Source organism: Myripristis murdjan, chromosome 24, assembly GCF_902150065.1.
Source record: "Myripristis murdjan chromosome 24, fMyrMur1.1, whole genome shotgun sequence".
Taxonomy (NCBI): Eukaryota; Metazoa; Chordata; class Actinopteri; order Holocentriformes; family Holocentridae; genus Myripristis; species Myripristis murdjan.
In genome coordinates, this window is record NC_044003.1 from 3,984,295 (window position 1) to 4,272,652 (window position 288,358).

At 42.4% G+C, this 288,358-nt stretch overlaps 3 protein-coding genes, 1 long non-coding RNA gene and 1 pseudogene across 4 annotated transcripts; 2 read left to right on the top strand and 3 right to left on the bottom strand.

Annotated features, from left to right (window-relative positions):
• Nucleotides 1-2,555: 2,555 nt before the first annotated feature.
• LOC115356585 (collagen alpha-1(XII) chain-like) lies at nt 2,556-41,679 on the bottom strand. The gene is made up of 16 exons (XM_030047803.1): nt 41,607-41,679; nt 36,378-36,527; nt 35,806-35,925; nt 33,893-34,057; nt 31,598-31,744; nt 26,296-26,438; nt 23,755-23,884; nt 22,263-22,355; nt 20,206-20,351; nt 16,858-16,987; nt 16,381-16,517; nt 11,736-11,856; nt 6,674-6,813; nt 4,961-5,093; nt 3,444-3,520; nt 2,556-2,705 (listed from the first exon to the last, which is right to left on the bottom strand). The coding sequence occupies exons 1-16, from the start codon at nt 41,677-41,679 to the stop codon at nt 2,556-2,558; spliced, it is 2,055 nt and encodes a 684-aa protein (XP_029903663.1).
• A 4,284-nt stretch (nt 41,680-45,963) lies between these two features.
• Nucleotides 45,964-49,756, top strand: LOC115356587 (prostaglandin E2 receptor EP2 subtype-like). Its single transcript, XM_030047804.1, has 2 exons — nt 45,964-46,770; nt 49,481-49,756. Exons 1-2 carry the CDS (start codon nt 45,964-45,966, stop codon nt 49,754-49,756), a joined length of 1,083 nt encoding a protein of 360 aa, XP_029903664.1.
• A 7,566-nt stretch (nt 49,757-57,322) lies between these two features.
• Nucleotides 57,323-60,799, bottom strand: LOC115356078 (uncharacterized). The gene is made up of 3 exons (XR_003927943.1): nt 60,745-60,799; nt 59,426-59,651; nt 57,323-58,284 (listed from the first exon to the last, which is right to left on the bottom strand). It is a non-coding gene; the product is annotated as an uncharacterized LOC115356078 (long non-coding RNA).
• A 949-nt stretch (nt 60,800-61,748) lies between these two features.
• LOC115356588 (putative nuclease HARBI1) lies at nt 61,749-63,514 on the bottom strand (annotated as a pseudogene).
• A 4,689-nt stretch (nt 63,515-68,203) lies between these two features.
• col12a1b (collagen, type XII, alpha 1b) lies at nt 68,204-224,577 on the top strand. Its single transcript, XM_030047083.1, has 78 exons — nt 68,204-68,358; nt 69,173-69,282; nt 73,633-73,749; nt 74,939-75,082; nt 78,662-78,721; nt 80,222-80,485; nt 83,134-83,298; nt 85,813-85,986; nt 86,585-86,875; nt 88,138-88,740; nt 91,221-91,499; nt 92,114-92,383; nt 96,048-96,320; nt 104,035-104,304; nt 108,950-109,216; nt 109,886-110,078; nt 111,313-111,437; nt 114,324-114,473; nt 116,094-116,213; nt 118,153-118,317; nt 119,987-120,133; nt 122,530-122,672; nt 126,001-126,130; nt 130,625-130,770; nt 132,912-133,041; nt 133,681-133,817; nt 136,944-137,073; nt 139,883-140,022; nt 142,886-143,018; nt 143,116-143,133; nt 144,828-144,967; nt 148,814-148,943; nt 151,449-151,588; nt 152,342-152,471; nt 153,382-153,521; nt 154,137-154,266; nt 154,805-154,944; nt 157,524-157,653; nt 158,712-158,851; nt 160,083-160,212; nt 161,281-161,420; nt 163,065-163,194; nt 165,508-165,647; nt 166,420-166,549; nt 167,396-167,535; nt 168,347-168,476; nt 173,475-173,617; nt 177,821-177,950; nt 178,486-178,628; nt 182,136-182,265; nt 184,708-184,827; nt 185,399-185,545; nt 185,964-186,080; nt 188,827-188,979; nt 189,847-189,921; nt 191,150-191,289; nt 191,406-191,529; nt 191,663-191,806; nt 192,104-192,268; nt 192,361-192,399; nt 192,692-192,830; nt 194,770-194,912; nt 196,567-196,676; nt 205,168-205,326; nt 206,808-206,885; nt 210,818-210,904; nt 211,871-211,924; nt 212,800-212,895; nt 213,426-213,479; nt 216,334-216,387; nt 216,491-216,544; nt 217,529-217,600; nt 217,698-217,733; nt 218,020-218,086; nt 218,207-218,392; nt 220,579-220,647; nt 222,841-223,011; nt 224,494-224,577. Exons 2-78 carry the CDS (start codon nt 69,207-69,209, stop codon nt 224,502-224,504), a joined length of 10,830 nt encoding a protein of 3,609 aa, XP_029902943.1. The 5' UTR covers nt 68,204-68,358; nt 69,173-69,206; the 3' UTR covers nt 224,505-224,577.
• The last annotated feature ends 63,781 nt before the right edge of the window (nt 224,578-288,358 follow it).

The following is a 288,358-nucleotide window of genomic DNA, read 5'->3' on the forward strand; positions in this document are numbered from 1 at the left end:
AGGAATTTCGTTTTGACATGAGTGAACTGTTTTGGGAGAGATATGAGCTTTTGCAAGTGAGCTATGGTGTTGTGCTGAACTGTAAGACTGTTTTGCCAAATGATCTTGAAGTTCTGAGAATGGAATTTCTGTTTCAAGAAATGAGCCACACCAATGGAGAAAAACTGTAATATGAGAAAAATAATGCATATAGGGCCTACAGAGGAGACAACAGCTGAGCCGATTTCCAGCTCCACAGAGATGGTATCAACAGTTGTGGGTGTGTGTTCTTATTATTGATGTGTCCGCTGTTGTGCAGGTCCACGTGGAGCGCAGTCCGGTTGTTGCACGCTGTGTCCAGCAGATGGCGCTGTGCACCGAGCTTTTACTGTGTGGAGCAGCAGCCGCAGCGTTTCATCTCTCCCTGTCAGTCTGTTTTTACAGGCTGTTCCATCTGATATGATCCCTGTCTCGCTGTGTGTGTCTGGTTTGGTGTTTCTGTCTGAAAGCCCGTCTGCCAACCAGATCCTGGGAGAGTAAAGACTCCAACTTTAATTTGAGTTTTGCAGTTTTTCTCAGGTCCAGTCTGACAGCAGCACTTCTACCTTTTAACAAAGTTTATATATAGAGATGTGTTTCTAGTTTTTGTCCTCGCCTATTTACACAGACGCGGGGGGACAGAATAGTGGAAACAGCTGTCAGTAAAGTGCAGTCCAGTCCAACAGCAGCACTAACTATGAGCTCAATGCCAAACATAGAAGTGAATGAACACCTCTGTTACCGTGACAACAAGACAAGCTGAGCATTATAGGCAGCAGGAGAGGAAACTTTATGGCACAACTGCTGGACTGGATTAGATTAGATTAGATTGTACAGGTGAACCTGATAAAGTGGACACTGAGTGTAGGCCTACGAGGATGTAAAATATCATTCTTGCTAACTTTATCACACTTTAAGCATTTTTTTCTTCAAACATGGTGAAAGTCTGCCGCTGGGATGAGATAATCCCATTGTTTCCAATGCAGTATTATTCCAATGCGCTCATGTCACGGCTCCCGGGCCGCCTCCTCTCCGCAGGGCCGCGGCTGATAACCAAGGAGAGTTCACGCTTCATCCCCTCCAAAACAGCACAACTTACATAACATGGAGCAACACACGGGACGGGAGAGGAGGGGGGGTCAGAGGCCATTCTTAAAAAGTAAGAGACACCACAGAGCGTCAGAGGAGAGTCACCTGGACGGTCGTTCAGCAGCTTCACTGAGACTCAACCCAAGACCTGAGGAGAGCACAGCACGCCATCAGGAAGTCGCTCTGCTCTTCATTCAGTCTTTATTCTTTACTCCCTGTCAGCTTCCACAACGCGGCCGCTAACCCCCTGGGCTCCCGCGCAAAGAAACAGCAACGATAAAGACAAGCGATAATTACAATAACACTGCATCAATAGCAACCAAATGTAGAGAATCAGTAAATTAGTCAAATAACTCTTATGAAACAAAAATAGTAACCTAAAATGCAAAAAAAAAAAAAAAAAAAAAAAAAAAAAAATTGTCAGATATGCAGCAAGCAAAAAAAATTTTAAAAATTACACATTTTGAGACACCACCTGTCTATAAGAAACTCGTCAGTTTTTCTTAATTAAAAAAAAAAAAATCTACCTTTAGTCTGTCTGATATTGATGGAGGGATATTCCAAGCAGAAGAACAGTTCTCATCAGTTTAGCTCTTGGACTTTGCAGCACTTTGTGAGTATTGTGTCCCATGACAAAAACCAGTAAACACTATTGTATCGTAAAAGAATATTGGCGTGTTATTCCAAATAACACTGTGCATGAACAACTGAAGACAGCTGAAGACGTTCTCCTTTGTGTTCATGCAGTTTCACTCGGTTCTCCTGACAGCTTGGCCCCGGTCTCGTGAAAAGTTTGAAAAATGATGCCTCGCAAAACAAATAGCAAGAAAGAGAAATGAGTATTAGGAGGAGTAGAGGAACAATTGGAAACAGAAAGTAGTTTGACATTGATCTAACACGGTGGAGAGTCGGGGTGTGGAGGTCTGAGCTCACAGGGTTTTCCCTGCCTTATAATTTCTTAGGTGCACCGCCAAGACGTTTTCACTGACACCCCCACCCCCCACCCCCACTGTACGGACAGAAGTCTAGAAAACATGATAAGCCCAAGCTGGCTGGCTGGCAAGGACTAGCTAACGTCAGGTGTCATGTATTTCGGCTGAAACGGAGAGAATACTAGCAAAAACGTTTATATTTTGACAGCGAAATGCCTACAGTATACATACATTTTGATTATACATTTTATTTTGTTGGTAATAGTTGTATAATCGCATCATTACACAATAATGCTTAAGTGAAGGACATTATTGGGTGTTATAATGGTGAGAAATACAACAATAACACAATCACTGCACACAATGATTGTAATTAAATGGTAAAAAAAAAAAACAAACAAACAAACAAACAGCAGTGCAGGACTAAAGTCGAGAAAATCTGAATGAAACTCCTTGGAAACAGGATGTCTCGTTTTGTAATAAAAGCCGTCATGTGTTGGCTGGACGGGACTCTCTTTACGTCACCGCTCCCCATCTCGTGATGTTTGCAGTTGAATAACGCTCGTTCTGCAGCGGCTCTCTGAATCCTCCTGTGTTTGAGGCCAAACTCCGGTCCGTGTCATCAGAAGAGGCGGCGGGGTGATCAGCCGCTCGGTGACTGAACCTCTGGACAGGAGCAGAAACAACACCGGGAGGTTAAAGCGCAACACCGCTCGTTTGGAGTATTTATGAATGAAAAAATAAAGACCGCTATTTTAAGAACGTGACCCCTGATTTGATAAACTGGTTGCATCCTAGAAAAAAAAAATCCTGCAAAATGTCTTGAGTGGACAGGATCTGCAGGATCAGATATTTGGCCTTTTGTAATGAAACCATTCACACGTCACTGTTAAGCTCTCAGACGCCCCTGAGAATATTGGTGAACATAAACAGCTCCGCTCCACCGGCAGAACCTGATTAAGAGTCTCGTGATGCTGTCAGGTGTAAAGTCTGGAGCTGCTCTATTGAAAATCAATGGAAGAGGGATTTTTTTAGATCGTCTCATTTAAACAGGGATATTAACATGTCAAATTTCTAACATGGAAATATGGAAATAACATAAAATTGTAAAACATATGCTATAATGTAAATAGAAATACACTCATTAATCCATTGAATTGACGTTGTGCTTGTCGTGTATGTGTGTGTGTGTGTGTGTGTGTGTGTGTGTTCCCTCAGAGGTTTGTGATGCTTCACAACATCATGATCAAACCTTCATCCTCTCTTTGATTTGTTTTAGATGTAAATACTGTATGTTGTTTTGACAGCCTTTAGGTCATTCAAGCTGATGCACAGAAATGTACTACAGGTATGAAGGATCACAAAGTGTGCCTCCATCGACACTGTCCTTGTCGTCCACATTACCATTCCCGCCAAAATCATGGACAAAACAATGAAAATGCCCTTCTTCTCAAATGACATACTGGGTCCATTCTTTAGCACTAGAAAGAGATGTTGAGCAAACAGAGTTATTTCAATTTGCTTGACATCTGTCTATATCAGTTATAACTAGGGATGAGCGAGTACACCACTATCTGTACCTGTATCTGTTCAACCATCTACATCTTCTGTATCCATATCCGTATCCATACGTGGTTGTGGGCGGGGCTTAAACCAGAAGTGGGTGGGTCCAATTGATTAAGTTCATTTTGTCTCTCATTGACATATACACAAGTTTTTCCTTTGTTCAGACAAAAATGAGACAGCAGGACGGTTCACACAAACACAGAAGGACAAAGCAGACAAAGCAGAGCAAGAAAACCTAAAATCAGCCATCACAGACCACTGCAGGAGGAATAACCACATTATGGACTGGGACAAGGGAAAGATAATCACATCTGAGGCCAACAAATTTAAACGGTGGATAAAAGAGGCCATCGAAATTAGGAAGCGGGCAAGGGACACCATCAACCGGGACGAGGGGGCATACACCCTCTCGCACACCTGGGATTCAGTGCTCCAAGAACCATCCAGGGAGAAAGGGGGCGTGGTCGGCCCGACAGACTCTGACAGGTCTGTCAGGCCGATCAGCTGATAAATGACACGTCAGCAACACGTCAGATGACGCTTCTGAGGAAGACTGGAGCCACAGTCGAAACTGTCAAGCAGGTATGAACAGCTCTATCTTGTATTTTTGTCTGAACAAAGGAAAAACTTGTGTAGAAGTGAGTGGGGTTTTACTTGGAAGTTGGTGGGGTTTGACTGGAAACGGGTGGGGCTTAACCGGTATGTTATTTCAAGCCTGAAATTGATATGGGTTGATCAGAAGTGTGTGTTAAGACTGTGACTCTGTGTCTGCTCACTCTTCGCTGGTAAGAGTGAGCAGACAGTTACAAAAAAAAAAAAAAAAAAAACGGTGTGTCTGCAGTGAGAGACGGTGTGTCTGCAGTGAGAGACGCGACACAAGTCGGATTCAGCCCTAACCCCTAACCCTAACCCCTAAGCCTAACTCTGCCCAAAAACAGCGCGTCTGTTACCAATCAAGTTTAGCAGAAACTCTACTGACTATCAGTGATTACAGACCGAGGGAAGAGCGAGCTGGAAAACACCTGACCGCTACTGAAGAGAGACGCCACGTGAGCTATCACACCTGAGTGAGAGAGAGAGAGGTTGTCACTGCGTGTGTGTGTGTGTGTGTGTGTGTGTGTGTGTGTGTGTGAGTAGCGGAGGGTCGCTGTGTGTGACTGGCCTATCACACAACGTGGACACAGTCAGCTACCCAGTGAGGAGTTTCATTCATCACGAGCACGGATATTGACTCATATTACTCAGATAATACTCGTTCTTGTCAGAAGTGCTTTATCTGTACCGGATACTCGTTTCAGCCGAGTATCCAGCTTAACCCTAATTATAACTGGTGTGGTTTGGCAGCCAGCGCTTACATGTGTGCTGGCTTCCGATCAAGTCTTCACTCTTGGACTCGTCCGGGTAGAAGGCCGTCACAGTGACATCATACAGGGTGTCAGGCTCCAAGTTCTCCAGAACAAGGGTGGTTTCGTCATTGTTCAGCATCGCCTGGAGGCAGACGGAGAGAGAGGTAGGTCACCGTCGCGTCAGCATGAAGAGGATCTGCGCGATTCACACAAGTCACCCAAATGGCCACGAAAAAAGCAAGTTGCGCTTTTTGGCGCGCTGTTTGCATCCCTGTATTAGGGTTGGGGGAAAAATGCATTCACTTAAGTTTTTGGGGGTTTTTTTTACATTTTTTTCCATCAAAATTTGGGCGAAAGAAAAACTAGTAAGTAAGGTGCCACAGGTGTTGGTCAGTTAGTGGAAAATAGAGCACACGGGTGAAAGGCACACAGTTTTTATCGTGATAGTAATATGAAAGTACATGACAATAACGTGAAAGTACGTGACAGCAATTTTTTGAGCATTTGAGTTTTTCTCTCTTTATTTTGTCACTGATTCCACCACCAATTCATCCTCATCAATATGATCAAGCTCTTATCTGTCATCTACAATATTCAACAACTTCAATAAATGGAACGGATCAAAGGCAAGTTTGTTTGAACCTTCTTTTGATTACTGGAAATAGACACGCGTTAAAACTCCCTAAAACCCATGCTGCAGGTGACTAATGTTTTGTTTTGACACCCTGCAGTCCACATGTGTTCTTGTGGCCTGTTGTAAAACGGGGCCTAAACAGTCTGAAGCTGAGACTCTTGTGGATTCAGTGAGCCACATTTGATTGACACAATTAGCTGTACCATTGAATCGCAATACTTGTAGAGCTGCAATACTTAGCAATCACAATACATATACAATTGGCACCCAAGTATCATGACAGTATCGAATAGAAGGATAAGCATATCCTCCCAGCCCTAGAGATTATACATACCGTATTGATCTGAATATAAGACGATATTTTTTCCATTGAAAATGCCCTGAAAAAACGCCCTTGTCTAATATTGGGGGTCTAAGAAAATACACATGTATTGTACTTGCATATGTTCCGTGCTTGAATACAGTATACTTACTGCGAACGCGGATACAACGTGGATACAACGTAAATCATGCAACTTTCCTCCTGCCTCCGCAAAATCGTTTAATGCGTGCAGCGCGATTACCGGCGCAATCAATAATCAAGCTGTCCATTGTGCTGCTGCAACCGTTGATTTATGATGAAAGGTATATATATCAGTCTGTGTGCGGTGTGGCTGATCTCTTTGATCCGTCTTCCTGTTTGACTCAGGCTTTTCTTGCCAGCTGCTGAATGATGACTCGACTTTTCCTATCTATTCTTTCTTTTTTCTTCTCCACCTGGTCCAGTTTGCTTCATTTTCTTCCCAGCGCTGAAAACACTGGAAGGCATCACACCTGTGTGCACTTTGTAATGCCTTGCAAACTTCTACAAATTCATTAATTGAATTTTGCAGCGTTTAATACAGAGCTCCTGTAGCTCCTACGTTAACTCATTTAATTTCACATTTGGTTGTTTTGACAGCCTTTAGGGTCAAACAAGGTGTTCATTTGTTTGGCCGCATGAATACCATGAAACTGGAAGTTGCTGAAAAAGGGTGTAGGTTGATATTTCCCTCGATAAATAAAGAAAAAAACAACAAATTGTTCATCTCCAGGTCTTGTCAACCTACATATTGGAAGTTTTGCTCGCCGTTTTTGGTCCAGCCGATGCGGTAGAGGGCAACATCCCGGGCGCCTCGCTCCCACATGGCTCTGAAGGAGGTCTGGGTCACCTCGGAGAAGTGCAGGTTCTTGGGGGCAGGAACAACATCTGCTCACATGTGCACAATTAAAAAAAAAAGGGGGAGGGGGGAGGGGTTTAGAAGGAAGTCCTGAGAGATGAGATGAGGCAACACCATGTGAGAAGTGTTTACTATAGCTGGAAGTACATTTCACAGCCCTGTGCAGGCCAATGTACTGGTAAAGTGTGTATGCTGGTGTCTGTGTGTGTGTGTGTGTGTGTGTGTGTGTGTGTGTGTGTGTGTGTGTGTGTGCAAGACTGTTTCTCTGCACATTTAAAATCAAATTTTGTGTTTAAATTATGCGCACGTGTTTGTGTGTTGTTCTTCTGTTCATTTGTGTTTGCATCATTTGATCAAGCCGTGTGCATTTGTGTTTGTGTATCTATCTGTGTGTGTGTGTGTGTGTGTGTGTGTGTGTGTGTGTGTGTGTGTGTGTGTATGTGTGTGTGTGTGTGTGTGTGTGTGTGTGTGTGTGTGTGTGTGTGTGTGTGTGTGTGTGTGTGTGTGTACATGTGTGTGTGTTTGGGCATGCACACTTGTGTAGACCTGGTGGAGGTCTTGGTTGGAATGAAAACCTGTAGCCTCTTGGCCCTCCATGGTACAGGATTGGACACCCCTGCTGTAAATGATCACTACTATCATTATTCAGGGACTGGAGAGGTTTCCTCAATGAAGTTAACGAGGGAAGCTCAAACGATAAGCATCTGTGATAGCATGGGCTCTCGACTCTGTTTAGTCAATTAGAGTAATGAGCGATGCCAAGAGGATCCAAAGCCGTCACAGCCGGTTCAAGCCCTGTAGTCCCAGTTCCCAGTAGTTCAGTTGATTGGAACAACAAGCTGAGCTAAAAGGATTTAAGGTTCCAGTCAGGCCTGCAGCGTCTGTCCTGTCCTGTCTCACGTCTTCAGTCCAGGATTTGGCCAACCTCGTGCCACGACTTTTCCTCACCTACTTTATAATCTTTCAGTGTGTGCTTCTCCTCACTTTCCCTGCTTTCCTTATCTTCTACCCACCATGTCAAATACTTTGTCAAGTTCAAGGTCAAAGGTTCAAATAAATCAGCCAGCCCAAAGGAAGGATGACCCCTTAAGGCTGAATGGAGCAATGCATAGTGGCCCTGTTGAGGAGAGGGAAACCCTGCTGATCAGCAGTCATCAGCTGATTGAGAGCACCTGCCTGCACTGCTCCAGCAGAATCACTCTGCACCTCAGAGTGGATTCAGCAAACAACAGAGTGGTTCAGCAAACAACAGAGTGGATTCTGCAAACAAAGGGAAACACTGTTCAGTTGGATCATACCACAAAGAAGCTACTGGTATGAATGGATTAATTATATGGACTATGTTTGATAATGTTTACTGTGTTTTGCCTGCTTGGATTTGATTTTCTTTTGGATTATGGTTTCTGTATAAAGTATAATGCTGCGGGATACATATTGTCATTCTTTAAGGTTAAAATTGATTTGACAGTAAATGATAATGAAATGTGTGTAATAGCAAATATGTAGCCTACTTTAAAACTATTTAAGTTAAAATTTAATTACTTAAAATATTTAAATGGGTTAAGATATTGTTTCTTTGAAAGTGGTGACTGTAGATTTCTGTTTCATTTGAAGGTTTTCAACCTGATATTCCTCCAATGACAAATAAAAGCTGGAGAGAGGAAAGAGTTGTCCCGTTCATGCTTTGTGGTTGACCAGGCCTGTTTCAAGTTGGGGCAGAGGCTGAACAAATTAAGTAACCCATTAACTGGATCATTCTAATGATGTTTCATTGATTGTCTCCGCAGCACCACACAGAATTAAGAGGGATTTCACCTGTAGAAACTGATCAAGTGCACTGATAAGTCAAAATCTGATGCACTGATGGATGTTGAAGAGCTCCTGGAGGTCGATCTGAATCTCTGTGAATCCTTTTCCAATCCTTTTCTTTCTATCTTGAATCTGGAGAGGGGTGTAACTGTTTATTGCATATTTTTGGTCTTGAACAGCCTTCACTTTCTCGGCTCTTGACTTTGACTTTGGTCTCGACTCCCTTCCGACCTGATCTCAAGTAAAACTCAACTGGACGGTTCAACCATCACTTTTCCTCTGTGATTCTTTCTTGGTCCCCTGATGTAGAATTAATCTTCCCACACATGATGTTTAAGTTTGCCTCAGAATGACAAATAATGTTCCGTTTATTAGTTTGGTCATTTAAAGTAGTGAGGTCAGCCTTTTGGTGTCCACAGGGTTGAGTTTTTGATGCTATGTGTCACGCCGCTTCCCAGTTTCACACACATGATGGACGAGTTGCTCTCCTCACAGGAAACCAACACAAAACAGAAAGTTTCCCTGGCTCTATTTCAAACAGGAAGTCCAGAAACTGCTCTTATTAATTTCTTATCCATCTCTTCAGACTTGTTGCCACCATGTGCCTATTTTTACTGAGCTCCACGCCCTCCTGCAATGAAAACACCTCCAGACTGCACCTGATTGAACCAACACTTCACTAGAGGGCCGTCCTCTCCCAGATTTCAAACTGGACCAACATGACAGCTCTTTTGGAAACTTTCTTTGATATTCTGAATATAGTGTGCCGAAATGTGTTTCTGAAAACATCTGAGGCAAGAAAATAAAGCCTGCAGCTGCTGAATCAGCTTCATTTCAGATGGACGATTGAAAGTTTCTCAGGAGTTTCCAGAGGTGGCGAATCAGAGCCAGATGCCTCAACTTTATGCAGATGAGGAGACGGCAACATGATGCCCAGTTTCTTGAAAGGCAGCACTACCAGAATGCATTGCACGGCTGTCTACACAGACAATGAATGGAAAGCATGGAAATGATCCTGTGGACATGAACCAATAGGGATTTGAACCAAGCGAGGACATTTGGTATAGTTCGCTCAGAGTCAACACGAGGAAAGCACCTGGCACAGATGGCATTCCAGCGTGTGTACTCAAGGCCTGCACGCACGAGCTAGCAGAGGTATTCACCACCATCTTCAACCTCTCGCTCCAACAGTCCGTGGTTACTACCTGCTTTAAATCAGCCACCATCATTCCTATACCAAAGAGGAACACAATGAACTGCCTGAACGACTATCACCCAGTTGCTCTCACCCTCATCATCACTAAATGTTTTGAGAGACTTATCCTCCCCTCTATCAAGTGTGCCATCCCTGCTGACCTTGACCAAAAGGACTGATTAAGAACAACAATGAGTCAGCCTACAGAGAGGAGGTCAAACACTTGACTGACTGGACCTCAACACAGCCAAAACCAAGGAAATTATACTGGATTTTAGGAAATCCAAAAAGGCTGTGCTCCCCACCCTCTCCATTAAAGGAGAAGAGGTTGAGAGGGTGGACAGCTTCAAGTTCCTTGGAGTTCACATAACAGCCGACCTCACCTGGTCTGTCCACACCTTGTATCAGGTGAGAAAGGCCCACCAATGTCTTTACTTCCTCAGGAAGCTAAAGCAGGCTCACCTCCCTCGCCCACTGCTGGTTAACTTCTACAGGGCGTCCACTGAGTCCATCCTAACCTACTGCTGTGCAGTGTGGTTCACCAGCTGCACCCACAAAGACAGGAAGGACCTGCAGCGGGTGGCGAGGGCGGCAGAGCAAATCATTGGAACCACACTGCCCCCCACACAAGACTGATCAACAGCTTTCCTACCCCAGGCCATCAAAGCCATCACCCCATCCCTACCTGCACCACCCAATGACTGACACTGAAATAACACACACAAGAGCAATATCCCCACCTCCCCCACAGACACATACCTTCTCTCCATGCACCTTAACCAGTATTTATTATATCTATTTTTTTACACTGTACATATTGATATTCTACTGTACTGTTATTACTGTATATATTGTTATTACACTATTTTTATTTATATATTGTCTGCTTTCGCTGCCTGTAGAGCGGCTAAACCAATTTTCACAGTAATGTTGGTGACAATGTTAACATTGACAATAAAGGATTCCTATTGTTATTATTCTTATTAGTCGGGCAGGAGTAACCTGTTTTTTTAGGACCCTAATGGTGTCTAGCTGAGAATTTTTCATGTTGCCAAGGTCAACTAATGGCCCATGGGGTTCATTTGGCGGCCATCTTGAATTGATGTATTTGAGAGGTGGGCTTGTACTGGAACCTCAGTCTTTCAAATTCAAAGCCCTGCTGAGGAAATCAAGCTGGAAAGTAAAGATAAATGGTCAACCTTTACTTGAAAACTTGTAGGGTGTCCTCAACCAAGACATCTGACCACCAGCTGTTCCAGAAGAGCCACTGAACAGAACTGGGTGAACGTATAGCAGCGATAGAGTGCTGATCGGGCTGCATAGTTTTGTCCAAACCCGACCCGAGATGGGAGCGTAGTAACCGAGCCTGACCCGAACCCGACAGGCATTCTTTCTTGTGTTCAAACCTGATCCGAGACAGAGATTTTGCTTGTCCAAGGTTGCGTTTACCACCTGAAAAAGCCTCGATGTTGCCTTCAGTGTCATCACGAAACTTGTCAAGTTGCCCAGAACAGACAGTAGGTCCATCATTTTTCACTAAAATAACGCCAACATGACTGAACCCGACTAAACTTGAACATAATTTACTTATTTGTTTATATTCTTTATTCTTATAGTGTGTTATAATTTGTGTGTCTTTTAAATGCAATATGATGGATACTCCCAGAATTTCATTGTGCAATACGTGTACAAATTACAATAAAGGCTATAACTATTACTATTACTACTTCCAACATTTTTTGTCCAGGCCCGGGCCTGTCGGGCCACTCTGAGCAGTGATAAGAGAATACCTGGATGAACAAAAAAATCAAAGAAATAAAATAAGAATTCACAGTATTTTTTTGTTTTGTTTTGTTTTGTTTTGTTTTGTTTTGTTTTGTTTTGTTTTGTTTTGTTTTGTTTTGTTTTGTTTTGTTTTGTTTTGCTTTGTTTTGTTTTGGTCCGAACCTGTGAATGCCTTTCCAGCCATTGCGGTCTTGGCATAGACGGGGGTGACGGTCACATCGTACTCGGTCTCGGAGATGAGTCTGGACAAGGTGAGGCTGGTGACGTCGCCGTTCACCTCAACCTGCCGAATTCAAAGAAGGGGTTTAAGGATAAACAACACAGTGGGATTATGGGAAACATTTTCCTTATGGAATAAGACATGGACATGTATCTCATTACAGAAAAACTTGTATTTTAGCAAATTTTATGGACAATCTACAAGCCTTCCAACATGATAGTTTTTTTCTCCAAAAGGAAACATACAGTGGTGGAGAAAAGTTTTTGGACACCCCATGCATTTGTGAAATATTGCATTAAGAATCACTCTTAGGTCTTCAAGTGCAATTTCTTTTAGTACAGTCACAGCCAAAATACTAAACAAATCCTAAAAAAGCCATTAAAAACTTAAAATTGATTGGTTCCATAAAAATACATAAGAAATTTTGAGTATTGGGTCATTTTGGTACCAGTGCTGAAGGTCGTTCTTTTTATTAAAAGACACAATTTTTGTTGCCAAGCTTTGTGTCTATATAAAGCCAGCACATTTGAAAGTTCTTCAGACACAAAAATGGCTTAAACAAGGAACCTAACGCAGGAAACACGCCTGAAGATAAAGATTCTCAGCCAGGAAGGGTACAGCTGCCGCCAGATAGCCAGGAAGTGCAGATGCAGTCCTTCAGCAGTTGGATACACTCTGCAGAAATACAGACGCACCAACAGCTTGGAAGACAAACCAATATCTGGGCGTCCAAGGGCTTCTTCAGCAAGAAATGACTGCATCCTGATCCGCATGTGCAAGCAAAACCGCCGAATGACATCACAGGAGCTTCAGCAGCAGTGGTCAAACTGGTGTCCAGTGTTCCACCCGCACTGCACGTGGCCGACTTTTAGATCATGGCTTAAGGTCCTACAAGGCTATCAAGAAGCCCCTGATCAATGAGAGACAGAGGCTAGCCCAGCGTCGTTGGGCCCAGGCACACAAGAACTGGAAAGCCAGGAATTGGAAGAAAATTCACGATTCCGACCCGGAGAATATAGCCAATAGGATTGGCCGATTTCACAAGACCACGCCCCTCATAATTCCACGTACAACTAATGTCTCACAAACAAACTTCTTTAGCGACGATGTATCACTAGGCTACTAGACTGAAGTCTTGCGGTGATGAAAATTATTCTCAGTGCATTTACAATACATTAGTAACGTTACTAGTCCTTGACACTAGAAGGCGCTCTAAGACCGCCCAGCTATCCGCTCCCAAACCAGAGGTTGATTCAGTTAAGGATTCAGTTCAACCAAGGAGGTCAAAAGGAGTTCACCAGGCATCTTAGCTCCAGACGTAACAAACGTTAATGTGTGCTCAGTCTGCGAGCATGTTCAGACTTCAGAGGACCCCTTGGGATTTAATGTTCGCATAGCCTTAGACGTCTGTCCACTGATGCATATTTAGCAGGTAAGCAGATGAATTTGTTTAGAAGTAACGTAGCCGTGAGTACTGCCGTGGGATATACTAGCGTAATGTCCAACAGTGCAACGTTAGCTCTAGCTATAACCAGTGGTTAAAGTGGGATTTGACCGGTGGGGTAGCCTTAAACTTCCATTACTCCTGCCCCTCCCGCCGCATCTTGGCGCTTTTGAGAGAGCCATGCAGACTGTGCATGCGAAAATGATCTGTAGTCCGCAGCGCTACTGCCAGTTTGAATTGAATAATTTATTTATTTGACTAAGGTGGCGGAGCTCAGCTCCGGAGGGCTCCGGCCCACTTTAACCCCTGGCTATAACGTTATAACGTTAGCTGTTTGTTGTCGCTAGCCTAAGTTAGCTAGGTAAAATAATTTAGCCCTTTAGTTAAAACCTTCTTGGAGAACATTGTTATGTCAGTCGTTAGATAAGGTAGCCCTATTTTATCGGGGATTAAAGCTAAATCATCTGACATCTTGAAGTTGCAACTGCCGGAGTGAGACCAGGTGATTGCACTGAGGTAGGGCAATGGCTTGTGAGACATAGCAACAGTAACTATGCGTGCTGCCAGCGTCGGAATGGTGAATTCTGTGGTCAGAAGAATTTGTCAAGAATTTAGTTTTGTTAGTTTTTCTTGTAAACAATAAACAAAAAAATATAATTTGTATTTGTTTGTATCTGTCTAATGCAGCCACACCTTTTGAAACACAAAAAAGATTTTTCCAAATATTTCATGATAATATTTGAGATTGTGTAAAATTTTAAGTGTCCGAAAACTTTTTTCCACCACTGTATTAGTGCTTTTTTAATGCAAGTGTTCAGCCTTTTGAGACCTAATAAGTGTTTTTTTTTTTTTTAATTTGTTTGTTTTATTTTTTGTTTGGTTTTGAGTTTATTAGACTTGTTTTATTTATTTGATTTTGTTTAATTTTATTTTGTTGCTGCCTTTGTGAAGCAGTTTGTAATGTGGATTTTGAAAATATATTGCTGCTTATCCCAACTAGAGATGATTCAGATATATGATGTTTCATGATGTGATAATGCATGGTACATAACTTATGCCTCTAAGGAAGCTGCCCACATGGTGCTCATCACTGGTTTCTCATTTCGCTGCCAAACTGAAGGTGAGGCAGCGACAGGACGAATGGCAAAACCTTAACAACCACCTCAGCAGCTGGGATTTGGGTTTATATGCATAATTTGTGAAGGATTTTTTGTCACATCCCAAGACTTCTTGTCCTTGAAAAAAACAAAGCCCAGGCAGCTGAGTGGGCCTGTTGGCTGGAGTGTGGATGGGTTTTCTGGAACTTTGTTCTGGTGTGGATGTTTACTGGGAATCTCTCTCTTCGCACTTTTTGTGATCTCCTCATCTTCTTGGCTGCTTCCTAAAGTAAACCCCCCGTGACAAGGACCTCATGAATAAATCTGACATTTTACAAAGCATGTCCTACACAACAGGTTTTTCTCTGAAACAAAATATTTTCCTTTACGCTAAAAAATGAATTAAGTCGGATGGTTGTAGTTCCAGAGAATGTCATGAGAAAGCTGCTGAAAGCTTGGGAGGTAAAAAAAAAAAAAAAAAAAAAAGAAAGAAAACAACTAAAAAAAGCAGGAGAGCTGTCTTTTTGATTGATTTTTCCATTTCAGGGGAAAGTTTAGTGAAGTGAGCAAGGAAGAAGGAGAAACCTGCACTCGGCGAGCATAAATCCACCACAAGGGCGAGAGGCTTTCAGAGGTAATCTAGAGGAGAGGCACTTGAGTCGGAGCCTGTCATTCATCAGGCCTTTCTGGAAACTTCTCGCAGGTGTTCACCAGTGACACCTTGGGCCGCAGACTGTTTGTGCCACACTAACATCCAAGTGAGAAATTATGAGGATTATGGAGCCAGCTCGTCCCTGCCAGAAGACGCCTTTTCCCATAAGCAGGCAGAGGTCCTGTTCCACCGAGAGGCTGGCTGTAATTCTTATTTTAATTAGTCTTCGCTTGTCACTTTCCCAGAACTACGATATCAGCGAGACTGCTGACAAAACTTTACCCTTATAAAGTTCAGGGAGTGCTTTTCATCAGCTTTGATTGTTTAAAAAAAAAAAACCCCAACTGACCTTAAAAAACAAGATGAACATTTTCAAACACGTCCCACAGGCACATCACCGGTTTATAAGGCGAATGAGTAACAACCAATTTTGCCAATTGAAAAGGTCATAGCTGCATGAGAAGCTCATTTAGACCCGGGATGGTAAATATAAAAACAGCTTTTTTGTGTGTGGGCTTGTTTTTTAATTTCATGATGAGGAGGACACAGGAGCCTGAAGGTGTTACTGATCACTTTGCAGCACAAACAGGGCAGCGATAACAAACTGCAGGCTTTGTCAACACTCAAAAACGTATTTATTTCTATATATCTTACTGTTGCTAAATCTCAATCTGTTTTACCTCCATCTTCTATATATCTTATTGAAATTTATTTTACTGCCTCTACTCTTTTTTTTTTCAATTGATTGCTTGGTTTTATCGTGTAGTATTTAGACCTGCCTCTTTTATATTCTCGGTTTTATTTTGAAGCACTTTGAGCTACAGCGTCTGTATGAAGGGTGCTATATAAATAAATAAAGTATTATTATTATTATCTAAAATCATTAAAGAGCTAAAATCTTCCATCATGATGGAAAACCAGAGGTCCTTAAAAGCAACATGACAGCAGCATTACAGCAAAACAAATACAGTGAACTGTTCTGTCAGTTTTTTAGTGTTTATATTATATCTTTGGCCCAGACTTATTGGCAGTTAACTGTCAAAACAGTTTATTTGTCCCATCCTGTTTGGTTTGTTCGTAAATCTTCCTTCGATTGGAGAGCGATCTGGTCTACTTATCTCCTCCGTCTCTTCAAAAGCCTTTTTGTTTTTGTCTGAGAGACTCGGCACCTTAATAAAGACCAGCTGATTCACCAAACAAAGCGGCGGGCTGCCACACAAAACGGGACAAGGATTCACCGTCATTTATTGTGGCCGGCTCGTAACCATGCAAGGATGATTTTGACCGGAAGGCAGCTGGAATCTGTGTGCACTACCAAATCTTTCTTTTTTTCTCTCTCTCTCCTTTAAGTCATCCTGCAATCGACCAGAAAGCAGTCAGTAAACAGATTTTACCTGTTTTCCGTACCTGTCCTCTGGAGTGTAGCCGATGATGTATTTGAGGACGTTCCCGGGCGCAGGCTCCCAGTTGAGCTTCATGGTGCTGTGGGTCACGTCGGAGATTCTCAGGCCTCCAGCTGGACGGACGGGCACTGAGGGAGGGACGAGCAAAGACAAGAGATTTTCAACAAAGTGTGGGGGAAAAAGCATGTGAAGTTTACTGACTTCAAAAGATTTAAAGAATTTAAATAAATGCTGCTGACACAGTTGCAACTAAACTCACTGGTGAACACGAGTGGCAAAGAAAGAATCCTAGTCAGGACAAAAATAACAGCTATAATTTGTGAATTATGTCTTCAGAGCCATTTAACCCATTTAACTCGGCTAATATTTTATTTTGTCTGGGTCTGCCTCCCTGGAGCTGAAACTCCGGCTCGGCAGGTGACGTAAAGACGCGGCTGTGGTGCGCAGGTGCGGCTGGACGTGACGTACAGGTGACTCCCGTCCCCTCCAGAGGGGCGCTGGTGTCCTCGCCGTGCAGAGCGTACAGGGTGATGGAGTACGCCGTGTTGGGTATCAGCTGCAGCAGCTGTACGTCACTCACATCCGCGCCAACTCGCATCTGTGCAGCAGGACAGGGGGAGAGAGAGAGAGAGAGAGAGAGAGAGAGAGAGAGAGAGAGAGAGACAGAGTTTCCCACAGCTTCAGAAATCTTTTCATCTCATATTCAGTGTCAAAATCTTGTTGGTCTTCAACCAAGTGAAAAAATCCACCAGTGGGATGAGATAATCCCACTTGTTTCCAATGCAGTTTCACTTGATTTTTAACTGGGAACAAGAATAAACATGTTGAACGAGGTGGATTCAAAATATTCTGGAAACAGGTTGATTAGTGTTGGAACAAGTGGGATTATCTCATCCCACTCTGGGTTTTCCACTTGTCAGAGGAAAAACGAGATTGAAATGAGGAGTGACTCTAAAACAAAGTGACGTGTGTGTAAACGGTTATTATTCCTGGCAGAACAGTGTGTGTCTGTCCCTGAGAGAACATTTGACTCTTGATAAATGGCCGTCCTGATTTAGCCCTAACAAACATCACACCGCAACTACAACAAACCCTCACCCTTCCGGGCCTGTTTGGAAACACATCTGCCTTTACCTCTGAGCAGCACACTGCCGAGCGACGGCGCTTCCTCCTCCTCACCACTTCGGGCTCGTATTTTTGGTTTGGTGGCTTCATTTTGCTCTGGGACGTGCCTGTGGTGGTGAGCCTGCCTGTGGATTCACCATGAAGCTGTGCTAGAGCTTCACCTCCGCAGGCCGGCTGGTTCGGCTTGACGTTGGGTCAAAACCAGCGGCACCAGTTTTTACAGTCCAGCGTTATGAGCGTTATGAGGGTCAACATTATGGAGAGGGGTCTAGCTGCAGACCTCCAGTGTGAGGCATGTTCCGGTGCAGGCTCTCGTCTCAGGCCAACCTCCAGTGTGAGACCAGGAAATAACACAAGAAGAAGGAGACTCGTGTACCACCGACAGTTGTGACAGTAAGTGAAAGTCCAAAAAATGACGATAGACGAGTTATGTTTGCAGTTGCAAACTACCCAATACATTACATATATTTTATTGCATGTTTACAATTAAATATGTTAACTGTGTTAACTTAGGGTTGGAAGTTGGGCGGTAGCGACAATTTGTAAATAATTTATTTGAGAGATAGCCTAACGTTGATCAAAACACGACTTTCATTGATTTGAAGGCTAAATTACATTTAGCATCTACAAGTCCCGGGTCAGTTCTCCACTGTTTTGCGGACCCCCCTCCTGGTCGTACATTATATCTAGCCATTGATAAATCAAATAGTGGGTCGATAGATTATCCTATAAGTGTTACGATGTTTGTATTTGTGTAGTGTTATCTGTCAAGGTAATGGCCTACGTTTTACGAGGCGTGTTTGTGCCGCGGTGTTACTGAGGCGACACTTTTCGCTCTCCAAAGTTAACGTCACATGCAGTATCTAACATCACAATTAGTCCACAGCTGTTTATATTAACCCTCCTGTTGTGTTCACCTCTTGCCCCTTACTTTAGTATCCCCATTCAAATTTGACCGGTCTGTTAAACTGCTCTTAAAATTAACACAAAAACCATTAATCACCCCCCAAGTTTTTATTTAACACTTTTTTTTCTGTCTTTTTCATAGGACGAAGTGGGGGCCAGAGTACATCATCACTGCAAAAAGGCCGCAGAGTGGGTTGAAACAAACCAACACTTGTTTTTGGCCAAGGTCTCCCTGTGTCCTCACTGTGGGAGAGGAAGAACTGGAAGAGGCTGTGAGGCAGTACAGAAGGCTTAGGGATGAAAAAGAACGTTGCCATCTCGATGACCAGGAGACAGAAGCAATCCTTGACCATTTCAAATTTAAATTTGAAAAAAACTGAAGATACAGGTCGTTTGTGAGGAAATTGCTGACAACATGACCTACACTGAATGTGAAATGAAGGAGTAGGCTAATAAGGATGGGTTGTGATATTGGATTTAAGGCTAACAATGTTTAATAAAAGGCTGAATAGAACCGAGTGATTTGGTGTCCCCTTATTTTATTTATATTTACATTTTGTATATAAAAATATATAGTTATTAGATATTAATTTATTTACTTAAATTATACCATGAAGATCACAGGTGAGTTAGTGCATTTCAAGAAAATGACTGCAGTTTTATCCTCTCCTCTCCCTAAATGCTGACAATTTTATATTTAAGCATAGCTGAAAATCTGATTGGGGCCAATTTTCTTGAGATCTTCAGGTGTACAGTATATAATTGAAGACATTTAATAAAATAGAAATTTGAAAAATAAGGCACTTACCTTAAATAAATGTTATACATGAGCTGTTAAGTCTCTGAACAAATATGCATAGATTGATGTTTTCATGTAACTACTCTTCAGAGGGACTCCAGGTTGACAGTATGCTCAACCTGGAAAGCTTCTTAGTATTTTGATTTATCATTTTAAAGCAATTCATTATTTTTTGCTGTGCTCCTATTTTATGCTCCATTTTAGTCTATTTTTTTTCTTTCTTTCTGCCTTTCTTGCTGTCTGCACTTTTATAATCTATTTATTAACTATAATGATTTTAATTGTTATTATTTTCTTCTGCAATTTTTTTTATTGTATGGATTTTCTTATTTCTTTTAAATGTTTGTTTCTTTTCAGTTGTTTGTTTTCACTTTTCTTGTTTTTATGTAAAGCACATTGAGCTGGTCCGTGTATGAAATGTGCTATAGAAATAAAATTGCCTTGCCTTGCCTTGCCTTGCCTTGCCTTGCCGGCCTGCCCGAGCGCCACCGCTCAGGTCGGCCTCCTGCTCCGTGCAGCTCAGCGCCTCGCCATCTGGAGGCAGTAAGGTGGCGCGAGCAGAAGCTTTGGCGAGTTCGCTCTTATAAAACTAATGTGGAAATGCTGAGCACACAAATTATGGTGCATATGTGTCTTTGCAACTGGCAACTGGAAATGAAGTGAGTGCATGTGTGTGTGTGTGTGTCTGTGCAAGAATGGGCTTTTGTGTGCATATGTGTGTACTGGATCAGTGCAACGTGCAAACAAGCATGTGTCATGTGTCAGTGTGAGTGTGTGTGTGTCTTTATGTGTGTGCATTGCAATGTGCTGCAATAACACCAACAACAGCACTTCTGCCACTACTAATAATAATCCCTTACTTTCATTCATATTTTCTACCTCGCATGATGAGCTTGTTGACTGTGTGTGTTTCATGTGTTTCTAATCCTTTTTGCTGCCCTGTGCTGCGTGTCGAGGCAGTTTTGCGGCGTGCTGTCAGGTCGTACCTTCTTCTCCGGCTGCGGCTGTGAGGCGTTGATGGGCTTGTACAGCATCAGGTAGCCCGAGGCGCCCCCCACCGGCTCCCACCTCACCCTCATGGTGCTCATGGTCTTGTCGTAAACCTTCATGTTCCTCGTTCCTGCCAGCGGCACTGAGGGGGAAGAAACAGGCTGAGTGACAAGACGTTTCCTCGGTTCTGTCGCAGCGTCACAGCTGACGGGCATCGCAACACTAAACAGAGCCTCAGCAGGTTTCCAGAGGGAGCCAACTTGAGCCTGGTCAATTAATCGGTGTCGACAGTACGTTTTCCGAACTCTGAGTATCAGCTGAACACTCAACCTGCACAAAAATGACGTTGTTCTTAGGAATAAGGAATAGGAATAAGCATACCGATAAAGTAACAGTTCAAGTGCTCTAAACCAGGGGTCTTCAACGTTTTTCAAGCCAAGGACGCCCCAAACTGATCGAGTGATGGCGCAGGGACGCCTTTCAATATATATTGTATAAAATTATGTTTTATATTAAACTGGGCCTTGTGACATGCATAAATGTGCCTTGTTATTGTGCATTCAATACTAAGCTATTCAAATAATACACAGGTTTATTTATTCAAGTTTTTATTTTAAACATGCAAGGTAAAGTGTCAGCAAAAGGTAAAGTGGAAACAAAAATACAAACAAAAAAACAAATTGTCTTTTATTCCTTATTCAAATCAGCGCTGAAGGTAAGTGTACAGATAAGATTTAGATCAGGCCAGTTTTAGGTAGGAATGTGGTTGGTTATTAACAAGATGATTGTATGAATTATTATTTTAACAGTTTCCTTTAAGTTAGACAGTAAACTTCTACCATAATAAATCTAACCTGGCTTTTTTTTTTTTTTTTTAAATTTTGCCACCTAACTTGGGGAAAATTTGAATTTACAGCCACTGATGCAGGATGACGTCACTGTTTACGATGTTTTCCAGGAAGCAGAGGTCATGTGAGGTCACTTCACCTCATGTGGACTAGATTACAGAGGCGACGTTGGTTTGCTGGTGTGAATAAATAACCTGAGGGCTGTTCCATGAAAGCAGCTAAAGAAAGCTGCGCTTACATGATATAGCCTGGCTTGAATTAGCAGTAAAGCCTCAACCCGTTCCACTAACACAATTCAGCCATGTCAAGTCAACGCTAATTCTAGTCACGTTTGAACAAGCCGCCAGTGTGCGCGTTCACGGGGTACATAAGCAGACCAGAACAGTCGATTGTCAAAACGAAGATACAATGTCTCAAAAGGAGGGGAAAAGGAGAGCCTCGACATTTTCAGCGGCGGAGCAGACACTGCTGATGGAACTATATGAAGAATATAAGGAAATCATCACAAAAAAAGGCAACACTGTCGTAATTAACAAAGCGAGGGAGATGGCTTGGTAAAAGATTGCAGACAGATTAAACTCGTAAGTATACATGTCTAAATATTGTTTTAGTTCTATTTTTTTAATAACTGAACATTCAGATAACTAGATACTGTAAGACTACATGCATATGAGCCATGTACAAGATATTGCTGCTGGGAAACCATTAGCTCACCTGACTTACTGACAATTGAGCATTAGAGTTGTATGGCCAATGAATAATTGTTGTATTGTTGTGCTTTTGTGTGAACTGGGAGCTGTAAACTGAATTGCCCATATGGGACAAATAAAGTTTTCTGAATCTGAATCTGAATCTGACTGTGACTCTGACTGCGATATTATCAGTAGGCTAGATTATATCAGATGTATGTTTAAAATAATAGTATCTGCTATCTTAGGAGAAACCGATATAACTACAATGCATTTACTTTCAATCAACCTAATTGTGTGTGTGTGTGTGTGTGTGTGTGTGTGTGCGCACCGAGTAACCCTTGGCCTATATTAATTCTTCTCTTCTACATCTCAACAGAAGCAATCTGAATAGCGAAAAAAGAACCGGCCATCAGGTGAAAATAAGATATAAAAATATTTTCCAGAGTGGTAAGTAGCCTATAATGAAATGTGAAATTTATTTGTTAAAATATTAGTTGAGCTGAAAATATGTACCATTGTAGCCACCAGAAAAAGAATGGAGGCAATTGCTACTGGTGGGGGTCCTCCAGCTGAGGACCTCACCCCTGCGGAGGAGCTGGCGCTCAGCTGCAACCGGGGGCACCCACTTATAGAGGGAATAGAGGGGGGGACGTCCTCAGATTTCATTCCCCAAAGAGCGCGGGAGCCATATATTCAAGGTATTGTCTGCTACCTTCCCTCCACAGGTATCAGTCTCACAACTAACAGTTGGTCTATATCTTCCATCAATAAATGGGCATGCCATGGTTGGTCAGAAAGGTTGTGGTCCTTAGATGCACTGCTTATATAGGCTACACCTATGTCAACTAACCTATTGGCTTCGGGCAGAATAGAGGTGGATCATCGCAAATTGCGGGTGGGAAATAAAATAAGATGTCTTTTTTTTATTTAACCTCTTTTTAACTCTTTTATGTTCAACACTTGTTGCATTTGATGTATGACTTGTGCTATGTGAATAAAATTTGATTGAGTAATTGATTGTTTATTCGGCTGATTTCGGAGACTGACAGTGGTAACACATGATTTTCATTACGTTTATTTTTATTAAGTAAACACGTACATTCATGCTTGGTCACATTGTGGGAAATAAGTCTGAACTTATATTTCCCAACACGGACATGGTGCTACATAATTAAATTTAATTGAATTGAATAAGTGATGCAAGGGCAACAATATACATGACGGAACCGTCATTTGGGGGGCTGTTTCCGTCCGTCAGACATTCTTTGACACGCAGCTGAGCTGAGCTTGACAGTAAGCCTGCCACGGAGCAGGCTAGTTCTGCTGACTAGGTTGCCATGGTTACTGAGCTGCAACTCATACAAGCCACTTTGATGGAACGGAACTCTCACTTAAATTAGTGAGGCTTATCAAAATAAGCCAGGCTATCCCGTTATCCAGCTTGATGGAACAGGTCCCTGCTCTTACAGTTTGCAGCACCTCGGTTTTTGTTGTGAGCGTTTCAAACATCAGGAGTGACGTCCACTCAGGAGAAAACTGCACGTTTCACTGAAGAATTTGACCCTTTGTTCTTGTTTTTCTGGAGCTTTTAGCTTCACATAGCCCTGCTTGTCCACCCTTTCAAACCCAGCAGCCTGCCATTTATTCAAAAATAAATAGAATAATTTACTGTTTTGTGTATTTCCCTCACATTATTGTTATTATTTTGGATCTTGTCATCTACCCTGATCTGATCTAACTGTGCTTCCACTGACTGAACACCTGAAACAACCCGCACACGTCCAAAACGCAGGTAAACAGCTGCACACAGGTACAGAGATGGAAGTAAACACTGAAATAAACATTAAACATTAGAAACAGACGCAGACGCGACGGCGTTACTCCACCGGCTGCCGTCGGCCATCAATTTCCATATTTAATTGGCCCACATGGAAGAAAAACGTCAGAGTTTCTTTTGAGGCGTGTAGTGTGAATGTGGCCTGGGGGGACGAGCAGGTGGACTCACACGTGATCTCGGTGCCCGTCAGTGGCGGGCTGCTGTCCTCGCCAACCAAAGCGAACACGTTGACCACGTACTCCGTCAGAGGCTTCAGGTTGTCCAGCACCACGGTGTTCACCGCCCTGTCCACCAGCACCTGCAGACAGGAAGACACGCTTAGCCGGCTGATGGACCTGAGCAGGAGGCAAGCTCCACACTGCAAAAAAATAAAAAAAAAATCTCCATCCTAATAAGTCATTTAGTTCCATCTTCAGTGCTAAAATCTTGTTTTTTTTTCTCAAAGCAAGTGAAACAAGAGTTGGAAACAAGAGAAATGGACTATCTCATCCCTATTTCTTTTACTTTGTTTAAAGATGAAAGAGCTTTTAACACTGAATGTGAGGCTAAATGATTTAAGATGGAGATTTTTTTTTTGCAGTGTATTGATTGAGAAACTTGCAGGTAAGATAATGTGCTTTCACAGCAGTAAACACATTTTAAGAGCAGGTTTCACTTTTTAAATGGTGCAAATCCTGTTTTGGAATAAAAGTCTTAAGATTATGTTTTACTGTCTCTCATTCCCAACCTTAATACTGTGGACTAAAGTGACTCGACTAACTGGACTATGCCAGACATGGCTACACAAAGTTTTAGCCGGTGCATGATTACGAGCTTTTCCTGCCATTGATTCTTGATCTCCTCACCCTGTTTTGTGAGGAGATCAAACCTGGAAGACAGACAGTAAACACATAAATCGCCGTGGAGGCTACAGATTTGCAGGTTTGGGAGCTGTTCAGGCCGAGCTTGCAGGCAATTAGCACTCTGGAAAACAGTAAACAATGTTTCAACACTGATGCAAAAAAAAAAACAATAAAAAAATTAAAAAAGACGTTCGTTTCACTATCCCACGGTTTATTTGTCTTTGCTCCCTTGCTCTTCAGTCTCTTTTTACTTTCATTTTTTCTGCCGTGGCTCTGACCTGCAGCCTCCTCGTCAGCGGCTGTTTACAAGTTTTGCTGCTTCTAAGTCAAATATATTAGGTTCTTATGTATTCTGCTGGCCAGTGTGAGCAAAAGAAATGAGAGAATCAACTTGTCAATGCAAGGAGTTAAAAAAAAAAACAAACCAAGTGGCTGTCGGTGTTCCGATTCCAATCACACAGTCGGCATCTGACCACGGCCAATAAAAGCACAGAGGATGGAAAAGATCCAGCGCCAATAAAATAAAATAAAATAAAATAAGAAAATAATGTCATATCAGGGCGCCAAAGATAAAAAATAAAAATGAAAATAAAAATAAACAAAAATATCAGTGACCTGTCCTCTTCCCTCTTGTGGGTGTGTCTGTTTTCCCCTTGTCTGTGTTTATTTGTTAAGAGGTGGAGTGCAGTGGGAGGTCCAATCAGCAACCTGCAGTCATCACACACCTGTTCCTGATCTGGCAATCAAGCCACCCACACTGCTGCAAGATCAAAGACTGGCTCATTCTACGACTCCTCGCCAGATCGTCCGTTATCATTGTGTTTCCTTGGACCTATTGCCCATGAGCTTACCTGCCATCCCTTGGCTCCACTCCTGCTTGTCCTATACCATTCTTCTGCCCTCCTGGACCTTCCTGCCTCCACTCTGCTCTGAGCTCCTGGCCTCCGCTCCAGCTAACCCTCCAGCCATCCACCCTGAAAACCTGTCAGCGCCTTGGCTCCCTCATCCATACTGGGCTCCACAGGATTTCTACTGAACTCTCTCTGGTTTGACTCTGCAATAAATTGACTATACCACTTCAACTTGTTCTGAGTCTGCATTCTGGGGTCTGGCCTATTGGTGATTATAACATTTTGGTAATCGCTGCCACAGTCTGCTGTGGTTCCTTCAAGGTTGATTGGAAACTGATAATGAAAGTGATTGAGACGTGGTCGCTCACATGACTGACATGTTGATGCTTTCAAGCCACAGCACTGAACATCATCCCGCCCTCTACTCCGTATGATTTGTTGTAAATGGACAGAAAATGTGTGTATTCACTGCAGAAACGTCCAGTCTCACAAGTTTCATTTCATCTGCTATTGTTTTCTTAAAATAAGTGACAGCCTGTGCCAGCGGCTGAGATCATCTCCCTGCTTTCCAGAATTTTCTTGAATCAAGTGTCATCGTCGTGATCCTCGAGGCTGCTCTGCCTTTTTCTGCCTTGTTGTTTCAACAGATTTATTCCTATTCTCAGGAGAAAATTAATCAAGCAACTGTTCTGGAAACAAGAGGGCTTACGTCACCTCATTGGCAGATTTTTTTTTTCCAACTTGTTTTGAGAAAAACAAGATTGTAGATTGCTGAATAAAACAAAATGATGGAAAAAGATGTGTAGATAGATAGGTAGGTGTGTGGATTGGAAACAACTGGGATTATGTCATCTCATTGGCAGTTTTGTTTTTCACTTGTTTAAAAAAAATAAAATAAATTTAATAAAATAAAATACTTTTGCCATGTCTTGTAAGGATGCCAATAAAATAAAATAAAGTAAAATAAGAAATAGTCTCAAGGTGCCAGTAATGGCCCAGGTAAAGAATCAGCTCACCTGCCGGGTGGGTCCTCCGGCTGCTATCATGTACGTGACGCGGAACTTGTCCACGGGACCGTCGGGTGCTGTCCAGGTGATGCGGAAGGAGCGGCGTCTCACCTCCGAGGTCACCAGGTCAGTGGGCGCCTCCAGTTCGCCACCTGAATCAGAGCGGGCGAGAGCAGAGCGTGAGCCGACACGTCAAGCATTTCCCACAGTGAACCCTGCCGCCACAAATCTGCCCCGCTCGTGTTAGCGGCTCTGATGGGGGGCCGCTCCATATTTCAGCTCCCTGACAAAGGCCTTCTTTAGAAAATATTTTTCCCCGGCCATGCTGTAAATCACCATCGTGCTTCCTCTTAAAACTGATTTACAGACAAAAAGGCCTTCCAATGTGAAAGTTTCCATTAGAGGCTTGGATCTGTTTTCCCAACATCTTTCAATGGTCTGAATGAATCAATATTCTCAGGCAGAATTGCGTCATATTCAAGATAACATTCGCACGTACTGGCTTCGCTTTCATCTTTTCATCGGCTCTCATCAACAGCCAAGTGAAGCTGTTCCTCTTCGTATTTTCTACCTACTGCGCTGCGATTCAAGGAGAATAACAGAACAGTTTATTCTCATCTACTATTCTGATTATGATGACTTTATAATGTTTTCTGTCTGCTAGTACATGGTCATCAGTGCTCCAGTTTCATTTAGAGAAGTTTGCTGATATTCCTGTTTTTTATTTGGACTTTCCTCACAGTCCTTCATGAGCAGAGCGACTTTCACAACCCCCAAGGGCTGTGAAGCCCACGGAGAACCTTCCACAAGTTTTTAAAAGAATCTGTGATCGTCCATCTGAAGATGAAGTCTGTTTTTGTGAATCCCTGAAAAGTCAACTTTTGCAGCCTCCAAGTTTCCATGCAACAACCCCAAAAATTATGAATCTAGAAGGTGTAAATGTGACTCAGCTGTCTTCAGGGGAAAAACTGGAAGGATTTCAGATTGGAGAGGCTCTCTGATCGGATCTGAACGGCTCTGATCATCCCAGATTCACGAGGGAAATAAACATTTCAGACGGACTCATCACAGCCTGAATCCCTCGACCCGCCCCACCCGGCAGCCCCGGGATCCCAGGTAAACACACCTGCTGGGGGCTGGATACTCACACCAGAGGCCTGTATCACGAAGCGGGATTAAGGCGTTAGCGAGATAACTTCATGCTCAGCTCCGGATTTTCTGAATCACAAAGCTGGTTCACCTCTAATCGGGATACGAAACCTATCCTGAACCTGTCCTGAAAGCTAGCCTGCTCCGGGGCAGGCTAGCTTTCAGGATAGGACTGAATCCAACATAAAGCACCGCCCCCTGGCCAATCAGCTGTCTGCCAAAAAACGTGGCCTGCCCAATAATTGAGGATCCCCTTGAACGACGAGTCCAAATGAGGAGAGTATTACAGCGTGAAAGGATTTTCCTTGACCGATCATATCCGTTAGATTTTGCCGACGATTCTCTGTATGAGAGAAAGGATGTAATACGAATGTGAAGCAGCACTTCAGCCTGGCTAACAGCTGCCTGCTATACAGAGTTGACACTCTGTAGGAGAGGAAAACAGAAATGAGAGACCATTAAAGAAATTTGATAATTAAAAGTATTTTGAGAGGCATTTCACAACATTTTAGGAACATTTAAAATGGCACAATTAATTAGCTCAAAACATTTTGGGGGGGCAAAATATTCCTGGGTGAGAGAACGGGCCTGATTGACAGCTGAGGGGAATTACACCTGGGGGAATTCAACTATACCGGTCATACACACAACACATCTGTGCAGTGCAGTGAGTTCATAGGTTTCAGCGTAAATTTTGTTTTTCCTCCTCATACTTTTCCAGTATAATATGCTGCACCTCCGCCGTGACATACGCTGTGCGTTTTTCCTTGTCGCTCATATTTGTGATTGGTCTGCTGCCTCTGAACGCGCCCCTTATACGTGCCTGTTCACGGCTCTTGATGAGGCAAACCTGGATTGAATGAGCGAGTTGATAACCGGCGTCGTGATACCGGTTATCCCTGATCACCGTGATCTTGATTAGTGTAGCCAGATAGGTCTGAGAAATCCAGGGAAAACTAAGCTTGCTTTGTGATACAGGCCTCAGATCACATATCAGATCCTCTGTTAAATGAAAGCACGTTTTATAATGTGAGACAGCTTTTTTCCATCTCATCTCATCTCATCATCTGCCGCTTATCCGGGGCCGGGTCGCGGGGGCAGCAGTCTAAGCAGAGACACCCAGACTTCCCTCTCCCCAGACACTTCCGCCAGCTCCTCAGGAGGAACACCAAGGTGTTCGCAGGCCAGCCGAGAGACATAGTCCCTCCAGTGTGTCCTGGGTCTTCCCTGGGGCCTCCTCCCAGTGGGGCATGACTGCGTCCAGGGGGCATCAGAAAACAGATGCCTAAGCCACCTCAACTGGTTCCTCTCGATGTGGAGGAGCAGCAGCTCTACTCCGAGCTCCTCCTGAGTGACCGAGCTCCTCATCCTATCTCACTATCTTGTCCTGTCGGTCATTACCCAAAGCTCATGACCATAGGTGAGGGTAGGAACGTAGACCGACTGGTAAATCGAGAGCTTTGCCTTTCGGCACAGCTCCTTTTTTACCACGACGGATCGGTACACCGACCGCATCACTGCGGAGGCTGCACCGATCCGCCTGTCAATCTCACACTCGGTCCTTCCCTCACTTGTGAACAAGACCCCGAGATACTTGAACTCCTCCACTTGAGGCAGGACTTCTCCACCAACCCGGAGAGGGCATGTCACCTTTTTCCGGTCGAGAACCATGGCTTCGGACTTGGAGGTGCTGATTCTCATCCCAGCCACTTCACACTCGGCTGCAAACCGCTCCAGTGCCTGCTGAAGGTCCTGCCTTGAAGGAGCCAACAGGACAACATCATCCACAAAAAGCAGCAATGAAATCCTGTGACTCCCAAACAGGACTCCCTCCGGCCCCCGGCTGTGCCTAGAAATTCTGTCCATAAAGATTATGAACAGAACCAGTGATAATGGGCAGCCCTGCCGGAGTCTAACATGCACTGGGAACAGGTCTGACTTATTGCTGGCAATGTGAACCAAGCTCCTGCTCCGGTCGCACAGGGACTGAACAGTCCTTAGCAAAGGGCCTCGGACCCCATACTCCCGGAGCACTCCCCACAGGGTACCACAAGGGACACAGTCGAATGCCTTCTCTAGATCCACAAAACACAAGTGAACTGGTTGGGAAAACTCCCATGAACCCTCGAGCACCCTCCAGAGGGTCCAGTGTTCCATGGCCGGGACGAAAACCAGATTGTTCCTCCTGAAACCAAGGTCCGACTATCGGCCGAATCCTCCTCTCCAGTACCCTGGTGAAGACCTTCCCGGGTAGGCTGAGAAGTGTGATCCCCCTGTAGTTGGAACACACTCTCCGGTCCCCCTTCTTAAAAAGAGGGACCACCACCCCGGTCTGCCACTCCAGAGGCACTGTCCCCAACCGCCACGTGATGTTGCAGAGGTGTGTCAGCCAAGACAGTCCCACAACATCCAGAGACTTGAGATACTCAGGGTGGATCTCATCCACCCCCGCCACTCTGCCACTGAGCTTACAAACCACCCCAGTGACCTCAGCTTGGGTGATGGACGAGTCCACCTCTGGGTTCTCAGCCTCTGCTTCCTCAACGGAAGATGTGACGATGGAATTGAGGAGACCCTCGAAGTATTCTTTCCACCGCCCGACAATATCCCCAGTCGAGGTCAGCAGTTCACCACCTGCACTGTAAATAGTGTCGGCAGAGTACTGTTTCCCCCTCCTAAGGTGCCAGACTGACTAAACCATCCCAAACCAACCAGTAAATCAAACTGTCAGTGGTTTACTCACTCTGATGTTTACATTCAACGTCCGCGAGATCTTTTTTTCTTCACCCCCTTTCTATGCTTTCTGGCACACTCGACTTGCGAGACCTCCTTACAAGTGAACGTCTCGCGACCCAGCTATACTAAATTACCCAGTGCACACTGGGTAATTTAGTATAGCCAAATCGCAAGGAGAGAAATAGAACAAGACAGGGTACTATGAGCTCATGAGAAGTCCCAGCACGCCATAAAAACTCCCGGTACACTACAGGCTAAAACTGAGAAGTGCTGGTACTCCGTACCGGTGCGTACCAGCCCACTTAAAGCACTGATCTAATCATAATTCTGTTCGAAGTGAACAAATGCACGTCACATTCCAGGCTGACTCAACTTCTTTTTAACTGACAAGATTATTCGGTTATTAGCAACACTACCTGAAATAGCCTACATATTGCCTTCAGCGTCTTCATGTAAATTCCAGCAACCCTGGCCCAACCCATTGGGTCGCAGTAAGTCTGAGTCAGGTATCCACAATCTGATATCAATAAAGAGAAAAAAGTAGGGCACTGAGATGCACGGCTTTTGCCACAAAGGAAGCTTGCCCTGCCCCCAGTAGTCATGAAGTGCTTCGAGAGGCTGGTCATGACCCTCCTCAAGGACTCCATCGACGTCACTGTGGACCCCCACCAATATGACTACAGAAAAAAAACACTCCACTGATGATGCCATTTCATTGGTGGTCCACACAGCCCTCACCCATCTGGAGAGCAGAAACTCCTACGTCCATCTGCTCTTCCTGGATTTCTCCTCAGCCTTCAACACCATCATCCCACAGACCCTGGTGCAGAAGCTCTCCTCCCTTGGACTGAGTCCCACATTGGGGAACTGGGTCCTGGACTTCCTGACCAACAGACCTCAGACTGTCAGGAACCACAGGGCTGTGTGTTGAGCCCCCTCCTGTTCACTCTGCTGACGTATGACTGCTCGGCGAGACACCCCAGCTGTCATATAGTTAAGTTTGCTGACAACACAGCAGTAGTGGAACGCATCACCAACGACGATGAGTCCAAATACAGAGAGGAGGTGGAACACCTGGTGCAGTGGTGCAGAGAGAACAACCTCTGCATCAATGTGAAAAAGACTAAGGAGATGGTGATGGATTTCAGAACGGACAAGCGTGCTCTCCCACACCTGCACATCGGAGGAGCAGCTGTGGAAGTGGTCTCCAGCTTCAGGTACCTGTTCGTGCACATATCCAGTGACCTCACCTGGAGTGCCAACACTTCCCGTCTGGTCAGGAAGGCCCACCAGCGTATTCTGCTCTTTTTATATTTTGCTTATTTATTAGGCTTCTTATACCGAGACCTGAGTCCTAATTTCGCACCATTAACATGTAAAGGTGAGCTGGTATGCCAATAAAATAAAAGTTCCTTGAATCCAGTACCTGGGCCCTTGACACTGTTGCAGAGGTTGATGGTGAGGTCATCGACGATGTCCAGGAGGACGGTGAAGTCGTTGACGTTGTACATGTGAATTTCGTCGGGGTCGGTGGCGATGGTCCTCAGCTCATTCTCGTCAGCGCTCTTCACACCTGTGAGAAAGAACATACCGTCAAAACCTAAGAACCAAAACAAAGGTAACGTGTCTGTAACCTTTCATGTTGCTGGCAAGGTCTATGGGAGTCATTAGCCTGGCTCCATCTAAGTGAAAAAATAAACCTTACAGCGACAATGAAGCTGTCTACAAGAGAACCGGAACAGTAACCACTGAAATAAGTCCGGTACCTATAAGTACCTTCAGTGATACACGGATCACTGTACTAGACAGCAGGATAAAAATGCTCAGCGGTTACCATTCCACCATCATCATCATCAACATCTCCTAAAACGACTCTAATTTAATTTTTTAAAAATCCAATAAGTTTTATTTCAAATTCATGATCCACTGTGTAAATCAGACAGCTTCAGAGGTTTATTTTTTCACTTTTGACGGAGCCAGGCTAACGACTCCCATAGAGTTCAAGTCTTTATGCTAAGTTAACAGGAAATGCTACATATACGATCTGAACCACTGGACATTCAGCAGTGAAAATGGGGTCCAGCATCTGGTCTCAGTCGGGGAACTCATCAAAATGGTATTTTGCCCAAAACAGAGTAATCCTTTAAATTCTTCCATTTACATTTCATTGATTAGATGGTACTCTTACACTGTGACTCAGAAAAACCTTCAAATAGGGGTGCTCCATCGCGGGTACCTCACGATTCGATTTGATTTTGATTATGGGAGCTTCGATTTTTCGATTATAGCGATTATAGTGATTGTCGATTCGATGCGATTATTGGTGCCACGATTCTTCGATTATTGTGATTTTTACAGCAATTTTCAATGCAAGACTTATTTTGTGTTAATCTTTGGCTAGCTTTGTAAATAGCCCATAAATTAACTCATGTCACTCTCAAAATAAAGATTTTTTGAACATTTGACTAGGAATTATTTTTCAAAGATACAAAATATTTTAAAATTTTCAAAGACACAAAATATTTTGACTATGTAATCTGGGAGTAACTCCCAACATTTAACCCAACATTGCCATGGAGCACAGCCAGTGAAAGAATTGTATAACCCAGTTCCATCATAACAAAGAGAAACTACAGCACTACAGTACACCATTGACTATAATTTCTGTACAGATAAGTACGACTCCCCTGGACCTATAAGACACTTTAGTAAGGTCATTAATTCACGTAAACAACAACATAATTATGTATCTCCATCAAATTTTATTAAATGGAAACATGTGCCATTTGTAAATGCAAAGTGACATTTTTACAAGGCAACAACAGCCTTAACTACAATCCCAAAGACAAAACTGCCTTAATCCAAGGCAAAACAGTGCAATCTTCAAAATAAAGTCAGCTTATTCAGTCCGGAATTCGCCATCATAAACCGCCATATTATTGCAAGGGAACAATAAAAACTGCATTCTTCAAAATCATATAATTCAACTTACTCAGTTTGGACAAGATAAAATACTGTATTGACCTGCATAAAAGACGACCCTGATTTTAAGACGACCACTCTTTTTCAAGACCCTTTTTTAGAAAAGTACTTTTTATATGGACAAAATCTTGTTTGAATAAAAAAGGCACCAGTCGGCATCAGGCAAGCCGTCCACGGCATCGGTCAGCATCAGGCGGGCCGGTCGCGGCACCGGGTCTACCGGATCTGACAGGTGAGCGGTGCACACATACTGCCATATAAACCTTTCATTAGAAATTAACTTTTGTTCATATGCGGCTGCAGCAGCACAACGGACAATGACACAGACAACATGGTTGGTTATTGACTGTGCAATGCGGCCATTCGCCATTTCGCACACTGAAACAGCGCTATGGAAAATAAAACTGTGGAGGTCAGAGGGGCAAACAGGTGGAGAAATTTACCTTCAACTCGGTTAAGTTCCATTTCCAACTCATGACCTTAACCTAACCTGAGCTAAACCAATTCAGCAGTCTAAACATGACCACAATGCGTGCTACCTAAATGGAATGCTAACCTAAACTTTCTTACTGACCTAAACTTGACTTCTAACTAACCTTTACTACACTGACAGAACTGTGTTCAGTTCATAGCAGAGAAACCAAGTCTTCAAAAGGAAAGGCAAAGAAATATTCTTCATGCCTACAACACATTCTGGTGCTCCTTTCACAAAGAGCTCAGGACTAGAGGAAACTCTCACCGATGGCGTAGAGCTCGATGCCCTGGTCTCTCAGCCTCTGGGAGCTGAGGACAATCTCGTCCTGGGACCTTCCATCGGTGATGAGGACACCGATTTTGTGAGAGTCTGGACGCATTCCCACGTTGGCTTTGAAGTTGTTCTGGAGGATGTAATTCAGAGCCATTCCTACATGACAAGGCAATAAGAAGGTATTACAAACCTTTCAAACAGTATGAAGAAGTGCTTCGACAATAGGATTCACAGTGGAGTGCCAAACCCAAAATGTGTGATAAATAAAAGTTCAGCGACCACAAAATATACCTGAACAGAACTGAATTTATTTCCACAAACTGTTCCAGCAGAGATACTGACCTGCTTGATTCTAAATCATAAAATGGTATTATGAATTGCAAATATAATGGCAATGGACAGCTTGTGAAATCGTGATGGGTAAGGTATCTCATTTGTAAGAGTAGAAACTTCATATCATAATTAATTTTCCTACCATGTGTGACGTGTGTTATGACATTTCTGTACTGCGCTTTAGTGAATTTTGACACATCGTCCCATCCTTCACCCATTTGGAACAAAGCAGACTCAAAACAAACGGTAAAAACTGTTTCCATTCCTTTGAATATTACTCATTTCCTATAGAGCTGAGCGTGTGGACGCTCAACGAGCTTGTCGGCCAAGACAAATTGGCCACGGCTAATTTTGTCACAGTTCGCCCCAGGACCTGTCCTCTCTAGTCAGTGAACTGGCTGTGCTGCTCCATGTGTTCCGTGCCAGGTTTTCCCTCTACCTTGTCTCCTGGTTGACTGACAGGCAACGCATCCAATCACCAGTGCTTGCCCTAGCACACCTGCCACCACTCAGCCAGGGTATTTAAGCCATGGCAGAAGCAACACTCATTACCAAGTTATTGCATCATTACCAAGCTGAAGTTTTGCTATTGTGGACTCTTGTTCTTGTGGACCTTTTGAATCAAGCCTGTTTTTGTTGGACTGAGATTTTGCCTCTAGCGATTTGGAACCTTTGCCTTGCTCTTGCCCTTCTGTTGCCAATCTTTGCCTGTTCATGTGAGTCTTATCAATTCCCACGGTACAGCTGCCTGAGCTTTCTGCCTGCCTCTGTACCGACCTCTCTGTCTGCCTTTTGACGTTTTGATTATCTGCCTGTAACCTGCCTGTGCCTCTGCTTTATCTGACTGCCTACCTGTGTACCAACTTCGGTGCCTGTTTTTTGACTATGGATTTTTGCCTCAACCCGTGCCTTGTGCTTGATGTTTCTGTTTTGACTGTCCTGTTGTCTGAGTGCTTTGTCCGACTACCCCCGCTTTAATAAACACCTTAACGATACTCCTTCTCCTGAGTCTGCTTTTGGGCCCACAGTCTCTACCTGGCCACATTGGCCCTAACAGATCTGGGTGGCCATGTTGGGAAGTTATTCCCAACATGGCCACATCCTGTCATCTGAGTTCATCGTGATGCCTTCAGGCTTCTAAACCTGGATTGTGGTAGTTATATTTTGGAGTGAAAATCACTACTTGTATTCGTGTAACTTAACATGCAATGCATCTCTGTATGCCCACTTATTTATTATTTTTTTCTGTTATTTAATTGTGCCACACTGCCAATTATGTGGACAGTAGTTTAAGTGCCAGTGAGCATCTTTTTAGTCCCTTGGTCTTTGTGGCCTTGGATATGTGCTGATCGGTTGTCTCTGACATATTGTGCTCCTGTCTGTTGTCTGCTGCTTGTTGTCATTGTTGTCGTTGTTGTTGTTTTTACGTTCAGGAACTGCTTGAACTGAACTGCCCCCTTGGGGACTAATAAAGTTGTCTGAATCTGAATCTGAAAAAATCCAGTCGAGCCCGTTGCAGCATCAACCAGGTGTGACCAGGTGTGGATCGGGGTGAAGGCCGATCAGCTCACCTGTCATGGTGTTTCCTCCTTTGTACGGCAGGTTGACGACGGCCTCCAGCAGGGAATCCCGAGTCGAATGGGCGTTGAGGTGCCACTCGGTTTTGGGGTCTCCGCTGTACTGAGCCAGACCTGCAGAGAGAACACAGCACATACTCAGCATTTCGAGCCTTCCTCTTCACTCAAAACTACCATGACAATAATAAAAATTTAACTTTTATCTTGCACTTAAAGGAAAAGCCACATTAACAAGAAACTGGCATTAATTAAGGAAAAGGTTTCTCTGTTGTTTCTACATTTCCACAAGAAACACGATTCTTGAGTGTAAAGTGCATGTAAATGCAGTGCAGGTAACAGTAACTGTAATATCACAGTAGTATACAACAACATAACAAGCATGAAAGACAATTTAATGATGTTCATTCATCCAACTGCACCACTGGTCAAACAGTAGATGTAACAGGAATAGTACTAGTGTTGACAGCTGTAGAGTTTGCAGTAATCAGTACTGTAGTGTTAGCATGATTGTTATTTACATAAACAGTAGCAGTAATAGTATTAGTGGTAGTATTTGGTAATATTACCGATCTGGACTCTGTCAGGGCCGATTTCGAAGACGCCGACTATGCGGGCAATGAAGGCCCGGATGGTTTTGAAGTTCAGACGGCCAATGCTCCACGAGCCGTCCACCAGCAGCACGATGTCGGCCTTGGCTGTGGTTTTACACTGGGCATCTGAAAGAGTCGAGGTGGGGGGTCAGTGAGAGGGCAGCCTGGTGCACCATGGACACCCGCACGAAATGAAGCGTCCACTTACTGCAGCAACACATTCAGTAATATATGAAGTTTTAAACAGGAGAGGAACGGAGGATTGTGTGCAGGAAGGTGTGAAAAGGTGACAAAGATCACACCCAGGGCTGCCAAAATCATTGGACTCCCCACCCCCATCCTCTCAGACCTCAACAGCACAGCCACTGTACGCAGAACACTTACAATCACGCAAGACCCCAGTCACCCCCTAAACCCATACTTTGTGCTGCTCCCATCTGGTCGCCGTTATAGGTCACTGACATGGAAAAGGGTCAAATTCAGCAGGAGCATAACAGAGCTAAACAAATCAATTGGTCACTAAATGTGTGTTTACTTTTGTTATATGTGGGTGATGTATTTATAATGCGTGTTGTATCTTGTGGAGGTTTTCTGTTTTTGTACAGGCTGGTGAAAACAAGTTTCCTGTAAAGGACAAATAAAGCTGAAGCTGAATCTGAAGGTGAAGTGTGAAAGGTGTAGAGGATTGTGGGTTATGCACACAGGAGAAAATCATATCAGTGTCACAAAGGGCAAAGAAAATACATTTAGTATACAACATCATCTTACACAACATTATATTAAGCAAATAGTTTACACAGTTTTGCTTTCGCAACACATCGTATAATAGCAGGATTAACTGTCTTCTCCTCAGGGCTTTTTTTCTTCTTCTTCTCTTCCAAGTCAAGTGCCTGCTGTGCATCCGCATGCGAGGCAGCCCTGCGGTTCCTGCCCGGCTGTTCCTGTTAGTCACATGCGACACAGTTTGGTCTGCAGCTCTAACGCAACAGTGATATTGATTCCACTTGACAACAAATAATTCAACATTCTGGTACTAATCGGGGTGGTATTTCATAGTCAGACCACTCCTCTGCTGTTCTCAGATGACTTGGATCAGGATGTGTCTGTGTGTCTGGTCTGCAGGCCTGCTTTGTGAGGCCGCTGGTAGAGTGCAGTGTGGTGGTGGTGGTGTCATCGGCTTTTACCCAAAGGATCGAGAGGTGGCGGTCAGGAGCATCGGAGAGGGTTGTCTTCTCCTCTCCTGCCAGGGGCATACTCTGCCCTCCGTCAAACATCCCAAACACTGCCACCGAGTACTTAGTTCCTGCCCTGGGGGAAAGAGGAAGTTACAAAGATCAGTCTTTCCTGTTCCGTATTCAAAGGCTTTCATTATGTCTGCTCTTGCAAAATGATTGGTAGCAGGTCATTTACAGCTGCACTATGAAAGAATTTTATGTACAAGTAAAGATGTCTCATAACCTACATCACAAAGTGGGGCCACAACAGAGAAGAGTGACCCACCCCCAAGTGTAGATTTGATTTATTTGAGCAAATAAAATTCTGGTCTTGGGCATGGCCACCAGCTGCACATTTGAACCTGAACCTGTCTCTTATATGGCAGTGAGTGAAAGCGACATTGAGAGTAAACTGGGTTTTAGGCGGGGAAAACGGTTCACCCAAACCACAGTTCGTTTCAAACTTCGGTTTTTGAATCAAAGTTCGGTTCAAACCTCGGTTTTCAACAACTGCTCAAGAAACGATTTGAAAACTTCTAGAAAAAATGTCTGATTTATGATTTTATTAACAAAATGTTGCATTGCAATAAAGAGCATGAACATTACTATAACACTTTTCTTACCGCTCTTCTCTGATACAGCTGCCTGTAGTATTTCCGACAGATGTTCACTTGTGTGACTTTCATACCCACCGCGTGTCTGAAGAACTGGGTTTTTAATGACCCAGTTGTCAGTGATATAATGTCCAACCATGTGTAGTTAATGCAGTGAACTCGCTGCTTCAGTCCTCTTGTAGTTTAGCCTTCACGTCTTCATAAAGTTTAGGCAACACATTTTGGCTGAAATGTGGTCGACTGGGCACGTCATGTCGCTGTTCCAGGACACTTAGCAAATGTCTGAATTAAGCATTATTGTAATAATGTATGTAATAGTGCGATTATACAACTATTACTAACAAAATAAAATGTATAATCAAAATGTATTCACATTGTGGGCACTTTTACAAAGGAGCGTTTGAAAGCATCCTGACTGCAAACATCACAAACTGGCATGGGATGTGGACGGCCCAGAACAGGAAGACTCTGCAACGAGTGATTAAAACTGCCCAAAACATCATTGGCACCCATCTACCAAGCCTCAGTGATATCGGGGAGGTGAGGTGCCTGCGCAGAGCCAAAAGGATCCTAAAAGACAACACCCATCCCAGCCACAGCCTGTTCACCCCGCTGCCGTCAGGCAAAAGATACAGAAGTATCTGCTGCCTACCACCACACTACAGAGCAGCTTCTTCCCTCAGGCTGTGAGACTACTAAATGCACCATCTGAACTCCACCAAGTTTAATAATTCTATTTTATTTTATTTTAATTTTTATTACACAATCAGTTAATCAATCAAGAGGGAACCACATTTTTCATTATACAACCTGTTGTATAATGACCAATAATCTTCCTTGTATCCTTGTATTTCGCTCTCATAATATACAAGTTTTTTGCTAGTATTCTCTCCGTTTCAGTGGAAATACATGATATCTGACGTTAACTAGTCCTTGTCAGCCACCCAGCTTGAGCTTATCATGTTTTCTAGACATCGTGATTTCCCCAAACTGAATAAATACCTCACATAGCAACACAAAACTGCTTTGCTAGCTCAATCATGTTGTAACTAGAATATCCGCTGGAAAAACATAATTTTTTCATGGACTAATAGTTATACTTCTGCCGACTTCCCGGTCATTTTTAAGCTAACAGGTGCCGTGACAGCGACTCAGCAGCACATTTGATCTTTATCTACAACCAACTTATATGAAGTTATATTTAAATACAGGCTACTGCTTTCCAGTGTCGGCGCCACAACAAACATCTGTCTTTTAATAAACTCACCGGCAGACGTTTCATTCCAGCTGGGGCTGTGTCCCTCCAAGCTAACGTTAGCTCCTGTTAATGAGGCTGAGCAGCAGCAGTTGAAGTGTCTGTCCGGTGTTTGTCAGCTCGGCTTGGAGACATTTGACGGCCCAAGACGGTGACCGGGCCGGACCGGCTTCATTTCCTCACCTCTCCTGCTGATCCAGCTCTTCACTCGTCACTCTCGCGTATCTCTCCTTTTTCTCTTCTGTCTTGTCTTCCTCGTTCAGCCGTTTATCCAAACTCAGGTCGCCAAATAAATTAAAATCGACACCCAAACGGTCCGTTATGCAGGCGAACAAAGCTGACAGCGGCTTTTGAATCGGGTTTCAGTGAAACGTTTCTCGTTGCCATGGAAACCACACAGACTCGGGCAATGAGATGTAGGCGGAGTAATATTTTCAGTGATGAGGTCTTTAAGCACGAGAGGATGTGCTTGACCGTTATTATTGTCTCGACGGTGATGCGGCCGTTTGATAATGTCCATCCTCACTGATATTAACAGTGAAGCCAAAGTGAACCGAGGCTCGGGAAAACGGAATGAGTTTCTAAACCGAAATCCTTTGGACAGAGGTTTTCCGGTTCGGTCCAAAACCGATACACCCCTATTAATTATGTTGCTTAATGCTTATTACTCATTCCCCCCAACACAATTGGGCCTTTCTTTCCAACTTCCTCTAAGATGGGAGCAACGTTAACTGACAGCTGAATGCTTAAGTTAGACCTGTTTCTGAAACAAGTTGCTAATGAAGTCTCAGTAACATTGTCCTTATAAATAACCACTAATGAGCTAACGTTAGCTCGCAAATAAGTAACTGTAAGTAACCTTGTGTTTATGCCATTTTAAATGAACTATTTCATTACATCACATCATTACCTCGGTCCCTTTCACGCTTCTCCTCTTCTTTTCTTCTAAGGATACAGAGCCGCAGAGAGATGCAGGCAGAAATTAAATGATTTCATTGTTATTTAAAGACTTATGGCTATATGTGCTGTTGTTGTTTTGTCGCGTGTTCTTGTCTAATTTTTCAAAGAGAAGTGTTTTTACAGAACTTTTTTATTCTGAGGTCTTTACTCTGAGAGAATATCCAGAGGCGCAGAGGAGCAGATTTTATCTGCCTAACCTCTAAAACCTCTGGAAAATATTGTGAAATTCATATTTTGTCTTTCTGTTCCATCAGGAAAAGGACGTAGGGAGGAAACTTGGCCACCTGCCGTCTGATTTTTTTTTTCTTTTCTTTTCCATTGTTTTTCTTGTTTGAAACTGGACAGTCTGCGGCTCTTGTGATTTTGTCAGTGGGTAGATTTTGAGCAAAGGTGCCTCCTGGTGTTAGAAAGATCAAACTACACCTGTCTGAGTTAAGGCTGCCCTACTTAACTGCTTTTCCACTCTATGAACCTGTTTGGGATTCAGTGCAGGCAAAAACTGTCTAAACCCAATTTACCCATATTTTATATGTGGAATAGAATTTTACAGCTGTCATAAGTCTTGATCACACCATATATCATAATTAGGGGCTGACATTAAGCTCTACAACTAAAACAATGGACTTTTTCATATGTAAAAACACAAAAATTATGCTTTTCTGAGTTTAATGGTGTAAACTATGACGACCCGTGGATGATCATCATCCATTTGTGGTCAGAGTTTACCCACTTTTTAATATTCCACTACATCACTGCACTGTCCAAGTTATTCAAGCCTTGGTGCACCGACACAGTCTGTGCTGGCCTGCGATCAATTCAAGCCAAATAGGCTATACTTGAGGGGTGGGGAACAACAAGACCCGTTTTCTAATAGCAATATCTAATGGAATCTGACAGAAAATTTAATTGCTAGGAATTAATTGGTCAAGGAAAAGTTCTGACAAATCAGTCTGTAGGCTAATCATGAAAAGTCACAGAAGTATGAATGAAACAAATCAATTCACAAATACACACATAATTTTACATGATGTGACTTTATTCACAGCAGCTGAACATTTTCAAGCAGTCTAAGATCTGAGAGAGGAGTTGATGGCAGGAGTGTTTGGTAAGAGGAGGTGCAGGAGGAAGAGGAGCAGGAGAAGGAGGAGGAGAGCGGCTTTACCTGTTGTCTGGGCCTGAGAGGACAGCAGCGCTGCGAGAAGGGCCGCCGCCGCCAGAGACAGCCTGCTCTTCATCTTCGCTCCCTGGCCCAGCAGCACCTGAATGAATCTGCGAGAAAGGAAGAGTCGCTTTAGGCTGAGAGCTCAGCAGCTGGACGTTCCGGCCCGCTTCAGGCGCTTCACCTTGACCCGGGTTTGGGAGAAACCGCAGCAGACACACACTACGTGCACATGGACGTGAGACAGCCGCCTCACATGAATCTAAAAAGCACTCGACGCTGTCTGGCCCGTTAAGAGTCTCCAGAAAATGCAGCTGACACTAAATTAACCAACCGGGGTTTGCGCGCCTCCTGCTGCATCAAAAATGCGCCCCAACTAAGCAGAGACTTATCCGGTGACAGACATCATGCGCTTACTCGGGCAAAGGCATCAGAACCTAAAAATGAACTCCAAGTAATACACAATAAAGACAATTTAATAGCATGGAAAACCTGCTAATATAGGCGAGCCATAAAAAATGCGCGCTCTCTCACTACGTGATATTCCAATGTAGGTCTTCCATAAAGAATAAAGCCTGGTCTACCACTGTAAAAATCTGATGCAGTTTCATATTTCTCTATTGATAAGATGGCAACATGAACAGACAGCAGCCCTTTCCAGTTTAGAGTAACCGAGCACCAAATGCGCCGTGCGTAATTACGCACAGCAATGCCAAGAATGGACCTCAGTTTTATGCTGTTATCCGGATAAAAACGAAGTTAAAATCAGATTATCTGAAATAGGAAACTATCTGAAATACCACTGCAACTCAGTATAATATCACATACCATAAAATCAATTCAACTGACAATCTGCGAAATACTAAAAATAAATAAATAAATAAATAAATAAAAAATAAAAAATAAAACGTTATTCATGCATCACTGACCTACGGAGGTTTTCAGTATTCTCTGGTTTGATTCAAAAAATGGAAAAAGTTGAAGCCTTTGTTGTAGACACCCCGACTGTGAAATGATGGAGAGTGAGATGGTCCAGTGGAAAAGTCGGAGAGCTCAGTGGCTTGAGTTCCCAGACGCGTCGGCCTGCCTCTTTTCAAGTGGGAACACTCCACACAATTTGCTACTTAATAGGGGGCTGCTCCCAGCGCTCCCTGCACCGTCGTAAGCTCTTACGACATCCAGCGAGGCCAAATGATGTGCAACCTCTAAAAGTGCGAGGAGACACACTCCCACACACACTTACATAGTTTTCTGCATTCCTTTCTGGTGATGACGGGCTTCTGTGCGTCTCAGCCACAGGAGGACTGCAGCGCAGATCTGCTTTCGGGTAGCAGGGGATGTGTGGAGGGCCCGCTGGGAAAATCAAGTAGTACACAAGACCCAGTCGGCCCGTGCCATTTAATGCAGACTACCCATGTGTTCACGGTATTTGATAGAATTTCAAATCAGCATTCGCGTAAATCAGATGAGACTAGAGCCATTCAGCTTTTCAACAGTCGAATGAAACACTGCACGCTTGTCCATGTTGATAAGTGTTGATTTTTCGCTGAAAATTAATTTCTAACTTCGGAAACTGTTGACTGGAGGGCTGTAGAGGTGGCTCTGGGCTGCTGATCAAAACTGTCAAAAGTTTTTTTTTTTTCTTCTTCTTCTTTAAACTGACTGTGGTGGTTGTGCAGTGACAGAAACACTGTCTCAGAGCTGATTCATGCACTGAGTTAAATTACCGCTGACGATTTTTCTGTAAGAATATGTTATAATATGTATATGAATATGTAAGAAGCTGTACTTGTCATACCTGACATTTGCCATAAAACACGAGTGTTCATTTGCATTAAATCTGTTTGAATGTTATATGGATATGAGACATGTACCAAGGCAGCATTGCTTCAGTTACACGTGGTTATTATCATTTAAATGTACTACTTGCACGTGTTCGAAATAAAGCCTTCATTCATTCATTCATTCATTCATTCAATCCGACTCAACAGTTCATTCTGTGTGGCGCTTCTTGGCGGTTTCAGCTGATTTCTTTGGAAACGCCGCCCTCTAGTGGTGTAAACCTCGACGTGCAGGCTGGAGAGTCGCTGCTGCTTTCTGTGAGATGCGGGTTTCTCATTATTGCAACGAGCGACCATTTCAACTCTTTAAAAGGCTTCTGCAGTCGATCAGAGCCTCAAGAGATCCATCTTCGCTCTCCACACACCGTGACGCGTCAGGCTGCTCCAAAGTGTTTCTCTCAGTTGTGAACAACAATTTGTCATTTGGTTAAGTGTGTCATTCACATAAAAAAATGTGACTTGCTGAAAATTTATCGTAAAAGAATGAATGTGATGATTTGTCTGATAGTTGAGGACATTATGGTTTCAGACAACTGGAGCTTTATTGTTTTTTTTTTGTTGTTTTTTTTTTTGTTTTTTTGTCTTGTCTTGTTTTGTTTTGTTTTTTAAAAAAGGAAATCCCTTTCACAGCCACGGGATAATCCAGATATTGTATGGATTATATATAAATATAAATATCAGGCATGTGGCATTACAAGGCTGTTATTGCCTCAGATGCGTGACTCCACACACTCTGGACAGGGGGAACGCACCTCTCACGTCGCTGCACGACTGCAGGTTTGATCAGCAGATTGCTTTGGACTTTCTCCCCAGGGGGACGTTTAGTGAAATTGAGCAGCTAAACACATGATTTCCAACCAATTTGGCATAAAAACATGCCGTGATAAATCACGGAGCAAGATTTTAATTAATACTAAAAGGTACCGAATTGCCTAATAATCCAAATGACACGTTATTACACGTTAAAGGAAAACCGGCCTCGTTACTCCAACACATAGGCTAAATACCCACTTTCCTTTCTTATATTAAATATGTAACGACATCGTTCTTGATTTTCAATACACTGTACTGGAAACACACACACACACACACACACACACACACACACACACACACACACACACACACACAGATAGAGAGAGAGAGAGAGAGAAATTTCTCTAATATCAGTATTGTCAAGTATGAAACGACACTAATCTATACATTTATATATATGTAATAATACTATATCATATTGTCTAATAATAGCCTACTATGTAAAGCTACAATGGACAGTTGAAACATGGACTGATGGCCTGATGGTGCCTCCCACCAGCTGTAGGACTGCCTCCGGAGAACCAACTGGCATATTTTTGAACATGAGGACCTGGAGGACCACACGGCATATTTCATTTCATTTCATTTCATTTCATTTGTTTATTGCTCATCATGGAAACAATGGTTCATAATCAGTCAGTCACAATTTCGTGTCCATGATGGATTTCAAGCCAGTAACTTATCTGATTAACTGTTGCTGCTGTTTTGTTTCTCCTACTTGGCACGTTTCTTATGCTGAAATTCAATGACTAATATGGAAACATAATTTCTTGGGCATGTGTAACTATTAATTGTAGTGCTTTTATGTTAATAACGCATAATCACAACTAGGTGCTAATACATGTTTTGTTGAAACACCACTGATGCAAGTAGTAGTATGTAGGGCGTGCAGCAGTTGTTTGTCCTCTGCTCAAGAGAGATTGAATGGGCTTGCATTAATAAGAATCAATCGCGAGGTGTCTAGGCAGGTAGCATCTGACGATACTATTGGTGCCTTTGCTGCAAAGAAGTCCAGTCGTGTTCAGTTTTAGCTGAGATGCTTGAAAGAGTGAACTACTTGAACGATTGTAGAAAACAAGTAGGCCTATTTATTACTGTAAAACATTTTTTACTTGAAAGATTGAAATAACTGAAAGATTCTTGTTGTTATTACACTGTTGTGATGTTCCAGATAAGTATTTCTTACGAGAAACCCTTTTTTACTTGAAAGATTTTTCTTATGACACTGTTTTGATGTTCAAGTTAAGTATTTATTACTTTATTACTTTATTTGTTTATTTATTTTATTTTATTTTATTTTTGAATTATTATGTTGGTATTAAACAGCTGTTATGTTTCAGACGGTTGGTGGCACTCAATAGTGTGGGAGACCAGTGTGAGAGAATTAGTAGATAGGCCTAGGCTATATTTTCCCCGGGTGGTTTCCAGATAACTTGTGTGTTGTGCGCAATAACGCACAAACCGGCTTGTGGCATTCCCGATTTCTTGTTCGAAACGTGGTGACTCAGCTTTTTGTATAAACCTTTTCGAGTGCGTGACATCAGCCGATGTTGTGTGCGCTTCCTCAGAAGCGAGCAGACGGGAGGTGGGTGGGGCACTAACCCTCACCACTTCAGTGCTTTCTCATGTGCGCTGTCACCACTCCGTGTTAGTGAGCCCGCGGTGAAGCTTCCGGTCCCTGAGGAGATCTCCACATTTCCCTTATGGCACATGGGCTCAACACCTCAGATCACGCCAGATGTCATGACAGAGACACGGTGGAGTCCGGTCAGCCCATCATGTCCGCGGTCATGTTCTCCGCCGGCGTTGCGGGCAACATCATCGCTGTGGTGCTGCTGGAGATGCGGCGCAGGAGGAGAAGCGCATCCTTGTTCCGGGTCTTGGTGACGGCGCTGCTGGTGACGGACCTGCTGGGCACGGTGTCCGTCAGCCCGGTCGTGCTGTCCTCCTACGCCCTGAACAGGACTCTGGTGGCCATGAGCGACGGCGGGAAGGTGTGCTCCTACTTTGGCTTCAGCATGACCTTCCTGAGCCTCTCCACGCTGGCCATCCTGTGCGCCATGGCGCTGGAGAGGAGCCTCTCCATCGGTTACCCTTACTTTTACGAGCGGCACCTGAGCAAACGCTGCGGATACGTCACCGTCGCGCTCATCTACCTGGCCTGCGTGCTCTTCTGCGTCGCGCCTTTCATGGGTTTTGGAGCGTACATGCAGTACTGCCCCGGGACCTGGTGCTTCATGGACATGAGCCCAGAGGAAAAAAGGCATAAAGTTTACTCAGGCTTTTACGCGTCCTTCATCCTCATCATGATCACGGGCACCGTGGCGTGCAACGTGTCTGCCATTTACTTCTTGGTGTTGATGCGCATGAGGCGCAAGGCGCACCGGGTAGGCAGGTTCGCGCACTCAGGGGGCCGCCACAGATCTCTGAGCATGACGGAGGAAGTGGGGCATCTTCTGCTGCTGGTTTTCATCACCGTGGCCTTCATCTTCTGCTCCTTCCCCCTGGTGGTAAGAGCTTTGGGTTTCATACAAACAAGCAGAGGTGGAAAGGAACAAAATGTCAGTTTTCCATTCAGTCAGAATTTCTATTTTTCCTGCACTGCATGTAGCTGCAGTTCCTAGTTAATTTGCAGAAGAAGCTTCTCCAAGCAAAACATCAGATGTGCTGCATGTTAGAGTGTAAACTAACCAACATGAAAATACTTGTTGCAAGTTAATGCATCAATAATTTAACTCTGAAATGAATCGTTCCTCACAGTCACTACTTTTACTTTCACACTGAACTTCACTTCACTGACACAGTAGCTATATTAAAATACGATAATAAAATTTTCTAATATTTTTTTGCATTATTTCGGAGGAAACCACTGTAGGTGCCACCCTTCATTCATAAATAAATAGCTACATAAACAAATATTAATAAAATTCATATAACAGCCAATATATAAATGAATATCATAAGTGAGAAATATGACTATAAAGAACCACAGACAAACTATAAATCCCTAGAAACAGAAACACTAGAAAAACAGAATTGTTTTAGTGATATTACAAGAGATAAAAGTAACAGATACAATAGTGAATAAGCTCAGTGATAAGACAGACACCAGCACCAGGTCTGTCTTTCTGTGTCTTTGCTTTTCATTATGAGGCTGTGCATTATAAACATGATGTGTTCGACTTTTGGCAAGCAGAAGTGACACCAGGCAAAACCTCCAGCTGTCCTCAGACTAAGACTTCTTTATCATCCAGTTCAGAGCCACTTCTGTAACCTTACCATAGACCATAGAAGCTCTGAAGAACAATTACTATTCTCTTGCAGTGACAACATTATTGAATTTATCTAGACCCATATTAGGCAGTGACTCAAAATGTCAGTGAGAAATTGAAATATGGCCAAATTGCAGGAGCTGTAGTTCTCTGATCATGTGTGGGAAAATAACATTCTAAGAAAAGATGCTCTGGTCTATACAAACCATATTCTCCAGACATAAGAAAACATGTTTATTTGATACAGACTCCAAAAATCACTTATTCATTTTAATAGTTTTTGCACTGATAATAATAATAGTAATAATAATAATAATAAATGCAACTGGGAATCATAAAACAATAATAGTGTCTTTCTCTTTTCCAAATACGCTGAAGGACCTTTATGATTTATAATTTTATGACATCAATGAATTGACCTGCACCCACATCACTCTCATCTTTTTCAGTTCTTTCTTCTCTTCTAGCTTGGTCGTCTTATATTTAGACATTATTCACACACACAGGCTGGTTTCAGCCGCTGACGTCATGTGGGAGATTTTGATGCAACCTCATAGATTCTGTCTCTGTCAGAGCTTGTCTTCTCTGCAAAAACTTTCCATCTGACAGAGTCATCAAGTCAGTCATCAAGTCTCAGCTTCAGTGATAACATCTTGTTTTATGTCAAACATGATGTCAGTCTATGACCCTGTTCCCACCTGGTTTTAACCTCCGTCCTGCGTGACCCTATCAGCAGCTGGCAGCTCTCAGTTCAGGTGTGAACAGCAGCTGTGTGTCCTCAGCGTGTCTTGTGTAAACAGACAGGTGAACCAGGACGGATTGGCGGACCGCCCACTCACCTGCCGTCCTCTGTCCTCTGGTCCAGCCCGACGCCCCGACAGCGGCCAGACCGTCACTTTTCCAAAAGAAAAAAGTGCAAGTTGGCTATAAAGCAGCTGGTCAATGAAGAAAAACACAAACTGTCCACCTGCAGGGGGCGCTACAGGGGAGCTTAGCTGCCCTTATGAAGACAGAAGCTTCCCTAAAAACATGACGCAAGACATTTTTTGGGGGGTCTCTTAAATATGTATTGACAATATGCAGGGTTTAGTCCTTAATATAAAAATTCAGAGGCTACCCCCTTTCTTAAATTTTGTGTCTCGTGGCAGTTAAACACATTCTTTCTAACTCTAGACGCGATAGAGTTACCACAGGAATACTACAGGAATATTACAGGCAGCAGGATGAATGTGTGCTCTTTTCATAATCATCTGGGTTTAGTTTCCTTTTTTTTTTTAAACCATGTCTGTCATTTCTGACTCACATCAGAGCCATTTTTTTTTTTACTTATTTATGTATTTTGTGTTGAAGGAGGACTAGCAAAGTAAGAATTTCATTGTGTGGTGTTACTATCTGTTTTATTGTGCAGATGACAATACATGTCTCTCTCTCTCCACTATAAAAACCACCTGCAAATGTAAATGATTTGTGTTTATTTGCATTTAGAGCAGTAAAGTGATATCTGGTCACAGGTGGGCGGGTGAGACGCAGGTGAATGCCAGGTGTGAACAGACAGACTAACACCTGTCCACTTGTGATGGAATCACCAAAGACACAGTTTAAAACCAGGTGGAGACAGGGCCATTGTGAATCATTTGCTTGATCCTTGTGGGCTAATCTGCTTTATTCTGCCTTACGTCAACATACCTATACTTGTTCCCAGAAACAATCCTGCAAAAGTGAAACTTCTTTGGGAAACAAGTGGGATTATCTCATCACTCTGGCAGGTTTTTTCAGTTGATTGAAAAAAAAAACAACAAGATTTTAACACTGAAGATGAAACTAAATGACGTGTTAAGATGGAGATTTTTCAGTGATATTCAGTTATCATGACAATGTGCACTGTTTTGCTGATATTAATCTTTCTTGTTGTTTTTCTTTGTGTCTCTGTTGATGTTCACCCCTCCAGCTGCGAGTGTACATCAACTTTATGGGCAGGACGGACGAAAGCCATGCCGCCGACCTGAACGCTCTCCGCATGCTGTCTTTCAACTCCATCATCGACCCCTGGCTCTTCATCTTCCTCAGCCCCTCAGTGCTGAGGATCATCTGGAGGAAATTATGCAGAGAACAAAGATCAGTGCCTGACCGGAGAAAGACTCTTGCTGTTCAGTCGACATTGGCCTCAGGAGTGCCTTGCTGTCAAGCTGCGGAGCTCCAGAGCCGGGAATCAACAGCGATATAAAAGAGTGGAATTCAATATGCCGATGAAGCTATTTTTTATGTTCATTAGTGTGCAAGGGTAAAATTGTTTTGCAGGGAAGAAAAAACATGTAGATATCACAAAAGTATCCTAAAATCCATAAAAAATGCTTAGGGATGGGACGATACACCCCCATTCAATATACTGCACAACAAAAATGGGAAAGTACGTATCGCCGGGTGGAGAAATGAGACGTGTTATCAGCCGTGTTTTATTCTGCTGTAGTAATTAATCACAAACGAGATGGCTCATCTATCAGAATCTGACAGAATCTCCATGCAAATTATTTCCGGATCCCTACAGGCCTACAGGAACCACTGTGTCACTCACTGACTTACCGACTTACTTTTTTCAGAAATAAGATTACTAGGGATGGTGCAGAACTCACAGAACAGCAGTTCCTCTGTTTCCTTTAGGCAGCACAAGATGCCTCTCCAGGACTCCACTGCTGCAAACATCTCAGCAAGTCAGTTCACACAGAGGTCAGCCCGGGACAACGGCAGCAATACATACTAAACTTGCCGTTGATTCAACCATCCTGCCATTTTGATTTGATTGGGACGGTCTGTTCTACTCGATTCAAGTTCTGTGGCAGAATGAACCTACTGGAGCCTCCAAGTGGTGACATTAAAAATTGCTATGGATGGGTCCACCGAGCACCGCCCTGACTTAATATTTTTAAAATGTTTACATTCTGACAAACCAGTGCCATCGCCAGAGAGATTTTTGGCTCAGAGAAAAACTCTGCGACATCAGACTGTATCGTCACTGACATTTAACCTGTCACAACATATTGTGCTTGCATCATGAGTCCATCCTGTGTGTCTTTTTGTACAGTGTGTTAAGTATATGATATTTATCCAAAAGATTGTAAAAGAAAAAAAAAGGTGCTCCCTGGAGAAGGGCCAGTCTCAAAGATGTAAGAAAAACCTCCAAGGAGACTGTTGTTCACAAAATAGTTTTAAAAGAGTAATAATGTTAAAATTCAAATTGAAAGCTTGAAGCTTTTTCACTGTTTTGCTTTAAAAGAGTTGCCTTGGAGGTTTTCATTTCAAGCTTTTCTGACTGGTTTGGGATCACTCCATATCTTCATGACAGGAAGCTGCAGCTCAGAGACGAGGGCAGGCCTGCTGTTTGTGTGGATTATTTCACTTTAACTGTCTCAGCACAGACTTATTTTTTATCTATTTAAAACACTGCACTGTAAGAATGTCAGTACACTGCAAACTCAGTCATGCTAGCTGCACTTTTATTATAGTTTTTTTTTTGTTTGTTTTTGTTTTTTTTTTTTAAAAACAACCTTTATTTACCCAGGGCAGGACGCTGAGCATGGATACTCTTTTTCAGCAACGCCCTGCTGCACCTTCACACCTGGACTGCGGCTGGTTTGGGGTTCAGGGGCTGATCTACTGGGGTGGCATGGGGAGGCAGCTGCCACCCTAAAAACAGGCCGTGCCACCCCAGTTTGAGCAATCAAATAGAAAAAAATTAAATACTGTTGCTATTCAGAAATTTCCAAGACTGAAACTCCGCTGTCCGAGTGCAAGTGAACGAGCACAAGACAACACAGTGGCAGGAACCGTTCCTCTCATTTTTCTGTCTGGATTTCACCAGCGATAGAAAGAACCACTGATTCAACCAGAATAAGGTCATTTTTATTTTTACACTCAAATTTAACAAATTAGAAGAATCAGAGCTGAGTCTGGCTGGTGGCTCTGGATTCAAATGGTTTGTGGTGTTTGATGATTAGTAAAACTCATGATTTCTTTCTATCTACCTGCCCCCCTGTAAAATTTAAACACCACTCTTTAGGCTCCCCATGAATATTTCTCTAGATCTGCCCCTGTTGGGTTTAAGTGCCTTGCACTTAAACATCAGCTATGGGTACAGCTGCCGGTCCAGGAATCAAACCTTGGACTTTCCGGTTACAAGTCCGCCTCTCTAACTTTGAGGCTGCAGTTTTCATTTCCAAAAACGATTTTAAAAAAATCTGCCTGTGGGATGAGATAATCCCTTGTTTCCAGTGTAGTTTCACTTGTTTCAGGGATTTTTTTTCTAGAAACAAGTATAAATCTGCTGAAACGAGGCAGAATAAGGCAGATCAAACAGTGACTGAACGGTTGGATTTTCTCATTTTTTTCTGGCAGATTTTTTCCCACTCATTTCACTATACTGTAAAAAATAAAATATAATAAAAAAAAAAAAAAAACACATCAGCAGATGAATGAGCACAGAATTAAGTGCACTGATATGAATTTTGAGCCCTTTGTCAGTGGATAGAAAGATGTAGCACCTTTATTCAAAAGAGAAGAAATATTCAAACATAGCATCTGTACTTCACTTTGTACTTTTTTTTTTAACATCACAGGGTTTATTTGTAACTGTGGTAGCACTAAAGGAGTGAATTTTATTTATTTTATTTTTAATGAGTTTTATCATTTCAGTTTAACTCTTGGCCCTTGCTATTGCTAAGAGAGTTTTTTGGGTATGTGTATATATTTTCTACTTTTTAAAAATTTATTTATATAATTTATATGCGTGCACACAGCAGAGCTGTAATGGTGGAAACAGTCTGTGTGTTCAGACCAAACACAAAGCCAGTTTTTAATCCCACTTGTTTCCAACACTAATTAACTTGTTTCCAGAATTTTGTTGAATCGAGTGTCATTTTGTTGATCCTATGGGCTAATTACTTTTATCTTAAGCAGTTCATTTCCTTCAGTTCATCAAAAAATAAAATAAAATATGTATTCTTATTTTTAACAGTAGCAGTTCCAGCAGTAATACAGTAAAAACTGCAGAAGAAACAGCAGCAGCGGTGGTATTAGTTTTACCTGTACTGTTGTTGTTGCACATGTGTTTCCATCTTTTAATGATGAAGTAATTTTTTTGCTTTCATCATTTTGATTTCTTTTCTTGCATTGTTCTTGTTTTTAAAATGTTCTGTTTTTACTGATTTCAAACATTTTCATATTTTCTGGTTGTTTTATTTTTCTGAATGTATTTCCATGCCTCTGTAAAGCACTTTGAGTCGCTTTGTGTATGAATGGTGCTGTACAAATAAAAATGCCTTGTCTATCACCAGTGGCAGTTTTAACAGTTTTTTAGTAAAGCAAGTTCAGGGTTGTGCCGACTGTGCAGTTTGCTGGAGGAGGGGTCACGCTGTGGGCTGGTGTTTCTGGGCTTGGCCTCGGCCCCTCAGCTCCACTGAAGGGAAATCTGAACGCTTCAGCTCACCGACACATTTTGGACAATTCTCTGCTTCCAGCTCTGTGGGACCAGTTTGGGGAAGGAAGGCCCTTTCCTGTCCCAGCATGACTGAGCCCCAGTGCAGAGAGCAGCTCCATAAAGGCGTGGCCGGCTGAGTTTGGGGTGGAAGAAGTTGAGCGGCCCGCACAGAGCCCCGACCTCAACCCCATCCAACACCTTTGGGATCAGCTAGAACGGAGACTGGGAGCCGGGCCCTCTGGTCCAACATCAGAGTCTGAGCTCACAAAGGCTCTTCTGGACCAACTCCATATTGATGCCTCTGGATTTAGGGTGGGAGGTCAGAAAAGCTCCTGCAGGTGGACCGAAACTTTTGTCCATGCAGTGGATGCTGGAATATAATTTAAATATATAATTATGAAACAAAAACTGAAATTATTTTTTTTTGTAATTGAAATTGGAGGGACTACGAGTTTGCTTTTTGCCACCAGATTTATTATAGTTTTGTACTTATTCATTTATTCATTCATTATTTATTAAAAAAAAAAAAAAAAAAAAAAAAAACTATTTAAAGAACAGCATTATTCTGGATCTTATCCTTGTTTCAACATATTTATTCTTGATCCCAGAAAAAAAAAATCCTGAAACAAGCAAAACCACACTGGAAACAGGAGGGATTATCTCCTCCCTCTTAATTTATTTTCCACTCAGTTGAAGAAAAATAAGATCTTACAGCTAAATATGAGACTAAATGAACTGATAAAATTGATATCTACATCCTTCCTTATTTATTTTTCGCAGTGGTCAGTTTTTGGTCATATCTGATGCGGAAACGACACTAGCCCTGATTCCTCGACAGTAAATCACATGAGAAAATTCCTCCAAATCGAATCAGAAGCAGATGAGGAGCAAAGCAGGCGGCTGAGCTGTGAGGAGCGAGGAGCTTGACCTCTGCTCGGCCTGCTTGTTTACAGAGCGCTCGCCATGAGAAACTGAGCGGACCTGACCGCTGACACACTGGCCCAGACTGCCATGTCCGAGCGAACACAGGAGCCTCTGTTGTAACACGCGGCTATATTTATGTTTAACCTCTGTTCTTACACTAAATGCAACAACAGGATGTGACATCTCTGTGGTCGCAGTGCAGTCGTTAAGCAGAGTGTTTGTTGGCCCGGCAGCCCCGTCCGTGTCCTTGCACCGGCCAAATGAGCGTCAGGAGATGCTCTAACCATTTTCCTCTGTATGTGAAGCCTGATCACATGATTCTGTTTTCATTTTCTATACTTGTAGGACAGACATTAACATGTGACCCAATGGTAATAATGGCTCAAGGCAAACCAGAACTGTGACTTTTTCTATGTGTACATAACAATAATGATGATGATAATGAGCTTTATTTATATAGCACCTTTCAAAACACAGTTACACAGTGCTGTGCATTCATAAAATAGAGTAAAATAATCAATATGTATAGTTGTAGTTGCATATTGTTACTTACACTCAGTGGCCACTTTATCAGGTCCAGTCTAACAGCAGCTCTGCCATAAATTTTACCTTTTAACAAACTTTATAATGTTCAGTTTGTGCTGACATTGTGCAGAATGTGTCACTTTAATTCTGTGTTTGTTACTGAGGTTGTAGTTTGCAGAGGTCTGCTACTGGACTGCATTATACTGAGAGGGGTTTCTAGTTTTTTGTCCTCCCTATCTATATTTAATGAGGAGGGACAGAATAGTGGAAACAGCTGTCAGTAAAGTGCAGTCCAGTCCAACAGCAGCACTAACTATGAGCTCAATGCCAAACATAGAAGTGAATGAACTCCTCTGTTACCGTGACAGCAAGACAAGCTGAGCATTATAGGCAGCAGGAGAGGAAATTTTACGGCACAACAGCTGGATTATATTAGATTAGATTAGATTCGATCGTGCAGGTAGAGCTGATAAAGTGGACACTGAGTGTATGAGGATGTAAAATAACATTCTTGCAAACTTTGGCAACCTAACTATTGTGATCTATGTGCTTCTGTGCATGAAGACTATGTTGCAATTTGAAATTGTTTATAAGTTGCAGCTACTTCTTAAAGTCATATTTCAGATTTTCTGTGGAGTTTGTCCACTTTGTCCACTTCTGGATGTAAAGGATCGATCCTAAACGAAACAGAAAAGCTTGAAACACAAACCTCCCAGGCAGTTCCTGTTAAAACAAAACAGCTCAGCCATGTGAGTCTAACACATCCACCAGATTTGGTCCACTAACTCCTTCCCTGGCTCCAGAACGACAGCCTCACCGGAAATGTGCTGCTTCAAAATGACTGAAGTAGAAACCGACTGAGAAACAACACGATTCTGAGCTGAAAAACAGTTTTCCAGGACGTGCGGGCTGCTGCGCATCCTCCAAAACGAATTGTCAGCTTTGTGCCGCCTCTCAAAATGCAATTTTAAGGCTAAGAATCTGAACTGTCACCATAAATGTGTCAAAGGATATATTGTCTTTTTTGTAAACTTTTGGAAACAATTTGTAAAGTAACCTTTTTGTATTGAAATTTTGCGATGAATGGTCTACTGTTTTGGAAAGAAAGTCTTCACTGATATTTCTGCAGCTCATTGTATTTATATCAGGATATATTTTTATTTATGGTCTCAAACTTTACTCTCATCCCAAGTTGTGCGAGAGTGTGGCCACAAACTTGTCTGACCTCAGTTACTGAAGTGATATTTTGGTTTAAATTCATCAAGATGCCTTTGTAATGGCAGCAACTGTGTCTTGTGTTAGGATTTTGTTGAAAAACTCCCGTAAAACCACACCACAGTGTTGTTACCGACACGGCCACTAGAGGTTGCTTGACTGTAAAGCATAACAGTGGGTCATAATAAGCTGCTGTACAATTAGATTTCGGAACGGGACGCATATTATTGACAGAACCCAACCTGAGACAGGAGCATGGTAACCGAGCCTGACCTGAACCCCAGATTTTGCTCGTCCTCCATCGTTGGGTTACATTTACCGCCTGAAACAGCCGACCTGAACCCAATCGACCCCCCAGGTCCCGACGGGCTCAGGTCAGTTTAGTTTAGTTCCAAAAGACCATACTCTAAGCTATGTTTGCTCATTTATTTTATTTTATTATCTTTTATATTTCTTGCTTGTTTGTGTTTGTGTTTTGTTCTATTTTGTTCTTTTTTTGTCCTTTGGTGCTGTTTTGACTGGTTAAATCGATTCTTTGGAAAAGCCCACCCTTTCCCAAAACCCCAGTGACTGGTACAACAATGCCAGCAGCTGGTGACTTCTGGCTCTTGGACCGCATAAAATGTGGCTCCCTGTTGGGTTTGTTGGAACTTTTGCCTGCATCCCTTCATCCCAGGCAAGAAAAAAAAAAAAGTCTCATTTCTCAAGGTTTTCTGCAGCTTGTCAGGGAGCCTCTGCCCCACTTAGATTGAAAACGCTGTGATAAAAGAATCTGGTAAATGACAGAGGGAAACTTCTGGTCATTTACTGAAGCAGCAGGCAAACAGCAGCTCACTAGAACCACCTACATGACCTGAACCCACAGGAAAAAAAGAATAAAATTTGTCATTTCTGCTTTGACATCCTCGTGTTATTTTGTAGTTTTTGTGTTATTTTGTTATTTTTCTTCACTGCAACTTGCTCCTGCATTTGGGTCCCACCAACACGTGGCAATTTGATCACCATCAGTCCTCAAAACAGGTAAAGAACACACACACCTGGATGTGAGATTAGGATAGTCAGATGTCAGAATACAGATAGATACAGATCAATATGGATAGAGACAAAAATACATATGGAATTAGTCCATAACCTCTATAATTATAATTTTATGAAAGAAAATATCCAAAGAAACATTTTAGAACCAGTTCCTAATTAAATTCATGTAGATGTAGAGTTCTCAACTAATAGATCCACCCACATTTCATTTGAAAACCACAAAGAGCCGCTTGTTTCCACTGCAGTTTCACTTGTTTCATGAATTTCTTCAGTAATGACGTGCAACAGAAACACAGACATCCTCTTCACTTTTACACTCAGCTCTTACATTTTTTTTGCTGCAAATAAATGATGGAGACTCCATCAGTGCAAATCATCTCCACCTCAACACATTTAGTTTTGTTTTTCTTCAAACAAGGTAAAAAAATAAAATCTGGGATGAGATAATCCCACTTGTTTCCAGTGCAGCTTCACTTGTTTCAGTATAAATGAGTTGAAATGAGGCAGAATGAGGCCGATCAGCCACCAGGATCAAGAAAGTGACACCTGATTCAAGAAAAATTCTGGAAACAAGTCGATCAGCATTGTGGGATTATCTCATCCCACTGGCAGATTTTTTTTAATCCTGTTTGCAGATGATAGTAAATGACTTGTTAAGATGGACATTGTTTTGCAGAGTTAGGAAAATAAGAGACTCACGTAAAATATGGCTGTGAAATGAATTTGTCACTAAGGCTGAAAAAAATTCAACAATCCAAATTTCACGTGCTTGTGTCATTTGCATTGCCGGTGCAAATTCACGTTTATTTGTGTCTTTGAATTGACTTTGTATGAATCATTAAAACGTCAGCTCACGTTTGGTCTGAGCACACAGTTGGACTGACACTGGGTCCACCACTCGGCCCCTGGCAGATTTGATGTCGTGTTTGAATAAAAACAAGCCTTTAACACTGAAGATGGAGATTCCTGGCAGCACAGCTTGCCTCGCTCAGCTGATATAAACAGCGTCAATACTGTTTACATTTGTGTCATTCACTCTCCTTTAATGCATGCTTTTAGCAATCCCTGCTGATGGATTGATGTCAAAAATATTATGACAGTAGGAATTCAGAGAAGGGCACGATCACGAGAGGAAACATGCAGCAGGTTTACTGGAGAAAACAAGCAGATTAACATCTGGGCCCGCTCCACATGTCTGGCTGCGTCCCTCTGGATCTCCCCGAGTCAGCGGCAGGCAGCTATGAGAATGAAGCTGTGTTGATGTGACCTAAAGCCACATGACATGCTGGAGTATTTTTTCAGACCAGTGTTTACATGACTCGGTGACTCAGAGTCGCTGAATGGCCGGAGTTTCCTCATCACTTCCACCAAGAGCAGCGCTGGACGCCATCCAGAGGGGCTGTGCATGAGCAGGCCGCTCCACTCGGCACTGTGGGAGTGCACATCAGTGGAGTGGGTGGTAAGATAAACAAAGCACCCGGCCTTTCACGTTCACTGACCTTCATGACACACTTTGAGAGTGAAGTATCCCGTTCCTGCTCCCAGGGCTCCATATATCAGCTGGATGCACTCACTTGGCCCTGGAAACAGGAAAGACAGTCATTAAGCATTTATTCTTGCTTAATATTTTGTCAGTGACATTTAAAGGCCAACATTAAGGCTCATTTACGCTCATCAGATAGAGCCTCCTGTCTGTACTCTGTGTTCATTTCATCCGTATTTCTCAAGGTTTTCAGGAAGCTCACGGATGCTGACGAAACTGAGCAGCACCACCGCAAATCATGAGGGCGGTGCAGCCAATAGTTCAAGAGAGAGTCTGTGAGCGAGACATGAAGAAGTCAGTCTCTCTCATCGGTAATATTAGAGAAAAAAAAAAACTTCATCCTCCTGTCGTGATGTGTTCAGTGACCTCACCGACCACCGCCGTCTACAACACCGCCTCCTCTTCAAGAGATCAAGATCAATAAATAAATAAATAAATAAACAAATAAATAAAAACAACCATATAAAAAAGCCATAAAAACACGTGGAGCAAGTAAAAAGATACATAATAAATACAATGCAAAAGATATTAAAAACAGAATAAATACCTACTCAATACCAAATAACAAAAAACGCACACCCTATCATACCTGCAGTGCACATATGCAGATTCACAGGAGCACCAGCTTTATCTGGTCTTTACTTGCTGCTATTTAAAAGCCTAATGGAAGAGGGGATACATGAGTTTTTGAATTTGTTCAGTTGACAAAGAGGGATTCTGAGCTTTCTTCCACCGGAAGTCTTCTGCCTCTCTGTATCAGGAACATCATCACGACCTCCTCACGACCTCCTCCACGCTCACAATGCTTTCAGTTGTCAGAAACTTTGGACTCTGGGCTGCCCTCTAGTGGATTTGTCGCTTAACATCCATGCCGGCGTAAAGGACGCATGAAAGCATGTGGGCAGAGACGTTTACAGCGTTTCAAATGGGCGTATTGACTGTTGTATGTAAAGAGAGAATAAATGAGCCTTAAGATGAAGAAAAAACAAGGTGGTGCTACAGGAAACGCTACCAAAACTGACAGGATGTCACATCTGCAGCTGCAGCCTCTGCAGCTTCTCTCAATTCCTCTTTAACCAGTTGCTTCTCCCCCAGTGGTTCTCTCGCTCTACCTGTGTGTGTATGTGTGTGTGTGTGTGTGTGTGTGTGTGTGTGTGTGTGTGTGTGTGTGTGATTACCTGAGTGGAGATAGGTGTGTTGGAGTCGGGGCAGCTGCACCTCATCCTGCAATTAAGAAACCTCCATATATCAGCTGCACCAGGTCGTAGTCTCTCTCAGTCAGTTAACAGCTCTTCCAGGCAGCCCTGTTTTGCTGTTTGCTGCCTGTTGTGAAACCTGATTCCTGTCTGTTCTCCCTGCAGTCCCACCTGCCTTGACTTCAGCCTCTGTCTCTGCACCCTCATCCTGCAAACAAACATCTGCAGTAAACACTTTGTTTTGTTGCCCTTTCAGATCAGAATCAGAGAAACTTCACTGATCTCCAACGGGGGTAACCTGCTGATTTCTGTCTGACCCCGACCAATGAGCTCACAGCTCCAATACGGCTTTTGTTGACACATTTGTTTTTTTGTTTGTTTTTTTTTTTGTTTGTTTTGTTTTGTTTTGTTTTTGCCACGAAACCAAACCAAACCAAATCAAAAATTCAACCAAGTCTCAGTGATTCCACTGATTCGACCAGACTCCAGGGGGCTGTTCCATGAAAGCAGCTAAAGAAAGCTGCGCTTACGTGATATAGCCTGGCTTGAATTAGCGTCAACTTTCACTAAAGCCTCAACCCGTTCCACTAACGCGATTCAGCCGCGTCAGGTCAACGCTAATTCTAGCCATGTTTGAACAAGCCGCCAGTGTGTGTGTTCACGGGGCACATACGCAGCCCAGAACAGTCGATTGTCAAAACGAAGATACAATGTCTCAAAAGGAGGGGAAAAGGAGAGCCTCGACATTTTCAGCGGCGGCGCAGACACTGCTGATGGAACTATATGAAGAATATAAGGAAATCATCACAAAAAAAGGCAACACTGTCGCAATTAACAAAGCGAGGGAGATGGCTTGGTAAAAGGTTGCAGACAGATTAAACGCTTAAGTGTACATGTCAAAATATTGTTTTATTTATATATTTTTTTAATAATTGAACATTCAGATTACCAGATATTGTAAGACTGGTAATATTATCAGTAGGCTAGATTATATCAGATGTATGTTTAAAATAATAGTATCGGCTATCTTAGGAGAACCGATATAACTACAGTGCATTTACTTTCAGTCATCCTAATTTTGTGTGTGTGTATGTGTGTGTGTGTGTGTGCGCACCGAGTAACCCTTGGCCTATATTAATTCTTCTCTTCTACATCTCAACTGAAGCAATCTGAATAGCGAAAAAATTTATTTGTTAAAATATTAGTTGAGCTGAAAATATGTACCATTGTAGCCACCAGAAAAAGAATGGAGGCAACTGCTACTCTCCACAGGTATCAGTCTCACAATGATAATAACTTACAGTTGGTCTATATCACAGGTGTCAAACTCGTGCCATGGAGGGCCAAGAGGCTGCAGGTTTTCATTCCAACTAACAACTCCACCAGGTGATTTCACTGATTAGTCCCGCCTCTCTGTTTCGAGGTAGGGTGATCAGTGAAATCACCTGGTGGAGGTTTTGGTTGGAATGAAAACCTGCAGCCTCTTGACCCTCCATGGCACGAGTTTGACACTCCTGGTCTATATCTTTCAGTGAGTGGTGACACGATTTTGTTGATGGATCCCCCCTCTCACGATACTGAGGGCATGCCTGACCCATGTGTGAGTATGTCTTCTTTTGTTAAAACACTGCATCCTATGTAAGTCTGTCACTTTTCACATTAACAACTGCAGTGTTCATCCATCTGCAGGGAGATGGCGCCAGTACATCTAGGGCCCTTGATGAGGACACAGTATCTGCAGATACAGAAATGCCAGAGGTACGACCAAATGTGAAATGTTTTGGATTTATCTGCATTCTAGAAATTGCATATAACCATACACCTTGCTGCAGGATGTGACTGGAACAAGAAGGTCATCTGCAAGGAATGAAGTAAGTAACTATTCATATTACCTACCATCTACATAATGGACTACTATCTGACACTTTGTCCCTTTCACAGGGCATCAGATCAATTTACAAACGCCATCTGCTCCTCCAAATTGAGAATCAGAAACTGGATGCACAATGCAAGAAACTCAAAATAAAAAAGCTGAAGCTGGAAATCAAAAAACTGGAGAAGGAAGTAAGTATAAATTTAAACATAACAGAAAGCCATGGTTTGGACTGTATTTAACGATTTCATTCTTTGTCTTCACAGCTTGAACAAAATGATGACGACTGAGGTTTTTTGTTTGTTTGTTTGTTTTTGAATGGTTAATAAATGATTTCAAAACTTAGGCACAGTCTTTCTGAAATTATACATGTAAAAATCCAAATATAAAGGGATCATTCCAAAAGTGGGATGACCATGAATCCAATTGGGATTAACTGAGATATGTGTTCTTGTAAACGTCCCTCACTGTTCTCCCGTCCATGTTCTCCTGAATAGCTGGGACAATGTCCTCCCAATGCTCCTCCAGCAACAGTCTCTCTCGACGTATAATGGCAATATTATGCAAGACAGCACAGGCAATAATAATCTCACAGGCCCTGTCTGGAGTGACCCTGAGGCTCTTTAGGCACTGGAATCTCGTTTTGAGTTGGCCAAATGCCATTTCTATCCGTGCTCTTGTTCTTGAGTGGGCACAGTTGAATGCCCTCTCTGCATCCGTTGCTGGTTCACAGTAGGGTGTCAGCAGGTACGGCATGCATGCATAGCCTTTGTCTCCAAGCAGGACTCCATTAAATTCCCCTGCAGAATACAAGTATTGGTTCAGTATACATGGCATTCATATGGTTAACATAGATTAATGATCCCCTCCACACATGTATTTACAACTTATAATAATTGGAACAATGATGTGTGCCTGATACGGTTTTCCAGAAAATAATTATAATTACCACTTTGAATTCCTTAAAATGACATCTACACCTTCTCCCTCATTACAAATTCCCACATTTGAGTGTGCAACATATATATATATTACAGAAGTAAAAACCCTTTGGGTAGTAACATTCTCTTGCCTTGTTCAAACCTCTGGGACAGTGATGATGCACGGAAGATCCTAGAATCATGCACAGAGCCCGTCCGTTTCGCCTCGATGATATCAGGCAACTTGCATCGCAGATCATCTGTCAGCATAGAGGGTGACCGTCAATGACATGACACACTTTGCTTGGTAGAGCATTAATTTAAGATTACTCAGCAGGAATAACATATGTCAGTGCTATGACATGTTTGAGAGGAAAATACCTGACTTCTACACTGACACTGACATTATCTCTGTACAGTACAAGTGCCTCTTTGTGTAAGGCTGACATTGAAATGCACATCTCTGAACAACTGCTAGGGTAACAGGATTTACATCCAAAGAAATGTCGACATCAAAGCTAATTTAATCTCTTATCACAGATTTGCTCATATCTTCCAGATCCTATGATTACTATTCTGCCAGACAGTATATGGACAGCTGCCCCTCGTACATACCTGTACATTTAGACTATGGAAAGATTTTCTGTTGACATAATCCGCCTCCACAGGTCCAGATGGGGCCTGGATACGGACATGGGTGCAGTCTATGGCACCTATGACATTGGGGAGGCCTGAAAGAAAGTATTATGTTAATACAGAAACATGTCAGACTATAGGCAATTTTGCGTTTTTTTGTTTGTTTGTTTGTTTGTTTGTTTGTTGTTTTAACTGTGACATACCTGCAATTGAATAAAATGCCTCCTTGATCTTCTGTGTCTCCAGATGGCCAGGAAAGGTGACAAAGAAATTAAGATGATTCTTGAGGGCAAGGTACACCAGACGTATTTCCCTGCACATAGTTGCCTTTGACAGACGTTCTGCATCACCCACACTGTATAAAAATGTCCCACAGGCAAAGAAACGCAGTCCTATGCAGATAGACTGCACAGTGGTTAATGCCTGGCTACGGTTGGTGTGCTTTCTAATGAGTGGCTCCAGCATGTTACATTTGTACACAATACTGGGCCTAGTGAATCTGTATCTCTCCCACAGGTATTCATCAGAGAAGCCCAGAGGATTGCTCCTGTCTCTGAACACTCTAGGAGTTGGTGGTTTGAATGCTCTGTTTAGGATCCGAGCTCCTTCCTCGACAGGGTCATCAATAAATGGGCATGCCATGGTTGGTCAGAAAGGTTGTGGTCCTTAGATGCACTGCTTATATAGCCTACACCTATGTCAACTAACCTATTGGCTTTGAGCAGAACAGAGGCGGATCGTCGCAAATTGCAGGTGGGAAATAAAATAAGACGTCTTTTTTTTTTTTTTTTTTTTTTTTTTTAATTTAACCTCATGTTCTTTTTAACTCTTATGTTCAACACTTGTTGTTGCATTTGATGTATGACTTGTGCTATGTGAATAAAATTTGATTGAGTAATTGTTTATTCGGTTGATTTCGGAGACTGACAGTGGTAACACATGATTTTCATTACGTTTATTTTTATTAAGAAAACACGTACATTCATGCTTGGTCACATTGTGGGAAATAAGTCTGAACTTACATTTCCGAACATGGACATGGTGCTACATAATTAAATCTGAATTGAATTGAATTGAATATGTGATGCCAGGGCAACAATATACATGACGGGACCGTCATTTGGGGGTCTGTTTCCATCTGTCGGACATTCTTTGACACGCAGCTGAGCTGAGCTTGGCCGTAAGCCTGCCACGGAGCAGGCTAGTTCTGCTGACTAAGTTACCATGGTTACTGAGCTGCAACTCATATAAGCCACTTTGATGGAACGGAACTCTCACTTAAATTAGCGAGGCTTATCCAAATAAGACAGGCTATCCCGTTAGCCAGCTTGATGGAACAGGCCCCAGGTCATAGGCAGAGTTTGAAATTTGCGCTGGGTGGGGGGCAAACATTTTTTTTTATTATTATTTTATTTATTACAATACCAAACATAATGTAATTCAGATTTATTTCTGAAATAATCTTATTTTATTGCAATTCTTAAATGTTTATAGATATGTATACAGGAAAAAAAAAATATTGGACCTATTTTTGACTCAATGTAGTGAGCTCACCAAAATCAACAGGCTTCATTCTCTGGAAGGTACCAGCCCTTTAAGCAAATGTCATGGCAGTACAGCCACTGCATTTACACTGGCTCAAGTCCAACGTTTGGCCTGAGACTGACGCCAGGAAACCAAGTTACCAAACCTGACGGGCAGCTGAGTCTACACGGTCCTCACTTCAGTTGAGTGTAATGCATGTAGTGTGCAGCGTGTTCTCTCCTCCTTTTCTAACTGCATGGAAAAGATCCCAGCTAACACAGTTACTGTTTGGAAAAAGGAGCTCAGTCACTTTTACTGCCAGGACATTTGACATGAGACACTTTGGACTTTTACTGCAGGAGATTTTTACTGCACGACTTCTACTTCTACTGCAGTCACATACCAGCAGAGGAACAGTACTTCTACTTCTACTGCAGTCACATACCAGCAGAGGAACAGTACTTCTACTTCTACTGCAGTCACATACCAGCAGAGGAACAGTACTTCTACTTCTACTGCAGTCAGATACCAGCAGAGGAACAGTACTTCTACTTCTACTGCAGTCAGATACCAGCAGAGGAACAGTACTTCTACTGCTACTGCAGTCACATACCAGCAGAGGAACAGTACTTCTACTTCTACTGCAGTCAGATACCAGCAGAGGAACAGTACTTCAATTTGCATTGCTCATTCCACCACTGCTGACAGGGCTCATCTTCTGAGGAACATGAATGTGCTTGACTTTTTTTTTTTTTTTTTTTTTTTTTAATTGAAATATATATAAAATAAAATGTGTTTACAACAATTGAAAACAGGCATTAACAGACTACAGGTGGATAATACAGTGAATTGCATGGTAGTTTTTTACAAACTGACACTAACAGCCACATCTTCTCACTTTCCACCTCATCAGCATCAATACAAGTCATATTGAGTTCCAAATTAACAATATCTGAGAGTGTGAGAGTCTGTCGTTTCACTCACATCACATCGTTTCCATCGCTGTGTGGTCGTTGTCAACGGACTGAAATCATTTTTTGTGACTGTCAGGCCTTCAGGTATGAGCCAATCCTGACATTTAGGAATCTGGAACATGGACGGGTCATTCAGAGTTGTGTATTGTCACAGGTGTTGGGTTAGAGGTGAGGTCTGATAATGTGGTGGTGACTTCTTTCCAAAATCTGGCCACATGAGGGCGCTCCCAAACCATATGAAGAAAATGAGATGGAGTCTTAAGCAGCTTTGGAGCAGTCAGGAGAGTTGGGTGTACAAATTTTGGTTAATCTTCAGGTGATCACTCATGGTTGTGAGGTACAGGAACACTGAAGGATGATCCAATCAAATCCTGTTGTAATTCTGGAATATCCCTTCCAGATACGTCATCACCTAATGTCATAGCAGTCAGCTGAGTGTGTAGGGACGAATGGACCAGCCAAAAACAAAGAGATAAAAAATTTAAAAAGATGAAAAAACAACAAAACAAACAAACAAAAAATAAGCAAACGGGAAAAAATGACAACAGCAGCAACAACAAAATATATATGCACAAATATGGATTTTTAATAATTAAAAATACCAGTAAATGTATAAAACTGAATGAAAAAGAAGTTCATGAATGGGAAAACAAAGACTGTTAAAAGATGACAGACGGCTCAAAGGTCCAAAGTTCATAATTATAACTCTGGTTCACTGACAGAGACTTCTTTCCCTTCAGGTTTCAGACTGTAAATCTTTGTGGTGCCCAGTGTGGATCATAATAAGAACCAAAACAACAGAGTTGAACTCAGGACAGAGTGTTTTAAAGGGAGAAATATTGCTTTTCTAAAAATATTATTGATTTTGTTCCCATATTTACCTCAATGATTGCTGTCACTGCAAAGTCATTGTGCTCATTTTGTTTATCGCTGCATCACTGATAGGAATACAGTGGAGCTTGGCGCCCCCTATTGGCAGATTGGTAAAGTGTGTGTGTGTGTGTGTGTGTGTGTGTGTGTGTGTGTGTGTGTGTGTGTGTGTGTGTGTGTGTGTGTGTGTGTGTGTGTGTGTGTGTGTGTGTGTTTCCAGTACAGTGTATTGAAAATCAAGAACGATGTCGTTCCACATTTAGTATAAGAAAGGAAAGTGGGTATTTATGTGTTGGAGTAACGAGGCCGGTGTCAACCTGGTTTTAACGTGTAATAACGTGTCATTTGGATTATTAGGCAATCCGGAACCTTTTAGTATTAATTAAAATCTTGCACCGTGATATATCACGGCATGTTTTTATGCCAAATTGGTTGGAAATCATGTGTTTAGCTGCTCAATTTCACTAAACGTTCCCCTGGGGAGGAAGTCCAAAGCAATCTGTCCCGAGTGTGTGGAGTCACGCATCTGAGGCAATAACAGCCTTGTAATGCCACATAAGCCTGTTATTTTATATAATCCATACAATATCTGGATTATTCCGTAGCCGTGGAAGTGATTTCCTCTTTGAAAACCAGTAAAATTCCAGTTTTCTGAAGCCAAAATGGCTTCAGCTATCAGACAAATCATAATATTCATTCTTTTACGATACATTTTCAGGAAATCACATTTATTTTATATACATGAGACACTGAACTAAAGGACAAATTGTTGTTCACAGCTGAGAAAAACACTTTAAAGAGCAACAGGCATGTGGAGAGCATGGACGGCCACGCTGCGTGGAAAGCGACGATGGATCTCTTGAGGCTCTGATCGACTGCAGAAGCCTTTTAAAGATTTGAAATGGTCGCTCGTTGCAATAATGAGAAACCCGCATCTCACAAAAAGCAGCAGCGACTCTCCAGCCTGCACGTCGAGCTTTACACCACTAGAGGGCCGCGTTTCCAAAGAAATCAGCTGAAACCGCCAAGCAGCGCCACACAGAATGAACTGTTGAGTCGGATTCCATTTAAATGATATTAACCCCGTGTAACTGAAGCAATGCTGCCTTTGTACATGTCTCATATCCATATAACCTACAAGAAAAACGATATAGGCTAATGCAAATGAACACTCGTGTTTAATATGGCAAATGGCATGTACAATAGGTAGGTCTACAGCTTCTTTATTGGACATATTCTCCAGTTACAGAAAAATCATCAGTGGTAATTTAACTCAGAGTGCATGAATCAGCTCTGAGCCAGTGTTTCTGTCACAGCATAACCACCACAGTCAGTTTAAAAACAGAAAAACACCTTTTGACAGTTTTGATCGGCCGGCCAGAGCCACCTCTACAGCCCTCCAGTCTCCAAACAGTTTCCCAAGTTAGAAATTAATTTTCAGTGAAATATCGATACTTATCAACATGGACAAATGCGCAGTGTCCTCATTAGACACTTGAAAAGGCTGAATGAACCCCAGTCTCATCTGATTTACACAAATGCTGATTTGAAATTCTATCGAATTACCGTGAACGCAGGGTAGTCTGCATTAAATGGCACGGACTGACTGGGTCTTGTGTACTAAGCCGCTGAATATTTTCCCGTTGATTCACGGTGAAAGAAGGGCTAGCAGCCTAAGATTTTCCCAGCGGGCCCTCCACACATCCCCTGCTTCCCGAAAGCAGATCTGCGCTGCAGTCCTCCTGTGGCTGAGACGCACAGAAGCCCATCATCACCAGAAAGGAATGCAGAAAACTATGTAAAAGTTTCCGAGTGTGTCTCCCCGCACTTTTAGAGGTTACACATCATTTGGCCTCGCTGGATGTCGTAAGAGCTTACGACGGTGCAGGGAGAGCTGGGAGCAGCCCCCTATTAAGTAGCAGATTGTGTGGAGAGTCTTCCCACTTGGAAAGAGGCAGGCCGACGCGTCTGGGAACTCAAGCCACTGAGCTCTCCGACTTTTCCACTGGACCATCTCACTCTCCATCATTTCGCAGTCGGGGTGTCTACAACAAAGGCTTTAACTTTTTCCATTTTTTTTTTAATCAAACCAGAGAATACTGAAAACCTCCTCCGTAGGTCAGTGATGCATGAATAACGCTTTTTTTTTTTTTTTTTTTTTTTAGTATTTCGCAGATTAAGTCAGTTGAATTGATTTTATGGCATGCGATATAATACCGAGTTTCTCGCTGCAGTGGTATTTCAGATAGTTTCCTCTTAGATAATGTGATTTTAACTTCGTTTTTATCCGGATAACAGCATAAAACTGAGGTCCATTCTTGGCATTGCTGTGCGTAATTACGCACGGCGCATTTGGTGCTCGGTTACTCTAAACTGGAGAGAGCATCTGTCTGTTCATGTTGCCATCTTATCAATAGCGAAATATGAAACTGCATCAGATTTTTACAGTGGTAGACCAGGCTTTATTCCTGATAGATGACCTAGATTGGGATATCACGCAGTGAGAGTGCGCGCATTTTTATGGCTCGCCTATATTAGCAGGTTTTCCATGCCATTCAAATTGTCTTTATTGTGACTTACTTGGAGTTCATTTTTAGGCTCTGATGTCTTTGCCCGAGCAAGCGCATGATGTCTGTCACCGGATAAGTCTCTGCTTATTTGGGACACATTTTTTGATGCAGCAGGAGGCGCGCAAACCCCGGGGAAATTGAGCTTGGTTAATTTAGTGTCAGCTGTGTTTTCTCGAGACTCCTAACGGGCCAGACAGCGTCGAGTGCTTTTTAGATTCATGTGAGGCGGCTGTCTGATGTCCATGTGCACGTAGTGTGTGTCTGCTGAGGTTTCTTCCAAAGCCTGGGTCAAGGTGAAGCGCCTGAAGCAGACCGGCCAGCTGCTGAGCTCTCAGCCTAAACTGGCTCTTCCTTTCTCGCAGATTCATTCATGTGCTGCTGAGCCAGGGAGCGAAAATGAAGAGCAGGCTGTCTCTGGTGGCGGCGGCCCTTCTCGCAGTGCTGCTGTCCTCCTCTCAGGCCCAGAAAACAGGTAAAGCCGCTCCCCTCCTCCTCCTCCTGCTCCTCTTCCTCCTGCACCTCCTCTTACCAAACACTCCTGCCATCACCTCTTCTCTCAGATCTTAGACTGCTTGAAAATGTTCAGCTGCTGTGAATAAAAAGTCACATCATGTCAAATAATGTGTGTATTTGTGAATTGATTTGTTTCATTCATACTTGTGTGACTTTTCATGATTACAGACTGATTTGTCAGAACTTTTCCTTGACCAATTAGTTCGTAGCAGTTAAATTTTCTGTCAGATTCCATCAGATATTGCAGTAAGAAAAGGAGTCTTGCTGTTCCCCACTCCTCAAGTATAGCCTATTTGGCTTGAACTGATCGCAGGCCAGCACAGACTGTGTCGGTGGGCCAAGGCTTGAATAACTTGGTCAGTGCAGTGATGTAGTGGAATATTGAGAAGTGGCTAAACTCTGACCACCAACGGATGATGATCATCCACTGGTGGTCATAGTTTACATGTTTATGGAGTAAAAAACTCAGAAAAGCATAATTTTTGTGTTTTTACATATGAAAAAGTCCATTGTTTTAGTTGTAGAGCTTAATGTCAGCCCCTAATTATGATATATGGTGTGATTAAGACTTATGACAGCTGTAAAATTCTATTCCACATAAAAAATGTGGGTAAATTGGGTTTAGACAGTTTTTGCCTGCACTGAATCCCAAACAGGTTCATAGAGTGGAAAAGCAGTTAAGTAGGGCAGCCTTAACTCAGACAGGTGTAGTTTGATCTTTCTAACACCAGGAGGCACCCTTGCTCAAAATCTACCCACTGACAAAATCACAAGATCCACAGAGACTGTAGCCTGCATTTCTCCAGTTTCAAACAAGAAAAAAAAAATGGAAAAGAAAAGAAAAAAAAAATCTCAGACGGCAGGTGGCCAAGTTTCCTCCCTATGTCCTTTTCCTGATGGAACGGAAAGACAAAATATGAGTTTCACATTATTTTCCAGAGGTTTTAGAGGTTAGGCAGAGAAAATCTGCTCCTCTGTGCCTCTGGATATTCTCTCAGAGTAAAGACCTCAGAATAAAAAAGTTCTGTAAAAACACATTGGATGATCAGGAGGAGAGCCCTCTTCTCTCGTTCCAGGAGAATTTCTGACCCCTTATAAACCCTTTAACGTCCGAGCTGGGACGCCGACTGCCTTTTGAGAGGTTGGAGGGGTCGTAACGGGGTAATAACACATTACAGCCTACTGTTTGGAATAGTTTGGCAAGTTGAGGCCGGACTTAAAGGTTTGAGCACCTTGGAGAAAAGTGAGAAGACTCCTAACAAGTGGGGCATCTGCTTTAAACAATCATAGTTTTGGTGGAAAATTACTGAGTGAAAGCGTTTTTTAGAGCAGAGCCTGCAGCCCCAGGTTAAAGGTATATAGCTCTTAAGCCTGAGTGTGAACCTGGATGGTGCGTGTATGTGTGCGTGTTTATGTGTGTACCCAAGTCTGTGTGAGTGTGTATGTGTGTGTTCCCCTGGATTAAAAGCCTCTATTTGATTAGAATGTAGGTAGTTTTGGCTAAAGTAGACCCATTTGGAAACAGAAGGAGCAGACCACCGCGCTTGAATTGAATTTTCCAGGTTGGTGGTTCTCGATTTTTGCTGTCCTGTAACACTCCCAGTCCGGTCAAGCCTCGCTCAGGTCCTCTGGCGTGCACCGCCGCACCCAGCTGCTCCTGAGCCACGGCTTTACGACAATATTTTACAATGATATTCTTCACCCCTGTGCTAATACACCTCACGAGCCAGTGGCAGCTGCAGGACTTAGAGCCACAGAGAGGATTCCTGCTTCAGTCTAGCTAGCCTGTTGTAGAACTGACTTTACATCCACTTTTTGTTTGTTTGCGCAGTTTTACTCCGACCCACAGCTCGTATTGTGATCCTGCAGTACCTGAGGAGTGTCCCTGTCATTATAGCCTTGCAAAATCTCATGAAGTGAGCATGAATTCTGAAATGGAGATGCTATGGACAGGAATAATGTGAAGATGATGTTCCTTGATCATGAAAGGATTTAAGTAACAACAGCATGAATTAGAGCAGCCATTTTCACCTGAGTAAAACAACTATGGAGAATATTGTATGTTATTTTCTCCTCTGTACGTCCAGTGGTTCAGTTCCTGTGCGTAGCATTTAGTGTTAGCTTAGCATAAAGACTTGAAATCTATGGGAGTCGTTAGCCTTGCTTCACCAAAGTGAAAAAGTAAATCCCAAAGCGACAAGTTTTTTTTTTGTTTTTTTTTTGTTTTGTTTGAGGAGCACCTTATCTTCATTTTTAAGACATCATAGTCATTTCATGAAGTGTGTTAGACCAGGCTTGTTATTATATTCCATAGTTAATCCCATTAGTACACACTGTTAACTTAAGAGTAGAGGAAGTCTTTAATATCCCTTAGGGGCAATTTGATTAGCGAGGTAGAGGTAATTCGTCTGCGTTAAGTCTGACTTTCAGCTAGGCTCCAGGTTTTGCATGATTAGACAAGCTACAAGTCCGAGCTAGCGCCCCCATACCTGAAGAATATCATTTTAAAATATTTTATCCTGTAATATTGTGTGGTCCGTTGTGTACATGGAGACTCTCGTCCAGTTCCACAAGTTGTTGCAAACAACTTTTCATGTACATGTGCATGATCGTCAGTGTCAAGTGGTCACATTTTGAAACATAATGTGTATGCTCTTCGTATTTTGTTGTGTTGACACGTCATGTTCACCAGCGGTTCTTAAACTGTAAGGCCAGGATCCTACATTTATCATGGGACCTTTTTCATTTTTTTCCTGTTGCGTCCCCATACGCCAAGAACCTTTATGAAAATGTCACATGTGAACTACACCTTTACACATATTAAAACTTAAATTTCACATATGAATTTACCATTTTCACATGTGACAATAGCAATACTCACCTGTGAACTAACATTTTCACCTGTGAAAAGAAAACTTGATATTTTCATGTGACTTCACGTGACTTTGTCACATGTCACCTTGAAATTTTCACATGTGACTTGCTATTTTCACATGATTTTTCACATGTGCAAAGAAAATTAGTCACACAAAGTCATGTGGAATTAGCATTTTCACATGACTGACTGGTAATACTCACCTGTGAAGTAACATTTTCACCTGTGTAAAGAAAACTAGATATTTTCACGTGACTTGCTATTTTCATGTGAATTAAGTTTTTCACATGTGCAAAGAAAATTTGTCACACAAAGTCATGTGATTGGCTTCTGAACTAGAATTTCCACATGTGAAAAAAACATGAACTCACATGTGCAGTAAGCCACATGTGATTTTGGAGCATATGTGGTTTTCACTTTGTTTTTTCCACATGTGAAATACTTAATTCACATGTTGTTCCAAAACCAAATGTGGCTTATTTCACCTGCGATTTCACTTGATTTTTTTTTTTTTTTTTTTTTTTTTTTTTTTTTGGTGAGGGAATACAAGCATGACTCAGCAATTACGGGACCCGAGAGGAGCCTTTGTGCACATGTGAGCTAAAATAGTTTAAGAACCTCTGGTGCAGATCTTTGGAAACTTTTTTCACAAAAGATGTACACGTGTCCACACCGGCACCGTGTATTCTTTTACGAGGTTTGCAATGGATGGCAGCAGCCGGACGGCGATGAAAGTGATCAGCCACATCTTGATCCATTGCATAATCAATGAGCGCCACGGGGGATTTTTATGAGACTTGTATGTTGTTGCTGTTTGTCAATTCAACATCACGAGTTGGATTGAGGTCATGGACAGCTGGCTGGATGTCAGCTGGTCCATGTTGTGGTTTGTAAACAGGGTGGGAAAACTCTTTTTTTTTTTCTAAACTGGTGATGTCATCTTCACGGGCCAGTTCACCAGCCAAATTAATTTCTGGAATGTGTCCAAACCTCCAGGCTCTGGTCGATCACCTGTCAGAGCAGCTGGTAGGACCACAGACATTTACCTTTTCAAATTGTCTGCTGGCTGGTTTTCATTTCCCATCCTGTTTGTTTATCCTCTCTGAATGTCCTGTCCTTGCGGCCAGTGGTGCTCTCTGTTGTTCTCTGTTGTTTTGTTTGTTGTCTTCCTCGTGTTGCTTGAGTTGTTGACCGTGGCCACCGGTCGCGACGGCTCAAACGGACGTCATTTTTCTCCAAAATGGCTTTTTTTCCTCCAGTCTGTAGTTTGGTTTGTGCGGTGTGTTTACTGTCCTGTCATGTTTGCTCCAACAGTGAACTGAGCAACTTCACTCTGGAAGTGTTGACTGTTGGGAATAATCAGCAATACTCACATCCATACATTTCTTTCTTTGTTTAATGTGGGATTAACATGACTATGCTTTTCCTCCACAGTTGACCCACCCTCGGATTTGAGATTTAAGATTTTAAGTGAGAATGCAGTTCAAATGATTTGGACAAAACCCCGGACTAGGATACAGGGCTACAGAATACAAGTGACCTCAGAGACAGGTGGGTAACGTCATTAAAGTGCGAGCTCTGTCTTGCCCGCTCTCTAACATTACGAGCGTCGTTAACACGAAGAAATCACTCTCCCTGGCAAGACCAGACACTCCCAGCGATGAGCTAAAGATTTTTTCCAGAGAAGTGCAGCACTTGGACCCGCGAGCTCTAATGATAAAAACGGAAAAAGGCATTACTAACGGCTACGGAAGTGTGTAATTGTCCGTGGGTGGTGCTGCATGTGTTTTTGCTACCACTCTTTGAAACACAAAATCCAAACTCTGAGAGCAGAAAGCGGCACTTTGCAGGTTTTCATCAGTTAATGAAACATTTTAGTTGCTCCAGATCAGTTGCATGATGATATGATGATGAGGATATTGCATTATTTATCAAATAATGATAAGAATGATTATAAAGCCTTTTATTTGTATGGCGCTTTCCTTTGCTCTCAAGGACACTTTACAGTGAAAAGAGATGAAATAAACAATATGAAGAAAAACATAAAGTCCATGAATGAAATAAAATTGCTAATCAAAGGTGCACTATGTAGTTTTATCAGATATTTGATTACATGGGCAGAAGCTGCTTCCCTATATGATATATATATATATATATATATTTAATTATTCTCTCATTCTATAATAAATCAGAAGAAAAACTATCTTGAGGTACCATCAATCAAACAGAGACCTAAAAGATGCTTTTTTAAAGAGTAAAAATAATACATAAGCAAAATAGCAGTATTAAACAACCAAACCCTAAGCCGTAACTCTGACCAAAAATTTTGGTATACCATTTTACAATTTGATTTTTTTTTTTTTTAAACTTCTTTTTGTATAAAAACTACATACTGCACCTTTAACCCTGAGAAGTTTTCTGTGTAGTTAAAGGTACCTTTACTAGTATTTATTCCAGTGTGTTATCCTTTGCATGAACCAGTTTTGGTGTATAACTGCATTTATTTGTACTTAAATTGTGTCTTGTAAGTATGTGACGTATTCCGGACGTTTCCATTGGTCTGTAGCGGTGTTGCTCTGTGTAATGTCATTTTCTTTAGCAGTGAAGGCGCAGGTTGATATAATGGGATGAGGCCGTTTTACAGCAAAGTGTTCTCCTATTCTGAATTTCTGACTTTGGAGAAATGAAGTCATGCCATAGTTCTCTAATGGGTTCCCTCTGACTCTCCGCATTCTTGTAGAGGAACCAACAAAAGAATTTACTCTCCCTGCCTCTGCGTCTAAGACGTCCATCTCAGACTTGAGTCCAGATGTGGATTATGTAGTAACAATATCTGCCTACGCCGGATCAGAGGAGAGTCTGCCCATCACAGGCCAGATCACAAGTGAGTCACCGCAAATCTTTTCCATTCATGCTGCCCCTCTGTGTGTAAAACAGGCCGGGAAATTAGTACCAGCCACTGGCCAAACGCTAGCTAATGCCACAGCTGGTAAATTAGTGGAAGGTTGCAGGCGCTTTGGCAGATACCCATCCATCATCTGAGGCTTCTGGTCTGCTTAAAAAACAGAGCTGGTAAGGAAAACAGTTTTAAGTCCCACATAATTCACTTTTCATGAATTTGCTGCTTTCAAGCAGACTGTGGCTCAGTCTGAGTACGATGATGTTACTCTTGTTTTGCAAAAGAGTGACATTCAGGTAAAATGGGGTTTTGCTGAATGAATGTAAAAAACATAATCCTCACAAAGCTGCACTGTGATTGGCCGACAGCAGCTGCTCCGAGGCTTTTTCAGTTCCAATGCTGCAAACGAATGCCCTGATTGGACGGATTTCAGTGATTCTGTAGTGAGGAGCCAATCAGGAGCGATGCTGAGGATAAGATAAGTGTTGACTTTCACTGAGCCACAGCCCCCAGTTAAGTTGAGTTTGATTTGTGTCAGGTATTTAATGTTTAGATTAGCGTCTGTTCCATAGTAGAATGGACTGCTACGACAGGCAGGTTTATATGTCGAGCGCCGATCCGTTTCCAGTTACCGTAGTGGACTGCCGTAGTGGCCCATGCTTAAATTTGATGCTGTTGTGCAAGCACGTCCTCGCATGATACAGGAAAAGCCGCAAGAGTTTGCTTCCAAAATAAGAGACCTACCTTTTGTAACAGAAAAAAAATAAGAGTCCAAAATACTTAGATTAAATGGTTGATAACACAATATTAAAACAGACTGTGGTACACTTTTAACCCTTCAGATTTACTAATATTTTTGTTGGGGCCAATTTGACTCCAGCAATTCAAACCTTCAGAAATGGATTATTAGAAAAATCTACATGTCAGATACTTGATGTGTCTTGTTGACAATCTAAATAGCTCTTCAAATAAAACACAACCTCCTCCTTATACTTTAGAGTTCTTGTGGGAATCGTATTTTTCTCTCCCAGATGTCACATTATCAGTTCTCACACTGCTACAGGTGTGGTTCTGTTTTCTGAAGATTATAAATGTCATGTTTTAGTCCCTTAGTGTCCAAAATTACTTAAAAAAGTGTGTTATATGTGTTACACAGCTAAAAAAAAAAAGCCTGGAGGCCAAATAGACACCAAAGAAACACACCGATGCTACACAATTTAAGACATATCATTGTTTTAATTTCATGTTTACCCACTTTAAATTAGGAAATGTTATTAACCCTCCTATTATATATGGGGTTAGTTTGACCCCACTCAGTGTTTAACGTCTCTAAATAAATGATTAACATCATTTTTTCCCCCTTTTTCTTTCTTTCTTTTTTTTCTTTTTTTTTTTTTTTGCTTCATATTTAATGAGTTTTCCTAATGTAATGGGTACTACTGGGTAAGGGTGTAACGGTTTTGGACCGAACCGGAAAACCTCTGTCCAAAGGATTTCGGTTTAGAAACTCATTCCGTTTTCCCGAGCCTCGGTTCACTTTGGCTTCACTGTTAATATCAGTGAGGATGGATATTATCAAACGGCCGCATCACCGTCGAGACAATAATAACGGTCAAACACACCCTCTCGTGCTTAAAGACCTCATCACTGAAAATATTACTCCGCCTACATCTTATTGCCCGAGTCTGTGTGGTTTCCATGGCAACGAGAAACGTTTCACTGAAACCCGCTTCAAAAGCCGCTGTCAGCTTTGTTCCCTGCATAACGGACCGATTGGGTGTCGATTTTAATTTATTTGGCGACCTGAGTTTGGATAAACGGCTGAACGAGGAAGACAAGACAGAAGAGAAAAAGGAGAGATACGCGAGAGTGACGAGTGAAGAGCTGGATCAGCAGGAGAGGTGAGGAAATGAAGCCGGTCCGGCCCGGTCACCGTCTTGGGCCGTCAGATGTCTCCAAGCCGAGCTGACAAACACCGGACAGACACTTCAACTGCTGCTGCTCAGCCTCATGAACAGGAGCTAACGTTAGCTTGGAGGGACACAGCCCCAGCTGGAATGAAACGTCTGCCGGTGAGTTTATTAAAAGACAGATGTTTGTTGTGGAGCCGACACTGGAAAGCAGTAGCCTGTATTTAAATATAACTTCATATAAGTTGGTTGTAGATAAAGATCAGCTGTGCTGCTGAGTCGCTGTCACGGCACCTGTTAGCTTAAAAATGACCGGGAAGTCGGCAGAAGTATAACTATCAGTCCATGAAAAAAAACATTTTTTTCCCCAGCGGATATTCTAGTTACAACATGATTGAGTTAGCAAAGCAGTTTTGTGTTGCTATATTCGGTATTTATTCAGTTTGGGGAAATCACGATGTCCTGAAAACATAATAAGCCCAAGTTGGGTGGCTGACAAGGACTAGTTAACGTCAGATCTCATGTATTTCCACTGAAACGGAGAGAATACCGGCAAAAACCTTGTATATTATGAGAGCGAAATGCCTACAATGTGAATACATTTTGATTATACATTTTATTTTGTTGGTAATAGTTGTATAATCGCAGTATTACATACATTATTACAATAATGCTTAATTCAGACATTTGCTAAGTGTCCTGGAACAGCGACATGACGTGCCCAGTCGACCACATTTCAGCCAAAATGTGTTGCCTAAACTTTATGAGGATGTGAAGGCTAAACTACAAGAGGACTGAAGCAGCGCAGAGTTCACTGCATTAACTACACATGGTTGGACATTATATCACCGACAACTGGGTCATTAAAAACACCGTTCTTTTTTTTCTAGAAGTTTTCAAAACATTTCTTTAGTAGTTTTTGAAAACCGAAGTTTGAACCGAACTGTGTGTTAGGTGAACTGTTACACCCCTACTACCAGGTAAACATGAAATTCACATGATGATATGTTTTCAGTGTCCTGGACACACTTTGTAACGCATTGGTTATAAATAACAAAAATCTGTACTTAGAAATAATATAAAGCCATTAAAACACCAAAAATGTATATGTCTTTCCCATTTTAGGTCAATCATGGTGATTTATGGTGATTTGCATATTTTTCCATAGTGGCATAATAGGAAAACTTATGTTTTATTTAAAGGGCTATTTAGGTCGTCAACAAAGAAACATAAAGTACCTGACACATAAACTTTGGTAACAATTTTAATTATAATAATTTTGTGGAGGTTTAAACTGCTGGGGTCAAATTGAGCCCAAACATAAAAGATGTTAGTAAATTTGAACATAACAGGAGGGTTAAATATGAAGCAAATACAATGTTAATCATGTATTTAGAGATGTTAAATTGACCCCAAAGATAATAGGAGGGCAAAGTCCAAGTTGTGATTTAGTCTATTTTTGATAAAATGTATTATGCTGATGTGGACTTGATATGATGTATTTCAGAGATACTGAGTGAATTAAGTTTAACTAACGAGTCTTTCCACTTCAACCGTCTCCTACCTGTCATGACTTGGGGCAGGATATGTTTGTTAATGTGGGCATTAAACCTGTATCTCCCATTAACGCCATTATCACATTTTTGTTTTCCAGTCCAGTCGAGTGGCGTCACAGGAGGAACTCCCAGGAAACCTCAGCTCACAGATTCAGTCAGTAAGTCCAGTTTGCTCATTTACGGCGCTTTTTATTTGCCCGGGTTTCCTTTCCCGCTGTGATAATCAATCCAAATTTTCAAGAAAGAGAAAGGAAGTTCATCCTCGAATTTTCTTGTTTGCCATTGGGCCGGCTCCAGCGGTGTGACGTCAGCAGCCCAGGAAGGTTTCTCCATACAATACCCCATTGTATGCAACAAAAAAAAAAACAAAAAAACAAACAAAAAAAACATATAAATCTCAGCAGTGTTTGGTCATCAGCTTGGTTTGCTGCCAGCCAGTCATGCCAATGTGCCGGGGCTTGCACATGCTCAGTGCGGGGCCCGGAGGCGGGACGTGGTGCTGGGGAGCCGAAAGTCGCCCGGCCCTGAAGTGCTGAGAGAAGTGGAAACCATTACAGATACTGATTTACAAGAGCGCTGTTGCCTGGCCTAGTTATGCAGATGACTGCCTTGTGCTGATTTTTCCTTCTCCTCATGAGCTGCACGGCAGAGTCTTGAGGAAACTCCCCACAAGCAAACGAAACATAAATCTGTGCCTCTTATAGGCTTTAGGAAAAACTGCAGACGGCTTTATTATCAAAAGCGATCCATCAGTTGATCTAATTACCAAGGAACTGTTAAAGAACAGCCTGCTCCAAAAGAATAATACGCTTTAAAACACACTTTTACTGTAGAAAAGCTGGGTAAATAACTGTTTTGGGATAAAGGATTGGAGGTGAGAGCAGTGTCAGATCAGATCGGATTGAAATCACATCAACACGGAGCAAGTCCCTGATCCTAGCCTCCCAGCAGGCCGAGTGACTGCCAGTGAGAAGTCCAGTGACTGATTTTCCATCGTGGCTTCCCACAGCCGATATTGTTATGCATTTTGCAAATGGGATGAGAAAAAAAAAATGCTTGACCACATGTTGTCTTCACAGTCAGATTTTACTGCTCACTTGTAAATATACCTGACAGCAGTGTGAGCGCAGGCGTGTTCGGGTGCTCATGTGGCTTCTGGGGCTTGTAAGACTCTGGAAAGGAGAGCGGATCGCTCCTCAAGACCTGCTTTAAGGTCAAATCATTTACTTTTTCCATTTATCTGGCGCATCGAGAGCGTGCACTTACAATGGAGGAATTATATGACTGAGTCTGACTTTTTTTTTTTAATGAGAAATGAGTTTTCGGCACATTCCTGATCTTTCTCGATGATATTCATGCTTGTTTGATAATTTATTTTACATTTTAGACCAAGGTTTACGTATTTAAACAATGCATAAATATCTGTAAAAACCAAAAATTAGCACCAGGGGGAGTCGGTGTGTGTAAGATAATTCTTTATTTTTGTGAAATTTCTCAGAAGTTATCGTCCAAAATGCAGACTTTGCTCATTTTTCCTCATTAAATAATTTTAAATATTTTTTAAAAAAGTGAACCAGGCTGAAGTCGCTGAAGCTCACACTGGATTTCCTCTCTTCCCACTCTTCCCACTTCCCTCTCACACGGTGACTCTTTCCCAGAATGCTCTTTCAGCGCCGTGGCCGACGTGGTGTTTCTGGTGGACGGCTCGTGGAGCGTGGGCCGGCCGAACTTCAAGCACATCCGCAGCTTCATCTCGGCGACGGTGAGCGCCTTCCAGATCGGCGAGGACAAGACACGTGTGGCCGTGGTGCAGTACAGCAGCGACGCCAGGACCGAGTTCGAGCTGAAGCAGCACCTGAGCCGAGGGGAGCTGCTGCGGGCCATCGGCTCACTGCCCTACAAGGGAGGCAACACCATGACAGGTAGGAGGAAGATGAGGATGAGTATTGGTTACTCATTCATGTTATTTTTTCCCCATTTTCTTTTAAAATCTTTTTTTTGGGTTTGTTTTAGATAGTGTTCAGTGTGAGTTTGGTGGTTTTCAATCCGTGTATCATTCGTTCTTTCTATTTTCAATGGCCAATCAAAAATGAAAAAATGAAAAAGTGACTGGTTATTTTGTTATTTGTTTTTTAATCTAACACCAAAATCCAAAATATGCCTGGTTTTTCATAGTTCAATTTTAGGCTCGGATCAAAAATACCAAATTGAAAAACGGGAATCAGGACTGAATTTGATTTTATTATTTAATTGGTCCGGTTTACGTGACCCAGAAGTTTGGTAATGAGCGGTAGCTCACAGCAGATCACAGCAGCCAGGTGCATTCAGTCCCGCCACCCTGATCACCGCCACCATAGTTATTAGGTGTTGTTTCGAGGACCAAAGCGTGTGGCTCTAAAAGAAGAGGACATGACAACCGAAAAAATCAGCTGAGCTGAGCGGCACCGGACGCTCACCTGTCAGATCCGGCAGACCTGACCGGGTGGGCGCGGTACCGTCCGGTGCCGCGGCCGGCCCGCCTGATGGCGTCCGGTGCTGCGGCCGGCCCACCTGATGCCGCGGCCGACTGGCGCCGCGGTAGGAGTAGTAACATGGAAGGGCGCAAGCCAGTAATTTCGCCTAGGGCGGCAACATAGGCAGAACCGCCACTGTGCAATTTCACAGAAAAGGGCCGGGTTTCCCAGATCGGTTAAGAAGGTCTCCGGAGCTACTACCCATCATTGTTAAGAAGCTCAGCTGATTTTTTCGGTTGTCATGTCCTCTTCTTTTAGAGCAGGGGTGTCAAACTCGTGCCATGGAGGGCCAAGAGGCTGCAGGTTTTCATTCCAACCAACAACTCCACCAGGTGATTTCAGTGATCACCCTACCTCGAAACAGAGAGGCGGGACTAATCAGTGAAATCACCTGGTGGAGTTGTTGGTTGGAATGAAAACCTGCAGCCTCTTGGTCCTCCATGGCACGAGTTTGACACCCCTGTTTTAGAGTCACACGCTTTGGTCCTCGAAACAACACGTAATAACTATCCATGGTGGCGGTGATCAGGGTGGCGGGACTGAATGCGCCTGCTGCTGTGATCTGCTGTGAGCTACCACTCATTACCAAACTTCTGGGTCATGTAAACCGGACCAATTAAATAATAAAATCAAATTCAGTCCTGATTCCCGTTTTTCCATTTCGTATTTTTGATCCGAGCCTAAAATTGAACTATGAAAAACCAGACATATTTTGGATTTTGGTGTTAGATTAAAAAACAAATAACAAAATAACCAGTCACTTTTTCATTTTTTAATTTTTGACTGGCAATTGAAAATAGAAAGAACGAATGATACACGGATTGTTTTCATTTAGTTATTTCTTTTTTTTCAAATTTGTTATCTTTTTCGGTTCATTTTATTTCATTTTCATTTTTTTTTGTTTTGTTTTTCCATTTTTTTTTTTAAGTCTGTTTCAGGTTAGTTTTAGAGAGTTTTCAGTGTGGGTTTGGTGGTTTTAATTTAGTTATTTCATTTTATTTTATTGTGTTATTATTTTGTTCCAATTTCCTTTTTAATGTGTTTCAAGTTAGTTTTCGACAGTTTTTGGTATGGGTGTAGTGGTTTTAATTCATTCATTTTATTTAATTAAATTCTTTTTTACCATTTTTTTCCTATTTAATATTAATTTTAGATCGTTTTTGTTATGGGTTTAGTGGTTTTAATTCATTTATTTTGTTTTCATTTTTTTTTTTTTCAAATTCTTTATCTTTTCCAGTTCATTTTCTTTCATTTTCATTATATATATATATTTTTTTGTTTTTCTGTTTTTGTTTAGAGAGTTTTCAGTGTGGGTTTGGTGGTTTTAAATATTTTATTTTATTGTATTTTATTGTATTTTTTTTTTTTTTTACTTGCAAATGCTGTTTTTATTTATTTATTTATTTATTTATTTATTGACTTCTAGGTTTAGTAGCGTTGGTAAAAATTAAAGGTGCAGTGACAGAGCTCAGAGATGGTATTTTGTGTCTGTCTGCAACAGGCAATGTGAAGCCACTAACAATCTCATTGTTTCTTTTTTTTTCACTTTACACCAGTGTATTTAACACCTAGCTCTCATTTAAATTTTTTTTCCCCCCTAGTTTTAAGTTTGTCCAATATGATGACATAGGTATCTGTAACAGCAGGGGTTAATGGTTTGTGTGACAATTCTCCAAACAGGCGCACATTATTAAAGAACCTCATCCCTCCTCTATTCGTATCGATGGAGAAAATGCTTTTTTTTTTTTTTTAGAATAAAAAACAGATTATTATCTTTTGCTCAAAACCAGGCTATTTTGGATTTCAACAGCATGCCATAAGCTGAGTGGCATGATGAGCATATTAATTTATGGGACAGTCATAAATACAGTTTTAGAGCATTATTTTCTTCTATTTTCAGTTTTGAATCAGAATATGAATCAGATAAGCATTACTCAATTATGTTTCTCATCATGTCTTCCCTGGTTATTAGTGCTGACAGTGGAAAATGTGATGGACCTTGGTGAGTGAATGTAGAAGTCATTTTTGTGAGTAAAGAGTCGACCTCTTTGCTGCAGGCGATGCCCTGGACTTCCTCCTGAAAAACACTTTCACTGAGGCTGCCGGCGCCAGGAAGGGTTTTCCCAAAGTGGCCGTGATCATCACCGACGGCAAATCTCAGGATCCTGTGGAGAGTTACGCCAAGAAGCTCAGGAGCAGGGGGGTGGAGATCTTTGTCCTAGGTATGTGGCCAAAACACAGCCTTGCAGACAAATTGACTGCATTTTACATTATATTTTAGGCAATAAGCAGAAACTCTCAGAAAAATGCATCTTAAAGTGACGTAATCCCAAACCCAGCTCAGATTCCTAGATCCTTAACATTACAAGCAAGCGATAGCAAGTTTTATGTATGTTTATGTTGGGCCTGCACTGTCATACTTTCCACAAAGCTGGAGTAACACAAGTGTGCTGTTGCTATAGAGTTGATGGGACTGGTGGTTAAATAATAATAACACTTCTATTTTTTCTCTGCAGTAGACTAAACCAGGTCACTGATTAAAAGTTGCTCAATAGCACTTAAAGTTTTTTTTTTTTCTCAGATATTTCTGATATCAGCGCTGTCCAGTAAAAAGCTTATATCTTAAAATGCCAGCTGTCAGGAATGAAGGAAAACAGCTTGGTTTTCATGCTTTTTTTTGTAATTGATCCAGTGGGGTTTCTGAAGGCTCAGTAAGACAATGAGTGGTAGAAACATGAAAATCACCAAACCTGGACTTTTCCCAGGACAGCAACTACTTTATATTGGATTTAGTTAAAAGGCAACCCCATGCACCGTGTGATATTTTCAAATTAACTGACTTATTATCTTACTGACTAAATGAATTTGGTGCAAAGATTGACAATTGGTCTGTATGCCAGATAAATCACATCTTACTGCATTTAACAGCTCAAACTGTGTTTTAGTTTTAAAGGAATACTCCAACATTTTGGGCAAAATCCCCTTTTCCCGACTTCCCCAGACTGAGACCAGATGTTGGAAACCATTGCCACCTCTGTACCTCCAGTGGTTCAGTTCCTATGGGCAGCATTTCCTGTTAGCTTAGCATAAAGACTGGAAGTCTATGGGAGTAGTTAGCCTGGCTCAGTGAAAGTGAAAAAATAAACCTTAAAGTTTACCTTACCTTACAGTTCCACCATCTAACTTCTTGTAAAATGACTCATTTTTTAAATCCAGGATCTATATTTCAAATAAATAAGACAGCTTAGGAACTGCTGGTTATTTTTTTCACTTTGACAGAGCCAGGCTAAGGACTCCCATAGACTTCACGTCTTTATGCTATGCTAACAGGAAATGCTAGCCACAGGAACTGAACCACTGGACGTACAGAGGTGGAAATGGCGTCCAACATCTTGTCTCAGGCTGGGGAAGTAGCTCGAAATCTCCTCCAACAATCACTCAAATGTTGGAATGATTCACATACAAAAACTGTAAACATAAACTGCTCCAACCAGGGACAGAATGAAAAGCATATTTAAGGTTTTAGTATAAAATGCACATTTATGGGATCGGAATTATCCTCATTTCTGTAATAAAGTTTGCGGTCCTCGCTCATCTGAAGAGCTAACGGTGTGCGTCCACAGGATCCGTCATTTCCAGGCTTCCTATTTATTGTCTATGTAGGCAGCTGTGCAATGCCTTCTGGTAGTCAGGTGTTTTGAGAGATGTGGTGTAGTGCTGGGATCTCCTCATTTGCATAAAGTTGAGGTCAAGGCTACTTTATGCAAATTACGGGTGTCTGGTGCGACTCGCAGCCTCTGGAAACTCCCGAGAAACGTTTAGACAAACTGTCATCGATCTGAAATGAAAACAGATTCAGCAGCTGCAGACTTAATTTTGGAAATGCATTCAAAACAAGTTTCCAACAGAGCCGCCATGTTGGTGTGGCTTGAAATCCGGGAGAGGACGGCCCATTGGTGAAGCCTTTGTCCAATCAGGTGCAGCTTGGAGGCAGTTGGGCAGTTATAGGCGAGAGCAGCTGTCAATCATAAAGGAACACTGCTGAACATTTACTTACTGACATGGATTAAAAAAAAAACCCAGTGTGAATAAATTTGTTTCACGGTGAATTAGAAAACAGTCAGTGGGCCACTCAGCACCTTATTGGGGGCCATATTTGGCCCGCGAGCTGTAAGTTGAGTACCGCTGCTCAGTAGCAAAGTGCATAAACTGTGATCATTCAGGGATAACTACTCGGGTAACAGTGTCAGTGTGTTACGGAAGAATGTAGGACTGTAAAACCCTCCAGTCTTAAAGAGAATTAAACCGGTTTCAGACTTACTGCTGACGCTGTCATACTTTCCAGCAGAGAGTAGAATAAAAGTTGAGACCTGACATTTCGCCGTCAAATGGCAGTGAATCCAGCTGGATAACCTTTAATTTTACTAACGTGGAAAAGAAGTGTTTGACTTCACATCTTTATAAATTGCTCACTTTATCCATGTATTTACAGCTCTCAGACCTGGGGAAAATATTCAGGTTACTTCTGCAGCAATCATTTTCACATGTCGGCCAGTGAATTTACAAGAACTGCTTCAAATTTACTGGTGTTGCCTCTTAACTTCCAATGAGTAAACGTCCTGAATTTGGCTGGCAGTCAGATTTGCGGAGGTTGTATGGAACATTTCCCTGGTTTTATGAGGGATCATATACTGTACATTTAACACAACTTTGATTTTTTTCTTTGTACTATTTAGGGATCAAAGAAGCAGACGAGGAGGAGATGAAGCTAATGGCTTCCACCCCTTACAGGACTCACGTCTATAATGTGGCAGACTTTGATGTGATCAAGACTGTTCAGAAAGAGCTCATTACCCAAGTGTGCGCTGGTGTCGACGACCAGCTCAACTCGCTTGTCAGTGGAGAAGAAGGTAAGATGTCAGACTGCGACGTGGGCTGATGTACTAACAACATCACAGTCTGATTTTACTAACTAATAATCACTAGACTGGCCATCATTTGACAGTCCTCTGTCTCGATCCCTCTCCTTTCCATTTCTATAGTCTGCGGATAATTTTGTCTTCTGTTGTCCCTTTGCACTCACTTTTAAACCAGGCAAATGGGTCTTAAACAACTTTTTTCACCCAGGATGACCCACTAAAACCAAACAAAAATACACAAACATGGCTTACATTAGCAGCAATCATAGACCATATATTAAAACTCCAGGGTTAACTGGTGTGATAATCTTCCAGTGCAAAAGTTGGTGGTGTTCATTGGTAATTTATCAAACTCCACTGACCCATTTACAGCTCTGCTGATTGGAGCTAAAGCCAGTATTTACCTGGGATTGTTTCAGGGCTGAAATGACGGCTAACCCGTTTGCACTGGAGTTTTAGCACAGTGTAAAAAGTGGATAAGTGAAATGTGGTTCTCCACCAGTGCCACCAGAACAAATTTGTGTCCATTAGCTGCACTTTTGCAATCCAGAATAATTCTGCCATTCTGATTTGTGACTGATTTCCTCAGTCGTCGAGCCGGCCTCTAACCTTCAAGTCCTGGAGTTGGCCTCAAAGTCCATGCGTGTGACATGGGATCCTTCCATCGGAGAAATTTCTGGATACAAACTGCAAATGATCCCCATGATGGCTGGCAGCAAACGCCAGGAGATGTACATTGGTCCAGGCCAGACCTCGGTGCTAGTCAGAGACCTTTCTCCAGACACCGAGTACCAGATCAGCCTGTTTGCCCTCAAAGGCCTGATGCCCAGCGAGCCCATCATGGCCATGGAGAAGACCGAGCCAGTCAAGGTGTCTTTGGGTGAGTACAGTATCTACAGAAAAAAACAACGTTATTCTTGGTAAAGAAAGAATAATATTGGCCAGTCAGTGTTGTCCAGGTTCGAGCCCTGTCTCCTAAAAAGTATGTTCTCATACAGCTAAACTGCATTCTCAATTATGCATCAAGGGGAGGGTATTTTTCAATTGGATTACATTTGTTTTTAATGCATCATAAGATTATAATACCTTTGTAATTCCTTAGTCTGAGGACTCAGCTAGGAGGCATGTGTGGTGGATAGGTCAAACAGCTGATTTTTACCCAGGTGACCCAGTGCAAAATGACAGTAATGACTGTTTGTTGCAAAGGTTGCATATTTTATGTTAGATTATCATAAGAAGTATTTTTTAGGCCTAAACCTAACCTTTTTCTAACCTTAACCAAGTAGTTTTGGTTGCTAAAGTAATGAAGATGGCTAAAATGCCACCCAGCATGATATACAAGATATATTTATTGGAAATGTACTTGTGATTTGTCAGAAACAAACATAATCTGCAACAACATATTTTCCCCCTAAACATAATTAAGAATGCTGTGCAGTTGTATGGGAATGAAAACATTAGGAGACGGAGTTACCAGGTTCATGATAATCTAAATGGTGTTTCAGAGGATTTCCTCACTTTATTTGGAATGAAATACTTCAGGAAACACTATATTCTTCCACTGTTGGTATCGCATGAAAATATTGGAACATTGGCACAAAATATTTATTTGCAGCTTCAATCCATAAATGTTGGTATAGTCGAAAAAATCCATGTCATTTTATTTCAAGTACAAAATTTACATTTACATTCCAGGCACCTGGCTGATTTGTTGATCCAGTTTACGTTATAATGAGTGCAACAACAAAAAGCCAATCATGGGGATTGCATGATTTGCAGTTTCAAGCCCCAAACGTTTCTGAAAGTGTGTTCACTTTTAACATTTTCCATTAGTGAGGCTGGAATCCACAGTGTTGAATCGAAGGCAACTGGACTTATTTGTAGATTCTTGAAGACGTTTCATTTCTAATCCAAGAAGCTTCTTCAGTTCTGACAGACTAGATAACGTCCCCACACAGGTTAAATACCTGGGACTCCTCACCAGTCTGTCAGAACTGAAGAAGCTTCACATCTAGAAACAAGTCCGTTTGGTCTTGATTCAACTCTTTGTGGATAACCATGACCTGGGTGAGTGAGAACTTCCCCAGACAGTGAAGCTGGAAGTTGGAAATAAATTTTGTTTCTTTGGTTTTGTCCAACTAGAATGTTCTCTGGGAGTGGACGTGCAAGCAGATGTTGTCCTCCTGGTTGATGGTTCGTACAGCATCGGCCTTGCCAATTTCGCTAAGGTTAGGGCTTTCCTTGAGGTGCTGGTGAACACCTTTGACATTGGACCGGACAAGGTTCAGATCAGCTTGGTCCAGTACAGCAGGGACCCGCACACCGAGTTCTACCTGAACACCCACCATGACCTGAATGCCGTGGTCAAAGCTGTGAGGACGTTCCCCTACCGAGGCGGCTCCACAAACACCGGCCGGGCCATGACCTATGTGAGGGAGAAGATCTTCCTGCCCAACAGAGGAGCTCGCACCAACGTTCCTCGCGTTACCATCCTCATCACAGATGGGAAGTCCTCTGATGCCTTCAAGGAGCCGGCCACCAGGCTTAGGAACGCCGACGTGGAGATCTTCGCTGTGGGAGTTAAGGATGCTGTCCGCTCTGAGCTCGAGGCCATTGCCAACACGCCCGCAGAGACCCATGTGTACACCGTCGAGGACTTCGACGCCTTTCAGAGAATCTCCAAAGAGCTCACACAGTCCATCTGCCTGAGGATCGAACAGGAACTGCGCAACATCAACAAGAGACGTGAGTGGCGTTACTTTAACCCCGTGTGCAGCTTTGCAGTGAGTCACTGCTCTGTGAAAAATCTTCTTCTTAACAAGTCATCAAGAAAATTACCTTAGATTCAAGAAAATTCTAGATACAAGTTGGTTAGCGGTAGCATTTTTCTTGTTTTCGGAAAATAAAATATTTATCCTGAAAATGAGACTCAGTGACTTGTTAAGATGGAGATTTTTTGCACTCTGTGTAATGGACAGTACAACCTAGCATAAATGAGCTAAGCAGCGCTAGAGAAAAAACAGTATTTTCCTATTGCTCTGAAAATTCTGTGGATTAGTTTTAAAGTTTGAACATTTCTGCTCATTACATAAACATCCATCCATCCATTGTCCAAACCGCTTATCCTCACAAGGGTCACGGGGGTTGCTGGAGCCTATCCCAGCGCTCATTGGGCGGAAGGCAGGGAAACACCCTGGACTGGTATTACATAAACATGGAAAATATATTTTCCTCTTTCAGTAGGGCTGGGAGATATGGATAAAATCAAATATCATGATATTTTTAAATATCATGATATTTATAAATACCTCGACATCGCGGTATTCAAAAATGACTATTTCACAAAATCATAATCATCAGTAATGCCACAGAAATTTGCACCACCTCACTGTAATGCAGCCTTTAACACTTAATGCCATCACAGTATTACGATATCCAAAATCCCAGGTGATATGACTCATATCATGATATTGATGTAATATTGATTTATTGCCCAGCCCTACTTTCAAGCATAAATCATCGAAATCACTCAAAATTAAAAAAACAAAACAAAACAAAACAAGAAAAAGCATCCTGATTTGTGCCACAGTTTTCGTCCAACACTCAGATCAGTATTTCATCAGATCACTGCAAAATATGTTAATGGTTTTGGAACTGGTACCAGTCCAAGATTCCTTTTATTATTTCCTCAGATATGGTGGGCTGCCATGTAATATTTAACTCACAGCAAATGACTGAAACTTCTATTCATGAAATGTATTTATGCACTGATATTACCCTGCAGATTTGGCAGATTAATTTGAAATAATTTTGGTTGCTCAGTTGTAAGATCAGAATAACTCTTCATCAGCTGGTCATTACTGCGGCAGAGAGATTTACCTCCGTGAACTCCTCAGTGAATTCCTTGGCCCTTCATGGTCAAGGAGAATGCAGAATCGCACCAGCAGTCGTACACATGCATACAATTACTTACATGTCACTTTTCCAAAGCTGTCCTCTCAAGCTAAACCTTTGTGTGTGTGTGTGTGTGTGTGTGTGTGTGTGTGTGTGTGTGTGTGTGTTTTTGCCTCAATGTGTTAAACACATGTCCACCTTTTGATCTCCTGAGGGCAGGGAGAGGTCTTGCATGTGGAAATATCAGAACTGGGTCAAATAGTGGTTTGCAAATAGACGTCTTATAGTGTTTTGTCTTAACCTGGTTGGAGAGCCAGATGCTGTTACCACGTCGGGACATTTCAGAGAGGCATGCCGTCCATCACCAAAGCTGTAAACAAAAAACGACTTAAGTGCATTCTTGTAACTGGCTAAAGCTTCTGGGATTCATTGTATTGGAGTGGTTTGGCCAGCCACGAGCATCTGGTACTGCTCGCAAGTTTAAACAAGCGCTAAGAGTTACCTGCAATTATTATTTCACCCAGGTCTAGAAGACATTATGCCAAATATTAGTCACTCTGTATTGCACTGCCAAAGAAGTATCCAGATCTGTCAGTGAAGCATGTGACTCACACAAGCTTCAATTGCCGATTATATAATCCTTATATAATAATCATTTTCTGTCAACAAGCAGAGCTGTACAGGAGCTGGAACGAGGAGCAGTCGCAGCTTCCACCGAACATAATGAACTCCTGCAGTGGGGCATTTCAGAGCAGCCGCCCTGCGCATGTTGTTCGAGCGATGAAGCTGTCAGATAGATTGTAGACAGCCCTCTGTTCCTATGTACTATTGCATGTAACCCCCCCCCCCCTCCGCAACCCACACACACACACACACACACACATACACGCGCACACACACTTCCATCCTGCCAACCACCACCCTTTTGGAAGTGACGACACCAGTAGCACATGATGAGCCTCAGAACTGATCTTGCGGACATTTCCTTTACTTCCATGTTATTTTTGGCTGAAAAAGCAGAGAGATAACTTGTAAGAAAAAAAGTCAGATGTCCTTCTTTGTCCTTCTTTTTCATTTCTCCAGAGCACTGCCATCATTATCCAAGATAAAAACACATTTTTATGTACATGATGTGAAATTTAAGCCTGTAAAATCCCCCCAGTGGCCTGCACGTTGGCAGGAATGCAAGAATGGGACAAATTTTTAGAATGCAAACATTTAATCTTTCTCCCAGGCTCTCAGAGATTTCACAGGGCATGATATTTGGTTGCATTCATGTGATTTTGACCAAAATAGCCTCATGTGTTTTTTTTTTTTTTTTTACCCTTCAGGATTGCTCCCTCCGAAATCCTTGTCCTTTTCTGAGATTGGCTCCAGAAGCTTCAAGGCCACATGGGAGATCGATGCCACGGGCGTCCAGTCATATTTGGTGCAGTTCAAGCCGGCGGATGATGACGACGGCCACTTTGTGTCCATGTCTGTGCCGGGGGATTCCCTCACCGCCCTCCTCCCCCACCTCACGCCACTGACCCGCTACGAGGTCAGCGTTTACGCTCAGTACGACAAAGGAGACAGCTTCCCTGTGACAGGCTATGAGACCACACTAGAAGGTCAGCCGGCTCTTTTTTCATAATGAGTTAATTATATTCATACACTTTTTAAACATATTTTAGACATTTAGGAAGACTTGCAACAAATTCAACTGTAATTGGAGTAAATTTCCTGGACTGCCAGTTTTAGAGTCCCCATGAAATGACCTCACATGACCTCTACTCTCTATAAAACAGAGCATCTTAAACATGCGTCATCCTGCACTAGTGGGTCTAAATTAAAATTTCATCCAATAAAACCTTCACCAATCATTAAACAGCCTCTCTCATCCACCTGCCCCTTCAAAATAAAAGTCTCTCTCCCAAACTGAGTTCCTGTTTGTTTGCACTTGTGCATGATCCTTCCGTGCACCACGTCCCGCCCAAACTTCCTGCTTCAACAGGAATATACATCAAATAAAGACAGTCAGAGTCCATTTCATGGGGTCTTTAAGGCATGCACACATTTTGGAAAATAATGTCACAAATTTTTTGCATCTAATAAAAGAGCAAACAATGAATATGATATAGAACATTCTCTTATATTCTCTGTTTTTATATCTAAATTCTTAGTTTTTGTTGTTAATGAACTTTGATGTGGAAGTTGAGGCTGAACTCGTTCACACGCTCTGCAGAACAAGGTCCCGTTCGCAGCTTGAAGGTGTCTGAGGAGACGATGGACAGCTTCCGGGTGTCATGGCAACCAGCTCCAGGGGGCGTCGTCCGCTACCGGCTGACCTACACGCCGGTCAGGGGCGACAGCTCCATGATGGAGACCACCACCCCTGACTCCACCATTGTGCTGCAGGAGCTTCAACCCCAAACCACCTACCGAGTCACCGTCACCCCTGAATACCAGTCTGGCCCCGGAGAACCCATGCAGATCGACGGCACCACCAAAGAAGGTGACTACTGAACAATAAGTAAAGAACAAAAAGTTGCTGCTTGGTACCAGAAATGCCCGTCTAACCGCTGCTCTGTAAAACAGATCGTACAAATGTATGAACACTTGTGCTTTACAGGCGCTCAGGTTGGGGGATGGCTCTGAAAATATTGTTTTATTCGCTCCAGTCATTGGTCAGTGATTGCATCAACCATGGAAACTGAATGGGTTGAACCGGCGTGGGCCTTTCCTTCACAGCCAATGTATGAGTCTTGACACTTCCACCAGAGTAATTCACAAAAGCAAGGAGTTATTGACACTTAATGATAACATAGGAAATTGATCACAGTTGTCAGTGTGCTGCTAAAGTTATTTAAATTTATTGGAGGCTAATCTACAGCCTATCTCAGGCTAACGTTAATATTAGCTAATTAGATGTGAGCTTAGTAAATACCTTGAATACATTTTGAGAAAGCATCCAACAACCTTCCTTCTTAATTTAAATCAAAATCAAGAGGCAAAAGGTTATTCTTGCAATTCTTTCATTCATTTTCTCATGAAACAGAACATGTTTCCGTTCTCCCAAACTCCTCTGCCGACGCTGTGATATCAGTTGAGCTTGCACAGCCGGAAATACTCCCAATACCCATTCAATTTCAATGGCAACAGCGTTGATAGATCTTGACTCCTCCTCCTTGAGCTGACTGACCTGTAGGGGGTTCACCCTTTTCACGATTCCCTTGGTACCTCAGTCAGTTCAGTTTGAAAAAATTGAACCGACTTAGAATTTAAGCTTTTTTTTTTTTTTTTTTTTTTTTTTTTTACCTCAAACATTATTCCAACAATTCAGCAGGAAAACAATGAACGGAGCTTTTGCCAGTGTTTTGTAAAAGTTCTGCAGCCCAACAAAGCTTACCATTCACTAAACTCATGGTTTCCAGTATGGGAACCAAACTGTTAAATGTCTAATGGCCCTTAATTGCCACAAACATTAAAGTCACATTTGCACAACAGAGAGGGATAAGCTAGTCGTATGGGAGCCAAGATCCAACAGAAACATCTTGAAGTGAAATGAAGTGGTGATATATCAGCATGCTAGACGCTGGAATAATAAAAAACTGCTTTGACATTTGCTTCTTTGGCTTGAGGACGGGACTTTTCAGCCTTTCGTAGCTGAAATGTGTTGAGATGTTAGGTCACTCGCTTGCAGCGCCGTCCTCCTCCATGGCTGAGCAGCTGAGGACGCCAGTAGCTGGTGGGAGTTGGGAGCGTTTCGAAACTGTGGGTGGGGAGTTTTCGATCCAAAAGAGAGCACGTGCTGGAAAGTGAGTTTGCAGAGCCAGAAATCTCAGCACCCAGTTCAGTCATCGTCCAGTTGTTGGCATCAATCAGCAACAAAGATCTGCATCTGCACAAATCTCAATTTTGTGCTGTGGGACAGTAAAAGCCTCTCTTATTGCACCTTTAAAACCACGGTGCATGAAAAAACACACCCCGGGTCCAGCCTGCCTTGCCATCTTTACATCATGAGAACCCACAATGGAAATACGCTTCTAACTTCATTCTGACGGTGACTCTATTTGTCCACTGTGCTTCAAACTTGTCAAATCAAATATAATCTCCAGTTTGGTTTACATTTTTCGCCCAAGCGCCTCGGTTGCGAGTGCCAGGAGTCAACACATTTTTAACCCCCGGTGGAAAGTGAACTCCTAGCCTTTGCAGTGTTAGTACAACGTGCTTCCCTTTGAGCTCCCTGTCAGATCTGCCCTGCTGCCTTAGAGGGAAAGGAATGAGAAACAGAAGTTGTCAAACAGAAGTGGGTCAAGATGTACCCAAAGGTGATAAACAAGGGAAGAAGAAAAGATTTTTTCCGGAGGTAATAATCCTCCAGGCCGTGGATGGGGGGCTGTCCCAGGGCCTCCACGGCAGGTTCTTGATGGGAGACAGTGGTAGATGTTTCGGGGGGTTGTGCTTGGACGGCGCTTGACAGAGGGATTACACTGCTTTCGAGGACACTAAAGGTTATTAACCTTGAGCCAAAGTGCTGAGGACGCAGATGGAAATAAACAAATTACACTCCTTTTCTCACTATGGCAACAACATTCTTCGCCGTGACGGCCTGTGCTCCCGGTTTCCTCCAGCTGCTTGTCTCCTAACGTGGATATTCGACTTTACAGAGGAGGAAGGGGCAGGATTCAGCTCCTCTGACATGAAACACCCAGCTGCCTCTCAGATGAATTTATGTTTTTTCCCCCAGTATGGCTTACAGTACTGTTCCTATTACAAATGTTTACTGTGCCATGACTTTATCTCACAACTATGAATTGATGCAATGCCTTGAGGTTTGCATGAATTGCCCTTTTTGCTTGCAGTCTTTTCCACTAAATCTTCGGGCAAAACCACATAATGCACGGTTATACTGGCCACTGGGAATTACTCTGCACTTCTTTTTTTTTTCCTCTGAATACTTGGTGTTAGCTTTCAATTAATTACGGTTCTCAAGGGGAAAGAGGAGGGAGCACATTTCGCTTATAGATCTGTGACATTTGCACATTTATTACCCAGGCCTAGACAGGTTTGATGAGAGCGTATGGACTGGAAAAGACAATGCACACGCAGGCATATGTTACAACAAGCAGTATTACAGTAATCAGCAGAAGGCGTTAACTCCTGCCAGCGCCGGCATACGTGAGTCATTAGTTTTTCTAACCTTTATTAACTGGAAGAACATTCACATGGTCGGGTAAACCTAACCTGAGCACAGTTCATGACTGGGGAGCAGCTCAGACAGTGTTGGAAAAAGGACTCAAATTCCTTATTTCAGTGAAAGTATCAACACTCTAACTCCTGTAAAATTAAAAACCCTGCATTCACAATGTTCCTTCGGTAATAATGAAGTCAGTGTGACAAGCAAAAGTAGGGACTCTGAAGAACGGTTCCTTTCAGAGTCAAAGTATTGATGCATTAACCTATATATTTTTATGTATTTTTTTAATGTATTTTTATGTTGTAGCTCTGCCTTCTCCGCATCCTGTTGGCTGGTTTACTCTCTAACATGCAGCAGATCTGATGTTCTGCATGGAAAAGCTTCTTCTGCAGAGTAACTGCAGCCAGCACATAAATGCAGAGCAGGAAAAACAGTAGTATGTCCTGCTAAGTGTAAATACTCGTGTGTGCAAAGCTCTAATATCTGGAAATTGGACGTATAGCAAATGCAATAAATGGACTTGGTTACTGTCTTCCTCTTTGTGCTGCAGCTGGGAGTTCACTGTCTTGGTCAGGGGAATCTCAGTAGTTTCCGAGGGAGGGGAGGATTTCGCATTCATCCTGTCCAGACAGATTTTCCCAGCCTGTCGGGGCTTTGATCAGCGACTGGTCGGTCAAAGGGCCGCTTTTCTAACCTCGAGGTCACTGCCTTCTCTACCTTAACATTTGGAGAGCAGTACACTTGCACAAGAACCTTACAGCAAAGAAAACACAGCAAAGTTGAGCAAAAATACAGCATTAAAGCAGCGTGTACTGTGAGGCCTCATATTGAAATCATCACTGAGAGCAGAAAGTGTGTGAAGGCAACCTGAAGAGAAGATCTAGGAAAGTTCCCGCTGGCAAATCTCACACTTCCTGCATATATTGTTATTCTTTCTACATCTTCATTTTATTTATCTGTCTTTGTTCCTCACCCTCAGCCAGGGGTTCTCCTCGTGACCTGAGGGTCTCCGATGAGACGACGTCCACCATGAAGCTGTCCTGGGAGGCGGCGCCGGGCGACGTGCTCCAGTACCGCGTGGCGTACCGGCCGACTGCCGGCGGCAGCGGCAAGGAGGTGTCGGTGAAGGGAGACAACACGGCCGTGGTGCTGAAGAACCTGCAGCCGGGGACGCAGTACGACCTGTCCGTCAAGGCACGCTACCCGTCCGGCCTGGGCGATGCCCTGGAGGGGCGAGGCACCACGCTGGAAGGTAAGACAGCTCACGCCTTACCGAGTTCTGTGCCAAAGCTGTGAATTTATCAGAGAAAAATGACACTTTTCCTCTGCTTTCCACTGAAGTCAAGCATATATGGCGAGTTTTTATTAGCAGTTTAATCTAGAAAATGAATTAAAATGAAATGCAGTCAGATGAGCTTCTTTCTAAAATTACATATCCACCATTACAAATATGTGCAAGAAATGAAAAAATGACATCAACATCACACTTATAAATATTATAGAAACACTGAAGTGAGGGTAACCAAAATCCACAACACAAAGTTTGGGCAAGTATTGGAAATATCATCTTAATATCTGTCTTAAATCATTTTTTCTTTGGCAACATACAGCATTCTGTAATATATCTGGCCAGCAGCTCCTCCTACACCCACAATTATTATGTAGAAAATGAGTGTGTGAGATATACAGTTCAGCCTGTCAAAGCGAGGCATTATTTCTATGATGTTTCTGGTATGCAGCTGTAACTTACTGATCCTCTGGGATTGCACAGTTAAACTATTTTTATTATGACTGTATGGCTCAACAACCGCAGCTCATGTCTGTGGTTTCTGGGTAATTGCTGTGACTAAAGTCTGGAGCAAAACCAAATCAATGGATGGGCTCTTTAAACAAACATGGCAAACATTTAATACGGCATCCCCGTTTAAATATGGCTTTCGTTTTGTGAGAGAGCGTGAGCGTTACGAGCGGTCCGACTTCAGGTGGCTGGCGGGGCTTAGGGGCTCACCCTGTTAGCCACAGTGACACGACACACCACCTGCAAACTAATGGGGTCAGGTGAGAAATGCAAAAAAAAAAAAAAAAAGGTCCGTCTTAACATCTCACCTGACTTTATGTCAACTCTGATTTTATTTTTTGGCTAAAAAATAAGAAGTTAAAAGCAGAATGTTTCGGATTCGTGGCTGGCCTCTCCTCTCTGACTAAGCTAACTGACACCAGCCAGTTTTCTTTTCCTAGGATGGTGACACAATGAAAAGACTTCCTACATTCCGTCTCTGTCCTAGGGGGAAAAAAAGCCTGTCCAACAGAAAACAGGCCAATGCCGTGTCGCTCTTCGTCCTCCTCCTCCCCCTTGGTGCTCGCCAGTGGATGAAAGCCACTCCTCGCTAGATTTCCTTTTTTCCGCGCTTCTTGAGTTTCGTAGCTTCCTATTGGACGTGGTGCTATCGATCTGGCACTGTGCTGCACTGTGATTGGCTGCGAGCTACACATCTGCTGCTTAAAGGCCGACGCCCAGAAGAGTCCCACCAGCACACACACCAACACACACTTGTAAAGGCTCACAAGTCAGGATGGAGAGGATTATTTTTGTGCGAGTCCATACATTGTTTTTTTTTTTTTTTTCTGCCTTTAAAAAAAAATCAACAAAAATCAACAACAAACAACATCAGTATGAGCTGTTGTTTAATTCAACAAAATTCTTGAAAGAAGCCGAGTTGATCATGAAAAAATTAAATAATCTCAACAAATTAGCTGTTTTTTTTTTTTTTTTTAAAATTGTTATTAACCAAATCCGCAGGAAACACGTCGCCCATGTGAATGATGCACTCCCAGTCGCAGCCAAACACCATTTTGACCAGTGGTTATAGCGCCCCCTGTGGGCCGGTCAGTATAATCATGAAAAAGCTGCATCACAGCTCAGCGGCGGTGAAAGCAGGACCCTGTAAACACCGTCCTCTGATTGCTTTAGCATGATGATGCTCTCGCTCGGCAGCAGCAGATGTGGAGCGCTCGGATTTCTCTGGCGTTAACAGGAACCAGTCCACATCATATTTTCATTTGCGCGAATGTAAACATAGCCGGTGTCTCGTGGAAAATGAGGATGAGGTAACGACGTTATTGTTTTAATGGCAGTATTAGTAACAGTAGAGCATAATATTTTCATTTGTGTACATGTAAACAGAGCCGGTGTCAGTTTTTGAAGGCGCTGTGAGATGCGGATGTTGGACAACTTGTTGAGATGCTTTTTTTTTTTTTTTTTTGCGTTCACTAGTTGGGTTTGAACATCAGGCTCAGTTTTCCCCGTGAAACGACCTCACATGACCTCTACTTCCTGTCCAGCATCATAAACAGTGACATCATCCCTCACCAGTGGCTGTTAATTAAAATTTCAACCAGTAAAACGCTCACAAATCCTCTCTCATCCACCTTATCCCTTCAAAATAAAATCATGAGATCCTGAGATAAATAAAAAATAAAATAAGGATAAAATAAAACATAAGAGATAAAATAAAACATAAAACACTGATGTCTGGAGCAAAGTCATGTGTGTGAATTTCATTCAGGGACAAACTCCGATGGTGTTTAAACCTTTTTTTCCTGACTTCTGAGTGTGTTGTGATATTTTCACACCCGGCGCTCTGTCAGTCCATCAATGCTGAGATCTGAGCATATTGTTCTTTTTTTTATTTTTTATTTTTTTTTTTTTAATGGATCAGAAATCTTTGTGTTAGTGCCAAACGAAGCCCGACTCTCAGACCAGGGAGGCAGAGATGAGAAACAGCAAGACCGGGCATGGGTGGATCAGGAATGCAGCCCAGCTGAGCGGAGGGCTGGAAGGTTAGGAGGAACAGGGAATACTGAGTCATCCCTCCCTCCCTCCCTCTCTCACTTTCTCTCTCTCTCTCTCTCCTCTCTTTCTTCTTATGCCTCTCTTTGCATAGCCTTTCTTCTTCCTTTTTTCATCTCTCTTTCTCCTCGTCTCTCTGTCTTGTTGCTTCCCTGTTCTCTCTCTCTCGTTTCCCTGTGCTTCTCCTTCCCTCCTTCCTTCTGTCTGCCTCTCGCTCTTCACCCATCTTCCTCTCGCTGTATCTCACTTTCTGCACCGTTTCACTCTCCTCCTCCATATCTGTATTTTTCCGTCTTTGTCTCTCTCTCGTCTCGTCTCTTTCTCTCCCTCTCGTGGAATTTCTGCCTCTTGGTGTCTGTTTCTGTCTGTCTTCTCTCGGCTGGCTGAGTTTATTAGCTGATGTCTTTTCTGCTCTGCTTCACCGTGAGATGTTCCATCAAAAATCAATCTCTCTCTCCCTCCTCCTCTCTCTCTCTCTCTCTTCCACCTTGTGAGGGCTTGCCTGGAATTTAATAGCCTTGTCCTCGGTCTCTGTGTTGCGGCCTGTACAACATCCACATGCCTCAGTGGTCACGGTGCCATGCAGTCAATACGAGTTGCACGGGGTTTTTTTCCACTGCTGTAGGACACACCGGGTCGGGCCCGTGCTGGCACGGCGCGCGGTATATTTTTCCATCGTTTCATGTTTATAGTTTGGTTCAGTATAGATACGATGGAGGCGTGTTTCAACCAGAGCAGACGAGGAAGTTCGTCTGCAAAAACAGGACCAAACCTGCTCAGTTCTGCAGCGGAAAACTCGAGGGCACCGATACTGTACCGCGTTAAAAAGTGTGAGCTCACTCTTTCTTATTGTAAAAACCCTGATTGTACAGTAAGAGCTGCGCCGGGGCCTCGACTAAGCGACAGCCCGCAGGACCAGCAGCACGCACAACCATTTGCAATTACGACCAAATGAAAGCCAAAATGGAAAAAAAACCCCTCTTGATACCAAAAGAAATCAGTTGTTTTCCATAAAATGCTGAGTTTTGATTTGTTTTCATTTTTTGCTAAGGCATTGGAGGGATAAAGTCAAGGGACGTTTGTTTGAATGTGTCCCGTCTTTGTGTCTGCTCTGTCTGTCACGCTCAGACGTTTGGCATAAACCTGTCCACTCTTGATATATAAAGGAGACGCCGTCTTTTTGGCTGTTTTTGTACCAAGTCCTTCACTTTTACCGTTCGCTGGATGAGACCCAAACACTTGACGCTACCCAGGAGCCGCCTGCGTGACACTGCTACGCAACGGAAAGCCTTGAAAACTCTTCAGGAAGGGAGTTCTTCAGGAATTACAGAGAGACAAAATTACTTTTCCCATTGATGAGTGTGCATCTTTGAAACCACATGATGGTTTTAACATAGGCTCTAAACTCTCCCGACCCATTCAGACCAATGGGAATTAAAGGAAAAGTTGGCCTCTGAGTTTTTCTATGGGTTTTTATGTAGAGGCCGAGCAGATGGTCTATGAGGAAATGAAAATTTGACTTTTGAAAACTTAAAGGTCGTATTTATTTTGTCCTTGACTGGTTTTATTAGCACGACCAGTTACTGAGCACCTGGCCTGCTGAGGCGGCAACTTAAAAAACATAATCTGGTGATTGTTGTGGTCACCTGTCGGCCTCTCAGAGCTTCTCTGAGGCTGCAGCTCTTCCTTTTTGGGGTTTGACTCTCTGGGTTGTATCACCAGGAAGTTTCTGCTGTCTGGCGCTGAGTCAGGCTGGCAGGTGGATCTGTTCCTGAACCCCAGAACAAGTGCCAGGCGGCCACCGTCAGACTGGTGACGCAGCCGGGCTGGAGTTTCTCTGTTCAGTTAGCTGACTGGCAAAATATAAATAAATGTCAGTATTTTTTTTCCCCATTAATTCATTCATGATCATGGTGAACTTCATCCTGAAAGGTTAAGGTAAAGGCTTGGTACCTATACCTTAAATAGACAGCTGTAGGCTGGTGTGACTGGTCGGAACCAGCCAATGAACTGGTTCTGTGGCTCTGCCTCTTTAACTCAAACTGAGAGACTTTTTATCTTGATTTATGTTTTTATTTAATTACTTAATTAATCATGATGAAGGAGCTCAAAGCTGAAACAAAAGTCATCAGAAATTCATATGGAAAACATCAAAAACTAAAAACACTCCTTCCAGGTGACTGTTTTATGACTGACCCCTGATCATTTTTTCTAAATTAAATAATAATATTATGCAAGTCAGCACTCCACTTTACTCCAGGGAAATTTGAGAGGATTATTGGTTATTGATTATTGAGATAATGATAAACCAAATGATTGTGCTTTTCAGCATCAGGCAGTGAAATAGAGGTCTTAGATTTAAAGTGAGCTGACATGCAGACCTCAGACAGACAGACAGACAGATAGATCATCCGACAGACAGATAGTAGACAGATAGATAGATAAATAGATAAATGGGTAGATGGATAGGGTTCGGGTTCGGGGTGCGAGCGATGGAAACATCATCAAAGTGCGTTAAATTTACTGCGGTTTTGTTCAGTTTTGCTTCGTGATGGACGGTGGAAAAATGGGCTTGAGTGGCTTTCAGGCAGCGTCTGCGAGCGCCAGATATTCCACGCTCCATGTGAGCCGCTCGCTCTGCCTGTGGCTGTTTGTGTGGAGAGCGGCTCCAGCTCTGGCAGGCGGGCGGGCAGGCAGCGCTCCCTCGCTCACATCAAAGATGGCAGCCACCCTCAGCCTCCAGCTCCTGGTGGCTGCAGTCCTGGTGTCTCTGCGGTGAAGACTGAGTGACGGGCCTGCAGGACCAGCTGCACATGTGCAGCAAAAAAAAAAAAAAAAAAAAAAAAACATAAAGCAAATTAGCATCCGTCCAGCGCTGGAAGGGTCGCTTCAGAGAAATATTAGTTTTGATGGATTATTTCTGGCATCCCAGTTGGAAATACTTGTCCTCAAATCAGACGCAGCTCACTTGTTGATCTGTGAAATTAAACGCATGGTTAGACTTTATCTGACTCCTGCAACTTGGAAAACTTTTTTCTTTTTTTTTTTTTTAAATCTAATTATTAATTTATCTCACTTTTTCCCTGAGCCACTCATTTTCTGAGATACTCGTGGTTTTCACTAGAATTCAGTTGATCAAACGCACTGTTTTACATAATGAAGCACTTTGTCCTCGTATCACGGCCACATGTTTTTCCCACTCAAGGAAGCAATCAAAATGACATTTCCGGTGTCAATTGGTGAAAAAAAAAAGACCAAAAAAACCCCATTCTGAGCTGAAAGGCAGTGCATTCAGGCTCACTTCATCTGCAGAAAAACTCTATTCTTGACTTATTTTCAGTGCAGAGAAGACATGCACAGATGTTTCGGCCCTCTGGCGCTGCTTGGTGTGCACGTAGGAAAATTTTGAAATGCAGCCTGAATGTTTTTTTGAGTGCAGACTTTTTTTTTCCTTCTGACAGTGATGTTTGACTGCTTACACACACACACACACACACACACACACAGCAAGTAGTTTTCCTACTATAAAAATTGGGAGAGCATGGGTATGGCTCTCTGAAAAGATCGATATCCACCCGTGTGATTTATCTAGTCGTGGTTGCCGGGCGGCGTGCAGAATCTATAGATGCCGTATGGTAATTATCACATGGTGGAAACTTGGCCGCTCCGTCTTTCCGACGCCCTCGCCGCTCTGTATACGCTGTCAGCTCCGCCAAACTGTGTCAGGGCTGCAAAGTGATGTCAATCCCCCTCCTCCATTCACAAATATTTAATTTGCCTGGCCAGCTGTCTGTCAGAGCTGTGTAGGAAAGTGTTCGTATATCTGCCTACAGCGACGTGCTGGGAATTACATTTGGACTTGGTTGGTTAAACAAAATCTATAAGCTTTGGCTGCAGCGTGTGTGTGTGTGTGTGTGTGTGTGTGTGTGTGTGTGTGTGTGTGTGTGTGTGTGTGTGAGCAGTCAAAACGTGGAGCATGAAAACCATGTGTGTGTGTGTGTGTGTGTCTTGTTTTTCTATCCCTGTGAGTGCCAGTTTGATTTTTTAGAGCTTTAGATTGAGGACATTTTTGCAAAGTGAGCTCACTCATTTCCTCGAGGCGGGGGGCCCAGTTTTAGGGTTTGAAGTTTTAGTTTGAGGGTTAAGATTAGGATTAGGATTAGGCACAGGCACAGGTCACATTCAGACAAGTTTTCCATTTCCTCCTTTGAGTGTTTTTTTTTTTTTTCTTTTTTGTATGTCAGTGGACAATATCAGCTCATTAGGCTTTTAATGTTAGAAAAAGAAGTTGTGTTTGTTGTGATTAGCATTAAACATTTAGTAAGGTTCATGATTAAAATAATGGTAAATAAGAATAGAAGATCATAGGATAAAGGTCAGATAATGAGCTTTTGTAAGTCCAATAGTGATGGATGACGATGCATGATATCTGGTATTTAATAAGTAGCCTGATATATCGGTCTAATCCTGGTTTGTAATCCCCGGCGTCGCTCTGTGGGCTTCAGCAGTGCAAGCTTGTGTTTTTTCCGGAGCTGCTGGGCTCTCAGATGAGTTTTCAGTGTAATGACGGCGGCTCAGTGGACATGATGGGTTCAGATCCACTTCCTGACACATATTATGACGTCTGACTCTAACTGTCAAATGAATTAAAAAAAAAAATTGCCTTGTAAATATTCTCAAAACAAAAAAACAAACAGAAAAGGTCATGGCGCCTGGATAGTTCTGGAGAGTTTTGCATGTGTGTGTATCCTCAGTCCTCTCCAGTTCTGCTCACAGCCGTGGTGAGACGTCCAATCAACGGATATTTAATAATTCAGTAAAATATGCTATATAAATAAAATAAAATAAAATAAATACATAAATACACAAATTAAAAATTACATTAAAAAATACTGGACATTGTACACAAACAATAAAAGGTGTCACTGCACAAAATATATGATTCACACTACAAATACTCATGACTTTCATTTATGTACCATGTTACTCTCATTATGTACACTTTGTAGGTCTGCATAGTTTTATATTTAGATCCTGGAAATGTTTCTTTACATATTGATGTTCATTCTTGTCTTCACCACAAACAGACGGTCCCACCTGTTCCTTGTCATTTCAGAGCTGGGTTCTCCACGAGACCTGGTCACCAGCGACGTGACCGACTCCAGCTTTGTGGCGTCTTGGACAGCGGCACCTGGGAATGTAAACATGTACCGCATCCGCTGGAAATCCCTGTTCTCGGAGGAGACCGGAGAGAAAATGGTGCCCGGAGAGGTGACGAGCACCGTGCTGGAGGGCCTGAGCCCGGAGACGCTGTACCAGGTGTCTGTGGTGGCTGCCTACGGCCGCGGAGACAGCGACCCGCTCATCGGACAGGAAATCACCGACGGTAAGGCCCCGTCTGAGGCAGAGACTCGCTGCACTTAAAGCAAATGTCTCACTGGTTGAGTTAAAGTGCAGTTTACAGAGGGCATGCAGAACGCACAAAGACAAAGTGCCTTCATTTTTTTTGTTTTTTCCATGGTTGTCTGCTGTAGCGAAAGACTAATATCGAGCCTGACTTCCAGGATTTTGTCTCTGGTTGTCTAAACCTCAGTGGACGGAGTCAGAGAGCCAGTTTTCCACAGTACAAGTTAGCAAAGTGGAAAACTTGAATGCAAAACAAGGAAAAACTAAGAAAAATATAAATGGCAAAGCCGTCTCTCTGCATTCATTTGTAACTGTAACACTGATGATGCTGGACGGTCCCCGGCCTAGCTAAACTGCCTGCCTACACAGCTCCAGGCTAGTCTGATTAATGTTAACATCGAAGCTGAGTGCACGTACACATGCGCCTCAGGCTGTCTGCAGGGGCTGGATGGCACTTTGTGATACTGTGCTGCTAACTGAACCTTTTTATAGCACTTAATATATTGTGCTTAGGCTACTGCTTAGCATATTTTTTTACCAAATTTTTTCTTTTACTACCTACTCTTGATTGTGTATTTTCTGTGGTACTGTTACGGGCTGAGAGGAACGATATTTCTTTTCTTTTTTGTGCATGTATGTGCACAAGGAAATGACAGTTAAAGAAATCTTGTACTTTGAATCTTGAGTTAGGTTAACTACAGTGGCTAACCGAGATAATTTAAGGCAGGATTGATTACATTTTGCAACTGAGATGCAACTTCCATGAACCATCCAATGAAAAGAGGAATTGGGTGTAAATAATAATTTGGGACGTTCTGCGTAGGTCTGGTGACATGGCCAACAGTAAATTTTGCAGCCTGTAACTACTTGCATGGACAGTTACTAAAGTGCTAACCAGGGACATCGCCTCTGCCGCCAGGCTAAATCTCCCTAAATCTCTTCCTTCATTTAGTTATTTATGTAACCTGTATTCATTCAGGGAAATCTTTCAGTCCTGCTGCACAGTTCAGCACATTCAGACTCTGTAGCTGCTGAGTTCAAGGCTAAATAAACTCCAAACTCAAATCTGTGAAGCTGGACGCTGGTAGTTGTCCAGCTGCTCCAGTGGAGCTGAGACTGAATAACTCACTTTCCCACAAAACCCCACCACAACGGGTCAGGTTTCACAGAGGTTTGTGTTTTGGTTAGTTAATCTTTAACCGCAGTCTTCCACCGGTGATCAACGAGCAGCTTTCACTTTCACTTTCCTTTTCCAAATGATTCCAGCCAATCCAGCGATTCAAATCTGAGATCAGGTCACACACTCATCTCATTAACCTTTAGAGAAAGTTAGACAGCTGCCAGTGTGGGATATTCTCAGTGTTTGGAGAGGAGATGATAGGTTTCTGATTAGATTTCTGGTTTCTGTCTCTTGGAAAAAACCTTAAGAGTGCAGCCAGTAGAGTGTAGATCTCCACCAGGTGTGTTGTCTTACCTTGCTGTGCAAATCTGGACAGGGAATGCCAAACAATCAGTGATGTAAAATGTCACTTTCAAAGCGAAAATGCCAACATTATCTCGCTGTGTGTGTGTATCTGGCCATGACCCGTGTTTTCTTAACTCTGAGCACCAGAGATGGGGAGTTACAGCAGGTGGTGCCTCCATATTCTCCCTTCTCTGGTGCTCAGACTTTGGCGAAAAACCAGCTGAGGAGAGTTCACACTCAATCGCAATATAAAACAGGTTTTTCAAAGGTTGTGAATCACCACAACCACGACATGATCATACAGTCATAAATGGACATAAAAAATATTGGGCTGATAGGCTTATTAGTATGCAAGATTACCTGCAGACAGAATCACACACACACACACACACACACACACACACACAAGCAGACAAACACGACTAAAGCCATGATCTGCTCCAGGTTGCTGCCTGGCGCTGATAAAAAATCCATATTTAAAGATTCTTTTCAAGCTGAGATCTGGAGTGAAAAAGCAAGGCGGTGGCGTCTTGATGCGTTATGCGTTAAGATGCATTGTGAGATGATGTGATTTGTGGCTGAGGTGAATACTCTCACAGCTGTACGCGGCGTGCTGATGCATGACATCAGAAGGAGAACACTTTCTAAAAACGTCGACACATTCCTTGTTCCCTGTGCGCACATGACAAATCACACAGCTGAGAACTTCCTCAGGCAGGACGTCCAGCATCAGGCATTCAGAAGACGTGGAGATGTGGGACTGAGACCCAGTTTGTTGGAGGTTATGAGCAGGAAACAAGGTTGGGATGCTGGGAGACCTCGGCCTCTCTTGGTCCCAGGTTTACCTTGTTACGTCCACCCGAGCAGAACCGATGCATCCCCAGTAACGGGTTCTTAGGTCAATCAGCACATTGAGGAGTTGGATGCCATGTGTTTTTCCACCAATAAAAATACTCCCGAGTGAAGTCAAGTAGTCCGAAAGAACTTTCTGGGGATCATTAACTGTTTCAGTATATTGCTGCTGCGCCTCCCTTTTCTTTTTTTTTTTTTTTTTTTTTTTCTTTTCTTGCGTGCAGAAACAGTGGAATAAGTAAAACTCCTATTATAGGGCCTGTGGTTGTTTCTGAGGGGAAAGGGAAAATGTGGTTAGCATTTCCTCCAAGTTGATCACTTCAGGGTAGATGTCTCATTCATTTGCAATTACAGATTTGGCATTTAGCTGCTTGCTGCTGTTTCCTGGGGCGTCTTATTATATTTGCTCTTATGAATCCATAATTTCAAGCAGCCTGCTAATGCACAACCACAAGGGACAACAACATTTTTTTAAATGGAGGGGTACAAAATATCAAATATCATCATTAATGGCTCTTTTTGACCAACAAAGGCGGCCCATAACTTTTCATAACATAGGACTAATTTTTTTATCACCCACTGTGTGCCTTGCTCTCAATGCCCAGCTCTCCCAAATGCATTGAAACTTTTAAATACTTAATTTCTGACAACCCAGCATGCACCAAAAACCATAAAACTACAATTAAAGCCTGAGTTAAACAAGTCAGTCAAATCAAAACCCATTGTGGTGCATCAGGCTGTTTAATCTATTTGGTAAATCCTGCGTGTTGACTATCAAATCCTGGCACTTTTTACTCATGAGCATTTTTCTCTCGATGAGTAGGATGCAGCTGCACCTCCTTCTGGTGGAGGCCAGCCGCTCTTAGCACCAGGCTCCTCCTAAAGGTTCCTGGTACTCGGGGTTTAGCACCACCTCCCAAGCGGAGATAAAATTCAGTTCCAGCAGCTTTTGGAAATGATAACCCCGAAAAAGCCTTCATGGCACGGCAGGCCTCGCTAAGGTCTCACAGTCGAAAAAGTGGGCACCCCAGTTGCCCACCTGGTAGAGCGCGCACACAAAGCTGGTTCCTTACTGCAGCGGCAGGTGTTCGAGTCCGGCTCAGGTCCTCTGCTGCATGTCATCCCCTCTCTCCCCTGCCTTGAGACTGTGAAGCAGGACGATGCTGAAAAAGGTCACGGTCAAGGTCTACTTTATAGTCCTCAGGGGGAAATTTTGGATTTGGATTGAGTGAAACTGCTGGTTACCACAGCCAACATGAGAAAGAGCGTACACACACAGCAAAAACCTGACAGATAAACAAATGAACGACAAAAACATGTGCAGGTACACAAAGTGGTTTAGGCTACAGGAACCTGGACTGACGTAATGGATTTTCAGTGTAAAACAGAGAATGGAGAGTTGACCAATCTTTAACTGCAGTGTGTTGCTGCTTTTTGCAACTGGGTTTTTGCACATCAGGATCTATTGGATTTAAAACATCATTTTGCTACCATTTAAACTGGTTTATAGTCTTGATATGAGAACTGGCAGCAAATCAGAACAGCTAAGCATGTGTTTTCTGGACTTGGACAGTTCTGAGATTCTGAACGTCTCTGAATGGAGAGTTTAGGAGACAGTTTGAATTTTGGCCGTCAGTTTCAGTTTCATCACTTCCTGTGGCTGGTGAGGATTTCCCACTGGTGGCCGTACCCAGCACCACAATTTTACACATTTACACAGTCAGAGTCAATCTGTGGTGTTTCAATCAGTTGGGATGGAAGACTCTTCTCTGTTGCAGCTCCACTTTGTGATTTAGACAGCTGGATTTTTACATAAAAAAATCTTGCTTAATGCAGGTTTATTTGACCCACTGTTAATCATTTCAAAAAGAGCATGTGCTATTTTATTCAAGAGTTGGATGTCTCATATTGGAATGGAAGCCTTTGACTCTAGACAGAGAAATTTTGATTCTATAATTTCCTCATTCCCTCAGGGAAGCACTTGGGCGTAGCACTTGGTGCCAGTGTTGGCACATTTTAGGTTTTGCCAGTTTTATGGGCCAAGAGCTCTGAAATCCTAATCTCCCATAAACCTCCCATAAAGCCTCTTGTTAAGCAACATTTTGATCAGTATGCATGAAAATGTTCCTGAGTCCTAAGAGTCCCAGAAGTTATTCTAAGCAAGAATAAAACACTGTCCAAATGAAAAACATGAAGACATTCCAGTGGTTTAAGTTAAAGATTTGAAAAAGGGCACAAATGTCAGCTACCACAAGCAACGAAGGACAAGTTAATTCCCTTAATTTTAATATATATTCTCTGTTTGCAGCATCTGCCGCTGGTAAAACACTGATGGTATCTGATGAGACGGAGCGGACCATGAAAGTGACATGGACGCCGGCACCGGGCAGAGTCACCAACTACCGTCTGAAGTACGTTCCCAGCAGTGGAGGGAAAGAAGTGGCCCTCAAGATCCCAGCAACATCCACCAGCACCATCATGAAGCGCCTGCAGCCCATGACCACCTACAACATCACTGTTCACCCCATCTACAAGCGCTGGGAAGGAAAAGCAAGGCAAGGAGTAGGAACGACACGTACGTTGGTCCATAATTCAACCCTATGAGAAACAGTGAACTGCAAAAAAAAAAAAAAAAATGTCCATCTTCAACAAGATCTTAAACCTGTGTTCAGGAAGAACTCCTTATCTTTTTGGTAAAGTCAAAGAAAAAAAAGCCACTGAGATGGTTTCACTTTTTGTCTATTCAGCCTGTTTCCAGCATTTTCTCCTATCCAGTGGAGTCATCTGCTTTTTGTTAAGATCACTTGTCTCAAGACTTTGAGGCGGGTCATGTTGCACTGGAAGCAAATGAAACCGCGCTTCCTAAGTGGCAGATTTTTTTTCAGTCATTTTACCAAAAATATGGTTTTAAGACTGAACCTGAGGTTAAATGACTTGTTAAGATGAATATTTCTCACACTTCAGGGTGCTGCTACTACACTGCGGGGAAGCGGTGTCTTTTCACCAGGGCGCTAAAAACACAGTTGTACACATGCTCAGTCACACGCTAGTCTTACTAACACACGGCATGACACTGGGCTTTTTAACGAATGACACCAAGTTCAAGGAATTGTATTATGGACTAATGAGAAATTTGGCTTGAATGTGGTATGTGCTTGATCTCAGTGAAATCGCAGTCGGAGGTGTGTTGACTCGTATTCGGCACGAGTTTGTTCTGAAGTAGCTCTGGTCTTTCCTACTTCAGTGTCTCCCTACAAGGCTCCCAGGAACTTGAAGACCTCAGAGCCCACTAAGACCAGTTTCAGAGTCTCCTGGGATCCGGCGCCTGGAGACGTTAAGGGCTACAAAGTCACTTTCCACCCCAGTGGGAATGACATCGACCTGGGCGAACTGCTGGTCGGCCCTTACGATCACACCGTCGTTCTAGAGGAGCTCAGGTAAGGCTGTTTTTGTTTTTATCATCATTCACAGCAGAGAGAGACTGGGCTTGTATGTGGCTTGGGACCTTCACAGTGACACGGTCCGCAGCTTATCCAGGATGCCCCAATGATTCTTGATTATTTAGTTTTCACAATGTCTAATATCTAATCTCTACTGTATACTGTACTGTAGTAGAGACTAGATATTCTGCAGGTATGCAAAGTATGCAAAATTTCCTTGTGGAAAGTTGCCAGTTTGGCAGCTGAAAATGGTAGAAAGGTTACTATTTGAAATGTCTGAATCTCAATACTTAGAAATCTCATATGGCGATGTCAGTACACTACAACGATCGAAGCACACGATCTGCAGAACATAGTGCAATTGCATTTAGGGTGTGTCCAAGTCCAGTTTTGCTATTTTAATGGCAGAAAAAGTGGTTGTTATGCCAGGCGCCTGGTTCAAAAAACTCTATTCATTAATCCTGGCTGTGTTTTGGGCATAACATGCAGTAAACCAATCAGAGCGCCGTCTCCCATCCCCTTTAAAAGCCAGGTGTGTCACACCTTGGTGGATTGCTGTTATAATGGTGGAAACGGATCTCCCTGAGGTGAAGCAGGATCCCTGTGTGTGGAACAAGCAGAGTGGACGCTTGCTGGCGCCCCCCATGTAGGCCACCATTACTATCATTACTGCAGCACTGACCTCAGAGCTGCTGTTTGTTGCTCAGTCACTTTCAGCCTCCAGACAGCAACACAGCAACACTGCAGCTGAGCACAGCTCATTTTAGAGCAACACGCCCATGGAGCTCAGATGGACACAAGAGACTCTGCTGTTTCCACAAGGGGGCGCTGGATGAGGAAACGACAATTGAGAAACTTGGAAACTAGAAAAGACACTTGAGTCATACTTTGCACCAGGTTTAAGACAGGGCCCCTAATGTTTCTAAATCCAGTTTTCTCTCCATGTTGCTTTCACTCACTGCCATATAAGCAACAGGTTCAGGTTCACTCATCACACCAGAATTTCATTTGCTCAAACAAATCAAACCTACAGTTGGGGGTGGGTCAGTCTTCTCTGTTGTGGCCTCACTTTGTGATGTAGGTCATGAGACAGCTTTATTTGTACATAAAATTCTTGCCTAGTGCAGCTGTAAATGACCTGCTACCAATCATTTTGCAAGAGCAGACATAATGAAAGCCTTTGAATCTGGAACAGGAAAGACTGATTTTTGTAACTTCCTCTTTCCCCCAGGGCAGGAACTAAGTACTCGGTGGCAGTGTTTGGGATGTTTGACGGAGGGCAGAGTATGCCCCTGGCAGGAGAGCAGACGACAACCCTCTCCGATGCTCCTGAACCGCCACCTCTCGATCCTTTGGGTAAAAGCCGATGACACCACCAGCACCACACTGCACTCCACCAGCGGCCTCACTAAGCAGGCCTGCAGACCAGACACACAGACACATCCTGATCCAAGTCATCTGAGAACAGCAGAGGAGTGGTCTGACTATGAAATACCACCCCGATTAGTACCAGAACATTGAATTATTTGTTGTCAAGTGGAATCAATATCACTGTTGCATTGGAGCTGCAGACCAAACTGCATTGCACGTGATTATGATTAGTACAAATTACTTTTAGCTGCTTGGCGCGAGTTTCCTCACCTCCCTCATATCACATTTGGACTGTGATCTAGAGCAAAATGACATGCCATTTAGCAGACATGAGCGAAAAGTGTTGACACTAACTTTTATAAATTACCCAATCGGAAATGTCTCCTCGACCGCTTCACGTGCTAGCTTTTTGCCAGTGTGTGAGCAGTCACCCCGCAGTGTGCCAACCACTAATTGTGCCACCACAGACATATATCTGTATTAGCTAATCAGTGGGTAATAACTGAACTCTGTATCTGCTGCCCAAATGTTTGTTTTTAGTCATGCAAAAGTAGATATTTCCCATTTTTATGTCGTCTAAAATGGAAAAAAGTGCTCTGCTAGCAATTACCAATATTTTCTTTTTTTTTTTTTTTTTTTTTTTTAACAACAACCCATAGATGTGCCGCCGGGACGCATGCAGCTAGGAAAATGTTATGCTTCTCATAAGACCCCAAGGAGCTGCTGACCCTGGGCAGAAATTCCTGCTGTAATGGGGAGCAGACACGATGACCGACTGCCCACCGAGCAGCAAACAGGCCAGGATGTTCCACTGAGGTTCCACTTAGAGGTCCTCACATATTAAATGCCACAGCAGCTCGCTCTCGGCTGGCAGCCTCAACCAGCATGTGCTATTGGTTGGAGGCTTTTATCCAAAGCCATCTTACAGTTACGTTCGGTCTGGCGCTGCTGCTGCTGCTGCAAGGCATAACTTTCCACTGTTCTTCACACACAGCAAATCTATTTCATTTCGTCGCTGTCGGGGGGAAAACCTTGTATCTCCAGTTTTGGTGAAGTTCATGTTTTAGCTTGATTTTGTGATATGTTCCTCCATGAGTTTTACTCCTTGGGGTTATGAAACCTTTAATTATATAAACTGAAAAATATACAGTCTTTAACCCAGTGACTACACTGTTTTCCTTAGTGTCTGAAAAGTGGAGATATCTGGTTTTGGTTGGACCGCAGCGGTTTTTATAAGTCAGTAAAACCTTTGTTCCTTCTTGGTCACACAATATAGTCACTTGATTAGATACTAATGAATGTTAATGTGGCATCAGCACAGTTTTTCCCCATTTGGTTTAAGATTGTAAGTCGGTGTAGAGTCTTAAATGGATACACAAGTTAACATTTTTTGCATAGTAATGCATAAAAGTTGACCTGTGCTTTGTATTATAATCACAAAGACATAAACATTTCCAAAAGGCAAACGGCGGTAATTTGCAAAAATCACTCTTTGTTGTTTTAAATCAAAGATCAAAAGTCACGACATCTTATCAACAAACGCAATACCCATAAGGGCGACTAACTCGCGTGCATTCAGGGTCATAAAGCATGTGAGGTGTTTCATTATATCTTTAATATCATTACTTTGTGATGAGTCATGCTTTGAACTTAATAACAACACGCATGATGTGCTTTGATTTGACATCGGCAATCGTTTTGCAAGACCGAACATCAGGTTTTTGCAGATGGTGGCTGTCTCATTTCGGAATGAAACATCACTTTTTCTTTCTTTTTTTTTTTTTTTTTTATTGTCAGTGGAGGGCAACGTCAGCTGTTGGCCTCAGCACAAAACCAACAAAAGGCACAATTACTGCGGGGTTTCTGCAGGACACCGGTGATGTGTAACGCATAGCCAGTCAATATACAGCAGACCGGGGCTGATATTTATTCGCTAAGACCTGTGCTTTTACTCAGATACATGGGATCCAACACAGTCGTCTGCAGTGTATTAGATGCCTCTTAGAGCTGCCTCTGTTTATGACATCTGTTTTTATTAATGAAAGTCGGAGGGACAGATGAGTATGTTGTTTACTGGCAGTAGAATAACTCAAACAGACTGTGGCCACGATCCGATTCAGCCGCAGTTCCTCTTAGCTCGTCAGGCATCTGTTCCTGCAGCTCGCTGAAAAAAGACCTGGGTAAATCAGTTGTCTTCTAACCTGTTTCCAATTGCAGACACAAGGGGCCGAGTTTTTTATTGGTCGGTGTCCGCTGAGTGCGTCCTGCTCGTCCTGCAAAGCGGACAAGCAGCCATTTTCACTCCTACAGGTGTCCGGAGTAGCAAGTTTTGAGTGCAGCAGGAATGTGCAATAACTTTTGGAGAAGAGGCCTCATATATCACCATGTCAGAGAGGCTAACTCCTGCTATCCGAGGGGGACGGCCTCGTTGTCGGCCTCAGAAACAGCCGGGGAGCAACCGCAGGGCTGCCTCGCCTGCGGATTCACAGCAAGCACTTGACTTGGAAGAGAAGAAGAAGAAAAAAAAAAAAGCCCTGAGGAGAAGGCAGTTAATCCTGCTGTTATACGATGTGTTGCGAAAGCAAAACTGTGTAAACTATTTGCATTATATAATGTTGTGTAAGATGATGTTGTATAAATGTATTTTCTTTGCCCTTTGTGACACTGATATGATTTTCTCCTGTGTGTCATATCCCACAATCCTCTACACCTTTCACACTTCACTGTTTCACTCCTTCCTGCACACAATCCTCCGTTCCTCTCCTGTTTAAAACTTCATATATTACTGAATGTGCTTCATTTCGTGCGGGTGTCCATGGTGCACCAGGCCTCCCTCTCACTCACTGCCCCCTCCCACCTCGACTCTTTCAGATCCCCAGTGTAAAACCACAGCCAGGGCCGACATCGTGCTGCTGGTGGACGGCTCGTGGAGCATCGGCCGTCTGAACTTCAAAACCATCCGGGCCTTTATCGGCCGCATGGTCGGCGTCTTCGAAATCAGCCCTGACAGAGTCCAGATCGGTAATATTACCAAATAATACCACTAATATTATTACTGCTACTGTTTATGTAACTAACAATCATGCTAATACCATAGTACTGACTAGGGGTGTAACGGTTTTGTACCGAACCGGAAAACCTCTGTCCAAAGGATTTCGGTTTAGAAACTCATTCCGTTTTCCCGAGCCTCGGTTCACTCTGGCTTCACTGTTAATATCAGTGAGGATGGACATTATCAAACGGCCGCATCACCGTCGAGACAATAATAACAGTCAAGCGCACCCTCGGGTGTAATAATGCTTACACACCTCATCACTGAAAATATTACTCCGCCTACATCTTATTGCCCGAGTCTGTGTAGTTTCCATGGCAACGAGAAACGTTTCCCTGAACCCCGCATCAAAAGCTGCTGTCAGCTTTGTTCGCCTGCATAACGGACCGTTTGATTTATTTGGCCACCTAAGTTTGGATAAACGGCTGAACGAGGAAGACAAGACAGAACAGAAAAAGGAGAGATACGCGAGAGAGACGAGTGAAGAGCTGGATCAGCAGGAGAGGTCAGGAAATGAAGCCGGTACGGCCCGGTCACCGTCTTGGGCCGTCAGATGTCTATAAGACGACCTGACAAACACCGGGCAGACAGTTCAACTTCTGCTGCTCAGCCTCATTAATAGGAGCTAATGTTAAGTTGGAGTGACACACCGGATACACCGGATATTCTAGTTACAACATGATTGAGTTAGCAAAGCAGTTTTGTGTTGCTATATTCGGTATTTATTCAGTTTGGGGAAATCACGATATCTAGAAAACACGATGAGCCCAAGTTGGGTGGCTGACAAGGACTAGTTAACATCAAATCTCCTGCATTTCCACTGAAACGGAGAGAATACCGGCAAAAAACTTGTTATTATACATTTCATTTTGTTGGTTATAGTTGTATAATTGCATTATTACATACATTATTACGATAATGCTTAATTCAGACATTTGATAAGTGTCCTGGACCAACGACATGACGTGCCCAGTCGACCACATTTCAGCCAAAATGTGTTGCCTAAACTTTATGAAGACGTGAAGGCTAAACTGCAAGAGGACTGAAGCAGCGCAGAGTTCACTGCATTAACTACACATGGTTGGACATTATATCACTGACAACTGGGTCATTAAAAACACCGTTCTTCAGACACGCGGTGTGTATGAAAGTAACACAAGTGAACAGAAATACTACAGGTAGCTGTATCAGAGAAGAGCGGTAAGTAAAGTGTTACAGTAATTTTCATGTTCTTTATTGGAATACAACATTTTGTTAATAAAATCCAGACATTTTTCTAGAAGTTTTCAAATTGTTTCTTTAGTAGTTTTTGAAAATCGAGGTTTGAACTGAACCATGGATTAGGTGAACCGTTACACCCCTAGTACCGACTACTACGAACTCTCCAGCTGTCAACACTAGTACTATTCCTATTACATCTACTGTTTGACCAGTGGTGCTGTTGGATGAATGAACATCATTAAATTGCTGGTTCCTTGTTAATGTGGCTTTTCCTTCAAGTGCAGGATAAATATTTAATTATTGTCATGGTAGTTTTGAGTGAAGAGGAAGGCTGGAGATGCTGAGTAAGTGCTGCGTGCTCTCTGCAGGCCTGGCTCAGTACAGCGGAGACCCCAAAACTGAGTGGCACCTCAACGCCCATGCGACTCGGGATTCCCTGCTGGAGGCCGTCGCCAACCTGCCGTACAAAGGAGGAAACACCATGACAGGTGAGCTGATCGGCCTTCACCCCGATCCACACCTGGTCACACCTGGTCACACAGTCCAGAGTGGCTGTTGATGCTGTGACAGGCCTGACTGGATTTTTTGATGCCTTGTTATTGCCTTTCATAATAAGTTGACATAGATAACTTGCAAGTAATTAAGTATTAATGTAATTTAGTTAACCCTTAGATGCATAAGTGACTGGTAGCTACACTCCTCCATGAGTGGGTCAAAAATGACCCGTATTAGATTGAATGTATTTTTCAATAATTTAAGCTGATTATTTTCATCCTTTCTGCTGAACCTGATTTAGGTCTGGGCAATATACTGATATTATATCATTATGATATGAGACTCGATATAATCTGGATTTTGGATATCACAACATGGTGATTGTCTTGTAAAGTGATGTCATTTTCTGAACTTAGCAGACTTCTGTAGCTGTTCTATTATTTGCTTTAACTCACTTTATTATGATATAGGTATTACTTAAGATTATTTATCCTAACTATTATTGTGTAAATATTTTGTGAAAGCACCAACAGTCATCCCCACAGTATCGTCGTAATATGAATATCAAGGTATTCGGTCAAAAATATTGTCAGGGCTTAATTTCCATCTTGACTGACATTATCAAACTCAGCTGGCCAATAAGAGCTGAGTGGGGAAGGTCTAAAAACAGCATGCCGTGTGCGTTTTGTGCAACAGGTGGATGCGGCAGTCCGGTAGAGCTAAGCAACGTTGAAGTAGAGTGGAGTAGGGCAGAGAGATGGAAGCAAAATACATTCAGTTTTTCCCCTATCATTCTATTAGGGGGGCGCCCCCACCCCCGCTGTTACTCACGACCAGAGCCTATTCTATTAATATAGATTGATATAATATAGATGGGTCAATGAGTACAGATATGAAGAATATTGAGCAACTTGTTAATATTGTCCCCACTCTCCACCCCCTAAAATGTTTGTGAACCTTCATTATAGACTGCCCTAAGCTTTGTTTTTACACACACAAAAGTACACACATTCTTCAGTACAAGCACAGATTCTGGCAAAAGCAGAAGTACTGCTTCAGCTTCAACTAAAAATAATCGATAATTCCCACTGAATGCTTTAAAACCAAAGAAACGAGCCTGGTTTGAGCCTGGTGCAGATGTTTGTGTTAAAATGTAGGGAGTAAAAGAAAAAAAAGTTGTCAGAATAATAAATACAGATAATTTGTACTTTGTTGCTTCCCCAAGACACTTACTCTGGTGGTCTTTCAAATAAAAGTAACTTTGAACGGCTGGAATCCACTCCTTGTCCATTTTGCCCCTGCCAGGTATGGATATATTGTTCATGAAGCTAAATCAAATCCGAGGGGAAACTAGGAGGTATTCAAATGTGATTAGTTGTTGACGGCTGATGACAGATCAGCCGTGGCCAATTTTTCTTGGCCGACAAGCTCGTTGAGCGTCCACACGCTCAGCTCTATAGGAAATGAGTAATCTTCAAAGGAATGGAAACAGTTTTTACCGTTTGTTTTGAGTCTGCTTCGTTCCAAATGGGTGAAAGATGGGACGATGTGTCAAAATTCACTTAAGCGCAGTACAGAAATGTCATAACACATGTCACACAGGGTAGGAAAATTAATTATGATATTCAAGTTTCTACTCCTCTTGTATTCACAAATGAGACACCTTACCGATCACGATTTCACAAGCTGTCCATTGCCATTATATTTGTAATTTATGATACCATTTTATGATTTAGAATCAAGCAGGTCAGTGTCTTTGCTGGAACAGTTTATGGAAATAAATTCAGTTCTGTTCAGGTATACTTTGTGGTCGCTGAACTTTTATTTATTACACATTTTGGGTTTGGCATTCCACTGTGAATCCTATTGTCGAAGCACTTCTTCAGACTGTTTGAAAGGTTTGTAATACCTTCTTATTGCCTTGTCATGTAGGAATGGCTCTGAACTACATCCTCCAGAACAACTTCAAAGCCAACGTGGGAATGCGTCCAGACTCTCGTAAAATCGGTGTCCTCATCACCGATGGAAAGTCCCAGGACGAGATTGTCTTCAGCTCCCAGAGGCTGAGAGACCAGGGCATCGAGCTCTACGCCATCGGTGAGAGTTTCCTCTAGTCCTGAGCTCTTTGTGAAAGGAGCACCAGAATGTGTTGTAGGCATGAAGAATGTTCCTTTGCCTTTCCTTTTGAAGACTTGGTTCCTCTGCTATGAATTGAACACAGTTCTGTCAGTGTAGTAAAGGTTAGTTAGAAGTCAAGTTTAGGTCAGTAAGAAACTTTAGGTTAGCTTTGCATTTAGGCAACACGCATTGTGGTCATGTTTAGACTACTGAATTGGTTTAGCTCAGGTTAGCTTAAGGTCATGAGTTGGAAATGGAACTTACCCGAGTTGAAGGTAAATTTCTCCACCTGTTTGCCCCCCTGACCTCCACAGTTTTGTTTTCCACAGCACTTTTTCAGTGTCAGACCTCTTCCTGTTTGTAGTCTTGTCCTTTCCTGTTGGGGAACAGATTTCTCTCACTTTTTGTACATGGAGACATTGTCCCCATGTCACAAACTTTTGGGAGATCGGGCCTTTGGCATCAGTTTTATCTGCTGCCAGAGTGCTAGACCTCTTTAAGCCTTGTTTTCATTTGATATTTGAAGGTTTTTCTACGGTTGCACTCATTCTGAGTCACAGTGTAAGAGTACCAGCTAAATCCCTGGGGCCAGATTCTCCAAAAAGTTCTTACTAATAATCTTAAGATGTTTCGTAAGAGGAAAAAATGAGAAGTTCATAAGAATGTTCTCAAGTGCTATTCCCCATTATTTTCTTAAGAACTGCACATTATCTTAAGAACTTCTTACTTTTTTCCACTTACGAACGTCTCAACTATCTACCTTTATGTAAACAAACAGCCTCTAGCTGTAACCCACAGCAGTTCCATCTAAAATACAACAAAACAATATCCATTATAGTCTCAACTTTGATTTGATGTTATAAAAGTGTTTTCTCAAAAATTGAGATACATACTTTGTATTGGACAGCGACGATATTACTAACCTATTAGTTAATAGAATCTAAATATAATTGACACTTGAGTGGTGATTGGTGGCTAAACAAAATGTCCTCATATAGACTCAGAAACAATACCCTATATGTGTCTAAATACTGGTTTAGATATTACGCTGAATTACAGTTTAGATAACGATTATCACTAGGTTAACATATACATTGTAAAATTATTAAGGTATTAGCCTACTACATTAATCTATGTTATATAATCAAATTTGGCTCTAAATTAATCAAATATGTTTGAAAAATAGCTTACCTTCACACAGCATGTAGTTACTTAAGACGATCTTTACCTGTCTTAAAGTTACGATACTATTTAAGAAAAATAGTAAGATAATTTCTTTCAAGAATCCCATTTATTCTTAAGAAAAATCTTAAGAATAAAGTTGAGAACATTCTTAAGATCTTTTGTTTGGATTCTTAAGATATTTTGTTTGTGAATTCGAAAATATCTTAAGATTCTTCTTAAACCCAAACTTAAGAAAAAAAGTGGAACTTAAGAAGAAATTTAATCTTAAGAACCTTTGGAGAATCCGGCCCCTGAAATGTAAATGGAAGAATTTAAAGGATTAAGACAGCTTCGGAGTTGCGGTCAGGTTTATTTTTTCATTTAGATGGAGCCAGGCCAGTGACTCCCATAGACCTTGCCATCAACATAAAACAGGTTACCTTTGTTTGGTTCTTAGGATTTGATGGTATGTTCTTTCTCGCAGGTGTGAAGAACGCTGATGAGAACGAGCTGAGGTCCATCGCCACCGACCCCGACGAAATTCACATGTACAACGTCAATGACTTCACCTTCCTCCTGGACATCGTCGACGACCTCACCATCAACCTCTGCAACAGTGTTAAGGGCCCAGGTACTGCAGGCCAAGCATCCTGTGTGGCAACAGCCGTGCATCTCAGTGGCCTACTTTTTTCTCTGTATAGATGTCAGATTGTGGATACCTGACCCAGGCCTGTTGGGACCCAATGGGTTGGGCCGGGGTCAGACAAAAATTTAGAAGTTATGTTCGGGTTTGGTCATGTCGGCGATATTTTAATGAAAAACAATGGACCTACTGTCTGTTCTTGGCATCTTCCTGTATAGCACTGGAGTTTACGTGATGATGCTGAAGGCAACACGTAGGCTGTTTCAGATGGTATATGTAACCGAGCAATAGAGGACGAGCAATTGCTTCGGGCTTGGGTCGTGTTTGGACACAGAAAAAAAGAATGCGTGTGGAGTTGGGGTTGGGTTCGGACAAAAGGCTCCCAAATCCTCAGATTCTCACAGTGAGAAATCAGGGATGCACTGATTTTTCAGCTGATACCCAGAACTGGTCTGGTACCGGTGCAAAATGACATGTGGCTGCAGTAAACCACACATAACTTCTCATTAAAAGACCAAAAACTTTACAAAAAGGAATTAAATTTAAACATATTCCAAAGCAGTTTATTTGAACTGTAGGTTAAGTGGCTTCATATACAAACAGGTGTAGGAATGCAAATTGCCATGGCAACTCAAAACCCGCTTCAATGTTTTGAAAAACCTTACAAATTAAGTGCACAGCGATGCATTATCAAAGTGTAGTTCTCTAATCTGACTGCAATACTGGCTCACACCACTGTGGTGCTATAGCATAATTGGCACAGTGCATCCGTGAAGGCACTGCAGAAGAAGCAAACCTCTGCATTCACCAGCTACAGCCTGGCTGACAGCCTGCTGTGGAGGCAGTAGAGATTAACTACAGAGATATTATAGATATTATAAATAAATATAACGGTTATTTTTGGACTGATTTACTGCCAGTCGCTAGGATTCTGTGCCTCAGAACTGTAGTTTTGTCAAGATGGAAAAGCCTCTGAAACAGCATGTAGACCAACATACTTGAATATACTTAAATAAATTTTGCGTAAGAGTTACGAGTAATACAAAATAAAATATAACATATCTAAAGAGATTTCACCTTTTAGCCTTGGCATAGACTTTATGAAATAGCTACAGAACAGAATATATATTAGAGCAGATGTATACTCATAATATATGATTTTTTAATTTGATTTCCATATGGCAGCCCCTGACGCCTGGAACTGGGTGTTAGACTTAATAAATCAAATGAGTGTAGAAAAATCATTCTGAAAAACTCTATTTCAGGTGAGGAGCCTCTGTCATATTTGTAGACGAGACTGATGTCCAGTGTTTTTAATTAGATGGAAAAAAAACTGTCTCACATTATAAAATACACTTTAATTTAACAGAGGATCTGATATGTGATCTGGTGTGAGTATCCAGCTCCCAGCAGGTGTGTTTACCTGGGGACCCGGGGCTGCCGGGCAGGGCGGGTCGAGGGATTCGGGTTGTGATGAGTTCGTCTGAAAAGTTTATTTCCCTCGTGAATCTGGGACGGTGAGAGCTGTTCAGATCTGATCAGAGAGCCTCTCCAATCTGAAATCTTTCCAGTTTATCCCCTGAACGCAGCTGAGTCAGATTTACACCTTCTAGATTTATAATTATTGGGGTTGTTGCATGGAAACTTGGAGGCTTCAAAAGTCGACTTTTCAGGGATTCACAAAAACAGATTTATTTTCAGATGGACGATCACAGATTCTTTTAAAAACTTGTGGAAGGATCTCCGGCTTCACAGTCCTTGGGGGTTGTGAAAGTCACTCTGCTCATGAAGGACTGCGAGGAAAGTCCAAATAAAAAACAGGAATATCAGCAAACCTCTCTAAATGAAACTGGAGCACTGATGACCACGGACTAGCAGACAGAAAACATTATAAAGTCATCATAATCAGAATAGTAGATGAGAACAAACTGTTCTGTTATTCTCCTTGAATCGCAGCGCAGTAGGTAGAAAATGCAAAGAGGATCAGCTTCACTTGGCCGTTGATGAGAGCCAATGAAAAGATGAAAGCAAAGCCAGTACGTGCGGATATTATCTTGAATACGGCGCAATTCTGCCTGACAATATTGATTAATTCAGACCATTGAAAGATGTTGGGAAAACAGATCCAAGCCTCTAATGGAAACTTTCACATTGGAAGGCCTTTTTGTCTGTAAATCAGTTTTAAGAGGAAGCACGATGGTGATTTACAGCATGGCCGGGGAAAAATATTTTCTAAAGAAGGCCTTTGTCAGGGAGCTGAAATATGGAGCGGCCCCCCTGTCAGAGCCGCTAACACGAGCGGGGCAGATTTGTGGCGGCAGGGTTCACCGTGGGAAATGCTTTACGTGTCGGCTCACGCTCCGCTCTCGCCCGCTCCGATTCAGGCGGCGAACTGGAGGCGCCCACTGACCTGGTGACCTCGGAGGTGACCCACCGCTCCTTCCGCGTCACCTGGACGGCGCCCGGCGGCCCCGTGGACCAGTTCCGCGTCACGTACATGATCGCAGCCGGAGGACCCACCCTGCAGGTGAGCTGACCCTAACCCTGGGCCCTTACTGGCACCTTGAGAGTATTTCTTTTTTTACTTTATTTTATTTTGTTTTATTGGCATCCTTACAAGACATGGCAAAAAGTATTTGTTATTTAATTTAATATAATTTAATTTCCTTTTATTTTATTGGCACCCTGACAAAACATGGCAAAAAGTACTTCTTATTTTATTTTGTTTTATTTTATTTTATTTTGTTTTATTCTAATGCCATCCTGGCAAGATGTGGCAAAAGTATTTCCTATTTATTTTATTTTATTTTATTTATTTATTTATTTTTTAAACAAGTGAAAAAAAAAAAAATCTACCAGTGGGATGACATAATCCCACTTGTTTCCAATCCACACACACACACACACACACACACGCGCATCTATACATAATTTTCCATCATTTCATCCATCACTTTATTTCATATTTAGCAACCTGCAATCCTGTTTTTATCAAAACAAGTTGAAAAAAAAAAAATAAAATCTGCCAGTAGGGTGACGTAATCCCTCTTGTTTCCAGTGCAGTTGCTTCAGTAATTTTCTCCTGAGAACAGGAATAAATCTGTTGAAACAACAAGGCAGAAAAAGGCAGAGCAGCCTCGAGGATCATGACAATGACACTTGATTCAAGAAAATTCTGGAAAGCAGGGAGATGATCTCAGCCGCTGGCACAGGCTGTCACTTATTTTAAGAAAACAATAGCAGATGAAATGAAACTTGTGAGACTGGACGTTTCTGCAGTGAATACACACATTTTCTGTCCATTCACAACAAATCATACGGAGCAGAGGGGCGGGATGATGTTCAGTGCTGCGACTTGAAAGCACCAACATGTCAGTCATGTGAGCGACGCCGTCTCAATCACTTTCATTATCAGTTTCCAATCAACCATGAAGGAACCGCAGCAGACTCTGGCACCGATTAGCAAGGAGGCTCAGGGTCAACATCAATGATATTTTTGTTTATTTTATTTTCATTTTTATCTTTGGCACCCTGACATGACATGACAAAAAGGATTTCTTATTTAATTTAATTTAATTTATTTAATTTAATTGTTTTTATTTATTATTTGCATCCTGACAAGACATTTAATTTAATTTAATTTAATTTAATTCAATATTATTTTATATTAATATTGGCATCCTCACAAAACATGGCAAAAAATATTTCTATTTTATTTCATTTCATTTTATCCATTCTATTCTATGTTATTTTATTTTATTGTCATCCTGACAAGACATGGCAAAAATTAATTTCTTTATTTATTTTATTTTATTTCATGTTACTGGCATGCTGACAGGACTGGCTCAGTATGTCTGTGTCCACTGAGGGGAACATGGTCAGCTGCAGGTCGGCTGTGATTTTGAGGAGGAGATGTAATGTCCCTCTCCTGCGCTCGGTGTTGCCGCGCTGGCCGGCTCTCGGCTTACACCTGGTTTCGATACGAGGAACTCGCCCAGCGATTGGTTCATCTGCCGCCCCGAGGACTCGTATATTCACTGGGAACTTTCTGTGGCCTGTTTATCCAAGAGTCCACTGCAAACTCAGATAGTAAAAAGGTGACCGGATCACTTGGACACTTTCCTCATTTAGTCTGTTTCTGTGTTGTTTTTTTTCTTGAGTCAGGCCGTCCCAGCGTGCACCCTGGCTTAGAAAATTTACTGTTACCATCTGTGGATACTCGACAAAAACTTGGAGATCAAAAGCTGAAAATCTACTTAGCTTCTTGTTTGCTTATTCGTTTCTCGTGGCTCCAATCAGCCCCGGGTCAAACTGTAACAAATAACACTTAGTGTTTGTTTTAGCCTGCTTGGAGCACCAGTTGGGTGGGGTTTACAGGCCTGGAGGAGCTCCTCTGAGGAGTTCAGCTCATGTCAAGCAGCCTGACAGGCACAGAGAGGCAGACAAAATTAAGATTTAACAAAAACTGTCCTGTCGCTGCCTACCTTTCTGGGGCATTTCTTTTTTCTTTAGCAAACCCCGCCCGACTGGTACTCCAGGCAAGTTAAAACAAACATTTTGAAGTGTTTCCAAAGAGCCAGGCCTGCCTTTTATTCAGTGAGAGAAAGTCCTGTTTATGCGGCTCTGTGGAGCTCAAGTCTGGATCTCAGTTGCTCCAGTGAAGCTGCATTTAGTTTACACTTAACCTCCTGTCAGCTCCGCCTTTAAACCGGGCGCTGGGTCTTTTCCATCCTCTGTGCTTTTATTGGCCGTGGTCAGATGGCGACTGTGTGATTGTAATCGGCCTCGTCTGAAATCAAGCGGAGAGCCTGGAGAAGGAGTTTCCACTGGGGGCCTCACATCGACAGCCACCTCGTTTGGTGTTTTTTAACTCCTTGCATCGACAAGTTGATTCTCTCGTTTCTTTTGCTCACACTGGCCAGCAGAAAATGCACTTACATAAGAACCTAAGATATTTGACTCAGAAGCAGCAAAACAAATTCTGATGTGCAAACAGCCGCTGACGAGGAGGCTGCAGGTCAGAGCCACGGCTGAAAAAATGAAAGTAAATTGAGAGGGAAGAGCAAGGGAGCAAAGACACAAATAAACCGTGGGATAGTGAAATGAACTTGGTCTTTTTTTATTGTTTTTTTTTTTTTTTTTTTTTGCGTCAGTGTTGAAACATTGTTTACTGTTTTCCAGAGTGCTAATCGCCCGCCAGCTCGGCCTGAACAGCTCCCAAACCTGCAAATCTGCAGCCTCCACGGCGATTTATGTGTTTACTGTCTGTCTTCCAGGTTTGATCTCCTCACAAAACAGCGTGAGGAGATCAAGAATCAATGGCAGGAAAGCTCGTAATCATGCACCGGCTAAAACTTTGTGTTATAGCCATGTCTGGCATAGTCCAGTTAGTCGAGTCACTTTAGTCCACAGTATTAAGGTTGGGAATGAGAGACAGTAAAACATAATCTTAAGACTTTTGTTCCAAAACAGGATTTGCACCATTTAAAAAGTGAAACCTGCTCTTAAAATGTGTTTACTGCTGTGAAAGCACATTATCCTGCAAGTTTCTCAATCAATACACTGCAAAAAAAATCTCCATCTTAAGTCATTTAGCCTCACATTCAGTGTTAAAAGCTCTTTCATCTTTAAACAAAGTAAAAAAAAATATACTGTCAGAGGGATGAGATAATCCCTAGTGTTTCCGACAGGAACCGGCTTGTTTCACTTGCTTTAAGAAAAAAAACTAGATTTTAGCACTGAAGATGGAACTAAATGACTTATTAGGATGGAGATTTTTTTTTATTTTTTTGCAGCGTGGAGCTTGCCTCCGGCTCAGGTCCATCAGCCTGCTAAGCGTGTCTTCCTGTCTGCAGGTGCTGGTGGATGGGACGGTGAACACCGTGGTGCTGGACAACCTGAAGCCTCTGACGGAGTACGTGGTCAACGTGTTCGCTGTGGTGGGCGAGGACAGCAGCCCGCCGCTGACGGGCACCGAGATCACATGTGAGTCCACCTGCTTGCCCCCCCGGGCCACATTCACACTACACACCTCAAAAGAAACAACTCTGACGTTTTTCTTCCATGTGGTCCAGTTTGGGTCTGTGTCATAATGGTGAAAGCAGAAAAAAGCACAAGGAATCTGATCTCCTCAGATCTGAATCACGCCTCGATCATATGTGGATAAAAATCAGATATGAATCAGATATGTGCCAGCGCCGCTGCAGTGTAAGCGGACAGATCAGACACACCCTGTCACTGTGATGATAAAACCAAAACAGGGAACTCTCGAACCTGCATAGACCTTTAAATATGGAAATTGATGGCCGACGGCAGCCGGTGGAGTAACGCCGTCTTGTCTGCATCTGTTTCTAATGTTTAATGTTTATTTCAGTATTTACTTCCGTCTCTGTACCTGTGTGCAGCTGTTTACCTGCGTTTTGGACGTGTGCGGGTTGTTGCAGGTGTTCAGTCAGTGGAAGCACAGTTAGATCAGCTGGGTTTGAAAGGCTGGATGAGTGGAGTTGTGTGAAGCTAAAAGCTCCAGAAAGCAGAATACAGAGCAAACGCTGGTCGACAGGCACAGGAGCAGTAAAACAAGACAAAGGGTCAAATTCTTCAGTGAAACATGTAGTTTTCTCCTGAGTGGACGTCACTCCTGATTCTTGAAACGCTCACAACAAAAACTGAGGCGCTGCAAACTGTAAGAGCAGGTTATTTATTTATTCACACCTGCAGACCAACGTCGCCTCTATAATCTCACAGTCCACATGAGGCGACCTCGCATGACCTCTGCTTCCTGGAAAACATCGTAAACAGTGACGTCATCCTGCATGAGTGGCTGTAAATTCAAATTTCAACCAGTAAAACCTTCACAAATCTGTAAACATGCTTTCTCATCCACCTCATTCCTTCAAAATAAAAGTGTCTCTCTCACAAACTGATAAACTCGGTCTGCAGAGCACTTATTTTAAATCAGCTGTCCAGAGGGCTGTACAGGCTCAGCAGAAGATGCCAAAAACATCCAAAAACAAATGCAAACTATACATAAATATAGAAATAAGTCATAACAGATAAATGGAAGAGCAGCAGCACAGTTGTCCAGCTGCACCTGTGATGGAAGCCAAAAAGAAGAGGTGGACTTTAAGCAGCTCTAACATGGAAAGACAAATTATTCCATAAACTTCCACTGATCAGGCAGCCGTGTTTTTCTGTTTATCAGCCTCGAGAACGCAGATATCAGATGCCGGTTACCTCAAAATGCCAGATAACGACGCGATTAATCAGCCGACCAGTTAAGCTCAGGATGCTGCTGGGGTAAAGCTGTTTCTTTTCCTTTTTTCCACTTTGAGGTTGACCTGGGTGTGATATACAGCGCTCAGCATGAAAAATCAGCTCTCTCTCTTTAGAATGAATACTTTCTGTTGGATCCTAAACAATAAAATATTCATGCAAATCTGGTTTATTGGTTTTAAATGAGATTAGTCTGTGCCGAACAGCAAATTGGGGTTTATCTAACCAAAAATAATGTTTAATGGAAATTAGTTTTGTGAAACTACAGTGATTTGTCCTGGTCTTGCCTGCTGAACATTGTGTGTTGAGGACGAGTCTCTCACTCGCCCTTGCTCGCCCCAGATGTGATGAACGAGGAGCTGTGAGGGCGGACGGTGTCATCGCTCACCAGCGCCTCACTGCTGTGGGAAAGAGCTCAGCGTCCTGTTTGAGACACATCGATGCAACTTGTTTATAGGCCTGATCCAGCGTCTCTGTTTACATTATGTATATTTAGCGTCTGATCTGAGGAACACTGCTAAACACCGACAGATTTCCCATGATACAGCGCTGCGAGCCGACTCGAGCGATCGTGCCGAGGCATGAAGACACCGAGCGTTATTTATCTTTGCTGTGGTCTTCTCGTATATCTTCAAGACCCCATGAAATGGACTCTTACTGTCTTGATTTGATGTATTTCCTGTTGATCCGGAGGATCGTTCACAAGTGCAAACCAGGACATCAGTTTGAGAGAGACATGCTTTTATTTTGAAGGGAGAGTGGATGAGAGGATGGTTAAAGATTTGTGAAGGTTTTATTGTTTGAAATTTGAATTTACAGCCACCAGAGCAGGATGATGTCACTTTTGAAGATGTTTTACAGGAAGCAGAGGTCATGTGAGGTCATTTCATGGGGACTTTAAATAAACCGATATAATTTAATAAGGTGCTAAGTGTGCAGCTTCAAGTGCTTTTATTTGCTCGTTTGTCCTTTAACGTTGGCTTTATTTCTGCTGAAAAGTGCGACTGATTTTTATGATGAGCGTCTCCCGCTGCTGTAAAAGCGCGGCTCTTTGTTTTGTTGTTGCCCACAAGCGGCTGTGGGGTCGCCGTGGTTTTCTGGCGCTGATGCTCCTCCGTAGCCACCCGGGATCTGCGGCTGCCGTCGGTGTAGCATTTGGTTCAGGGCGCTGAGCGGGACGTCCTGATCCACCGGCCTGTTGGAAACCACACTCTAAAAAAACAGGGTTACAGTCAACACCTCTTTATGTTTAGTTTGGGATCAAACCCAAACTAACTTGGTGCAGTCTACAGCTCCTTATAAACCCTTAAAATATCCTAACTTTCAAATACGAGGCCTTAAAAGTCATTAAATGCTCTTAAATTTGAATTTATGAGGTCTTAATTTCAGCATAAACTTTTAATCTAATTTGATTTATCCATCTGTTTTGTCAAAATGAGTCAACATTTTTTTGTTGTTTTTTTGGATGTGATAAATCTCTTGGTTAGTTTTTGAGGTTATAAATATTCAGCGTATTGATGCCAATTCTGCCTTGACCCAACTCACTGCATTCATACCTGCAGGGGCAAACCTCTTGTACTCACCTGCCCCAATTTAGGTGGCAAAATTAAAAAAAAAAAAAGTCCAGGTTGGATTTATTATGGTAGGGGTTTGCTGTCGAACCTCAAGGAAACTGTTAAAATAATAATTCATACAATCATCTCGTTAATAACCAACCACATTCCCACCTAAAACTGGGCTGATCTAAATCTTACCTTTACACTTGCCTTCAGCGCTGATTTGATTAAGGAATAAAAGATAATTTGTCCAAAAAAAAAACAAAAAAACATTGAACTTCATTTAAATGCTCTTTAAAAAGGTCTTATAAAGCAGTAACATGACACATCCTGTTTCATAAACACCGTATTTCAGCTTTAGCTCGTTATTTAGATGGATACTAACATTTTGGGGTGACCTGCTCGCTCGGTGGCTAACCTCAGCCCGCAACTGTAAAATAGGACTGTAAAAAAAAAAACTACTAAAATTTATAGTCTGTTTGGACACTAAAGAAATGCATTTGTGTTTAATGAGGATATAAATGTGTTGTGTCTTGAGGCTCGAGCGGCTCTCAGTCTTGACAGAGGGTGAAATTCAGGAGACACTATTCCTCGCAGGGAAAGTCAGGGAATTCAATAAATACTTGGCACAGGCCGGAGAATATCATGGAATTTTGTCGGCGTCAGTTAAAACAAACAGTGAGGGTAATGTCATATATCTTCAATTATGCTCTCTTTCCCCACAGAATTAAACTGATTATTAAACTTTAATAAGACCTCTGAATCTGAAGTTGTGTTCAAACTTGAATTCAGGGAAAAAAGCCTCATGTTATGTTGATGGAGCCGATGGAAATTCAGCACCACAGTTGAGGAAAGCCGAGTGGCAGCCCTGAGAGCAAATGCCAGCTGAAAATGTATTTCTCTTTCACCAGTTTATCGGTCGGCCCACAGAATCTGTTTGCCTTTTTTATCTCAGTTTGCACAAATTCAAGTTCCTGAAGGTAGCAAAACCTTCTTGCATTGGTTCTAGAGGTTTATTGGATTTTTAAAGGCCGATATAATTGCAATAATTTGGGACAGCAAAAAGCCAATTAGTCAAGTAATGACAGTTAAATAAACATATGAAAAAAATTAAGATCACCAAAAAAAATTCAGAATAATAAATAAAAAAAAAAAATATGGAACTGAGCATCAAACTAACTAACTAAAAAAACATGTAGAATGTAAAAATAACTCAGTGGGTGGGATTTGTTTTTATTTTTTGGCAATTCTTGCCCCTCAAAGTCACTAAATTCCAGTTTTTGTCTTTGCAGTAGGAATCATTTGACTATATTATCGTGAACTATTGCACAGTTACGTTAATTATCATATATGATTGTTTCATTATTGTTTAGAGCATTTGAACTTTTATTTTATTTGTATGTTTATTGCCAAGTTCCTTATTCATGTCGCCGTTGCTTAAGAACAACGTCATGTTTGTGCAGGTTGAGTGTTCTGCTGATACTCAGAGTTCGTAAAATGTCCTATTGACACCGATTAATCGATCAGCCTCTAGTTGGCTCCCTCTGGAAACCTGCTGAGGCTCTGTTTAGTGTTGCGATGTCCGTCAGCTGTGACGCTGCGACAGAACTGAGGAAACGTCTTGTCACTCAGCCTGTTTCTCCCCCCTCAGTGCCGCTGGCAGGACCGAGGAACATGAAGGTTTACGACGAGACTATGAGCACCATGAGGGTGAGGTGGGAGCCGGCGGGCGGCGCCTCGGGCTACCTGATGCTGTACAAGCCCATCAACGCCTCACAGCCGCAGCCAGAGAAGGAGGTATAACCTGACAGCACGCCGCAAAACTGCCTCGACACGCAGCACAGGGCAGCGAAAAGGATTAGAAACACATGAAACACACACAGCCAACAAGCTCATCATGCGAGGTAGAAAATATGAATGAAAGTAAGGGATTATTATTAGTAGTAGCAGAAGTGCTGTTATTGGTGTTGCAATGTGCACACACACATATAGACACACATACACACACTCACAATGACACGACATACATGCTTGTTTGCACGTTGCACTGATCCAGTACACACACATGCACACAAAAGCCCATACTTGCACAGACCTACAGATACATACACATACACACACACTTGCACTAGCTTCATTTCCAGTTGCCAGTTGCAAACATGCACGTAAGAAAAAACACACACACATGGAGACACACACACACTCACACACACATACACGTATGCACCTTAATTTGTGTGCTCAGCATTTCCACATTGGTTTTATAAGAGCGAGCTCGCCAAAGCTTCTGCTCGCGCCGCCTTACTGCTTCCAGATGGCGAGGCGCTGAGCTGCACGGAGCAGGAGGCCGACCTGAGCGGCGGCGCTCGGGCAGGCCGGCCTACAGAAAGCAGAGCCCTTGGACACAGCGGGTAATGGGAAGGATTAGCTCATGGCCTGAAGTCATCAGGATGATATAAACAGAACAGATGCTATGCGGCCGGAGCAGAGAGCCTCTCTCTTGCTATATGGAGGTGTTCAATAATGCAGGATGAGGAATATGAAGCTGATAATATAATAATATAATGTGCAGGACCCTCATGGAGCAAAGCAGAGCATTGCATTGGTTTACAGCCAAGTTCAATGAAGTATTTCTGATTCTGATTCTGAATCTGAATACTGAATTCATCATCTCATTAATTACACAGCTTCTTAACAAAGACACAAAACACTGATGTTAATTTATTTAAAAGCTTGTCTCTGCCAAAAAGGGATCTAAAACCCGCAGGACTGACTGCACTGATGAAGGAATAACATCTTTCTGGCACACACTGTCACAAGGTATTTGATTAGAAACTGATCAAATCGACTGGACTGATTAGAGAATGCATTCAGCCAATAAGAGTTGAGCATTCAACATATAAAAATAGCAGAATGTGCCTCACTCAAAGGAAAAACTAAATGTTTTGGTCAAAATGTTTTTTTCCTGACTTCACTAAGACTGAGACCAGATGTTGGACACCATCTTCTCCTCTGTACGTCCAGTTGTTCAGTTCCTATGGGTAGCATTTCCTGTTAGCTTAGCATAAAGACTTGAAGTCTATGGGAGTGGTTAGCCTGGCTCAGTCACAGTGAAAACAGTAAACCTTACAGCAGCTCTGAAGCTGTCACAGTGGATCATGTGGGTTTGAAACACAGTTTGACAGCGTTTGCCAAAAAATGTCTCTCCTTCATCAGTGCAGTCAGTCCTGCAGGTTTCAGATCACTTTTTGGCAGAGACAAGCTTTCAAATGACTTTGGCTTGTAATAAAATAAATGAACATCAGTGTTTTGCATCTTTGTAGTAGCTGGGTAATTAGTGAGATGATGCTTGTCTCAGTCTGGGTTAGTGGGTATAAAGGAGTATTCAGCCCAAAACATGCAGTATTCCTTTATAGATCTGCAGTGAGCGTGTTGCCTCCCTCCCTGCTGCTGATCAGCCTGTTTGGCCACCTTCTAGAGACTTTTATTTTGAAGCGTATTAGCTCATAATGTGCGAGGGCGTAGGTTTTGCGTATGGGCGGCCGGAGCGGGAATCGAACCGTCAGCCGCAGCACCTGTGGAGCTGCACGGCGGCCGCAGCATGACGCTCTCTCTGAGGTCAGCTCAGCTCTCCAAGTGTTTGTTCTCCACTCAAAACTGCCTGACAAGCTCGTTGTGTGTGTGTGTGTGTGTGTGTGTGTGTGTGTGTGTGTGTGTGTGTGTGTGTTTCTCGTCCTACTGTTCCTGCTAATGCTCTTTGCTTCCATTCACCTCCCCTCCCTCCACATCCTCCACCCGTCCATCTGTATTCCACTCTCTCTTTCTATCTGTGTTGTCTGGCCGGGCCTCTCTTTCCTGGCCTGGCACTCTCTCTCTCTCTCTCTCTCTCTCTCTCTCTCTGTCTCTCTCTCTCTCTCTCACTCTGTCCTGCTGCACAGATGCGAGTTGGCGCGGATGTGAGTGACGTCCAGCTGCTGCAGCTGATACCCAACACGGCGTACTCCATCACCCTGTACGCTCTGCACGGCGAGGACACCAGCGACCCTCTGGAGGGGACGGGAGTCACCTGTACGTCACGTCCAGCCGCACCTGTGCACCACAGCAGTGTTTTTACGTCACCTGCCGAGCTGGAGTTTCAGCTCCAGGGAGGCAGACCCAGACAAAATAAAAATATTAGCCGAGTTAAATGGGTTAAATGGCTCTGAAGACATAATTCACAAATTATAGCTGTTATTTTTGTCCTGACTAGGATTCTTTCTTTGCCACTCGTGTTCACCAGTTAGCTCAAATTAACTCAATCAGTGAGTTTGCTTCGGCCTAAATCTGACATTCCTTGAGCTAACTTTGCAATGTTGGAAGCTCTCTGAAGGCCTCCATTCACAAATATGCCAAATATGTGTTTTTGAAAAGAAGATTGCGAGTGCATCTTCATCTTTCAGTTTGCTCACATCCCTTTAACGAAATGCAACTGCTCTCTGACGACTTCAGTGATGTGTAATAGAGGTTGATTTTCATATTTTGGCATTAGACTTCACACAGGGTAGATGTCTCATCTTAAAAAACAAATGACCATCTGTTTTTCATTTATTCGAGTTTTGTTGCAACCGTGTCTGCAGCATTTTTTAAAATTCACATGCTTCAAAATTCACATGCTTTTCCCCCAACACTTTGTTGAAAATCTCTTGTCTTTGCCCGTCTCTCCCTCAGTGCCCGTCCCTCCAGCTGGAGACCTGAGAATCACCGACGTGACCCACAGCACCATGAAGCTCAACTGGGACGCTGCGCCCGGGAACGTCCTCAAGTACATCATCGGCTACACTCCAGAGGACGGGGACAAAAAACAGGTAAAATCTGTTTACTGACTGTTTTCCGGTCGATTGCAGGGCGATTTGAAAGGGAGAGAGAGAAAAAAAAAGAAAGAATGGATTTGGTAGTGCACACGGTTGCCAAATTCCAGCTGCCTTCCGGTCAAAATCATCCTCGCATGGTTACGAGCCGGCCAAAATAAATGACAGTGAATCCTTGTCCCGTTTTGCGTGGCAGCCCGCCGCTTTGTTTGGTGAATCAGCTGGTCTTTATTAAGGTGCCGAGTCTCTCAGACAAAAACAAAAAGGCTTTTCAAGGGACGGAGGAGATGAGTAGACTTCACTTCCTTCTCCAATCGAGGGAAGATTTATGAACAAACCAAACAGGACAGGACATATAAACTATTTTGACAGTTAACTGCCAATAAGTCTGGGCCAAAGATATAATATAAACACTAAAAAACAGACAGAACAGTTCCCTATCTTTGTTTTGCTGTAATGCTGCTGTCATGTTGCTTTTTAGGACCTCCGGTTTTCTGTCATGATGGAAGATTTTAGCTCTTAAATGATGATTTTAGATAATAATAACAATGATAATAATAAAACTTACAGCACCTTTCATACCGAAACCGTAGCTCAAAGTGCTGCACAAGAAAACTGAGAATATAAAAGAGGCAGGTGCAAATACTACACGATAAAACCAAGTAATCAGTTGGAAAAAAAAAAAAAAGAGTAGAGGCATTAAAATAAATTTCACTAAGATATATTAAAGATGGAGGTAAAACAAATTAAGATCAGCATCAGAATCAGAATCAGCTTTATTGGCCACGTATGCGTTCACATACAAGCAATTTGACTCCGGTAAACTTTGCTCTCTCTTAATTTACATAAATGAAATAACAAAAGAGAAAACGATAAAATAAGCAAGTAGACAAGTAAACAGTGCAAATTGAAAAGTAAACAGTGCAAACAGACAAGTAAACAGTTCAAATAGACATAAATTAAATAACAAAAGAGAAAACAAAAAGGGCGATAAAAAATAAACAAGTAAACAAACAAACCATTATAATAACAAGATTTAGCAACAGTAATATATATAGAAAGAAAGGAAGGACTTGAAAACAATGAAAATGTGTAAAAGAACAGAATAGAAGAATAAAACAAAGGTAGAGTGACAGTTAGTTACAAGCAATGGGGAATATATAGGTTTTCGAGTGTTTTTTTGAGTGTGTGACAGAGCCTGCAACCCTTCATACAGACGCTGTAGCTCAAAGTGCTTCACAATAAAACTGAGAAAAGAGGCAGGTGCAAATACTACACAATAAAACCAAGCAATCAAATGAAAAAAAAAGAGTAGAGACAGTAAAATAAATTTCAATAAGATATATAAAAGATGGAGGTAAAACAAATCAAGATTTAGCAACAGTAAGATATGTAGAAATAAATAAGTTTTTGAGTGTTTTTTTGAGTGTTGACAGAGGCTGCAGTCTGTTATCGCTGCTGTTTGTGCTGCAAAGTGATCAGTAACACTTTCAGCAACACTGTTAACTAACACTGTCCTCCTCATCATGAAATTAAAAAACAAACCCGCAAAAAAAGCTGTTTTCGGTTTTTACTCATTCACCTTATAAACCGGCGATGTGCCTGCGGGACGAGTTTGAAAATGTTCATCTTGTTTTGTTTTTTTTTTTTTAAGGTCAATCAAGTTTGTTTTTTTTTAAACAATCAAAGCTGACAAAAAGCGCCCCCTGAACTTTATATGGGTAAAGTTTTGTCAGCAGTCTCGCTGATATCTTAGTTCTGGGAAAGTGACAAGCGAAGACTAATTCAAGAGTTACAGCTGGCCTCTCGGTGGAACAGGACCTCTGCCTGCTTGGCCGGGCCTTATGGGAAAAGACGTCTGCTGGCAGGGACGAGCTGGCTCCAGCCGGACGGGATCACAGGAGCACCACTCCGTCCTCATAATTTCTCACTTGGATGTCAGCGCGACACAAACAGTCTGCGGCCCAAGGTGTCACTGGTGAACACCTGTGAGAAGTTTCCAGAAAGGCCTGATAAACGACAGGCTCGGACTCAAGTGCCTCTCCTCAGGATTACCTCTGAAAGCCTCTCGTCTCTGGAGAAGGAGCCCTCGTGGTGGATTTATGCTCGCAGAGGGCAGGTTTCTCCTTCTTCCTTGCTCACTTCACTAAACTTTCCTCTGAAATGGAAAAATCAACCAAAAAGACAGCTCTACTGCTTTTTTATTTTATTTATTTATTTATTTTTTCTTACCTCCCAAGCTTTCAGCAGCTTTCTCATGACATTCTCTGGAACTACAACCATCCGATTTAATTCATTTTTTAGCATAAAGGAAAATATTTTGTGTCAGAGAAAAACTTTAAAAATATGTAGTGCGGGACTTGGTAAAACGTCAGATTTATTCATGAGGTCCTTGTCACGGGGTGTTTACTTCAGCAAGCAGCCAAGAAGGTGAGCAGATCACAAAAAGTGCGAAGAGAGAGATTTCCAGTAAACATCAGCCGACGGGCCCACTCAGCTGCCTGGGCTTTGTTTTTTTCCCAGACAGGAAGTCTTGGGATGTGACAGAAAATCCTTCACAAATTTTGCATATTAACCCAAATCCCAGCTGCTGAGGTGGTTGTTGAGGTTTTGGCGTTCAAATGAGAAACCAGTGATGAGCACCATGTGGGCAGCTTCCTTAGAGGCATAACTTATGTAACATGCATTATCATATTATGAAACATCACATATGTAAAACTATCATATATCTGAATCATCTCTAGTTGGGATAAGCAGCAGTAAATTTTTAAAATCCACATCACAAACTGCTTCACAAAGGCAGCAACAAAATAAAATTAAACAAAATCAAATAAATAAAACAAAATCAAATGACTCAAAACCAAACAAGCAATAAAGCAAAAAATATACTTATTAGGTCTCAAAAGGCTGAACACTTGCATTAAAAAGCACTAATATGTTTCCTTTTGGAGAAAAAAACTATCATGTTGGAAGGTTTGTAGATTGTCCATAAAAGTCGTAAAATTTGCTAAAATACAAATTTTTCTGTAATGAGATACACGTTCATGTCTTATTCCATAAGGAAAATGTTTCCCATAATCCCACTGTGTTGTTTATCCTTAATCCCTTCTTTGAATTTGGCAGGTTGAGGTGAACGGCGACGTCACCACCCTCACCTTGGACAAACTGATCTCCCAGACTGAGTACGACTTGACCGTCACGCCCGTCTACACCGAGGGGCCTGGGACCGTGATGGCTGGAAAGGCAGTCACAGGTTCGGACAAAAAAAAAAAATGTTCATAAAGGTATTCTCTTATCACTGCTCAGAGTGTGGATACCTGACCCGGGTATCCACGGTGGGTCAGGTCCCGATGGACAAAAAAATTTGGAATTATGCTCAGGTTCAGGTCGGATTCGGTCATGTCTGCGCTTTTTTAGTGAAAAAGGATGGACCTACTGTCTGTTCTGGGCAACTTGACGAGTTTCGTGATGACACTGAAGGCGACATCGAGGCTTTTTCAGGCGGTAAACGTGAACTTGGACAAGCAAAATCTCTGTCTCAGATTGGGTTTGAACACATGAAAGAATGGCTGTCGGGTTCGGGTCAGGCTCGGTTACTACACTCCCATCTTGGGTTGGGTTCGGACAAAACCATGCAGCTCGATCAGCACTCTATCACTGCTATACGTTCACCCAGTTCTGTTCAGTGGCTCTTCTGGAGCAGCTGGTGGTCAGATGTCTTTGTCGAGGACACTCTGCAAGTTTTAAGTGAAGGTTGACCATTTAGCTTTACTTTCCAGCTCAGTGTCCTCAGCAGGGCTTTGAATTTGAAAGACTGAGGTTCCAGTACAAGCAGGAAATATTTCCCATCTAAACTCTTGATTCTCACCCAGAGGGCTGTGGATGATGCCGGGTATCCATGTCATTGTTTTTGGAAAGAGCGGTTCCTGTAGAGTTTGTCACATGTACATTTTTGACAATTTAAGCTCCGCCAAAGAATACCCAACCACAGCAGAATGGAAACCTCACCAAATCACACAGAAACCATCTGCATGACCAAAATTTATGTGGAAAATATATCTCTTTTTTAGGTGGATTGTTCCTTAAAATTGGTTCATGTCCAGAGGGTCATTTCCATGCTTTCCATTCATTGTCTATGCAGACAACCACGCAATGCATTCTGGTAGTGTTACGTTTCAAGAGACTGTGCATCACGTCAGCGTCTCCTCATTTGCATAAAATCGAGGTCTAGGCTAGGATTTCCAAAAGAGCTGCCATGTTGGTCTGGTTTTAAATCCAGGAGAGGATGGCCCACTAGTAAATTGTTTGTCCAATCAGGTGCAGTCATGAAGTGTTGGCGTGGTTGCAGGAGGGCAGGAGCTCAGTAAAAATAGGCATGTGGTGGCTACAAGTCTGAAGAGATGGATGTGAAATTAATAAGAGCAGTTTCTGGATTTCCTGTTTGAAATAGAGCCAGGGAAACTTTCTGTTTTGTGTTGGTTTCCTGTGAGGAGAGCAACTCGTCCATCATGTGTGTGAAACTGGGAAGCGGCACGACACAAAGCATGAAAAACTCAACCCTGTGGACACCAGAAGGCTGGCCTCACTACTTTAAATGACCAAACTAATAAAAAAAAACAAACAAACAAACAAAAAAAAAAAAAAAAGCTGACGGCACATTATTTGTCATTCAAAGATTAACTTAAACATCATCTGTGGGAAGATTAATTCTACATCAGGGGACCAAGAAAGAATCACAGAGGAAAAGTGATGGTTGAACCGTCCAGTTTTACTTGAGATCAGGTTGGAAGGGAGTCGAGACCAAAGTCAAAGTCAAGAGCCGAGGAAGTGAAGGCTGTTCAAGACCAAAAATATGCAATAAACAGTTACACCCCTCTCCAGATTCAAGATAGAAAGAAAATGATTGGAAAAGGATTCACAGAGATTCAGATCGATCTCCAGGAGCTCTTCAACATCCATCAGTGCATCAGATTTTGATTTATCAGTGCAAACGCCCTTAAAGTCAATCCCTTAAAGTGTTTGACGTAGTGGGTAGAAGATGAACAAAGCAGGGAAGGTGAGAGGAAAGACATCCTGCAAGATTATAAAGTAGGTGAGGAAAAGTCCCAGTCGTGGCACGAGGTTGGCCAAATCCTGGACTGAAGACGTGAGACAGGACAGGACAGACGCTGCAGGCCTGACTGGAACCTTAAATCCTTTTGGCTCAGCTTGTTGTTCCAATCAACTGAACTACTGGGAACTGGGACTACAGGGCTTGAACCGGCTGTGACGGCTTTGGATCCTCTTGGCGTCGCTTATTATTCTAATTGACTAAACGGAGTCGAGAGCCCATGCTATCACAGATGCTTATCGTTTGAGCTTCCCTCGTTAACTTAGTTGAGTAAACCTGAATAATGAATGTGGCACCGAGCTGAGCTGTGAACACGATGAGGTCCGCATTATCTTTGACATCATTCCTCTCCTCACTTCCCCTCCTGGACACAAAACAGCCCATGCTATGGACCAATAAATCTGTGTGTGTGTGTGTGTGTAAGAGAGAGAGAGAGAGAGAGAGAGAGAGAGAGAGAGAGAGAGACAGAGTGTGTGTGCATGTGTGTGCGTGGTTATGTGATCATTTACAGCATTGGCTCTGTTTATCATTAATCCCAGGTGAACACACTCACACAAACGCAGGTGTGCACATACACAAGTGTGCAAGCACAAACACACGCACACACACACACGTGCACAGACACACACACACACACACACACAGATAGATACACAAACACAAATTCAGCACATGGCATGAACAAATGATGCAAACACAAATGAACATAAGAACAACACACAAACACGTGCACATAATTTAAACACAAACATTTAATGTTAAATGTGCAGAGAAACTTTAGTACCGATACACTCTGCACATACACACACACACACACACACACACCGGCATACACACATTGCCAGTACATTGGCCTGCACAGGGCAGTGAATTGCACTTGCAGCTACAGTAAACACTTTTCACATGGTGTTGCCTCATCTCTCAGGACTTTTTTATTTGTGCACGTGAGCAGATGTTGTTCCTGCCCCCAAGAACCTGCAGTTCTCTGAGGTGACCCAGACCTCCTTCAGAGCCACGTGGGAGCACGGCGCCCCGGATGTCGCCCTCTACCGCATCGGCTGGACCAAGAAGGGCGAGCAAAACTTCCAACATGTAGGTTGACAAGATGAGATGAACGATTTGTTGTTGTTTTTTTAAATTTATCGAGGGAAATATCAACTGTGAACTCTTTTTCAGCAACCTCCAGCTTCATCGTATTCATTAAGCTTATAAATGCACACCTCGTTTGACCCCCTTAGTCAAGTTCAAGTCATTTCTTTCCTCATTCTTCTTTTCCCTGTGATTCTTTCTTCATTCTTTTTATTTTCTTTTTTGTGACCAAATTTTTACTGTTGTTTCCCAGCTGCTTTCATTATGGGGGAGACATCACATATCAAAATCAAGAAGCTGAAATTTTGCGTTGATGCTGCATAACACAACTACATCTATTCACTAAGGCGATCACATATAGATTACCAAAGTACATACATTGGCATTGGCCAAGCCAGACTTTCCAAAAAAAAGAAAAAAGTCAATGATAAATAATTTTCTAACCTCCATTTAAACCTCCTTTGATCCAGATTATAATTTCGATCCAGTCACTTCTAAACAGGGTTGTGAGCAAATCAAGACTGAGACCAGAGCAAACTGAGTCCCATTCAAAACCAAAACAAACAGTAAATGATGTGCACATCTTTCCAAATGTGAAATTAAATGAGTTAACGTAGGAGCTGCAGGAGCTCCGTATTAAACGCTGTAAAATCCAATTAATGAATTTGTAGAAGTTTGCGAGGCATTACAAAGTGCACACAGGTGTGATGCCTTCCAGTGTTTGCAGCGCTGAGAAGAAAATTAAGCAAACTGGACCAGGTGGAGAAAAAAAAGAATGAATAGATAGGAAAAGTCGAGTCATCATTTAGCAGCTGAAGACGGTTCAAAGAGATCAGCCACACCGTGTGAGGTCAGGTGAAGGGCTTTGCTTAAGGGCACATCAGCAGCAGAGTTAGCTCTCGATGCTGCTGAGTCGAAGGAAAACGTTTCACATTCACTTTCCTCGACTCTAAACTTCTGAGTCGATCCACAGATTTGAGCTGCACCCGCTTTTCTGGCCTTTATGCCTCTATCAAGGCGGGTCGATACAGTAAAGGGTTAAAAAATGAAATGAAGTGAGCATTGTTTAAATGCAAAAATGAAACAAAGAGCCATATTGTATGAATGTCATTATACGTTAGGTAAGACGTAAAACCCTGAGGAAGCTGTGGTTGTAAAACATGTCTTGTGTATGTTGTGCCCTGCAGTTTTCACAGATCCCTTAAAGTTGTGCCATTCTTGGAAAAACTTGTTATTGTTATTGCGTACGCCAAAACTTAAGTAAAAACATCCAGTTCCATCCATGCAACAATAGTGCTTCCTTTGTTTAATTCTTGTTGTTCCCTGGCCCTCGTAGCTTCTTTTTGTGCCCACTTTTTTCATTGCTGAACCAACACCCACCGCTCTCTCAGCACAAAAATCCATGAATGAAATCCAAACCCAGTTGTTTGCTATAGACTTTGTTTCCTAAGGAGACTGTAAACTGAGTACCATCTGATGATACCCAGTTAGGGTCAAGGTGAAACTTTCTTGGTTGAACAATGGAGGCTGAAAGCATCAACAACTGGATTTTTGCCATTTGAAGTAAAACCTGTTTTGTACCAAAGTCGTTGCTGTTTTTGGATCTCCAAAAATCATTCCTCACTTTCTTGTGTGGTAAAACATGAAGCCGACAGTCTGGAACGTGGTGCAAACCTCTGTTGCAGTATCTCACATTTCAGGCAGGGGCACTAAATGAAAATTGGTGGCAAAGAGCAGCTACCAACAAACAAAGAAGAAAAAGACGCAATTTTGTGTATTCTGTGTAAACACATGGCAACAACGGCAGATTTTGAAGATAAAATGTTAGAATTCATTTGTACCATCTTGAAAAGCACACATTCCTCCATGATAGCCATTTTTTAAGCAAACATTGTCTTTTTTTCCCTTGTGTGGAAAAATATGTATAATCTCTAGGGCTGTAAGGATATGCTTATCTTTCAATTTGATACTGTAATGATATTTGGGTGTCAGTTCGGTATTTTGATTGCGAAGTATAGCAGCTGTATAAGTATTGCGATTCAATGGCACAATTTACTACGATTTATGTTATCTGTTTGTGGCCGTAAAGTTTCATGAGGCTGTGATTATCCTACAGTTCACAGTGGGTCATTGTATACACTGATGTCAAGTTAAAAAAAATGGTGTCAGCACAATGACATGGGTCTTATGGGGGCTAACATCATCACACATGAGATGTGGCTCATTGAATCCACAAGAGTCTCAGCTTTCCAGTCAAAGCCAACTGATGCAGCTCCAAGACTGTTTAGGCCCCAGTCTGCACAAACACACCATTTTACAACAGGCCACAAGAACACATTTGGACTGCAGGGTTTGTGGCCCAAAGTGCATGGGATTAGCAGAAGGTGGGCGTGTCTGCAAAGGGGAGAGCCACGGCTGCCCAGAGAACCCATTTTCATTCACACATCTGGACGTCAGAAGTCAAGGGGCCCCGCTGGAAATGCCAGTTTTTCCTTTGCCCAAATTTTGCCAAACTTACTTTAAATCAATTCTGTGATGAAAAAAAAATGTTTAAAGAAATTGCAATACTTAAGTGAATGCATTTTTCCCCCCAACCCTAATAGGTCAAGCACATGTGTTCACCTATTTGTTCCTTGGGTAGACCAGGTAACAGGCCTCAGTGAATGGATCATAGTGCTGGCAGTGGCCTGATTAGTGATTCCATTCCTAGTGAGGCTGCACATCCTCAAAATTATGACAAAGACTGTTCTCCAAACTGCATATGCTGTCATTCATGTGTTAGTTCCTCTTAATGCTGACTCTCCCATTGCTGTCATGGTAGCAGCATAGACAGTGACCTACTTCTTCTCTCTCCATCTGCCTCCAGGCAATCTTGAACAATGATGAAACCACCCATGTTCTGGAGAACTTGGAGCCCGACACCCTGTACGATGTCACTGTGACGGCCATCTACCCAGACGAGTCCGAGAGCGAAGACTTGATCGGAAGCCAGCGCACATGTAAGCACCGGGTGCCAAACCACACTGGTTATAATTGATGTTCACAGATGTAACGCGAATTGAAATAACGTTCTGTTTTCTCAACATCTCTTTCTAGTGCTAAAGAATGGACCCGGTATGTCATTTGAGAAGAAGGGCATTTTCATTGTTTTGTTCATGATTTTGGTGGGAATGGTAATGTGGACGACAAGGACAGTGTCAATGGAGGCACACTTTGTGGTCCTTCATGCTTATAGTACATTTCTGTGCATTCTCACCACAAACATCTCAAGAAATCAGTCATTGCACATCCATCATTTCTTCAGAAAAATTGCATTTTGGGCTGAAATTTAATTTATAGGACAAATTCGCTATTTTGGATCCTAGGTCCTATTTGCCGATTGACTAGCATCATCCTCAGACATAGAGACTATCACTTCCCCGATCACTTCAGTATTTAGCCTGATATCGATGTGCTGAAAGCTGCTGCTCGGCCACAACACCAGACAACAGGACCAACCTTTAATGGCTTTGAAAAACTAAGATAACATTGCTTTTCTGAAATGGGACGCTCAGTGAATACTTTTACCGATCTCAAAATGTTCTCCTGGAAAAGGCATCGCAAACCGAGCATTTTTGCCAACAGTTAATGGGCTTAGACAGCAGCATTCCTCTGGGACTTGTTCTGGCTGCTACAGGTAGCGTTTGGTTTCCAAACGGTGCTGTTCTGTGGATGTAATGATCGGTTTGCACACCCTTTTTCCAGGAGAACATTCTAAAACTATGCGCCGATCTTCCCGTTTCAGAAAGGCAACATTGTTTTCTAAGCCATGTATGATTGCCCAATTGACTGCACATCAGTAATCGATATCAGGATCAATACTGAAGGAACTGAAGCAATGATGATTTGTTCATATGAAGATGATGCGAGATCATCTGTAAATAGGCCCTAGGTTCCAAAATAACAAATTTGTCTTTTGAGATTGTTCTTTCTTTTCTCTGCCTGTCTCAGCTGCGTCATTGGTGCTACAGCTGCCAATAAGCTTACTTTATTTTAGCAGTTATTTTATGACTAGTTTTATCAATCATCTGACAATTAGCGATGTGGCTGATTGCGGTGTGAATGCAGACTCAGAGCTTCTGATGGAAGAAGCACAAAAATGAAGCAGCAGCACAAGGACCTCCACAGACACCTCACTGTCAGCCATTTTGTTTCAGTTCCATTGTCAGTCATTTTTTGTCTTCATGCCATTTCTCATGTCGCAGTGTCATTCACCTCACGTTGTAACGTAATTTCTCCTGTCGTCACGTCATCCTTCATCAGTGTTCACCCAAGTCATCAAGTAAATGTTTTTGCATGTGCTGATTTATTGTAAAATCCCTCGCAGCGGGGCTGGAGTCAGGACGGGTTGATGTGATGAAGTTTGGTAAGGATGTACAAAAAGCAGCAACAAGTGAGAATTGTATGAATTTGACAAATTCATACAGAAGTTTAGAAGTTAATTGATTGAAGCTCCCAGTTATATTTTAAGTCGACGGATGGAAAGTTAGCTGACTCCAGCCCTGCTATGAACTGCTTCAGTCTCAATGTTGCCTTCAGTCTCTTGCATTTCTGTTCATCACTGCTGTTGTCCCATCCAGCTTCATGAACCATGGGATTGTGGGATGCCGGTCTATGGCTGTTCCAAGGCCCCGTGCCACTGTGTCTCCTAGCCTTCACCACAAAACATCACCACCCTATTCTCATCATCATTCTCATCATCATAGCCAATCAAACACAGAATGCACTGATTGTGTTGTGTGTGACTTTGAGTATCCGTGTTCTCCCAGATCCCCCTGAACCTCCCCGCAACTTGAAGGTGGTTAACGCCACCACCACCACTCTCACAGCCAAGTGGGAGCACGCTCCAGGCCCCGTCCGGGAGTACAGGATCACTTACCGGCCCATTGCCGGGGGTGACGCTCTCACAGTAAGTCCTCTTTTTTTTTTTTTTAATTGCACTGGGCAAGGTTTTTTCGACAAAGACAAAGACTAATCATTGTCCAAACCCTTTGTCTGGATGAATCTCTGGTTTTTGGTACATTGGTTGGAAATCTGGCAATGAGTGCAAACGTCGAATTTCAAAAGTGACCGCTAAACAGGGACGTCCCGGTAATTCACGTGGTGGAGCGTGTACCACATCTTGGAGCAGGCTACAGGTCAAAAGCTACAGGTCACTAGATGTCCTTTGGTAATACCAGACCGGTCTGGAGAAGAGGGGATCCAGGGACATTTCAGGGGACAAGGCAGAAACAATCAGGGGGCTGTCCTCTGAAAACCCTGTTTTATAAGCTCTGTTACAGTCAGTTCTTCAGGATAAGAGCCCGGCCAAAGACAAGACAAACTAACTTCAACTTGCTAACAAATCTCTTCAACTACTGCAATATTTTGATTTATAATTTAAGTTTTTTTCCCCCAGTGGTATTATTCAGTTGTAATTTAGTAACTGCAGTTAATTAAGAAAGAGTAGATGAAGTACAGTTCAGGTCAGCAGCTCCTCTCTGTTAAAAAAACACACAACCACATCTCATTTTATCAAGAGACAAAAACTGGAGCCGGTCCACTGATACTGAACAGTGGAGTGGCTCAGGAGATTTACTGAATGTTTAAAGTTTTACACCCAAATTGGCTCCATTTCATGGAGTTTGTGTAGGCCTATTTTAGTGTTACCAGAAAACAAATCCCTCTCTCCCTTAATGACTGTAAAATCATCCTTGGTATTGTTTATTTGCCCAACATCAGAACAATATGACTAAATTCCTTGATAGGGTGTATTTTTTTTCCCGCTCCATCCATATTGTTCTCGCTCACTGAGCTTTTGTTCTTCGGAGCCAGGGAGTGGTGATGCTGCTATTTCACTGGGGACGCCTCCAGTGTGTTTAAGTCAGTCGATGACAAATCGAGGCATATCTTCATGTGATGGAGAGCTTATAGACTGCCAAAATAGCTTTAAGTGCATATTCCCTCCGCGCATTTATAAACAAATCATTTGTGAATGGTTGGATGTGATTTAAAATTGTCTCCCTCTTGAGATGCACAAAGATATCCTCAACGAAAAATAAAAAAACACAGAGAGCTTTGCGGGAAATTAAATAGGAGCATCTTTCTCATGCATTTCAATTAAATAAAAAAAAAAAAGGCATTGCTCATATTGAAATGATTTTTAATATATCAGGGAGGAACACTGCTAAAAATCTGCTGTTTCCTGAGCATTCTCATATGTCTAAGCTTCTGATTTCCCCTCGGGGATAAATAAAATTTTCCCGATTCTGATTCTGATTTGAAGTCGTCTCCCTCTTGAGATGCTCAAAGATATCCTCAACAGGGAGTAGAAAACATACAGAAAGCACTGCAGGACATGATATAGGAGCATCCTTCTTGTGCATTTTAATTAAATTAAAGAAAAAAATCATTACTCATATTGAAATCATTTTTAATGTATCTTGTAATGTAGCTTATAATTTCCCCTCGGGTTCAGTAAAGTGTTTCTGAGAGCAGAGAGGATTAGGAGCGCTGCCTGGGCCCCCAGTCAGGCAAACAGGAATCAGCTGCTCTTTGGAGAGGCTAGGATCAATGGAAAATATATTTTCTCAAGTTTGTCTCCTTTTTGAATAAACATCCTGTGTAGAGTGCGCTGGTAAACTTAAAAAACATTCAAGGCACACTGTTCCCTAGGAAAAATGTTAAAAAAGCCTTTGTTATTACACAGCTAAAATGTGATTTAAAAACCTGGTGGCTCCACGAGTCTTCATCAGGCCGCAAGTATTTCTGATTCTGACTCTAATTCGAGATCGGTTCCCTCTTTAGATACTTAAGGATGTCCTGAGCAAAGTCTTTCATAGATCACAGGCTGAATGGTGAAAGCTAAGACCATTTCCATTGAAAAAAAAAAAAAAAAAAAAAACATCCCTGAATCAGTGGATTGTGCATGTGAAATGTCTCGCCATTCCCAAAAAACAAAAAAAAAGCAATTTCCAGAACAATGAATTCAATAAATCAAAGACTAACGCCGCCAAACAATCAGATGTTCATATTCGTTCTGCACTTTGATACAACCAAAGCGTCCCTGCTGGTTTTGAGATGTTCTCCCTCGAGACAGTCAGAGATGTCCTGAACAGCGAATTCGATGAACCGGTGCCAGCAGCGCTCTGTAAGAGAAATTTCCGGCGATTCTGTGTTCCTTCATTCTATTTTGACATTTGGTTTATGACAGCGTCCCGCGGTGCGATTGTGTACTCAGACGGGTCCCGCATTTGGCTGCCAAGCCCACATTCCAGCGTGATTACTCAATAGTGATTAGCATTGGAAATAACTTGGAACCACTTTAAGGAAACTTGGGGCCGTATGAAAAGAATTTCGGCGACTTAAAAATTTTTTATTGTGTGTCTGAGATGTTATGACAGTGTTACCCCAAACAATGTGTCAGGGCTTGAGTCATGATGTCAGTAGAACAAATCTGTTTAATGCATCTCTGATCCCCCTTCCCCTCCCCTTGTAACGTAGGATGTATATACCAGCACACTTAGAGCATCCCATGCACATCTGGCGTCGTATTGTTGTCCGCAGGCTTGTTGTTTGAACATAACTCATGCAGTCCAGACGGGATATTTGTTTGTGCAAGATGAGAACAGAGCTCCTACGCAGGTCTGGAAACTCTGCAGAATGGTGGAGAAGGAATTTGGAAATTTCCAGGTTTTAGGAGCTGCACAGGAACATGGAAGAAATACACAAGTGTTATAGAAATATCAAAGTGTTTACCATTTCATTTTCATCTCAAATCATGAAAATAAGGTCACAAACAAGAGTTAGAGTTCGTCGTGCTTGATGAGCCGGCATGCCGATGAGCGGGACACCTGTTCTTTGTAAGTCGGTCTGCGTAAAAGTGTCAGCCAAATACCTAAAAGACAAAACGCCAGCGTAATGCAACACTCCTTGAAACGTGTCTTCGCTTCGCCACACTCTGTTTATGCCTGTTTACTGTATTATAGCCATCCCGTGATTTATGGCAAAACTGTTTGCCTAGGATCTCCCGAAGGTCTACTTAGATTCCCTTTCAGACAAACACCCGCTCATGAATAAATAGAGAAATTGTTTTCCGACTTTGTCCTGTGAAAGATCATCTCAGTTTAGACCAATAGCACTGGGTGAATTATTGGGCCTTTTTACTTGTCGAGTTTCCCTTTTTTTTTTTTTTTTTTTTGTTTCTCTGAGAGTAGAATGGGAGCAAGGATAAGTGATTGCAGATTTGGAGAAATTCATTTTGCGGCCTCTAAAGATTTTAAGTTCAATAGAGTTTAGCACACCTTCCTGATTATTTGACAGGTGTCTTTTATTGTGTAGTTTATCTTTCTACCTCTCTTTTCGCTGAAAGTATTTAGAAAATGTGACTTCTACTCTGACAAAATGAAAGCTGAAACTCCTTATCAGCTATTCTTGAATTCATCAGGTTTCTTTTGCCCTTTCCAACAAAAAAGTAAAAATTTAGAGGATGTAGTTTGTGGTTTTGTTTTTTTTTTTAATCTTTAGCAGGGAGCATCAGGTAACGTTTATGGAATGAACCTTTTTGGATGTATATTGAGATAAAAAAGCAGAGTTTTTACATCTTGTCTGCTCTCAATCAAACTAAATCACCTCACATGTCACTCGCTGCCCAAACACAGAAACCATTTGCATGAGTCAGCTCGGCACTCGGCTTTGATGAATTCTCCTCTCGTCTTTGCCGAGACAGAGAGTGTTGACTCTAACCTCTGACGTTCTCCCTCCGTTCTCTGAACAGACTCAGGTCGGAGGGAAGAAAAACAGCGTCATCCTTCCCAAGCTGACGCCCGACACACCGTACAACGTCTCCGTCGTGGCCGTGTTTCCCACCACCGTCAGCAAAAGCATCTCCAGCCAAGGAAAGACCAGTAAGTGTCCAGTAATGTCTCAACAGTCGCACCAGTCCATGATGTTTTCTTATAAATGTCTCTCTTTTGCCACTTTCTGCCACTGAGGAAGGTTCAGACGATAGGAAAAGCTTGTTAGAAGTTCAGGTGTAAGTTCACAGTAATCCCATTTTCTCAGGAATCTTATCTCCCTTTCCTTAAGAAGTGGAAGGTGAAGGTCAGTTTCTCCACTGAGCGGATGGAGCTGATTGTGTTGATGAGGAGGTTGATGATGGTGATTGCTCCTCTGAAGCCAGCATTTAAATCTTCAGCAGATATGTGTTGCTTTTACTGAGGTCTGTAGGGATGTTTCCAAGGTATGAGAAGGTGAAAGAAAAATCAGATTTGAATCTCTGAGACTAACAGGCCCACTCCTTTCCGAAAGGGCCTGACACCTGGACAGAGCCAAAAAACGAGTGTGTGGTCCGCTGAGACCGATCCACACTCCCTCCTGCAGGAGTGCTGGGACCCGCTTAATTATCATTATTATTATTGTTATTATTACTAATTAATCACATGCCATGTTGACGTCTTTCTTTTTAATCGCTCTCAAAACAAGGCCAGATCAAGATATGACATGAGGGGGTGGCGCTCATGGAAAAAATAGTCTTCATTCTGTGAAACAATACTGCTTTTGTCCACAGGGGGCGCCAAAATCGACACAAAATGAAGTTCTTTGTAGTTGCTTTAATATAACACAATGTTGATCCAATCCATGAACAATTCTTAACAGCTTTACCATTGTCTGTCCTGAACAACAGCATGTTATTTGGAATAAATAAAAGAACTGGGCGGCTAATTTGCCTAATTGAGCTTGGCGCCATGTTTGACGTGACTCCATTGTGAAAACTGCAGTAAAAACACAATTTCATGAGTAGGAATAAATGAAGCCACATAGAGTTGACCCTGTCATAGTTTCAAAGCCCTTAGACATAAAGTGGTTTTAATGATATAAAACGAGTGGAAACCAGTGTCAAAGGGCTGCTCTACTGATTGTCTTTCATTCATTCTAAAGGAGAAAACAGCAACATTAGAGACATCCTCCACCACTGGCATGCAAGAGGGCTTTTTTTTTTAAATGTTGAAATGTCCTCTTACCTGAACACCACATGAGTCTGCTTGCTTGAGTTGAGTTGGGCTCGGTAGCTGACGGCAGCCCTGTTAATCTAAGAAACCTAAAGTAAAGACTTGGGAATTCCAGCCCAGCAAGGTGCCTTGTGTATTTCATGTTTTGAAAATGTTGTTTGCTGAAAGTCGAGGGTTAAACGCTGTTTTGAGACAACACAGGATGAGGCAGAAAAAGCAGAATCCATCAAACATCTTTCCTGATGGACTTTCCTGATGTCTGTTTGTCACTGTACATGTTGCCCCTATGGACGGACCTAAACTAAACTAAACTGAGAAGAAAATTCTAAACTTCTTCTCAAAACGGTTGCTAACTCCTGATCTACAGCAATAAGACAAGAGTAAGAAAACATGACCCAGCCATGGGGAATGTTTGTGGCACTTTCACGTCTGATCTGAGTTAAAACCAAACGTTGCGGCGAGGTGAGGAAGGCGAATGTGAGCAGTGGACAAAAAAAGAAAAAGAAATGTACAGAAACACAAATTCCAGCAACAGAAAATCATCGGCGGAGCTTCGTCACAGTCCCGCCCGCGCCGTTTGATTGACAGGTGATTTCTGGAAAGTGCATCAGAGCAAGAACAGCTTAGCATCAAAAAAAAAAAAAAAAGGTCACCAAAATAAAACAAATAAAATAAAGATGACAACAGAATTTCCCAGATCACCGCCTCAGCTCCGTTTCCTCGCGGCTCCGGAGCTCACCTGCTGCTCTAACTATTTTGAATTGATTAGCTGAAGTGATTTTTGGAAAAGAAAGAAAGAAGCATGAAAATGAGTGTTTGGCAGCGAGGACGAACTTACCAGCCACAGCCAGATTTATCAGCATCTGTTGCTGATTTCCTGCCCTGGTCTCAATCAAGGTCTACAACACAGGAACAACACAATAACACTGAGCTTGTGCAGGAATTACTGATATTATCATGCTGTGCTTAATATATAGCATACAGGGATGAATACCATGCAGTGCATGGTGCTACAAGACACTGTATTTGTTGTCTTTATTTTTATATATTGCATGAAACAGTGACATCTGCAGAATGATTGTTTTTTATATTGCTTTATTAATTGTTAAGCTCAGCCTCAGGGTTATGATGCATTTATGATGCACGTGGCAACAAGATTAGCTGACCGTCGCAGAAAAAGAAAAGGTCAAAGTTGCATCGACTGGGTTTCAGCAGGAGCCAGATGTTGGTCTATTAAACTTGTAGATAAATTCTCATCACGCTGTGGTACTTTGGGTAAAGTTTGAAGCACATTTATAGCCTGAAATCGCTTTTTACAGTCAAACTCCAAAAGAAAGACTTTGGATCAGTGAAGTGTTTTTCTGATTCTGGTCTTTAAACGTGGCTTCGCTGTTCCCTCAGAGCCTCTGGGCGGTGTGAGGAACCTGCAGGTGGTCAACCCGACCATGACCACCCTGAACGTGCGCTGGGAGCCGGCCGAGGGCAAAGTGAAGGAGTACAAAGTGCTGTACGTGCCGGCCGCTGGAGGAGCCGAGAGCATGGTAGGACTGGTAGGAGAACAGCTCGCAAAAGGATGGTGTGGACTTTTTTTTTTTTTTTTTTTTTTTTTGGTCAAGTTTAGGACTTGTTTTATTTTATTTATTTATTTATTTTGTTTTTATTTTTTAAGTTTTTTTTTATGACAAAATATTATTTAATTTAATTTAATCTAATTTAATGTAATTCATTTTTATTTTATTTTAAGTGTTCTATGAATTTATTTTATTTTAAAAGTCTTCTGTAATTAAAGATTCTTCTTCTTCTTCTCATTATTATTATTATTATTACAATTGCTTAAGTCCATTGTCAAAATTTCTCATCTGTGTGTCTTTTTTTTTAGCTTTATTTTCCCCCGAAATTGAAAAAATTTAACTAAAAAAAATTAAATAATAAGTCAGTTAGTCTCATACTCATTGTTAAAAATCTTTTTGTTTGTTTTTCTTAAAACAAGAGAAAAAAAAACAGTCAGTGGGATGAGATAATCCCATTTGTTTCATTTTCAACATATTTATACATGTTCCCAGAAAAAAAAAATCCTAAAACTAAAAAAAAAAAAAAAACTAATAAAGTGAAACTGCATTGGAAACAAGTGGGATTAGATTTGTTTTCATTTGTTTTAAGAAAACCAAGATTTAAACATTGAATGTGAGACTAAATGACTTGTTAAAATGGAGATTTTTTGCCGTGTTTTTGTGTTTTTCTCTGCTCGAGACGTACACGTCATATACTTCATATAATCTGTTATTAATTCTCAGGATCAGGTGCCGGGGACGGCCACCAGCACCGTCCTGCGCGGCCTGCAGCCCGACACCGTCTACACCGTCTCTTTGGTTCCTGTCTACGCAGCAGGAGAGGGCAGGAAGATGTCCGAGAACGGAAAAACAAGTGAGGAAACCTCCGACGCACTCAACACTTTGCTGAACATTTACTCAAATAAACCGTGTTGTTACGGGTCTAAAAGTCTACTTTAGCAAAAAATCTGCAAATTTAAGATTTACTCAGAGCTGAGAACATGAATAACATGATTTTTCTCTTGTGGTACAGCTTCACTAAAAATAACTTTCAGGGTTTGTTTCAGGTACTTATCCTTTGAGTTTCGTGATGATTCGCCCAATTGTTGTAGACTTTTATCCATTTATGTGTCTAAGCCACACCCCTTTTGAAGTTTATTGGTTAATATCTTCAAAATGAAATAAGATACCAACAAGCCGCGTGCAAATGTTGATCAGCTTGGTCCAATACTGATCCATAGCAAATTTGGAAGCAACTGGACCTACGGTTCAGGAGGAGATGTCAAAAATGTGTTTTTCAAAAAATTCAGAATGGCACAAAATCCAATATGGCGGACCTTATGGGTTCTGAGGTAAATTTATAGAGTGACGATTCATGCATGTATGGACCAGGTTCATCTAAATTGGACTTAGTTACTGTCATGTCCCTACCATTTACCATCTCACAGGAATTTGTGAAAACACTTTTGAAAAAGGAAACTGAAATGCTAATGGCAAAATGCTACCTGGTTTTACCACAAGGGCTCCAAGACTCTGTTATTCTTTGCATGACTGATCTCCAATTTACTGTCATCGTGCTTTTAAATCATGCCTTTAAATCCAGTACAGTGTCACAGAATTGCTCTCATTCCCCTTTATCTGAATTTTCCATTAATTTTTCCAAGATGTGTCCACATCTCCAGGAATAATTCATTTGAAATCAAGATGAAATGCAGGAGGAGGAGGATCTCCTGTGTGACAGTGCATGAAATGTAAAGGTGTAAATGTCGTGTCGTCACCTGCAGGGCCTCTGGGAGGCGTGAAGAACCTGAGGGTGACCGATCCCACCATGACCTCTCTCACTGTGAACTGGGATCCGGCCGACGGAGCTGTCCGCCAGTACAAGATCTTCTTTGTGCCGGTGGCCGGTGGCGTGGAGGACATGGTGAGACTCAGAGGACAGGAGGAGGCCGGCTCAGGAGGAGCAGCGAGGCCCAGAAACACACAAACACATTGACTCAAAGACACTCTGGTAGCTGGACAAGTCCGCTCAGCAAACCTGCACAAACAGGGAATTATCACGTTATCATGCAGCTATAAGTCAATGCTAGCACTGACGTTAGCCTCTACTGGATAGCTAGTTAGCTGGTGTGCCAATCAGATGTGTTAACAACAAGACAGTGATGCTTAGCTCAGGAGACACCATGGTTAGCTAGCTAACACGTCGTCATTATCTAAGCAAAAAAATCAGTCGATGGATTGGTAGGAAGTAGGTAATTTTTCCAGGTGTTATGTACCAACAGGTACCCAGCCCGCATGGCCTTACCTCTGAAACAGCTCTGAAACAGAACTCAGTTAATGGCATGTTCACTTCTGTTGAGGCAGAGCCCAGGATCTCCAATATGGCCACCAAATTAAGTTTATGAAGTTACCTGCAAGCCCTCTACAAATACCACTTTATGTGTAAAATTACAAGATACATAGAAACACATAGAAGAATCTGTCATCTTGTCAGCTTGCATCTGTATAATAAATATATCTATATTTTGTTTGCAAACAGGAACAAGTTCCAGCGGGCACCACCTCCATCGTGCTGAGGAACCTGATGCCTGACACGCCGTACCGGGTCTCAGTCGTACCGGTGTACCCGACCAGAGAGGGCAAACGCCAGTCAGAGAACGGCAGGACATGTGAGTTACAAACAAAGAGATGGGATTGGTCTGTATGAATATTCAAAGGTTGCGTAGTGTCATAAAAGATTGTGAAATGAGCACAGACTTGGACACAAGTCTGTGCTCAGAAAGGACGAACACAAACTGCACTTGGCATTTTCACAAGTCTGTCATGTGACCTGGAAACGACCTCACATGAGCTCTGCTTCCTGTAAAGCATCTTAAACAGTGACGTCATCCAGCACGAGTGGCTGTAAATTAAAATTTCAGGCAATAAAACCTTCACCAATCTTTAAACATCCTCTCTCATCCACCTATTCCTTTCAAAATAAAAGTGCATTTGTGAATGATCCTCCGCTGCGCTGTTTGCAGGGATTTGTGAAGATTTTATTGGTTGAAATTTTAATTCACACCCACTCGTGCAGGATGATGTCACTATTTCAGATGCTCTGTTTTACAGGAAATAGAGGTCATGTGAGGTCATTTCATGGAGACGCAGCTATATTATGAAACCTTGTACTTTAAAGATCCCAAGCCTTATTTGTTCCCCCTGCAGTGCCTCTGGGCGGAGTCGGCAACATGAAGGTGATCAACCCAACCATCACGACCCTCACGGTGACCTGGAACCCGGCCGACGGAAACGTTCAGGGCTACAAGGTCATCTACGTCCCCACCGACGGAGGGCTGGAGATTGTGGTGAGTTTGTCCGGCTCAGGCAAAACTTTAGATAGAAATGAAACTATCACGACAGAAACAGAGCAAAATACAGTTTACTGAAGTTCAGATCATACAAACAGTTTAGTTTAAGGTTGGACTGAAATCTTTTATATTATTTCAATAATAGCTGTATTTTTGAGAGTCATTGCTCATTATGTCTATTGGACCATCACTATCTAGTCTATTTCTTATGTATTTTGCATCCCTCTATACTGTATTTTATTTTATTTATTTATTTTTTTTACATAGTTTAGTTTTTACAACTTTTCTGGGGGGGATGATAGCACCATAGTGACTTATGTTGTGACTAGATTAGATTAGATTAGGTTAGATTGCCTTTATTGTCATTGCATAGGCATACAACAAGATTAAAATTGCCACTCTGGGTGCATGAAAACACTTCCTGGCACTTTCTTCAATATCCTGGTGGTGCATTCGCCTTATTTTTAGCAGATATATAGATTTTATTATGGATATGATCATTATTATCCTGCACCAGCACATGATATTTCTTACTGCTCCCTGCCTTGAAGACCTCAGAGATCTTTTAGCAAAGCTTTCAGAGGAGAGTTTTAGTTTTCCCTGATGATTTATGTTATATATACAGTCCAGTTCTGCAGAGAGCCCCGAGTCCTTGAATTGTTTTGCAACTTTTGGCTTGAAAATGTAAAAATATTGTCATAAAATATCAGCTACTGGAGGCCTGAATGTGCTATGGTTTGTTTAAAAATTCATGTTGGCTGAGCTCTAGTTTGCTTTTAGTTTGGAGATGATAATAAAAACCCCAAAAGCAGAGAGAGAGAGAGAGAGAGAGATGGGGAGGGGGCTTGCAGGATCTGCAGGAGAGGTGATGAGCAGGAAAATGATGGGATTCATAAAACAAAAACAGAAACACAAAAATAAATGAACAAAGCTGTCAGCAGTGGATTTAGTGACGTCACGCTCACTGACAGTGTAATCCCCCGTGCAGATGCCACACAATGCCTCCCAAATCCCCCCGCAGAAACAGATGCCACCGCGTTGCGTGCCATCTCTGCAGGGGTTTGCTGGCCCTCTTGATGTGCAGGATGAGTGTGTGTAAATCCCAGCGCTCAGAGGCCGCCGGCCCAAGGTCCAGCCCGGTTTGGAGCTAACGCGCTGTGAAGAGCCACGTAATAACAACTCGTAACGCGGCTGGCTGTCGATTTGGCTGCTCCTACTCTGCTGCGTCTGTTTGGAAACGTCCGCTCTCCTTGGCCGCTCCCACGACTTTTACCCCCAATCAGGCTCTTCCTGTCCAAACAGATTCAACAGAGGAGTTTTTAACCAGGGGAGCAGAGCGGATCTGACTCTTCTGCATCAGTTTGTGAAGGAAACGACAAACTGTACACATGGACAAACCTTGGAATAACTGGAGTGATTATTGGTCCGGTCGCATCCAAGGAAAACTAAATCTGTAGAATCTCATTCCTCTGCGAAGCGGTTTAACAGAGAAAAAAAATCAGCCAGACACTCAGGGAGCTGGTTCAGGAAACCTCAGCGACAAACTTTACATGTTCAAGCTGCCATTAACGTTCAGTAGAGTTCAGTGTTTTTAGGGTTACACTGATGCATCAGCTTCATATTGGCCTTTTATTATAACGAGGGTGTCGGCCTCTGAGATGATGGAGGGAACATCTGATATAAACTGTTTTTCATTTAATTGTCCAGAACAGTGGCTCTCAAACTTTTTTCAGTAGTGTCTCCCTTTCAAAATATCTTTTTCAGCCCAGTTACTCCTGACCAGTTCAATGAAAAGTTTTTGGGAGGAAAAAAAATCAGTCCAGCTCCATCAGTGTGAACCAACAAGCTGATGCTGAGCAGATTCTCTTGTTTGTGTTTCTGCTTCTTCTTCTCTTCTTCCTCCTTGTTTCCAGCTGTATCGCTGCTACGCTTCAACCACTGATCCACTTTCTGGATTTTTTGCAGTCAGAGTGAACAAACGTCCTCGCTCGACGACCACGGCAGCAGATTTAAACCACACACACACACACACGTCTGACACCTTCAGGAACCCCAGAGAGAGAACTGAAGATAAAAAATGATTTATCAAACTGACAGCTACATTTTTTAATGAACCCACTATAACACAGGCTAATTATTTAGAGCATTAAATCTAACTCTAAACCTTGCCCTCATTAAAAATGCACAGATCTTTGAATATGCAAATAGGCCCCGCCCACCCCCAGCTCATAACCAGAGCTCTGTTCACACAACCAGGAACTCTCACTCATAAAAACTTTTTCATAATCTAACCATGATAAAGCTTTTTTTTTTTTTTTTCCAGCAAACCTCTTACTTCCACCAATATTGTTCATGTGAGGCAGCCGTTTCCAGTTGGTCTTGTTGTTACTTTTAAAAATAAAACACTCTAGAGGAGTGTGAGAACACCTCTCTGCTGACAAACTGAGAGCAGATACAGTCAGCAGAGTCCAGCTCCCACATTTTAGGAGACAGAAACAGAAAAAAAAACAAATTTTTGAGGGGAGATGGGCTTTAACCTTCATAATAATGAATATTTTCTGTGTGTCTCCATGCAGGAGGAAGTGTCGGAGAGCACGACTCAGACCATTCTGGACAAGCTGCTGCCGGACACTCGCTACACCGTCACCGTGGTCCCTGTGTACGCCGAGGGAGACGGACCGAGCCTGGCCGACGTCGGCAAGACCAGTGAGTGGCTGCCGCTGTGTTTACGTGCAAGGAAGGAAGGAAACTGAATGAACCACAAATAAAGAGAATAATTAAAATGCTTCTCTGCAGTTCAGCAGCATCAGCTAAGATTAAGAACAAAAATCTACACCGTCTCAACAGACTGGTTTTATTGTCTTAATGTGCTCCTACTTTTGAGTAACAAACATTAACCAACAAGCAAATTTCAAACACGATCTGGAAATCCTGGGAATTCATGTAGTTTTCCAGGCATGGAAAACACCTGGAAATTGGAAAAGATTTTTAAAAAAAAATGTCCTTGAAATAGTCACGGGAGCCTGGAAAATGATAAAGTCCTGCTGAGAAACACCACGTTTGTGTGAAATCAAAAATCAACACATTATGTGCTGTTGGCCTGTTGTTACCTTCTCCTTTTGTTTTGTCTTTTTTAATATTTTTTTACACGTCATCAACATGTTGTGCAACACAAAAACATGTTGACGTGTTATTTGAGACATCGATTTCATGCAGTTTCAGCTGTTTGGCCACTTTGTCCAGTTTGACTCTAATCACTCTATAAATCTCTTCAAATGTCCTTGAAAACTCCTGCAAAACGATTTCCTGAACCGAGCAGGAGCCCTGATCAGATTCACATCAGCTGCTTCACACTGCAGGGCCCTCATGTACTCATGTCTCCTCTGTCTTTAAATAGTGTTCTCTAAAACAGATTAGGTTGAAAATTAGTTTTTGGAAAGGTAATTTGGAAAGGTCATTTTGTTTTTACTAAGATTCATAATTAGGACTTGATCTTACAATCCCTGAAAGATCAAATCCTAATTATGAATCTTAGTAAAACAAAATGACCTTTCCAAATTTGCACTTTGTACTATATTCCTGATTATTGCATTATTCACCATGTAATCCAGATTTCTAAATGCATCCACTTTGATGAACACAAAACTAAAAGCGAGTGTGAGCCTCCGTCCCCCAGACAGCAGTAATCTGTACTCAGATTGGCCGGCAGCTGTGTAAAGATGTTTGTGTGCGTGTGTGTGTGTGTGTGTGTGTGTGTGCCTCAGAGCCGCTGGGCTTCGCGCGCAACCTGCAGGTGACGGACCCCACCACCAGCACCCTGAACGTCCGCTGGGACCCGGCCGAGGGGAACGTCCGGGAGTACATAGTGATCTGGGTCCCGGCGGCCGGAGGCGAGCAGGACGTGGTGAGGCAGAAACACACAAACCTGCACCTCAACTACCAATTTAATGTTGCTTTTTCTGTTGTTGTAAAATCAAAACTGTCTTTAAATAAGGGGTAAAATATGCCAGTGCTGTAGGGGAAAAAATGTCTGTTTTCTTTGTTTTATTGTTATTTATTTATTTATTAATTTAATGATGAGCCAGTTCAGGTCAGTTCAGTAGTTAAAGATATGATGAAGGTTATGGAGCTGAACGTGAGTTTAGAAAGCGCAGGGTAACAATTACAAACAGATGGTCATTATCAAGATTTTGGATTCAACAAATTCCCTGATTTCCTACATGAAAGAAATCAAACTTGTTTATTTGCACTGGAAACAAGAGAAATGACTTCAGCAGATTCTCTCTCTTCTCTTAAAACTGAAAAAAAAAAAAAAAAAAAAATCAATATTTGGGATTTATTCTTTAAGTAGACGATGACATGATCCCAGTTGTTTCCAAGGCAGCTGTATTTATTTATCATTTATTTTTTTTAGCTTCAAATTCAACAAATAAATGATAAACTATATTAGCATGTAATTTACTCTCTTTTTACTTTTTTAGGCTTTTATTTTTTAAATAAATGCAAGACATTTGACAGCATTGTGAGATAATTGCACTTGTTTCCAGAGCAGGTTCACTCGCATCAAGAATGTAATGTGAGCCAGTGGCTGTGTCCCGGGGGAGTCTGCTTTATTAACTTTAATAAAGTGTTACTTGATCAAAAAATTTCCTCAAACAACATCATTTTCCCACCCTGCTGGCAGAACTCAGGGCTCAACAGATCAAGTGACTTAAAAAATTGCCTATTTTTGCAGCGTGGGTGGTTTATCAGACCAGCACACACTTGTAAGCCTTTAGTATTTAACCAGGCAAAGCATAACTAAATCTGTACCGCAAGTATGTGTCGAAGCAGAGGTAAATATCTGACCTCCTGCACCCCCAGAGAGGGATTCAGACCGGCAAATCAGAGGTCAAAAGCCCCTTTTCCTCTTGTCTTCGTGGCTTCTGCGGTTCCTGTCGCCGAGCCACACATTTCTGACTGACGCTGTATCTGAGAGAAGTGGGTTTGGACCGAGCCGAACTCTGAAATCCTTCAGTCTGACAGCCTCTCCGCGTGCGCCAAAAACACTTTTCATGGATATTGCTTTTCCCAGCGTTTGCCAGAGGCTGCGAGCGCAGCCAAGCTGATGTTGTTTGGTGTCTGTGTGCGAGCAGGACCAGGTGTCCGGATCGGTCACCTCCACCGTCCTGAAGAACCTGGAGCCCGACACCGAGTACACCGTCACCGTGGTGCCCGTCTACCACGAGATGGAGGGCAAGCCGCAGTCCAAGAACGGGAGGACAAGTGAGTCAAAGCGGCTTTGTTGACAGAGGAACTGAAGCGAAGCCAGATCCCCTTGGAAATCAACACACATCACTAACTTTTGTTTGTTTTTTTGCATGTGCATAAATGGACAAAGAATGTATTTCTCTGTGTTGCAATGCGGCTCATGAGTTAAAGCACTGAAAGAAAAATCTTAACAAGTCAATCAGTGTCAGATCCAGCGTTAAAATCATGTTTTTAACACAACAAGTGGAAAAAAGTTCACTTGCTGTTTCACTTGTCTCAATTCTGGCAGAAATCTCCTTCATAACAACTCATTTAGATTTTAGTCATTTAGATATTCAATAAATTTTGACTTTTCTTAAAATGTAAAGAAAATGTACCTGTGGCATTTTTTTCTGGGAACAAGTCTAAACAGGGCAGAATAAGACAGATCAGCCACCAGGATTTGAGAAAATTTTGTATATAAGTGGATTAGCAGGTGGATTTTAGAAAAACAGGTTTTTAACACTGAACAGGAAACTAAATGACCTAAAAAAGAGTTATTATTATTATTATTATTATTATTTTTTTTTTTAGCAGTGAGCCCTGCTGAAGCTGCACCAGCTGTCATTTTCATATAAAGTCATATAGAATTCACACGGTCAAACAAGTCAGAGTTTTGCATTCAGCTGAGCAGGAATACTCTCTTTTTCAGAATAAAGGCAGAAAACTGAATATTTAGTGCATGTGAACACCTCTTGGTCGGTTTCCTCTCTCTCTGTGTTTTCCTTCGGTATAAAACACGGCAGAGCGGTCAGGCTGGTAAACATGAAGGTGCTGCGTGCAGGTGAGGTTGTGGTGATGTCATGCCAGAGGGTTTCTGGGTATTGAAGTTCAGATTTTTCCAAACAGGGGCCACCAGTGAGTGCAAAGTTTGGCTTTTGCAGTTGTAGCGTCACGTGTTACCTCGAAAACATTTTTAAACGCAAATCAGCTACGTGGTTTGTCTTCATAAACATATCATGCCAGTTTTATTTATAGAAGATATTGCAAAGGGAGAACCATGACAGCCTGAGACATGTCTGATCTCCCCTTCCTCTTCCTCAGATCCGATGGGTGGAGTCAAAAACTTACAGGTGACCGACCCGACCATCAGCACACTGACGGTGCGCTGGGATCCTGCGGTGGGCAACGTCCGCAACTACAAGATCTTCTACAAAGCAGAACCAGGAGGCCAGGAGCTCATGGTACCAGTGTTTATTTTTTTTTTGTCATGTTTTCTGAAGTGTTCCAGCACATTAAGGAACCCAAACATGTTCCAACGTCCATAACGCCTCCCTGTCTGAGAGACAGCGAGTGGTCGGGGCACATTTCTGATCATGTCTGTAATTTAATTTTACTGAAAGACAAAAACGCAAAATTGCAGCTTGTTGCTAATTAAATATTAAGGTTTACCATTTTCATTTCATTTTGACTGGATCTAAATGCATGTGAAAGAAATCTGACCCAGCATCACTTATCTGGCCTTCAAATGTATAACTTAATAATTATAAGCATAGTTTTCTTGTCTTTTTTCAACTTTTCATGGTATTTTTTTTTGGCTACTTTTACTGTTTTTTATTTTATTTTTCTGGTAATTTTCAAATTTATTACAAATTCCCGAATATAAATGCTATCCATATCAGGACCATATCGGTCCCAAAAATCAATACAGGTAGATCTCTTGTGATTGTTTTTTTTTTTTTATTTAACCTAACCAGGCAAAGTCAAACTCTGGTTTTCCCCTGGCCAAGGCAACAGTGAGAGTCAGAGCTGCAGACAGGACAGATATACACACACAGCGCAGAAAGTAAAAGCATTAAAAGAAAAGACCTGGAAGGGGTAATAATAATAAAGATTGGGAATAATGAGAGACAGAAGGAAGGGAAGCGAATGGCACAGAGACAGAGGGAGAACAGAAATGAGAAGAGAGAAAAAGTGAGTTAAAGTCCGTCTCCTCAGACCTGACAGTTTCTCTGAGAGAGCGACTGTCTCTGCACTTCATTATCAGCCTTGCTTTGTTGTTCACTGGAATACGAGTACATTTGCTTTTAGGGCTCGTACCAAAATGTTAAATCTCTTCTTAGGAGATATTTACGGGCTGCTCAAGTCACTAGAAGTTGCTCAATTACTGTAGGCCATATGCGAATTCACATTTATATGGACTGCAGCCCTCTGCAGTGGGTGAAGAACGCACCGAGGCCGACAGTCAGATCACCTCATGTCTCCCGCTAAAAACCTGTCCCTGAATGCACCGCACACACAACAGCAGCATGCACTGAAAAGAGCTGTGAATCAGGCAAGCAACATGAGCCCAGCTCCAGACCCGTGAATCACACGTTCACTTTAAAAAGTTTCCAGTGATTCTGCAGGTCTGGTGTTTCTCAATTCAGCTGTGATTTCTGAGCCAATCAGCAGCGTTGTAGAGCGAGACAAACGTTATTGATGTAATCAAGCTGTGCCAGAGACTGACTGTTAGCTAACATGAGAAAATGGATGATAAAATACCCTGATGATTAAGAAATTTATTTTACAAAGATGGTTTGTCTTCTCTCTATTGCCTGACTTCGTAGTTTTTACTTCGCTCCACTCCACTCCTGGTCTCTGTTGCCCTGAACAAATAAGATTTATTGCCAGTTGCCTGTTGAGAGATAAAGTTTAGCTGTGCTGAGTCCAAACTGTGCCCACAAAACAGTGTGGAAAAATCGACTAAACTCCATGTCAGCACGGCTCGGTACATTTAACGCAGCGGATAAAAGAAAACATTCATTCCCCTGATTCTCTGTGTGCAACTTGCTCATGCTCATCATAATCGCATCAAGTTGTTAAAGTGCTGACGTTCTGCTGAACAGGAGCAGGTCTCAGGCGGAACCACCAGCACCGTGCTCAGGAACCTGGACGCCGACACCGTCTACAATGTGGCCGTTGTTCCTGTGTACCCAGATGTGGACGGCATCCGCCAGGCCGAGAAGGGCCGCACGAGTGAGTGAATCAGCCCGCCGGCTCACGAGGAGGCTCATGCAGACACTGAGGCTTTGTTCAGACTGCAGGCAAATCAGATTTGTCTCTTAAATTAGATCTTTAAGGCAGACGGCGTTGCTGTGGTAACAATGTAGGTGTGAGTAACCACGTATGCTGATGATGAGGCGGTTTTCCAACATGGAAGCGTGACAAACGGAGATCCATCGCCTCGCTCTCCAAACAGCAGCTCCGTCAGGTGGAAGTCAGGTGGACCGCTGCTCTCTGTGTTGTCCTTCGTCTCGCTCGTGGTTCTGCTCAGCTGCTCTGATGCACTTCCCTCACACTGGATTTACCGCCGTCACTCTGTGTCGCTTGATGAGTGATGAAAAAGACGGTTTCAAAACCCTGTTTGAATGGCCAGGACATCTGGACCGGGTCGCATCTGTAGAAATCTGATTGGAATTGCATTTCAAACCATCCAAATGTGGCTTGGATCCGATCCGACCCACATTTCATGTGGCTTTTTTTGCTGTCCAAACTCTCTAAATTCAATCTGGATCCAATCTGGATATGCCAAAAAAAGGAGATTTGCGCTGGCAGTCTGAACAAGGCCTTACATTCATTCACCAGACAATGGGTGCACTGCAAAAAGAAAAAAACCTCCATCTTAGCAAGTCATTTATTTTCACCCTCAGTGTTAAAATCTTGTTTGTCTTCAAACAAGGTAAAACATCTGCCAGTGGGATGAGATAATCCCACTCATTCTGATGCTCCGATGATCAACTTGTTTCCAGAATTTTCCTGAATCAGTCGTCATTTTCTTGATCCCCGTGGGCTGACCTGCCTTGTTTCAACAGATTTATACTTGTTCTCAGAAAAATTTCCTGAAACAAATAAAAATTGCATCGTAAATACATGGGATTATCTCATCCCAACTGGCAGATTTTCATTACATTTTGAGACAAAGACGAATTCACTGAATACGAGTGTGGCTGTGTCTGCAGAGTGCATCAGTAGAGATGAGCTCAAATTCCTAGAAGTATGGGTGTATTGTTCCTGAAGAATTTAGCGTTTGTGCTTAACGTGTTAGCATCGGGGCGTGCCAGATGGGTGGAGGCTGCCAGATAGGACAGGACCACGGCTGCCAGGCGGTTTCATCAGTACCAGGAAGAGATTGTGAATCAACACAGTGCATTTTTCTGCGATTGACAATTTCCCTGACTCTGGTCCATCTGACTTGTTGCAATGTGTGAAACCCCTCCCATCTGGTGCTCCCTGCAGCACAAAACAAGCTGCTTCATTTTTATTTTTAACAGTCCCACACCAGGCCCCCTTTCACTCAACATTGTCATATCACTTGCTTTGGGAAAAATATGTTTTTAAGGCTAAACATGAGACTCAAGAAATTGTTAATATTTGTCAAAACAATGTTGTTGTTTTCTTACATTTTGCCTTGTAAAAAAAAGAGATTGAGAGCCAGCAAGTTTAGGCAGCTTCCCCCGAGTTTCTGATGTGGTAAACCCACCCATCAGGTGCAGCCTGGAGGATAAAACAAATGTAACATGTAAAAAACATTTTTACTAGCATCACCAGAATGTCTGCAGGTCCTTAAAAAGTCTTAAAATGTTTTTAATTCAATTTTAGACATATTAAAGTCATTAAATAGTCTTATATTTGAATTTATGAGGTTTCCACAAACATCTTACCATCTTTTCATTTCTTTTTATAAAAATTAGTCAAGGTCTTCTGCATGGAATTCAACATTTCTGATATTACAAAATGCTGAACTTAACACTTCCTTCATCATATTACACTAGATGCTGAAAATGCCTGTAGATCACCTGAACAAACATTACACTCACTCTATGCTAGATTTACGTACACACAAGAAACCAGACTATTCACTTCATCATCTGTAGATAGAAATCCACAGAAATACTTGGACCTTCTTGTCCCAAGGTCTATGTTAAAAAAAACAAAAACGAGTTTAAGCTGCATGTATTCCGGCAGCAGCTGCTGTCTAAGCTAAAGGAGTCTGTAGTCAGCATTTCTTATTCTTCAGTTTCGTATTTCTGTATTTATTGTAGTAACATTTTGTAGTATTAATGCACATATTTACACTTTATGCACCCAATGCACATACTTTTGATACAACTTATACATAATGCAAATACTTTTTAACTTTTTAACAAAAAGTCTTAGATATGGTTAAAATTTATCTTGAACAGGCCTTAAAAGTCTTAACTTTTACTCTCTGCTGACATAAGAAATGCCACAAAGCTTAATCCACCCCTCAGCCACGCCTCATTGCACTGTGTGTCTGGTCTGTTTCAGAGCCGCTGGGCGGAGTGAGGAACCTGCAGGTGACCGACCCCACCATCAACAGCCTAAGGGTCCGCTGGGAGCCGGCCGAGGGCGATGTCCGGCAGTACAAGATCCTCTACGTCCCGGCGACCGGAGGAGACGAGAGCATGGTAGGGCTCGACCCATGAGCTGGCCCAGGACTGAGATCTCACAGACATTTAACCATCGGCGATACATCGGCGAAGGACATTCCTCTGCGACTAAAAATCCTCACGTTATTCAGTCTACGCTTGAGTGTTCAAATCTTCTGCCAGTGGGATGAAATAATCCCACTTGTTTCAAGTGCACTTTCATTTGTTTCAAATGATTTTTGTTTTATCTGGGAATGAGAATAAATTAGACCTGCAACGATTAGTCAAATCATTGATTAGTCGCCAACTAGTAAATTAATCGCCAACTGTTTAGATCATTGATTTGGAGTCATATTTAAGAGGCAAAATTTCCAAATTCTGAAATTACAGCTTCTGAAATGTGAATATTTTCTGGTTTCTTTAGTCCTCTGTGACAGGAAACGACATATCTTTGGGTTGTGATCCGGACAAAACAAGACGTGAGGATGTTATCCTCAGATTGATTGACTGAAAAGGCAGAATAAGACAGATAAACCCATTAGAATCGAAAAAATGACACTTGAATCAAGAAAATTCTGGTTGATTCATGCTGGAAGTGGGATTATCTAATCTCGCTGGGAGATTGTTACACTTGTTTGAAGAAAATGATTTCAGACCTGAAATATGAAACTAAAAGGCTTGTGAAGATGGAGATTTCTGCAGTGTTGGGTTATTTGGAGATCATTACTGTACCAGTTCCTCCCGCTGCCAGGTAAAACAGATGTAGGGTCCTAAAGGGGTAGAAAATAACATGTCCTCTTCTGTTTCACAGACTCAGGTTTCAGGAATGTCGACGAACACGGTGCTGAGAGGCCTGAAGCCCGACACGGAGTACAAAGTGACGCTGGTGCCCGTTTACGTCGACGTGGAGGGGAAACGCATGTCGGAGAACGGAAGGACAAGTAAGTGACTGGAACCAAATCCTGTCAAAAAGCACCGAATCGCTGTGCTGTAACCTCCATCAAATCCGTCTTAAGAAGTTTAAAAAAAAAAGTTGAAAATAGACTTTCTTGAAAGAGGTGAAACAAGGTACAAAAATCTCCCACTTGGATGAGATAATCTCACTTGTTTGACCACTGGAAATTGACTGAGTTTAATCAAAATTTTTATCTCAAAACTGACAAATTTCACATTCTGAAGTGTGTCTATAAAACCAAAGAAAATCCACTTTAAGAATCATTTGAAATTGGTTTGAGTCTTCTAAACTGAAGATTGTTCAATAATATCATAAATCTCCCGATTTGATGAGATAATCCCACTTGTTTCCAAAATTTTCTTGAATCGAGTGTCACTTTCTTGATCCTAGTGGCTGATCTGTCTTATTCTGCCTTGTTTCAACACATTTATTCTTCTTCCCAGGAAAAAAATCCTCAAACAAGTGAAACTTCATTGGAAACAAGTGGGATTATCTCATCCCATTAGCTTTGTTTTCCTTTCTTCAGTCTGAATAATTAATGCCTTGATAAAACAGGGATTTTCTGCAGGTATGAGCTGTTCTGATCAGCTGTATGAACAAACCCTATGGATTATTTGCACCAGGACGTTTAAACAACCTCAGGAGAGTATCTGAAAGTTAATTTGTAGTACCTTTCAGTCGCCAACACCTCAGCCACGACTTGCTGAACTGCCCCGAAGCAGCAGACTCCCGTTCCGCCCCACCAGGAGAAAGGATGTGCTGTCTGACCCCTGGTCGGTGCTCATAGAGCAAAGTGGCGACCCTCTAATTGCTCTGTGCTCTGTCTTGTCAGAGGCTCTGGGCGGCGTAAAGAATCTGAAGGTCAGCGATCCCACCACCAGCTCCCTGAAGGTGCGCTGGGAACCGGCGGAGGGCAACGTCCGCCATTACCGCCTCTTCTACGTCCCTGCCTCAGGCGGAGCCGAGGACATGGTGAGCCTCCTATGAACCAGTCAGTCCAAAAGAAAATTAACCAATCACTGATTTTAGTTTGTTAGTGTCTGTCATTTATCAAGACAAATTGCCTAAAATTTGATGAGTCCCGCTTCGTGGAGATCACCAAGATGCTAAGATTTGCTGACTTTTCTCCATTTATATCATCATAAATATAATGTTGCTCCGACTAAGGAAGCAGTATGAAGACATCACTTTGTGCTCTGCTGAATTCCCATAAGCATTTGTTGTTATTTTTGACAATAATGATGCATCGATCAGTTAAAAAAAATGAATCAGTAGATGAATGAAATGAAATGATGAGCACAATAAAAATGTTAATTAGCTGCAGCTTTACATTTGAAGCAGGTCATATGTTTTCCTCACATGCCTATCCCTCACTGCTGCTTGGTGTTATCTAAGAGGGCACACGGAGGAGCGTCAGCAGGAGTTATTATCGCCCTTGTGGTGCGATTTATGCTTTGGAGCTCCCATGCTTGTCTTGGGATCCAAGGAGCATAAATTAAATTCAAGAAAACTCAAAAATGCAACCTCACACAACCTCAACACATTTTTGTGATGATTATATTTTGTTCTGATGACTGATTTGATCTATAAGCCCATCCCCACACTGTCATTTTAATGCAGACCTAATTGGCAGTGTGAAAGTATAAATGTTGTCCTTTGTGATTTTGGATGTCACTCACAGAGGAAAATACTTTGATCGATCCCTGGACTTCTCAGGGCCGTTGTTTGCTGTGGTTCAGTTTGGGATGCAGATCAGAGCGTGCTCGTGCTGTGTGTCCCACAGGAGCAGGTCTCTGGCGGCACCACCAACACCATCCTGAGGAACCTGCTGTCCGACACGCCGTACACAGTGACCGTGGTGCCGGTCTACCCGGAGGGAGAGGGGCTTCGCCAGTCTGACAAAGGAAAAACACGTAAGTCATGAACACATCCTCTTGTAGGCGGCCTCGGTGTGCTGTGTAGACCGGAGCGTTGAGGCTCGTTTATAATCCCTTTACGTATGAAAATAAGCCCTTCAGACGATATAACCGACACTGTCCACATGCTTTCACGCGTGGATGTTAAGCAATAAATCCACTAGAGGGCAGCTCAGAGTCAAAAGTTTCTAACAAACATGGCGACGGTGGAGGAGGTCGTAATAATGGACCTGCTACAAAGAGGTCATTAAACACATCATGACATGTTTTCTTTAATATTAACGTGTTTTCTTTAATAATTTTCTTTAATATTAACAATCATAGAAATTTCTTCTTCATGTCTCGCTCATAGACTGGTCGCTCTTCAACTATCGGCTGCACTGCCCTCACGATTTCCAGTGGTGCTGCTCCTTTCTGTTCGTATCTGTAAGCTTTCTGAAAACGGGCAGAAATACAGATGAAATGAATTCAGAGAACAGAGAGAAAGCTCCGTCCATATACATGTACTTACTTAACTCTGAGCATAAATGAGCCTTTAAGGCCCAGAAACACCAAACCCACTTCAAACAAGAAGCAGGGACAAAGGCAGAGTGTTGTGTCGCTGTGTCGAGGCCAAAAGAAGGTGCACCTGAACGCACCACAAAGACCACAGCCATCCGCCAATTAGCGCGTACGCTCTGTACTCTGTCCTCATCATTCAAAAAGGAAAACTGGAGATATAGAAAGCGTAAACAAAACAGGGTTAGCTCACCATTTTCACACGACTCTCGCTCACAACAGACGGTTGCATAATCCAGCTCCTCCTAATCCAGAATATGTCTGATAAGAAGCTGCAGACGATGCTGGTGTTGGTAGCTCTTGGTCTTTGGGTTGTGGATAGGGCTGGCGATCGCTCAGAAATTTCCAGTACCAATACCCTGACTTTGCTCCTGGGTCCTGAATGACACTTTTATCTATACCAATTTTATAAAATGTGATAATAAAATCAGTTATATAATGTTTCTGGGCCAATCAGCCAATCAGCAGTGGCAAATTGGCTGAGTGATTGGGGTCAGACTAGAGCAAAAAACCCGGGCCACAGACACTCACTGATGGCCAAACATCGGTCGACCCCCGACCATCAGCGTGGTGTGTCACGGCCTTTAACGTCCCCATGAAACGACCTCACATGACCTCTACTTCCTGTCAATCAAAGCATCGGAAACAGTGACATCATCCTGCTCTAGTGGCTGTAAATTAAAATTTCAACCAATAAAACCTCCACAAATCTCTAAACATCCTCTCTCATCCACCTGTCCCTTCAAAATAAAATCAGTTTACTGCGCCATGTCCCATCCAAACTTCCTGTTTCAACATGGAAATACATCAAATCAAGAAAGCAAGAGTCCATTGCCTGAGGTCTTTAAGGACAGAGGTGCACGCATGCCTCCACCAGGATGAATGAAGCCTAATTTCTGCTGTTTTTAGATCTCTGCGTTGGGAAAATATGCACAAATCAGAAGCACACGCGAAAAAATATTTTCAGATTACACAGTGATTTACCATCAGCTGTCATCCAAAATGAGGTCGGCCACAGTCCAGCCAGTTAGACAATTAGAAGGATATTTAGGTCCCGGGATCGAGAGAATAAAGTGAATTCAGGAGGAGGAGGAGGAGGAGGAGGAGGAGATACAAGGTGTCCCAAAATGAACAATAAGGAGCTGCTGATGAAGTGAGAAAGTGAAAAAGTGCGGCATGTGTGTGGCATTATGGGTCCACATGCTCCGTCTGCTGCCACTGAAAAGAAATCAGTTTGACATTGTGACGTGATGAAGCAAATCACATGGAGGGAGTAATTTGTATATTTTTATCACAAAATACATTTGTATGTGGTGCAAACAGTCAGCACTCGTGTTTGTCTTTATTTGAAAAGTGACTTTCAGTGTCAGTGCCAGGACAAGTTTTTTTTTTCTCTTTGTCCTAAACTGAACCTGGTTCTGTTTCCCATGGACATCCGTCACTGACTGATCTGCCTTCCTTGTAAATGTGCTATTTTCATTTCATTCCTCTTTGGGACTTATTAAATCTTTCTTTTTTTTTTTTTTTAAGCCAAAGTCTGACAGCCGTATTTTAGTCAGAGAAATCTTTATAGGTGAACACTATCTCCCAGGTGAGCAACAAATCTCAGTTAAAAAAAAAACAAAAAATCAAAAAACAAAAAATGGTGAGGAGAGAACAGTTTAATCTCACATCTGAAAAGTGTTATCCAAACTGTTTACTACTGTGGCACTGTCTGCTTTTCCACAGTGACTGATGACACACAGTAAATTCAGATAAATTGAATCAACTCAGCACTGTATTATAAAAGGACAGCAGGAAACTTAAGTCTCTGGTTGAATGAACTTAAGGAGTTTTACAGACCAGATCATCTGAATTTAATGACGCTGAAGTCAGATTATTCTTTTCTTACCAAAACAGATGGAGAGCAGCATCATGGAGGATAATGCTTCACATAGTTCTTACAGTGTAAAAAAAAAATCTGCTTCTTACTAAGTCATTCAGTCTCATCTTCAGGGTTGAAAGCTTTTTTTTTTTCTTAAAACAAAACAAAGTTAAAAATCCACCAGTGGGATGAGATAATCCAACTTGCTTCCACTGTAAATCAACTTGTTTCCAGTGTCATTTTCTTGATCCTGGTGGCTGATCTGCCTGATTATATTCTTATTCTGCCTTGTGTTAGTGTATTTATACCTGCCTACCAAAAAAAAACAAACAATAAAAAAAAAAATCCTGAGACAAGTGAAACAGCATTTTTTTTACCTTATGTAAAGAAAAACAAGATTTTAGAGAGATTAAAGGATATGTTAAGATGCTGATTTTTTTTTGCGTCCGTGTGGTTTGATGTCTCGCCGCATGCGCTGATTTCAGTTGCTGCCCGGCTGTAAATGGATTCCAGCTCATCAGAAATCTGCAGAGTTGAAATGGAAAGCAGCACCGAGCTCGATATGATGACTCAGCAGACGCCTTCACAACAAAACTCCACTGGACAGATGTAACACTGTGCTTTTAATTTGAAATACTATAGTCTTCTCTTTTCCATAACTGACTTAAAGTCACTCGCAGTTGCACTTAAAAATAGATTTAACTTAATTTCCAAGCCCAACATGCGAGTAAAGCTCATAATCTACAGTAATCTGTTGTTAGAAACGTTAAACAGTCTGTCGAATACAAAACAATTTATTAAATGATTATTAAACGACAGCAGAGTGTGAAGTTTACAGCACTGACCACGGCTCTGCTAACAGAAAAAAACTTTAAATACTGTGTCCAGTTGTTTAAAACCATGAGCTTTTACTTTCACGCAAACATGAAGGATGCTGCTTCACAATAAAAGCCTCTCACTTGTTCACCAATGGAAAGCTTTTACTATGAAACAGGAGCCTTAGCATGTGTGCAATATAAATATAAATATGTATGGAAGACATTGTTCACAAATAAACTCTTGTTTGCATTTTTCACTGTGCTGCTAAATTTGTTTTTGCAGCAAAATGGACACTAATTTCTATGAAAATGATTCGGATTGTGCCTTTAATGATTTACATTTTATGCATTCACCTGAAGCTTCTGAATGATTTTAAATGGGTGAACAGGTGCATTATCACCGCCTCGCACAAATCTGCATTAGAAACACTTATCGGTGTTCAGCTCTGACTTGTTTTAAAGAAATGTGACATAAAATCCACCTTTCATCAGAAAGAAATGAGGAAAAGAAAAAGCAGCACTCACTCTTCTCAAAACCATTAATGACACAAGCCGGTGCAAAATGAAGTGCTTTTTCGAAGGATTAGCAGCTGGTTTTATCCGTAAATGATGAAAGAACAAAAACTCTGATTAGGATCGGCTTGTTTTTCCAAGAGGAACGATACAGCATTTTGGAAATAGACTCTTTTTTTTTTTTTGGTTTCCTTATCAAGGCGGAGGCTCAGTTAACCTCCACCTACTGCATCGAGCTTTTATTGGGCTTAAGCAGCAAATACCAGGGGAGTATGCACATCTGGTTTGGTTTAAAAGGGACGTTAAAGGCTTTTGCATAAACCCCCAAACTGTGCTACTTCTCTCTACACGTTCTCCACATAGACACCATAAAAACGACTTTTCCTCCAGGAGGCTTTTCCTCCCGTCTCAGCACTCGCAGCCGCCACCTCCCCTCAAAACCCGGTTTGACTCGACTCAGCGCTGCAAAGAATGTCTGTGTCAGCACTTTATTTCATCTTGTACCCATAGTTTTTTTTTTTTTTTTTTTTTTTGGTTTTAAGGAAGCCAAAGAATCTGTCAGTGTTGGTGAAATACGCATTTCACTTGTTTCTAATGCAGATCAGCCCTTCCAGCGAGGCAGATCAGGATCAGATTATCTCGTGTGATAATCTGACATGAAATTGCGCTGGAAACAAGTGAAGTTATCTCAGACCTGAGACATTTTTGTTTCCACTGTTTGAGGAAATACGTTAATGCTGTGTTGTAGATTAAAGGTCTTGTTCAGATTCACTAAACCCTCCGCCAGCATTGCCTGTCGTTCCCCAAAGTGTCAATCCTCATGTATTTGTTTTTAAATATTAAATGCAGCAGCGCCAGATTAATCACTTTATTATTGTTTTGTTTATCTGAAATCAGAATGCACCCTGGCCTTCTTTAGCTGTGTAATCTGCTTGAAGTTTGATTCCAGCTGTTTGAAAAACGGTGAAACCAGCCGACTCTGACAAACAAATTCTTGGCACGACGTTGGCCGCTGCACTTTATCCTTTTCCCTAATAACAGCGACACGTCACAGAACACAATCACCTGCGTTTGTTTCAGATGTTGAGCAATCAGCGTCGTGTTTTTGTGGACTTGACCTCGTCGGTCCGCAGCGTGTTCGTGTGCTCGCGTGTTCGCGGCGTCGCTTAGTGAGGGAAGTCAACATGGCCTTTGGACTTGATTTCCCCTCCTGACGCTCTCTTGACCTCTCTGACCTTGCAGTTCCTCGCACGCCACCCAAGAACATCCAGGTGTACAACCCCACCCCCAACAGCCTGAACGTGCGCTGGGACCCCGCCTCGGGCCAGGTGCAGCAGTACCGCGTGACCTTCGCCCCCCTGAGCGGAGTCAGACCCGCCGAGTCGGTAAGTGGCTCTCACAGCGGCAGAATTTCCCCCCGAGGGAAAGAAGAAACGACCAGGAGGGACAAAGACAGACGACTAAAAACCAACCCCAGCCCTGCTAAACATGACATGCAGTCTGGTGTGTTTATTTGTCTGAGAGGAAGTGAGGAAATCCACCATTTAGTTGAGATCATTTCATTTTTTTTCATTTGTTTTGACTCAATACTACAATGTTTTGAAGCCATTGTTCCCCAGACTGAGACCAGATGCTGGACACCATTTCCACCTCCATACGTCCAGTGGTTCAGCTCCTATGGCTACCATTTCCTGTTAGCTTAGCATAAAGACTTGAAGTCTATGGGAGTCGTTAGCCTGGCTCCATTGAGGTGAAAAAATAAACCTCACAGCAACTCAGAAAATGTCCTATTTACACAGTGGATCATGTGGATTTGAAATACAAAAATGAGTTGTTTTAGGATAAGTTACACATTTACTCTTTTGTCCGTTGCAGTGATGAAGGTTTAGGTAAATCTTCGTTTTTTGTTTGTTAGTTTGTTTCATAAATTTCAAGTTGTGTATGTCAAATCCACATGATCCACTGTGTAAATAAGACGTTTTCTGAGTTTCTGTAAGGCTTATTTTTTCAATTTGACAGAGCCAGGCTAACGACTCCCATAGACTTCAAGTCTTTATGCTAAGCTAACAGGAAATGCTACCCATAGGAACTGAACCACTGGATGTACAGAGGTGGAAATGGTGTCCAACATCTGGTCTCAGTCTGGGGAAGTCGGGAAAAGGGGATTTTTGGCCAAAATGTTGTAGTGCTCCTTTAAGACTCTATCGTGGGCTAAATGAACAAGTTAAAAATGCCAAAGTGTGAGGTGAGATGATTTTTTTATTCATTTCTAGTGAAAAACAGCTCAGTTCAGAGATGGAAGGTCAAACTGGAAACAAGGGAATGTCGTTGTCTTGATTTTCCTGCTTGTTTTAAAGAAGATGTTCATGTGATTATTTTTGCTGTGTGTGTGTGTGTGTGTGTGTGTGTACATTCTGAGCTGACAACTCGAACGACTCTGCTCCAAAGTGTCTTGGTGGAATCGATGAGGGGGTCAGGGCTTTCAGCGGGTCAGTCTAGTTCATGGAAACAGCAGGTGGTCCCTCTCGGTTGGTCCTAATATCTGGTTCACTGTGTGTGTGTGTGTGGCTAGATGCTGCACAGATGTGTGTGTGTAGTGGTAATTATGGCAGTGTGCTTAAACATGGAAATCATGACTTGTCAGCTTTCTGTATCTCTCCATCAGCATTGATTTCATGCACCAGTGCAAATCTCTGGATCGCAGCGCGAGAGAAGGCTTTTATTTCCACACACACACACACACACACACACACACACCAAAAAAAAAAAAAAAAAAAAAAAAAAGTGAACTCCATGACTGAAGTTTGGAAAATGTGCACACTGCGCACATCTGTGACTGACATCAGTGAAAGTTGCTGTGTTTGAAGTTTGGAGGCCATGCGGCTGTAATCTAATGAGCCTGTTTTAATGATTAGGAGCCGCTTTGATGCGGCTGCGAATCCTAAAAAACAATGTACAGTTTATTACGCACTGCAGTCACCGTTTCCTAGATCTGTTTTCACTGTTGCTGCAAGTGTCTCATCTTCATTAGCTCTGTTTTGTTTCTGAGAGGAAGCTGGCTGTGGCCGAGTCAGAGACGCAGCGCAGACGCTCCAGCGAGACCAGTTCACAGAATCACTGGTGTTTCTCTCCCAGTCCAGTGACCAGACACTGAATCTTCACACTGCCATGGTTTGGCCCATTACTGAAGCTAAAATTATATTAATATTCATCAGGTTGGAGTTTTACAAACACTTTTTACAGGCAGAGCTGCTGTGAATGCAGAAATAATCTCAATCTTAAAGGAATATTCCAACGTTTTGGACAAAGTACCCTTTTCCAACCAACCCAGGGTGCCATTTTCAATTTTGTGCGCCCTCCTCTGGGTAGAATTATGTGTTAGCTTAGCATAAAGACTTGAATTCTATGGGAGTTGTTAGCCTGGCTCTGTCAAAGTGAAAAAATAAACCTTACAGCTGCTCTGAAGCTGTCTGATTTACACAGTGGATCATAGAAAAACAGAGTATTCCTTTAATCTAAATTGCTGATGACGTCTCATTCAATAATGATTCTTGGAGGATCATTAGCTAACTAACCTCGTCAGCTATAGGCCGACGTGCCTTGAACAAGTCTGAACTTGGACTTGTCGTCTCTGCCTCTCAGGAATGTCTGTGCTTGCTGCAGAAACCCTCAGCACACTCAAACACTTCAAATCTGGGTTCTCTTCAAACAAGGGAAAAAATCTCCTGAGATAATCCCTCTTTCAGCTGTTCCTCTCACAGATTTGCCTTATTCTAACAGATTTATACTTGTTCCCTGAAAGAAAAAGTCCTGAAACAAGTGAAACTGCAGGAAAAAACATGATTTTAACTCTGAAAATGAGACAAAATTACTTGTAAAGACATTTTTGCAGTGCCACTAAATGTCCAATGTGAAGTAAATGAGGAATTCATAGAAACACACACCCAAAACAGTGCAGTTCATGGGTGTAGAGACAGAAAAAAACCATAATGAAGACCGCACACATTAAAAAAGTAATTTATTGGACACTGTGGGAATCACCAACACGTCTTGGCCTCTGCCTTCAGCGGGGTGTGGGATTCCCACAGTGTCCAATAAATTCAACTGCAAGAGAAAAGTGTGTTTTTTCTGTAATTCCTGAATTAAGCAGGACGGTGGCCAATCTGCGCTCCATATTATCAAGTGGACCGCTGCGATCAGCTCTTCCAAACATGAGAGTGTTGCCTGAAGCTGCAGCCCCAGTGGCCTCCAGTTCAACCAGCACATACATCTGTCATGACGTAACGGCCCGCGGGCCAGCTGAGAGCGCTGAGGAGATGCCGTGATAATCCTGCCGATAAGAGAAGGCCTTGCAGTAATCTTTTGTTGTTGGAAAGCTTGGCGGGCCTGCGTGCCGAAACCCGCTCCCTGGAAGAGCCGTGGCAATGCGGCGCTGACGTCCCCTCGCTCGGCAGCCGCTTCCCGCCACCGACTGTTTATCGATCAGTCCACTCGCCGGACGGATGGCCCGCTCGGCGTCTGACCTCCTGGGCCTTTGTTAGTGTTTCAGGCGCGTTTTGGCAGCAGAGCCGCTGGGAGATAACCGGCTGGAGGATGAGCGCTGAGGTCATTATGTACATTATCGCTGCCAGATTCCTGTGTAATGCATGAAGAGGCTCATTTGAATCGGCGAGGCAGCCCAGCTCTCTGGTTAAAGCTCAATAAACTGTCCTCTCCTGCGTGCAGCTTGAGAAAACTTTAACACTGAAAGATACTGAATTACTGAATGACTGAATGACTGTTTCTGATGCATTCTCTCTTGATTCTGTTTTATGTTTTTCTCTCGTGTGGTGGAAAATGTGCAGCAAAGTACAAGTAATTAGTATTAAGCATCTTAACATGTCATTTAGTTTTTACTTTTATATATCCAGTCTTAAAATCTTGTCCTTCATCCCTTGCTTATTTATTTGTTTGTTTGCAGAATGTTATTGAATGAGGTGTCATTTTCTTGACACCTGAATGAGGCTGATCTGCTTTAATCTCTGTTGCTTTAACTGAACTTTATACTTTTTCCCCCAAAAAATCCTGAAACAAGTCAAATTATCTCATCAATTATCTCAGATTAGTATTTTGCTTTTCTTATTGAAGAAAAACAGGATTTTAACTCAGAATATGAGACAAAAATACTTTTTTTTGCAGTGCAACTAAAAATCCAATCTGAAGTATGGGTGTGTGAAGAGCACACACACCCAAACGGTGCAGTTCATCAGTTTGCAGAAACAAACAAACAAAAAAACAGTGAAGACCACACAGATTCCTCTTGCAGTTAAAAAAGTCATTTATTGCACAGTGTATTGGACAGTTTCCTGAACCAAGTGAAACTGCATTGGAAAAAAGTGGGATTATCTCGTCCCACTGACAGATTTTTTTCCCCCTTGTTTTAAGAGAAAGGAGATTTTTAAGACTGAAAATGAGACTAAATGACGTGTTCAGGTGGGTGTTTTCTGCGGCACTGCGGTCAGGTTGCTGTGGCTAAATTGTACCTGGGTGATGAAAAAAGGCTCGTCTGAAATGTGCTCGTCGTCTTGATGATCACTTTTCCCTGACAGGTCCTGGTTCCGGGGAGCATCAACAACGCCTTCCTGGACAACCTGGTGCCCGACACGCCATACTCCGTCAGCGTCACGGCGCTGTACGCTGACGGCGAGGGGCCGCTGGTGAAGGGCAACGGCAAGACACGTAAGGCCGCGAGCGAGCGACACGCCGCCGCCGTACACCAACATGTGACCGAGTCAGATTAACACCCACAGGCACACCGAACACAACTTTATAACAGCCAGATACTGTTTATAGATGGTTTACAAAGTATTTATTAACCATTCAACATATTATCATCGTTATATGCAACATTAGCAATCAAAATAATGTTTATAGGCACTTTACAAATCAGTTATTACTCATTAACAAAGTGTTATAAAACATCTGCTCCATCTGTCCATGTCATGTTTGGAGATTTTTAACCAAGGATTTACAAATCATTAGGTAATCATTGATAAATACATGATATAATATATAAAATGTTATAATGTGTGCAACAATAAACTGTTATGAATAGTTTGTGTAATAAGCGCACATTATGAAGTATAATTTCATTGTTTAACTGTAAAATAACTATTAAGCAAATATCAGGGTCCATTTCTGAATGATGGTTATTATAAGTGGATTGGATGAGTTTTTTAGCGTTGCTGTGTTTTGGTGTGTTTTTGTGCGGCAGTGCCCCGGGCTGGCCCCAGGAACATGCGCGTGTTCGACGCCACCACCAGCACGCTGACCATCGGCTGGGATCACGCCGAGGGCCCCGTCAGGCAGTACAGGATCGGCTACGCTCCCATGACCGGCGACCCCATCACCGAGTTTGTGAGTGCAGTGTACACCAGAGGAACGGAAAAACATTAAAGCGTTACATCTTTATTTGATTGATAAATACAGTCAAGGCCTTTGCACACCAAGTCTGTATCTTTTGTTCAAAGTTGTCGCACGTTTACGACCAAAAATACGACCTCACGTTGTGTCAATCATGTTTACACACCGACTCCGACACTTCAGTGCATCATCAAAGTTTTTGGAACAGGTTTTGTCACCATAAGCTTAATAAACTGATGGAAAAACTTAATGGACTGTCAACAAGGTGTAAACACTGTGTGCACAGACTGGGCACCAAGTATGCTCCTGAATCCCAATCCATATTCAGCAAGTAACAACCAATGTCTTTCTGCCGCATATATCACCCTTCCGAACATTTTTCTTTAAGTTCGGCTTTTAATAATACATGCACTCTCTTACTTGTTAAGGATAACACTTAGGCTGTCTTTGACATCCAGCCTTTTAATTTGAAGTAGCGTTACCATGGAAACCGCAGCTGATCCCATGTAGCGGATGGAGATAAACCAAAAGAATAAACAAAGAGTCACAGTGCACAAAAATGTGAATGATATTATATTTCTTTTGATTTGCAGAATACATAGTCATGAGAGTGGGTTTCCTAAACAGGTTTAAGCCACACCCGCTATTTCCTGAATCCAAATCTGAATTATTTTGCCCCAAAACAAATGCAAATACAGATACAGATACATATAGTGGTGCCTCCACACAGCCCTGCTGGGCGTTCGGCATCAGACCCGACTGGAGCTGCTGGGAAACTCTGAGACTGTGGGCTCTGCAGCAGAGACAGAGATCTGCTCTGTGGGTTGCAGGGCTGTGAGGATCTGCACGTCCAGCTGAGAGAAACTGAAATGAACCCGTTCACTTTCAGTGGTGATCAGCTGGTGTGCACTTTGCTCTCGGCACAGTTTGGATCTGGCCTGTTGACCTCCTCGCTGCTCGACGCCTTCTCAGGATCGGCTGCAACCGATGTTTTCTTTCTGTCTCGAATTGCGAATTTTTTGCGACAAATCAAAAAATAAAAAGCATCGGACTCAGTGTGAAAGGTTTTTATCAGATGATGGATTTTAAAAATGCATACGAAAAATAGAGACTTGGTGCACGAAGGCTTTAACTATTAAAACGAAGGTGAGCTTGTGTCTGCGTGTAAAAAAAGAGAACATGTTGTTGCTGAATATCTCATCCCATTGGCAGTTTTTTGTTTTTTTGTACCTGTGTCTCAAACATTAATGTCAGTGAGTTTATGCAGAATTGAGACAATCATCATTTGGGAAAAATGTTAGAAATATTTACTCATGAAATAATTGAAAGCACATGATCAAAAGCAGCTGTGCTACTTTTCGAGGCTTGTCTAAGTCATTTTACAGACTGAGTCTTTTGTATTTCAGTGATATTGAATGATGACCTCAAGGTAGTGAAATTTCCCCCAGCAGAATATATAATAACACTTAGGAAATAAAAATTTGCCCCGTTCGGTGATGTTGCAGGCAAAGCATGCGGTGAAGTCACATTTCAGAATTTCCTTGGCTTCCTCAGATTATAAATCACCGATTAATGAGACTAATTACAGGCTCGGTTAGGGAAACACTATCATTGGAGGCATAATAACATTATTAATAGTCCAAAATAATGAGTTGGACCCACTGTGGAGGGCGGTGAGCGTCCAGCTGTGCTCCCTCTCTGCTTGTTAGCGAGACACCTGCTCTGTATGACTCAGCTAACGGCACCGCGGGGACGGCCATGAAAGGATTCTCAGCGCTGGGATTGACTGGGAAACCTGTGGCAATTTATAAATACATGCAATTATGACAATTTAGCATAAACTGTTTTGGAGGAATGAAGAAGGTCATGTAGTGCACATTTTCCAAAGCAGCGCCTGTGTTTTTGTGTCCCTCACCCCCAGGAGGGTCAGATCCATATCTGGTAGTGGGCCGCCTTCGTTCAAATGAGACCTCACTGGGGACGGATTATTTTGTGATTCAGAAATATGTTTGTTTGGGGTTTTTTTCCCCCCGTTTCCCTCCAAAACATCTTGAAGGCCAGACGAGACGGCCATCTACAACTTCTCTGCTTTACCCTTTCTTAAAGCAAGCGAAATTTTCTGCTTAAGGTCGCGACCAAAATGACTCTGATGGAGGATTTACATTGATCAGCATGGAGAATTAAAAACAAAATCACAAAAATGACCAAATGAGAAAGCTGTGCTGTTCTGTAAGAGTGCACAGTGAGTGGAAAATATAGACGATAGCGCTGGTCGAAATAAAGTCTCCTCACCCGTCATGGTGCTTTTATTTATATCAAGTTTTTTAACATTTGACTTGACCGGCTCAGCAGCATTTCTGTAAGACCCTTTGAAAGACACCACAACTTGCTTTGCAAACATTTCTCTGTGAATAATTACAATAATAATAATAATTACAATCTACCAACCAAGTGTTTTTACATGCACTTTCAAATTCTGATGGGATGTGGGTCCCTTAAAAAGGTCCCTCAAAAAGACTTAAATTCAGTTTTACAAACATTAGACCTTAAAAGTCATTTGATAGTCTTAAATTTGAATTTATGACATCCAACTCAACATTTTCCGTGATTTCATTTATCCGTCTGTTTCTTTAACTCAAATGTAGTCATCTTCCTCTGCAGCTGAGTCAGCATTTCCGCTTTTACAAAAGTCTTAATATACTCAACCTAATATTGCATTTATAATTATCTGTCATATTTACCAGGAGAGAGAACTCTTAGAAAAACATTTAACTTAAATCTCCCAAGTTCTTTGAAACAAAAGTAATGGGTTGATTCATTATAATACCACCTAATTGAGACTTACAGTAATTCCTAGCTAAAACTTCTCTCTTTGCTAAACCAAATATGTTGTATTTATGTCTACTTGCCTGAAATGCTTATTTTAATAAGAAAAAAGACAATTTGTCCAAAAATCCGTCTTAAAAAGCTCTTAAACGGCAGTAGATTTGACTCTCTGATGCTTGCAGACACCCTGACACCAGCATGTTGTCTCAGAGCTGATGCCTATAAACACACAGTCTCCCTGACGACAGCTGAGATTATGTTGCATCCAGATTATTAGGACCCTGAACATGATGCTGTAGCTGAGCCAGGCCAACATCAGACCAAATATTTGGAAATTTAATCTCATTTACTGATCTCATTTTCTTTTGCAATCTGTGTTAGTTTTCCTGCTGTTTTCATGGTAATATTCAGAATTTTCTGTTTATTTAAATAAACAGTGGTACTTACGACGCATGAACCACCTATCCTAAATATGAAATTAACTGAGACATGTTGAAGGCACGCTTCCCTGCTACTCTGCATATGAAAACATTTGTTATTTCATGCAAGTTATCCACCTGATTTCCTGCACCCCACATTTTATTGGAGAAGATATTGAAGACATTAGCACCAGCACGTTTCATCACAGTCCTTTGTGTATTCTGATTTGTGTCCCCGGTGTTTTGACTGTTCTAGACTGTTGTCCCTGGAAACAGAAACAATGCCATGCTGCAGAATCTGCTGCCAGACACGCCGTACAACATCACAATCGACGCCATCTATGCCGAGGGACCTGGCGGCTCCCTGAACGGAGTTGGGCGCACAGGTAATGCAGCAGACGTCTCCCACAGGTCTCTGTAGGGGGCCAGTTTCCAGCTGCTGAGGGCCCAGAGAAACCCGTAGGAGCCAGACAGGGCTAACCCAGCTCTGAGGCAGAGCTAAGGCTGGTGGGCGGGGCTTACCTGGCTGTGGGCGGGGCGACAGTGCAGCTGATAGGTGCAGATGTCAGCGCAGCAGCTAGAAAAAGCAGCAGTCCTGGTCAAACGAGGACATCAGGGCTCTGCTCAATATCTGGACAGAGGACAATGTCCAGCGTCAAATTGCTGCTGTTCGCTGAAATTAGGATGTTATACGATATGTAGTGAGACATCTGGCAGCGGTGGGGATCCAACACACAGCGGGACAGATCCGCCAAAAACTGAATAAACTGAGGTCTCAGTAAAAGGCAGTTAAAGTACACAAAGCACAAAGTGGCGTCCAAAGGAAAAAAAATCCCAATCTCATGGCACGTAGTTCTGCAGGAGTTAGTTGGTGCCGGGTTTGCAGACTTTAACCAATTGATTCCTACTTCCCACTCACGTACACGGACAGGCCGAGACTGCAGGGCTATTGGCATGACAGTGGAAACGCAAATGGTTTTTGATCTCAAGGCTGGAGACTGAAGGACATTAACATTAGTGCGTTGTGACCTGACCAGTCTATCAAAAAAGAAAAAAAAAAAAAATCAAATCTAAATAATTTTCCAACCTCAATTTAAACAGGAGATACAGGAATTAACATTTTGGGGTTTACTCAAATTTGAAGATAATGGTAAAATCTACAAGTTAACCTCTATGGACAAGTGGGCTACTGTTGGCACTGTAGCTGACTGGAGAGTTATGAATAAAACCAAGCATCGTATTATGCTATATGAATATAACATTGTAGTCTTTATACTTGGTAATGGCATTTTTTTACATTCTAGAAATAAAGTGTCATTCCATTCTTATTGCAGTGTAACTGGGAATTAGCATCTTTGTCTGAAACGGTTCACATTTCACCAGAGGGGTCAGAGGTCAGGGGCCAGGGACTCCGGGTGCACGTTGAAACTTAGCAGTGCCTTGCTCAAAGGCACTGCGGCTGTGGACGGTCACGTGGCTGTTGCTGAGGCTGAGGCGAAGCTGCGACGTCCTGAGTTGACGCTGCGTTAAAACCAGTCAACAGCTCTCACTGCTCGAGTCGAGTCAAACCCCCGAGAGCGAGAGAGAGAGAGAGAGAGAGAGAGAGTTTGTGCAGGGAAAATAAATACAGAAGACATACATCGGTCAACACAGCCAACATGTATTAGTCTGAGGAGTTTGGAGCGTCGGGGTTTCACAGTAGGCAGGCGGGGAGAGCTGGTGAGCATTAGCATTAGTTATACAAACAATAGAAACTCTCTGTCCTGGCGCTGGAGACGGTGCCCTCGTGCCAGGCAGCTTGGACGGGCGTTGCTCCAAAGACACGGTCAGACCAGAGCAGCCGCCCAGCTCCTTCAGAAACACTGTGAATAAACCTCACCCAATCCAAACACATGTATTACGTATAATGAATTTCATAAACAGATGTGAGGGGGGAAAAAATCAGCAGTGACTCGCTACCGAGGAGGCAGAAATATCAAGTCAGTCGGTCGTCCTCTTTTGAACAAACGATCCAAGCGAGATTTAATATATTTACATGATTTCTTAATATGATATATCACATTCAAATAAGACTGACTGGTGTCAGTATAATTTTACTTGATTAAAGAAAACAAATCTAAATTAAGGTAAGGTAAGATAAGGTAAGGAAAGGTAAGGTAAGGTAAGGTAAAATAAGGTAAGACAAAATAAGGCAATATAAGGTAAGATAAGGTAAGGCAAGGTAAGATAAGGTAAATAAGGTATGGTAGGGTCAGGTGAGATAAGGTAAGGTAGGGTAAGGTAAGACAAGATAAGGCAATATTAGGTAAGATAAGATACGCTAAGGTAAGTTAAAGTAAGGTAAAAATAAGTTTCTCAAAATGTGAAACTGCAAGATCTCGGTTTTTCCCTTATCTTAAGATTACTTCATGACTAAGATAAGGATTTACAGTCCAGATAAGATGACATTTCGACAACATGAATGTGAATCATCACTGATTCATCGCTGATTCATGCTTACATGAGCACGGGTCATGCTTTGCTTTACAGGAAGAAGATGATTCTATTTCTATATAACAATACAATGAAAATGTTTTTTGTATGGCACGTATTGTTAAGCAGATGCACAATATGCCCTGGGACGTGATGTAAAAGAGTTTAACGATTTCATCTCCACTTGAATGACTGAGTAGAAGATTAAGACGTTAAGAATCACTGTTTGCCATGTGTGCAATAAGGAACCGTGCTGGCTCTGGGTAGTAGCCTGGAAACGAAGCTCCACCTCCTGCTTGTCTAAGGTGTCTAACGTGTCTAACTGGTGTTGATGTGCATTTCCTCTCCGGTCACAGTCGGCCTGCTGGAGCCCAGGAACCTCCGCGTCTCGGATGAGTGGTACACCCGCTTCCGTGTGGCCTGGGACCCCGTGACGGCTCCGGTGCTCGGATACAAACTGGTCTACTCACCTCAGGGTGAGCTGATGTTATGGCAACTCATGCACACAGAACATTAAAGCCTGTCCTTCACACACGTTGCTCTGGCCAGGCCAAATAGTTTTCGTAGATTTAAAGAGGGTGAATTTCCATAGAGAAATCAGCCTTATGCCTAGGAAATCTGTTCAAACCCTATTGTTTTCCCCAAACCCATATAACACAAATGACATTTTAGGGATTTTGAAGATGTCCACCTGATAGCGGTAACATGTCAACATGCCATTACCTGCAGTATTTTGTAAAATCAGGGTGTAAATTGCTTTTGTTCAGTTTTGGACAGTTTCCAAAACTGCCTTAATGTTGATTTTATTGTGTTGAAATCAGACTGAGATAATGTTTTGCTTGTATGGGTTGACACTGAACTTTTCCACCTCCTGCATGTTGCCCACCATAAAATGGATAGTTTCTTTGATATCTGCAGTCTCTGATGTCTGCTTGCTGCCAGCAAAATTAGTAGGTCTCATGGTTGTATAATGACAGCAAGGTAGGAGTTATAGATCAATCAGCCATGCACAGTCCTTGATGAAGTTTTGCGCGGTTGTGTTCGCAGGCAAAAGTGAAAACTTGGATGTCTTCGTGGGTGACGTGACCTCCTACACCCTGCACAACCTCATGCCCGGCACCACCTATGACGTCAAAGTGTTCGCCCAGTACTCTGGTGGCACGAGTTCAGCACTGAGTGGAGAGGGAACAACACGTATGTACCTGCATCCCCACATAATGCCAAGAGATGCAGAGTTCCTGCTTTGGTCGTAGAAAGACCCACAAAGGTCAAGGAACTACCATGGAAAGCACAGATATTCAAGGGGTTTCAGAGGTGTAACTGAAAATTGAAGGAGTTATCATGCTTGTTGTCATAGTTTCAAGTCATTCTGTAGATGTACCTAGCCAAAAAAGAGACCTGTGTCATACAAATCAGTTCTTCAGGAGAAAAAGTAAAATTCCAACATAATTTCTGACAATTATAGCCATGGATCTGGCAGTATAACCCATTGTGCACTCATGGGAAATCTGATTTACAAAATATGCAGGAACCCTGAACATAGTCTCTTTGCTGTGTTTTTTCTAAACTTGCTTGGTCATCCCAATCCTAATCCTAAATTTATGCTTTGCAGTCTACCTCAATGTGACAAACATTGAGACCTACAACGTTGGCCACGACAAGTTCTGCATCAAATGGGCTCCTCATAGGGCAGCGACCTCCTACCGGATCAAACTCAACCCTGCCGACCGTGAGTCTGAGTCCTCGGACATTTCGTTTTTTGATCGCACACACGGTGTAGTGATGTAGAAGTAGAAGTACTGCTGTAAAACTCTACTGCAGTAAAAATCTACAACAGTAAAAGTAAGAAGTGTGTCATTTAAAATGTCCTGGCAGTAAAAGAGACTGAGTTTCCAAACAGTTCTGTGTTGGCTGTGCTATCTTTTCCATGCAGTTAGAAAAGGAGGAGAGAACACGCTGCAAACTACATTCTTATAAAGGGACATTGCGCAAAACTGCCGGGGGCTGTTTGAAGCAATGTCCCTTCTCAAGTCAAAAAAGTACAAGAACACGAAAAAAGTTAGTTGAGGAAAAGTAATTAGTTACTTCCACCTCTGCACATGGAGTGGATTACCAGGGAGAAACACTGAAAACAGATTTCAGTTTCATGCATTTAGAGGATGTTCACGTCCAGCAACAGTAGGATAAGTTGAAATTTCTAGGTCACCTGTGTTAGAAACAGCCAGATTTAAGTAGTGCAAAGGGTCAAATGCGCTTTGCAGTAACAGTACAAGTAACAACCATTCCTGTGCTTCCTGCCTGACTGTTGGCTCCAGAAGACATGGGATGTTTTGCTACCACAGATCCATTAGAGTAATACTGTATGTGCACCTGAGGATGACGGTGTGGTCCACTTGCTCACATAGATCTTTATAGGAGTTGACTTGTTTGAGGTGATGCATGTGGTAACGTGTGCAATAAGACTCCCAGCAGATGTTTGAGGGCCTTCATCCAGATGAGGTCATTTCTGTAGTCATGGATGTTACAGATCTTCTGCCGGTTTCAGGCGGACCCTTCACAGAATTCAGCAGACTGGAACGGTTTTATGCTGGCTGTTGGGATCGTGTCTAGACTTTTTCTTTTTCGCAGAGACTGTTTATCTTCAGTCCCCCTCCTTGTGATTATTTCTTGAAGCAGGATGCAAGTTTTGGCTGGGATTGAAAGCATCCGACCACCAAGCTTTAATTGTGTCTCTGTCGGCAAAGATTACATCCTTTTTAATTACTGCTGGGCCTTTGAATCCCATCTGGTTCATATTCACACATGGACGCGGGTTAGTGGTTAAAGAGCAGGAAAACCAGGGAGCAGCATCAATATGTAAATATCTATATGGTAGTCATTAGCAATTTGGGCCGCCGTGACAAGTTGCCAGAATAAATATGTTTGCTATTGTGAGACAGATGGCGGGTTAACCACCTCCAGGATCAAGTCCTCAGACTGAGAATCCAGAGACCTTCACAATAAAAGGCAGCAGACAGTACTCAAGTTAACAAATAAGCCAACTGTTTGTTCTCAAGCTGAAATGCAAACAGTGGTTGGACATGACGGTGAGATGAGTAAGTGGAAAAGCAGCAAGCGGCAAATCATGTGTTAGTGATGCAGCCTTACAAGGCCATGGGTCCACTCCATCGATATTTCCTCCATATTTGAAATGTTAAAAGTCTTGGGAAAAACTGGGCCAGCACTCATTAGAAGCAGTGCATATGAATGCCAGTTTTTTTAAGACTTAGTGCTGTTTAATATCCAGTTGAAATATTTTAGGGATTAAATGTTATCCACAGTTACTCTCTGTATAAGTCTGTGTGTATCTTCTATCTTGATAAATGAGGGCCACTGTTTTGGAGTGGGTTTGACCCAAAGGGTTGTGGGATTTCCCAGAACAATTTAGATTCCCTTAAGTGAGTTGGATCTTAGCTTGTTGATATTACAGAGCTTATTCTGAGACCATTGCATCACTGGAGCTGTGGATTTCTGTGATTCTGTGATTCGGCAGAAAACGATGAAGTACTTTTTCTACTTAGAGCTGCTCACTGAGACACAGGACATTGAAAAGTAGTCATCGTCCACGGCAGCTGTCCCGGGAGTAAACATGCTTTATTTGTTTGCTCGTACCAGAGCTCATTGTGTAAATAGGAAACTCTTGTCCCTCTATCTATCACTCCCTAGATGTTCGCAGAAGTAAACAGAAGAGTGACAGCACAGGGTCAAAAATTTGTTAGATAGGTGTCTTACTCGGGGAGGCTTTGGCAGGCAAGGATCGGCATTCGCTTTTGCTTGAGTCGTTTCAGCCACCTGAACTGTTCTGAGTTTGTCGACCTCTATCAGTGACCGGTCGGAATTGCAGCAACACTGATAGAACATATTACCTCGGAAATAAAAGGAGAATAACACCCTGACGCTTTATTTGACTACCTAAGCATCGTATCCCAGCCAACAGGGTCTTCATCAGGGAAATATGTTGTTTTCCTAAATGAAGAGCCTGTTTGGGTTGACATGTTGTGAAAGTAGTCAAGTCAAGTAGTGTGCGGATAATTTTCTCCTTCTATTTCCATATGTATCATTTCACCTGCACCTGGACTAAAAAAACAGATTGGATGTGCTTAGAACGTATCTCCTCCAAAGTCTCGGGGAGCTTCATTCAGTCTTGTTACTAGTTATCCAGCCAGTGGTCCGGGTCCAGTTCTGAAGGCCAGAAAACATAACAATTGGGGAAGTAATTATTGATTAATTGGTTTTGACCAATATTGTGGTCTTTTTGTTGTATGGGGGAGTAAATATCATACTTTTTGCCAAGTAACCACACCCATTCACAGCTGAAATCGAACTAAAAGCATGGGGGCGTGACTAATATGGGAAGCCAAAGAATGGCAGATGGAGAGATCCTGGAAGCTCCTGGGCCTCATGGAGTTCTCCTTCGTTGTTTGTTTCCTGTGCAGCCTCCAGCAGAGGACAGCGCGAGATCACCATCCCAGCCGGCCTGCCGCAGTACTGTTTCGACGGCCTCTCACCTGATGCTCTCTACACCGCCACCGTCTTCGTCCAGACGCCCAACCTCGAGGGCCCGGGAGTCAGCGCCAAAGAGAGAACCTGTAAGTGTTTCAACTGTCCTTGAGGCCGTGGCCTGACACTGATTCCTTTGAATTGACTGGACACGAATGATTTTGTGCAGACAGGGTCTTTCTTTGCACAAGCAGTTCTCAGAGGCAGAGCTACTGTTGATGCAGAAATAATCTTGCGGGCTGATTAATCACAGTTTTTCGTAGCACCAATTAGCTATACTGTAATGTGGAAAGACAAACTCCTCTTTGAGTTCTCTTTGCAGTCATTCTTTTTGTCCACCATGCAGTGAGGTATCATACACTAACGGCCTGATTTTGAGAAAACTTGAAAATTTTAACTTAGATGTGATCCTGAAACCAAATAAGTACCAAACTCTCAGATACTTGACAGATGAATACCAAAATGAATCATGTAATACTGGGTGACATCATCAATGAATGTTTACTGTTTAAATATGCAAATGTAGAAATGTAAATACATATTACAGCACCTTTTTGATTGATTGCATGGCAGCTATTTTCTCTTTGTTAAGTGTGGAACCACATATTGATTGATGACACCAATAACACAGTTGCTCCTTGAGACAACTGAAAGGTAAATTAGTGAATAGACAAAGCAGCATTGACCAGTCGAAACCAATCAAGAACCGATCACAATAATTTCAAAATGTATGAATGTGGCGGCAAGTTGTGTCATTCAGACAAGTCTGAATTTGATGAGTGGTGTCTAATATATGACACAGAACAGCACTAAACAATCCACAAAAACCCTGTCCTGTACTATAGAGGCATCAGTTGAAGTTTAAACAACACCAGCTTGTTTTTCTTTATGATTGTCAAAATGTCTTCACATTGATTTTTAATTTCATGTCTTGATCTATTTATTTTCCTCTGAAGTGATGAAGCCTACTCCAGTTCCAACACTGCCGCCAACTCCAACCCCTCAACCCACAATCCCCCCTGCATGGGCAGGTAAGCATCTCGTGGCACCCTTACTCCTTCACTGTTTCCTCATTTTTTTATTTCCAAGGATGGCAAAGTCATTTGAGTGGTTATTTGTCTGAAGGTTTGGGTTAGAGTTAAGGTAAGGACAGTTAGGGTTAGGCATAAATTGTTTATGGCTAAGATTCAGGAAAGGCTGTAGAGAATGAATGTAAGTTATAACTTCACCATCACAGGGAAAAAAATCTTCAATTAGTGCCACAAAATGGCGCAGATGTGTATGGGTCACTTCACTTTCAGCTCTATCAATAAAAAAAAAAAAATCAATCCAATAAACAAAGTGAAAATTAAGCCTCAACAGATTAGGATTTGCTGCTTCTTGAATCTCAAAGAATTGCATTTCTGTGACCTGAGTTAAGTCGGGGGTGACCCCGTTACATGACGAGGAAACGTGCACATCCTTCCAGGACACTTTCCTGCAATGCCACATTCATAAACACCAGATGCAACAGAAGAGCTCTTCCCAAGATTACTGTAGTTGTCAGCTTTGAAGAAAGTGGATCAACCCAGAATTAAATGGATCGAGTCTATTCATTCAAGCTCAGCTTTGATTGGAAACTGCTCAATAGAGCATTTTGGCCAAGGCCGAGGCTTGCATGCTAACTCCTCCTGGATCTGAGCTGTGCCAGCAGAGAATTAATAGCCGCCACATGTGCTCTTGGCCCTTTGGGCTGAATGAACGGGAACACGCCCATTGAGAACGAACAGTTTAGGTGTTGAAAAAGGAAGAGAGACTAGTCCAAAGAATCTGTTTGTGTCGTAAGGTATTGTGTAAAACTTGTTTATAAATCTCTGAATGGAAGGAAGGGATTAGAGAGGATTACAAAGCATGCTCCATCACATAAGGCAAAGATTATTCAAAGCTTTTTGCCCAATTCGTTTTAGTCAGAGAGAAACCCATTAAAGACAGCTCACTTTCAACCCTTCTGGTGACCAAATGTTCCTTGTTTTGTCAGTATTTTCAAGGAATTTTCGATCATTTAAACCCATAATTACTATACATAGCCTCATCACGTCATTTTTTTCCTCAATCGTTTTGTTTTGCTGCAAGCTCTCAGTGGATGTTTTATGCGCTCTAGAATGGGAGCAGTAATTATGCCATGCCATGATGCCATTTTCTCTGCTGGTGCCTGTGATGTTGTCCCACGTCTGGCCCGTTGACTTTAAAACTCTTCATTGACTTGTTTTCTTGCCTCAGTGTGCAAAGGTGCCAAGGCAGATGTGGTGTTCCTCATTGACGGGTCCTGGAGTATTGGCGAGGAGAGCTTCACTAAAGTTGTGCGCTTTGTCTCCACCTTGACCGGCGCCTTTGATGTTATTGGCCCCACGGGAATGCAGGTTTGTGATGAAAACACCGATGCAGCTGTTAGCGGGCTGTGTAGCCCTGCAGTGTAATTTAACACAGCATCCAAGCTGCTTTGAGATCACACACATCATCTCCTCTTTCCACACAGGTGTCATTCGTCCAGTACAGTGACGAATCGAAGACAGAGTTCAGGCTGAACGCTTACCAAGACAAAGGCATCGCCCTGTCCGCTCTTCTCCAGATTCGCTACCGAGGAGGAAACACCAAAACAGGTTAAGGCACAACCTACATCACTGTGTATAATTGTCTTCGCTGTTTTGCGCTGCTCCTGTTTCGATCAGTAATCAATCATTCAAATCGGCTGTACTGATCAGAATATCTCTTTGCTGCCTCTCTTTTGATCAGGAGTGGCACTAAAGCATACGTACGAGAAGGCCTTCTCGATTGAGAACGGCATGAGAAGAAACGTGCCCAAGGTCGTCGTGGCGATCACCGACGGACGCTCTCAGGACGAGGTGAAGAAGAACGCTGCCAAACTGCATCTTGCCGGTAAGGGACACGGCGTTCGCTGCATGGAAGTGAATGCATGTGGTTCAGTTTTACATGCACACATACAAGTGTGCTCGTTCGGCGCCTTGGCAGAATTTACTATTAGAGAAATGAACTTGCAAATGCTGTGCTGCCTCTTAAAATGCCAACCAGCCTCCTGCACATTATGAAATATGCTCTTGTGTCATCACGTTGCAGTGAAGGAGAAGAGGTCTAGGTTTGTGTTGTGTTGCCACAGGTACAGTCTATCTGTTTACATTCTTTTTGTTTGTTTGTTTGTACGTGTTCCCTGCGCAGGATACAGCGTGTTTGTGGTCGGGGTTGCCGATGTGGATTTCGTCGAACTGCAGAACATTGCCAGCAAACCCAGCGAGAGGCACATCTTTGTCGTGGATGACTTTGACGCGTTCGAAACAATCAAAGAAAACCTGATTACCTTCATCTGCGAAACGGCGACATCATGTGAGTTTGTACTGTTTGTGCCACTGCTGGTTTTTGTTCGTACACGATGAGTCGGTGCTAACGTGTCGCAAATTTCCATTCCTGTCCCACAGCTTGTCCTTTGATTTTCCTGAATGGATTCACCTCACCTGGTAAGCACAAACAATGAGATTTCCACTCTTCACAGGAATGCATCCCACTGAATTTTACTTTTAATTTTCCCACTTTATGCTATAAAGAGTGACTGGAATTCATTCAAAATATAGAAAGTCCAGTTTCATTTGCCAAGGACTTGAGTTACCTCCTGACCATTAAAATGTGCCTTAATTCCTTGCCATATTGATTTTTCTCAGGATTTAGCAAAAGCATGTGCCACTCTTTCCACATGGTAGATATGTTTTATTTTGTTTGATTTCTGAGCCTCTTTTCCCGGTTGCGTGACAGGCTTCAGGATGCTCGAGGCCTTCAACCTGACCGAGAAGACCTACAGTTACATCAAAGGTGTTTCTATGGAGCCTGGCTCCTTTAACAGCTACACAGCCTACAGACTCCACAAGAACGCCTTCCTGAGCCAGCCAACAACGTGAGTCTGGCACGACCAACCATGCAGTCATGTTTTGTTTTGTTGTTTTGTCTTTCCGGGACACTTTGCTGAGCATGCATGCAGTTTTGTTTCTGCACAATCCTGCTTGGCATTCATACCTGCAGATTGGAGTTCCCAGTCACAAACATTTGTTCTGGAGGCAGAATTGATCTTTTTGGTTGAATTGTAACTCAGTGGGTGGAACCATGACATTTATGCTGTTTGAAGGTCAACCAGTTAGCTAACTAGCTTACCCAGGTAGCTACAGGCCACCAAAGCTAGCTTGATCTTAGATAACTTAGCACGGCTGGATTGTATGTAAAAGATCAGCTTCCTCCACACTTAGTCTGATTCTGATTTGATTTTGATTTGATTTATTTGCTCATGTACAACAAAGCAGCAGAAACACAACAGAAAAGATGGGATGTGTGCAGGTGAGATTTAAAAAAAGAGGCCTGTAGAAGAAACCTCACCTCAATAAGGATTATAAACTATAACAAAAGTCAGGTAATCTGGTTCTTGTCTCTTTCACTGGCCTGGTGTCTGACAACATCAGAAATTACTAGATAGCAAAAACTGCAAATTGCCACCTAGTTCACACCTGGGAGCTGCCCAGTCAAAGCACAGCCGTGTCAGACATGTTCGTTTGTTCAACCCAAACTGTTAAGTCAACAACGCGACGCTTCTTGCCCAGCCATGTCCAGACACATTGCTCGAGCTCGTTTCCTCTAAAAACTAGGTCAGTATATTTACGATGCACTGTGAGGCTGGATAGGATCGGCTGAGCCAGCAGGTCACGACGGCATGTGGCCCGCTTTTAAAAAGAGGCTAGAAATCAGTCCACATCGAGCAGAGTCAGACAGAAAGTGTCCCATGAATGACGGAGACGTTTGGTTTGTGGAAGACAGCTGCCGCACATCATCAGAGTAAAAGAAATGTGTATTATTTATAGAATGTAGTTTTCTGTTTGGGAATTTGGATGTCACAACTAATGGGACCTTTTCTATTAATAATATCATAATACATTCTATCCATTATAATATCACTTTTCATACAGAAAATGCAACTCAGAACGCCTCACACAAAATATTAAAAATGCTCATAAGGCTTTACAAGAAAATAAAACAAAAAAACAAGAAAGTATAAATGCATGTGGAGATGCAGGGAGGAATAAAACATGCAAAAACAATCATTATAAAAGTCAGATAGAAAAGTAAGTAAGTAGTTTATTTATATAGCGCTTTTCACTGATAAAAGCACAAAGTGCTTTACCGTACATGCAAGGAAGTAAGAAGAGTAAGAAAAAAGAAGAGACAGAGTTGTAAAGCTAAAAATAAAATAAAAGGAAACAACCAGTGAGTTTAGGATCAAGACAGCATCAAATCAAACAGTAGCACAGATTATCTGGAGTGTAGTATGACAGATATTCCTCCCTGTATGAGCGCTTTAAAAACCGGTTGTGCCCTATTTTCAATAGAAGAATTTAAGGTGCTAAATATATACATAATATATATAAAAATATATGCATTTGCTGTAACATATAAAAACAAGTTATTAGCAGCTACGATATCGAAAGAAACAGTTTTAGAAGCTGAAAAAAATACTGCACTTCAGGATCCTGCACACTGGTGAACTGATCCTATATTCAAGAGCAGCTCTGAATCGCATCCTCCTCTCCTTAACTCACTCTTTTCCCCCTCAAAACCGGTTTTACCTTGATTCTTAGTTATTGTATTAATTTTCCTAACACTTTGATCTGACAGGACCATTCTGTATTATTAATCTGACCCTTGCAGTCCTTGCTACTGGTCGCTTGTAAGTTTGGATTTCCCAGGAATTTTAGCTGTTGCACAGTCCAGTTATAAACTTTGAGTGAAAGCCTAAAATGCACTGTAAATGTACAAATGTAATTTCTCTCTGTATGTTGTCGTGTGAACAGAGAGATCCACCCAGATGGTCTTCCTCAAGCCTACACCATCATCATCATGTTCCGCCTGCTGCCGGAATCGCCCAAAGAGGCCTTCGACATCTGGCAGGTGTCAACCAAAGACCACAAGCCAGAGACCGGCGTCACCATCAACCGTAAATATCATCCGCTATTTCAGTCTGCTGATGTGTGAGTAGGTGTGGGAGCTGGGGGAATACTTGTGGGCACCGGCATAAAACACACACCACGGAAACTTGCGAGTAGACGTCGAGCAGCTGTGCCTCATTGTGGCGTATCTGTTCATGATGCCTCCGGTGGCCTCAGGCTGCTTTGGTCCCGGTCGATAACCACACACACTCCTGCGCCACAACAATCCTGTGTCATCAGCCCGGCTCAGCTGGCTCTCGTAAAGCCCTCCGTTCCTCTCACCAAGTCTGTCTGCTTGGCTCCAGTGAACGGGTCTCTAGTGAGGATTGTTTTGTCCTGGTTCTAGTATAAGAATCCCTTGCATGACATGGAAACCCAGATTCAGTAGAGAATCATGCACCATATCGTGGACATAACCAAATCAGAAAGGCTTGTTATTTGTTGAGATAATGGCCAAGCTGATGAAAAAATTAAGCCTCTTGCACATGTACTGGAAATCATGTTCTTCTGCTCGCACGATATTTAGTCATACGGTGAGGCCGAGCACATCAACATCACACCCAATTCACCACCACTGGAACCCTGGTTCCATATAGGTTTTATGCAAAGAGTTGGTCCGATAACAACAGCTGCTATCACTGCAAATAAGATGCAGAGATCATTTCTTGGAAGTCAGACAGCCAAGATAGAGGATTTCCTCTCTAAGGCCTTGTTCAGACTGTCAAATCTGTATTAAGTCTGGACAGCAAAAGGAGGTGGTTTGAAATGCGATTCCAATCAGATTTCTACAGATGCATCTCAGTCCGGATGGTCTAGATCAAGGGTGTCAAACTGGTGTCATGGAGGGCCAAGAGTCTGCAGGTTTTCATTCCAACCAAAAACTGATTTCACTGATTACCTCACCTTCAAGCAGAGGGAAGGGACTAATCAGTGAAATCACCTGGTGAAGTTTTTGGTTGGAATGAAAACCTGCAGCCTCTTGGCCCTCCATGACACCAGTTTGACAACCCCTGATCTAGATGCTCCAATCGAATTTCAAACTGTCTTTTGTGTCAGTCGCAACGTGGGCACACAAAGACGTCAAAGCCAGAGTGAGGGAAGTGCAGCAGAGTGGCCGAGCAGAATCCATGCTGCTGCTAGCAGAGTGGCATGGAGAAGCTGAAATAAACGGTCAGCTGGTGTTTCGGGGGAGGCTTTTGGACATGCGTCAGGCGTCTGTACTGGAAAGCGGCGTCATCAGCGTACATAGTTACCGACACCTACCTCATTAACACAGCAACCCATGCAGATATGTTTGTGATATCTGGACACACACATCCAATATGATCACTTGCAAATTACAGTGTGAACAGTCTGTCTTTGAGAATATTTGAGAGGCAAATCTGATTTGTCTGTAGTCTGAACAAGGCCTGAAAGCTCCAGTCAGATCAGAGAATGCTAAAGACGGCCCCATGGATTAGTTTTTAAAGATTGTTTGCACCACCTCTTAACTTGCATGAACAGCAGTAACACAAAAACTCTCACACATTCTTTGCACAAGCAACTGAGACATGAAAATTACGCATACTTCCCTCGCATTGCAATCTTCGAGTCCAGATCAGAGTACAGTGTTTGCACTGATGGAGAGCGATGTGAACGTTTTGTCTCTCTCTCTCTCCTCAGCCTCCAGCCAAACGGTGTCATTTTTTAACAAGGACGAGCGGGGTGAGATCCAGAGAGTCATTTTTGACACTGATCAAGTGAAGAAAATCTTCCATGGAAGCTTCCACAAGGTAAACAAAACACCACTGTTGGGAATACATTGGACTTGCACTTAAGCCGAGTTACAGTCACTGGCCTAGGCCGTCAAGCAGACACTTCATTTTTCATCTGTGTTGGATTAGTGTTTGTGCGTTATGACAGTCACAGGATATTGGACTGACAAACTTGGAGCGCAGCAAAACACAAGCAGACCTACAGGAATCCATAGTGCAGACAGGATGTATAGACAGCAGACTAAACATAAACACACTTCAAGTATATGTAAAGTTGAAGGACGTGTGTGTGTAGTGGCATATTTTCATGGAGGTTAACAGCGGCCAGTCCGGTGCTCTGAAGGCTCTCCTACTTAGATTAAACAGAATAGGGATTATATAACTTTGAATTATATAACATTTCCTGGGACTGGCAGCCGGAGGCGTGGCACATCAATCGCGGCGCTCTCCTTTGTTCTCGTTGGACGTTCTGAGATTACACAGATACTGCGAATGCCCGGCATTCCACAAGTGCCGTATATTACAGGCGGCACACCTCGCATACAGCTACAGACATGTATTCCTCAGAGTTATGTCTGCTCAGGCAAACAGATGGTCCGCTCCGGGTTGTGAAACACAGCATCACATGATGCTCGATCAGGGGAAACCGGGCCTTCGCTCTTCATTGATTAGACCCAGCTCAGAGCCTCTAATCAAGCGACGGAGGCAGCCGTCAGTCTCCTGTTAGCCTGCGTGGATGTTATTACTTCGCAGACAGTTTGACCTCAGCTGAACCTTTTTCCAGCTACAGGTGTGGCCGTGGAGCATGAAGGATGATTTTTTTCCATTTCCTTGCTTGAGCAGAACAGTTATGAAGGTCATCTGTGGGTCCCAGTGGCTTGACGAACCTTCGTTGGACACAAAAAACACTGTATAATTTAAAAACTGCATGTGCATCAGCGATAAAAAATAATGTTTTTCCCTCCCTGCCTGAGAAATCTACTTTTTTTTTTTTTTTTTTTTTTTAAATCTGTGCCTTTCATCTGACAGCAGCTGAAGCAATATATGCTATGGAACCTAACCAGTAAGGCTTTGACAACTTTCTGGCCCGAACCGAATACAGAAGATTTTCGGTGGGAGGCCCTAAAACTAAAAGGAGCGATTTTAAAACATATTCTCGTCTTTGCATGAGGAGCCCCCGTAAAGTTTCCAAACAGAGGGAATGTGTTACAGAGCGAAGGTCGGAGCAGGGTGCTGATAGCCGGCCTGTGGACAAAGTCATTTACAAGACGTACTGCCGGGGAAAGTAGTTTGGACAACCGTGCAACTGTATCACAAAGACTCCATAAGCTCCTCTTGGAGGGGGGCGGGGGGGCGGCTTTAAAAATGTGCTGCAGTCCCTGTGCTGGCGCGCTAGCCTGGAAAATATTGGGTCACTGCTTTTGCTATTAAACAATTACATCAGAGAGGGGCTGAGTAACACCAGCATGAGGGAGGGGAGGTACTTCTCTCCCTCCCCTCCCCTCCCCCTTTCTCTCCTCTTGGCTCAGCTTGCATTTTGGAAGGGAGGCCTCCGTCTTGCCTCCGCTGCCTCTGGTAGCCGACCGCAGGGGAATTCTTGCTGCAGCAGAGTCTGCTCTGTGGTTTACCTCCCAGCATGGTTATGTACGCTGCGTCTCCTCCACGCTCAGGGGGAGAGATGGATGCAGGGAGGGAGGCTCGCTCGCACTCTGACACCCCGTGACAATGACAGTGACTGTTTGTGTCTTTTCATTCCTTGTGAATCGACCGAGTCGTTGGCAAAAAATGACATACTGTGCCCTGTTCAAGCTGTTCCTCGTTTTTCAATAATTTACCCCGTTTGAAACAGTTTTTCAGCCAGTGCATAAAAAAAAAAAAAAAGAAAACGGGGGAAAATCTGCCAGTGAAGATGAGATAATCCCACTTGTTTCCAGTGCTAATTAACCTGTTTCCAAACTGACTTATCACAGTTACTCTGATGGATAGAGTGATGCAGACAAGTGGGTCTCAAGCTTTTTTTCAAATATTTTTTCAGCCAAGTTCCTTCTGACCAGTAACACACACACACAAAAAAAAAAAATTGGTAGAAACCCTCCTGTGGTCGGAGGGTCAGTCCAGCTGCATCAGTGTGTGAACCAACCACCCGATACCGAGGAGATTCGGTTGTTATAAAATCTGCTTTATCAAACTTACATTTACAGTTTTTATTGAACCCATTGTAACACGGGCTAATTATTTTACAAATTATGCATGACTAATATTTTTTTTTTCCTGTCGGCGAGTTTTCATTTTCTAGGATGTGAAGTATAAAACATCCCATCACTGTCATTGGAAAAAAAAACAAACAAACAAAAAAAACCTCCCTGTCCATCAGAAAACAGAGCAACAGCGTACTGCTCTTCATCCTCATCCTCTCCTTCAGTGCTCTATATATTTTTTTTTTTTTTTTTTTTTTTTTTTTTAGGAAAATCCCACTCAATTAACAATTATCATATTAGAAAAGGTCTCACGTACCCCCTGCAGTTCTCCAGCATACCCCTAGGGGTGCACGTACCCCCGTTTGAGAACCACTTTTTCATTTTTTCTTTGAGATGTGTGATTTCTCTCTTCCCTGTCATAAGAAATGGATGCATTAGTGCAATTTGAGAAAGGTTTCAGTAAAATTCTTGGCACAACCTTCAAGGTTTATGTTGCTAATCCAGAGGGAGACAAATTGTAAAATCTCCTCTGGTGACACTTGCGATTTCAGCAAATTCTGGATTACTGCTTTAATCCAGATTCCACATCAGAAGGTTTTTAGTTGCGTAAAGCTGCAGGTGTCGACGTCGACGTGGTTGAAGTCCACACCGAGTACAGTAGGTCACCTCAGGAGGAATTTTTACTGTGGTAGCTGGAGAACAGGGAGGTCAGAGGTCGGAGTTCAGCCTCAAAGCGGCGACCTTGGAAGTTCACTGTCTTTGCTCAAGGGCACGGCCGCAGGGCAGACACATGGAGGTCACGGGAGTTTGACCCTGTAACCTTCCACTTCCAGAAGCCACTCGCTCTCGTTTTCCTAATTTTGTTTTGTTTTGTTTTGTTTTGTTTTTTCATCGACTGAGCCCTCTAGCCACCACAAAAATAAAAATAGTCTTTTTTTTTTTTTTTTGGTAAAGATTTAAAAGCCCGTCAGTCATGGAACTGGCGCAGGATTGCAAACGACTGCGGCTTATTGAACTGCCAGCACGTCGCACAAACAAACATGATTTAGACGGTCTGCTTGAGTCGGACCACAGCCTCCCTACTGAGATTGATGTTTGGGTTTGTTGTCTTAGCCGTCCCTGCCAGATTCATAGCGTTGTTGCGGGGCGCGTCGCAGGCAGAATCCGCCACATCACCGCTCTGCTCAGCTTAGATAATCCCTTTTCCTTCATGGCACGCAGAAAGCAGCGAACTCAGCACTGGAGAGAGCTCACATCTCCTCTCTGAGATGTGTTTAGCAGCAGAGCAAAGGCGAGCAGACAGATGTGTGGTGGATTTCGGAGGGATTTGGAGCCTCTCCTGGGTACCGTGGGATTGGATAGGGATTGAGTCAGCGAGGGAGGATCCTCCCCGCCAGATCTGTGTGAACTGTCAACCATCGCCGGGTGATCTGTGCCAATCTCAGTGAAATAGATCAACTCGTTTGCCAGTAACTGTCTTTGCTGAGAGCTCAGAGAGCGTTGGAAGTTGTCCTGGTTCAAAAAAAAAAAAAAAATAAAAAATAAGGTTGATTTGACCGGTGGGATTATCTTGACATGTGAGACGTTTAATGAAACAAAGGAGGAGCTGTTTTCTGAGGAGGACGGAGATTCAGAGAGAGTCGAAAAATGTACAAATAATGAATAAACCTCTGCTTTAACTCGAGGCGTGACACGTGTGGATCAGACAGAAACAGGCTGATAGGCTGATATATCAGGCTTATAATGACTTTTTATTACATTTGGATACAGTATAGGAGAAAAAAAAAACAGAAAAAATACAACTTCCAGTAAGATTTGATTCCCTTTTCATTTAATTTCCTTCACCTTTATTCATTCCAGTGTTTTGTTGTTTTGTGAATTAATTGTTGATATAAAAGCCATGATGTGTGCCAGACCCCCCTCCTCCCCCCGTCAGTGAGCAGAAGCTGCAGAGACTCTTAGACCTTTTCCACCTGCAGAGGCTAAAACTCTTGGCAAAAAAAACACTGAATATTTGAGATTCTCTTCACATTAAATCTATTAAAATTAACGGCACTGGCACCAACGACCAGGTATCTGCACTTTCAGCCTGTAATACTGATGTTGACATGAAACAGCGCTATGGATCAGACCCCAGGTTTAACCCTGTGTGTTCATACAACACAGGGAAGAGACCGAGAGAGCTGAGACAAAGAGAGAAAAATGGAAAAAGTGATCGCTTTCTCCAGACACCCTGACACTCTCTGTTTCACTCCATTCAATAAATAAAGTTTTTTAAATAAACAAGTGAGGAAATACTTCTGTTTTTGTCCCGGTGACGGAGGGTGAGGGAAACGGCACCACCTGCAGACAGCGGCGGTGTGTGACGATAACCTCAGCACTGATTATTAACTTTAACTTTACTTTAAATTAAATTTTACTTTAACTTGGACTTGAACTGCACACGGCTTCCCACCTGCGATGCAGTGGGTGTTTCCGGAGTTTTTAGAGTCTGTAAAACACACTTAACCTGCATGTTATGAAAAATGGAAGTGTTTGCTCAGATTTGATCATAAGACATAATGATGCCAGGAGCGAAAATCCCATTTCATTATTGGGGGGGACAATAAACAGCAAAAGTAATTCCTGGAGGGGACATAAAAAAATGTCTGTCTGTCACTACTGTACCTCCCTCTTTCTCTCTTACGCTCCTTTGAAACTTGCTGTATAGTGTTGAGCCCTCAGCATGTTCATATGTCATAAATAATGGTATTAAATAATACCATTATTTAATAATGGTATTGGTAATAATAATGGTAATAATCCTCAAACCAAATTTCTTTGCTCACTGTTCTATTTCCACTACAGTCCATCAAAGTGGCTTTACAAGAACTAGAAACTCAAAATAAGCTCTAAAACTCGGGGAAATACCTAGCCTACTTAAAAAAAAATAGATATCTATCTAGAGACTAATTCAAAATATCAGTAAAACATGAACTATTTCTGACATTAATATCCTGACAGACTTGTTGAAAGAATAAAAAAAATCAGTCTTTGCTCCTCCTGTGGTCTGTCCTTTCTTTTCCTCATAAATTGTTAACACTTGCATTATGCTTTCATTGAATATTACTGTAGTATTCAAAATTATTTATTAGTGTTAAGAGTGATTTTTCCCCCCCGGGATTTCCGCCTATGAATGATGCCTCCATCCTTTAAAGAGCACCATTTGTAATACAGTGCGGACAGTAGTTTTGTAAGAGCTGATCCTTTCTTCCAAACAACAGATCTCTCATTTTGAAGCCGGCGTGCTCACCTGCCCGCCTCATGTGAAATCTTCTGCGTGCTGACATGGCAGTCTTAAAAATAACACATTCAAAGGCTTGAATTTTACACCTTATGCCGCTGATTGATGGTGGACACGCTCGAAAAAGTCTCACTGGTTTGCAAAAAAAAAGGAGAAAAGAAAAAAGTGAAAGAATATCCAGCACTCTGGAAAAAATGAATGAACTCATCTATTTGACGGTCTGAATGGCTGTTTTGGCTTCATCACAGCGGGAAGCCAACAATCAAAACCATCTTCTCATTGACGAGGCAGCAGCAGGGAGGCCAAGTGGTTTAGCGGAGGGATGATCTCACAACCTAAAAAAAAAAAAAAAAAACGGTTTGATTCCAGTAAAAGCCATTGTGTCTGACACGTCCATCCTGACAAGAATAAATGTCTTGTAATTTTAGTGGTAGGAAAATGCTCCAATTTAAATATCTGGCACATCAGCGCAAAATATGAGCTACCAGCGGCTTTAACACCAAAACGCTGTGGCGAGTCGCTCTGGGATCATTACAGTGTGGAAGATGCAAGTTCTCATTCATTTGAATTGATATTTGCATTACACCATATGTTTTTGTATTTATAGTTTGTGTTATTTCCACATTGGAAACTCGACATGTTGATGTTTCATTTCATATGAAGTCAACGTCAAACAGACGGCGCTCTCGTCCACCCGGCGCAAAGCGGCACAGAGCGCGACTCGGGTGTCTTTTTCTAGTTTCCCAGCGGCTCAGTTGTCGTTTCCCTGTCCAGCGTCCACGTTGTGGAAACAGCAAAGTCTCCTGTGTCCATTTAAGCTCCCATGGGTGTGTTGCTCTTAAAATGAGGATCTGCTCAGCCGCTTTCACTCGATCCGTTTCCTCTGCAGAGAAGCCTTCCTTCTTACCTGGAGAATCCTCCATTAGAACAGCAACCCACCAAGGTGTGACACACCTGGCTGTTAAAGGGGACGGGAGACAGAGCTCTGATTGGTTCACTGCATGTTACACCCAAAACACAGCCAGGATTAATGAAGAGACTCAGGACAAGCCTTTAGAGCCCGGCACCTGGACTTTTGTCCAGCGTTAAAACAGCAAAAGTTAGACTTGGACACGTGACAAAATTTTGGTTACGATGGACTTAGTTAAGGTCAATCAATCTTTATCAATCAATCTTTATTTATATAGCATCAAATCACAACAAAAGTTATCTCATGACGCTTTACAGGTAGAGCAGGTAAAGACCACGCTCTACAAATTACAGAAGAAAAAACAAAGAAACCCAACAGATTCCCTCCTGAGCACGCTCTTGGTGCCAGTGGCAAGGTAAAACTCCCCTTTAGGTTTAGCTCAAGTGCTAACGGTGCAACTGAACAAAGACAAGAGCTAAGTTTACACCCAAACCTGTGCTTAAGAGGCTGCAGAACCGTCTCTGGTTTGTTTGAGGGTCAGGAGAAGCATTCCTGTCATAATATAGCTGCATCACTTTCTTCCACATCAGCTCCTTCAGCCTGAAATGTAAAGTGTAAAAGGAAACGCCGCTGAGCTTCACTTCCAAGAGCAGATCCTGGGAGATGTCTCACTGTTTCCATGAGCTCGCTGAGCAGCCGGCCTGCCGTCTGCCTGTTGTTTCACAGTCCTGCGATATGAGCTCCCTCTGCAGCGCGCCAAACATGCCTCTGCATTTCCGCAGACGCCAACCACAACCAGAGAGCTGCGGCTGCCAAAGCTGCCACGGGCCGTCCCAAGGGCCTCTGTAATGCGGCGTTTTGCTGCTTACCAAGAGTGTCATTAGCGGGCCGCGGCTGAGCTCACCGCGGCTGGCCAGCGCCTCTTGGCTCTGAGGAGAAGTTGGTGTAAGACAGCACTCATGGTTTACCACAAAATGACATCATGAGAAGATGTGGCGAGGGCGATCTGACTGAGGAGATTAGCGTTGTGGCGAGTGAACATCAGTGGAGATGATCCCGCCGCTGCTGCAGAGGCATTACGAGCTGACGTTCTGCCCCACTGACAAGAAGAGCATAATACGGTTTTGAGAGCATCTCGTTTCCATAATTTCAGGTATTTCCAGTTGAAACAGGATGTTGGGAATCAGTCAAAAAGTGGCCGGCGGAGTAAACCAGAGGGATATCGGTATCCACTGGCAAAAAAGAGCCAGTTTTATCCAGTGCAAGGAGGGAAAGATGGGCTGGAATTGCTCACAAATCTGTGGTGGTATTACTGGTTGGAATTTTTATGAACACCTTCTAGTCAGCAGTGAGGTATTCACTGAAGAGACGGCGTTTCCAGGAGGTTAAAGTAATGGCATTTTGATGTAAAAATAGAAGCAAATAAAAAGTTTGTAAATGTTTTGGCATTTACAATGAAAATTACTGAGGGATGATAATTTCAATGAGGACAATTTAGACTCTATGTGTGGAGTGAGCACGCGACGTAATAGCTGAGTCTCGTCCCGGTGATCGGCCTGAGCTGCTAATGGTTGCAAAACGTCAATTAAATTCTTAGATTGTTCACATTACAAGCGAGCAGCAGTGAGCAGCAGTCACGTCAAAGCCACACGACCACTTCTAATCATCGAGACATCCAGACTGCACCGTATCTGCTGCTATTTTTGGTGGGAATGAAACCAAATTACAATGTGTTGTTCATTTCCCTTTTTTCCTCCCGGTCACGGTGTTGCCGTGGTGCAGCACGGCTTTTGAGCGACTGGAAAGGAAACAGTGGTTTTCCTCTGCACAAGCTCTTAAATTTCGAGAGTTTTTTGGTAAAAACAGCAGAGAGAATTTCGCACATCGACCCAGAGATCTGGCACCATCGCCGAGACCCGACATGACCTAATAATTTGCAGGCCGTCGGGATGTAAAGCAGACCTGAGGCTTGGTCACAGAACAAAGAGAACACCAATAAAACCTGTTCTTCTTTTCTGCTCCTCTCTGGCTTATCTCTCCCTCTCCTCTTTACTCTCTCCCTCTCCTCTTTACTCTCTCTCTCTCTCTCTCTCTCTCTCTCTCTCTCTCTCTCTGAAGCTCCACGTCCTGGTTTCCCCCACCGGCGTCAAGCTCAACATCGACTGCCAAGAAGTGGCTGAGAAGAAGATCAAGCCGGCCGGAAACACGTCCAGCGACGGCTACCAGGTCCTGGGCAAGATGTCCAAGTCCATCGGCTCCAAGGGAGAATCTGCAACTGTGAGTGCAGCCTGACGCGCAGCATTCATTTAGCAACAGCACACAACGCTAACGGTCTGAATGCATGACATTTGCATTATTAATGTATAATGACTTTGTGACATTATAGAATCTGGACACATTATTGATCCATTTTTGTTTGACATCAGCAAATGCTACAAACACACAACAGCATTTAAAAGTGAGTTAAAAACTGATCAGTCAAGATTTGAACCTCCTGTTATGTTCACATTTACTAACATCTTTAACTAACATCAAAATTATTATAACTATAAAGTTTATGTTTCTTTGTTGACGACCTAAATAGCCCTTTAAATAAAACATAACACCCCACCCTCCCCCCACACACACTTATACATCCAGTATTCCCATTAAACGACTATGGAAAAATATGCAAATCACCATAAAATCTCACTGATTGACCTAAAATCGAAAGGAATATAAATTTTTGGTGTTTTAATGGCTTTATATTATTTCTAAGTACAGATTTTTGTTATTTATAACCGATGCGTTACAAAGTGTGTACAGGACACTGAAAACATATCATCATGTGAATTTCATGTTTACCTGGTAGTACCCATTAAATTAGGAAAACTCATTAAATATGAATAAAAGAAAATGAGGCAGTCAGTATTCATAAAAATGTATATTTTTCAATCTGACGTGTTGTTCACCTGAAGCACAAGTAAACCTCGCTACGTCAGGTGCGTTTAGTTAATGATATAGCAAGCTAGTGGCCAGTGTATGTTTAAATCTGGGCTAGACTGTTTTGTGGAAAAGGACAAAAAAAAATGCTCCTCCTTCAGTTATGGCCCCTCCCCTCATGAAACTTGTCTAGTAGTTGATAATCTATCCATGTAAAAAATATATATATACAATTTTTTTTTTTTTTTTTTTTTTCAGTGAATCTTTTAGTTACCCTGATCTAGTTCATGTCAAGCAGCCATTTCCACTTGGTCTTGGTCTTTGGCATCTGCATTTGTAGAACAACCAATAGGAATGCACTATCTCTAAAATGAGCTGTGATTTGCTGAATTCTCCCATCATGGGTTAGATTTTCTAAAGCCTCAATACAGAACCTAGAGGAGGTGCAGAAGTCTATTTTTGTGTCGTAATGTTTTAATGAAATTTTTGCCCACTGACACAAAAAAACAGAAGAACAGTTTTCACCCAGCTGCAGGTGTTAGCATGGGGCAGGTGACCTACAGGAGGAATAATGCAGATGATTTGGGGGCCTTTAATCACAAATGAGGCTCGATAAGACTTTGAGGTTGAATACAACATCAAACAGTATTATTTTGCATTATGCTATCAGAAGAGTGTCTCCTGTCCTCCTGTTGGTCCTTTGCGGGCTGTTAGAGGGGGATCAGAGACACATGTACCGCCACACCATTTCCCTGTTTTTTGTTTTGTTTTTGTTTTTCTTTTTTTGTTTTTCTTTTCTTTTCTTTTCTTGATTTTTCTCTCGTTCTCCTCCGCAGTTCCAGCTCCAGATGTTCGATATTGTGTGCAGCTTGGCCTGGACCAGCAGGGACAGATGTTGCGACCTTCCATCGATGGTAAGGGATCCGAGAAGAGGGAAATATAAGATGCAGCAAGCCTGGTTTCCTCGAGATGAAAGCCTGTGGAGCATGAGTGTGTGTGTGTGTGTGTGTGTGTGTTAATAAGAGGTAGGAATCTGTGTCATGCAGAATCTGTTATCTTCGCACCAAGCTGCTTGAATCTCCATTGACGCACTTCCATTGAAATCAGCACCAGTTGAAAGGCTGCAACTTTTCACAATTCACCATTTTAATTTGGATTTTTCTCAATTTTCACTCGTCACTGCTGATAAATCTACTCCTGAACCTGATCATGTGACTGGTGTGTTCTGTGGAGATGAAAAAATCGAGGGCTTGTTAGACGATTCAGCCGTTTTTTCATCAGTTTTTTGCATCGATGTGAAAAATAAAGTCAAATTAATCGATTTAGCAGCCGATTTATTGCCCAGCTCGAGCTGCAGAAGATTATTTTCATCATTAATCAGTGTACAAGGTGTTGGAAATGATGACCAACACTTATGGGAAGTTAGCAGAATCCAAAGGGACGTCTCCTCATTGCTTCCTCAGGCGCATCAGCCAAAAAAAATATCCAAAGAATCAGTTTTATAATAACAGGAGTGCAGGAAAGTAAGCAGGTCTTATTGATGTTACTGAAGCTGTAATCAGCGCATGATTAGGATTTTTATTTGATAAATGTCTAAAATGATTAATAGGTGACTGATATTATGATCTACTGTCTGTGAGTTAGTTAACTGATAATTGTTGTGGCATTAGTGGGTATCCAGTGAGTTCATAAAGAGCTCTTTGGTTCACCGTTTCTGCTGTTAAACTGTCGCGGAGAATAAAAGTCTGGTGATTTTTTCGTCCCGTCGTCATCAGAGGACCTGCTCTGCTCTGAAAACATCGCTGTGGGTGGCAAACGAAGGAAAACAGCTTGATTTTTTTTTTTTTTCGTGGCCTGTTTGGACATATGCTTTCAATGTATGTTGTTTGTTTTATCTCTTAACCCGAAAGTGAACAGAATGCTGATGCCGTTCGCCCGAGGCCGCTGTTAGATCATCCCCACTGTCAGTGCGGTAATCAGCTTCACACATGAGACCAAACTGAAACAGCATATTTACATTTATTTACATTTCTGGTTCATTTTTCGACGTTCAGCGCTGATTGTTGAGAGCTCGGCGGTTTGTTCCAGCTCTGTAACTGAGGAGGAGGGCGGGTTTCCAACATGTCAGGCCAATCTGAGTGAAAAAAAAAACAAAAAATGATGCAGGATATTATCTTGACAGGTTGTGTGTCGCAGGTGGGAGTTTTAGATTTTGAAACATTCTTGAAATAATCTCATTGGCTGAGTTAAACGCTGGCTCTGCCTACGAGGGTTTAGCTCAACCAATGAAATTATTTCTGCCTACTGAGCAGCCCTGCCTTCAACAATGTGTGTGTGTGTGTGTGTGGATGTGATGAATCATTGTGTTATAGACGGCTGTTAGACCACCTGGTTTGTCTTAGACTTTTTTTGGAAAAAGTATCCAGACTCTGGGATGATGAACTTTCTTTGCAGCACATTACACTGCAGTCCCAGGCAGATGTAATTATAGACTTTTGACAGTAAAATGACAATGACTGTGTTTATACAGTATCACCCAGCTGCAGGTCCAGACGGCTCACACACACACACACACACACACACACACACACAGCGAGAGAGAGAGCGTGTCCTTGATTTGCAGTGGTGTCTGTCGGCGCTCAGCAGCTGACAAACAGGGCAGCGGATCAGCGGGCCGGAGCCGGAGTCCGTGCATAATCACAATCAGAATCAGACTCGCTTTAATCACCAAGTAAAATACACAGCATGTACACTGTACTGTACTGTGGAATGTGCCTGGAGGCTGCAGGCAGGGTTTCAGCACACGGATACGTACAGTATGGAGCATGGACAACACGACCATCACAGTGGAAAAACGTAATACAGACAGAATACGGTGCATATTATATATATTTAGAGTATGACCTCATTCATAACCTGACTGCTTGTCACTGCAGATCTTTTCTTATTCTTATTGTTCTGTTTTATTTATTTATCTCACTATCAATTCCTACCCTTTAACTTTTTAGCATTGCTCGTTTTTCCTTGTTTTTAATTGACAAAGCCAGGTATTACTTTTTTATTTCTATTTGATTTCAGTTGAGTCTCTGTGTTTTGTGTGGACCTCAGCACCACTGAAAATGAGGGTTCTCCTTCAATGTGTTTTCTGAGGTTTTAAATAAATACAATGATGATTATTCTATAATTATTTGCATTCGGAGAGCCTGGCAGGAGCTCTGGAGGGTAAGTGTAGTGGTTGGAGACGTGGTGCAGACTGAACAGAATGATGTAATGAGATACGGCACTTGAAATATATTTAGCATAAATTAAACATACATGTTTCATCCCGCATCCATCCCAGATGAGTTCTGCAGACAGGACTCAAGTCAGACCAAAGTTAGGACGTCCTAAAGCAAAACCCTGACGGCTCTCGACCAATCCAACACCAAAACAAGACAAAACAAACAATTCCTCTCAGGGAACGAGTGCAAGAACAACAGCGCCTCAGAGAACAAGCAGTTAAAAAGCGAAGCATCTGCTACGGCCACATTCATATGAGTTTTTTTTTTTTTTTTTTTAATGTGCACAAGACCCGGCTGTGTTGTTTCGCCTGGCTGGACTCTGGCCTTTTTCAATCTGAGGTTTCTCACGTCGGTCCCGGCGGAGACCTCCAGGAACACCCAGCTCCACTTTGACAAATCAAAGCGGCTTTTGTTTCAGAGCAGCGCGATTGCGGTTGGACATCCGGAGGGTTTTGGACGCCGTTCAACTCTTGCGGATTATTATCGGAATCGCTGCAGTGGAAGGGACAGCTGCCTGATTGGGCTGTTTTGCTGACAATTATGAAATGATCCAAAATCCAGGCTGTTGAGAGTGGACTCTGAGGAAATATCCACCCCAACAACAGCATCTTGTTTGGGTGGATAACAGAAACCCCGCTGATCTGGATCTGACAAGACTAATATGATGCAATAATGCACTAATACGAAGTGACCAGTCCACCAAATAGGTGCAATGTGTATTTTTTTACGATTACCTTCACCATAGCGACTAATAATTACACTAAGCTTAAATCCCCAGTTCACCCAGTGTTGCTAAATCATAGGAGCAGAGACAAAAAAAAAAATGTTGCGTTTTTTTACGTTTGTTGTTTTGTGTGTGCACATTCCCAGCAGAGCTTCCTAAAAATAAGGCTCATTCTGTGTCTTTTTATTGCTGTTTTTGTTGTTGGATAGCCGAGCCAATATCTGTTAATACTTTCCCCCCCAATTATAGATTACAAAAAACTTACAACCATAAGTCATCGTAAGTATTATTAAAGGACTATTCCAATGTTTTAGGCAAACTGAAACTGAGACCAGATGTTGGACACCATTTCCACCTGTGTACATCCAGTGGTTCAGTTCCTGTGGGTAGCATTTCCTGTTAGCTTAGCATAAAGACTTGGCCTCTATGGGAGTCATTAGCCTGGCTCCGTCAGCAGGTCTGATTGTGGATCTGAAATACACGTCTTGGAAATTAAAGAAAAACAAACCCAATGAGATGTTTTATGTTTCTCAAGGCTTTAATTTGTGCTGGATTTCATTTCATTTAATGTTAAAAAAAAAAAAAAATCCTAGACATGTATTTCAAATCCACATGAAGCATTGTGTATATAGGACAGCTTCAGATGTCACGGCACGGCACAAATACTGTCACATGGTCTCATTCAGCCCAAAGTGGGAGCCCCAGCTGACTCACTCGTCTCTCCCAGTTCCTCAAACCCGCTCCCAGTCAGGATAACACCACAGTACCACCAACACCACCAGTGAGCTGAGTTGATTTCAAGCTGAACTGCCTCTGCTGTGTCTGTCTCCTTTTCCTCCAGAGAGACGAGTCCAAGTGTCCTGCCCTTCCCAATGCCTGCACTTGTACCTCAGAGAGCACAGGACCCCAGGGGCCCCAGGGACCCGTGGTAAGGCCTCACATGCATGTTACAGCACACACACACACACACACACACACACCAGCATCAGGACTCTCTGAACCCCCCCACAGGTCTAAATCTGCCCGTCAAGCCACAGAAACACGTTAATGTAGTTTCAGTAATCTGTTATTTATGCGCTGTATCTTGAACAGTGGGGAATATTATACCCCGAGGCACATTAACCACAGGAAACCTCTTTGCCATGCCTAATAAAACCTGGCCTGTTTTTCTAAAGGGGGGCTAAGGTAAACTGCTGAGCAGCAGTGTGCAAATTATAGACGTGGAGGCACTTGTAATGGGCTGCCCCCTCTGACAGCTGACGGATGCACCCCCAAGCTGCTTTTCCTCCTCCTCTGTGAAAATGATTCATCTTAACAAGCCATATATCCTTGTAGCTTGTCTTAAACTTTATTTGTGCAGAAGGCAAGTGAGGGAGTCTGTAATTTCACTTAATGTGCAAGCGGCTGTTTCAGGAAGATGCCAGAATCGTTGGACGTGATCTTGACGGGATCAGGTTATCGTCCTTGAAACAAAGCAACGCTGCGATGAAAGTGTGTGAAAATGCTTCTGATTTTTACCGTTTCGAGGTCATGAGATGGAATTAAAGCTGAAATGACTTGTTAGGATGGAGAAACACACACACACATACTTTCTCACGTCTGCATTGTTTTATTTCTCAAGATACCAACAGTAGAGAGGATCATGCAACCCAAACCGTTGAGTAACTCCCTGAAATAAATCAGTGCAGAGGAGAGAAACTGTGACTTATTTTTTCTTTGGAACTGGATCTTTTTGGGGAATTTGCTTCCCTGCGCCACACGAGAGACAACGCAAATGATGTGTGTGTGTGTGTGTGTGTGTGTGTGTGTGTGTGTGTGTGTGTGTGTGTGTGTGCGTGTGTGTGTGTGTGTTTGTGGCCCTCTACTCATCTTGCAAATGTCCATCTGTCCCCAGGGCGCACCTGGAAGCAAAGGTCCCCGAGGTGAGAGAGGAGAAGGCGGCCCCTCTGTAAGTATTTCTCTGATCTTACTGCTCATCAAAACTTCCCTTTTCCCTTTAATATTATTATTATTATTATTATTATTATTATTATTATTATTATTATTTCTTTATTTGCACAGTAACAGCAGCAAAAGCATAAAATAACAAAAACAGATTGTGCAGGTGAGATAAAAACATAAAGAAGCATAAAGAAAGCTAACTAATAAAGTACCTGTTTAATGATCAGTGTGTGTGTGTGTGTGTGTGTGTGTGTGTGTGTGTGTGTGTGTGTGTGTGTGTGCGTGTGTGTGTGTAAATGAGTGTATTATATATATTTGTCTAAACAAAAAAAAAACTAAGACAGGACAAAAAAATCTAATTTAACACAGTAAGTGTGACACCAGACATAATCTGCATTAAAATAAATCAACAAAACTCCAAAGTCTTACTTGACTCCTATCAAATACAAACGCAGCATTTAACTTAATTTAAATTCATTCCACATATATACCTTAAAGCCAGCGTGCCCACCATCTAAAACAATAAAAGTTTGACCATTTTTTTCTTTTTGAGGGGGAGATATTGGACCATCCAGTCAGCGTGGTGTGTTCGCTGATAAAAATGAAAGACTTGTTTACAGTGCGAGTGCTTTGAAGGGAATAAGCACATCTGATTCCACTTAACGAATGAGTGTTTTCTCTGGTTTCCCCTGATACGCAGGGGAGGCTTCGCTGCAGTCGCTGCAGCGGCGCTCCTCGCTGCCTGGTGGTGTCTTGCCTTCCAGTGATTGCAACAGTAGCACATTTCAAGTGTACCGCTAAACTCAGACGGGAGGCAGCAATAACAAATTCCTCTCATGTTTACACGATTCTTATCAGTTTGCTCTTTATTTGTGGGCGTAGGGACCGATTGGCCCGCGCGGAGATATCGGACCACCGGGACCCATGGGTCTGCCCGGCCCTCAAGGACCCAGCGGCCTGTCTATCCCAGGAGAAGCTGTGAGTATGAGACATAACACACACAGACACACACACACATTCCCCCCCGTCCTCAGCAACAAGCCATGCATTTTCAGGGATGACATTCAAAATCCCAGGATACCTCTGCAAACCAGTTCAGGGATCATTTGACAATTTATTATTCAGCGAGCTCCCGAGCTGTGGAATTTTGCATTCCTCAGTGTCTGGGCGATAGATTTGATATCTTAAGGTCCTTAAACCCCCCAATATCAATACATGTTAATAAATCAGCGCTTGGATTTCCGTCTCTAGAAGTGTACCCAGATGAAGCTGAAATGTTCCATCGTCTCTAGAAAGGTCACGCAAAGACAGCGCACCTCAAGCTGCATTTGCAAAGCATCACGACCTCATCCCCGGTGTGTTTGTCTTGGAAGGTGCAACGGCGCTGGCAGAACACGTTTCGTGTAACTTGCCATCCTAATGAGCGCTGAGTGTTGAAGAAATGTTCTGTTCCTCCCCTCCGAGGCGAGCTTTCCCCTCACTCTTCATGTGTTTGTCTGCCTCCTCAGGGCCGTCCCGGACCGAAGGGCGATCCCGGAGATTCGGGCCTACCTGGGCAGAAAGTAAGTGCTTCTCTGGCGACGGCCTCCGGTTGTGGATTTTAAACAGGAAATGGGGATAATTCACTACGACTCTGTTAGACTACTACTCTGGACGTGCGCCATGTGGCAGGCCACGGACAATATTTCATTTGGGGAGGATTCAAAACGAGGGAGTAGGGCTCTGAATATTGCTTTTAAATTCGATTTCTTCTTGAAGTTGAGAAAAAAATTGCGCCAGGAACAAATCACCTTGATATACAGTGCTGGTTAAGTGGAGGCCCGCAGTCGATGTTATATCCTCCTCTTAATGTCAGTTGTTTTATCTGGGAATATATGGGGAGCGCCATTCCAAAACAGGATATCCAGGATTTGAAATAAAAAATGACACCTAAGCTTATAAAACAGTTGCTGGCATGAAAGTAAAGTGCATCATGGGTCAGTATCAACATTACAACTCGTCTTGGGGTCTTTGCTTTGGATAAAACTGTCTGTCTTTTTCTCTAAAAGACAAATAGCATTTTAAACTGAATTCTTAATATGTAAGTTTTATGGGGCGATAAGAGACGGATGTCAGAGCGCCAACTTTTTGCTTCATAGCAAATCCTTTCCTCCTGCCGTGCTTCATGAGAGACACCGCAGCATTAGTCAGGCTGGATGGAAATGTTTCTTTCACTTACACTCCCAACACATTATTATATTATTATAATATTATTATTATTACTACAAGCACCATTTGTGCAGCACTTTCCAAAGCAAAATTACAAAGAGCTTCACAGAAACAATAAGTGACAATCATATAAACAATAAGCCTGAATTAAAACCAGGCTCTCTGAAGAACAAAATAGAACATCTGAGTTGGGATAAATCATATGAAAACTGTGTTGCAAGAAGTGATTTAAAACAAGACACTGATTTTGGGTCTCGTCATGCTCGGTCCACCTTTGGCCTTAATCCTCAACCTTGTCGTGCTCCCCGGCTCATAAGAGGTTAAAAGATCTGATGGAGCGGCTCCATCTCGGGCGTTTTGACAACACGATGCTCCTCTTAATGGGCTCCAGGCCTCGGCTTGACCACAATAATGATGCTCCTTCACATGTCCCTAATCAGCTACCACCACTATGAGGAGATGTGAGCCATTAAATCTGCTTATATGCGCTGACAAAAGCAGATAGCGCTCCGCCGTTCCCCCGTCTGACCTGCGAAAGGGCGTTCCTCACTTCTTAAAGACCAACCTCTGGAGATATATGGTCCTTTTGGACGAAGGAAATAATCCCCCCCTTCAATGCAGAGTGAAGCTCCCCTCCTTAAATGGACATGGGACAGAACTGTCCTCCTTTGCATTTAAAGATTTTCCGTGGTGGACAGCGAGCGCCCACCCCCATTCCTTGAGTCACAGAGTAGATCCTCCTGGTCGAATACAACTCCACTGCACGTGAAAGCTGCTCAGACAGACTTTACTTGAGTTAAAGTACTGGAGTTCAGGCTTTTAGAAATATTTAAGTATTCAAAAGTACATTTTCTTTTTTAATCAACACATGGCTGTATTATTTTCATGATGCATTCACAGAACCTGGGAACTCTCTGAAACCACCTGATGCACTAATATACTACACAAATGTTCTTACCACCGCCGGGTTATGCTCTTTGTTAACAAAATGGACAGATGTGTTTTATTTTGCAAGAGGATGTCTTGGAGCTGGCTGACAACTTTCTGCTTTTACATCAAACCCAGTCGAGAATGGGTTCTGTTATTGGTGTTCCTCCTGTGAGGAACACAGCGTGCGGCCAATTGCATTTTAGAAAAGAAAAAAAAAAACATCAGCTGACTTCAAAGCTATTGCTCAAACCTAACAGGTAACAACAACTTGTAGTAAAGTCAAAAATACAATATTTGTCTTTGAATTGTAGTGTAGAGTGAAAGTCACATATTAAAAAAATACTCCAGTAAAGTACAGATACCCACAAAATGTACTGAAGTACAGTGCTCAAGTAAATGTACTTTGTTACTGTCATTGAAGCTTTTTTCAGACAGGACAGAGCTAATGTCATTGGTTGAGTTAAACTTCAGTGGGCGGGGCCAGAGAGCCCCAGTTTTCTGAGCACAGGTCAGCCACCAGAATAGCAAAGACAGAAGTGGAACTGTTTTTTAGGCTGTCCCGTGTGAGGTTCAAGTCAACTGTTTTCCTCAAGAAACGTTTGCAGGAGTAAAACATCACTCTGCTCGCAATGAGGCCAGAGGTTTTTATGATGAGTCAACAAGCAGGCAAGACGCTAAATGTTTTCTTGCTGAAGGTCCGCGATCGAGCTGGCAACCTTTAACCGAGCAGCTCCCCTGGCAGCTCACAGTGACCGAGCCTCTCGTCACACCTCCGCTCTGCCAGACTTGCTGACACAGCGCAGTGCCGTGAGCTGCACACTCTACACACTGAAGTACTCATGAGCAAGAATGATTAATTGGCTCTTTATTCATAGACAACCAGCCCCATCTCCAAATGGACTGCGTTCGTGGACCGGGCATGCTGCAGGTGACCATGTTGGAGCAGATGCTATAGCAACATGCATTTAATGACTTGCAGACTATGCAGGTCTTGGTTTATAATGGCCAATAAAACGGATCTGGAATATATTATGTCCCCTGTAAATCTTATGCCAAGGCATCAAAGAACAGAGAGGACTGCCGATAAAAATGGTGAGCAGGGTTTCCCAGCAAATGAGAGAGAAAGGGGCAGATTTACTGTTTGACACGCGGAAAACCGGCGGTGAAACAAACCGGTTCAAGTTGGTTGGTCAAAGGGGAAGGTGACCTTTTGTGACATGGGTTGAGAGACGACGTGAAGCAAGCGTGAATTTGACTTTGTTGGTTTCTGCTCCCCAGGGTTCACCCGGGCCTGCGGGTTCCATCGGCCCAGTCGGACCAGCTGGAGTGAGGGTAAGTGGTTAATGTGGCTTTTAATGGCGACCGTGTACTTTGAATTTTAAAGATGAACAGTATCAGTTGAACAAATGTTTCGGTCCTGCTCTTGTCGTCGCAGGGCCCCCCAGGAAAGGAAGGAGTGGCTGGACCAAGGGGCCCGGCAGGTCCCATGGTAAGTTATTTTTTTAAACCTTTACATACTCAGGGGGGCCTTGCTGAGAATGCCTGTGCTGTTTTTCATCATTGTCCTACTTCACTTTCACGCAGCTTAACACTCTCCACATCTGGAAGCTGCCGAATTTGCAGTTAGCATCCCTTCTAATGGAGTGACTGGGGTTTAAGTGCTCAAGAACAACTGGCATTATACAACATTTACGAGGAAGATAAACCCCTTGAGATGACTCATTGTCTTCAAGGGGGTCCATAACAGAGATATCCAGAAAAACAATAGCTCTGCCAGGCCGGTTCCCCCCGAAAATGTCAAAATTCACATGAATGCGTGCCCACACAAAGCAATATGCATACAATGACATGCACCTACACATTAGAGAAAATTATTTCCATATCTCAAGTGTAATTAGAGGCAAGGACAGGTCATTGGAAGATAAGAACTTGCATTCAGCATCCTTCCTAATGGAGTGACTGTGGTTTACGTGCTCAACAACAATTGGCATTATTTTACTGGGAAGGCAGTGTACCTTTCCCCACCCAGAGTGAAGCCGGTGTGTTGATTAGACTTGACTGACCATAAGGAGGCCTCTCAAACCTTTACCTCACCCCCAATTTAGCTTTTTTCTGCTCTAGCCCAGCTGTTTCACAACATTTTCAGTCTGTGTCCCAAAGTGACTTTCATAAGGTATGGTCATGGTCTTAACTATCACTCTCACTTTGTTTCTCTCTGTGTATTTTTTCCTGAGGGTAGCCATGTTGAAACCACCGGGCTAGACAATGCAAGAAATCTTGTTTCTCTCAGATTTAGATGTGGAAGTGTTCAGTGTGAAACGTTCTGGCCGCATGTGATACTGTTTTTGTCATCAGTTTTGTTTTCATCTGCTTATCCATTTGTCCTGGTGGCACTGTTACTTTGTTTGGATAGATACTGAGTAAACCAGACGTTTCCTGCTGAGATCTTACTGGTGTCTCGGTTTCCTTGCAGGGACCTCCAGGATCTCCTGGAATACCAGGAGCTGCAGGAAAACCAGGAAAGCCTGGTGACTCTGGTCCTCCTGTAAGTCTCCTCCTCATCACCACCTATATGGCTCTCTGCCACCAGTCAGCAGTGGATCACAATGTCTTTGTGTTTTTTTGTTTTTTTTAATTTTTAGGGCGCTATTGGTGTCAAGGGAGACAAAGGAGAGAGAGTGAGTAAACACACAGCGCTGAACTGATCTTAGAAGGTCAGAAACTTTATGTAAAGACTCAATTCAAAAAGAAACCCACTATTTGAAAAAGGTAGTATTCACAAACCCATATTAGTGGATTTTTCTTACATTTTAATCCACACAACCATTCCTTTTCCTTGTTTTTCTTTTTTTTTTTCTTTGGTTTGAATAACCTTAAGGCAACATTTTTTTTTAAAGTTATATGTAAGGATTTGACATGAAATCCTTCCTATATTCACTGTAAATCTGAACTGTCTGCTCCCAGGGCGACTTTGCTCCTCAGAACATGATGCGTTCCATAGCCCGACAAGTTTGTGAGCAGCTAGTAAACAGTGAGTGGACTTTTTTTTTCTCTCCGCTCCATTTGGAAATTGTTCTGGCACCAGTTGGGAGCCAGACTCCAAACAGGCTCTTGCCTGACAAATGTTCATTCTCACCCTGTGGTGCTGCAGATCAAATGAGCCGTGTCAACACAATACTGAACCAGATCCCCAACAGCGGGTACACAAGCAGTAACCCGGGCCCTCCTGGACCTCCTGGATCTCCTGGAAATCAGGGACCTCGCGGAGAGCCGGGCCAGGCAGGAAGGAACGGTTTCCCCGGAAGTCCCGGTTTACCCGGTCGCCAGGGAGAGCCAGGTACGACTCAGTTCAGTGCACAAGCAGAGAGACTGATTGTACTTGAGAAATTGTACAGTATAAAAAAAAACACATGAAATCCAATGGAGATTCCCTAAAGGAGTAAACAGCACCATATTCCACAAACAGGAGTTAAAGTGCGAGAATGCTTACTTACTTAAGAAATAAAGAGTTAAAAAGAATAGAAAAAAAATTTCTCGCAAGTTCACTGCCCACTACTAGGATCTGTGCTTTATGCTTATGTAATTGTAAAAACTCAAAAGACATCTATACATTTGAATGTTCTTAAAAGAGTTCAAATAGCTTCATCTGGTGCTGGGGGGCAAAGTACAACTGTGTGTCATCTGCATACTGATCAAAGTAAATTTCATGCTTTTTAATGATCCTTCCAAGGGGAACCATATTTAGATTTAAAAGGTAGTGGTCCAAGAATAGATCTCTGTGAGACCCCAAAGTTACATGAACGTGGAAGGAGGAAAGAGTGCAAAGTAAATAAAATTATTAAATAAAATTTATGGATATCTGAACCAGTTTACAATTGCTCCAGACAACCGACCCAATTTTGACAATCAATTGAAATTTCATGATCCAGTGTGTCAAATGTAGCATTTACGTCTAAAAACACTAAATGAGACACTAGAGATTGATCTGTCATCACTGAATACTGAGGGATCAAGACTCAGTAGAGATCGAACTATAGCATTTCTAAGACCTTTGGGGAAATTACAGTCTTCAAGAGTTTTACTATATGTAAAACACAATCTGATAGAAAGTTAAAATATTTGTAAAGAATGCAGTATTGAAGGGGATCTAAAAGACGGCTGGAGGAGTTTAGTAGTGATAAAATCGCATCGCTTGTTTGGTCTAGCTGCAACAATGTTATTTGGAGATCTAGATATGTGGACATCTTTCATGTCTTATGTACTACGAAGCAGAACAGTCGCGATCCAAGTAAAGCACTCCCAGGATCTGGTGGATCTTGTGTGAGAGCTGTGGACTGTAGAGGGAGGGAAGACGTGTTTTTCCACTGATATATTTTGTTTCGCTCGCCAAACCGCTACTGTATTAACAGGATGAGAATCAGAGTCACTTCACTTTCCAAGCTCAGTAATTGAACGTCAGTTTGTCTCCGTGGCTCGTGTTCAAAGAAATCAAAAGGAGCTCAGACACAGAGCAGGAGGACAAATGAAGGCCTTAAAAGGACAGGAAACTGTACATCTATCTCTTCTTCTAGACTGAAGACTATATACTGTTAATTATGGAGTTTTTTTTAGGGCTGATTATTCCCACTGGTTTAAGAGGTAGATTTGTCTTCATTTCAGCTCCAATGAGCAGTTTTCTCTCTGTGTATGCTGGAGAAATTATAATATACCTTATAGTTCAGCAGTGAGCATTTGCAAATCGGCTTTAAAAGTTGACATTTTGTTGAAATAACTGCGGGTTGGTTTGCTGTATGTGCACTAAATTTACAGCTGGATCTTCTACGTTACGAAAAAAGTCATGAAACTGCGTGAAACTGCAATGTGATACTAGGTAGGCTGGGTATCACCACTGATTTCCCAAATCAATTTGATTTCTGATTTGACTCAGTATTGATTTGGTCAGGGATGTTTTCAGTCACAGTACCATTTTTTTTTCCTTGGATGTGAAAGAGATTCTCAGAGAATTACTGCTTCAATTGGACAGGGAGTCCTCTAACCTGATGCATTATTAAAAATATTACTTTTTACATTAAGAATTGACCCCAAACGCAGTTACATTAATGTACTTTTATTTACACTACAAGCATTCAACACAATGCAGTGCAGCTCTAATCAGATTGTAGTAAAAATTGATTGAAACTGATTTTTCGATTGATTAAACCCAGCCGTATGCAACGCTCTCTTGTGTACAGTGAGAAAACCTGCTCGGACTTCCTTTGCTGTTATTTCAACTGTTTTTGAGAATGTCAAGTTTTACATTTGTTTGTTTGCTGCAGCCTCCGAGCGCATAAGTGGCTCTGCTGTGTTTTTTTCTTATATCATCACTGTATTGTCACAGGAACATTGTGAGAGCCGCCTATAATTTTGGTAATTTAGGAACAGCGGTTTATTCCCGTCCCACTCACTCTGCTTCAGCTGAATCCCTGCAGTGTGAAGGAAACGTCAGGGCAGGTGTGTGAGCGCTCGTGTTTCTGTTTCTTTCAGGTCCTGCAGGAGAGAAGGGCGAGCGAGGGGCTGCCGGAGTGGGACAGCGAGGACAGAGGGGACCGCCTGGTACGTTTCACACTCTGACTGCAGTAACATCAACCCTGAAACGCCCCCAGAAAATTAAAAAACGTCAAAAAAAAAGCTTTTCCATGCAGAACATCATCGTTAGAGTGTAAACTAGCCAACAGGATATGGAGCAGTTAGAGCGACAACGTTAAAATACTTCTTAATAGAATGAGAATCAGAAATACTTTATTGATCCCTGAGGGGAAATTGGGTCAGCTGTTCGTCAGCTCACTTCTTACAGGTTATTTTTTGCAGTGTATTTCTGAGTTTCCCTCTTCTCCACTAGACTGGATCAGCTCAGATTTAACTGCCTCACTCAATGGCATAAACTGAGATTTTAACCTCAGACACCCCAGTTGACCTCTGTGACTCTCGAAAGCTGCGGGATTTGAACCGGCGATCTCTAAAGTCCCAAACATGCGCCTCCGACTGTTAGGATAAGCGCTTCCCTCCCAAAGCTGCCAGACTGCGGCGCGTCCTGCCAAGACCGGCCCGTACGCAGCAACAACATGAGCTCATCCTGCCAGCGGCTGCAGAGCGGCTCCGCTAATCATCCGGCCAATCCCGTCCCGTCCCGTCCCGGTGTAATCCAGTCTGGCCGGCCGGCGCAGCAAGAGGCCAGCGTGAGGCGGAAGAGGGGGCTGGAAGCCTACAAGGTCAAGATGTGGAAAATCTGGAAGTATGAGTGTGTGAGAGTGTGTGTGTGTGTGTGTGTGCAGGGGGGTAATAGCCCCAGATAAGGAGGAAGCGAGCGATAGTGAGTCATGGTGCGGGGGGCTTGGCATGCGGAGGAGCTTCCTGACGCTGCTTCATTCACAACACATGTGGAGGACAGCGAGCAGCTCGGAGGAGACAGACGGAGAGGCAGGGAACGTTTCCAGGCCAGCTTTATGAACGTCTAGACATAATGCAGGGGAGGGTGGGGGGCGGAGGAGGAGGGGGGGGAAAGGAGCAGCAAATCCCCATCTTTTCTTTTTCTCTCTCTCTTTTTTTTTTTTAAATGTTCCAAATGTTGTGCCCAAGAGATTCAACAGTTGCCACAGTTTTTATCCCAGTTGGACTCTGCAGACGATGATGACATCGAGGTGGTTATTTTTTCAACCAGGAGATGAAGTAGTAACAACTTTTTTTTGTTGTGTTTTTGCACAAGCATATTTCATTACTTTCGTGCATCCCAAAGTGATGGGCGCTCACACAGAGTAACTTGAAAGCGTGTTTCTGTTGTGACTCTCGGACTTGGAAACACGACAGCAGAGTCACGATGAGTCTTAATGTTTTGCTGCTTTTTGAATAGAATAGACACCGTTTGTAAATGTGCTGCCAATGGAAAGGGTATTTTCACATTTTAAATAACAGCATAATTCTTCATTCTTCTTCATTCTTCAGACTGTGTAGCTTCTGACGAGAGGACACACGACTCTGTTTCCTCATGTTAAGGAGGAGGCAGAGATAAAGATAAAACCCCTCAGGGTTCATGCCAAAGCTTATATCCCACAGAATTAATGTAACTCCTTTAAACACCTGTATTGAATCTTTTTTTTATGTCAAATGTACATAAAACATAGCCAGCAGAGTGAGATGTTGTTATATTTTGGGTTGTGGGGTAAGAGAGTTGTCCTGAACTCCAGAGGCATTTCTACATTCTGCTATTTTGAGAATTGTGCCATTAATCACTTCAAATCATCACTTTACCACATCATAACAAGGCTGGGCGAGCGCCTGGTTGAAACGGCACAGTCTGCCTTTAAGACATGACTAACCAGTATGAAGTGGCAGAGTATGAAAGGAACCATTAGCACAAGAGAACCAACAATCTGAGGAAAACATTTCAGCTGTGTTTAGACACAAAAATACATTTTAAATCAACTTCAGAAGAGCTGTTGCCCCTGCGCAGCAAAACCGTCAGCATTAATACTTCAGACCAGACAGTGAAGTCATGCTGGTCAGGACTGTGCCGGCGTTTGTCCACAGCCTGCAGAGTTTATTTAACACTCGATAGTTTTGGTATCGTGTCAGCTCCATGAGAGAGGGATTAACAGATTTCAACACAAAATTACTGAAGTAAGAAAACTTATTAAGGCTGCTACAGGATTCTCCATCATCGCCAGTCATCTACTGTCTGTGTTTATCCAGTCAGCCTTAACCAGAGTAAATCCTTCTGATGTGCAAGTAATGTTGTCTCTTCTCCTGCAGGTCCTCCAGGGGAAAGCAGGACGGGACCTCCAGGCCCTCAGGGCTCCACCGGATCTCGCGGCCCCCCCGGACGTCAGGGCTTCAGCGGGGTCCGCGGCCCTCCCGGCCCTCCCGGCTACTGCGACTCCTCTCAGTGTGTCGGCATTCCTTACAACGGCCAGGGATACGGAGGTACGTCAGCGGGACGGGACAGGTTCATGATGTGAGCGTGATCTCTGAAAAGGCAAATGAAATGCTTCGTGCACGGGACGGAGAGAGAAATCTGTTGCTCCACCACCAAAGCATCAGAGAAGACGTGACAACAAAAACAGTCATAGTTGCATAATTGTTTTTGAATCTGACAAGCTGGGTTCAATTCACAGTGCGTGCAGAGCCGTTTTCTACTGCGGGTGAAGCTTTCATCTTCACCGTAAGTTTTTATTTAACCATGAGCTAAACTTTGAGCCAAACTTTAACCAAATTTCCAGAACCCCACAAAAACATGGGGTTTATTCCGCTGTTGAAAGAAACTTTTAGTTGCTTAAGCTGGACCTCATTTGCATGAAACAGTTTGCTAACCTTTCTCACATGTAAAAACACAGGAACGCGGCGTGTCTGATGCCAGGCTGCAGCCATGGAGTCAACATTCAGGGGGGCCAAATCTGCCAGGGGCCTCAGGAACAAAAAAAAAAGAAAAATCACTCATTTCCTGCCATTCTTAAATATAAGAAAATTCACAAATACATAAAATGAACTTATTTTTTAATTTTATTTTTGTACTGTCTTACAATAGGCCTTGTACAGTACATGATGTGTAAATAAGACAGTGCTGGAGCTGTTTCAAAGTTTGTTTTTTTTCCAGTTTGGCGGAGACAGGCTAGAGACTCCTATAGACTTCAAGTCTTTATGCTAAGCTAACACGAAATGAGGGGAAAATGGTATCGAACTGGAAAATCTGGAAGTCGGAAAAAGGGGGATTTTGCCCAAAATGCCGGATTACTCCTCTCAAGCTTGCGCTGCACAGTGGCTGCCTTGTGTAGGAATTTTGAAAAATCTATTATGTTTACTGTCTTTGGTCTGATAGATGCTTTTGTGGTGGAAGAACGTAATCTTCACATTTCCCGTGTCCGTCACATGTTGAGTAATCTGCATTTCAGAGTTTGGGCTCACTTCACGAGAACCTCATGACTGTGATCTGTTGTTTAGCTCAGTCCATACCTGTACATGTTAACACCTTCAGTACAACCTAAAGGGTAACTCAAGGGAAACCTCTGCTGCACTGCCCCCTAGGGGTTGAAACTTTCCGGCATGTTGCACGGCTTTCAAAGTACCTGCGGCTACATCGCTGAGTGGGTGTGGCCACATCACTGAGTGGGTGTGGCCACATTGCTGAGTGGGTGTGGCCACAGGTGCAACATGCCTGAAAGATTCAACCCCTAGAGGGCAGTGTGGTGCAATTTAATGCTGGTGTTGTGTCGCTCTTTAATAGTGTGTTAAACTGATGGTGTTGATTCTTCAAATAGAGATTAGAACAGCTGTAAAGAGGAGTAATGCATGCATGGAATCTGTATTTTCAAGCAGTTGATAGTCACTAATCGTGCTACAGAAATGTGAATGATGATGTTTTCTGCTCTGACTTCACTGACACCCTCCATCCTGTTTGGGCTGTTTCAGGTTCACCATAGTAGACTTTCTATGTCGCCTGTGCTGCTTTCACTCTGACTTCCTGAAAAAAACAAAAACAAAAAAAAAAAAAAACCCAAACCAAACACAAAGTCCTGTTGCTGAAACACTTGCTCACATGCTCTAGAGCTGTTTAAAGGATAACCGCCAAGGGAAACCATTAACAAACTATGCTGAAAACAACACAACAACAAAGAGGGACCGGTACTAACAACAACTAAGAGCCAATTGAACCAAAACACCAGCGGTGATGGCACCAACCCTAGTGGCCTGTTTGCATCTTGAAGCCAAAGAACAAACAAAAAGAGACCTTCTGTTCGGTGGAGGAGCATGTACCAAACACCAACAACAAACCCAAATACTAACAAAGGTGGATCTGTCACAGCGAAACAACTGCAACTACCACAGCATCACCACCGCCACCAACAACAGCAACATCAACATTGTTAACACCACTTCTCTCAAGGCGACATCTGTAAATAAACTAATTTGTGCCTTGTAAATGATGTTTGACTCACGTCCACTAAAAAATTCAGTTTAACATCTGTAGTTTTGAAGCTTGTGCCTTGCAACAACCTGCTGCTTGCTGAATGCCAAACACGAATGCCTCTTATTTTGTTTTGTTTTTTGTTTTTTTTTCTGCTCTTGTTCTTTAGTTGTGATTGTAGCTCAGGGCCATACCCCAATCACTCCTGTACATGTGACCCTGCAGGTTTAGGTTTCACTTTCTTTTCCACTTCCTGTACAAAGAAGCAGAGTCTTGTATTTCCTTTTGTATTGCTGTAGTATCTCCTTAAACCAGCTATACTGTATCTGAAATGTTATAGGAAAACTAACACTGCGATCCCAAGTATTATCTCCAGGCTGGTGGTAGAAGAACTCGTACTTGATTTTTTTTTTTTTTTTTTTTTTTTTTTTTAAATGTAGAGGATGTTTTGTTGTGTCTTGTAAATGAATGAGTTGCAGAGAAGAGAAAAAAAAGAAAATGTTGATTCTTGAGTGATGAAGCCACCCGACTCTCAAATCGAGCCGACACCTTAACGCTAACATCGACAAAAGAAAAGAGTAAAAGTTGAGCTGAAATGTTTTACACACCCGTCTCGACTGTAATCACACCACCGAATGAACGTTATCAGTCACAATCCCCTATTTAACCACTGACACGTTAGCTTAGCCACTTTCGTTAGCTTTTATTAGCTTAGCTTTTGTTAGCCACTTGGTTAATGGCTTCTTGTGATGGTTAAGGTTAGAAAAGTTAACGTTACGTTCACTAACATTACCTGGCTAACATTTGCTAACGTTAGCTACCCTGCTGCCCCTTCTAGTGGGTTATCATCTGTTCTTATCGTTAATGTTTCGTTAACAATCAAACATTAGCAGGTCAGCAGCTGTTATCATCTGTTCCTATCACCAGTCACGCTCATCCACTGACACGTTAGCCACTGTCATTAGCTTAGCTTTCATTAGCTATATGGTTAAGGTTAGGAAAGGGATTGTTATGATGATTAAGGTTAGCAAAAGGTGATGCTAAGGTTAGCAAACTTAACGCAATGCTCACGAATGTTACCTTGCTAACATTCGCTAAAAACAAACAGTTCTTGGTTCAATCCTGGGTCGATCCCGGGTCTTTGGAGTGAAGGTCCGAGTGATCGCCCCGTCCCCCAGCCCAGCCGCCTCTCCATGACCGACTGCGTTCGTCTTTGTGATACTTCACGGTCCGTCTGGCTCCAGGCTCCCATTGAGAGCGACAGGACAGGAGGAGACAGACGATAACTCCTGACCAGGACATTCGGCACTCCTGCCGGACACTTCAGCAGGTTTCTCTAAAAAAAAAAAAAAAATTCATTGTAGTTTACCAGCTGTACTAACGCTGCGAGCCCTGATCTGATCAGGATTTGGGGAGAATTAAAGTATCGACTCTGAATGCTTCCTGTTCACATTTTAACAAAGAACGTAGCCGTAACATCACAGCACCGCCGCTGTCCCGGAGCAGCGAGCAGGACAAGACAGGAAAACCGATAAAAAAAAAATTATGGAGAAAATTAAAGTCAGACTATAAAAAGATTTAACTAAGACAATTGAAGTCCAACAATGGATTCTTGTTCAAATAAAATTTTACTTCCAAACAAAATGCATGCGGTTACAGTCTCCAGTCGAGCTGTTTGTTGGGCCGCAGGGGCTGATCCACCAGGGTGGCATGGGCTGGCAGCCGCCACCCTAAAAACAGGCCGTGCCACCTCAGTTTGTGTACAAATGTACAAAATCAAAAAAATCTGTTGTCCGAGCGCAAGTGAATGTGGCGTAAGATGAGACGGCGGCAGGACAGGTTCCTCTGAGCGAAGAGAACCTCTGATCCAACCAGAATGAGGTCATTTTGACTTTTAAACTCTGAAGAAATTAGAATAATCAGAACTGAGTCAAGCTGGAGGCTCTGGATTCAAAGTGTTTATGGTGTTTGATCAATAGCAAAAGTGATTCTATCTGTTTATCTATCTAGGCCCCCCATGGATATTCCTCTAGAGTCGTCCTGTTGGGTGGGGGGGGTCTACCTGGTGAAAATGTCGTGTCATGTAAGGTTCATGTCAAGTCCAGCTTCAGAGCCACCAGAAAGTGCAGCAGGGACCCACTAACCCAAACCTGTGCAGGGGATTTCGGCCAGTAACGTCCCGTCAGCGGTGTGATAACAGGCGGTCCGGGTGGTTTCACAGAACATGTTTTGGCGGTGGCGGTGAAATCGGTCCAGTTTGGCTGTCAGTCAGACGCAATCCAGTTGCAACCCAGTGTCCTTGTGCATGCTGAGACAGGCTTTTGAGAATTTGCCCAATCATACTCAGTCGGCTAAAAACACTATCTCCGAGCAGACCCGTTTCGGCCTGAACCCGACACCTCCGTAGTCCCGATCCCAGAGGAGGACGAAGTCTCGCAAAACCGCCGTCGAAAGAGATCACTATCAAGAAAAGCATCCAAAAGGCTAGCATCATAAGAGGTCCTGCTTTCCCTTTTATTCTGTTTTTTTATTATTTTAATTTTAATTTTCCTTTGCTCAACCTGTGTCTGTTGTTGCTCATGTTCATTCATGTATGGCATCATTTATAAATATGCACATTTCACATGTTGGAAAAAAAAACGGGGTTTGACACCTCACTTTTATTTGGGAATACCGTAAATGCCTTAAAAAAAAACATGTGAATGTTCATCCTCTGTGGTAGGTGAAGGGTTAAGAGGGAATGAGGGATGTTTTTGGGGTGGGGGCGGTGGGGGGTTTCTTGGGTATAAAAAGGAAAAACATGAAAAAAAAAATCCTGACAACCTGTGAGCTTTCTGTCTTCCCATGTTGTCTTTTGCTTGTAAGATTTGCGTGGAGTTTTTCCCGGCAGCGTTAGACGGTGCACTCGCAGTGACGGTGGAGCTACAGAAACATGTTTGTTCACAGTGTTGGAGCATCAGATGAGAAACACCACAGCTCAATCCAATATTATACATCCATTATGTCGTCTCTCTCTTTTCTTTCTGCATATGTTCTTTTTTGAGCTCCTCCTAACTTAAAAATATATCCTTTCTGTTCAACGTGTCTTCCAAAGAGGTTCAGTTTCAATATGGCAGTTAAACACAGCTTTCATTTTGTATCTATAGACTTAAATATTTATCAGTTTTCTTTTATTCCGTCACAGCTGATTTTACCAAAGGTGGAATTGCATGTCTGTGGTGTATATTTAGTACTTTTTTTTTTCTTTTTCTTTTTTTTTTGGTTTTCATTTTGTTTTTTTCAATTTTGTTTCATTTTGTTTTGTTTTAACCAGAATATAGTTGTTGTCATTGTTGTTTTATCAATATCAAATGCAGTTGGAATCTGCGTGCAAGACTATGGATATGGTATTGCTGCTTCATGTTTTAACTGCAGATTGTGAATTCCACAGCCTTATTTTCTTATTTATTTCTGAAACAGAAGAGGCATTTTTCAATAAAACTACTGAAAATTTACCCCGGTGTCGTCTCCTTGTCTTTGTTTGTCTTTGCTTCTTGGTTTGCACTTTGTTTGTCCTGAGCTGGAAACTCTGAAAAACACGAATAAATATCCAGTAGAGGTAGAAGTACTGTTCCTCTGCTGGTATTTGACTGCAGTAGAAGTAGAAGTACTGTTCCTCTGCTGGTATGTGACTGCAGTAGAAGTAGAAGTACTGTTCCTCTGCTGGTATGTGACTGCAGTAGAAGTAGAAGTAGTGCAGTAAAAATGTCCTGCAGTAAAAGTCCAAAGTGTCTCATGTCAAATGTCCTGGCAGTAAAAGTGACTGAGCTCCTTTTTCCAAACAGTAACTGTGTTAGCTGGGATCTTTTCCATGCAGTTAGTCAACACGCTGCACACTACATGCTTTTAAAAGGGCATTACACTCAACTGACGTGAGGACCCTGGAGACTCAACTGACACGTGGAATAAATACACCATGGCTGAGTCTACATGGTTCTCATTGTCCTCACTCCACATTTTTTGCTCGCTGCGGTTTTCGTGGTGCAGCTTTTATTGTGAAATTTGGAAATGACAAAAAAAAAGTAGAAGCAGGTTCTTTCTCATTTTTGCTGGCAGGGCTTTTATTGTGAAAGGTTGAACAAGCTGCTACTAATCATCTGTTCTTTGTAATGGATCTGATTTAAAATGTAATGAAGGGCAAAACCCAAGTAAAAATGGACTGAAGGAAAAGTTAAATTACACAAAATATAAATACATATATTTCAGTAAAGAGTGTAAATCTGATTATTAGCCTTGAACCTCTGATTTCAGGAGATCGTCAGACATCAGCCTCATTTGAAGGTGAAATTTCCCCCCCCAAAAAAGAGCAGAGGTGACGTGAACTGAAACGCAGTGATTGGTCAAAATATACAGAAACATATACTGAGCACAGCCATGATTTTTTTCTTTTTATTCCTTCATGAGAAATTTGGAAATGACATAAAAAAAAAATAGAAGCAGGTTCCTCCTCTCATCTCTGCTAAGTGAGCTTTTATTGTGAAAGATTCCACAGTTTGTCATTGATCATTTGCTCTCTGTGACGGATCTGATTTAAAACGCAGTGAAGGACAAAACCCAAGAAAAAAATTACTTCAGTAAAAGTCAAATTACTGACTTTAAGAAGTAAAAGTACACAGTGGCAGTAACATGAGAACATGTGCGGAGTTTCTTCCAGCCCTGCCGTCAGGAAACGGGGCAAAGTGTCTTCTAAGTGCTGTTCTCCTCCAGTTACTGAGAAATTACTGCACCACTATTTTCAGATATTTTCCTCCTGAATCACTGCCATTAACATAAAAGCTTAATGGCCGAGCGCGCGAGTAAGACACACTAATCATCCATAAGCTATAAACATCGGCTCCCGACCAGAATCACTACATGGAAACACCTCATCATCAGCGTCCGTCACTTCTGCTAAAGTGTGAGTCATCGCTCGCCGCCGCTCACGGGGACGGCGAGGGATCCCGGGAAGGCAGGTTGGAGCATCTCAGAGGGAAAAATAAAAATGAAAAACACCTACTGGGCACGGCAGAACATCTGCGCCGAGCGTGGCTTTTAAGAGAATTCATAATCCAGAAATCTGCAGATGAAGTAAGTGTTATTTTGAGGACAGACAAACCAAAATAGTTTCTCTCACTGGGTGTTTTTTTTTTTTGTTTGTTTTTTTTACCTGAGGTTACTTTGGCTTAGCTGTTGAAAAGCGGTGTAATTGTGCCGCTGAGTGATGCGTTAACCGAACGTGAAGCTGCTGGTTTACTGATTCAAGACTAAACAAGAGGGTTCATATTTTCCTGACTCCTGTTTGGTCAGAGTGGCAGGCGGAGCACGCTCGAGAATTATCTCAAATATGGAAAAAAAGTTTCACACACACACACACACACACACACACACAAAAAGCACTGCAGAAAAACTAAGCCGGGGTGTTTTCGGTCTTATCAGCAGCTTTGAAGTTCCTCCAGCAGAATCCAGACTGAGACGAGATGTTTGATGGCGGCGAAACTCAGAACATATCCTAAACATTTCCTCACATGCTGAACTGCTTTGGGCCACACACACACACACACACACACACACACACACACACACACACACACACACACAACCACTGAAGGTCACTGGGTATAAAACCATTTTTGGAAACAGTTTCTTGCACTTTTCCTTCATCCTTGATCCTTCCGAACATTTTTTTTTTTTTGCATTCCACCTTTATTTGATAGTGACACTTACAGCCGCCGACTTCAAGTCGACACGTCAGAAATCCTGAGTCCTGGGTCTGTCACAAGACACATTCTGTTAAAAAGTGCACTGGAAATATAAGGCTTACACGGAATGGAAAACTCTTACATTGTTATATCCTTTTAGACACGGTAGATTACTTAATTGGATCAATTAACCAATTAAACATTTGCAGAGGACAAGTTTTCGTTTCCTAGGACGGTGGTGGAACTGACTTGACATTCATTTTTTGCATCCTTTCCCTAATCTCAGCCAAAACCCCAACCTGAGCTAATACACCAAGATGACCACCCAAAATGTGAAACACTCCGTCACCATCCTAGGGGGGAAAAAAATCAAGTCGACACGTCAGAAATCCTGAGTCCACTTGAGAGTCCTCTTTTTTTTTTAGATTAGCTTTTTGTTGGGCTACAGGAGGCAATGGAAAAATATTACATTGTTATATCCTTTTAGAACTGGGAGATTAATCAATCGGATTAATGAACCAAAAACTGCAGAGGATGAGAGTTTTCGTTTCCTAGGACGGTGGTGGAAGTGACTTGACATTCGCTCCCTGCAGCCTTTCCTTAATTCAGGGGTGTCCAATCATGTGCCATCATGCAGGTTTTCATTCCAACCACGACCTCCACCAGGTGACCTCACTGATCACCTCACCTTGTATCAGAGAGGAGGAGCTCATCAGTGAAGTCACCTGGGCCGAATTCAACGTAGACGTACAGGTACGCAACGTCAAGCTAACAGAAACGATAAAGATCTGAACAACCTGTTGCATGACGCAGCGCTGCAGGTATGGAAGCTGAGAGGGCCATTCTCCTCGCGACTGTAGCCTAAGAACTGTCTTACCAGGACGTTACTCTACATGGATCATTAATAATTTGGGTGCTGCTAAAGACCTCTGACATCACAGCCACTGCTTTGGCCTTCAGACGCAGGAGGAGACCTCCAGCCGTCTCACTGGTTATGAAAAAAACAGTTATTGTTAAACATCGTTTCCAAGATTTGCACCATAGGCCTACACAAATGAGTTTTAGGTTTTAAGTTGAATAAAAGTTGCCATATGATTGAAGAAAAACAATAAACTATGTCTGATTTATCATCATACTTACCACATACATGTGCTTTTACCTCTTCAGATGATGGGTAACATTTTAAACATAGGCTGCACTAATATAGCGACTTGGAAGCCATAATGGAGCTCTAGTGTTTTAAATCGCGGAGGCTTCAATAAAGGCTGATGCTGATTGGATAACACCTGTGACACGCCCACAAAACGGAGGAAAACTACCTGTGAGGCATGTTGCTCTCTGTTACAAAACGTTACAACCAAACACACCATTCAATGAGACGACATCACACAACGTTACGTATCGTAACGTCGTTGAATACGCCCCAGGTGACCCCGCCCCTTCACCAGGTGACCCCGCCCCTTCATCAGGTGACCCCGCCCCTTCACCAGGTGACCCCGCCCCTTCACCAGGCGTTGCTACCTTTGCCATTTGTCTCCTGTGTGTGTTCATACACCTGTGGTCTTTCGGATCACTGTGTTTTCCTTTGCCAGAGTGTTTGTTCCGGCTTCCTGTCTTTGGTCGCTGCTAAACGCTCAGCGCTGCCCGTCCGCTCGCGTCCAGCAGCTGCGGCTCGGCGCTGCAGACGGAGGAGGAGAAAAACCTTCGTCGGCCTCGAGAAGCACGAAGCCAAAGCCTGAGGAAAGCCTCGGTGACTAACACATGACGAATCGCTGCACAGCGGCTATAACCTCCTGCAGGGTCAGAGGGAGAAAATAATGACGTGTAAGTGGAAAAGCATTAAGAGGCTGACATGAGTTTACCTCTGTAAAACAGGCACTTTTTTCCAGGGGAGAGCCGGGAGAGGGAAAACTCTGCTGGCCGAGCCGCCGCACAGTGAGGCGGAGCTTTAGTCGCTTCACAGCCGATCGGCAGGAAATGATAACATGGGAAGAAAAGGTTTTCGATTTTAAAATGCCACAATCTGTTATTCACCGAGTGCAACTTTTGAATAAGTGACACATGACAGGATATCGACACACTTGTTCTGTATATTTAAAGCCAAAGAACTGGTCCAACATTGGCATCGGGGGGCATCTATTCAATTCTATCAATTTATCGTCTATCAATTAGCAATCATTTAAAAAAAAAAAAACAGTTTATTAGTTTAGCGCTTCACTGAAAGCAGAGGTTCCAAAGTGCTTTACGAAGAAGAAAATCCTAAAATTATGAAGGAGAGATGAAAAGTGCGGAGCCCGTTGGGAGGAAAAGTGCTTTGATTTCGAGCGAGTTGGTGTGGGTGTCACTTTTCCTCCAAATGGTGAGGCTCTTATTTTGAAATGAGGCTCTCCGTCGTGTTTTCGGTGTGGCCAAAACTGCTGAGTTCACATTTTGTGGGAAATGCCGTCACTGTCACTGGAAGATAATCAAAACCTGCGAAAACGGTTCCATAAACGATGAATCCGCTCATGATTTCCCTGGAAACGTCCGCTCGCTGTGTTTTCTGACAGAAGGACACGCGGCTCGTCGTCTTCCTGCGAGTTTGACTCTCACCGCTGATTACACGGAGAATTTCAGCGAGCTTCATCATTTTCCCCTCGACCTCATTCTGTTCTTTGATCCACGTTTTATTATCATTATCATCATTATTATTATTATTATTATTAAGAAGGATGAGGTGCAAACACAAGCTCATGTCCTGGCAATGCTCTCTGCTCTCATCTGTAAAGTGTGAGTGTGTGTGTGTGTGTGTGTGTGTGTGTGTGTGTGTGTGTGTGTGTGCGTGTGTGTGTGTGTTACTGGCTGGGGAACCATGTTTGAAAGTTAGAAAGACAAAAGAGTCGGCGGCTCGGCCTCATGTCTCTGATGTGATGTCACGCAGTGAAACACGACAGATTAGGGGATTAGAGCAACAAGGAATTAAGAGGAAATTTGTAGTTTTTTTTTTTTTTTTCTCAAAAGAATTTGTCTGAGGCGGCGCCTCAGTGGGCGGAGCTAAAGAACTACAGCACTGCGTTCCAATACTCATACTACCATACTATTTAGTATGCAAGAAAAAGAATTAGTATGTCCCAGTACATAGTGTGTCAGATGCAGTATGCCAAGAGTACCAGGATGTTCTACTACACCCGTCAGATTTCGCAGGATGCATTTCAGGGATGATGTATGTAGTGTGTCCCAATAGTATGCATACGTATTCATACTGCATACTACACTGCATACTTTGTAAGGGCAGCTGCAGTACATACTAAAAGTAAAAAGTAGAAGTATGTGATTTTTTTTCTCTAGTGAAGTCAAATCAGCCTGAAGTCCAGAGGTAAAAGATGAAAACATCCTGCCAGCAACTAGAAAAAAAAAACAACAACAAGCTGATGCTGAGCAGATTCTCTTGTTTGTGTTTCTGCTTCTTCTTCTCTTCTTCCTCCTTGTTTCCAGCTTCAACCACTGATCCACTTTCTGGATTTGTTTGGTCTCGTCTTCCCGCTCAGAGCGAACAAACGTCCTCGCTCCACGACCACGGCAGCACAACAACTGATTTTTTTTTTTTTTAAATGAATTTTTTTTTTTTTTTAAGCTCTCACATTCCCCCTGCAGTGTTCCAACATACCTCTAGGGGCGCACACTCTAAGAGCCACCGCAAGATCTAACAAGCTGTAGTAATTTATGGGTAAGCCAATTAGCTCACCTGCTGGCCTTCCACCATCATCAATATCATGATCGATGAAAGGAAAAAAATAAATCATTGCAGTTCAATTTTTCTTTTTAGGGACAAACTATTAAAAACTTAATGTTTTACCTTTTTGACAGTTTCGGCGCGATTCTTCCGCCTTCCTCAGAAGCGTCACCAGTACGTCAGGTGGTGACGTGCCTTATCAGCTGTGGTTACAGAGGCGTGACCTTCCTGTCAAAATTAAGTTTTTAATAGTTTGTCCCTAAAAAGAAAAATTGAACTGGAATCTATTCAGGACATAATGAACTTCCACTACCTAATAAATCACTGCAATTCATATTTTTATTTAGATTTTGACATTCAGATTTGCCTCTTTACAAATTTGCACTAAAAAAAAAGTAGCTCTTTGGCTCCGCCCACTGATGTTTAACTCCACCAATCAGATTATTCCTCTCAGCAGCGCCGCTCTGCCTCCGATAAATATGTGTGAAAGGAAGCCTCTGGTGTGAAGCAGGCAGAGGGAGGGTTGTGTAACAGAAAGGTCACAGGTTCAATCCCCCGCCGCCGCCTGCCTCGCTGCCTTGCTGCTGCTGCTGAGTCACTGAGGCGCAGCTCACCCGGCGTTAAATAAGTTGTTTTTTAAAGACCATTTTATTGTGTAATTGTGGCTATAAATTCACATGATGCTTTCAACGTTGCGATCCATCACAGCCCCTCGGTGAGGAGGTGGAACGGCTTCTTCAGCTCCCTGTGAGCCTCGCATGTTATTTATGTGGTAATTACGGTCCGTGGTCGCCCTCTCCACTCATTTATCCGCGTAATAAAACTGTCTGAGATGGAACCCAAAGAAAATGTTCCCTGGCACTCGCACTTCTGAGACTGATAATCGTTAATAATGAGCCGTGCACGGTGAGGAGAGAAGTCAACATGGAGGTTATCTGCTGCAGCGCCACATCTGACTAACACTAACTGAGCTGGAGTGTGTGTGTGTGTGTGTGTGTGTGTGTGTGTGTGTGTGTGTGTGCACCTCTGACTCAGTGCTGCCTGTCACAGTGAGGGATCGCAGCGTTGACAAAGGACATGGATGACACAGCAAATTTAAGATGAATGTCAGCATTTCAGTCTGATTCAGCCGCAGCGTGTGTGTGTGTGTGTGTGTGTGTGTGTGTGTGTGTGTGTGCTGCAGGTTTGGCCAAAACAGACACCGGGATGCCAGTTTTCTGAGTGTTTAATAAAACAAACCGTTGTCATAGTAAATGGGCAAAATGGGCAAATTTGAGGACATGCTCACTGAGAAAATGCTGCATTTTTCTCCTTTTTTTCTTTCTTTTTCTTTTTACTTCTTCTTAGAGAACTTTTTTTGTTTAGTGAGAAGACAAAGAATGTGATATGCAGGAAGAAGAACAGTCAAGACAAGGCAAAGTTTATTTGTTTTGCACCATTCATACTAGAATGTGGATACTCGGCCCAACTTGGACAAATTTAGGTATTATGTTTGGGTTCGGTCACCTCGGTGTTATTTTAATGAAAAAAAAATGGACCCGCTGTCTGTTCCTGGCACCATCCTGTACGGTGCTGGAGTTTACGTGATGACTCTGAAGGCAACACGAAGACTGTTTCAGGTAAAGGTAGCCTAGAGACGGAAAACAAGAGAAATCTAGGGCTCGGGTCGGGTTCAGACATAAACATGCAGCCTGATCCGCTCTCTGATTCATACACAAAGTAATATAAAGTGTTTTACTGAGGCATAGAAACACATTGAGAACATATGAAAAGTTTAAAACAAATAAAAGCAGAAAAAAAATTAAAAAGAAGAAAAAACAAAGGTGCAGAAATGATAAAGCAGAGACAAAACCAAGCCAAAGAAAAAAAAACTTTATGATCATTTTTATGATATGAAATAGGAATCCTGCACATTTTGTAATAAAGGCATTTTATTTCTATATTCCCTGTCAGTGCCTTTGAATGATTAGCATGTTAAAGAGTGTGTCACAGCTGATTTCACAGCTGGTCAAAATGTGTGTGGGGGTTAAAAAGTTGGATTCCGTTCATGGCTGTGGTGTTGTTGTTTTTTTGTTTTGTTTTTTTGCTCCGCGCCTCCCAGAAATCACGTTTCTCTGTCGATGGAGTTTGACTAAAGGCGATTATTTTTCACAGAAAACGTTCAGATCGAGAGTGAAGATTTATTCAGATTGCGGTTCCACACTCTGCGCTCGCTCTCCCAGATGTGAGTCAGATGTGTGGCTTCAGCTGCTTGTTCCTGATCAACGTGCCAGCATGAAAAATGAGTCTGCTGTTATGTTCTTATACCTTCTGAATAATATTAAAAAAAAAAAAAAAAAAAAAAAAAGTAATATTAAATGACTGGCATTGGAACCTTGCAGGGCCTCCTACACCTGTTGATTGCAGGTGTTATTAGATATATTTTAGCTTCATAATGACTCATTTCATTAATTTCTGTGTGCAGTTCAGAGTTAAAACTATATTTTCACATGCAGGAACCCATTTCAGCCAGGAGAGACTGAGCTGAAGGAACAAAATGAATAAAATTAAACATTTGCTGGTCATGGTGGTAACAGGGAGGCGGAGGGTTTTGCACAAACAAACTGGAGATGAAATGACAGAAACAAACGATGGAGGAGTACAGAAAATACCAGAGGAGGTTCTGGTTCTGAGTCTCTGGAAGCCTTCAGGAGGAATACAAGAAATACAAAGCAGCCCGACTGTGACTGGATGGGAAGAGGAGCTCCTGATAGGCCGGTGAGGCAGACGCTGCAGTCTCACCAGCTGAACCTGATGTTGAAATAAGTTAACCAAACATTTTGCACAGTCGATAACACAAAAAAAGGAGAGAGCAGGAAGCTAATGCCATATGACATGCCCCTTTAAATCTTTAAATTAGACGGCTTGCCCTTCTTTGCATCTTTTCTGTTTGTAATACCTGCACTCCTGCAAGGCTACTGCAGCTGAAACATGCTGGTTCTGAATATGCAGCCTGGCAGTTCATGATATAATTGTGAAAATTTAATCTAGATCATGAATTGGCCCTTTTTTGTGACATTAAATGTATTTCATTTGGAAGTATCCACCCAGTGTCACTTCCTCAGCTCCTCCTGTCCAGTCTAACAGCAGCTCTGCCATAAATTCTACCTTTTAACAAAGTTTCTAATGTTCAGTTTGTGCTGACATTGTGCAGAATGTGTCACTTTAATTCTGTATTTATTACTGAGGTTGTAGTTTGCAGAGGTCTGCTACTGGACTGCATTATACTGAGAGGGGTTTCTAGTTTTTTGTCCTCCCTATTTATATTTAATAAGGAGGGACAGAATAGTGGAAACAGCTGTCAGTAAAGTGCAGTCCAGTCCAACAGCAGCACTAACTATGAGCTCAATGCCAAACATAGGAGTGAATGAACACCTCTGTTACCGTGACAACAAGACAAGCTGAGCATTATAGGCAGCAGGAGAGGAAACTTTATGGCACAACAGCTAGATTAGATTAGATTAGATTAGATTAGGTTGTGCAGGTATAGCTGATAAAATGGACACTGGGTCAATCAACACTTTCCCTCAGGTGACCCGGGTTTGAGTCCGAGGCGAGGCCGGTGTTCATTTTCCTGGACCGACATCATGTCCAGTTTCTGTCTTTTGCTGCCTACAGTCTCACATTTCCTCACTTGGATTTGTTTTTGTTCACTGAAGCTTCTGAAATTTAGCCCCTGGAAGTGAGGAAGTGGTTTTATCCACTTCAAGTGAAGGAAGATTCATGTTCATGGACACAATAAACAGACAAAATTTGTGTCCATAGACAAGAATTTGTACAAATTTTGCACAAACTCCCGTGAGACTCCTGTCGTCAGTTGCTCTCCAAGACCATTCAGAGTTTTCCCTTTTGCTTTTTGAATCAGCCTCTCAAGAGGAGGAGGAGGGTTGCAAAAGAATTTTTTTGTTTGTTTTCCAGCAACAGGAGGACGACCAGTTTGATTCCAGCAACATGAACAACATCCATCACAGCCGAGGAGATCAGGAGCCTCATACCTGCACCAGGATCACAAAGTATTTCCAAATCCTGTCCGTCTGTTTTTGTTTTGTACAGACACACACTGGAGGCTCTGGTAAAGCTGGTGACATTCATAAATGTGGCAAAAAACAAAGCATAACATCAAGAATAAATATTTCTGAAGCCATGGACCAAAATGCAAATAATTCTTTAACTTTTAGTGTTAACATTTACAGCTTGGAAAAGTGCATTATGTTTACACTGTGCATATTAAAAATAGTAATCAGATAGTAATTTCAGTACCGCCGTCATGTCAGGTTGAAGTCCCGTTTAGTTTTCCTCCTGGATGAACTTTATGAGTCAAAATTCCTGGATGTGATATGTGCAGTGTATTAAATTATGGTTTTAAAATTCATTTTTGTTTCTGTTGGAATATTAAGTGGAACGAAAGCAAAAAACAAGTGAAAAATGGGCCCAAACCAATTTATTTCTGTCAATACGGCCACAGAGACGTCAGTCAGTTTACAGCAGGGCTCTTATTTTTCATTAAATTAAAAAAAATAAATAAATAAAAACTCAGGTTGTAGCTCTGGCCGGTGGAGCTGGATCGCACAGAAAGTTAAACAGCAGGAAGACGATCTCCGTTATTGTCTGGCTTCATCACACAGAGGAAGAGGAGGAGGGACAGGCGGTGCTGTTCATATTTTGACAGCCGTGCCAGGTAGTCATTTTATAAAATTAAATTAATTGACTGAGACAGAAGAGAGGAAAAAAAAAAAAAAAAGAAACGGAGAGACCACTGCTCATTTAATCACCAGGCATTTAATTGGATTTAAAGTGAGAACAGGCCTTTCTTTTTTTTCTTCATGGGTCTGTCCTGCAGAGCCGTGCGATCAAGAAAACCATCCTCCGGCAAAAACGACCCCATAGTTTGTGTATACGGCAACTTATTATGACCTATAGTTATGGTTTTAGCGACCTCTAGTGGTCATGTAAATAACTACACTGGTGTAAGAATTAAAGGAGCGACAAAATCTACATTAAGAAGCGGGTAGGTGTAGGTAAGTGTCAACCAACGAGACAAAAAGTTCACTTCCTGTCTCAAAAACGTCTAGTGTTTGTTTTTAGCGAGCTAACGTTAGCCACCTAACATCGAGGAGGACAAAGTGCTCACGTTCCACCTGTGTTTCAGCTCACATCACATAAAACAGCTTAACAAACAGGTGAAATGTGAGTATTTTGTCGTCCCTGACTTGATGATTTGGGATGTGCTACCTCTTCACACTCTTTAAAGACTGGATTTCGGGTTTAGCGCTCCACTGAAAATCAATTTGTTGAACATTACCAAACATTTGCAAAAGTTTTGCAACCTTAACCATGACCGTTCCCTAACTTTAACCATGATGACAAACCTTTCCCGAAGTATTTTTGGTTGTTAGGTAGCTAGAATGGGAGCTAGGAGGCTAACGTCTAATGTTCATCAGCTAACGGTGTAGCTGATGAATTTATTGCCTAACACCCATGTTAATGTAAAGGACACATGGAAATATGAAACGTACATGTATTTTCATAAATTAAGGGAACATAAATGAGCCTTTATTGGGTCGGACCAAATGACCGAGGTGGTTATTTAAATTTTAAAGCTTAAATTAGAATTTATAAACATTGCCATCACAATACATAAATTTTATGTCATTCATTTCGGACAATTATCAGAGCCTTGGTGCTGCAGCTGAGTCAGCATTAGGTGGGTTTCCATCCACCTGTTTTGATTTGCATTTTCAATTTGCACATTAAAAACCTGAATGGAAACACTCAAAATTCGGTTAAAATGTGTGATGTATTTGGATGAAAACCCGACCACTAGCATGGAAGACAACAACAGCAATAAGGACAAAATCAGCCACCTGACTGATTTGTGGAGAACCTCAGTTTAGTACAATCTTAAAGGCCTCTGATTGCATATTGTTACACTGATTACAGATGTAAATCAGCATTCTTGCTAATTGCGGTATGCTGACATTAATGTGCTCTGTCCCTATCAAATAAACCAATACATCAAATGGGGAAAAAAATAATAAAATGTGGTGGAAATAACCGTGAGAACCATAACTACAAAAACAAAGACGCTGTGCAAATCTTTGTCTCTTTGACGTCGGTCTCGGTCGATGTGCTGGAGTCGGTGTGGGTTACGTTCTGGAGCAGATAACGAAGATTCATCCTAACAAAAGCCAAAAAGCAGATATGCAGATCTGCACTGAAAAGGCCTGGCTTGGTGCAGTAAGCCCATGTGTGTGTCCGGACCTGCGGGACATCACGCTGTGTTTTTCTGTTCGCTGGTTAGAAAACACACCAGCTGAGCCACGTCTGAGAGAGAGAGCAGCTCCAGCGTGAATGCAGCCTGTCAGTCTGGCTGTTTGATGCGGAGACGCTCTGGAAGCCTGAGCGGATTCTCCAGGACACAAACAACTGGCTGAACACTTTCTTCAAACTGACGAGAGGAGTCTCTCATGTGGAAACCATTTAGACAATCTCACTTTGATTCCTTCGATCGACTCCTGGGAACGGAAAATCCTCCTTTCTTTTCACACAGCGAGAAGCAAAACACTGAAAATGGGAAATGACATTTTGTTCATAAAAGGATAAGGTTCTCAATAACTGATGTTATCAAAATGCCTACATTCATTTCCTTTTTTTTCAAGGCCAAATATGGACAAGAAACGCTGGCAGACGAAAGAGACTAATTTATAGCTTCATGCCCAGTTTTATAGCTCGGTTGATGAAAACATTGCTCCAGACCGGACTAATTATACTTTACAGACACTGAATAATGAACATAGATGAATAATGAAATAATTTCTGGGGTATTTGTGCTTTATTGGACACTGGACAATAGGAAATGACAGGGTGATGACATGCAAAGGTCCCAGGCCAGATCCAAACTGGGATTCAAACAGCACAGCCAGCTCAGCCACCAGGGAGCTTCAAATAAAGAGGATTTTATTATTATTATTACTGAATAGCAGAAGGCTGAATGTAAGAGAATAGGGCTTGTGACCAGAAGGTTGCTGACTCAAATCTCCAGGCCAGCTGGGAAAATGTGGCTCAGGAAAGTGAATAAATAACCCCAACCTTTAAAAACTTCTGTTGAGGTTCCCTTAAGCAAGGCAACAAGGCAGAAAGACACCTGATGTTGCTTTTCTCCACCGTCCAGTTGGATTTTCTCACCTTATTATTAAGGATTGGCCAACATATCTAACATATCTTCACCCCCTTACGTTTGTTTGTCTGTTGCTTCATTAGTTAGCATGATACCTCAAAAAGTTGAGAGTGGATTTGCATGAACTAAAGAAATTAATGTATAGCTTCCAGCCCAGGTTTGTAGCTTGTTTGATGAAAACGTTGCTCCAGACTGGAGCAATAATACCGTACAGATACTGAAGGATGAACACAAGTTATTACCTAAATTTTTGGGGGGTATTTGTGCTTTATTGGACATTGGACCGTAGAAGATGGCAGGGTGAGGACATGCAGGATATCTCAAAGAGTTACGCTCGGATTTGCACCTTTTTGAGGAAAGGTCGGTCACACGGAAAGGAGGAACTGATTCACTTTTCACACCTGCTGGCCAAAGTGGAATGTGGCTGTGGTTATGACGAACTTTAATATCCAACATGTGGAGCTGGCATTTCTGGACAGCTGCATGATTTTTGGCGGGGCGCTTTCTCTCGCCTACACTTCACAACAACATTTTTTTAACTGTCACCATTTTTGCAAGCCAATGCCATCCATTGAAAGACTTGTGGCTCAGAAAAGTACACAGTCCTGCACAATCATGATTTATTGTCGAATTGTAAACCTCATATGTTGTGGTAAATCATATCATTAGGTATCGTCCCCTATAATATCATTGGCTACGGTAGCTTAGCTGACTTTGTGACTGCTTAGCAATAGCAAAACAGGACCCTTCCACTGCCTCTGCACATGCCGGCCGCTCAGAATCGAGAAAACCTCCTCCACGCTACGGAGCAATCAAGGTAAACAGCTGGCTTTTCTTTCTGCAGTTGTGTTTATGAGTTTTGGTTTATGGCTCATATAGGATTAACGACAGCTAGAATAACGGCCCATACTAAACACATAGGGAACACGGCGCTGCCTCGTTAAACGGTTGAGCATTTTGTCCATTATCATTTATGGTTCCCGTCATAATCAGAGCAAATGGTGTTGGACGCCCTGCGTTCTTCTGTAATTGCAATGTAGAGACTCGAAATGTACAGGGCGTCTAAGCCTGAGCAAGCACTCTGGTTCAGATTCCCTCGATTTAAATGATTCTATAAATATTTTTACTCAAAGGATTTACATTGAGCTTCCATAAAACGCAACTGGCACGTCGACCCTGCGCCTGTAACGATGCGACCTCTGGAAAGCCGACTTCATGTGAGTCTGCGTTAATGCTCTGCGCAGCTCTGTCAACAAACCATGAAATTCTGCAGGATAATTACAGGTGAACTTCATAAAGGTCAGTTCATCAAACATATTTACAAAGAAGCTCTTTCAGCAGGCCGGTCCAAAAAGGGAAAAAAAATAAAGCATCTGTATGTTTCTGTGAAAACCAGATGCTCAGCATGAACTGTGAAAGTAAAGTTTAAAGTGATTTGCTTTTTCTTACCAATGAATGTCTGCTGCCATGTTCATAAAGCGTATCCATTTGCTGTTTTAAACTTTCTGTCAGCTGTTTCTTGCTGCACAGGAAGTGATGCATTTTTTGTCTCCAGTTTGTAGTAAACAAAAGAATAGGTAGAATGATCCTCGATAGCCTCCATGGCTGACTGGACGAAGAAAAGTGCGCCACCTGCTGTATAGAAACTCTGATTCTATCAACAGAAAATCCAAAGACACCACAGTCCCGCCCACACTGTTTGATTGACAGGTGATGTCAAAGCAGAAACAAACAGCAGTGAGCACTTAGCAACAAAGATAGGGATAACAATAATAATATGCAAATATACAAATGAACCACTTAAATGGTCAGGAATCATCTTATCACTCTGTAATGCTCAAAATGAATTTAAGGGATCCTATATTCAGTTTAATTGCCATGCAGAACTATGAAAATGTGACTGATTATTGCTTTAAATTGCAGAGCGTTCAATATATCAGTGGATGTGAGGAATGAGTGAAGCTGCAGAGGTCAGAGGTCAACCAAGCAAACCCTCAGTAGCCACTTAGCCGGCTCCCTGTGCTAATGGAGTGAGTAATGGGCTGGACAGATGTGGACCGTGCCTAACTAAGTGAGCCATTTCCCCTCTGATTAATGAGCGGTGGAAAACGCCCTTCGCTGTCCAAAACTCATTAGTGAATCACCGCAGAAAAAACAACAAAACTAAACTTAAAAAAAACACCCTGAGTGCTCGGCTCAAAGCCCTTTTGACTCTCGCTGCGGCGCTACCAGCTGGTCGCCAGAGGACCTGCAGCAGGCGGATCTTACAGGGATATAAATCCTCAAATATGCATCTTTTTTTTTTTTTTTTTTTCTAAATCATAGTCAGATGAGTGTAAATGCAGTAAAACACAGTTGTGAATTCTACATTAAAAATGCAACCCAGATGAAAGCTTTATACATCTATAAAATATAGATAAGAAAGAGAGAATGATATAAAGATCTCATCAAGAGCAAATGTGTGTATCAGCAACTTTATGAGCAGCCAATGGCATGAAAGCGCAGTGCTACGTACATCTGGAATATTTTTTAAAATTATTTAAACAACTTGCTGCTGGTACACATGTGTTTTGGTCATGTGTCACGATGATCCTTGTGTTTTTTTGCATGCAAGCAGGCAGTATCGTCTGCATAGAGCTTTAGGCGGACGCCAAGGAAACAAAGACAGAAGGAAACTAATATGACTGATACCAACTGGGGAAAAACTGCATTCTAGCCATACTCTGCTTTCTAGGTTAGCTTGTTAGCCTAGCCAACCTTCCAAGTTCAAATTAGCCAGACTAGCCTATAATTACCTAGATAAACTAGTTAGTTAGCCTACTGAGCTTCCAGGACCATGAATGCAAAGCTCATGAATGAATGAATGAAAAAGAATCATCTATGTGCACTTTTATTTAGATTTTTGGCCAATCTTTACCTGTCTAGTTTACATAACCTTTTTTTTTTCTTTTGGGCAATTTTGCCCTAAAGTAACTAATTACATTTCCTCATTTTACTGTAGCTTTTTTGTGTACTTGTAATTTTTTAAAGTTTTTTTTAAGTCAGTAATTTTACCTTTAATTTAATACATTTTTGCTTTTATTGCATTGTCCTTCACTACATTTCATAAATAATCCATTGCAGAGAGCAGAGGATCAGTGACAGATTGATAGCACTTCTGTTGGAGGAACAGTGTGTAGCACTCTTTCCATCGCTGCTGTCTAAAATGTGCACCTTACACCCGCTCCATAAAAGAGAAGAAGCAACACAGCTCATGTTCCAGGTGCTTGTCATCTCCTGCCTCGACTACTGCAACACTCCTTCGGCCTGAGGAGAAGGAGGAGGAAAAGGACCTGCTTCTGCTATCAGACCTCTGCGGTGCACCCAAAACGCCGCAGCCCTTCTGCTGTTCGACCAACCCAGATCCTCTCCTGTGACTCCCCTCCTCTGCTTGCTTGAAATTTAAGACTCTGGTTCTCGCCTACATGGCAGTACATCAACCTGCCCCTCCTCTTCGGCCCGCTCATCCACCCTCGCAGGTCATCTCGCCCCTCCATCGCTACGCCGTCTGGGAAGTCATTCATCACAGCCTCAGCTCTTTCCATGCCTCGCACCTCTGAGCGAGTTTCCACTGCCTGTCTGTCAGGGAGGCTGAATCGCTACCCATCTTTCGCCGGAGGCTGAAGACTCGACTCCTGCAGGACACACCTGGACACGACTGCATTAACCCCAACCAGACCCTGACAAATCATATACACTCAGTGTCCACTTTATCAGCTCCACCTGCACAATCTAATCCAGTCCCATCCAGCTGTTGTACCATAAAGTTTCCTCTCCTGCTGCCTATAATGCTCAGCTTGTCTTGTTGTCACGGTAACAGAGGTGTTCATTCACTTCTATGTTTGGCATTGAGCTCATAGTTAGTGCTGCACTTTACTGACAGCTGTTTCCACTATTCTGTCCCTCCTCATGGAATATAAATAGGGAGGACAAAAAACTAGAAACCCCTCTCAGTATAATGCAGTCCAGTAGCAGACCTCTGCAAACTGCAACCTCAGTAATAAACACAGAATTAAAGTGACACATTCTGCACAATGTCAACACAAACTGAACATTATAAACTCTGTTAAAAGGCAGAGTTTATGGCAGAGCTGCTGTTAGACTGGACAGCTGCAGCTGAGGAAGTGACGCTGAGTGGATATTAGAAGTATTTAAAGAAAAAAAAATATTCCTGTTGAAGTCTTTGCTGATGAAGACTGTGATACACAGCTGGTTTCATGACTTTTGATTAAATGTACTTGTTGCAAGTCGCTTTGGACAGTAGCATCTGCTATCTAATTAAGTCATTATTTTTGTGCTGTGTGAGTTTTCTGGTAATGTTCAAATCTCTTTGTGAAACTAAAACAAAAACAGTCTTTGACTACAAACAACCACAGACGGAGGCATATAGTCAGCAATCATATTTGAATATCATATTTGTCCTAAAAAAGTCCATTTATAAGCTATAATTACAAGTTATTCTGTGTTATAATGTCGCAGTTGCATCAAAAGAAGAATTTTGAGATATAAAGTCATGACTGAAAACAGAAAAACTAAAATCTAAGATGTAAAGTCACAATTGTACAATGGCAAGTTAGGGCCACTGTAGGGAAAAATATATATAGAGAGCTGGTGGAGAAGAAATATATTTCCGTTTTTTTTTTCTTCTTCTAACTTTGTGACTTTATAATCTTAGAATTTGAATTTCTTCCTGTAAATTTACAACTTTAAGCCGACAGCAGATATGAAGTCTGCAGAATGTTAAAATCTTCCTGCTAACACCATGTGGTCCACATTTGAAGAGATTCCTCTGTGTGTGTGTGTGTGTGTGTGTGTGTGTGTGGTGGAGGAGGGGGGGAGGGGTTGTATAAATTTCAGCAGATGTTTTTGGTTTCATTCCAGCTGCTTATCCGGCCCTGCAGACTATATTTCACTTTCATCCATTTAAAATACATGTTCGGCTGATTGCTTTGGCGCATTTTGTATTTTGATAGATAAAAAAAAAAAATGAAAATCTTGTAATTTGTAACAGAGAGTTTTGAGTCAAGTCAAGGAAAGCACAGTTGGACGTTTGACTTCGATCGCCGCTTCTTCAACAGTGAATTCTCTGTGTTTCTGAGAACAGAAAACACATGGATCTCAGTCTGAGCACACGTCTGTCCTGTCGTGCGACGTCTCTTCATTCACTTTGACATTTCTTATTTGTCCCCTGATGCCCCTGCTGCGTCTTTTTTTCTCTTCCCAGTGTCTTTTTTTTCCAGTCTCAGTGAAAGGCGATGGCACGGCACAGCTCTGTTTCCACTTAACGCCGCAGCCTCATCACCACCTCTGTCCTCCTGCGTGTCAGTACGCCGTTTGACAAGATCTATGTCGCAGCAGTTTTCTGTCTCCCCCCCCCCTCCTCTCCGGGCTGCTGCTGATGACTCATGCTGACTGGTGACAGGGTTTATATCCACAGTGCTGGTGGATATTACCTCAAGCGATCAGGATGTGCTGGCGTGGGGTTTCAGAGTGATGCACCTCAGCCCTGGCGTCCCGGTCGGTTCAGCCGAGCTGCAGGGCCCGGCGGCTCTCAGCATCCCGTCTGCTCCGGTGTGAGGTGAAACAACAACAACAACAACAACAACAACAACACCGCGGCTCCATGTAATCCCCATTTCCTCTCCTCAGCCCACTGCCAAAGGCAAACATCCGACCTCCCAGGAGAGGCCGGCCGGCTGCACTGCAAAAAGTCAAAATCTTACCAAGATTATTTGTCTTATTTCAAGTAAAAATGTCTGATTTCTAGTCAAAATATCTCATTACACTTTTGCCAATGGAACAAGCAAATTTTTACTTGTTCACCTGTGTCACAAGTAAAAATTTGCTTGTTCCATTGGCAAAATTTGTTTCTTGTTTCAAGTAGATTTTCACTTGTTTCAAATTGAAACAAGTGAAAATTGTCTAAAGACAAGTCATTTCTGAGGTGATCAAGTCTTATTTTAAGTGTAATGAGATATTTTGACTTGAAATAAGACATTTTTACTTGAAATAAGACAAATAATCTTGGTAAGATTTTGACTTTTTGCAGTGTGGCGGCGGTGGCGGGGAGCAGCGGGATGACGGAGGGCGAGGACCCACAACCTGCCGGCGGCCCGACGCAGCTGCACACACACACACACACACACACACACACACACACACACACACACACACACACACACACACAGAGCTGTCACGGCCTCAGCTCCTGTTTTTCAGGCTGGATTCTGTGCACAGCGACAGGAGGCAGCAGGGAAAGTAAATGAGCACAGGTGCCTTTCACTGGATTTATATCACTCATTTAAAATAATGAGTGATATTTACATACACTGCATGTTTACCTGCTATAACACCGCCATGTTATTCTTAATCGAGGAAATCAGGTCGACTGAGTTTTTCAAGTCTCTTCTTAAAATATTAAAATACACTTTGATCGATGAGCCTTTCCTGATTTTACTTGAGTTTTAATTTCTTTGGTCTGAAATAGGTTTTTATACACCTGATTGAGTTTATGACTTTTTTATTTATTTATTTTGCTGCCTCTGCGAAGCACTTTGTAATGTTGATTTTGAAAAGTCTTTATCAATACAGATGATTATTATGATTATTGTCATTATACCTTAGGGCACACCCCTGGGATTTAAAAAAAAAAAATTCTTAGAGACTTATTTATAAGAACTTATTTATGGATTATTTAATGGTTCCTCATTTCTTATTGTCCAAATGTTTCTTAATATTTCCTTACCTGATCTGACTATTGATTGTCTGATTCACTGTTATTGTGAATGAACATGGAGAGCTGCAAATTAATTGCCCACTTGGGATAAGATTTTTTTTAATGTTCACCTTGTAAAATGGATGTGAAATATTCTTTAAAAAACATGATAAGTAACCGTTTTGAATTTCTGGTTGATGTAAAACAAACGGTGGAGAGTTTTAGTGTCTCTGATGATCTGAATGTGGTTTCAGAAGCTCTGCCACCCTGACAGCTAAGGACGTCCTTGTCATTTGTGGCGTGAAAATGATCAGATTTAAAGAAACTGAATATTGACAGAGAAGATCTCCGTGACCACCGGCTTTCAGAAACCCACAGCGGCTGAAAACACACGCGCTCACGGTGCTGTTGGGCAGTTTAGGTGAACGCCAGATGTTATTCCTCTAGTCTCAACAATCTTTTATTGCACTGAAATGTGAGCTGACACTGTGTCTTCATGCGGCGATGTGTTTTTGTGCTCTTCGTGCTGCAGGGAGGCAACACCTGCAGTCGAGGCAGGTTACATGCAGATATCAGACCTCCTGGGGAAAAAACAAAACTGCTCTTCTTTTTCCCTTTTCTCTTCTTTCTTCAAACCCCAAAATTTTTTTCTCAGGTTTCCCACCAGCGGGAGAAAAACCCACACAGCTGTTCAAGGGCAGCAAAAGATTGTAATTTGGTGCAAAGCGGGAGTTGCATTAAACGCCAGATGTTGGAATCGAAGCGCGCCTCACATCCGTCGATTAGTGTCTTTTTGAGAAAACGGGTCGCGCTCGAACGTCTCCCTCCGTGCCTTCATCGCGGCGGGGGTCGTTCAGGTCGCAGGGGGGCGATATTTTAACGCACGGATCACAAAGCGAGGCTGCAACAACAAAACAGCGTCCAGTAAACGTCCAACCGAGGAAAAGGTCTGCAGCTAAAAGAGCGATTTATCAGACTGATGAGCAGATGTTTTACATCCCTCAGGGCTTCATCGATGGAAAACAGGAAGCTGCCACACCTTCAAATGATTTGGCCTCTGATTGGAGGAGAGCACGGTGAGCTGTACTCTTACATCCCTGACATTAAAGAGCCGATAATGCTTAGTAATAATAAGAAAAGGTTGATATGACATGTAGACATCGGATGTTTTATGGCTCAGGAACATCACCTCAGTTTGTCCAGATTTGTAAGACACACACACACACACACACACACACACACACACACTTCCACATGAGAAACTTGTTATTGCAGTTATTACAGTTGATAATGAGCATCCTGTGGACTTTCCATCTCTGTGCTCGCCGGCAACAGATGGACCAATGGGAAACGAGCGTTTTTATAGCCCACACCTGCTTCAGAGGTTTACCTTCATTTGGAGAAAATGATGCATCTCTGCCGCAGAGAAGGATCCCATCAAAAGAGGAGGAGGAGGAGGAGGAGGAGGAGGAGGAGGAGGAGATGAAGAAGCCCTCCAGGAAGCAGCTGGCGGCCCGCCAGCTCCACTTTCCTTTTTGAAAACTTTTTGTTTTTTATTTCTCAGGACGAGTTTCTGCTGAGAGCTCTTTCACGGCTCCACCCTGACGCAGACTTACTTTTTCTTCTTCTTCATCCTGTAGTTTCTGTTCGTTTGCTTGCTGATATAAGGAGCTGAGGAATTTCTGCAGATATTCCTACATCTCTACCTGTTTATATTTTTCCTCGTCTTGATGGTAATTTTCCATTTGAGCTCTTGTTAATTTTGTTAATTTCTTGACTTTTCCAGTTAGTTACTCGTCTCATCTCAGTCTTCAAACTCAAACACCTCTCTCTACCTTAAGATATGCCTTATAGATATTTTATAAGGTGTGTGTTTTGGAGGTCGGGGCAGGGAGGCTGGGCGGTGCTTGCTGGGATGGATGTGTCTTTCTTTCTTTTTTTTTTTTTATAGAGAGGGAAACCCTCTAACAAGCCCCTGGAGGATCTGACAGGATGTTTTTTCTGCAGCTGAGCGTCACACACACACACACACACACACACTGCGCCGCCTCGGGATGTGGCCTCATTAAACACACACTTCTCTTTCATCCCTGTCATGTTGGGGATCTACGTTTTTTGCTCCCTGTCCCGACAAATCTATGCCTCACACTTTGCTTTTACATCACCGGACGAGCCCCCTGATACACACCTGGTCTTTCCATGGCGTCACAGTGATGGTGTTTACATGCACAGAATATTACATTTCTTGCCCTCATTCTGAAAAAGACAGTATTCCTGCTCAGCTGTTTGCACGGCTGATGAAGATGAATATTCCCGTTCACATGCAGCCGTGCAAACCTCCGCCTGCTTCGACCGCGGGAACTCGGCCTTCCTCCTTCGTTCCTTCAGCCGCCTCAGGGAAAAGGTCACGGTTGCGATATTTGTGCATATTCAGAAACCAGTTCACGTCCAAGTCTTTCATAACGTCTGACAGCCGGCGTGTTTCTCCTTCCAGCCAGAAATGTGGGCTTTTATTTTGTGAATGCTTCTGCCTGATCCCAGCCTCGCAAACTGCTGGCCTGTTGGTTTGTCACAGAGCCGAGCGCGAGCTGCAGGAAAAACAGAGAATACAGAGAACGCTGCTAAAGCCTGAGTGGTATCAGCATATCCCACACGTCTTAGCTGGAAAATGCTACTCTGGGAAAAAGGCCTAATTTGGAATATCCAGACTGTCAACATGAGCCGTGCTGGATTAGGAAAACTGTCCTATTCGGAGTGATAGTGGAAAATCAGTGTGCATGTAAACGCACCGCCTGAGTCCAGTGAAGGCCATCAAGGCTCCATAAATACGTTAAAATCAGAGGACACGGTTAAATAAAGCTGTTTGCTCACCTTTTCATTTGCAGAATTGAGTTGACCAACATTTTTTTGTGAGACAAAAAAAAAAAAAGAAAAATTTCCCTTCAGCAAATCTTGAGGGAGCAAAAGTGATGCTGTGGTTTGAGCTGTGGGCCTGTCTCTGTAAACAGACGGGCATTAGGGGGGCGGAGCTACAGCGGCAGGTAGACAGACAGACAGACAGGTCAGACAGACAGACGGAGGCGGAGCTACAGCGGCAGGTAGACAGACAGAGGTTATTAAAGTTTTGCATTAGTTTTCATTTTTGTTGTTTCCAGAGTCAGTTTAGTCTTAATTAGTTTTCAAAGAGTTTAGCTGGTATAGTTTTTATTTTTCGACAAAGCTTTCTTATTAGTTTCAGGGTTTTTTGTCTTTTTTTTGCCAGTATGTGGCATATGTCAGTGGTGAGATTCTTGCTTTTTGGATATTTAAGCTATCTGCTGTGTAAAAGTGATTGTTTTGAAGATTTCAAATCCACCTTAAAAACCAGGCTTATGTATGAAATAAATTGACAAAAATGAAAACTAAAGACATTTTCTCTGTAGTTTGAGTTTATTTTGTTTGTTTTGTGAACACCAGACAGTTTCTGTTCTCGTTTTTGTGTAAAGCCTCGTTTTTATTTTGATTTTAGATGATGAAAATGTTTCCTTACAGCTAGTTCTCATTACATCTTTAGTTTTCGTTGTTGTACTTCGAAATGGAGCCAGAAATGCAACGTAATCACAAAAATATCTGTTTTTATCAAAGTTAAAATGTGTTTCTAATCCCAACTCTAACTCAAACTCAAGTCCTAAACCCGACCCTATAATCTCGGCTGTAACCTTTCCCCTAAACTAAATCTAATCTCAATCTAAAATTTATCCTAAAGCAAAGACTTAGAATATTAGAAAATTATTATATTATTATTTTAGGGTTAGGATTTTAGGTTTGAATTTCTAACATCAAAGTAACGAGGAACAACACGCTTCACAGAAATGTCGTGGAGTCAAAAGTGGCCAACGATTATTTGTCGAGTAAAAGTCAAAAGTTTCCTAAGAAGCAAATACTGAAGTACATTTCTGGAGTATTTGGACTTCAGTGCAGGACTGTCAGACGGATCGCCCTGAGAGGACAGATCGCCGCCCTGAGAGGACGGACCGCCCTGAGAGGACGAGGACGTTTTAAGACGCTGCCGCTGTGACGTTTGTGAGGCGGCCTGCCGTTTTACTGGCCGCTGCAACTGGGATGTTTATAGGAAACTTCCCTCTGCCTCTCACACACAACCAGGATCTGAGCCAGGAGCATGTAGGTGTGTGTGTGTGTGTGTGTGTGTGTGTGTACAGCATTTGATTTAATCTGCAGGTTGAACCAGAGGGGAGGGGTTAATTTAGCTAACCCCACCCTCAGATGGTTGCTGCAGCCGTCTGAAACACTTTTGGCTCAAAGTGAAAAAGCAAAGAGTTTCATCAACAGAGACCGAACTCAGATTAGGGATTAGGGTTTGACAAGTATGAGACAGTTTCAGACTGAACTCACTGACACACAGTATTTTACTTCAAATCTGATCACTTTTATACCAAAGAGTATTCTGTGTTTCTTGCAGTATTTGGTTCTTCGTGTGATGAATCATCACAGGATATTTAAACTGAAAACCAGACTCAATTTTTTTTAAATTTTTTAATTTTTTTTAGGGTCAGCAGCTCTTTTAGCCTTGAGCCATGTCGACAAAAATGTCCCCCTAAAACTGCTATAAAAATATTATATTATTTTTTCACTTTCATTGATTTTTTTAATCAACCAGCCCATAACTACCAAAATATTAATTTATTTTCAGAATTTTAACCCTTTATATGCCAGTTTTGTACATGAAGACATGTACATGTACAAAATGTCCTCCTAAAACTGCTATAAAAATTATATTATTATACTATTATTATTATTATTATTATTATTATTATTATTATTATTATCATATTTAAAAATATATTATTTTTTTACTTTCACTAAATTCATTTTTTTAATCCACATCAGGCCTGACCAGAACTACCAAATATTCATTTATTTTCAGAATTTTCACCCTTTAAATGCCAGTTTTGTACATGATGACACTGTATTTTTAAATAAAAAAAAAAAAAAAACACACACACACACACACACACACAAAAAAAAAAACACACAAAAATGCAAAGTGGATTTCTTTCTTGTAAATTCATGATTTTATAATAAAAAAAAGTCATGTTTTTTTTTCTCAAATCTGTGAGTTTTTGTCTCATAAATTTGCCACTTTAATCTCAGAGACTATCTGAGAAGAAAGTTGCAGAAAAAAACGATTCCTTGAGCATAAATGTTTCAGAATAAAAGTCTCCCTGAGTGTTTTAAACCAGATGAGTGTGTGCAGGTTGAAAACCAACATGAACATGTTGTTGTCCGGTTCTCCACGTTCCTTGTTCCTTCACTGGGTTCCAGACGAGCTATTAAAAATGTTTTCTGATGGTTTATAGAGCGAGACATTAATCCATTCACTGAGGAAATAATCTGCACATTAATCCATTCACTGAGGAAATAATCTGGGGGAATAACTACAAGTGCACCCTACAGCCAATATGCATATTTAAAAAAAAAAGCAATAAGGATAATAAACAAGGTAAGATATCTAGACCACACAAACTCATTATTTATTAAATCAAATACCTTGAAATTTATGGACCTGGTCAAATTTAAAACATCACAAATTATGTACAAAGCCAGAAATAACCTGTTGCCAAAAAATATACAAAGAATGTTCAGGGAAAGAGAAGGTGGCTATAATTTGAGAGGAGAACTGAACTTTAAGAAACTCAGTGTCAGAACTAAAATGAAAAGTATGAGCATATCAATCTGTGGGGTGGACTTGTGGAACAGTCTGGAGCTAGAGATTAAACAGAGTACAAACATAAACCAGTTTAAAAAGAGGTATAAACAGTCTTTTATCAATAGGTATCTGGAAGAGGAAGGGTGTTACTTGGGAGTATGAGTAGGATGTATGTATGTGTGTATGTGTATGTATGTATAAGTATGTATATATATAAATAGATAGATACATAGATGCATAGATATAGATGTATGTATGTGTGTGTGTGTGTGTGTGTGTGTATGTATATGTATATATAGGTATGTGTATGTGTGTAGACATGTATGTGTGTGTATGTATATATATGTATATGTATGGATGCATATGTGTGTGTGTGTATATACACTATATTACCAAAAGTATTCGCTCACCTGCCTTTACTCATACTATGAACTGAAGTGCCATCCCATTCCTAACCCATAGAGTTCAATATGATGTCGGTCCACCTTTTGCAGCTATTACAGCTTCAACTCTTCTGGGAAGACTGTCCACAAGGTTGAGGAGAGTGTTTATAGGAATTTTTGACCATTCTTCCAAAAGCGCATTGGTGAGGTCACACACTGATGTTGGTCGAGAAGGCCTGGCTCTCAGTCTCCGCTCTAATTCATCCCAAAGGTGTTCTATCGGGTTCAGGTCAGGACTCTGTGCAGGCCAGTCAAGTTCATCCACACCAGACTCTGTCATCCATGTCTTTATGGACCTTGCTTTGTGCACTGGTGCACAGTCATGTTGGAAGAGGAAGGGGCCCGCTCCAAACTGTTCCCACAAGGTTGGGAGCATGGAATTGTCCAAAATGTTTTGGTATCCTGAAGCATTCAAAGTTCCTTTCACTGGAACTAAGGGGCCAAGCCCAGCTCCTGAAAAACAACCCCACACCATAATTCCTCCTCCACCAAATTTCACAGTCGGCACAATGCAGTCTGAAATGTACCGTTCTCCTGGCAACCTCCAAACCCAGACTCGTCCATCAGATTGCCAGATGGAAAAGCGTGATTCATCACTCCAGAGAACGCGTCTCCACTGCTCTAGAGGCCAGTGGCGGCGTGCTTTACACCATTGCATCCGACGCTTTGCATTGCACTTGGTGATGTGTGGCTTGGCTGCAGCTGCTCGGCCATGGAAACCCATTCCATGAAGCTCTCTGCGTACTGTACTTGGGCTAATCTGAAGGTCACATGAAGTTTGTAGCTCTGTAGCAATTGACTGTGCAGAAAGTCGGCGACCTCTTTGCACTATGCGCTTCAGCATCCGCTGACCCCTCTCCGTCACTTTACGTGGCCTACCACTTCGTGGCTGAGTTGCTGTTGTTCCCAAACGCTTCCATTTTGTTATAATAGAGCTGACAGTTGACTGTGGAATATTTAGGAGCGAGGAAATTTCACGACTGGATTTGTTGCACAGGTGGCATCCTATGACAGTTCCACGCTGGAATTCACTGAGCTCCTGAGAGCGGCCCATTCTTTCACAAATGTCTTGTTTCACAGTCTGCATGCCTGAGTGCTTGATTTTATACACCTGTGGCCAGGCCAAGTGATTAGGACACCTGATTCTGATCATTTGAATGGGTGAGCGAATACTTTTGGTAATATAGTGTACGTATATGCATGTATATGTGTGTGTGTGTATATATATATGTATATATATTTATGTAGGGATGTATGTATACATGTGTAAGTAGGTATGTATGTATGTATGTATATGTATGTATATGCATATGTGTGTATATATACAGTAGAAATTGCGCGTTATATGGGATTTGTTTAGTACTTAGGCTGTATAATTATATGTATTTATATGTACAGTTGTATTGAATTATATAGAATCCAATTCCATCAATTATGATGAATAGTTAGAAAGGGGTAGGTATAAAAAAGTGTATACTTCTTCCTACTCCTTTTTCAAACAAGATACACCATGTTGTTTATCTGTTTCTCTTTTTGTTGTCCTTTTTTGTATTTATATATGGAAAACGTACACATATATATTATATATATATATATTTTTGATGTATACTTGTTTGAAAATAAAATTCTTCATTCATTCATTCATTCATTCATTCATTCATTCATCTGCACATTAATCCACAAGGAAAAGAATTGTTAGCTGCCACCACCAAATAACTCCAATAAACATGAAGAACCTTTAGCACTTTAAAGAACCACATACAGTGTGAGGAGAACCAGCCCCTAAATAAAGAGGGTCTTCAGCTGCTGGTTGTGGCTGCAGCTGTAAATAAAGTGGATCAGGAGATGATTTGTGTTCACAGAAGCAGACAAAGTGCAGTGAGGTCACGATGTTTGAACCTGCGGCTTCCTGACGAGGACGCCGTCGAGGCCTCAGCTGCTTCAGACCGAGCGGTGATCGAAAGGAGACGGGACGGCCCGTGGAAAACAGGAGCAGATCCTCCGACTTTTGCGCTTCCTGCATCGACAAAATGGACATGAAGTCACTGGAAATATTTAGTGGTTTAATGACGGGGCCTTTCTGAGCGAGGATCCCCCCCTCCCCCGGCGCTCAGAGCCCGACTCAGAGGCCAAGACTAAATCCAGTATGAGCCGCTGCCAAGCCCCTCATGTACGGGGCAGTCAGGACCGATGCTGTCGCAGGATCGCTCTTTTATGGAAAGAGACGTATGTTCTTACTCCAACACGCATGACCGTCTGTTTTTTGTGCTCGGAGGAAAACATAGCAACAGGAACAGAGGGATAAGTCTGGGATTGGTTTCCAATCCTCCATATAGACTTCCCGTCTTCTATCAGAGGCAGAAAAAAACGACTTCACTTCTCTTTATTGAACAAATTATTCTGTGTTTGCCCTCAGAAACCCCCCCGTCGCTGTATTTACCTCCTGTCACACACACGGTCACGCTGCGCTGCAGGGGTCCTCGTCCCCTTTTAGCGCCGCAACTGAGGCTTTTTATTCTCCTGCTTCACTCGTTTTTGAGTCACCCCGCAGACGAGCGCCAGCGAAATACCAAAAACTCGAATGTGCTTCCGAGAAGGAAAAGCGACTTACATAATCTCCATTTGTAAACACTCGGCACTTGTTATAAAATTCCCCCCCGTATCCAAGAAATAACTCGGCGAGTTTACCGAAGACGCTCTCTGGCTGGTGCTCGGAGAGGCAGGAGAGGCAGTGAGAAGCGGGCAGTCGAGTCCTCCTATGAGTCCTCCTTATTAATTTATAGATCTCATACGTTTTTATTTTGGTATTTCACATGTTTCAGATTAAGCTTCCTTCCTGACGTGCCCTCAGCGTGCAGCTTTAAGAGGATTTGGCCGAAACTCTGGCTGCTGTCACTTGCAGGCTTGCAGCTAACAGTGGATATCATAATTTAATTTAGTTTTTTTTTTTGAGGGGGAACAGCAGATTTGTTGGACGCCGGCGGACACATGTTCGACACCGCGCCTGCTTACGAACACAGAGACCGCTCGCAGAATTCAGGGCTGTGATTTCTTTTTTTTTTCTTTTTGGTGGAATTTCGTCTATTCGCCATCATTGATCCAGCTCTCTGATCCGCCCAAAGTGTTTGCTGGTTATTCAAGAGGAACAATCTGGTGCGTTTCAGTTCCAGAAAGCAGCAGTGACTATAAACCACATGCTGGCAGCCTGGAGACACTTTTCTCTCCTAATACCCTGCCATAACTGCTCAATCTATTAGGCCGCGTTATGCCATGACATCATCTTTTCTGGATGCCGTCGGAGCTTCGATGACGTCGTGTTTGTTAACAGCACTGGCATGTGTGTGTGTGTGTGTGTGTGTGTGTGTGTGTGTGTGTGTGTGCTGGGTCACGGCTCTTGTAAAAACATCCATTCACACTTAGCATCTATTAACACCCAAAGCGAACAGTGATGCCTGAGTGGCCTCGCCGCGGTGTGTTACCCTGCAGTGTCTGTGGAAACTCACACACCGACCCTGATCCCCCCGCATGCACTCGTGATGTCACAGCTTCAGCACGTCACCGCCGCTTTAACTAACTTTACTACTTTACTAATCACTTTACTTAGTTGCTCTGTATTACAAGTAACTCGTTGGAGTACTTTTAAAGGAGTACTGTGATGTTTGATCCAGACTGAGACCAGATGTTGGACACCGTTTTCACCTCTGTACGTGCAGGTGTTCAGTTTCTATAGGTAGCAATTTCTGTTAGCTTAGCGTAAAGACTTGGAGTGTATAGGAGTCGTTAGCCTGGCTCGGTCAAAAGTTGGAAAAAAATAAACGTCACAGCAGATCTGAAGCTGTCTGATTTACGACGGCGTGTCAGGGCCACTGTAGGGAGAGGAAAAAATGTACACAGACCAGGGGTGGGTGGGTTGGTGGGAGGGTGGGTCGTGGGGTGATATTCAGAGACAAAAATGCCACAACTTCACCTTAACCAAGTATTTTAGCAAACAGCAGCTAACGAGCTAAGGTGCTAATGTTCTCTTACCATTCGAGCGTACAGAAACGTCTGACCTGATAACTGGCAGTTTGGGCGTGGTCACCCGACTCGCCAGGTTTGGACAAAAATTTAGAAATTACGTTCGGGCTCAGGTCAGGTTCGGTCACGTTGGCATTATTTTACTGAAAATCTGTGGGAAAATAATTAAAACTGATAGACCTGGGGGCCCCGGTGACTCAGAGCGTGTACCAGGTACCAGGGCTCAGTCCTGATCGCAGCGCCCGACCTCAGGTCCTTTGCTGCACGTCATTCCCTCTCTCCTCTCTGCCTTTCCTGTCTATCTCTACTGTGACTGTCAAATAAAGCAGAAAATGCCGAAAAAATAATCTTAAAAAAAAAACAAACAAAAAAAACCTGATGGACCTGCTGTCTGTTCTTGGCAACTTCCTGTACAGTGCTGGCGTTTACGTGACGACACTGAAGGCAACACGGAGGCTGTGTCAGGTGGTAAATGTCACCTGGCGAAGACGAGCAAAATCTCAGGCTCGGCTCGGGTTCAGACAAAAACCCGTGACCCGATCCGCTGCCCTCTGGTGGACGAGCGGCTCTATTACACGCTTTGGCTCTACATCAATTTGATTATTTTTATGAACAAACTGTCATTTCTGTATTATATCACCAAACACCCAGATGTCTCCTGTTATGTTTGACCACATGGTTATTAAACAAGTGGTTATTATTATTATTAAGGCATGTTACATTATAACAAACAGTTTTGCTTTATTATGTCATACATGATATCAAAACAGTTACAGTACCACATTAGATCATGGACAAGTGGTTATCATTAGGTTACACTGAGGTTATGTCATTATTATGGCACATTATATTGAACTGATTATGAAATGAAGCCATTTAAATTAAAATATAGCTCTTTGCCTCCACGTCAAAGCAGATCCACGGTAAATTTCAGCAAAAACAAAAACGCATCCAAATTCATTTCCCGCTCCCACTGCCTGATTTACTGTACGCTACAGTGTGGATGTATGTTGCAGCTTGTAAAACATATTTTGGTTTTCCATTACTCCGGCCCTCATATTACCAAGGCAGCACAAATCCAATAAACCCTGTGGAGGTCTGCCGGCCTCCTGTGCCAGACTGAGCCGGCTAATGATCTGCTGGCTTCGGCGCTTTAGGAAAAACAAAACAAAACAAAAAAAAAAACCCAACAACATCTAGGTCAGTGCATCAGCCCTAACAATGGCTGATAAAATCCTCTGCCAGACAGCAATATAAAAACACTCAATTATGATATTATTTTTATTGCATTTTGCATTTTTTTATTGGATGCTGTGCAGGTTTGAGTGACAGCAGGCAGACCGTGTAAGTAACCTGGACACGATGCGCCTCCAGCCTCCAGCAATCAGAGATCATCATGTGGAGGTTGTTTTTATTTTCCTCAGGCCTTCGGAGGCGAGCACGGCCCAAAACAACAAACTAAATCATTGAACCCCGACCGTGAGCTTCCCTGACAATAACCTTGAAATAAAAGACAAGGCTTTAACCTACTTTTTACCTGAAAACAGCAAAAATATGACGGCATATTAGGGCCATTGTAGTGAAAAACAAATTATGAAGCTGGAGGAGGCGGTGGTAATATTCTGATTAAAATACAAACAAACTAGGACTATTTGACTACTAATGAATGAACTATGAACTATTTGGGCTCTTTCTTCATTGGGATCCTCAGTGATTGGGCAGGCCACCTTTTGGCAAACAGCTGATTGGCTAGGGGGCGGTGCTTTATGTAGGATTAGGATGGGTTTTCTGTCCCGATCAGAGGTGAACCAGCTTTGTGATACAGAAAATCCGGAGTGGAGCCTGAAGTTACCTCGCTAACGCCTTAATCCTGCTTCGTGATACAGGCCTCAGGCTTTCCACATGAGGATGCAAGATGGGCGTGGCCACTCCTGATGATTGACAGCTGCTGTCTCATATAGCTGTGCAAACACTTCCTGGCTGGACCTGATTGGATGAAGGCTTCACCAGTGGGCCGTCCTCTCCCGGATTTCAAACCGGACCAACATGGCGGCTCTTCTGGAAGCTTTCTTTGACATTATGAAAACACTTCGGCGAATTTATGAAAACATTTGAGGCAGAAATAAACCCTGCAGCTGCTGAATTTCACATCGACAGTGGTTCGTTTAAAAGTTTGGAGGGGGTTTTCCAGAGGCGGCGAATCACACGGGACGCTCTGTAATTTGCATAAAGCAGCCTGGACCTCGACTTTATGCAAATGAGGAGACGCCGACATGACCCAGCATCGCTTCAAATGCAACGCAACGCTACCAGAATGCATTGCACACATAGACACCGAATGGGAAGAGTGGAAATGACTGGCCACACCATCCGCCCACAGTCATCGCTCCAGATTTAACCCCCGACATGCTGGTGGTTTAAAATGCCACATGCAGCGTCTCCAGCAGCGCCACTGAAGGCTGCAGCCCACATCTTTCCACAGGAGCTGATCTGTGGCCAGCAGCGGAGGGACGTCAGCGTCTCGCCTCTATTTTCTTTATGAAGAACGCTTACATAACACGCGCCGCCCGCTTGCATTTTTAAGGATTTACGTGAGATTGATGGCACTTTTGTGGCAATGCTTTAGGACGTTTGGTACTTTTCGGGAACATTCCTTCAGATGAATTGCAACTCTGCATCAAAAACAACCTGAGCAAAAAAAAAAAAAAAAAAAAATCCTGAAAATATTCCATCCAATCTGGGATCTAAACCGTGACAGCTGGTTTTCTCCGTCTCTCAGCATTCTGAGTGTGTAAGCTCCCCCGTCCCGCCGGTGTCAGTGTGTTGACTCCACCCTCACAGTTTGTACAGACTCTGTATGTCTGACACTTTAATCTGAACAGCATGGCGGCTGAATGATTAGGGTACATTTTATTACTATTTGTAATTTCACAGAGTATTAAGTAACAGCACTTTTGCTCTGATATCTAATTTCACCCTTACCTTTTGTGTTACTATGGAATAATGAAATTAAAAGCACCTAAAACCTTATTTTGCATCTATTCTAGGGATTCTTAATATCTTTAAAGTATTGAGGATCCTGTTTTTTTTAACATTTTAAAACATCTACAGTCTCACTCTCAGTAGTTTATGGTAACTATACATATCTGATGTATCACAGTGAATGTAGTATTAATTTGTTGGGGCTTAAATTACAAGCTGTAGCACAGTGAAGTCAGGTACTGTGAAGTGCTCTCAGTTATTTTAATTGTATTTCAGTCACTCAAGAAATTATTGCCTGATTTTGCGACAAATCCAAGTAATTTAGCTCTGCTGCTTCAAGATTCAAGATTTTCAAGATTTATTCGTCACATGCATGAATGTACAGGTACAGCAGCAGTGAAATGTAATTGCAACAACTCCAGCACTGTGCAAGTAAAAAAAAAAAAAAATAAATAATAATAATAATAATAATAATAATAATAATAATGATGATGATAATAATAATGATAATAAAATAAAATAAAATAAAATAAAAATAAAGATAAAATAGAAAGAATATATGACATGCTCGCTGTAAGACACTTATGACGGCATATTAAGTTCATTATAGGGAGACAAAAAAAAAAAATTATGGAGGTGGGGGGTGATATTTCTATTTTTTAAAGTCGTAAATTTATGGGTAAAAACAGTGAAAACTAGTTTGTTCTCCTGCTGGTTTGAGTCCAGAACCCCAATCTCCTCCTCAGCATCTGGACTCTGAAGAGACGTTGCTGTGACTTGGGCCGATTCAGAAGAAAACAATCTGCTGATTCTGGGCTCAGATCAGCAGGATCTCCTTGTTCCTGAATCCCATGTCAGAGTAGAATCTGCTGAGGGGATCAGCTGCAGGCCTGAGACACGGCCAGCGGCAGCAGCAGAGTGAAGACCTGAGGCTCCTTGGCCAAAAAGTAAAGGAAAAACTTTATTTTTCTCGTAAATTTGTGACTTTATAATCACAGAAATTTCTAGTTTTTTTCCCCTCATAAATTTATGAGTTTTTTCCTGTAAATTTATGAGTTTATTCTTGGAAATTCTGAGGGTTTTGTCAGAATATTACCCCCATCCCCTGGCTCCATATTTTTTTTTCCTCTACAGCAGCCCTAATTGTAAGACACCGGCATGTGCACTCATTTTGCTGTATTGTGTATGTTTTCTGTGCATTTTATAAAACCACAGACCCAAGGCGCTGTCTTCATCGCGGCGTGAAGGCGGAGCGCTGGATCAGGCCTGGGACAGCAGGACCGCAGCTCCACATTAGCCGGGATGTAACCCGAGGCTCTGCCCCCGCCGGAGAGCAGCCGCAATAAAAGTCGACTTTCTTTCCATGGAGACTGAGCGTCCACACGGCGGGCTCAAACACACGGTACCTGCGCGGGCCGGCCGTGGGTTTCCTCTGCTCTCCGGGTGACTCATGGCTGACTTTCACCGGGGTCCGACCGCACGGCCCCACCACAGGCGCTGCTACTGTACCTCAAAACACACACATTTGTGAGTAATGTGCAAAGTTCAGTGTGAACTCAGAAATTCCCCATTTAGCTGGGCGGCACAAGAGGTTTGTAGGCATGACGGCATGTAAAGATTTGATGTGGTGAGCTGTTTCATCATTTAGTGGGTGTTAATTTGTGTCTCCATATGCAGAACTGTGGCATGTCTGCATATGGATTCATATGTTTGCCCTCGTTCTCCTGCACATGAAGGCAAGAACAGAAATCAAAATCACTTTAAAGGCAGCAATGAGGCGGGTTTTCCTAAAAAAAAACAATGTACAGACAAAACTAACCCTCTCCAACATGACCTGTGAGACACTAGCAGTGTGTGTGTGTGTGGTGTGTGTTAGTGTAGCCAGGGAACAGGGGCCAACTTTGAAACCACAACCAATATTCCTACTTATTCTGCCTGTAACATTAATCTGCCAAGGGACTGTGGATAAAAATTAGTCTAAAGGCTTAATCTGGCATATTTATATTGATTTTAATGCGCTAAATAAATAAATCTCAAATAACTGACACCGCTAAAGCTGCGCTAAGTGATTTCTGGCCACTAGAGGGAGTTGATAGCACAAACTCCATTTTAAACTCTCAGCTGCTCAAGCCTCTAGTAAATGAAACGACTAAATTATTTCCGGGATTGAAATGAGGGGCTCCACTCGACTCTCTCAAGGCTCCTGTGGGATTACCAGGATTATTTTGTGTCTGACGTTGGAGTTGTGGTGAAGCTGCAGCCTTTCAGCGACAAGGTCAGCTGCTCTGAGTGAACCTGTTCTGTGGCTGCAGGGCTGAGGTCTGTGTTAAAGCTCCCAGAGGGTTTTTGTTGCGACGGTTAAGTTAAGTTAAGTAAAAGGTAACGGTTAAGGTTAGGAAACTAAATGCAACATTCACTAAAGTTAATCTACTACCCTGCACTAACATTAGCTAGTTAAAAATGTGCCCATCCCACGACCTGTGGAAGATATTTTTCCTGAAGTGTTACAATTTTATTAAACATTATTATTTTTTAGTTAGGAGTGTTAATCTTAGACACCATTATGTGACTCAAATCGATTTTGTGAATCAGGATTTGATCGAGACAGATGTTGAGCATGACGTTTTGAAACCTTGCACTGGGTGTAAAAATAAAAGCTCAGGTGGGGTCAAAAGGGAAAAGCGTCTAAAAGCACAAACTGGAAATCAGAGTTCGCTGATCCCTGGACCAGCTTGGATTATTGTTCCCAGACTAATGTGAATAATCCCACTCACTGCATCAGATTATGAGTTCGTTTTGAGTTATTTAATTTTACATTATTGGACATGAAAAGTGTGGGAGAGGAGTGACACTCAGGCGGCCCCAGTGGCGGGTTTATTATTTAACTGTCTGTTGGAGAGAGGAGCCACAGTGACTCTTAATATCACAAGGAGTCATTTTACTGCAATAACCTGCATGTGATATTAGTTAAAGTAGCTTTAATAAAGAATAACCTTTACTGTGTGACCATAAATGAGCCAGTTTGGTGTGAAGTGAAGGCAACAAAACCCTAAAGCTTGGAGAAAAGGCTCAGATCTCCAGACTGGCTGTGAAGTTTAAAGTAGAAGGAGTTGAACGTGCGGGCAGACGTGCTCAGAGAGGTTTTTTCTAGAGCTTTCTGAACAACAATAGCAGGTTTTCCTCGCTCAGTTTTGTGTTTGGCCCTTTGGGAAGGTCACCCGGCTTTGCACGCCTCATCCTCTGCATCCAGGTGCCAACTCCAACAGCGCATTTCAAAATAAGAGTCACACACAGACTGAACAAACCCAGTGAATGCCCTTGGAGGTGATGTTGCTTAATAAGATTGGTTTTTGGTCCATGTATCACTCTTATTTTGAAATCTGGGCCGAGGTTACGTGAATGTGGAGAACGGCTCTTGTGCAAAACGTTGAATTATGGACTTTACCTGGAGTTTTTTTTTTTTTTTTTTTCAATTCTGAGATGTTTATGTGCATTTTAGGCAAAGATTCAAAGTTTGCAGGGTGTTTCTCACATGTGTGCGGTGTGTACACACTCGGGTAGGAAGCCATCACATCAGATGTGGAGGCACTCCAGCTGTTTCTGCTCCCGCAGTATGTGGTCAACATTTCCTCCAAGGTTATGAATGGCTTGTGTTTGGACTTAAGATGCAAGCAAAGGCTAATAAATTGCAGCGGGACCCCGAGGCTGTTTGGCCTGGCCGGCTCCCCGGTGTGAACGTGAGGAAGTGTGCGGGCGAGGGAAAGCAAACACAGGCGGCAGAACCCGGCCTTCGTGAAAAAAGGGGATAAACAACAACATGATGAGAACTTCAACTGCAAATAAATCTTCATTTCAACAAGCCGGTTAGTGTCACAACGTGTTGAAATCCTTTTCTTTCTTTCTTTTCAAACAAGAAAACAAATCTGGCAGCCGGATGATGAGAATAATCTCCAGTTTCCAGTGCAGTTTCACTTCTTTGAGGATTTTTTTTTTCTTCTCAGATTCAAAATACAATGATTGATCTGGACAAATGTTGATTAGATACAAGTGGGATTATCTCATCACTCTGGCCGATTTTTTTTTCTTTACTTTTTAAGATTTTCAGACGGAATGCGTGTTTTTGCAGTGTTTGAATAGTTTCAGTCTAAACTGAATATGCAAGTGACACTTTCTTCCACACTTTTGTCAAATTTTCTGCTTTCTTGGGATGTCTGAATCGTCAAAGTGCTTTTCTTTGCTGCATGCTGAAGGTTTCTGAGGACAGAATCATCCGTTTGGGGGAAACCTGACAGAATTTCCAGAGGAGGAGCTGATTCCGATTCGATATGGCGTATCTGAGAATAGAAAGCGTGGCTGTCGCAGAAACACAGCCTCTCCTCTGAGTCCTGTCATCAGCGGATGAGTAAAAGTCCGTCTGGCTGCGTCGATTTCCAGCTCGCTAATTTTGACCACATGTGGCGTGGGGCAGGCCTGTTGGACACACAGACACAGAAACAAACGGGATCGCATGTCGCTCAAAGCTGCGCATCTGCAAAAACAAAACTTTTTCACAGACGAAGAGCTTAACTTTTGTGTTTGTTTGTTTGTTTTTGTTCCCCGCGCTGACTCCCATGGGTGTGCTGTAACCTGGAAAACAGGTTTGAAAGATGAAGCAGGCCTCAGATCAGTCAGCAGTCAGGAAAAACACAGAGACCTGCTCCTTTTCAGAAAATAAAAAAAAATGATCTAAATAAATAAAATTCTGTTTGAGCGCAGATTCACAGCAGAAAGTAGAGTTTGCAGCCTCCCCGGCAGTAATGATGTCCACATGGAGACATAATTAATGTCTGAGTGGAAGATCCCGGCCGGCGGCTGATGACTCAATAAGGAGCGACGTAGCGGAGACCTTCAGCTCCTGTCAGCAGGCAGAGAGAGAGATAAGCCTGGCTTTGAATATCAGGCTGAGAGTTTATCTGCCTCTCTTTTACTGGGGAACAGAACCAGATCTCTGCTGGAGCTTCTCCTGTTCCCTCCTGAGGAAACCTGCGCTGGTCGATGCTGGATTTTAATGTTGTAGCTCAGGCTGAGGCGGGTTAGCTGCTCCATTTTGGGCTTGATGTCCATAAATCAGGAGTGAGGGACAGAAACAAATCAGATTAAATAGGCTTTATTGTCATTGTACAAGTTGCACAATGAAATTTAAGGTCTGCACCTCTGCTTGGTAAGGAAGGCAATACAAACAATAAATAAACAGCACTAAAAAATACATACATTATAAAATAAGGCAAGGCAAGTTTATTTGTATAGCACATTTCAGCGACAAGGCAATTCAAAGTGCTTTACATAGAGCATAAAGGCATTAAAACAATATAAAAGCAACACAAGAAAACATACATAAAAACAATTAATAAAAAGAAGCTAAAAGGAGGTTAAGATAGAACAGGACATTTTACAGGAAAAAGTTACAGTGCAGTGTAAAATATTAAACCTTAATGCGGTTTAATGGAAATAAATAAATAAATGTATTGCACTTTGCTTTTCATTGATTATTATGTTTTATTGATTGTTTTTATTGTCCTTTTGTACGGTAACCTTGAGTGTCCTGAAAGGCGCCTTTAAATAAAATGTATTATTATTATTATTATTGTTAAAACAGTAAGAACAGGCATGGATCAACGTTATTGCACGTGGAAAAAAGGCGTGTATGGCTACTGCTGGTTTAACGAGCAGCCAGGTGGAAGGTAAAAAAGCCCAAAAGAAGCAACTTGGCTTTCAAAATAATAATAAAAAGCCGAGAGCAGGCAGCCTTACCAACACAATGTGAGAGAGAGAGGCCACGTGCTCAATTTATACATCAGTATATCTGAGTTTAATTTTGATTTGATAGCACTGTGACTTGTAATTTTACCTTTTTAACTCGAAAGAAGTTGAACCAAGCCAATGGGACAACTATGAATGAATGAATGAATGAATGAATGAATGAAAATGAGAGTCAAGAAGCCGCATATAACATAATGGTGAATGCCAAACAAATATCTTTTTGGCCTTTTTACCCACAATTCTACACCAGCGTACGAGGGTGACTCTAGGGAGAAAAAAGACAAACGCAGCTGGGGCAGGGGGGTAATATTCAGAGAATTTTTTTTTAAAGATTTAAAGGGGTAAATTTTTGAGGAAAAAAAACCCATTCTGAGATTATAAAGTCACAAAGTTATGGGGAAAAAAAACAGTGAAAACTAGTTTTATTGTGATTTATTATATTGGGATTCTAGGTTGTTGTTGTTTTTTTTCCCTCATGTGGCAACTTCTACATTTGTAATCACTACTGCAGCCTCTCTCTCTCTCTCTCTCCGAAACACACACACACACACACACACAAGGTCAGGAGGTCAGCGGCTGTTTCTCTGAGCTGATCTGAGGTCTGCGGCTCAGGCTTGTTAAACTCCGTCCCGTCTCCTGTTTAAAAGCCTTCGCCTTCACAGAGTTAATGCACACAAAGTTTACAGCGTCTGATTTCACCAAACATCTCCTCTCCTCTTATCTCGTGTTTATGCTCTCTGTTTTAATGGCGTAATAAAACGTATTAGGTAGTATACGCTAAGTCAGGCTCTCCTCGTCTTTATTGCAGAATACCTTGTAACTCGGTTATACACACACACAGCGTAAAGCCGGCCGTCTGTGTGTGTATGTGTTTTTAACTGCATATTTATTTGCACAGTGCACTTCAAGCGATAAAGCAAATTCATGTTTAGCTGCCAAGGAATTAGTAAAATAAATGTTTTTTACTATGTGGTTCATATTAATTTTTTTTTTTTTTTATTTTATTTTGTTAATATGGAAGGTTAAACTGCTGTTCTTCATTTTACACCTCAAGTGTCTCGGCCTCAAAAATGTCCTTACATGACTTTTCTCAGAGCCCATTTCTGTACAAACCGGTGTCAGGGGGGGACACTGGAAAATACTGGAGCCAATCCCAGCATGCACTGGGCAGACGTCTGGGAAACTCCCGGGACAGGTCACCAGTCATTACAGAGAGCGAGCGCACACACACACACACACACACACACACACACACACACACACACTGCCATAAGACTAATGCTTAGGAGTTGTCGAGCTGAAAGAGCCCAGCCTTCACACAAATGTCCTTCCATGACTTTTCTGTAAAAATTTCAAAATAAGGGAAGGAAGCTGAAATGTTTTCACCCGCTTCACAGGAGAGTCTTTCACCCCCTTCAAATTCCTCTGGCATTGTTTTTTTAATGCCTGGATTTATTCTGCATGGATTTACAGCCTCCTGTTCGAACCCAAGGCTGTATTTCTCTGAGGAAAAAACCCGAACAGCACAACCTTTCCCTGCGAGGTGAAAGCCCGAGCAGCTTTAGAGGAAGCTTTTTGTGGCCCAATCTGCATCATTTTGTTCATAAGTCATCAGATGAATATCTAAACTACAACAAACTGAAAAGAAAAGTTCAGTCACACATCAAGAGGAGGAGGAGGAGGAACACTCTGGCATTGAATCAGTGCTGATATTAAAGATAGATACATCAAGTTATGAAGACTGGAACTTACAAACATTAAATGACAAAAATATATTTGATAAATGACTGAAAATGATCGACTGCAATGTAACCAAACTGAATTTGTTCCGAAATTCTATCATCTTGATAAAGCGCTCCTGTCTTTATCCAAACACGCACAGAAACAGCAGTGAATTCACTTGATTCTTTTAAAAGCAAACTTAGCAAATTAATAAAGTCAAATTACCAGAAAAAAATGATAAAAAACACCAAAGAAATTCAAAGAACATTGTCAGAAAACTTAAAACTAAAACAAATTACCCAATAATTATCTTTTTTTTTTTTTTTTTTTTTTTTTGCAAATCACAAATAAATCAAATTTAGAATAATTAAAATGATACATTTTAATATCCGATCAGTGATGCTCATCAGAATTCTTGCATCAAAATCAGTTATAATAGGAACAAATATTATATAGGGACAATATAATAGGGACAATTTTAAATTCAGTTAAACTATACTTAAATACTGTATTTTTTCATCATTTATCAATTTGATTTTTTTTTTTACTTTCGTGAGTTCCATCCTTCATAGAAACCCTTTATAAGCACAAAACCAAAATTAAACTCGAGACAGTGACCATCATCTGTTGTACCTGCATTGTTTTATGAAAATGAGATCAGATTTTTCGATCTCATTTTCATAAAAAATCAGACAGTTTCCAAAAGTATTTTAATATCAAGTGTTACCATGACACAGGCTTGATATCACCTTGTGAAACTGTAAACAACACGAATTGGACTTGGCCTTGTCCTGCAAGTCCCATCTGACAAACGACTGGTTTTACTCGATGAGTTTCACTGAACTATGAAAATTATAAACTACAAGCATCAATGTGAACAGGCAAACTTGCCTTTTTTCCTAAAAATTTCCTTCTAAAGCTTAATACTCCTGATTGGCTGCATGTACTGTGAATGGCCGTGTGACCTGTACTCCACATGAGGAGGTGCAGTAACTTCTCGAACTGGTTCTGTTGAACTGGTTTAGGTCCTACTTGAAAGACAAAACCTCTTCTGTCGAAATAGGAAACTGCTCCTCATCCTCCGGCCGCATTAAATATGGTGTCCCCCAAGGCTCAATATTTGGGTCGCTTAAATTTTCTTCATATGCTCCCCCTCCTTCCCTCTATCTTTCAGAAATACAATATCCTCTATCACAGTTACACAGATGACACTCAGTTTTATTTACCAGCTACACCTGATAGCCCCTGCTCACTGCAGAACATTAAATCGAGGAACTTCCTTAAATTAAATCAAACCACAAACCAAAGTAATTATATTCAGCCCTCCTAGCTCTGTTGCTAACCTCAGCAGTGTCCTTGGCCTCGTATCTGCAAATTGGCACAATGTGTTTAAAAAATCTTGGCGTTTTCTTTGACACTGTAATTTTAATAAGTCAGTAGAGCTGTGAAGGGCAGCTTTTACCACCTCAGCCAAACTAAAGCCATTTTTATCACACAAGGACCCAGAAACAGTCATCCATTTTTTGTGTGCACATATTTTTAGTTTTAGTCTTGGCTTTTAGATATCACTCTTTTAATCTTGTACATTTGTATTATAAACCCTTCTGGCCACGTCTGTAAAGCACTTTGGCTCAACCCCTGTTTTTTTTTTTTTTTTTTTTTTTTTTTTTAAATGTGCGCTTGACTTACAGCACAGTAACTATAGAAAAATATTCACCTGTATCTCCACAACACAGGGTTTACAGCACACAAACACTCATAAAAAGCAACTCCACATGAACAAAAGACTAAGCCATAAGTAAGAGATAACCATAAGCTCCTCTAAATATGATGGTGTCTTTCTTGTGACATCCTGATTTTTTCAGTTGGACTTCTATTGACATGAATGACCATGCCCTTAGACTCGGGCTTGGACCCCTGAGGCCCTGGACCCCTGGACCCCTGGGCCCGGTAGGCCTGTTCGGTAATCCAGCTATGCTTCTACCTTCCCGACGAGAGAGGAATGCGTTTTCAGTCTCCAAGGCCAGGACAGACAGTCGTCTCTTAGCTATATTCAGATTACACTTCAAAGGCTCCTGTGAAAGCAACTGAAGACTCATAAAACAGGGCAAAGAGGGAAAAAAATCCATCTTTGTTAGGTGCCCACTGCTGAAAGTTTTCATTCTGAAAGCTGCAGGCCTCAGTGGTTATCTTTAGGATGACTGATGACCTCTCTCTCTCCTCCTCTGGTGCCGAGAGGAATTTGAAATGACGTTCAGACTACAGGACAGGAGGCGCTTCCCTTTCTGGTTAAACAAAACAAAACAAAACAAAACAAAAAAAAACGAAATCTCTCCACAGACCCGGTCCTTTAACATTAAATCACCTTTTGGAACGAGGTAAGGTAATGACAATAGACCTCATTTATCAGTATGTTCGTAAATGTTTGCCTAAGTTCCCTTCTTTTATATATACATTGAATAAACTAAAATCTTGCACTATATTTATCAAAAGTGTCAACACGACAGGAGGAGGCCAAAAACAGCTGACACATTTCCCAAACAGATGAGCGCATGAGTGTGATCACTGGTCCGGTGTCTCTGTGCGGGATCATCCCAGACGTTCAAGATGTTCAGTTTCAAATGTTAAAGAGACATTCCTGGCATTTATTGAACCTTGAAAAACCCTTAAAACATTTTTCCATGACAAAATAAAAATCTCGTCATGTGTTTAAATGGCTTGGATGTAACTCTGAACCTTTGCCTTCATTTTAATATGCGAGGATATGAAAATGCAAATAGTCCCCGCCCCTCCTCAGCCGATACACCTGCTCACCTTCGACTCTGTTCATCAAACACACCTTGCTCTGCTTGCTGTCTGTTTCACTGCTGGCAGGAGGCGATACAGGAGTAACCCAGACAGACACGTTCCAGCGCCAGAAACCGGTTCCACTGAGGACCAACAGTGACGGTAGAAATGCAACAATGATGGATAACCTGCGCCTCCATCTTGACCTCGTTATCCATCAGCTGGTAACGTGCTGCCGATGTTGGACAAACCTGCAGCTCTGACGAGGAAGCTGCCTCGTCCAGACCAACGCCCAGACGCTCCAAACTTTAGCAAAAATAGATTCATTTTTAAGAAACTTCTTTGTGGATCCAAGTGGTTTTAGTGGTTCTTCAGCAATTTTTCAGAATAAAAGCTTCTCTGAGTGTTTTAAATCAGATGACTGTGTGCAGGTTGAAAACCAACATGAACATGTTGTTGTCCGGTTCTCCACGTTCCTCGTTCCTTCACTGGGTTCCAGACGAGCTGTTAAAAATGTTTTCTGATGGTTTATAGAGCGAGACATTAATCCATTCACTGAGGAAATAATCTGCACATTAATCCATTCACTGAGGAAATAATCTGCACATTAATCCACAAGGAAAAGAATTGTTAGCTGCTGTCGCCACCAAATAACTCCAATAAACAGGAAGAACCTTTAGCACTTTAAAGAACCACAGAAAGTGTGTGAGGAACCAGCCCCTAAATAAAGAGGTTCTTCAGCTGCTGATGGTTCTCTGTAGAACCACAGAGCATTTTGAAGAACCATTTAAGAACCAGGATTTCTCTGAGAGTGGTCAGCTATGGAGTTAGCTAACAATGAAACGCTGCTTTGAGCAAATAAATAATATTGCAGATCTCATGAAATGTGCAAATAGAGGGTGAGATAACGAGGCTACGATTGGTTACGGGTCTGTGATGTCATTAACGGTCAATCCTGATTTCTGACCGCCACGACGCCAAAACACGGCTCGATGATGAGCAGAACACATAGAACACATGTAGTCGAGGGCTTTCCAGCAAAACACATTAAAAAACATGATTTTAAGCAGATTGGACCTTTTTAAAATATAAAGTATTCATCTTGCAGTGTAAGTCACCAAAAAGAAAAAGCATTCCACTACATTGTAATGGTTTGTGAGAATCCAGTTTCTGATATTGACGCTGTTCCCTGAAGTGCACACGATTTAAAATGGAGTACAAAAACACACTGAAGTAAAACTAAAATTATAGTTCAGTTCAGTGGCTTCACCTGCACATACAGTACGTATAGTATATATAGTACATATAGTACACGCAGTACATACCGTACATAAGGTATAGTGGATATATAATGCAGGACAGAAAATTTTTTCTGTCTTTACTGTAACAAAATGAGATTTGTTCTCATTTCAGCCATCAAGAGGAACAAGAACTAATTAGCAGTGAATGATGTACTCTAAATTATTTAATATTTGATTAATTACAGGTTCATAAATCAGTTAAACATTTCCATGTTGCATTAGAACAATTTAAAAAGAGTGTGTGTGAAGAAATATTATTAAAGCATTTGTAAAAGATTTGTAAATCAGTATTTTGTAAGCTGATATTTTATTATTTATTATAGCATCTATAAGGAAACTCAATTGTTGGCAGGCTGTCCTTTACAAATCAGAAATCTGTTCTTATTAGTGACCTGCATGATTAAATCAGCATTAAATGAAAAAGTAAGACAGTGAGTAAATAAATAAAGTAGGTAACAGATGTGACATGAATTAGCAGGTTTTCAAACGATAGAGCAAACAGCAGTCTGAGAGGAAAACTGCTCTGAAGCCCCAAACCTAACATCTAATATCTCATTCTGAAAAAGGCTTTAAGGCTTTAATCTAAGTAGCAGCGACAACGTTCAAAACAAGTGTTTCCTCATAGCTGACACGTTTTCAGGTTCTTCCATTCCATAATCCCCGGGCCGGCCAGCTGCCTGGACCCGCTCGCTGAATCATTTATGAGGCGATTGAGACGAACGTAAAATCTAATTGTGAATAAAGTTGTGAAAGTCAGAAAGGATCATTTTCCACATAAAACAGCAGCGTGTTGGACAAAGCGCTTCAACCACGGTTACCCACAGTTACCCACAACAAATTAACTTCTGAAATGACATAAACAAAACTATTGTCTCCACTTAAAGGGCTTGCACTTAAAGTGTGTGTGTGTGTGTGTGTGTGTGTGTGTTTTTGTTAAAGTCGCAGCATTTCTGTTTTCCACTGTCCACGTGCACCGCGGCCTGGAGCATCGACCGGCGGTGAGAGCCGCGGCCAAGATTCCAACCCCAGACTGGCTCCGTCACCACACTGTGGCATTTGGAAATTTTTAATATTTGCCCAGCCATAATGATCTCACTAAAACCCTGGCAAATTGTAGTTTTAGCTCTACAAACATTTCTGCGAGGCAGAGCTGCACTGGTGGCAGGAGTAACCTGATTGGTCGGGTTCAACCTCGGCGGGCAGAATCGTTTTCTGGCTGGGTGGCGTTCGGCAGAGGCCAAGTGAAAAGGCACGAGGTTAGTTAGACTGACCTTATAAAGCTCGGCTCACCTTATAAGACCTTACCTGCATCTGCCCATCACAGAACCCATGAGCTGCATGAGTCCTCCTGCAGTTTCCTCCAGTCCTGTGCAAAAAATGTCTGAAAATGCTGTGTGAAATGTGAAAGTTGTTGTGAACGGTCACATATGTTCCCTATAATTACTCTCACTACTGTATGATAATCATTTAGTATTCATGTCTTTCGTGGTGTAACTTCCAGACCACCGCTCTGCTGTCGGAGCTGTCACTCACGCCTCACAGCTGAGCTAAACGTGGCCGCCGAGAAGAATCTGAAAGCAAACAGATTATGACGACCTACAGTTATGTTTTAAAGTCCAGCGCCCTCTAGTGGTCCTGTAAATAACAACATTGTGGTGTAGTGATAAGTAGAGCGCTGATCGGGCCGCATGTTTTGTCCGAAGCCAACCCGAGCCTCCTCCATCACTAGATCACATGTACATGATGCCTTCAGGGTCATCACATAAACTCCAACACTGTATGGGAAGTTGCCCAGAACAGACAGACAGGTCCATCATTTTTATTTATTTGACGCTAGAGTTTCACTAAAGTAACGCCAACGTGACTGAACCCGACCCGAACCTGAACATGATCTCAAAATGTTTGTCCAAACCTTAGGATTCAGACAAAAACCTTAGAGTCCCAACGGGTCCCGACAGGCTTGGGTCGGGTATCCACACTCTGGTATTAAAGGAGCAACTGGAGTGGTGGACTGGTCGACCACAGCCATGTTCACGCAGTCCACCGGGGTTCAAATCCAAGCGATTGAAGGTAGCTAATGTTTTGTAACCTTAACCCAGACCTTCTCCCAACCTTAACAAAAACCTTTTCCTAACAGTCCTTTGGGTCGTATTAGAGACGCTCCTGTCCGTCGTATTAAAGGACCGGAACAAACAAACTATGTGGTCGTTTGGGTTGGAGGACTTGTTGTTTTGAATGTTAGCCTTGATTTTTAAGCTAACAAAGAAAAGTCTGTAGGCCAACATGCTTTTGGCACTTAGCTTTTTCATTAATTAGTCCCTAGGTTAGCTCCAAAGCTAGTTAGCTTAGCTTACCTGCCATGTCAGACTGGCCGTACGAATCATTAACTATTTAGGTAAGTTAGCTGGCCTGTTGAACTTCTACTATCATGAATGTACAGTGGTCCCTCGTTAATCGTGGGAGTTACGTTCTAAAAATAACCTGCAATAGGCGAAATCCGTGAAGTAGTCAGCTTTATTTTTTTTACAATTATTCTAGATGTTTTAAGGCTGTAAAACCTCTCACTACACACTTTATACACTTTTCTCAGACAGGCATTAACATTTTCTCACTTTTCTCTCTTGTTTAAACTCTCAAAGTTCAAACCTTTGTAGAAAAATAAGGACGCAGAACACAATGCGCTGTAAAAAAAAAAAAAAAAAAAAAAAAAAGCATGCAAAATTGCACTAAAAAAATCCGCGAAACTGCAAGGCCGCGAAAGGTGAACCATGTTATAGCGAGGGACAACTGTAATTTCATTTTAATTTGTATTTTTGTTCCTGACACATTGACACACACACACACACACCACAGGACCAGTTTCCATGTAACCTGGGGGGTCGGCGCATACTGAGCACTGATTGGTCCACTGGGTATTTCCTGCACTGTTTGTGGGACAGCATGTTTACTTGTTGGTTAATATTTTAACTTCCTTGGCACAGCTGACACTCATCCTGTACGTTGCTGGACAGATTGTTTGTTTTCAGCTCCGTCAGTTTCATTGTTGGTTTCCTGTTTGTCTGTTCTGCATCACATTACGAGCGTTCAGGAAGCCTCTCCGGCTGCTTTCTGCAGCTCAGCTGGCACCGCTGTGGCTGCCTTGAAGCGCCCATTTCTTAGCTCTGTTTTTATTTTGTTAGTTTCATTCATTATCCCTTTACTGGGTTGTTTTGGTTTTTGCTGTTAAAGAATGAGATAAGTGGAATGCCTGAACCAGAACTCGCTGGATTCAGGTTGTTTAAATGCTTCAAGTTAAAATCCCCGAGAAGTAAGAAGACGGCAGGACTTCATGCAACATAGCGTTCAGGAAAATGACATCATGGCAGGAAATGGGCATTAACTGCTTCAAAAATGTGACATGAGAAGACCCAGTGCTCTGCTCCATCAAGCTTCACCTGTTCCCAACACCATCATTTGTTAGTAAAGTTGTGAAAGTGACTCTTACATTTTTGGAACATTTTGTGGCCTCTTTATTGCCTTATTCCTTCCTGTATACTTTATGTAAATCCATATACAATAGAAACATTCCTATATGAAGCATATATAACATGTTGCATACAGGAATGCCCCAGTGTTTTGGCCAAAATATCCTTTTTTCTGACTTCCCTAGACTGAGACCAGATGTTGGACACCATTTTCACCTCTATATGTCCAGTTGTTCAGTTCCTACGGGTAGCACTTCCTGTTAGCTTAGCATAAAGACTTGAAGTCTATGGGCCTCATTAGCCTAGCTCTGCTAAAGTGAAAAACCTTTACAACAATCCCAAGATGTGTGTTTCAAATCCACATGATCCACTGTGTAACTCAGACAGCTACAGAGCAGCGGTAAGGTTTATTCTTTCACCTTCACAGAGCCAGGCTAATGACTCCCATAGACTTCAAGTCTTTATGCTAAGCTAAAACGAAATGCTACCCACAGGAACCTCTGTATGTCCAAACTGGACGTACAGAGGTGGAAATGGTGTCCAACATTTTGTCTCATTCTGGGGAAGTCGGAAAAAAGTGTATTTTGCCCTAAATATTGGGAATATTCCATTAAGCGATTGCTCACAGTGAAGCCCGATGCCACAAAGTAGCCTGAAAGTCAGGAACAAATGAACAGAATTAGTGGGAAACAGCAGCCTGGGGTTTTATTTCCCCCAGTATGAGAAGAACCAGCGCTTTCAGAGGAGGCCCTAATGAGGCTGTAAACACACACATCTGGTATCAAAATGGCCTATTCTTCTAAAGTCTGACACAAAGGCCACAGCGAACCTGGATTACACTGCGGGCACAGAGTAACACCGCTGTAAGCTCACACAGCCCCGCGCGAAAACACTGTCAAACTGAACAGGGAGTTTCTGACATGAGATACGTATCGCTGCAACGTGCTGGAGAAAACATAATCCAAAACATCTTCCACACCTTTCATTTTCTCAGCAGGGTTTCAATCATGGTGCTTTTATTTTTGCGCCAAATGGCAGAGGATTTGTTTCTGTGTGTCCTTTCAGCCTTTAACAATTAAATCAGAGAGGAAACAACAGAATAACCCGGGTTGACTGATAGGTGTATCGAATAGGGCAGCAACATTTGATTAATCAGCGGTGAGGTTTTGTTTTTGTCAAACAAAGCGTGTTAGATGTTGGACAGAGCTGCGAGCGTAAAGACGGTGATATCCGACTCGGTCTGGCAGCGAGACTTACAGCTGTTCTTCCCTCAGTGGTCATTTTCAACTTATATCTCACTTGAGGAAGGAAACTCTGCAGAGCAAATCAAGTCCAGAGCGGCTCTGCCCTGCGCTGTTGTGCGTCGATGTGCATCAGGAACGGAAACATTTCTCACCGATTCCCCACAGAAAAACATATTCGAAACAAATGGGCCTCGAGAGTCTACAGGGATAATAAATCACTTTGTAAGATCATGGCTCTATTTTAACGATCTTAGCGTACAGTCTGACGAGCGTGGTGCAAGTGCATCCAGGGCGTGTCCAAGTCCACTTTTGTTATTTTAACATCAGAAAAAAGTCTGTCTGCTTCAGGCTCCTGGCTCTAAAGGCTTGTCCTGAGTCTCTTCATTAATCCTGGCTGTGTTTTGGGCGTAACATGCAGTGAACCAATCAGAGCGCCGTCTCCCATCTCCTTTAAAAGCCAGGTGTGTCACACCTCGGTGGGTTGCTGTTGTAATGGAGGATTTTCCAGGTAAGAAGGAAGGAGACGGATCTGCTCGTGCACCAATTGAAAGCCGATTGAGCGTTGGCGTCCCCTATGTAGGTGAATACCAGAGAAGACTGCAGCACTGACTTCAGAGCTGCTTGTTGTTGCTCAGTCACTTTCAACTGCCTCAAGACAGCAATGCAACAACACTGCAGCTGAGCATGAAACCATGAAAATTAGCGCCAACACTTGCATCGCGCTTGGTGTGCAAGACAGGACCCCAAGTGCAAAATTTCAACCTACCTGTATGCACTTTGAGGAACTGTAACTCAGAAAATATTCATAGCATGAAAGTAAATTTTGCATGGCTTCACTGAATATGCAAAAGATATTGTAGGAAAAAAATCAGCTGATTCAGAGGAGGTCAGGTGGGAGGAACTTGTTGAACGTCCATGGAATGACCCAGTAATGGACGGAGAGCAGAGGTCGGTTCTGTGTTTGTCTGACTAAAATGAAACAGGTTCTCCTCTTTGGAAGAGAATGTCCACCTTCTCGGAGGCAGCGTGGTGTGTCATCGTTTATGTTCCCGCTGAGCTCAAAATAATATTCCGGTGAGCCGCACTTAATTTTATGGAGGATCACAAGCTTTCCTGAAACTGGGAAGTGTGGAGGCAGAGGGAAGCCGTGCAAATAATTGGACACACATTGTGATCTTAATGGGCAGATGTGTAGTTACAGCTGAATTAAATACTTGTCTCTGAGTCATTCAAGCATGATTTTGATAATAAGCTTAAAGCGGCATATTAATATTTATTACATGATACGTGTTTCGCTGTTGTTTAATCACCGGATCAGCCACATGCAAATAACCGCTGATTAATTGTTTCTTCGACTCCAAGGAAAATATTGTTCCATGGCCTGCTCTCATGAGGAATTCAGCAGAAAGTGAGGTCATCCCTGTGCATACAATTAGGAAATTGAACAAATAAATCTTCTTTATTAAGTTATTTATTAAGTCTGAGTCTAATATGAATGGATTCTTTACTTTGTAGCAACTTTTGAGGACAAATGTAACTATTTCTGTAGACCGAACACAAAAATAAGCATTCATGTTTGCATCATATGCCTTTTGCATTGTGACGCTGCCAGGATAAATTCCCTCCGTGTTAAATGGAGCAGAAAATAAAGAAAATTCTCAATCCAAAACCCCAAATTCACTAACGATGAACTGCTTTTAGAAAAGCTTCTCATGTTAACATCCCCGGACCATCTTCACAAAGCTTCCTAGGCAGGGCTGCCCCTGGCCAAATTGGGGCCCTAAGCGGAAATGTATTTGGAGGCCCCCATGTCCCCGGCCGAATAAAAAATTACTGGATGTTTGGCATGCCACCTCCCGCTGACCACACAATCCCAGATGTATAATAGGAATAAAATGACGGCACAACAACATTCCATTAAACTTGACAAGCTATATATTAGTAAGAACAAAGTACTGTAAGTGGAATAAGCAGTACTGTATGTGTCAACTAAAAAACAAACAAACTTCAAACTAGAATAATTAAAAAAAATATTCTGAGTCACAAATAGTCATCAATTAAAAAAAGAAAAAAAGAAAAAGTACCTTCAACCTGACAAATATCTGAAAGCAGGTCAGTGAACTAAACAAGCATGTGTGTTATGAATTAAATAAATTCAATTCAAATAGCCTTAAATTGATCTTCTTTACTGATGCATAGATTGATAGGCTATAAAGTTAACCCTCCTGTTATGTTCACATTTTTGAACATCTTTTATGTTTGGGGTCAATTTGACCCCTGCAGTTTAAACTTCCACAAAATTATTATAACTAAAATTGTTATCAAAGTTTATGTGTCAGGTACTTTATGTTTCTTTGTTGATTTTGTAAATAGCCCTTTAAATAAAACATAACTCCCCCCACCCCTACTTATGCATCCAGTATTCCTATTACGCGACAATGGAAAAATATGCAAATCACCATAAAATCTCACTGATTGATCTGAAATTGGAAAGAAATATTGATTTTTGGTGTTTTAATGGCTTTATATTATTTCTAAGTACAGATTTTTGTTATTTATAACCAATGCGTTACAAAGTGTGAACAGGACATTGAAAACATATCATCATGTCAATTTCATCTTTACCCGGTAGTGTCCATTACATTAGGAACACTCATTAAATATGAAGCAAAAAAAATGATGTTAATCATTCATTTAGAAACGTCAAACATTGGCTGGGGTCAAATTGACCCCAAACATAATAGGAGGGTTAAGCTAATATGCGACCACCAACTGGTCACTTTACCACTCCTTTTTCAGAGGTGACTGCATATGCAGACAAATGCATTAACAAGACATTCAAGAAATGGTGAAAGGGCTGCTGGAAAATGTCACCTCCAGGCCACATTTTAGACAGAGACTTACAGTCGTCTCTCTTCTGTCTCATTATGAGGAGCAGCTAAGGTGTTTATGCGGCGCCACAAAGTTTTACATTGATTTCAACAACATACCAACTCTTCCTCTTGTTTTGATTTTTTCCCTCTTAGTTGCTTCAGATTCAAAATGCCTCTTAGAAGCCATCTCTCTCCTCACCTACAGGAGTGTCAGTGCATCTGACCACTGATTGGTCAGATGCACTCTGACTCAACACACTGTACAGTTCCACATTACGTAGTACAGGCCCACATCAGAAAACGCTCTTATAAAGACACAAGAGCTCTTTGCTGTTTGAAAATGTTCATCTCCATCTCCAGTTTTCTGTTGAGTTAGGACGGCGTTGGAGCAGCAGCAGCAGATCTACTTCAGGCACCGCAGGATCATCCAGGTCATGTTCCTACGATGTCCAAAGCCCCAGCTCCTCTGGTGGATTCATCCTGAAGAAAAGTGGGGAAAAAATAAGCATTTTTATTATGTTCTTGCCTTTGCCATGGTTGCTGTGGCTGCTGTGTTGCCAACCACCTAGTCACGTCCTAGCAACGACCCAGACCCAGCCACCCTCACAACCCCCTAGCAGCCACCCCAAAATACCACAGAAACTGCTTAGCAACCACCTAGAACACCTAGCGACCACCTTGAAACTCTCTAGCAACCCTGTAGCAACCACTCCAAACACCCATGCAACAGCCTAGCAACCACCCTTAACACCCCAAACACCCTACCAACCGCCTAACAACAGCCCCAGATATCACAGCAACCACCTCACATTGCCTTAGCAACAACCCTGAACACCACAGTAACTGTATAGCAACACCCGCTGATTCCATAGCACATGCCTAGCAACGCCTTAGCAACCATCAGTACCATCATAGCAACCTCCTGGCAATGCCCTAGCAAACATCCAGAATACCCTAGCAAGCCCCTAGCAGCCACCCCAAAATACCACAGCAACTGCTTAGCAACCGCCTAGCAACCACCTAGAACACCCTAGCAACCACCTTGAAACTCACTAGCAACCCCATAGCAACCACTCCAAACACCCAAGCAACAGCCTAGCAACCACCTAGTTTTTTATATTGACTTTGTTGGTAATCGCACCACGTTAAAAACTCAAAACACGCCATGACAGGAAAGTTTGAAGGTTCTCAGGATGTTTATTGGTGACGCGCTCTGATATTTCTCCAGACCAGGTGCTGATATTTCCCTGTAGGTGTCTGTGGAGTAAATCAACACATTCCTTTCTGATGAAATAATGCTTTAAAAACTGTTTACAGACATGCTGTCCGTTCTTTTTTTTCCCTTAATTTTATTGTTGTTGTTGTTTGAAATGACAGCTCAAATACAAAAAAATGCTTTGGTGCTGGTGTGGTGATAACCTGTGGACAGCAGCTCTTCCATTCAGCAGATATTGTGTATTACATTAACTGTTATAATAGCTGTTCAAGTCTATTATTCAGCTTAAAAGATTTGTTATCTCAGTTTTTGATGCAATGATAACTTTGGCAGGGGTATATTACATATATCTCCTTGCTGTAGAGCATATTTATAGTTTCCAGATGTCAGTGTTGCAAGTGTGTCATCCTCAGCCATGTGTTTGGGTAACCTGGGGAAATCTGGCCTGGCAGGGAACCAGAAGATGGACGAGAACCAAGAGATGCAACGCAAAGCTGAGACCAAATAAAGAGACGTCATTGAGAGGCCGGGTCATCAGCTTAAATCCCCAGATTGGATGAGAAAATAAATGAGTAAGCTCTCCCCTCGCGCAGTAACTACCGTTGAGAGGCATTTAACCTCCAGCTGCTGCTCGGCGTGGAGGGCCGTGATGAAGAGGAGCTCAAACCTCATCTGGTTTAAAAAAGAAAGAGAGAGAGAGAGGAAGAGAGAGACATGGAGGTGACAGCACATTTATTCCTGAAAAATTATATTACCACTTCTCATAACATGTTGATTTTTCTATGTTTTGCTCCACATCCACTGTACAAACAGCAGCCTGGGGGTCCCTTCTTATTTTTATTATTTTTGTTATTATTCAATTCTTATTTTTATTTGCCCACATCAGTGTGAACAAACTCCTAAACAACACGTGAAATCCTTAACACTTACTAGATAAATAATGAGAAAATGCTCTTAGTTCAGTGAGGAGTGATGCTTCAAATCTATAAGTCCTGATGGGCAGGAAATGTTAATAAACGTTTGACGCTTTGACTGATAATCACCTGACAGGGGTCGGTAAATCATTCCTAATAAAATTATTTCCATCTCAGCTGTTTGTGGTGTTGCTTCAACAAAGGAAGAAAAAAAAATGCTAGATATCCTAAATACTGAAACACATTTTTTACCTTTCACCTCACATTTTCTGAATTTGTTAATAGTTTGTGGGCCGGATGGGAAGCTTCGGGGCAGGGTGGCCTGCAGGGCGCCAGCTGCTGTGACTGCACTCCAGCGTTTCAGGTTTAGAAACTGAAAAAAGACAAGGTGAAAGAGGAGGAAGCTGATATTCTGAAAACCAGAAACTAAATTCCTGTAAATCCTAGTACAGAAGTTATTCACAAAGCATTTTGGACCTTAAGAGAATATCTAAAGTTAAAAACTGTTTGGAATAAGAGGGAAACTTTTAGGAGTTTCTTCTTGTCAGACCTACATTAGAGAACAGACCCAAAGATGCATCATTTCTGCCATTTATGTTTTAGAAGCTCAATTTTCAGTTTGTATTGCAGGACTCTTATCTGTAGAAAGCGTGAAGACTCCACCACTGCAAGGGCAATTCAGGAAACTGTCTCTTACTTTTTTATTACTACTATTATTTTGATTTATGGTTTTCAAAACGGTGAAGAAACCAAATAGGAGACTCTGAAGTTCTTGCCTGTTTGCTGGACTTTCGCGCCGATCTCATCTTTACACTCAAAGCACCTCTGTTGTGGGTTTAAAAAAAAAAAAAAAAAAAAAAGCAGCTGACTCCTGCACCAGTGAGCGACTCATGGCCGGTTTCCAAAAACATCTGAACACTGTGCAGGAGGCGTTCTCTCTTCTTCTTTATACAGACGTTTTACAGCCAGATATATTCATTCTTATTTTTTTTTTTTAAATGCATTATGTTTTTATATGCAGAAAAAAAACAGGATAATTAGTTGTCAGCACAGAAAATGAGGTAGCAAACAAACAAACAAAGTCCAATATTTACCAGGAATGAATGAATCAAGGTGCCTAATGTGTTTCGAGTTCAGTCTCTGGCACCGAATGAAAGCACACATCGCTGCAAGCTGTTGAAAGGAGAATTCTTTCTTTTATAGGATGCATTAAATTAATTCAGTTTGTCAGATTCAAGCTGTTTAATTTTCCAGGGAAACAATCCATACTGGATGTGATAACTACTGCCAACAGGTTCAAACTCAAAGAGCTCAGATCTCCGTCAGACGTACGTCCCCGTTTTCGGATGATAAGCTACCGAACGTGCTGAGCAAAACTCGAGAGGGACTCAGCAGCCAACTGTACTGTCAAACACTTTTCAAATGACAAATTAAATTACTGTATGATTCAAATATAATACAGTACAGGACAGAAAATATACCATAAAACTCCCAAAGCCTGGAGTTTATTGTACCAGTGGTTGGGAGTCATGTGGACAACAGACACAGAGCACAAACTAAAAAGGCAAAATTCAAAATTAGTATCACAGGTCTCTGTCTCTCTCTCTCTCTCTCTCTCACACACACACACACACACACACACACACACACACACACACACACACACACTCTCTGAAGACCCATCAAGATTAGGCAAATACTCCACTGACATTAAACACTGATGGCTGTTTTACTCGTCATTTTTTACCCTTGTGAAGCATCCGACTGTGTGACCTGTGTTAACCTCTGGCACTTTTTACAGTGTTTTTTTTTTTTTTTTTTTTTCCTGTGTGTCTGCTCTGTGTTCGGTTGACTTCCTTGTCAGCAGAGTGTAAACTCGCCCAAAAAACACAACACAGTCCCTGGATTTTTTCAGCCATGACTGAAGTGAACACAGCCACAAGAGGATAAAAAAAAAACAAGGAAAATGAGCGAGTTAAACAGTGAATGAACTGAGGGAGCAGTGTGGCGAGCAAGAAATATGCAAACAGAGAGAGAGAGAGGAGCGAGAGAGCAGCGGTGGTCGAGCGAGCTTGACAGTGAATGAAAAAAATAGCGAAAACAAACATTTTACAAAGGTTTCCGGTCACCACAACCACGAGGGGCTCTTCGTCATCCAGTCTTAACTGTGCACAGAAAAGTCCAGGCTGATGGAGCCGGTAGTTTCTGAGATTAGCAGCAGACAGACACACACAAACACACGATGCCCTCCAGGCTACACCAGAGGCCTGTACCATAAAGCTGGATTAACATAGTCGGCCTTTCTCTTACTTATCTGGCTTCACTTAGCCAGACATCAGCACTCCGGATTTTCTGTACCATAAAGCCGGTTATCAACTCGCTAATTCAACCCAGGCTTTTCCAATCTAGATCTGTGCGCGCTCACATCAAAAGGGCGGAGTTTGCTGCATGCGACCAATCGCAGACAAGGAAAAATTTACCTGAGCCGCATACTTTACAACGAAGGAGCAGACAATGATCTGAAATAAATACGAGGAATATAAATCAATAATCCAGGCAAAAAGCAACACAGTTGCAGCTGCAAGGAATGCTGGCAAAAACAAATCACTGACTGTGTCAATTCGGAAATTAGTGGGATTATAATCTGACTTCCCCACCATGACAGCACGAGTTGATCTGACTATAGTAACATTTGCGTGTTCAGTAAATGAATGTGTCTCCCTCTCAGCCACACACTCCCGCAGAGGAACTGGCCCTCTCTCACAGTCAGGGTCGACCCTCGCTGGGCCGCTGCCCTCAGTTTGAGTTTCGTCAGAATTGTCACTTTGATTCAACTGATTTTGATATTTCATTTTATAAAGCATCTGACGCCTCGTGATTATTCTGCTGGTTAAAATATTATTTCACTGTCACTTAAAGACTGTAAAACAATTGGATTCAACTCTCATGTGGACTTTTCAGGGCAGACACCCTAAATATGAGCAAACTAATGGAAACCTAAAGGAGCCCAGAGGCTGGCGTGTATTTTATCAGACTTTTATTTAACCCTCTGAATTAAATTCCCCTCATTTATTTTCAAAAACATTTTTAAAAATCACTACATCAATCTACCAGATCAGTTTTTGGTTGGACAGTGTAGAGAAAAAGAATTCCTTCTTCTCTTCAAACTTGAAAAAATGTGAGAGAAAAACAAACATAATTAAAATAAGAAGTCCAAAAAATGTATTAATTTTATAAAAGAAGAAGAAGAAAGGGCAAAAAATACTCTGCCTAACTTGGAAAAAAAGGTACACAAGTTGTGCACCTCGATCCACTGGGTTCTCATCCAATGGGCAGGCCATTTTCCAGCTGATTGGTCAGTAGGTGGGGCTTTTCTACCTGCTGAGCTCTTATCCTGAACTTAACCTGCTCCGGAGCAGGTTAGGTGTTCAGCATATGTTACCACGGCAACGTAGCCCGATAAAAAGTAAACCACCTTTATGGTACAGAAAAGCCAGGGTTAAGCCTGAAGTTAGCTCGCTAAGCCCAAATCCAGCTTTATGGTACAGGCCTCTGGAGGAGCTACATCACTGTACCTGCTGTTTGCACTGTTTGTGATGCTGGGTAGTGATTAGACAGTCTGTGTCAGTGTTAACGGTTAAATCAGTTCAAAATGTTTTCACTGTCTTACTGTTTAAATTAAAGATGATTATAAACTGTGGGCTGGACCTGCTACAAAACAACATGCCCATTATGAGAGCGAATCCCAGATTTCCAGCAGCTGTCACGGAGAAAAGCTGTGACGCTAATTTAAACACACATGGAGAAGTTGATCAAAGTGGGAAAATGCCACCATGGAATGTTCTTTTTCCCCATTTCATCCATCCAAATAAGATTTTTTTTTTTTTTTTTTGATTGTCAGTACACTGTTGTCCGCACATCTATGTGTCCCCTCAAACACACATAATTCTAACAGGCATGAAGAAAAAAATAGAGGCAAAGCTGTCCAATTAGCCTTGGAATGAATCGTGCAAAAACCCTTCAAGTTCTTCGTGGGTTCGCATGAATTGGTGCTGGTCAGCCCTGCAGATCAGCGTGCCAGCTCCGTAATCCCTTTAAACCTGGTGGTGCAGCCGGTGAAAATCTGGACCATTACTGACCAAATGAACTCATTCGATAACAATTGAAGTTATTATCTGAGCCTGTGGCTGTGGGAACACGGCGAAGCCTCCCCTGTGGGGTGAGTCATCACCCCCAAGCCGTGCTGTGGTTTCTGCGCCGCTCAGCGGGTAGAGCTCGGTTATGGGTTTGACTCTGAATAAGGTCACTCGTGTTAAACGTGGATCTGCTCGCGCTAACGCAAGACCCTTTCGTGGAAACTGCCCACCAAAGACGTGTTACGATAAAAACATCGTCAACTCGGAGACATTTTGAGGATGTTTACAGGTGGGGTGATGCATGCTTCACATTCTTCTTTTTGTTCCCTTCTTGGAATTATCAGAACAAAACACATAAAGCCTAATGGTTCCCTCATGCTCCGCTCTTTCTTTTAGCATTGTTATCCCAGTCGGGACGTGTTCCTCGGCCCTCCTCCTGACATTAGCCTTGTTTCCATTACCTCTTCAGCCCACGAGGCAACGCGGCGCGCCGTTCGTACCAACTGGATCCCAGTCAGAGGCGGCGCGGGCACGTCTTACCAAAGCCATGTGCACATTCAAAACCTCAACAAAAGGCTTCCTGCAAACCCCCCTCCTGTCTCCATCCTGCGGTTTCATTCCTGCGAGCAGTAACACAATGAAGATTTTGTGATGAATCAAAGGGAGTTTTAGGCTCAGACAAACACAGACTGGCGGAGGTATCTCAAACATATTTCCTCTCGCCCTCCTGGTAACTGAACACCAGTCCCTCACCTTGTATGGTCATATTTCAGCACGACGTTTTATATCACGTTAAAAACTCATAGAAGCAAACTGATCTCCATCTGAAAAGCTACAGTCGCTTAATTCTGAATTTATCATCTTGTTTGTGTGTTACCTATCACATGACATCGATATCCGCCCATTTTCTCACATCATCTTCTCAAATTCAGGGATGCAAATTGGTTAAGAGTGAAAAAGGTGAGAAGGATGCATGAGTGAGGAAAACACAGGCCTGCAAGAGGAACCTGGGCTAGGGTTCGCTTATTTGACTTAAGATGGTGCTGGACACAAGCTCAAAGAATTCAAAATATATAATCAGGTTTATCTATGATTATAAATTACAGAATTCATCATATTATGTAAAAATATGTTTGCTGATGCTCACTAACCAGGTATTCTAGTTTGTATTCGTGTCTTTGGATGTTGAGAGGCGCAGGTAACCTCATGATGAGCACAGTCTCTTATTTTAATGAACTTTGTTGCCATAAAGTCACATTTCGGTTGATTTTTGACAGTCGCCCAAGCTCCACACAGATTCAAAAGGTCACAGTATTAATTTGTGCTGTTCGGCTGCAGCCACAGCACAACGTATCTGCACATCTC

What these genes read in the sequence shown, in the direction of transcription:
- LOC115356585 (XM_030047803.1), bottom strand. Translation starts at nt 41,679, where the DNA reads ATGAAGAGCAGGCTGTCTCTGGCGGCGGCGGCCCTTCTCGCAGCGCTG. An exon ending in CTCTCAGGCCCAGACAACAG is followed by an intron (nt 36,528 to 41,606) that starts GTAAAGCCGCTC and finishes CGACTCTTTCAG; the next exon opens with ATGCCCAGTGTAAAACCACA. An exon ending in GACGGGCACCGAGATCACGT is followed by an intron (nt 22,356 to 23,754) that starts GTGAGTCCACCT and finishes CCCCGGTTGCAG; the next exon opens with CTGAGCGCCAGCTCCTCCGC.
- LOC115356587 (XM_030047804.1), top strand. Translation starts at nt 45,964, where the DNA reads ATGGCACATGGGCTCAACACCTCAGATCACGCCAGATGTCATGACAGA. An exon ending in TCTGCTCCTTCCCCCTGGTG is followed by an intron (nt 46,771 to 49,480) that starts GTAAGAGCTTTG and finishes TCACCCCTCCAG; the next exon opens with CTGCGAGTGTACATCAACTT.
- col12a1b (XM_030047083.1), top strand. Translation starts at nt 69,207, where the DNA reads ATGAAGAGCAGGCTGTCTCTGGTGGCGGCGGCCCTTCTCGCAGTGCTG. An exon ending in CTATGAGACCACACTAGAAG is followed by an intron (nt 91,500 to 92,113) that starts GTCAGCCGGCTC and finishes CACGCTCTGCAG; the next exon opens with AACAAGGTCCCGTTCGCAGC. An exon ending in GTTGCGACCTTCCATCGATG is followed by an intron (nt 206,886 to 210,817) that starts GTAAGGGATCCG and finishes CTTTTCCTCCAG; the next exon opens with AGAGACGAGTCCAAGTGTCC.